The sequence below is a fragment of the Phodopus roborovskii genome, unplaced genomic scaffold (genome assembly GCF_943737965.1).
Source record: "Phodopus roborovskii unplaced genomic scaffold, PHOROB, whole genome shotgun sequence".
Taxonomy (NCBI): domain Eukaryota; kingdom Metazoa; phylum Chordata; class Mammalia; order Rodentia; family Cricetidae; genus Phodopus; species Phodopus roborovskii.
This window is the reverse complement of record NW_026126563.1, coordinates 9,069,603-9,328,512: the sequence shown is the minus strand read 5'-3', so window position 1 is coordinate 9,328,512 and position 258,910 is coordinate 9,069,603. Positions and strand designations below refer to the sequence as shown.

The following is a 258,910-nucleotide window of genomic DNA, read 5'->3' as shown; positions in this document are numbered from 1 at the left end:
GGATGTCATGAGGTGGAACCAGGAGGTGGCCAAGGGGAGCGGGGAAGAGCTCTTGTTTCTCTCTTGGCAGGATGATTGACATTCGTCAGCCTGGGGTGAAGGGCTCAGAGACGCGCTTCTTGTCAGTTGAGCCCGTGAAACCTAGTCCGTATAGAAAGACTATCTGTTTTGTGTTTTGTTTTGTTTTGTTTTAGATTTATTTAATGTATATGAATGTCTTGCCTGAGTGTGTATGTGTTCACCATGTGCTTGTCTGGTGCCTGTGGAGGTCAGAAAAAAGCGTCAGCTCATCGTAAGTGAGTCATCATGTGGGTGCTGGGAGTTGAACTTGGGTCCTCTGCGAGAATAAGTGCCCTTAACGGCTGAGCCATCCCTAAGTCTAACTCCTTAAAAGAAGGAAAATGGAAATAAAGGCAAAAGATGGTTTCTGATTTGTCAACAAGTCTCCCCCACCTTCTGCAACCCAGGACCACCTGCCCAGGGCTAGCTCCACCCACAGTGGACTGGGCCCTCCCCCATCAATCACTAATTAATAACATAATTACAGACCTGCATGCAGCTGGATCTCACGGAAGCATTTCCTCAACTGAGGCTCCCTCCTCTCAGATGACTCTACCTCGTGTCAAGTTGACATAAAACTAGCCAGCACACTGTCTGTCCCTGATGTGTCTGTCTCCACTACCCCAGACCCCTCCTTAATCCAGCCAGTGCCTTTTCCCATTACTTGAGGAACAGGACTTCAGTCTTCCTTGCCTTCCTCACTGCTTACAGCCAAATCTTCCTGCCTGGGACTCCTCAACTCCATGTCCCCATGTCTTAACAAAATATGAAGAGACTAGTTCTTATTAGAGTGGTAGATGACTAACATACCGCCCCTCCCAGGTGACAGAACACCCTGCCCAGCTGACATAAACGTGTCTCCGGGGTCAGTCAAAGCAGGACAGAGACTGAAGGGATCTTAGATACAAGGACAGATCCGCTGGTAAGCCAGGTTTTACGGAACCTTAAAATCACACTCTGTTAGTTTAGCCCAGAAGGGCCAGTCTAACACACATCCGTGTGTTTATGCCCCAATGCCAACCATCTCCATCTTCCAGACCTTGGAGATCCCGGGACATTCTGGAATTTGCAATCATCATCATCATCATCATCATCATCATCATAATAATAATAATAATAATAATAATAACTAGATCTGTCTTAATTTATATTGGTGTTGTGATCACTCAGAGAAAGAAAGATTGCTGCCATAGGTAACAAAGCCTCTACCACAACCAGCAAGGCTAAAATCAAAGCGTAGCCGGAATCTCAATGTGCCTCTGGGGCAATGGCCAGCCCGTGGCAGAGCACTTGCATGGCATAAACACATTAACAGCAAGAAGAATGGAAACGTGCAATGTTCCGGGCCTTGTCAAATTTCACTTGAAATCCTTCTACTCTCCTCCAGAAACTGTAGGACACGGCTCCTCAACTCCATACCAAATGAAGGTTGGAGGGTCAACCCACACGGCAAGGTTGTGCCATGGGCCTTCAGGAAGCTTCTACCCCCGCATGTTCCCCATCCTCTCGTGCAGTCCTGATTCTTCAGCCTGCTCCTTGGCAGAGGCGTGTTCACAGCCAGAGATGTCTGGGCGGGCGATGGTGAACTGGAAGAGAGCAAGGACAGGGAGGCGGTTTGTCTTCCTGAAGGGCCTGGAAGAGATGGCCCCTGGCTACTGGGGGTGGGGAGACTCAGTCATCGCCAAGGCCAGCCTCCCTGCCAGTGCCTGCCAGGCTAGTGGCACAAATACCAGGCCCCTGGTTTCGCCCCAGCCCATTGCAAGCCACTACCTCCAGTCTGCTTCTACAGAATGCCACGCTCTGTGTCTTCCCTTTTTGTCTCCTGTCCCCACTCTGCTTTTCCCGCCTCCCTGTGAGCCCTGCTGGCCTCGTCTACTGTAGACTCTCTGGCCGTCTGTGTGGAGGCGGGGGTCTCCCAGGCAGCCAGAGTGGGAAGTAACAAGAGTCCTTCATGGGATCCATAGGAAGCCCCGGTCTCTTCGTGATGGGGGCAGCAAAGACAAGTGGGTGACAGAGAGGACACAGGTGCCTGTGGTTTCCAAGAGTCCTCCTGCGGAAAAGGTGACAATACAGTCTCACAAGCTAAGCTGGTGTTCTTCCTGGTCCCCTGAACGTAGGCCTGGCGCTGGCTCGCTGCATCGTCTTCAGATCTGACAGGATCCTGGTATCCTACACAGGCCCCCCTGGGCTTGTTTCCGGGCAGGCCGTTATCTGTGCCATCCTCCCCACCCTGGGCCTCAGTGCTGGAACAATGGAAGGATTCATTAGTTAGCCCGGCCTCTGGTGTCCAACTGGAAGCACCCATCCGTCGATGAGATTCCCTTTGTGCTGGCTTCCCACAACCCACTGTGAAGGCAGCTACCATTCAGTCTCAGGAATGACAAAACACTCCCCAAACAGGTGATGGAGGATGGAGTCAATTCTGGATCAGTTCAGGACCTGGCAACATTTCTACAGTGTGCATGGTGGAAATGGCGGAGTTGGGGAGCAACATTTCAGGGAACAACTAGGGATTCAGAATTCCTTTACAGTGGATAACAATCTAGTCCTCCACCTCACACTTAAAAGAAATGTCACAGAGATACATCACCCATCTACCTACTTCCTATCTACCTACCTACTGATTAATCTATTGATCTATCTATCTACCAACCTAATTGACCTATCTATCTATCATCTATCTATCTATGGTCCATCTCCAAAGCTGAGAAAAGAACCTAGAATCTCACACACGTTAGCAAGAATCAACTCTAATGCCTAGTTTATACACCCATCCAAACTAATCTAATTTCTACTCCAAGGCCCCTACCTGCCAGAAGAGGCCTCATTCTCTCCTATCCCTGAAAGGTACCCCCAGAATCCAATTTTTCCAAAAACATAAGCAATAGATTTCATCTATGCATCTCCTTCGCTTTCCCAAACTCAGCAATACACTGGCCTCACGTCATGAGTGGGCACGCCTTTCCCAAGGCTGAAATCCCCAAGAGCCTCCCGGGGCTCCGCTGCAGTGGATGGCTGTCCAAGGATGGGCACAGCAGCCCCTTTCTCCCAACTGAGGCTCTGAGGATTGCTTCTCTCAGAACACCCTTCCCCACTCAACAACACACATGGAAACAAGTGTAGATTTTTCTTAAGACGGGAAGAGTTGCTAACCTTGGTTCCTTCCTCCCACGTCCCTGACATCAGCAGTCACCAGCCTGGCAGTCTGCTGCGAATGGGAGGGGTGGAGAAGACGACTAGGTGGAAGGGATGGAAAGGCCAAATGCCAACCTGTCACTCATCCACTGAAGCAGCACTTCACAGACACCTGCTCCAGAGCAGAGTGCCCTGCTAAGTGCCGAGGACACGCGTCCAGAGCAACTCCCAAGCCTGGCCTCTGCTTTGGGACAGTCACATCACATGAGAATTGGCTAAAGGGTTGTAGGCAGGCAGGCTCTGCAGAGAGGACCAGTCGGGTCATCTGCACCTTCCCAGCAGCCCTTGTATCAAGCAAATCATTCTCCTAAAGAGGCTGGCCAGATGGGCTGTGAGATGGAGCTGCATTGGTATACATACTGTTCTCCCAGAGGACCTGAATTCTGTTCCCAGCACCCATATTACCATATCACAGCTCACAGCTATCTGTAATTCCAGCTCCAGGGGCTCAACTCCCTTTCCTGGTCTTCTTGGAAATCCATACACAGAGACATATAAATAAAAATAAATCCTCCTTCTTTCCTTTTCTTTTACCTTTTTTTTTTTTTTTTTTTTTTTTTTTTTTGAGACAGGGTATCACTATGTAGCTCCAGCTGTCCTGGAACTCTCTCTATAGACCAGGCTACCCTCCGTACCATCCAACTCACAGAGATCTGCCTGCCCCAGCCTCCTGAGTGCTGAGATTAAAGGCAAGTACCACCACACCTGGCAATTAGAACTAAATCTTGAGAGAGAGATGAGGGCAGAGACACTCATGCAAGGAGGCACAGCACCCTACCCCACAGGGAAATTAGGAGGAATTGTAATGAAGGCTCATGGCACAAGCCATTGTGGTCCTTTCCTGAATCAAGAACTGCTACACACTTGGGTAGAAACCCAACTATGTACTTCCTTTTACCTGGCAGTGCTGGGAACCAAACCCAAGTCCTCACACTTGTGAGGCCCACACTCTACCAGCCAGCTACATTCCCAGCCTGAGACCACACTGGCCGGTACTTCCACATCCACTCCATAAGATCGAGCACAAGCAAGCAAGCAAGCGCACACACACATACACACACAGACAGACAGAGAGAGAGAGAGAGAGAGAGAGAGAGAGAGGAGAGAGAGAGGGCAGACTGTTGGGAAATCACCAAGGCCCACAGGCTCCTTTCACAGATAATGAGGCCCAGGCCTAGAGATTAAGAGACCAACAAAGAGCAGCAGTTGAATTAGCGGCAGTAAGGTCTGCTGCCTGGAGCTGTCCTGGTGTTTGTATTTTTTGCTCTGCAGCAACTATCCTGAAAAGCCAGCGCAAGCCTGCAGGGGTTCCAAGTGTCGCCCCAAGGTGTGCTTCTGTTTGTGCTTGTCCTGTCTGGGCTCAGCTTAAGCACTGAGCCCTAGAAGGTGATGAGCTAAATATAAGCACGAATAGCTGAAGAGCTGGGAGACAAGAAATGCTTTTTAAAGTTATGCCTGAAGAGAGGCGCTTGAAACAATAGAGAGAATGAACTCGGCATTAGCCAGAGGCCCCTGCCAGCCTTGTGTCCGGGCCCCTGGCCCCATTCTCCAGAGATCTTTAAAGGTCATCTTGGGCTCCTTCCTCTCCTTCATCCCTGTATCAAATTAGTTTCCAAGTTCTCTTGTTTCTCTTTCTTTTCCATCGCAGTGGCTGCGCCTTTGCCTAGGTCCTTATCACTTGGGGCCGGTCTGGACTCTGGCTGGCTGGGTGCGCACAAAGCCTGGCAGGCAGCTCCAAGGCCAGCTTACTGCCTCAGGCCTGGCCGTGCCGACTCTGGGTGTGTCTCCTCCCGCTTTGCGGCTCAGGTCCTCCCCCTTATCAGCATGTACCCCAGCTCCTCCTGCACCCGGTACCAGCTCCCAGCTCCGGGCTTGGGTACCCAGCTGCCGTGTGCTCAGGCTTCCTCTACCGCCTCTCCCTCCCCCCCCCCAGCCCCTTCCTCAAGCTTCAATTAACTAGCGGCCCATAGATCGCAGCAAATTTACTGTCCCTGAAATAGAAGTGGCCCATGGCGAGGCTTAATGAGATCATCCCCCAAGGAATTTAATAAGGGACAATCCCTTTAGCCAGGCAGATGAGAGTTTAGCTGTGTGCACAAGGAAGTGTTGGGGGAGGGGAGGCAGAGGGTCCATGGTGCCCTCACTACTCCTGGGATGAGTGGGCAGTCAGGTTGGGGGTGACAGGGAGGGTGGAACTGGACAGAGAGCCAGGAAGGTGGGATGGAGGGGGACATGGCAGATCGGCTGGGTGTGGGAATGTAGCACAGCCGTGTGGCTTCTGAAGCTTGCCAAGAGCCAACTGGAAACCCTACTCCAGCCCTCACTCTGCTGCTCCAGAGGCCCGGGCCAGTTCTAGAGGACAAGCCCAAGAGCTTCCAACGCCTTGAGAGGAGGCTCCCAAGCTGTAACCTTCTCCTTCTCCTCAATATGGCGGGGCCAGTATCTAGCAGGGTGGATCTTGCCTTCAAGCAGGAAAAACGAGAATGTTTCTTCTTCCTGCTCTTCAAAACGTACTCTCTCTGCAGCCAGGAGCCGTCCAGCTGCAGTCAGTGGCCAGCCTAGCAGATGGGTCAAGAGGGACCTCAGCTGTCTGTATTCCCTCCGCTTGTGCATTAGCCACTTCAAAACCACAGCTCCTGGGCCAGAACAGTCCCCTCTGTCCTCGTAGGGGAGGGCTAGACTATGCATGCGCGCGCACACACACACACACACACACACACACACACACACACGAACAGTGGTTCTCAACCTTCCTAATGCTGCAACGCTTTAATACGGTTCCTCATGTTGTGGTGGCCCCTGACCATAACATTATTTTTGTGGTTACTTCATGACTATAACTTTACTACTGTTATGAATAATAATGTGAATATCTGGATATATGATATTCGACACGAGAATCGGCCCCCTGGGAAGTACACAGTTACTCTGAAAGCTGAAGCCTGAAAGACTCCCAGCCATGACCTAGACCAGCCATCCCTTTAATTCACAGCTGAGCAAACAGGACCTGGGAAGGTGAAGAGACATCCCTGGGTCCTAGCTCCTAGGCTGTAACAGGAGCCCCATCTATCTAGCAGATTGAGCCAGAAGTCCCTTAGCCAAGTTTCTGGAGTGGGGGAGACGCCGATGGCAGTTGGCATGGCTTTAGCTCTCAGTGGCTGAGATCAAGGTGTAGGGTTGGGACAGCAGCCTAGGTCTCATGAGGACTTAATGGAGGAAGGACCTCCCGAGAGTCCTTGAGCTGTGGGCAGAGCTCTTGCTCCTTTGTGGAAGGCCAGATGCGATCACAGGAAAAGGCTGCCCACATCCTCGGCCATCTCCCACAGGTCTGACAAAGCAGCAACTTCTCATTCATTGAAGCCAGGCCCCACACATGCTAGGCAGGCACTTTGCACTGTACTGCACATACATTCCCATGACAACTCCGTATGAGTGAATATGTGTTAGCGGGGGTTAAAAATCTCTTCGCTTTGCCATATTCTGTTGGTTAGCAGCAAGTGACAGGTCTATATAGGTAGGGTTGTTTGTACAGCCAGAACAAACATGAGACAGACTGACTGACTGACTGACTGACTGACAGATCTAAAGCCGGGATGGTGGCAGATTGTCTTCATTGTCATCTTGATTGGAACAGTGTGGTTCGCCTTGGCTGTGTCTCTGAGGGCGGTTTCAGAGAGGCCTGGCTGTGGGAGGCGTAAGCTGATTGGCTGTGTCTCTGAGGGCGGTTTCAGAGAGGCAGGGCTGGGAGGAGGCGTGACCTGCGCGCAGGCAGGCTGTGCCAGCCCAGGAATGGCGATCCCAGACTGAATAAAAATGACAGAAGGGAGAAGCTCGCGGAGCACTCACACGTGCTCTTCTGCTTCTTGAACTGGTCCAGATGTGAGCAGCAACTTCACAGTCCAGCTGCCACAGTTACCGCAGCCAACAGCTGTCCTCCATCCCAGGCCTTCCCTACGCGGTGAAGTGAACCCTCAGACCCTGTGCCAGCATAAATTACGCCTTTCTTCCAATGCTCTTGTCGATGCTTCTCCTCAGGATTTGGTTACAGCAGCAAGAAAAGTAACTAATACGCATGCTTCTAATCACAGTGTTTTGGACCAGGAGAACAAGGCCAACCTGGACTACATGGGGAATCCTGTCTTACAAACAAAAACAAAAGAAGAAAAAAAATAGCTAAGTAAGGAGTTTATTAGGAGGATAGGCTCATGTTCTCTTGACTATGTGGACTGAAGTGCTCCAAGACAGACCCAAGGGTGCCCACGCTACGGTCCATGTCCAGACTTCAGAATCAATTCTTAGCTTGAAGGTAAAAGCCTGAGAACCCATGGCTTAAAGGCCAGAGATCCTAGAGTTCCGATGGCCCATGGCAGGAGGTGACAGGCATCTCAGTTGAGAGAGAAAGAGAGAGAGAGGATATGAATATGGCCTTTCCACGTCTTCTCTAGAAAGACCTCACAGTGACTCTCAGTTCGTAGGTGCCCACTTAATCCAGTCCAGTTGATTTCCAAACTGAACTTCACAAGGTCCCACCCACACTCAAAACAAAGGGGTCACTAGCAGCACGGGCCCAGAACCTGAGGGCCACCTCAGGCTCTATCTATCACACCTGTCGTCCCATGGATGTTGAATGGCTGAGGTAAGTCCGAGAGCCCGATTTCATAAGAGGAACAGGGTTTCCGGGGCCTCTTCTCGATCCGCTACCACTTTTCCTACATTCATGTCTTTCTTTTTCCTAACTAGTTTAATTACGTTTACTCACAGGAACATGGACAACTTTTCTACACCACTCAAGGAAACACTCTCCCTCTCCCAGCAACCCCTACCTAGCTACGAACCCACCGAGAAGGGGGGCTTCTCATGAGCTCCACGCCCATCGCAGTGTCGGCTGACCAGTCTTTTGCAGGTGATGGGAAGATCAGAGCTGCCGAGAGCGGGAGTGTGGCTGCCATCCTATGCCTGGAACACAGTGTCCTTCCACACTCCACCCCCTCCATCCCTCCTGCCGTCTCGTCTGTGACTTTCCTGAGCCGTGGAGGGGTTTCCTTTTACTTTCTATTTTGAAACAGGGTGTCATTAAACTATCCAGGCTGGCCTTAAACTGTACAGTCCAGCTAGACCTTGAAGTCTAGATCCTCCTGCCTCAGCCAGGCTTTGACAGAAACATTTTAGAAACAAAAAACAACCAAACAAATAAACAGAACCAGACACTGGAAGCGGCTCTCTTAGCCCAGGCTGGGTTGGAGGCTGGGCTTCTGGAAGCACACATGAGCTAGCCGACACGAAAGGCAAGCTCTGTAGGCTGTATAAACAAACTGAAATCTGGCCACATGGTAGCATTCATCCCCTCCAGTGGAGGGAAAGGGCATTCTGGCTGAGGCCACCCCAGGGTGCCCTGCCAGCCAGCCTTCTCTCGGTAGCTAGAAAAAGTCTGTCTCTCTCTAGCCATAGCCCTTGCTTAACGAGCTGTTGCTCAACAAATGCTCCCAACAGACTCTTCAGTGCAAACTTGACAGGTGACATGCCTGTGGATGCTCTAGGTACCGCCCTCATAGGCTCCTGCTAACATCCTGGGGGGGGGGGTGCTGCTGGTTTGGGATACTCTGTGACCTAGATTGGTGGGCATCCGGTTCCATTGTGTTATCTTCCATCAGCAGCCGGAGCAAAATCCCAGGCCTCGAGGAGAACAGTAGATTGGTTGCTGGACTTGGACTCTTGCCAGATTGTGTTTCTTCTCCACACATCTGACCAGAGCCTTTTCTGGGCGATAGTCTTTGTTGCTGTTATTGTTGTTTGGAAGCATTCTAAAGTTATGACCGCCCTCTGGTGTCTGAAATTATGTATGCAGCGCCGGTGCCTTTGACACATGATCCCAGACAGGGAATTTGAGTACCAGGAGCCTGAGAGCTGCTGAGGTAGGTTCCTCAGTAATTTAGGATCATGAGTGCAAAGTGGATGGTAACAATTTTCTGTGTTTACTGGCGTAAAAGTCAGACTTCAGCAGATAATTGGTTAGGTCATTTCAGGTGTTTTGTTTGTTTGTTTGTTTTTGAGGTTAGGGAATGTTTTATTTGACCCAATGTTTAATCATCGTGCTTTGCAAGTGCTGGCAAGACAAACAGTAACTACTCCAAAATGTTGACTGACTGACTGACTGAATAAATGAATGAATGAATGAATGATCTGGCTCCTTACAGGGAGTAACATAGCTACTCATTTTTACCTCATTTTGCTGTCTCTCCACAGATTTTTAAAAGTTATTTGAAAAAAATCCTTGTCAAAATTAGAATAGATTAGTTTCTTTACCATGATGGAACCATGCTTACAGCAAAACTTACTTGGTAGACTATTTTCTGCTTAACTCAGGAGTGTGAGGCTCTCCCTTTGGGCAGACTGTATTTCCCAGTACTGCTCCATGCTCTTACTATATAATCCCAACAATCCATTCGCTGGGTAAGAAGACAGCGTCCACTTGAGAGGCAGGTGGCTTGGAGATCTGGGGGTTGGGGACTCTGTTGTCAAGAGCCCTGAGGCAGCATTTGCAGGGGAGTTGGTTCCTAGCATCATGCTGGGCAGCTCACAACCATCTTTAACTGTAGCTCCCGGGATCTGAAGCCTCTAGCCTCTTTCTGCGTGCACACGCACATCCTCACACATGAAGCACTCACATGGACACACAACTAAAAGTAAATCTAAGCCAAGCATATTGGTGCACACCTTTAATTCCAGAACTTGGGGGAGCAGAGGCAATCAGATCTCTGTGCATTTGAAGCCAGCCTGGTCTACAGAGTAAGTTCTTGTACAGCCAGAGTTACATAGTGAGATTCTGTCCCCTCCCCCCAAAAAAAAATCTTAAAAAAGATGAAACAGTGGGATCATAATAACATCTACAAAATGTTTATTTTTAAAATATGCCTTTTTTTCTTGGTGGTGAGGGGTTCTATTTTAAGAAAGGGTGTTTGACTCTAACCTGTGCTGACCTGGAACTCACCATACAGATCAAGCTGGTCTTGAACTCAAGGTGATCTCTTGCTGGGGCCTTCTGAGTGCTAAGTGTTCTAAAAGATTTTAAATGCCAATTCCAAGTATTTATGAGGATGTGGGGCTGAACAATATAAAAATTACTGCAATCATTTTGGTAAATATTTTGATAGAAATGTCTAGTTTAAGATACCAACAATGTTATTATAAATGCATATATTTATATGTATACATATATACATATTGAATGACATAAATGGTAATATATGGTCATTGTTCATATTTATGGGCTTTGTTTGCACAGACTCTACCAGTCATAGAAAATATTTGGTTAAAAGTTACATGTACTGACATGTACAGCCTTTCTCCTTTCTCTTCTCTAAACAATACAGTGTAACAACTATTTGCATTGTACTGGATATTTTTATAAGTAATATAGAGGTGACTTAAAAGGCCAGGCATGGTGGCTCACAGCTTTCATCGCAGTACTTGGGAGACAGAGGCAAGTGGATCTCTGTGAGTTCCGGGCCAGCCAGGGCTACACAGTGAGACCCTGTGTCAAAAATAGATAAATCATAAATAAATAACTGTCTTAGGTGGGGTATTATTGCTGTGATGAGACACCATGACCACAGCAACTTTTATAAAGGAAAACACTTCATTGTGGCTAGCTTACAGTACAGGTTTCATGGCAGAAAGCATGGGAACAGCAGGCAGACATGATGCTAGACAGAAAGCACAGACTAAATCCAGATCCCCTGGCAACAGAAAGAGACAGTGAGCCAGGTCTGGCTTGAGCTTCTGAAACCTCAAATCCCATCCTCCAGTGACACAGTTCCTTTAACAAGGCCACCCCCTCCCGCCAATGGGCCTGTGAGGACCATTTTCATTCAAAGCACCAGAACAAATAAATAAATGAATGAATGAATGTGACTTACAGTATGTGAATGTATAGCGTTCATGAGAAATACAGACTCATTACCTTTGGAGAAGGGATAAATGTAGTAAGGTTACCAGCTCTTGCTGATCAGTCACTAGCTTTCAATATAAGTGTGTGTTGTTTGTTTGGTTTTCATTGAATGAGGCTCTCCTGTGGTCCAGGCTGGTCTTGAATTTAATATGTATGTAGTTGAAGATGACTTTGAATCCCTGACCCCCTTGTCTCCACCTCCCTAGTGTTAGGATTACAGGCATGTGTCACCAAGCTCAGGTGAAATTTTATATACTCAAAAGGAAATTCACATGTATAGATGTTTCACACACACACACACACACACACACACACACACACACACACACAATGGGTGTTTGCCTGCATATATGCCTGTAATGCTCAAGGAGGCCAGAAGAAAGAGACAGATCCTCTGGGACTGGAGTTACAGGTGGTTGTAAGTTGCCATGTGAGTGCTGGGAACTGAACTTGGGTCTTCTGTGTTTATAATAAAAATGTAATGCAAATAAGCAAAGTCTGTGGATATACAAGGCATTTACACCATAGGTATGTTTTACTTAGCTTACAAAACTAAGATTTAGACTGGGCAGTCTGATGGTCTTTGAATTTATAAACTGCCTCTCTGAGATTGAGGGGAAATTCTTAGTCATCTTTATAATCCCCCTACATATCACAGACAGTGAAGAGGGCCTTTCAGCTGTGCAGTCTGACACCCGGGAGTTGCCCTGCAGGCTTTAAGGTCACACTGCAGGCAGGCAGCATAAGGAGGAACTCTGGCGCATGTGCTGAACATGCTGAAAACCCGGATCCTGAAGAGGGAGACGGAGCAGTCCACCTCCTACCCTGCGGAGGCGGCTGTCAGCCCACAACTGCTGCTACAGGGTTGAGAGAAAGCTGAACATGTGGAAGGCGGGTGCCGTGAGAGAGAGAACCTAAAAATACACAGCTGTACACAGTGAGAGGAAGCATGCAAGCATGCCGAGGCGCGCAGCACGCTCCCAAATAAAGGTGGCAGATTGGCCTCTCCCATCCAACCCGAAACCTCAGCAGTCCGGGCACAGGGCCACAGCCAGCCTAGGGCAAGGCATCTCTCACGTGCTTCTGTGATAACCCACAAAAAAAGTGTCCCTGGCAACCAAGGACATCCAACGCCATCATTCCACTCTTAAAATAGTAGCAGCCGCATCGTCACAGCAATGTCTTGCTGTTCCTGCGGCGCCTCTCATCCACCTGCCAGTTTCCAGAGGCAAAGGGGGCAGAAATATCAACAACTCAAGCTCGTCCCTGGCTACATACTGAGTTTGAGGCCAGACGGGTCTACATAAGAGCCTGTCTCAAACAAGCAGAAAGCAAAGACAAACAGGACTATACACAAAATATGTTCCTGAGTTGGGCTATTGTATGTACTGTATTAAGATAATTCACATCTGAGTGTGAATCATACTGCAATAGTATTTCATCAATATTAAATTTCCTAAATTTGATCATTTCACTGTGCTTGACTACAAATGTCTATGTTCTTAGGGGATGAATATGGGGTATCAGGAAGAAAGCAGTCAGACATGTAGACTAGGGTCAGACATGGACAAAAACCAGAGGCTGCCCTCACACCAGCTGCCCTGTGCATACAACTGAGCTCACAGCAGAGGAAGGTACTTCGTGACCTTTCTTTTCTGTGTCCTTTTGTTTGTTTTAACTTTTTTATTTAATTTAGAAACAATCTTATTTTTATATATCAATTTCAGTTCCCGCTCCCTTCCACTCTCCCATGCCCCCCACCAACCCCCATCCCATCCCATCCCATCCCATCCCATCCCTCTTCTGCTCCATAGAAAGGCTGAGGCCTTCCATGGGGGATCATCAAAGTCTGTCACATCATTTGGAGCAGGGCATAGGCCCTCCCCCATGTGTCTAGGCTGAGAGAGTATCCCTCTATGGGGAGTGAGCTCCCAATGTCCATTCGTACACTAGGTACAAAGGCTGTTCCATTACCAGGGGCCCCATAGCCTGCCCGGGTCTCCTGACTGTCACCCATGTACAGGGGGCCTGGTTCCATCCTATGCTGGTTTCCAAACTGTCAGTCTGGGGTCCATGAGCTTCCCCCGTGTTCAGGTCAGCAGTTTCTATGGGTTTCTCCAGCCTGGTCTTAACCCCTTTGCTCATCACTCCTCCCTCTCTACAACTGGATTCTAGGAGTTTGGCTCAGTGTTTAACCATAGGTGTTTGCCTCTGCTCCCATCAGCTACTGGATGAAGGCTCTAGGATGGCAAATAAGGCAGTCATCAATCTCATTATCGGGGAAGGGCGTTTAAGGTAGCCTCTGCACTATTGCTTAGATTGTGAGTTGGGGTCATCCTTGTGGATCTCTGGACATTTCCCTAGTGCCAGATTTCTCTCTAACCCTATACTGGCTCCCTCTATTATGGTATCTCTTTTCTTGCTCTCCTCTATCCTCCTTCCTACTCAATCTTCCTGGTCCCTCATGTCTTCCTTCCTCCTCTTTTCTCCTTCTCCTAACTCCCTCTCCCCTACCCCACCCTGTGCTCCCAATTTTCTCAGGAGATCTTGTCTCTTTCCCCTTCTCAGGAGGATCGTGTATGTCTCTCTTTGTTTCCTAGCTTCCCTGGCGGTGGGATTACATTGAATCTATAGATTGCTTTTGGCAAGATTGCCATTTTTACTGTGTTCATCCTACTTATCCAAGAGCTTGGGAGATCTTTCCATTTTCTGGTATCCTCTTTAATTTCTTTCTTTAAAGACTCAAAGTTCTTGTTATACAGGTCTTTCACTTGTTTGGTTAGAGTTACCCCCAAGATATTTTATGTTGTTTGTAACTATTGTAAAGGGTCATGTATCTCTGATTTCTTTCTCATCCCCTTTACCATCTGTATATATAAGGCTACTGATTTTTTTTTTTTTTTTTAGTTAATCTTGTATCCTGCCACTTTGCTGAAGGTGTTTATCAGCTGTAGGAGTTCCCTGGTAGAGTTTTTTGCGTCACTTATGTAAACTATCATGTCATCTGGAAATAGTGAATGGTTTGACTTCTTCCTTTCCAATTTGTATCCCCTTGATCTCCTTTTGTTGTCTTATTGCTCTAGCTAGAACTTCAAGTACAATATTGAAGAGATGTGGAGAGAGTGGACATCCTTATCATGTTCCTGATTTTAGAGGGATCGCGTTGAGTTTCTCTCCATTTAGTTTGATGTTTGCTGTATATTCCTTTTATTATGTTTAGGTATGTTCCTGTTATCCCTGATCTCTCTAAGACCTTTCTCATGAAGGGGTGTTGAATTTTGTCAAAGGACTTTTCAGCATCTAGTGAAATGATCATGTGGTTTTTCTTTTTCAGTTTGTTTATATGGTAGATTACATTGAAGGATTTTTGTATGCTGAACCATCCCTGCATCCCTGGGATGGAGCCTATCTGATCATGGTAGATGATTTTTCTGATGTGTTCTAGGATTCGGTTTGCCAATATTTTATTGAATACTTTTGATCAATGTTCATGAGGGATATTGGTCTGTAGTTCTCTTTCTTAGTTGTGTCTTTGTGTGGCTTGGGTACCAAGGTAATTGTAGCCTCTTAAAAAAGGGTTTGGCAATGACCCTTCTTCTATTGTGTGGAACACTTTGAGGAGTATTGGCATTAGCTCTTCCTTGAATTTCTGGTAGAATTCTGCATTGAAATCATCTGGCCCTGGGCTTTTTTTTTTTTTTGGTTGGGAGACTTTTGATGACTGCTTCTATTTCATTAGGGGTATATGTCTACTTAAATTGCTTATCTGTTCTTGATACCTATTCAGAAAATTGTCCACTTCCATTAAATTTTCAAATTTGTGGAGTACAGGTTTTCAAAGTATGACCTGAAGATTCTCTGGATTTCCTCAGTGTTCATTGTTATGTCCCCCTTTTCATTTCTGATTTTATTAATTTACAGGTTTCCTCTCTGCCATTTGGTCACTTTGGATAAAGTTTTGCCTATCTTGTTGATTTTCTTGAAGAACCAACTCTTTATTACATTGATTGTTTGTATTGTTTTCCTAGTTTCTACTTTATTGATTTCAGCCCTCCATTTGATTAATTCCTGGTGGGAAGGAGTTTGCTTCTTTTTATTCTAGAGCTTTCAGGGGTGCTGTTAACTCTCTAGTGTGACTATTCTCCAGTTTCTTCATGTGGGCACTTAGTGCTATGAACTTTCTTCTTAGCACTGCTTTCAAAGTGCCCCATAAGTTTGAGTATGTTGTATCTTCATTCTCATTGAATTCTAGGAAGTCTTTAATTTATTTCTTTCTTGACCCAGGGATGGTGCAACTGCAGATTGTTCAGTTTCCATGGGTTTGTAGGGTTTCTGCAGTTTGTGTTGTTGACTTCTAACTTTAAAGCATGGTGGTCTGATAAGATACAGGGGGTTATTCCAGTATTTCTGTACCTATTAAGGTTTGCTATATTGCCGAGTATGTGATCGATTTTAGAGAAGGTTCCATGTGGCACTGAGAAGAAGGTATATTCTTTTGTGTTTGGATGGAAAGTTCTATAGATGTCTGTTATACCCAACTGGGTCATAACTTCCGTTAGTTCTTTTGTTTCTTTGTTAAGTTTCTGCCTGGTGGTCCTGTCTAGTGGTGAGAGTGAGGTGTCGAAGTCTCCCACTATGAGTGAGATTTTATGTGTGATTTGAGTTTTAGTAATGTTTCTTTTACGAATGTGGATGCCTTTGTATTTCTGTTTCCTTTTTTAAAAAACATAATTGTGTGTGTGAGTGCACACAACAGAATGTGCATATGAAAGTCAGGGGACAGCTTGCAGGAGTTGGTTCCCTCCTTCCACCAAGTGCCTTCCCTTAGCCACTGAGCCATCTCGTTTGCCCTGGTGGCTTCTGTTAGCCACTGAGCCATCTCTCTCATCTGCCCTGGTGGTTTGAATGAGAATGGATACCTTAGGATGTCTGGTCCCTAGCTAGGAACTGTTTTGAGGACTGGGAGGTGTGGCCTTGTTGGAGGATGGGGGTGGGCTTTTACGTTTCAGAAGGCTCATTCCATTCCAGTTGGCTCTGCCTCTTTCTTGTGGATCAAGACATGAGCCCCATTACTCCTGCTGTCAAGCTTTTGCTCCACTATCGTGGATGCTAAACCTCTGGAGCTGTAACTCCAATTAAACATTTTCTTTTATAAGCTGCCATAAAAAATAAGAAAATATAGAAGTTGGTGCTAGGAATAGTTTTTTGTTGTTGTTTTGTTTTTGTGATAGGCTTAACCCTACTGCTTTTTGTTTTTGTTTTAGAACGTAAGACTTTGAGATGTTATACTACGAAAGGAGTTGAATGCTATAATCAGAGATTAAGGGGCCACTCTAGAAGGAGCATGGAAGACAGTAGGTGCTAAGAGATGTAGGTGTCAGGGTAACAATATTGGCAAGGAAGATAGGGATCATTCTTGTGATGTTTTAGCAAAATACATAGCTGCTTTCTGACCTAAGAATTTGCCTGAGGCAAAAATTGAAAAGTAATGGAGTAATTTCTTTGGTGAAGGAGATTTTAGGACAGTCTAATGCTGGCTCTGTTGCATGGTTATTAGTAATCACATTTATGTAGGTCTACAATGAAAAAAGCAAGTAGGGCAAAAAAGAAATACAAAATGTAAAGTTCGAGGAGAAAAAGAGCACCTGGAAATTTCATGTTAGAGCCAAGGTGAGGCCTGACCTGCATTGTTACAAAGGGAGAGGTGCCCTCAGAGCAAGACTCCACACAGACACTCCAACAATGTGAAATTAAAAAAAAAAAAAAAAAAAAGAGCAAAAACTAAGAAAAGCTTGTGCAGATGTGACTCAAGGGAGCCAGGCTCCAATCCCAGTGAGAGGCGAAATGTGGTGGCATTGTCCACGTGGTTCTGGTTTTAGAGTCATGAGAGATACATGAGAAAGGGGTTGTGCAATGTTCACGTTAAGGCAAGTCATTGAGGCCAGGTTGTAGCAGAGTCCCAGCATGGCGGTCCTGAGACTGCCAGTGAGTCAAGTTGTGAAAATAAAGCCCGTACTGCATTCAGAGTCCCCAAAGTGTTAGACCAGCCAGTCACATGGTCTCTGCCAGGGAGAGCTGCATACAGAGTGGAACCAGCTGGAAAGATGTGTCTTACAGGGAGCAAGTGTGCAGCCATCTAAGCCCATTGTCATCACAGGGTTTGGAGTTGGCACTGAGTTTGGGCTTTCTTCATCAAGGTCTTTTTTCTTCATGCTCCAATTACTCTGTGCCATGGCATGTTGGAAGTATGTAGTTTACCTTTTGATTTTATAGGGGGTTGCAATTAGATAGTTTTAAGATTCAGAAAAGGTTTGGACTATTAAACTGTTAAGACCGTGAAAGACTATGAAGGCTTTTGAAGTTGGACTAAATGCATTTTGCACTGTGATATGTAACTAGCCTATGGAGGCCAGGAAGCAGAGCATGGTGATTGAGTGAAAATGGCTCCCATAGGCTCAAGTGTTGTTGGTTTTGCTTTTGTTATTTTTACTCTCTCTTTATGGCTCTTTGGGAGGCGACACCCAGCTCCCAAATAAACCATACACGGAGACTTATTCTTACTTACAAATGCCCAGTCTTAGCTTGGCTTGTTTCTAGCCAACTTTTCTTAACTTAAATTAGCCTGTTTACCTTTTGTCTCTGGGCTTTTACCTTTCTCTATTTCTGTACATCTACTTACTCCATGTCTGGCTGTGTGGCTGGTCCTCCGGCGTCCTCCACCTTCTCTTATTCCTTCTCAATCTCAACCCAGATTTCCTCCTATTTTATTCTCTCTGCCTGTCAGCCCCGCCTATCCTTTCTCCTGCCTTGCTATTGGCCATTCAGCTCTTTATTAGACCAATCAGGTGTTTTAGACAGGCAAAGTAATACAGCTTCACAGAGTTAAACAAATGCAACATAAAAGAATGTGATACATCTTTGCTTCATTAAATAAATATTCCACAGCATAAACAAATGTAACACAGCTTAAAATAATATTCCAGAACACGTTTGAATACTTCCCAAGTTTGGAATGACTTAGAATGTGTAGCCCTGGCTACATACTGAGCTTGAAAACCAATGATCAACTATCAGTTAACCTAGGTACTTTTGATACTAGGTACTCTGAATTCTCCCTGTGGCCTTTTCTTTTCATGTATTATTTCTCTGTGTATATCTTGCTTGGAATTTTGTTCAGATTTGGAGACGGTTTTGAGGTCTCCTTGGTAGAAAAAACTACAGTGTAGATTTCTTTTTTCCTTTACAGTCATGGAGATTCTGCTTGAATTGAAGAGTGGATGGCAGGGCAGGTCCTTGATAGCATTACACATCTTCTCCCAGGTACTCCATCATGCACCAGTCATGTGGCACTACAAATGTGCAAAACATCCTTCATCAGCTCAGCTCTGGCTTGGGCCAGTATGCTTGAATTTGCAGTCTGCCCATGGCTCAACTGGTGCTAGGAAACTCTAGTTTCTAGCTAGTTCATACATCTAATGAAGCTTCCAGTCCAGCACAGAGAAGTCAGGGCAGGAACTAAGCAGGAACTTGGAGGCAGGAGCTGAAGCACAGAGAAATGCTTACTAGCTTGTTCAATTTGCATTTTTATACAACCCAGCACCGTGTGACCATGGGTGGCATGGCCCACAATGAGTCCTCTCATATCAATCATTAATGACCAAATGCCCGAAAAAGTTGTAGACAGGCCAATCTGATAAAGAAATGATTCCAGCTTGCATCAAGTTGACAAAAAGCAGCACAGACATGCACACCATGTTGTGCTGGAGACTGAACAGGGCTCATGCATGCCAGGCCAGCATACACAGAGTCACACTCCAGTCCAGGATCTTTATCTTTAAATTTGTGTATTGGTCTTTGATCCTTTGGATTACCATACTACAGGGCAGGAAATATGCATTTAGCCCCACACGCTATATTATTCCTCTTTCTGCCACTGGCTTAAAGGTCTAATTTTTTCATAAATGAAACATATTGACATCAAGAGACAGACCAGTATGAGCTGCCCAGGAATGGAAGCAAAGCCCCAGAGAAGGAAGCAAGCAGAAGAACAGAAACCACAGAGCTAGTCAGTGAGAACTATCATGATGGCCGTAAGGGACTGCCAGAGGGTTGGTTTCTTTTTTCTTATCTGCATGTATGTCTGTGTGTCATGTGTGCCCAATGCCTTCAGACGCAAGAAATCGTCAGATCCAGATCCAATGATTTTGAGCCACCATATGGGTGCTGAGAATCAAACCCAGGTCCTCTGCAAGAACAACAACTTCTCTAAACTTCGGAGCCATCTCTCCATCCCCTCCCCGATTTTTGAGATTCTTAACTGCCAGGTACACAGTAAATAACAGGTAACACAAACCACTTTTTCATATGAAAACTGTACTTAGGCCAAAAAATTTAAATGCATGGCCAAAAACTGTTATTTTATCAAGCAGGATATTATTATCTCCTCTAAGAACAGAGCGGTCATTGACTCCTTGCGAGAGGGATGTCTACTGGGCTCTAGTCACAGCTCCATCATGTCTACTTTCCTTGTGAGTTCAGCTTCAATAGCATCCTAGAGAAAGGAAACGAGCCATAAATGAAGACATGACCGAGATGTCACCAACTTCTACTGACATCTAAATAAGAGAAGTAGAAAAGGAAAACATTAAGACAAGTCTTATTTATTTTTTGTGGTACTAGGGACCAAGTTGAGGAACTTACATAGCTGGTCAAGCCCTCTACTACTGAGCTTCATTGTGTATACGTGTTGTGTGCATGTGCGTGCACTTAAGTGTCTGAGGAACTTAGGTATACTAGTCAGGCTACCTTGCCAGCCCTTGTGCGTGCGTGTGTTAGTGTGTATAGTTTTGTTTGTGTGTAGTTTTTAGAAAATCTTGCTATGGAGCTTTAGCTAGTGTCAAACTTGAAGTAACCCTTGTGCCTTAGCCTTCTGAGTACTGAAGTTTTTAAAAACACTATTAAGAATGTCAGTCAAATGTGCCGTTAGTATTCACTTGCTTTATATCACCCCCCCCCCCCCAGTTCTGGGCCTCCTCAATGACTAATAAACACGGAAGGGAAGACGCCTTTGGAAAGGGGTGGCGGCACATGGTAGGCCTTAGGTCTGCACACACAACCTTGCTTTTTTCTTGTTGTTTTCTCCCTTCATCTTTATCGCTTCTCACCTGGCTCCAGTCTGCCTCATACGCTGACCACAGAACTCTCTTCCCAAAGCACTGGCCTAGTCAAAACAAGGAGCTCAGCAATTGTCACCGGACTTGTTTGACAAATAAAGCTTGCCTAGAGATCAGAGGGCAGAGCTAGCCACTAGTAGGCCACAAAAGCTGAGCGGTGCTGGCTCACACCCTTAGTCTCAGCACCGGGAGGTGGAGACAGGAAGTAAGAAGTGAAGCAGAGACAGGATCTGAGCTTTTCAGACTAAGGAACCAGAGAGGAAGGGAGCAACTGGCAGCTGCTCCCCGGTCTCTGATCTTCCAGGGGTCTCCTAATATCTGACTCCTGGTTTTTATTGTCAAGATTAATTAGATTAACACTTCGGGTCTCTGGCAGCTTCTAAGATCAACCCTGTATGTGAGGCATTTTACAGTTTCTAGCACAAACCCTGTCTTGGGCTGTGTACTCCCGAGCAGCTGGACCTCACTGCTCGACAAGCTTAGATCTTATTATCTCAAGTCAGTAACTGCTAATTAAAAAGGGGAAATGAAGGAAGAAAAATGGGAACTACTTACTAATTCTCTCTTTGCCTCTTCAATTTTCACTTGAGCAAGAGATGGATTCTTAAAAAGAAAAACAAAACAAGGAAGTGTCATGGTTAAATGACAGTTTCACAGAGGCTCTGTCTGAACGCTGTTGGAAATGTTCTGGGAAACCCTGAACCTTCAGGAGGAAGAGGTCACTGTGGGTGAGGCTTTGAGGGTATAACCTTGTTTGAACTTGGGGTTCTATTGTGATGAAACACCAGGACCAAAAAGCATCTTGGGGAGGGAAGAGCTTCTGTGGCTTATACTTTCATATTGCTGTCCATCACTGAAGGAAGTCAGGACAGGAGCTCAAACAGGGCAGGATCCCAGAGTCCGGAGCTGATGCTGGCTTGTTTCCCATGACTTGCTCAGCCTGCCTTCTTTTTTCTTTCTTCTTTTCTTTCTTTGGTTTTTTGAGACAGGGTTTCTCCAAGTAACAGTCCTGGGTGTCCTGAAACTTGGCCTTGAATTCACAGAGATTTCCTCCTGCCCCTCTCTCCCGAGTGCTTCGAGTAAAGGTATGTCACCTCTACCCAGCTCAGCCTGCTTTTTTTTTTTTTGGTTTTTCGAGACAGGGTTTCTCTGTATTGTTTTGGAGCCTGTCCTGGAAATCACTCTATAGACCAGGCTGGTCTCAAACTCACAGAGATCCGCCTGCCTCTGCCCCCCGGGTGCTGGGACTAAAGGCGTGCGCCACCAATGCTCTGCTTCAGCCTGAATTCTTTGTTTTTTTTTTTTCTCTTTACCTTAATTTTCCATTTTTAATGTATAGAAAATTATTTCCAGACAGAAGTTTATAACATCTCACAGAAAACAATATAGTCCCATGCTTCTGTCCCAGATTTTAAGTGAAATTTAGGTCCTGTATATATATCCATTTATTTTACACCCTGACAGCCATCTCCCTCCCCTGCTCTCTCCTCACATCCCCTCTGTCCCTCCCCCATCCATTCTTCTTCTATTTCTGTTCAGGAAGGGGCAGGCCTCAACTGAGGTTTCCTCCTTCCAGATAACTCTAGCTTGAGAAGCTGACATAAAACTATCCAGTACAAGCCTGGTCCCTGGTCTCTGGACTGCTGTACTGACCTGTCCCACCTGCCTTTCCCCCCACTACGGCTGACGCTATGAAAATGTGAGCAGACTGATCTTTGCTCTGAGGTAAGACAGTGGTACACAGTCGCATTGGCCATAGCGATACAAACTAATACAGGAAGCAGTTCACACGGAGCAATGCTATTTCACAATACAAAGCCTTCAAAGGGCAAGGGAAACCAGAGAGAGCACCCAGCCCACACACCACACTGAAATTTACCAGCAACAATTTGGGGAGGGGTGTTAAAACAGGATCTTGGTGGGAAAGATGGTTCACTAAGCAATGGCAGTTTCTACCAACCCTGGTGACTTGAGTGGATGGAACCCTTCGTTTAGGAGAGCCAAGTCTGGCCTCAAGGTGCACTGCGGCACCTGCACCCTAAATAAACAAACAAATAAATGTAACGAGGCAGAGCCCAAACTGGCCTTCAATTCAAGATCCTCAACCTCCCAAGTGCTGTGATTACGGATGTGGACCAGCACGCCAAGCCTACCACTGTCTTTATTTTTCTGTTATTCTGATACAAAACTTCACTCTGTAGCCTAAGCTGTTAGAACTCACAGTGATCCTTTTGCCTCAGCCTCCCAAGTGTTCAGATTACAACTCTCAGTTCTGCCGTTGATTTTAACGAAAAATCAAACTTACTATGCTCTGACCACTCAGTGTCTTTAGAGGAAGGTTAGAGAACTCGTAAAAACAGTTTACCGGCATTAAATCTAGATAGGACTCCAATTTCTTCTTCAGGGGTATAGTCTGCTGTTTCAGTTCTGTGAGTTTCTGGAAATGAACAGAGAGTTATACAGCAACAGAAATATCCACAAAACAAATAAACAGTACTCATTTCTAAAATAAAATGCAATAAAGCATTACTATTTAGTATTTATTCTTTCATGGCTTCCTGAAGGTTGTCAAGCAATCTACACTGTCCAATCCACAGTAACATTAAATAAGGAATCAAAGAACTTAATAGATCACCTCATTTCTAATAGAAACAATACTTTTCCAAAATGTTTAAAAATAAATTATATTCCTACTTATAAGGATACGCTGGCCTGACCCTGTCACCTGGCAGGATGCACTCAGGCAGAGCCCTGGTCAGCCCAGGGTTCCATGAGTACTAGTCTGCAGGCAGGTGTGAAGGACCCCTTTAAATGTCAGACCCTGCCCAATTACGCTCTCTTTTGCTTTCTCTTTTGCTCTCTCCGGCTTTCGGTTGGTCACCAGCTACCCCCCTCTTCTCCTCTCCCCCCCTCTCCTCTTCTGTTCCCGGTGCCTCTATGCCTCTTCCCTTCCCCCTCACTCCCCTTCCTAAATAAACTCCTCATTCAAGCTCCATCTGCCTGGCGTGTTATTCCCTCGCTGCCTCAGTCACCTTCACCTGCTATGCAACCTGCTATGCTCTCCCACGTGGTCCCTTACCTTGGGACCCCACGACTCAGGACTACCTCCCCCCTTTTCCAGCTTTTATTCTTCTAAGTGTAATGAAAGAAGAATACTACTACTTACTTAGTATAAGACTACACAGGCTAGCACTATGATTCAGGGGTAAAGACACTAACAGCCAAGCCTGGTGAACTAAGGTTTTTCAATTTTTGTTTTAATTGTCTTTTAATTTTGCACCTTTTTTTTTAAACGTGTCCTTTAAAGTCAGAATAAGGCACTGAATCCCCTAGAACTGGAGTCACTGATGGTTTTGAGCCACCCGGTGGGTGCTGGGAGACACCCTGGGTCCTCAGCAAGAGCACAAGTGTCTTAACCACTGAGCCACCCCTCCAGCCCATTTTGTTCTTCACATTTCTTTTATGTGTATGAGTGTTATGCCTGCATGCATGACTGCATACATATGTGTGCCTGGTGCAGACAGAAGAGGGTGTTAGGTCCCTGCAATTGGAGCAACAGACAGCCATGAGCCACCACGTGGGTGCTGGAACTGAATCTGAGCCCTCTGCAGAGCAGCCAGTGCTTTTAAGCGCTGAGCATCTCTCCAGCCCCTGAAGAACGAAGATGGATCCCCAGGACAAAGCTCCTCCAGGCTGCTTGCACTATGTGGAGGCTGGAGGTTGATGCTGGCTGTCTTCCTCGGTCACTACATCCGTTTTTTGAGACAGTGTCCTTCACTAAATGTGGAGCTCGCTGACAGGCTGGGCTACCGGCTCAAGAGTGCCCAAGCTCATTATGTTACCTGTGAACCCTTACCTACGCTCACAAGCGGTGAAGTATCAGGGTTTCAAGGCCTGACTTGAATCTGAAACTGCTGTTCAGTAGTTATGTAAACCTAGGCAAGTTACAGATCTTCTCTAGTTCCCTCATCTACAAAAAGGGACTGCCCGTCATTATCCTCTCGTGCAGCCATACCCAGACTTTACATGGGTGCTGAGGATCCAAACTCGGGCAAGCACTTTCCCAGTGACTGAGCCCTCTCCCTCACCCTAGGACCTGAATTTTCTACTATGTACCTGAGAATACAGTAGAGGGCCCTCACCAGATGTGGCCCTTGGATCTTACACTGTTTAGCCTTCAGAATCACGAACAAAATAAACTTATGTCTTGACTGTTCATAAGTGATCCAGTCTGTGGCAAAGGACAGACTAAGACAGGACGCTTACCTCTGAAAGTGCCACTAGCGACCGATGGGACAGAGACGCGTCCATGCCTCTAGCAGAAAGCTGCTCCTACAATATGAGGAAAGAGTTTAGTTGAAAAATCAGTTTGAAAGTAACCATCGGGCTGGAGAGATGGCTTAGAGGTTAAGAGCACTGGCTGCTCTTCCAGAGGTCCCGAGTTTAATTCCCAGCAACCATATGGTGGCTCAGAGCCATCTGTAATGAGACCTGGTGCCCTCTTCTGGTGAGCAGGCAAACATGCAGGCAGAGCACTGTTTACATAATAAACAAATCTTAAAAAATAAAAAAAAGTAACCATCAGGAAAATGTTTTCAACATGCAATAGAGAATGCCTGAGATCACAAATTAGAAAGCACACATGCCACGCGTCTAAGCTAGTTTATGATACTTGTGAACCCTTTCTACACTCAGATGTGGGGAGGGGACAGGTGCTGAGTGTAAGGGTTCGAATGCCGCTCTCGGCAGTTCCATAAGCGTGGGCAGGTTACAGCCCTTCCCTGTAGTTCCATCATGGCAGAAAGGGCTGACCCTGCTTGCTGCTGCGAAGACAAGCCAGCTACAAACAGCTCTTATACATACCTCTGCAGCTTGGATCCCAAACCGGAACTCAGCAGCCTTTGCTTTCAGGAAGTCCATGTTCTGGAGGCGACTGTCAACTTTGGCCCTTTCCTCAGACTGATGCAGCTCTGCCTTCTTGAGATCTCTTCCAAAAGTAAAATTAAAGCTTTTTTTTTTTTTTTTCCTTCTCAGTAAAGGATGTTTAGAAAACAAGAAAACCAACTCCCTCTTGAGGGATTTAGCTCCGGCTTAGCCAGTATAGATACCTACTTGCTACCCATTCCACCACAAGTTTTACATCCCAGACCACAGTGCATGCTTAGGACATTTGCCCCTCCATGGTGCCAATGTGGGGTTTTTCTCAAGGAACGTAAAAACATTAACATTAATCTGTAACAATTATTCATGGACAAACTAATCAACAAAATGGTTCAATACCTAAACCAACTTGAAATACAGGATCCCAAAGACCTCTCCCTCTACTGTATGTGACACGACACAGTGCCTAACACATACACTTTATTTGCTGAATTCATCTGTATGTCACCGAATTACTCTGCCTTTACATAAATGTTAACCACTGGCTCTAAGCTCTGGGGCAATCAGAATCTAAAGGCTCACGGCATCAAAGAGGGATGGTAGAGCGACAGGAGCAGAGCATGCCAAAATATGTGACTTTAAATTATGTGGTAGGCTGAGAGTTTAGACATTTGAAAATTATAAAACTACACATATTAAATAAAGCAAAAATAAATACACTGTATAAAGTAAAATACAAAAATATGCACCTAAGCCCCTCCTGAGTCGCTCAGGCAGCCTTGGACTTACGGACTGCCTCAGCCTTCCCATAGCTGGGATTACAGTCCTGTGCTGTCATGCCCAACTTGACAATGTCCTACTAAAGCTTTTATAATTCAAAATGTCAACATTTCAACTCACTCTCGTAGACATTTTTCTAACACTAATGTTGCAGTCAGATTTTTTTCAAGTTTTTCCAATTCGAGCTTGATTTCTTCATTCTTGGATTTGGTACGAAAAAGGTCAGAAGTCAAATCATTCACTGCAGGAATAAAGCTGAAAGAGGAACTTGGTCACACAGGATAAACGCTGTCTAAGCGGGTCTTCCTCTAGAGTTTATGTAACCACTGCTCCATTCAGTAATACAACCGGCACACGCTGTTCCCATTGCCTAAAATGCCCTCAGCAGGTAAAAGTGCCGCTTTCCCACACAACATAGGCGGGCTGAGTGTGCTGCTGCACACCTTTCGTTCCCAGGACAGAGCGGAAAAGGCAGGCAGATCTCTGAGAGTTCAAGGACACCCTCGTCTACAGAGTGAGCAGTGAATTCCAGGCTAACCAAGGATACATAAAAAGACTCTGTTTTAACAAAATAAAAACAAAACAACAACAAAACACCTCTTGGGTAAGATTTACCCATCCTGAATTCACTACCTTTTGTCTATGCTTGCCAGGGATAGCATCTTTAGTCTCAGAATGCCGCTGCTACATGATGGAAGAATGTTCTCCACTGTCCTCCTCTCTCATTTGACTAAGAGACTGTTTTTGCAGGTCACGTCTTTCTCCCTATTCACCTCTGCTTTCCTAGTGTTACATCTATACAACTGTACTTGGTATCAGAAGAACTGATTTGATCCACACTGCGGCTGCCACCTGGTCTACATGTTGTTACACTTACAAGCCTACTCTTCAAGCATGATATAAATCCCACACCTTTACACTGGCAGTTATGTACAGCACACTTATATGTACTTTTCTGACCATGTTAAGTTGTAGGAGTAGTCCCAGCTAACAAATGACCACCAATAGTAGTCAAATGACCTTGGGGCTTAGAATCCCAGCTCTTCAGCTTCCTCTGAGGATTGGTGGAAGAATTATATCATTATATAGGTGAAATGTATATCTCAAACAATGAGGGTCCTTAGCAAGGTGGTGATGGCGCACACCTTTAGTCCCAGCACTCAGGAGGCAGAGGCAGGCGGATCTCGTGAGTTCAAGGCTAGCTCGGCCTACAGGGTGAGTTCCAGGACAGCCAGGGCTACATAGTAAAACCCTGTCTAAAAAAAAAAAAAAAAAAAAAAAAAAAAAACGAAGGGTCCTTAACTTATTATTCAATGTTGTATAACCAAAATTTGTCATGCTCAACCGGATCATTTAACCCACTACTTTACTGTTCCTCTATCTGTTTGGAGGTAGGAGGGGTCTCACATAGCACATGCTGGCCTCAGACTCCCTTAGCAGCTGAGGATGACCTTCTGATCTTCCTGCCTCCACCTCCTGGGCGCTGGACTTATTAAAAGTGTGTGCACACAAATCCAGCCTCCAGCTGCTCTAAGTTGCTTTTCAGTGCTGTGATAAACACCAAGGCCAAAAGCACCATAGGGAAGGGCTTATTTTAGCTTACACTTACAGTACAGCACTTAGAGAAGTCTCAGGGCACGAGCAAGCAAAAGCAATGGAGGGCACTGCTTACTGTCCCATCGCTCTGGCTTCTGCTCATCGAGCCTTCTTACACAGCAGTGCCACTCACCCATGCACTGTTGAGCTAACTAGAACTCAGCACACACACGTACACAGACACAAACCAACAGCAACAAACCCACCCAGACCAACCAACCCACCCACCAAACAAACAGAACAACCACCTCAGAACTTTTGCATCCATTGCTAATTTTCTATGCAGAATTACTGTGAGAACTAAAAAAACAAAAAACAAAACAAAACAAAAAATCTTAGGTCAGGACCTTATTGTAGCATATGCTCTTATGGGGACACAGACCAAAGTCAATACAAGAATTACCTTGCTAGTGAAGTGTCCTTTGTTTCCAGGGCAATTGCACTGTCAACCAGTGCATTCAGAAACCTGGAACCAGTGTTAGACAGATTGGCAGGGGAAAAATTCACACTCTCCATGAGAAAGTCTTGAAGATGTTTGGCTGAAATGATAGAAGAGTGTAATGGTTGTCGCAGACCTTTAGCCCTTTTCGTTTTTAAACTTTTATTAATAATGTTTTCTGTTGTTAAGATTTATTTGAGCCAGGCACGGTGGTGAAAGCCTTTAATTCCAACACTCAAGAGGCAAGGGCACCCAGAATCAACCAAAATCACAACAGGGCACCTCTGATTTCCAGGCTAACCTGATCAATATGGAGAGTGCTAAGAGAGTCCAGGCTACACCAAAACAACAACAACAAAACCCTACCTCAAAAAAATATTATTTTATTTGTAATGATGTGTCTGTGTATTGTGCCCACGGAGGCCAGACACATTGGATTGTGAAGCGCCCAATGGGGTGTTGGGAACCAACTTGTTCATCCCCAGGCCCACATGGTGGAACACAGAACTGACCCCACGAGCTTCCACATGCTCCCTCTGACTTTCACATGCTCGTGTACCTACTCCTCAAAAGCAGTAAATAGAATTAAAATACAAAACAAAACAGTGTCTCACTGTATAAACCTGTAATTCACTACATAGACCTTGATGGCCTTGAACTCAGAGATCTGCCTACTCCTATCTCCTGAATGCTAGGACTAAAGATGCACACCACTATATCCACAAGTGTAATGTAGCTGAATGCTAGTGGCCCATGCTGTTGATCCCAGCACTCGGAGGCAGAGGCTGATGGATCTCTCTGAGTTGGAAGCCTACAAAGAACAAGTTCCATGACAGCCAAGACTTGTTACACAGAGAAACCCTATCTCAAATAAATAAATACATACATCTAAAAGTATACTTTAAAAACCCCCAAAATCCAATTTCAAAAGATCATATTATGAGAATCCAATTAAAAGGAGTAAACATGGGAGTCTTTTTTGTGGTGATGGGATTGCTCTGTTCCGCATTGTGGAAGTATTCCACACCATTCACATTTTGTGCTAATTTTAAAAGACTATTAGAAAAAGTATGTATGCATTAGAATCAATATAATTGCACTATATTCACAATATCATATAGGGTCTGGAGAGATACTCAGTTTTTTGTCGTTTGTTTTGAGAAAGGGTCTCTCTGTGTAGCTCTGGTTGTCCTGGAACTCTCTACCTAGGCTAGGATTGCTCAACTAGAGCAGCTGCCCTTGCAGAGGACCTGGGCCAGTTCCCAGGACACACATGGTGGCTCACAATCACACTTAACTCCAGTTCCCGGGGACCCAACACCCTCTTCAGAACTCTACAAACACCAGACACACACATACACCCATGCAGACAAAACATTCACACACATAAAATAAATCTGAAACAAATTCCTTCAAACATGTATACAATGCCCCCGACTTGGTTAAACGCATGGCAAACAGACCTCACTTCCTCTGTTTGGTGTCACCCTCAAGGTGTTTTTTTTTATTATTTTGTGTTAGCAGAATGAGCATGGTTTATTAAGAAAAAGTAAGAAAGAACTCTGGAGTGGGAGGAATATCCCAGACTTTTCTCATCCCTTAGGCTTTGCACCCTGCTCTTACTCTTCCTTTTTTGCATACTCCATGTGTGACCAACAAAAGAGGAAAAAACAAACGTGTTTGAGAGTCTTGCTATGTGATCCAAGCTGACACTGCAGTCATGACAACCCTCCTGCTTCTGCCTTCTGAATGCTGGGATTACAGCAGGAAATTTGAAAGCTGTCCCCTGACACGCAGCCCACGGTGATCTGTCAGTCCAAGTCTCATATTTCATGGCATCTTTCTCGTTAGGCTACTAAGCTTTTTTGTTTGTTTGTTCGTTTGTTTTGTTTCTGACAGGATCTCTCTATGCAGCCCAGGTTGACCTTGAACTCACAGATAGCCTCCTGCCTCTGACTCTATATAAAGTGCTGGGATTAAAGGCATTCTTCCACCAACTCTCACCCCAGAAAATTTAATCCTCTTTCAGCATTCACTGTTTTAACTAGCAGAGCACCAATAAAGCATTCTATGGTGAAATTTCTAATTTGGAAGTTATTATAGTAGGGCAGGGGTTAATTGTCTAAAATAATAATGACGATGATAATCAATACAAGTCGTCTACCTTAATCTCAGGTACCGAAGTGTTGCAAGAATTAGTTACCTTACTGCCTCTTTCAAACCTGTAGACTTAACTCACCTTCTGATTCATATTCATTTGCTTTCTGTTTTAAGTCCTCTATAACCAGGCTGATGTCCCTGTCCCGGACCCTGTTGCGTTCTGAGAGGTGATATAAAATTTCTGTCGTCCGCGGGTTCGCCTCATATTGTGGAATGGGACGGTCTCCAAATACTTTTTTCAACCACGCAGCAACCTAACCATTAAAAAGGTCAGCCTTGTTATAATGGCACAACAGAATCTGACAAAGAAGTCCTCCGCGGCAAGCTAAACGTTTGCTGTGACTATTCTGGGGTCCAGACTTCACAGTCTGACTTGTCAACAAGTGCGGAGGCACGAGGAAAAGTCGAAATTAGCAAAGAACATCGTGCGTACGCTGCAAACCAAACGCATCACGGGGGAAACCACCACCCCCACCACCCACAATTGCCTCGCGGGGAACGAGCGAATCTGAAAGCACGACAGATGGATGATGATCCGTGCACGGTCTGAAAAGCCAGCGGCCCCGACACACCCGCACCCTGCGCAGTGCCAGGCGGCTGCCGGGGCCAACCGCGGCTCAGTGTTTACATCCTAGACGGAAGCGGCACAGCTCGGGCTGCAGGACCGGTGGGTTTGCCCTCGGCATCCCAGGTCAGCCTGAAGCGAGCGGCTCGATCGCCGGGGAAGCCAGGGCACGGCCTCCCCGGGGGCCTCCGGGCCCACAAGGGGTCGCGATGGCACCGTGGGGTGGGACAGAAGCAGCAGTGGCGGCGAGCGCGGAGCCCGGCCGGGGAGCACGGCCCCAGGAGGGTTAGGCGGGTTCCCGACCCGGCTCCGGACGTCACCTGCAACTCTCTCTCCTCCGGCGCCGCCATGGCCGCCGCTCCCGCCACCTCACTCTCAAAACCTCGCGGGGAACGCCCCGGGCCCCACCCCCTCGCCGTTGGGTCCGCCCCTCGGGCCTGGGGAATTCTGGGAATTGTGGTTTTTACCGATTTACCCTGAGACTAGGCTTCAGCAGAAAATACCTGTAACTTCCAGGTTTTAGTCAGAAGACAGTGCTGCTTCTGCACTGATTGCATAAATATAATTACTTATTTTGGGACACAGTGGCGCATGCCTGTGACCCAGCACTAAGAAGGCCGAGGCAGAACGATTGTCAATAGATCCAGGCCAGTCTCCATTACATAGTGATAGTGTAAGTTCCATGTCAGCCTGAGCTATGGCATAAGACTGTCTCAAACAAACAAACAAACAAACAAACAAACAAACATACATACATACCCAAAAGACTCTCAAGGGTTGAGGTCCATGACGGGGAGATGGTAGAGTGCTTGCCTGAAATGCAGGAAGGCCTGGGTCGGGTCCCCAGCAGATCTTGTGCTGTACGTGGTACTATACACTTGCAATTCCAGCACTTGGGAGGGGAAGAAGGTTGATCAGAAATTTGAAGCCGTCTTCAACTACATAGCAAGTTCAAGGCCAGTCCCCCGGTTATATGAAACCTGTCTGAGGGTTTTTTGTTTTCCTGAGAACAGACACCTGGACCATTGCAACTATCATAAAGAAAACATTTAATTGGGGCTAACTTACAGTTTCAGAGGTTCAGTTCATTATCATCATGATGGGGAGCATGGTGGTATACAGGCGATGTGACTCTGGAGCCAAGGGTGCTACATCTTGAAGGCAAGAGGAAGTCAACAGGCAATCACACTGAGGGAAGCTTGAGCTAAAGAGACCTCAAAGCCCACTTTGTGACACACTTCTCTCAACAAGGCCACACCTCCTAACAGTGCCATCCCCTTTGGGGACCATTTTCTTTCAAATCACCACAAAACCCTACCTCAAAACACCAAAACAAAATTAACTTTTTATTGTACTCTGGCATAGGATCCACAACATTTTTGTTTGTTTGTTTTTCTGAGACAGGGTTTCTCTGTGTTGCTTTGGAGCCTCTCCTGGAACTTGCTCTGTAGACCAGGCTGACCTCAAACTCACAGAGACCTGCCTGCCTCTGCTTTCCGAGTGCTGGGACTAAAGGTGAGCGCCACCAGCGCCCCTCTAGGATCTGCAGCAATCTTAACATTAGTTTCTGCTATCAAGAACCTAAATGTCCTTAAGATTTATTTATTTAAGGTTTTATTACATTTCAAGATGTGTTTGGTTGGGGGAGGTGGTCGTGGGGGTCAAAGTACAACTTTCAGGAATAAATAGATTCTTGTGGAATAATCTTTCTGTACACTGTGAAGATGTGTGCATTTGTTGTTAATAAAAAGCTGATTGACCTATGGATAGGCAGAATTGGAGGAGCAGAGAAAATGCTGGAGATGAAGGGTGAAGTTGGAAGACTCTCTAGCCAGATTCAGAAGCCGCAGCATGAAAAGTGCAAAAATAAGGTGAATGGGCCTCCCGACAGCACGCGGATTAATAGAAATGGTTTCATTTAAGTTGTAAGAGCCGGCTGGAGACAAGCCTAAGCTATGGGCTGAGCATTTATACTTAATAAGAAGCCCCCATGGGGGCTGGAGAGCTGGCTCAGTGGTTAAGAGCACTAGTTGCTCTTCCAGAGGTCCTGAGTTCAATTCTCATCAACCGCATGGTAGCTCACAACCATCTGTAATGAGATTTAGTGCCCTCTTCTGAACTGCAAGCATACATGCAGACAGAACACTGAATGAATACATAATAAATAAAACTTTAAAAAAAGTCTCTGTGTGGTTATTTGGGGGTGACTGCTGGAACACAGAGAAACTCTGCCTATAGATTCTCTTCCTCCAACATGTGGGGTCCTGGGATCAAACTTGGGATCAAGGCCTGAAAGCAAGCACCTTTATTTACTGGGCTATTCCACAGCCCCTTTTATTTATTTCTATTTGATTTGGGGCTTTCTCATGTAGCTCAAGCTGGCCTCCAAGTTGCCACGTATCAGAGAGTGACTTTGAACTCCTGATATCTCTCCTATGTACATTCCTTCTGTACTTCACTCTGCAGTCAAGGGTGACCTTCTACTTCTGGTCCTTCATTTCCAGCTCCCAAGTGTGGGGATCACAAGTGTTTGCACCACAAGTGGCTGCTGTGTAGGACTTTTTCCAAGACTGCTGGTGCTGGAGTAAGGTAGTCTGGATTGGATGGCTGCTTTTTGATTGGCATTCTGTTTGTTCAAAGCAGCCCGTATACAACCTGAAATAGACCAACAGTTAGGGACTTAGGGAGTTAGCTGGCGGTTAGGGAGTCAGTTGATCTGTTTTCCACCATCATTGTTTATTTAGAGGAAAATGTACAGTCAGAAGGGATGCTCATAATAAGAACTTTTAAAATGTCTCATTAGCCAGATGTGGTGGCTCATACCTGTAATCCCAGTGTTCAGAAGGCTGGAGCTGGACAGTTGCCATGAGTTTCAGGCTACAGGGTAAGACCTCATCTCAAATAAATAAATACCACTAATAGTGATTTTAATTCTTATTGCGTTTATTTGGGGTGAGAGAGAGAGAGAGAGAGAGAGAGAGAGAGAGAGAGAGAGAGAGAGAGAGAGAGAGAGAATAAATGATATCCAGTTTATTCCTTAAGAATCCCCAGGGTAACAAAAGTTAGTTGGTAAAAGAAAACTTGAGACTTGTCTGAATCTAGAATCATGCTTTCTGATTTTGGACCATTCTCAGTAGAAGTTTTGAAGCTATCCAACTTAGATAGGGTTCTTCTCACTCCCCTCCCCCAACTGGCATTGAACCCAAAGCCTTTTACACCCCAAGCAAGTACTCTAACATCTGTTCTTAGTCCCTTTACTGGTTGATTGATTGACAAGGTCTTCCTGTACCCTGGGTGGCCCTGAATTTGTTAATCTTCATCCTTTAACTTCCCCAACGGGGATTATAGGACTGAGTCATTAGGTCCAGCTTTCCTGAGATGCTCTCAGATTGGACCTTAAAGAATTGCAATTCTTTCATTTGTGCTATCAAGTCCCCTATAAGACGTGGGTAGGTATTTGGACTGGAGAAATGGAGCAAAGGTTAAGATCAGTAGCCTCTCTTCTAGTTGACCCAGGTTTGATCCCCAGCACCCGTATATGGTTGTAACTGTAGTTCCAAGACATCTAACTGCCTCTTTTGGCCTCTGAGGTCACCAGGCACCCATGGTGTACAGACGTGCGTGCAAATACAACATTCATACATACTATAAACTTATACTTTCTAATTAAAAATATTTGGATTTTTATTATAAACCCAAATCAGGGGTCAGCATGACGGCCCAGAGGATGAAAGTGCTTGCACTGCCAGCGTGACCTGAGTTTGAGTCTGAGGGTCCACAGCGGGTGGAAGGAGAGGGTTTCACAAGCACGCCCTGGCACACGAACACACACAGCACACACTAAACAATAAGCACTTAAAGTAACTTAAGATTATTCCCAAGTCTGGGGCGAAGCCGGGACCCGAGGACCAATCCTGGGCGGGAGCGCTGTGACTGCACTGCGGTGCAAGCCCGCGGGCCGCGGCAACCCCGCTCCGCGTCCTCGTCCTCGCGGTCCGCCCCAGCTGGGTGACACCCGCCTCCCCCCTCACGCGGTCGCCCGAGGCAAGCACAATTCACCAAGACCCAAAACAGAAAAAAAGCATGACGAATGCCAGGGAGGAGGCCGGAAACCATTGATCCGTTCGTCTTTAGTTCCAAATGCTACACTATTTTTAAAAAGGAAAGAAAGGAAGAAAAAAAAAAAAAAAAAAAAAAAAGGATTTGCGTCCGGAGGTGAAGGAGGGGGAGGGGCGGTACTTCCGGGTCAGGTGGGCCGGCTGCCTTGACCTTCCTGCGCGCTCGGCCATTTTGTGCCAGTCGTCCGGAGGCTGCGGCTGCACAGGATCTCCCGGGGAAGCTGCGAGCATGCTGTCCGTGCGCGTCGCCGCGGCCGTGGCCCGTGCCCTCCCTCGACGGGCGGGACTGGTGAGCGCCGGGGCCGGGGCCGGGGCCGGGGCGCGGCCGGAGTGTGGCGAGCGAGCGGGGCCGCGCTGCGCTGCGGTGCGCTGCGGGGCTGGGCTGGGGCGGCGGCGCCATCTTGCACCCTGGCTGCTCGACTGCTGCGCTGCGAGCGAGGGCGGCGGCGATTGCAGGCCCGCGGGGCGCGGCGGGGCGCGGGGCTTTCGGGCGGGTGCGGGTGCGGGTGCCGGCCGCGCCGGGCGGAGGTCAGGGTCTGTGCGCTGCGCGTCTGGCCTGCCCCGCGGCGCGTTCCTGGGGTCGGGCCCCGCTGAAGGTCAGAGGAGCCGTCAGCAGCTCGGTGCGGGGGAGCGGGGAGAGCCTGACATTGTCTGAAGGTCACCAGGCCCGATCCCGTCCCCGTCACCCGCGCCCGAGGTCAGTTCAAGGGAAGGGAATAAGTGTGTGTGTGTGTGTGTGTGTGTGTGTGTGCGCGCGCGTGTGGTTGGGCACTTTGTGCGGAATACGGAAAGGATCGTGAAAACATCGCTAGGTGCAGAAGCAGTTTACGTGGTTTTCAATGTCAGCGACGATGGAATTTTTATAAATGGCCTAGAATTTGGCAGAAAACCTAGGGGTTTTCTTCTTGGACACGTTGAAAGATTTTTTTTTCCTTTGGTTGCCCACCTCATGTTTTTATTCTGAAGAGTAAAACAGAACAAAAGGTCGGGAAATGATGAGTCAGCGCCCCTCATTAATGTTCTTCCATGATGTTGAGAATAACTCTTAAAAAATTTAGCCCTACATAAATACATTTACCGTTTCATTGTTAAAGGTACTGTGAATCCAAAGGGCGAAATAAATATACCGGCTTTCCTGCTTCCCCAACAAAACATTAGTAGCATCTTAGTTTCCTGATAGCAGAAAAGAAGCGTTTTAAGAAAAGATTTGTATGGGTTCCTATTAAAAGACAGACGATTCGGAGTTCACCTTGGCCAGTCACAGTATTGCAGATAGAAGGAAACAAGCAGGGATCCAGGTTCCGCATTGCTGCTGGATTTCTTCAAGACAGTGAACAGGTTATCTTATTTTCTAATCCACCCAACCAGTCTTTATTTGCCTTTTTAAAAGGAAAAGCAGGAAATACAGTGAAGTTTCCATCCATCGGATAGGGCAGATGTCTACAACTCAGTTGAAACCCAACAGCAAAATAGTAAAACCTACATGTCTTTAAGGAAAAGGCTTTCTTAACATTTGTTTTTTGAAAATACACTTCCTATATAGTCTTGTGTACCCCCAGTTTGTACAATAGATGCTGGAATCATAATGTGCTTTCCCATGTAATTAAGTCCTTGACTTTTAAGCCTGTACTTAAGCGTGTCCCTTTTGTGGAGGCTTTGCTGCTTGTTTTGTTGCTTTTGAGGCAGGGCCTTGCTGTCCGGTTCTGGCTGGCCTTGCTATATAAACCAGTATGGTTTCAAACTTCAGGTAATCCTGCCTTTGCCTGCAGAGTGCTGGGATTACAGGCATGCACCATCATCACAGCCAGCTTGTGAAAGCGTGCGTGTGTGTGTGTGTGTGTGTGTGTGTGTGTGTGTGTGTTTGCGTGTTTGAGCACACGCGCGCATTCATGTGCAAGTATATGAGTGCAGCCTATGATGGTGAAGTCTTTTTCTAGGATCAAGTTGCTAAAAGAATATTTTGTACTAGGTCTCCAAAAATGCTTTGGGGTCATCCTTCATTGGTACAAGAAAGCTCCATGCCTCCAGCACTCTACTTCAGAAGACTGGTAAGTCAGGATTTAAAAATCTACATTGTGGAGGGACCCCTCCCCCCCATTAAAGTTTTTCTCTTCTAAAGCTTGCTACAGAAGCTTAATTTTAAACTATGCCATATAACATGCCTTGTCTTGGTAGATTCTCTTTGTCTAATGAAACTATATTTGTTATGCTGTATGGTTTCTAATAATTTCTCTTGTAATATACATGTGTAATAGGCACCGTCTCTGAACTATGAAAGAGTGTTTTTAAAAAAACCTCATGTATGAAGCGTAAGAAAATGCGCAAATTCTTTTAAACTGATGACTTCTTCAGATGCAACCACTTCCGTTTTATACCTGCGGATACATCAGGGAGTGGGGAACCAAGTATGCATGAAGGACACTGGTTGGGGAGTTTCTTTGGAGGTGTGCTGGAGGGCTTTTCCTCTTTTTCTCACGAAGGTGCCTGCCGGGATGGGACCCAGAGCTTTGTAGGTCAACATCCCTGGCCATATTTTAAAATAAAGGTAAAATATATGCCTGTGTATGTAGTAAGATGAGCACTGGGGCTTAGGTGCTTTTTTTCCCCTGGTTTTTTGAAATGGGGTTTCCCTGTGTAGTTTTTTGGAGCCTGGAACTCTGCTCAGTAGATCAGGGTGGCCTCGAACTCACAGAGATCCACCTGCTCCTGCTGGGATTAAAGGCATGAGCCACCACTTCCCAGCTGGGCTTACCAGCTTTAAAGGGACAGTTTGTAACTTTATTTTTGCATTTGTTCTTGAACAAGCACATGTATGTGAGCCCTGGTGAAAACGTGGAGAGCAAAGGGCAGGTTTCAGGATCTGGCTCTCCTGTGTTGGGATCTCTGTGGCTGGAACTCCACGCCAGGCTTGCTGATGTCTTTACTCAGTGAGCCCTCTCAATAGCCGCTGTTAATATTTGCATTTCATTGGTGGGGTGGGGGGCACTGCATGCCATGAGGTGTTGGTTGAGATTGGAGAACAGTTGAAAGTGTTCAATGCTACCTCGTGGGTCTTGGGGTCAAGGTTGTTTTGCTGGGTTTGTCAGCCGGCACTTTTCCTAAGGAGCTAGGTATTCTGCTGCTCATATATATATACACATATATATATATTATTTCATTTAAAGTGTTAGTAGAATTTAGCCAAAAATTCAGATTTTTAGCATATGTGCAGATTCTTAGGAAATTAAATGAGAAAAGAAGGTAAAACATTAGGAAGGGTAGCATTTAATTTCATCAGCTATTTGTCTAGATTATTGTCTGCCTTATAAAGAATGCTTTCCACTCATAGTTTCTAATAATTTTGACAATGATGGATATCCAACTTTATAAAAAAAAGATTTATTTTACTTACATGTGTGAGTGTTTTGCCTGGGTGTATGCATGTGTGTGCATGTCTAGTGCCCACAAGGGCTTCAGATCCCCTGGAACTGGGTTAGATACAGTTGTGAGTTGCCATGTGGGTGATGAACTGAACCCAAATCCTCTGGAAGAGCAACAGATACTTTTAGCCACTGACCCATCATCTTTCCCACCCAAAGTTTTTTTTTTTTTTCTCCCTTTCCTTTCAAAATGTATTTATTGAGGCAGGATTTCTCTGTAGCTTTGGAGTCTGTCCTGGAACTCTCTGTAGACCAGGCTGGCCTCAAGACTCAAGTTTTAAAATATAATTTGTATTATGTTTTAGAATGATTTTGATTATTATCATGAAACCGATTATTGGGGAATGGGCTTTGAAAGCTATTTGGAGCAGATTATTTAAATTGAGCTGTTCTGTCTCAGGCACTGCTGAGATGTCCTCCATTCTTGAGGAGCGGATTCTTGGAGCTGATACTTCTGTTGACCTCGAAGAGACTGGGCGTGTCTTGAGCATTGGTGATGGTATTGCCCGAGTACATGGGCTGAGGAATGTTCAAGCAGAGGAAATGGTAGAATTTTCTTCAGGCTTAAAGGTAAATTACAAAGTGGGGGTTTATTATAGTAGGATCTGTGGCTTTGGTTTCCCATTTAATAATTAAGAGAGTATCAAAATTTAAAAACATTGAAGTCTCTATTTGCCTCATTTGCCCCCATTAGAATATGTAAAGAGAAAAACTAGGAAAGTTTTGGTTAAGCCAAGTCCCATAGTCTCTGTCCCCTCATAAGTGCTGACAAGTAAGTTATGGCAGTTGGCACCAAAATTAAAATTTTAGTAAATATTCACACAAATTTCAGTGACTTCATGTCAGTTCCTTTGTGGCTGTTAAGATTGTTTTATGCAAACGCATTTGGTTACTTGAACTAAATTCTTTTCTTAGTAAGAGTAGATCGATTACTAAAAGCTAGTCGGTGTGTAGCTGTCCAAGCTCTGCTGCAGACCCTTTGTACTTAGTTATTGGAAGTTGGGGCCAGCACACGTTAGTGTGCAGTGTGGAGGTCAGGACAACCTTCAGGGAGTTCTCCCGCTTCTCTGTGATCATCTCAGGTCAAGCACCCACCCTGTTCCAAGAAGTCTTCACCAGAGGACTTCTGCGAGCTGCTCACTGTTGTAGTTATTAACTAATATGTCGGGCGAGCCCTCTGGCTTCAGTATTCATCGCTCCTTTTGTGTAGGGTATGTCCCTGAACTTGGAACCTGACAATGTCGGAGTTGTCGTGTTTGGAAATGATAAACTGATTAAAGAAGGCGATATTGTGAAGAGAACGGGTGCCATTGTGGACGTTCCAGTTGGCGAGGAACTGTTGGGCCGTGTAGTTGATGCCCTTGGTAATGCCATTGATGGGAAGGTGAGTTAATGCTGATTGGATGCTGGTGTGACAAACATCAAGACTAATTTGGAGGGTTCCTTTTTATTTAATTTTTATGCTTAATATTTTCTGCAGGGTCCAATTGGTTCCAAGACCCGTAGACGAGTGGGCCTGAAAGCCCCTGGAATTATTCCCCGAATCTCTGTGCGGGAACCAATGCAGACAGGCATTAAGGCTGTGGATAGCCTGGTGCCGATTGGTCGTGGGCAGCGTGAACTGATTATCGGTGACAGACAGACTGGGTAAGGATTCAAAATCCTGTTAGAAGTTCTAAGTGCTGTTGATTCTAAGTACATAATTTGTGTGTTTACTTTGAGTGGTAAATGCCTTGGCTGTAATGGGGCAGTGGCAGGTGATAATGCCAGTTAGCACTGGGATCACAGTTTTGCCCGGAAGTCCTGTGTTTTATGACACTCATGCCATTCTCTTCAAAGGAAAACATCGATTGCTATCGACACAATCATCAACCAGAAGCGTTTCAATGAGGGGACTGATGAGAAGAAGAAGCTGTACTGTATCTATGTTGCTATTGGTCAGAAACGGTCCACTGTCGCCCAGTTGGTGAAGAGACTGACAGATGCGGGTATGGAAGGACATTAGTCTCATGGCGGTTCTAGTGCTGCTCGTCTTGGAACAGTGTGTAACCAAGGCTGGTTCTACTCCAGTGAACTGAAGTTACACACACACCTAACTGGGGTGCTTGGCATATCACTTCAGGTTGCTGTTTTGGTTGGTGGTTTTTTTGTTTGTTCTGTTTGTAATATTTTAATTTTGGGAGATGGTAGGAGGTTTATTTAGGCAAAGTCTTTATGTAACTCTGGCTGTCCTAGAATCCCTATGTAGACCAGGCTGGCCTCAAACTCTGGAGAGATCCACCTGTCTCTCCCTCCCAAGTGCTGGGATTAAAGGTGCATGCCTGGCTTAATTTGCTTTTTTTTTTTTTTTTTTTAAATTTATGTGCATCATCAGTGAGAAGGTGTCAGATCTGGAACTGGAGTTACAGACAGTTGTGGGCTGCCATGTGGGTGCTGAGAATTGAACCCAGGTCCTCTGGAAGAGCAGCCGGTGCTCTTAACTGCTGAGCCATCTCTCCAGCCCCTAGATGTGTTTTTTCTTTGATGGGGTCTCATGCAGCTCTGGCTGACCTTACACAATCATCTTGCTTCTACTTCCCAGGACTAGAGGCTTGTGCGTAGGGTTGTTTCACAGGGTGTGAGGAGGTGTGTACTGTGTCTCATCTGCCCCTGTTAGCATCGGGCTAGTTATAAGCAAGAGTAACGTGGAACTCTGCTCTCCTGTCTCCACTCCTAGGATTACAAGCATGCTCTGTTACGCCTAATTTATTTGGGGCTAGTGATTGATCATATCTAGGACTTGAAGCTGCTGAGCATGGGCTCTTTCACTTTTATGTGGGTTCCAGGACTCACATGAACTCGTTTTCAGGCTTGCATAGCAAGCATCAATGTCCCTAGGACTCCCCCTTCTCAATCCATTCATTTAACAGAATGAGGGTAGTGAACAATTGTGTTTCCTAGCCTCTAATGTAAAATCACAGTATTGTAAAATGTAAACCTTTTTTCCTCAGATGCCATGAAGTACACCATCGTGGTGTCAGCCACGGCCTCTGATGCTGCCCCACTTCAGTATTTGGCTCCGTACTCTGGCTGCTCCATGGGAGAGTATTTTAGAGATAATGGCAAACACGCTTTGATCATCTACGACGATTTATCCAAGCAGGTCAAAGGATGTCTTTTTATAATTCATATGTTTGCATGAGTGGATGTTAGCAGGGCAGCTTGCTTAGCAGTTGACTTTTACTGCCTCCTTTCTGTACTGCAGGCTGTGGCTTACCGACAGATGTCGCTGTTGCTACGCCGACCCCCTGGGCGTGAGGCCTATCCTGGTGATGTGTTCTACCTGCACTCTCGGCTGCTGGAGAGAGCAGCCAAGATGAATGATTCTTTTGGTGGTGGCTCTTTGACTGCCCTGCCAGTCATAGAAACCCAGGCTGGTGATGTGTCCGCTTACATTCCAACGAATGTCATTTCTATCACTGACGGACAGGTATCAGATTAATGGCTAAAATGTTTGATTAGTAAGTTTGGTTGAGGCTAGTAAGCATGAACTGAATTTGTAAATTGTCTTTGCTTTTTTGATGCATTCCATTGGGAGGGGTGGTTGTCAATAACAGGGTTTCTCAGTGTACTCTTGGCTGTCCTGGAACTCACTCTGTAGACCAGAGATCCCCCTGCCTCTACCTCCTGAGTGCTGAGATTAAGTGTGCCACCACCTCCTGGCTCCTTTTTCTTTCTTATGAGGTACTGTAAACATAAATCTAAAGAGACTAGGGACTGGAGAGATGCTTCAGTGGTTGGAAAGCATTTGCTGCCCTTGCAGAGGCTTGACTCCCAGCACCCATCTGTAACTCCTTGGGTGCTTGACTAGATAGCTGAGCATGAATTTGACCTCCAATCCTGCTGCTTCAGCCTCCTAAGTGTTAGGGTTAAAATCATAAGCTGAAGTCTGTTTGAGAAATTCTGTTAGTGCCCTTGTTTTAGTTACTTTGTTGAGACTGGGCCATCGTATAGTATAGAGTGGCCTGGACCTGCATGTAGCCCAGACTGCCTTTGAATTCACAGTGACCAGTCTGCCTCTGCCCATAGATGCTGGGATTACAGATATGTGCAACATGCATATATTTTTTGTTTTCAACATGAGTATCTCAGCCTCCCCCAATATCAACAATATCAATAGTGTGCGTGTGTAGAATACCCTGAAAAGACTCTTAGCAATCATAGACAAGTTTTGGTTTTCTTCTTTTGACATAGTGACTTAAATTAGTGGAAAAAGAAAAAAAAAATTTTTTTAAAGAGGTCGTTAATGTCTGGATTTTTGAATTGCAGATCTTCTTGGAAACAGAATTGTTCTATAAAGGCATCCGCCCTGCCATTAATGTGGGCTTGTCTGTGTCCCGTGTCGGATCTGCTGCCCAGACTAGGGCCATGAAGCAGGTAATTCACATTTCGCTCACTTTGACAGGGAGGCGATTACCGGATCATATGTTAAAGTGTGTGAACTACTTGTGTACTGCTGTGTGTGACCTTGAGTCATGTTGACATCTACTGTGCTCAGGTGGCTGGTACCATGAAGCTGGAGCTGGCTCAGTATCGGGAGGTCGCTGCTTTCGCCCAGTTTGGCTCTGATCTGGATGCTGCCACCCAGCAGCTCCTGAGTCGTGGTGTGCGTCTGACTGAGCTGTTAAAGCAGGGACAATACTGTGAGTTCTTGTCGTTAATTTAGGGTGGTGGGGCGGGTCCATGGGGCTGGCGCCCGCAGGGCCTTCCATCAAAGAAAGGCCACCTGTGTCATTTCCCTAATGTAGTCCTGCCCAAAAACTTAACCAGCAAATTATACCACAAATAGTGCATAAACACTACAAGGTCATAAGCAATGCTTCTAGGCTATACCCAGAGGTTAGACTTCTGGGGTTTGCAGAGGAGGATGGGAGAGAGGGGTTAGTGGAGTTACTTACTGTACAGGGTGATAGAGAGGGTGGGCCATAGGACCACGTTTAGTCCTAAAAGGAAAAAACTTTGACTTTGGTAAAATGGCATTAGAGTAATCCATTTGATAATGTGCTTGCTTGCAGCTCCCATGGCTATTGAAGAACAGGTGGCGGTTATCTACGCAGGTGTGAGGGGCTACCTTGATAAACTGGAGCCCAGTAAAATCACAAAGTTTGAGAATGCTTTCTTGTCTCATGTCATCAGCCAGCACCAGTCCCTCTTGGGCAATATCAGGTATGAACGGAGTCAGTGGCCTTCATAGTGACTAGCGCAGTTTTTATCCAGTCTTCCTTTCCCGGGAGTTGGGGTGGGATCGAGTCTTCTGTATACTAGCCATACTGGCCTTTTACTCAGTGTGTGCCCGGGCTCTCTAGAGTTGGCAGCCGTGCCAGTGCTGAGATCACAGGCGTGCACATAGCTGTTAACATCTGCTCTCTGGGTCAGCCTTGGCATTGAGTCTTTGCCCAGGCCATTTGCACCGGGTCATTGATTCGTTTGCTTTTGTTTCCAAACAGGGCCGATGGGAAGATCTCAGAACAGTCAGACGCAAAGCTGAAAGAGATTGTAACAAACTTCTTGGCTGGGTTTGAACCATAAAGCCCGGGGAATCCATGTCAGACACTGCTTCGGTTTTGTCATTTATTCTGGTAAAATCGGCTCCATTTGTAAAAGGACTGCTCTCGTACTCCTGGTGTACAGAAATCACATAAATAAAAGTTCCATATCGTGTGCTAGTTTGTGTGGGGTCGGGTACACTGTGGCCTATGTGTGGAGGTCAGAGGACAGTGCTATCCTTCCACTATGGGTTCTGGGATTGTAACTCAAGTCATTGGGTGTGATGGCAAGCACCTTCCTTCACTTGCTGAGCCATCTTGCCTGTCTTCATGTTGAGTTCATATTTTGTAAGACAAGGGCTTACAAAAGTATTCCCATCTGCTATGGCCGGTCCTAGAACTCTCTTGAGTAGTACAGGCTGCTCTTAGGACAGTCAGTCTGCTTGCCACCTGGCATATTGCTCTCTTGACCCATTCTACTCACTATTGGTACAGTCCTTGTGGCTGGATAATTGAAGGCAGATGGCTGTGAAATTCTAAAGTCGTTTGTGATTTATTAAAGAGAAAACCGTGCTGGAGGTCTCTCAGTTGATAAGTACCTAGCATCCAAGAAGCTCTGGGTTGGAATCCCAGAATCACAAAAACTGCTTGGGAAGATGCAGGCCTACAATCCCAGCATTTAATTGGGGCAGTAGGTTCAGACGTTCAAACATTGCTGGTTACATAGTGCATTTAGGACCAGCCTGAGATAAATGAACCCTGTCTCAAAAGTTTTGTCTGTTATAACCATTCTTTCAGTTGCTACGTGGTATTGGAGATTAAACTTGGACTCATATCTTTGCAAGGATTTTACCATAGGCCTTCAGTTTTTCTTTTTGAGACTGGGTTACATAACACAGGTTTGCTAAAACTTGGCATATAACTGAGGCTGATTTTAAACTCTTGGTCCTCCGGCCTCCTGCATGTTAACTTCCAGACATGTGCCACCATGCCTGATTAGTTCAATCTCCCCCCTCCCCCTTGAGTCAGGCTCTCCCTGTAGACTAGTTCAGTTAGTAGCCGTTTGTGTACTGAAGTTATTGGCCTTCTTATGGAGGGCTTGGAACACAACTAATGATCTTCAGTAATGAGCTGATGAAGAATCCGGGCAGGGAAATGGTTTGTTGAAGTACTCCTTAAGAAAAGAGAAAAGCCTTAGAGCTTGGGAGTGGACTAGGGAAGGAAATAGACTTGAAGGACATTAAACGTTAAGTGTTTTGTACAGAACTAGAATACAATGACTGTAGTAGTTGCTGTTCTATTAGGACCAAATGTTCAATTATATGAGCGTGTGGGAACATTTCTCATTCAAACCAAATTCCACCCCTGCACCCCAGTAGTCTCATGGCTGTCTCATGTTGCAAAATGCATTTGGTCCAACTCCAAAAGTCTAAAGTCTATAGTTTTTAACATCTTGGGTCTCAAAGGCAGTCAGTTAACCTGTAATTTTTACATGCTTTCAATATACAATATACAACATGCTTTCAGTATACTCTTATTCCAAAAGGAGGAGTGATGTCATAGTGAGTAAAGGTAGGACCAGAGGGAGACCAAAGCCCAGCAGGGCAGGCTCCAAATCCTATATAGCTCTAGAGGTCATTTGGCTTCAGAAGTTCTAGTTTCTGAGGGCTTAGGTAGCTCAGCTCTGTTCAGCTCTGCCCTGGCTTTACTGTCTAATTTCTTCTTTGGGCTGGTTCACTCCCTATATGCAGTTCTTAGAAGATGTCTCTGGGTTATAGCCAACATCTGTGTAAGTATTGCATTCTGGGTTCAGCTTCACTCAAGGTCTCCTTGAAGAGCCCCTTCCTTGCCTCATTGTCTGGCCTCAACAGCTTTGAAACCATGGAGCATTTGTTGTCTCCCAAACCTCAGTACCCCGTGGCAGACACTGCCTCGCTTAGTCGCCAGCTTGGGAAGGACACCTTGGGTCACATTCCTAGCAGCTTGTGTGGTTCTCTCCTTTTGCAAACTGGAATTTAACGGCACAAATCTAAACAGCAGCCTCTAACCGTGGCTTGGCTGGGACATTAAGCTCCCTGGTGCCCTTTTCTCTCTTTTTTAGGGGGTGTGTCTCACTTGTGTTTTATTGTAGACAACCTATCAGTGACAGCCATGTCACAGTTATCAAATTAGTACGCTACTTTTTCATTTAGCTTCACACACGTTCTTAGGGAAGAATGCAGCTAGGTTCTTTTGGGGTGGGGGTGGGGTATTGGGCCAAGGTTCTTCTATATAGCAGTCCTGACAGGCCTGGAACTCATTCTAGACCAGGCTGGCCTCAACTCACACACATGCACACTGATAATTAAGTTCATGGCCAGTAAAGGCTGGCGATGGGAGTTTGACCCTTAGAACCATAAAGAGATGAGACAAGAGAACTGATTACACGGTTGTTTCCTGACTGCCACACATCCTGTGGCACCCACCACAGGCACCCCATACATGCATACACCTGTGAATAAAAACATCTTTTGAAAAGTTGGTTAAGATAGGGTAGAGCATTGCGGAGTCTTCTGAACATGGCACTCTTGAATTCAAGCAGCTGTTGTTCGTACAAGGCTGGGCCCATCCATGTCTCATAGTGGAGAGAATTTGGATTCACAAGGCTCCACTCCTCTGCTGTGATTCAGAAGCCACTAATTGGATGGGGCAGGAGGAGGTATTTTTTATGGTGGTGCCCCTGTAATGACCTCTCTCCTGTGCTTGTATGAATTTGTTGCTGTGATGAACACAATGACAGAAAGCAGCCTGGGAGGGAAGAGCTTACTGGCTTAATCATCGCAGTCCATTGAGGGAAGTTGGCCAGGAACCCAAGAATGGAATCAGGGCAATCAGCGAGGGAAGATCTTATTAGCTAACAGTCACAGTCCTTTGAGGGAAGTCAGGCAGGGACACAAGAAGAAGCAGGAGCCTTGGCAGACACTCGATTACTGGCTCACCAAGCCACATTTTGTGTGCAGAGGAAGATGTATTGTCCACATGAGAAGAACCATGCCGAGGACCTCTGTGCCTCAGCCACATGGGAGTGGCAAAGGGTAGAGTTTATACCTCCAGGGTCTGAGTGCAAGTGATTGACCGATGCAGCTACTTCCTTCTTTCCGATGCTTATATGCTGAGGCTGCTCTCCTATAGAGAGCTCCTACCCCGAGACTAGCCAGCGCCTTCCCCTGTGCCCTACATAATAAATACATTGAGATTGCTATGGTAGGTGCAGCTCCACCTGACCCCAGCTTTCCTATATGTGGTTCTGTCATTTTCTCAATGGCCCTAGTCTTCCTGAGCTGTGTGGAGTTCCATTACACAGCTGGGAACCACCTGCCAGGCATAGAACCCCGTACAGTGGGCTTGGGCCTTCCTACATCAATCATTGATCAAGAAAATGTCCACAGATGTGCCCACAGGCTGATCTGAAAGAAGAAATGTCCTCAAGTGAGGTTCTGCCTACACAGATAGCTAGTTTATGTTTCTCTCTCTCTCTCCCACCCACCCACACACACATTAACAGAAGGGGGTCTAATTGGGAGGGAGATCAACAGCCTGGCTGTCCTGGAACACATTATGTAGACCAGTCTGGCCTCGAACCCACAGGGATTCTGCCTTTGCCTCCCAAATGCAGAATTACAGGTGTGTGCCAGTATACCCATACCCCCCCTCCCCCCCCGCCAATATAGAATTTAAAAAAGAAAAGTCAAGGGGCCTAGAGAGGTAGTTTATGTAAGAGCACAAACTGCTCTTGTGGAGGACTAGAGTTCAGCTCCAGCAGGGTCCATAGAGGCCAGAAGAGGGCGCCAGATCCCATGGAGATGGAGTTAGCCATAGTTGTCAACTGTCTGATGTGAGTGTTGGGAAGCAAACTGACCCTCTGGAAGAGAAGCAAGTACTCTTAACTGCAGAGCCATCCTCCAGCCTTCTACTTATTTATTTTTGAGAAAGGGTCTTGCTTTGTAGCCAAGACTTGCCTGGAACTTAGTACGAAGCCTAGGCTGGCCTCAAACTGATAGGAGTCTTCCTCCTTCAACTTTCCTAGTGCAGAGGTTACAGGCAGCAAAAGTCACACCCCGCTTAACCCTTCTCTTTCTCTCCCCCTCCCTGTCCCATACATACTCATGTGTGTTTACATTGTGCATGTGCAGATGTGTGTGTGGGGGGGTGTACAGTCCAGAGCTCAATGTTGGGTGTGTTTTTCAGTTGCTCTCCACCTTAGTTTTGCAGTGGTCTTTCACTGAACCTTGAGATCTTTGATTCAGCCAGACACTGGCCAGCAAGCCCCAGGGATTCCCCCATTCCCACCTTCCCAGGGACTGAAAACCAAGGCATTTGTTTTCAGACAAAGCTCTAGGAATTTGTTGCTTGGATCTCATTCCTGAGCTGTGTTTACTCTCCATTCCATTCTTCAGACATCTCAGTTCTGAGTCCAGTGACCATGCCCAGCTTCTCAGATGCGGCAGACCAATGCTTGAGGACCAGGGCCTCTGTTGTGGAATACTGTTTAACTAGGCAAAGATGTGTTAACATTTGTTTCTGCTGCATTTGTTTAATTACCTAAAGATGTGTTGTTTCACCTAAGGCACCTGATTGGTCTAATAAAAAGCTGAATGGCCAATAGCTAGGCAGGAGAGGGATAGGCGGAGCTGGCAGGCAGAAAGAATAAATAGGGGGAGAAAGCTAGGCTTGAGAAGAATGAGGGGTGGGAAGAAGGGAGAGAGAGAGAGAGAGAGAGAGAGAGAGAGAGAGAGAGAGAGAGAGAGAGAGAGAGAGGAGCCTGACCAGGGCCAGAAGCCAGGCACCTGCTAGCCAGCCAGTCACTGAGGAAGCAGGGAAGTAGGACAAAAGGAAGGAAGAAAGGAAGGAAGGAAGAAAAAAGTCTAAGGCAAAACATAGATAAAGAAGAAAAGGTTATGTTAAAAGAACTAGCAAGAATCGAGCCAAGTAAGGCTGAGCATTGTAACTAATAGCAAGGCTCTGTGTCATGACTTGGGAGCTGGTTGGTGGCCCCGAAGGAAAAGGCCTTTGCTTGGCCATTCTGAGTTCCTGGGGAAGGAACTGAAATTAAAAATGAGTCCCGATGTTGAATTCCCTTCTCATTGTCTAATGAACACGTTTGCAGGAGAAAAGTCCCACCCTCATCTTGAGGTACTTGGCAATCTTCTTGTGAGGAAGACTGTGAGAAACAGAAGGTAGGAGAACATGAGGTTATAAGCGATGATCTTTAAGGCTAATTTACTTGATAAGGATGACAAGTCGTGGAAATTCAAGAAGTGAGAGACTAGTGAGGAGTATTGACAAGGGCTGTGCTCAGCATGGAGGGTGCAGGGTGACCCAGGAAACCCGCAAAGTTCACCCCAGTGAGTGTGGGAAGGAAATGAAGTGGAATAAAAGTTCAGGGGGAGGGGCTGTATGGGGGGAGAGGCTGTATGAAAGACAGGGTATCATCAGATTGGGAAGGGCACTGGGCACTGGGATTTAGTAACAGAGAAACTTGATGGCTGTGGGAGCGGACAGATGTGAAGGAGCCAGTGTTTTGCAACTAAAAGCTTGAGAGTAACCTTGTTAGATACTCCATAGCACCTCCTGTTTTTCCATTCTTGGTCTGTGTGCTATTGGGGGGGGGGGTGGCATTCCATTCCAGGAGTGCAACAGCTGACACTAATTAGGCCCAGAGAGGTAACAGTGTGACCCCTGTAGGGATGCTGATACACAGTTTATTTGGAATGTTTAGGAAAAGAGACACTCTGTCCCTCCTGTGAGACCAGCACATAGCTGCCAGGAGCTGCCATGCAGAGCTTGAGATGAAAGCAACATGGCCTAGGCAGGCCCAGAGGTGGTGAAACTCAGCGTCTCTGGCAAGCTTGAGCCCTGAATCTAGCAGTACACGAAGCCAATCCTGGCCCAAGGTGCCTCTACAATTCCCTCCCTCCCTCCTTCACCTCCCACTGTCCTTGATCTCGTCTTCCCTCCCCCTTCTTTCTTCCTCCTCATCCTTACCCTTTCTATCATGGTCCCTGACTTCAACCTCTCAAGTGCTGGACTATAAACCTGCAACACCATGCCCAGCCTAGCCAGAGACTTTTCAGTCAGTAGAACTGTTATTCCCAGTTTTGCTTACCTGGATTTGATTTGTCTTGTGTCTCCCAGTAGAAATGTCACAAACCAGCACTGAGGGCTGAGGATAATTCCTCCCCACAAATCCCCAAGTACCTAGTTCTGTCTGTTGAGCAGGTCCCAGGAAACTGCTTAGAGGTGTTAATACGCGTAGCGACGACCAGAGGTGGCCAGGAGACACAGACCCAATGGATCTGATGCCTGGGAGCCCCCATTTGGACTCAAAGTGGCAGGTGGATCAGGGTATGGGCTGAAGTTTGTGCTGGGTAGAAACTCCTGACACATGACGGTGATATGCCTCAAAACAGGGCTAGAGATTAGATTATAAAAACATGGCTTCCCTGTGAATTTCTCTCTCCTCTGTCCCTCTGGGATCCTGGTTCCAGGGAAAGCAGGTTTCAGTGCTAGGAGAAGTGTGGACCTACAGAACATGAACCTCTGTAAAATAGCTGCCCACTATCTAGCCAATAGCACAGAAGGAATTGGAAAAGGAGACTTTTCCAGGGCAGTTGAGCCTGGATTAGACAGCTGCCTGAAGTCCAACCACATAGTCCTACTCAGAGAAAGTGTGCAAAAAATAAGTGTTTATTTATTTTTTGAAGATTTATTTATTATTTATACTAGCATTCTGCTTGTATGTACCCCTGCAAGCCAGAAGAGGGCAGCAGATCCCATTACAAATGGTTGTGAACCACCATGTGGTTACTGGGAATTGAACTCAGGACCTCTGGAAGAGCAGCCAGTGCTCTTAACCTCAGAGCCTTCTCTTCAGCCCATGTTGTTTTTAGTTACTGAGCTTTTATTTTTATTTTTAATTTGTGTGTGTGTGTGTGTGTGTGTGTGTGTGTGTGTGTGTGTGTGTGTGTGTGGTCAAGTATTGCTATGTAGTGTAACTGGCATTTTCTTTGGGCTGCCGACCAATAAAGCTCCCAAATAAAGACATTTATTAATTATGAATGCTTGGCCTCAGCTTAGGCTTGACCCACTAGCTCTTTTAACTTAACCTGTTTCTATTCATCTATGCTTTACCCCAGGGCTTTTACCTTTCTTTCTTTCTGTATGTCCTACTTTCCTGCTTCCTCCATGCCTGTCTGGCCAGCCCCTGCCATCTCCCTGTGGTCTCTTTTTCTTTCTCCCTCAAGCCCAAATTCCACCTCCTACTTAACTCTCCCTGCTGAAAAGTTCCAATTACATCTCCTCTGTGGGTACTGGCTGTTTAGTTTATTAGACCAATCAGGTGCCTTAGGCAGGCAAGGTAAAACAGCAACACATCTTTACATAGTTAGACATGAACAAAGGCAACACATCTTTACATAGTTAAACATGAACAAATGCAACACATCTTTACATAGTTAGACATGAACAAATGCAACACATCTTTACATAGTTAAACAAATATTCTTCAACATGAACAAATGCAACACATCTTTGCATAGTTAAACCAATATTCCAAAACAGTGGATTTAAGTCTATCCTTAAATTCACTATGTAGCCCAGGCTGGCCTTGAACTTTCAGCAATCCTCCTGCCTCAGCTGGATTACAGACATGTGCTGTCAGACCTTGTTGCTTTTTAAAACTCAAAGTCACCTATTGTGTATTAATAGACAAACCGAGAGAGGTGGGAAGGGGGTTTGGCTTTGAAGTCATCTAATGCTTGGAACTAAGACAGATTAGACTGCTCAAAGGCTTTTTGGTTTTTTGGTTTTTTTCCTCAAATTATGTTTCTAGTTCATAGATAATCCTACAAGGGGAAGGACTGTGGGCCAGAAAAAGGTTCCAGAGGACACAGAGAGAAGAGGTTTCATAGACATGAACAGTGGGATGCAAAGGGTTCCAATGAGGTAAAACTCAATTCAGCAGGGTCAATAAGTGTGCTGGGTAGTACTAGGCCATGAAATGGGGGCTGGGTGTGCGGAGCAGATGGCAGAATGGTTAGAAAATTAGGCTTTTCCCCCTTCCTTCCTTCCTTCCCTCCTCTCTCTCTCTCTCTCTCTCTCTCTCTCTCTCTCTCTCTCTCTCTCTCTCCCTTTCCTTTTGTTTTTTAGACCAAGGGCAAAGGGCTTCCACAATATCCAAGAGAGTGAGAAACAGATATATAAAACCTGGTCAGTTACTTTGAAAGTCATGATTAAAGGTTGGATGATTATAACCACAAGGTGAAGTAATCTTCAAATTTTCAAGGCTGATGCATGATACTACCCACTGTTGGAGGAAGGGCTGAGGCAGAGGCTCCTGGTACACAATCGGTAGTACAGACTTCAAAGACTTTTCTGGAAAACAACTGGACTCAATACATTAAGAACCTTAACCGAATTTATTTCTTTGACCTGCCATTTTCTTTATTAATAATTCTTGAAAAGCCTTGTCTAAATGATGTTCATCACGGTACTATTTCCAAAATAGAGGGATGCAGGGTATTCACAAAACTGGAAATCATACCATAGTTTAAATGTTACTAAAGAGCTTTGAAAAGAAAATTTGGTTTGCAGCAAACTCACGGGGTAGAAGTCCAATGCTGAAACCGGCACGGTGGAGAGCAGGCCTGTCTCCCTCTGTGTTGCTTGCTCCCCAGTCTCAGAGAGGGCCACTCAGAATGGAGCGTTAGTCTTTGATCTCCCTGCTGAAGCAGAAACTTCTTTTGCATTTTCTTACTCCTCCACTTTGAAGACTTCTGAGCCAGGTGTGGTGGAGCACTCAGGAGGCAGAGGAAGGCTGATCTCTGTGAGTTCGAGGCCAGCCTGGTCTATGTAGTGAGTTCCAGAACAGCCAGTGCTATGCAGAGAAACCCTGTCTCAGAAAGAAAAAAAGTATATCTGATGACTCATTTCATGCTTGCACATGGTTGTATAGATATACCGCAATACATATTGAATCAATTCTCCACAGATAGATACTTGTTTATTTCTTCTTGCTCAAATAGCTACTCTACTGTAAGCAACTGTACGCATCTTTCACTTTGTGCGAGAATATATTTAGAGTACAGCGTAGTTTGACATTGGACTGTAGAGAGTGAAAGCACAGCCATGCTCTACTTGAGGGATTTAATCAAATGTCTCTTTAAAGAGATTTTTTTGTTGTTGTTGTTGTTTCTGGTTTTTTTTTTAGACAGGGTTTCTCTGTATTGCTTTGGAGCCTGTCCTGGAACTTGCTCTGTAGACCAGGCTGGCTTCGAACTCACAGAGATCCTTCTGCCTCTGCCTCTGCCTCCCGAGTGCTAGGACTAAAGACATGCACTACCAACTGCCAGCAAGATTGTCAATTATTACATGCAAGAGGTCTATTTGCTCACACAGCAACCAGCATTGTGTGGCATCAAACATTTTGTTAGGAAAAAAATGTACTTCATAACTTTAGTAGAAGCCTTTATGAAATAGTGGTAAGTTATAAAGAAAAACTCAAAATTTTGCATAGAATATGGACTTAGCCATGGACTTAGTGATTGAAAAAGATTATGCCAAAATACTCACAGTAGTTATAATATCGGCCTAGGCACTATTTCATTATTACATCATTTCTGTAATAGTATTTAATTTGTTAGCAAAATTATACTGCTTCTCATAGACTCATAGTTATAGCACACACTTAACTTGTGTTTTAAACACAATACTTCTCCTGGGTGATGTGTTTAAAGACACTTGAGGAGGGACTGGAGAGGCTTAGTGGTTAGGATCGAGTATTGATTATCCTTCTGGAGGACCTAAGTTCAGTCCCCAGCACCCATGGGGTGTGGCTCACAACTGCTTGCAACTCCAGCTCTGGGGGTTCCCACACCCTCTCCTGGTGTAAGAACAGAAGTATGCTCCACATGAGTGTCCGTGAGCGTCCTCCGCACACACACATAAACAAATAAAAACAAGTATTTTTTAAGACCCACAAAACACCCCCATGGGCTAGCCAGCCAGTGGGTAAAGTGCTTTTTTGCCAACCATGAAGACTTAAGTTAGATCCTCAGAGGTCCTCTGTCAACCACACATGCCATGGGTGCCAATGGCCATGCCAGAGGAGCAGCAGATGGTAATTGAAGTTCAGGTGTCAGCCCACCAGAAGGGAATCTTGGACAGGCAAGGCCCGGAGACCACAGACCCCAGAACGGCTTCTGCTTCTGCTGTGCCTTTGCGTGTTTGCTGCCGCCATCTTTCTCTGGTGTCTGTCATGACGTGAATGCGTGTGGGGAGATCCCCACTGCCTGTAATGTGGTGTGTTTTATCTCATGGAAACATGCTGTTCTTCTGGGAAATTTTTACCTGTGGTTTATTATGAAGATGATTTCTTCCTACACTGTATTGTCTAATCTATTATAATGTTAGTTTACACCTAATTTAATGATTAAAAAATAAAACAAGGAAGCGTCATACAGCTGGAACGCATGAGTTTCTATTGAGGAACTGTATACACTGTGGCTTAGGTTAATGATTAAGAAAATAATTGAGCCAGGCAGTGGTGGTGCACGCCTTTAATCCCAGCACTGGGGGATAGAGGCAGGCCGATCTCTGTGAGTTCCAGGACAGCCAGGGCTGTTACACAGAGAAACCCTTTCTCAAAAAACCAAACCAAATCAAAACAACAACAACAAAATTGAGTTCCAGAAGCCCAGCTAGCTTAAATTTTTTTAACTTTAACATTGAGAGATGTGTTCAAAGGCTTCAGAGCGCAACATTAGCTGAAGCGGAGCCTCGCAATAACTTCAGGTTAGATCAGATGTCTCGATATTAGCTTTGAGGTGAAAAACACAGAAGACAAACTAAAGTTTTAGAAAGGCACATAGTTGAGTGAGGAAGTTTTTAAGGTCAGGGAACAAAACACAAAGCAGATCAATTGTTATTGGCTGACATACCTTCCTTGCTAGTGTTGGCTGATGCTCAAAGGTGATGATCAATTCCTTACACCCATTTATGCCCCCAAGCTCCTGATCAAACAAACAAACAAACTACTGATGAGTGGGTATGCACCCCAATGATTTAAAATAGAGCTGACTGATTCTTTTTCGTATATAGAAGTTTAGGTTTGTGATTCCTTTAAGATTCCTTATAAGATTACCTTTTAAGATAAGTAATAAAGTAAATGGCCCTTTCTTTGTAACTGCAAAAGGAAGCCTGCCAGTAAAAGACCAGACTGAGAAGAATATCTTGCTTGCCTACATGGTTAATCTATAACAAGTTGCTTGGGTATGAATGCATATGGGCTCTTGGGATAATTTGTTTCTCACTTGTGATATGTAAAATGTTTAATTATGTAAGAGATATGGAAAACATGCTGTTTTTTTAAACTTGTATTCATTGTAATCATTCATTTGAAAAACAATGTAACCTCATTGTAACTTTTATATTGCTGTAAAGGTTTTTCTGGGGTGTATAAGATGTAAGGGAAAAAATAAAGAGAGAGTTAAAATGGGTTAGAAGGAAAACACCAAGAATAAAGAGGAGTTAGAAGGAAAATATCAGGATTAGGAAACTAAGGAAGAATACAGATAGAGTCAGAAGGAAACATCTAGAGAGACAGAAGGGAAATTTCCAGATAGAGATACGAGAAGACAAGGCACAGAACCAAGACCGCAGAAGAATAAAGAAGGAAACCACTGAAGAAAGTTTTTCCTTTGACCCCCTCAGATTAAACAGTCATGGTACGAAGTGACTCTCCATTCCTTTTGAGCCTTGCACTGTTGGAGGTTGGTCCCCAACATGGGCATACAAGGTCTCTACCTTTACCAAACACACATTTAATAGATAAACAAACAAGCTAATAATAACAACAATAACAAAAAACACAGTTGGAGAGTATTTTCTGGCAGGGAACAACCACTTTCAATTCTCAGTTGTACCACCAGAGGGTGGAAGAGAGTTAAAATCCAGAGATCTTAGAGGCCTGCTTCAGGAAAACCAAGTGTACTATTTTGGCATTGGGAGCCTGACTTAAGATTTAAGACAGGGAGGGAGGGAGAGGGAACTGGGATAGACATGTAAATAAAAAAAAATAAAATAAAATTAAGACTAATGTAAAAATAATATACACAGCCCGGCATCAGTGGAGCACACCTTTAATCCCAGCATTTGGGAGGCAGAGGCAGGTGTATCCCTTTGGGTTTAAGGCCAGCCTGGTCTACATGGTGAGTTCTAGGACAGCCAGAGAGAGCTACATAGTGAGACTCTGTCTTGAAAAAAAAAAGTAAAACCAGGAAAAAAAATATAATGAGAATTTCATGTAAGATATTTATCACAAGCTTCCCGATGGCTATGATGGCACATGCCTGTAATTCCAGCAACTTTGGAGGCAGAGGTGGAAAGTTGCTAATTCAAGACCTGTCTGGGCACAGAGTGAGTTTAAGGCCACCATAGGTAACCTAATAAGATGGTGTCTCAAAAACAAGCAAAAAAGCAACAAAAACATAACACTAAAAGACAGGGGCCCTGGATTGAACACCCAGAGGGGGGAGAGAGAGAGAGGCAGAGGGGAGAGAGGGGGAGGGAGGGAGGAACCCAAAATTAAGAATAATAAAAAAAGAACTTGCAGGAAAGTCCCAGCACTCCAGCCTTCTGTACCGTGTCTTGTGTGGCCCACCCACTCCTGAGGTCCTGCTTATCTTCACACACCCCCCCCCTGCACACCTGGTCACTGCGGCTCCTTACAGGTGTAGCCAGGCTTCCCTGCCTTGGCTCTACCTCAGCTTATTACTTTATGTGTGAGTCTTTGGCCTGCATGTGTGTCTACGTACCGCCTGCATGCCTGTGTGTTAGATTCCCTGAATCTGGAGTTGGGGACTGCTGTTAGTTGCCATATGGATACTGGGAAATGGAGCAAGTCCCTTGGAAAAGCAGAGAGTGGCCCTTACTTAGTCTCTGTTGTGGATGCTCGTGAAGAGCCAGGTAAATGGACACATGTCCATGGAGAGTCACAGGGCAGGGCTCTCCACCCCCTCCCAACCTCCCCCTGTCATTGCAGATGACTTTACTGGTAGGACTTGGGGGTAGAGTTACTGGGTAGAACCTTTGTGAGCTTCTTCTAATCGGTCCACAATTGCCTTGTACGGTGCCTGGATCTAACTAGAATTTACTGCAGTGGCAAATGCTTGTTTTGGCCTGACAGATAAACGGGCATGCTCTCTCCAGTTTTCTTAGCTGAACCTGCGTTCTCTCCCCTTGGAGCACTTACTTCTTACCCAGGAAGACACAGCGCCAAGTCTTTTGCCCGTTAGGAAGGTGAGACGTCTAACTTTGGTTTCTTCATCCCCTAAACAAGTGTGAATTTGGACAACTCTTTTAGCCTCTCTGGGTTTCAGGCTGGGCACTGGGCACACAGAACAGATGTCTACTACCAGGCAAGGAAGGATCTGACTTGCTCTGGGTCCTATTTGGTTGGTTTCTTTATGAGGCAAGGTCTCCTCACTCTGTAGCCCAGGCTGGGCTTGAAACTCACTCTCCAGTCTCAGTTTCCTCAGTACTGGGGTTACAGGTGTGAACCTTCTTTTCCTTCTCTTGGTTTTATGTTGTAGTCTAGAGGGCGAGGGAAGCCGGCTAGCCAGGCTCTTACTGTCGGGTGAGCCTGGTGGTGGAGAAGGATCCTTAACTGAGTACAGGTTAAGATCTGTCAAGTTGACGGGAAACATCAGCAATGCCTTTTTCTTGGCATTTTAGACTAAAACCTGCAGTCACCCCCAGGTCGGTGAGTGCACGCCACTCGTTTGTAGCTTCAGTGCGGTAAGCCAAGGCTGGCGCTGTCCTAGGCTTTCCACCGATCAGGAGGGATTCCGGAGGGGAGGAGGCGTCCTGCAGTCGTTCAGGCGTCCTGCAGTCGTTCAGGCATCCTGCAGTCGTTCAGGCGTCCTGCAGTACGGGGCTCCGACTGGCCGCCCCCCACGGAGCTGCAGGAGCAGCCGCGCCCTAGGGCTGCCCTCTGCAGGTGCGCGGCGCGGGCGGGGCGCGGGGCGGGCGCAATCGGGCGTGGCTTAGGACCCGGGGCGGCTTCCCCGAGCGACAGTGGAACTCCGGAGTTGCGCTGGACCTTGGCCCTGACGGTCAGAGCTCCCGGCGCGATCCCGCCAGCTGTCCTCCCAACGCCTCCGGCCGCTGCCCTCCGCCGCCACCCGCTGCCCTCCGCGCCGGCATGACGGGCTCGCTGTTCAAGGCAAACTTCTGGGTAAGTGAGCGCGGCGCCGGGCGAGCGGAGCCCCGGGTGTGCGCCTCTGCCCGCCCTGCCTTCCACTGCCCCGGCCGCGCTGGCTGCGCCCGGAACACCTGGGACCTGACGTCAGCCCTCGTTCTCACGCTAGAAAACCGAAGCCCCGAAGGAGGAGCGTCGTCGGGAGACCTGGGAGAACCGGGATGGAGGGTGTGAGCAATCACTCCGGGCTTTGCTCTTCCCTGACAGTCCCTCTGATTTCCCTCCCAGCCCCCAAAGCACCCGGGGACGGCCATCGCACGGGTGTGAGAGCCAAGAGCGGGCGGTTCCAGGTCTCCTCCCCGCACTTAGACATCCTTTCCTCGTTCTGTTACCCTACAGCTACCTACCCTCCAAGGGTCCATTTCCCCCTTAACTCCGAGGAAGCCCCCCTCCCCCGCCCCGTTCTTAAGGCAGGGCATGAAAAATGACCCACAGCTACTTCCTCCGGTAGCTTCAGAGTTGCCTACCACACCATTCTTCCACCGTGACTCCAGGGACAGTTAGAACCTACCATGTCCCATTTGCTTGAGGTGTTGAGGTCCTTCCGGGGGCACTGGCAGGAAGGCAAAGGGCTGGGGTAGCATCCCAGCAAGGAGCAGGAACCTTCTATTTGGTCCTCTTATGAAGCCTGTGAAAAGAAGGACAAAGCGGTATACAGTTATTTTTTGCTGACAGTTGAGTACAGGGGCTTAAGCGGATGGTATGTTTGCACGGTCCCGGGGTGCCTGCAGCGCATCTGGTCCTGGAGCAGGCTTAGTCAAAAGTGTCAAGCAAAGGACTGCTGTTGTCCTTCGACTCTGGATATCTCAGCTTGAGTTCAGTTAAGGACCCGCCGGGGACACTTCTCCACCAGCCCCAGCACCCAGCACTAAGAACTCAAGTCTCTTTCCTTTCCTTCCAACTCACCTAGTGGTGGCTCATACCTGAGATGCCAGCTCTGAAGGAGGCTATGCCATCATCCTAAGAAGCTGCTGGCAGCCCTCGTCCCATGTACACTCTGGCAGGAATGGTCAGGAGGAGGGGCAGAGTGGAGTCTGAGTTGGGACCTAGAGTGAAGGTCTAGGAGTGATGGTGGTGGTGGGGTGTGTGTGTGTGTGTGTGTGTGTGTGTGTGTGTGTGTGTGTGTGTGTGTGTGTGTGTGTGTGTGTGTGTGTGTGTGTGTGTGTGTGTGTGTGTGCGCGTGTGTTGTGACAAGTTTCTGGTCTCCTTCCTTCCTTCCTTCCTTCCTTCTTCCTTCCTTCCATTGTTTTTTTGAGTTTTGGAGCCTGTCCTGAAACATGATCTGTAGACCAGGCTGGCCTCAAACTCACAGAGATCTGCCTGCCTCTGCCTCCCTAGAGCTGGGATTAAGGGCCTGTGCCTCTGGTCTACTTTCAAAAGCTCCCTGTGGTCCCAGTAACACTTTGCAAAGCTGTTGCCCATCTCTAGTTCCCGCAGTTGTTTGATTCACGTAAGGAAAAGGACTGGATTGCTTACTGTGCATATTATTAGGTTCTCCAAATGCTTTACACACATCATTCCCTTAACCCTCCCACTTTCCGTTGGAGGGAACTGACTCACCATGGCATTTTACTGATGAGGAAACCAAGCTACAGGGAGGTTAAGCAACATTCTCAAGGCCCCAGAGGTGATGAATAGTGGCTCAGGTCTCTGCATGCACTGACTGTCCCCCCAAGTGTCTCCAGGAGAGTGGCATGGAGTGAGTATGCCCCAGAATACACGTCTGCCTGCAGTCGGTGTGGGACATGTTGGGCCATCACATGACTGTTCACGAGAGTCTTCCTTTCTCCTTTAGCTGGGTCAGGAGTTCTTGGTGGGTAGGCAAGGTTTACCATGAGCAGAGGCCCCAGCATCAGCATCAGCAGAGGCCCCAGCATCAGCATCAGCAGAGGCCCCAGCATCAGCATCAGCAGAGGACCCAGCTTCAGCTACTGTTCTTGCATCGTTTATACCTAAGTTGAGGCGGATAGGATTGACCGGGGCGTTGGGATCTGGAAGGAAGGGCACAGAAGGGGCTGTCCAGGAAGAAAGGCCACTTGCCAAGTAGTTGTGCTTTTAGGGCACAGGGACAAAGTCTTGACTGAGCCGAGGCTGTAACAGTAACCTTCTGTCATGGATGAGAAAGCTGTGACTGCATTAGGCAGAAAACTTTGAAAACAAGCAGGCACTGACTACCCAGGGTCAATACATTTGTATGAAATGTTTACTCTGTATAAATGTAGTAGATGTGCTACTTGCTGGGGTTAAGTCTGTTGCAAGCTTCACAGGAACATGGACAACTCCTGAGGAAGGCCAGTAGAGAAGGGTTTCTCTGTGTAACAGCTCTGGCTGTCCTGGAACTCACTCTGTAGACCAGGCTGGCTTTGAACTCACAGAGAAGCCTATGCCAGGGTGGATATCATGGGTGGGAAAGGAACTAGGTATAATTAAAGTCTCAGGCTGGGTCAGTTAACTGGGGTCAGCAGAAGGAAGGAGAGAGCCTAGAGCTAGCTCTGTGGAAGGGGAACTGGGGAATGGGGGGGGGGTGCCCTGAAGGAGGAAGTCAGCAGGAGGAACTGGTTTGTGGAGGCAGAAGCAGGAGGGAGAAATGACTGAATGATGTCACACCTGTAGAGGCGTGGGTACAAAGCTCCTGCTGGCCCAGGCCTAGCCTCGAAAGTTCAGGCTCACCTGGGAGCCCCAGGCTGGCCCTGAAGGTACAGACTCAGCCTGCAGCTCCAGGCCAGGTCGATGAGTGTTGAGGACTTCCTGCCAGAGGAGAGTTTTCTGGGAGGGAGGACAGGGTACCGCCTAGCAGGGTTTGGAAGTATTCTAACGTTTTGGACATTGCAAACATGTCAGTGAGTACTCCGTTGTGTGCTAGCCTACATCTACTATCTGGTGTCTGGTGGAGATGCCGCTGTTCTTTTGGAGAGGGTGTCCTGAGAGACCTCAAGGAACAGCACAAAACACAAAGCATCATGTAGTATCAGCAGGGCCTGTGAGGTGAACTTGCCTTCTCTGGCTTGGTGACTTTGTGCCGGTTGCCTAACCTCTGAAGCTTCTGGTCCCCCCCACCCTGTGTATTATAGTGGAAATAATATCGGTCCCTTCTAGGAGACTCTTTCTTGGGAGATTAAATTACAGAGCTGAGCACAGTGACTGGTACCTTGTAATTGTTAGCGGTTGTTACTCTCCGCACGGGTGACAAAGGAAGTTAGGGACAGTTACTCAGGAGAAAGGATGAAGAGGTAAGACTATGAGGAAGCACTTTGTGGGGGGTGGGGGTGGGGGCTGTCAAGATGGCTCAGTGGGTAAAGCATGGACCCACAGGATGGAAAGACAGAGCCAACTTCCACAAGTTGACCTCTGGCCTCCACACATGTGCTCTGGTTTGCTCGTCTTGTCTCCAGGAATAATACAAAATAAAAAAGTAAACTTAAACAGAAGAAGGACTGGCAGAGCATGGTATCTCACACCTCTAATCCAAGTACTGGGGAGGCAGAGGCAGGTATACATTTAAGGCCAACCTGGTCCTCAGAGCTAGTTATAGGACAGCCAGCGCTACACAGAGAAACTCGGTCTTGAAACAAACAAAAACGTGAAGAAGAGAAAGAAGGAGGAGGAAGAGGAGGAGGAGGCCTGATTTAGGAAGGAGAAGGAGGAGGCCTGATTTAGGAAGGAGGAGGGGAACAGAGAACAGGTAGGGACCAAAGGAGGGCAACCAGGAAAGAGGCCATCACAGGCTCCAGAGAGGAACATGTTGGAGAGGTTCATGATCAAATTAAGTCCAGCTCCTGAAAGTTTAGCTAACACACTCATCTTATTTAAATGTCCTATGAAGATGTTTCTTTACCGGGGGGGGGGGGGGGGGCTTTTGAACTTGTGAGCTGGTTCCATGGGTTGAGGCACTTGCCATCAAGGCTGATGATCCCTGCGCCACACATGGTGAGAGGAATGAATAAACTCTTACAAGTCGTCCTCCTTGGACTGGAGAGACGGATCAGCAGTTAAGAACGCTGGCTGGTCTTCGGAAAGCCTGGGTTCAGGTCCCAGCACCCACATGGCAGCTCACAAGTTGTCCTCTGGTTTCCATCCCCCCCCCCATGCCTCCCAATAAACAAATGAATGTAAAATGCAAAATACATAAGGGAACCTTTTGATGGTTCTGTTTTGCAATGAAGTAATCAATATTCAAGAAATATATGTTCAGGGTTATTTTATGTGCGTGATCATTCTCCCTGCACGTATGTAAGCACAAGGTGCGTGCAATTCCCCCGGAGGACAGAAGAGGAATGTAGGATCCAGGAACTGGAGTTACAGATGTTTGTTAGCTGCAGTGTATGTGCTGGGAACTGAACCCCAGGTCCTCCGGAAGAGCAGCCAGTGCTCTTAACCACCTCTCTAGCTCAGTGGTTCTCGACCTCCCTAATGCTATGACTTCTTACAGTCCATGTTGTGGTGACCCCCGACCACAAAATTATTTTGTTGCTACTTCATAACTGTAATTTTGCTCCTGTTATGCATTGTAATGTAAATGTCTGATAAGCAGGGTATCTGACATGTGACCCTTGTGGGGTCGAGACCCACGGGTTGAGAACCTCTGCTCTAGCCCCTGCTTACACTTTCTTGATGGAGCCACTCCGAGCATTATCTATTGATTACTGCTATAACGGAGGCCTTAGCACTGTCTTACTTGCCTATAAAGTTATGCCTAAGAATTTTTAACTTTATTTAGAAAAAAGTTCAAAGTTCCAGAAATTTCAAGGTTGTAAATGATTAACATATAATATTTCCTCTGTTATTTTCTTTGTTGTCCATACCATTTCTTATATAATGTATTTCTGGCACTCGGGAGGCAGAGGCAGATGGATCTCTGTGGGCTGGAGGCCCGTGCTCTTAGGCCGTAAGACGGCTGTTTACTCAGAGCGATCTATACACTGTGATCACTTCTTTGTTCTTGGTTTTCCTGGACATTATCATTTTTTTTCCTTATGGACCTTGTTTCCTTATTTGTGTGGAGCCCCGCCTCACCCTTTCCCTTTCAAAATGCTCCAGTGTATGGGTTGCTTCAAAAATCGCCCTTCCCAGCCAGGTGTGGTGACCACAGTACTTGAGAAGTTGAGGCTGAGGCTCTTGAGCTCCAGGCTAGGTTGGGTACGTGGGGAGACAGTATTCAGAAACCAACACTAGAACCCTTTGTTCTCACATCCTCCTGTGGAGACCCTCCCCAGGAGCCCTTGGTCCCTTTCTCTCCTTGACTGGTTATCTTCCAAGTCTTCTGCATTGAAGTTGCTGCTTTCCACACCCCAAGTCCCAAGAGCTCTTAAAACACAAATCAAGTCATGCCGTTCCTTGTATAAATTCTTCCAGTGGCCTCTCTCACTGCAGCCTCTCACTGCCTCTCTGAACATGTCACCTTCCACAGTGTCGTTGGGCCACTTGTCGGATAATGACAACTGTGTCACCTGTCCTCATGGCAGCCTACGTGTTCCCCTCAGTAAAGTACATCCACACAATCACGATTATTGTGCGAGCACTGTTTAGTGTTTCATTTAAAATGCCGTAACTTCCTCTCCCAATAAGTAGTACTGAGCTACATCCCTGCCTCTAACAGTGATTTACAACCTGATACCACTCTCTTCTTGTTTGACAAGTGTGCAATTGCCAGAGCTTTCTATAATAAATGACGTTAAGATGCACTAGGCATTTGGTGTTTAATTCTGAAATCAGGTAACAGCCAGGCCGTCCAGCCCTGTTGCTGTGTCCTTCACTAAGATTTCTGTCTCTCGTTCTCCGCTGTGGTGATTTTAAACCTTTTCTGCTTGAACCTCCAACTCCTGCCTCATTCTCATCGTGCCAGTCTACCATCCTCTTGACACTGCAATCCGATATTGTCACTTACAAATGTGTTGGGCTGATTTCAGAGCTACCCTCGGGGACACATGCAGCCCTGAGCCACAGGTCGGACATGTTTGCTTGAGTCTACTCTATTAAGAAACTGAACCCAGCCAGTATCTTCTTACTCACCCTCTGAATAAATAGGGTTAGGCTCAGCTGAGAACCAGGGAACGCCCTACAGCAGTGGCCCAGATAAGGATCATGTTGTTTCTCTCATCCACTAGTTCCTAACTGGCTGTGTGGGGCTAAGCATGGGCCCATATTCCTCTGTGGTCATGCCTACAGCGCCTAGTCGAGCATCTTAGGAATGAGCCCAGCTTGGTGTTGCTGAGTAGTGAATACAAGTCCAAACACCACAGCAGCCACTTCCTCTCCCTTACTGGTGCCCGGGCTCTTGTATTGATTTGAACACCACAGAAGTCCTTATTTAGCCACGGTGGTTTTCAGTTAGTTATGATGAGTTGTAGCTGAAATATACTGAATGGAAGATTCCAGAAGCAGGTAATTCACATTTTAAGTGGCACACCATTCTGAGCAAAGCTGAAGTCGCCGGCTTTCTCGCTCTGTTCAGCCTTGCATAGGAATCATCCCGTATGTATCCTCTGGAGGCACTACTCTAGTTAAAAAGCTTTGGAGCACAAGACTGAACTGTTGGTAATGCCAACATAAAAAGGGAAAGCCCTGCTCCCTTTAATGGAAAGTAAAAGCAAAATAAAATATTTTTTAGGGAGACCACATGCACATAAAATGTATATATTTAAATTAACTTTAATCGTGTGTGCCTGTGTGTGGCATATGCCCATGAGTGTGGGTACCGTCAGAGGTCAGAGGCATCTAAACCCCCTGGAGCTGGATTTATAGCAGTTGTGAGCTGTTGCGGACCAAACTCAGGCCCTGCAGAAGAGCAGTGAGCACTCTGCCCACTGAGCCGTTGCCTTGCTTAAGTCCCTTCCTGTAGCTTTTTTGTTGTTGTTTTGGTTTTGAGACAGGGTTTCTCTGTGTAATCACTCCTGCTGTCCTGGAACTCACTCTGTAGACCAGGCTAGTCTCAAACTCACAGAGATCCACCTGCCTCTGTCTCCTGAGTGCTGGGATTAAAGGTGTGGGCCACCACCACCAAACTCTCGTATAGCTTTTATTACAATATATATTACTATGATTATTTTTATTTTTTATCTTCTTTTCCTTCATTTCTTTTTTCTTTTCTTTTTTTTTTTTGAGATAGTATCTAGCTATAAAGGTCCTCAAACTCACCATATACCCCAGGCTGGACCCCAGGATGGCCAAGGGTATATGAGCACCCCCTTTTCTCAAACACTTACAGACACTGCCCCAAAGGGCCCCATGGGCAGTAGGCCGGTCTGCTCTCTGAGGGCCAGGAAAGGAGTCCTCTAAATGAAGTTTCAGATGGGGAAGCTGGAAGTCTGAAAGGACTTGGGCCTTGGAGAGTGTGGGTGTGCAAACTGGATAGTCAGGAGGGACTTATCCAGAAGGGGCAGCACTGCGGAAGGCAAGACCAGTTGCTAAGTTCCGGGCATGGGGGTGAGGGATTGTCCAAACCGCCCTGCAAGCCAGTCTGGACGTGAGATTTCTGTTGTACTGTGAAGGTGACGAGGCATGGGCCCATGGAGTGTAATATCCGTGATTAAAGTAATGAGGGAAAAAAATGAGGTGATAAATGAAAGTGAACCACGTTTAAAATTTAAGGAACTGTTAGAATAAATGAAATGTACTTCCTAATCTCTTTCCGTCTTGTGGGTCTGGGGGTCAAACTCAGGCCCTGGGGCTTGGCTGCGGGCGCCTTTACCTGCTGAGCTGGCATCTCATTGGCCTTGTTCTAGAACTTTCGGTCCTCTTGCCTCAGCCTCCCAAGCGGTACCATTGTTTGTGTGAACCGCCACACCTAGCTCATGGTGAGATTTTTGGAGAAATATATTTATAGTAAGAAATAGCATGTTATAAGGCCAGTCTTTTATGTTTTCTGAGGTTTGTTTTTTCCCTCCCTCAATTTCTTTTCTTTCCTTCCGTTTCCGTGGTATTCACTGCAGAAAAATATAGTATTCTGTTAAGTTAAAAGAAAACACTTCTAAGTGCACCTCCACGAAATAGTAGTCACCTTGAGCGTGTGTGGAGGGTGAGTGGAGGATGTTGGGTGTTTCCTTGGAGCAGAAGCTCATTTGGCTCCTTTTCCTTATCCTGATTTAAAAGTGATCTCCCTAATTCACAAAAGAGAATGGAAGTGAATTGTAAGAACAGGGGAAAATGTTTGACCTCACTTGTAAAATTCAAATTATAACCAAAGTAGTGTGTCAGTTTATGCCTGCAATCCCTGCACTCTAGAGGCTGAGGTAGGAGAATTGCTGTGAGTTCAGAGACAACCTGGGCTACAGAGTGAGTCCAGACCCTGCCTCAGCAAATATGGCACTCACTGCAAAGCCCGATGACCAAGTTTGATCTCCAGGACCGGTGGGGTGGAAGGAGAGAACCGGCTCCAGGAAGTTGTACCCTGAGCTCTGCACACAAGTCTGTGGCACAGTGTACCTACCACCTTCCATGAATTAAATGTAATTAAGAAAACAACAGCAACAAAGTAAGTCAACGTATAACCAGATCCTTTTCAAAAGACCCCCACCAGGAAATGGTGGTGACGCACGCCTTTAATCCCGGCACTCGGGAGGCAGAGGTGGGCGGATCTCCAGGCCAGCCTGGTCTACCGAACGAGGTGCAGGACAGCCAGTGTTACACAGAAAGACCCTGCCTTGAAAAATAAAGCCAAACAAAAGACCCCCAACAAAAAGGTCCCCCCAACCAAGAACTGCTAAGTAAGAATTGTAATTCTACTACGGAAGGACTTTTGCTTCTCAAATTCATCAAATTAGGAAAAGCCCCCTGCCATCGATTCCTGTGGGAGAAGGTGATGGTCATTGCATTTGCGGGGGGGGGGGGGGGGGGGGGGGGGGCGCCGGGGTGTGTGGACGGGGGGGGATTTGGCTGTTTGCCATAGCGTGTACATTTCAGCACATTTCTCTCAGTGGGTTTGGGGGCTCATGCCTGTAATCCCGGCTGAGGCAGGAGGGCTTGGGTTGACAGCCAACCTGGTCTACACAGCAAGGCCTTGTCATAAAAGAATAAAGGGAATACAAAAGTGTGACAAGATGTCCAGCTGATGGCAGAAGATGAAGAATTGCACTCATCCTGGCCAACCATCATAAAAAGAACACAAGTGTCATAAAAAGCCATTTGCCTGGTGCTCTGTACCCAGGGGAGGCTTGCTCCCCAAGGATTTCTTATTCAAAATCGCCGTGATGAATGGGATCCAAACTGTTTCCTCTTCCCCCCACTCCTATCCCCGCACACCCTGTATTTATTTCCTCTTTCCGTTTCCCCCTACGCTGTACACTGTATGTTTTACACGACAGACTCCAAATTTCAAAATTCCTAAACAAAATAATTTGCGACATCCCTGCTTTTTTGCCTAGAGCATTCATTCCCTCATCCAAGCTCCTGAGGTGCCACACCCCTCTGTGTTTCCTGAGACTGGGTTTCCTGTAGCTCAGGCTGGCCTCCAGCTCCCTATGTAGCCAGGGATAACTTGAATTCCAGATCTTTCTGCCCCAGGGCAGCACGCACATGCCACTGTGTGGGCTGGATCTCTGAACCTCCGCTACGTCACTGACTGCATGAGGGTTAAGAGTGCTGAGCGCAGCACAGGCTTTGGCTCTGTATGGCTGTTCCATTGCTGGTCTATCTTGGACTTGTAGCACAACTTCTCTGAGTCTCTGTGTTTGTGTTATAGCATTGGAATGATTCCAGTCAAGAGGGGGTCAAAGTTCTACCTTTAATGAGTGTCTGTTGAGAGGACCTGTTTTGTGCAGCAGACTTTGGGAGCGCGTGTGGGACACCTAGTAGCAGAGTAGACACAGTTATGTACCTAAGGGTTTTGGTGAGCGTAGTGAGGGAGATACAGAGAGTATATGAATTTCCGACCACTGCCTTGACAACTTAGCAGAGACTGGCTTAGAACACACAAATTTACCTCACAGCCTCCCTCCCACCGCCTCCCTCTCCTCCCTTCTTCCCCTCCCTCTTCTTCCCTTCTGTGCTTGGGGTCAAGGGCCTCAAACTTAGGGACTCCTAAATGCTAGGCTGTACTCCTGATATGTCCCCCCCCCCCCGCGCCCAGAGTCCACACATCTCCCTGTCGGAAATGGGCATGTTTCGAGGCTATCTCTCTGGGAGAAGACTGGAGGGGAGGAGCCAGGGTTTAGTGGGAACCTTTGCCTTGCTCTATACCAGCGGTTCTCAGGGGGCGAATGTTAGATATGTACATCATGGTTCATAACAACAGCAAAGTTACAGTCATGAAGTAGCAATGAAAATAATTGTATGGTTGGGGTCAGCACAGCATGAGGAACTGTATTAAGGGGTCCTAGCATTAGGAGGGCTGAGAACCACAGCCCTGGACTCTAGAGTCCACTTTCAGAATTGGCTCATGAGCTACTTTCATTTTCATTCTAAACGTTAACTAACCGATTCACTTGTGTGCGTGTGTGTATGATGTATGTATGAGTGTGTATAGGTACATGTGTTGGTGTGTACTGGTGTGGAGGCCGCAGGTTGAGGGTCAGGTGTCTTCCTCAGTCACACTCCACATATGTATATATATATATGTACGTATGTATGTGTGTATGTATATGTATATATATATCATCATTATGTTTGTATATATATATCATTGTGTGTATGTATATATGTATATCATTGTGTGTGTGTATATGTGTATATCTCATTGTGTGTATGTGTGTGAGTGTGTGTATTTATTTAAAACAGTGTCTTTGTTTCTCACTGAGCATGATGGAGTTCACTCACTGGCTTGGCTGACCAGCCAGCAAGTCCCAGGACCATTCTATTTCGGATCCCAATGTTAGGATTACAGGCAAACCCAGCTTCTCCAGGCTATGGTGACCTCAGACCCTCCCCAGCCCATGATTTCCGTTTCCAAAAGCAGTCCTATTTGGGCATGGAGGATCTTGCCTTGAAACGCAGGCACATGGAAGGTTGAGGCAGTAGGACTGCTTTGAGTTTGAGGCCTGGTTACAGTATGAGACCCTGACTGAAAAACTAAAAACAAACAGGAAAACAACCCCCAACCACTGGCCTGTGCTTAAGGATCCCTGTAATTACTTAGGGTCCACCAGGATAATTTAGAATAATCTCTCATCTCAAAGTTCTCAATTTAATTATGATTGCAGATTCCACTTCGCCTGTTTAATTATTAAGTGACTCTGGAGATTAACACTTCCTTTTCAGGGTGGGTGTGTCTTTTTGCCTGCCACACTGAGTGGCTGGTTGGAGGCTTACTGGTATGTATGGGTGACAGTGTGATTGCAGGGGATGTCCCTGAGGGTGACAGGTGGCTGAGAGGTGAAGTAGAGCATCCCTGTGAAGGGCTGGGGATGGGGAGGGAGGACGGTAGGGTTGGGAGTGGCTGGTCCTTTCACAGGAAGTAGGTCAAGGTGTTGACCACCCGTTTCAGAAAATGTAATTTGCTGAAACGATCAAGTCATTAAATCCTTGTTTTTAGTCGTCACCTAGGAAACTAAAGCATGCCATTCAGCCATTTTCAACACTGATTAATACTTGTTTTAGTCTCCTGCAGCCCAGGCTGGCATAAAGCTTTCTATGTAACCTTAGTTCCCCAGTGTTGAGACTTGAGGGATGGGCCACCACGTGCACCCCACATTTCCAGCAGATTTGAACGGTTAATAGGACTTGGTGAGTGTGGTCGTTCATGCTTGTAATTCCAGCAGAAGCCATGGCTCCCTGTGAGTTTGCAGCCAGCCTGGTCTACAAAGAAAGCCCTAGGCCAGACAGACTACATAATGGACTGTCTTAAAACAAAACAAAATAAAACAAAACTCCCCCTGGTTTAGGAGTTTTATTAAAATAATAATAATAATAATAAACAAAGATTTCCCGTGTGTCCTCCCTACCATTCTTAGCCCCTTACTTTTGTGGGGTGCGCGTGTTTCAAGGGACACAGTAACTTAGATACCATTGTTGTCTAAGGTCCGTAGTATGTCACGGGCTTCCCTCTCTGTGTTTTGTGGGTTTAGACAATGAATAATCACATCTCCACCACTTTAGCACCCACAATCGTTTCACAACCTGTGGGTCCCTGTACTGGTGGTACTCAGCCTTTGGAGTTTTGCCTTTCCTAGAACTTGGCATAGCTGGAATCATGCGGCCTGCGGCCTATTCAGACACTTGGCTTCTTCTATCTGTAGGGTGTGTGTAAAATTCTTCCACATCAATTTCATGTCACAGGCGGGAAGTGGGGGGTCCCTCCTCATCTCTGCAGCTTGATAATGTATTTCTCTTGATCTCTGAGTGATGTCTCATTGTACAGATGTACCATGTTCTGTCTGTCTCTTCACCTATGGAACATTTGGTAGTTATTAATACAGCTGTTATGAACAACTGTGCATATTTATGTGGGCATAGCTTTCGATGTAGGGTCAACAAGTCAGCTGGCAGAGGTCGTGTTTTTGTAATTGACATTTAGATGCTTGGGTTGCCTGTTCTCAGAGGTGAGCTGGAGGAGATGAGGCGGTGGACTTTGACAAATGTAATGAAAGAATACTTCCTGCAACTCTCTTTAAAATCCCAAGTTTAATACAGGCCTGAGTCTGAAATTTGACTATATAAAAACACCCTATTTCTGTGGTTATGGGCCTGAAGTATGGGAAGGCCCAAGTACACCGAGTTTTGGATGGACTCAGCAAAATGGCAACTGTGAAACTAAAAATAAACCGAAGCTGGGAACGTAGCCCGGTGGTAGATGCCCTAGCTTACTTAGCATGGGTAAACCCTGGACTCCATCACCAGCAGCGAAACTACCACCCAATACTAAAACTAAATTAAATCTTAACCCAAAATACTCCAGGACAATAGAGAGTGTAAATTTTAAAGAGATTTATTTTTATCATTTTAAATCATATGGAATGCCCATGTGAGTGTAGGTGCCCCCGGAGACCAGAGTCATCAGAGTTACAGGGGTGGGAGCCACTGGGTGTGGGTGCTGGTACCTGAACTGTGGTCCTCTGAGCCACTGAATCATCTCTGCAGCTCAGAGACTGCAGACTTCATAAAGGGTTAGTAGGTATAAGTGGGAACAAGGGCCATATGGGGAAAGACTAATTGGTTTTAGAGGACAATTTGGGGCTACAGGAGACCCTGTTTCAAAAAGAAAGCAACCAAAAAACAAAACAAAACAGAAAACAACCAAAATAAAACAAAAACACAAAACAAAAAACGGACACAGAAAACATGTATGAAGAAACTATGCAGAGTTCGAGGCTAGCCTGGGCTAACAAGAACATATCTAAAAAAAAAAAAAGTGAAATTTAAAAAAATTAAGACTTGGGTCAAATTGTTTGTTTTGTTTTGAAGTAGTAATTCTCCTGTCTTGGCCTCCCAAGCACTGGGGTTTAATAGGCATGTGCTGTCACAACCAGTTCATCTTTGGTGAAGTTGTAACCTAGGTCTCAGTTCACCATAGAGTTAGGAAAGCATTCTGTGGCTTCTGTCTAAGATGTTTTAGGTTTGTAGCACCTTGAGACCACAGTACTATAGGGAACCACACAGACCCTTTGATTCTACAATGTTTAGGAAATGAGACACTTTAATTAGTTGTACTTTGTGATTAACTGATTGATTGATAAGTAACCCTGATTAATCTCTGGTTCAGAAGATTATAAATCCACTTATGCCTGGGAATGTCCACGTCCAGACCATAAGGGAATTGCCCTGTTGAGTCCCCGGGTGGAAGCCCCTAAGATAGAATGGGGATTAAAACCCACTACACAGGGGCCTGGTTTTATCTAAGGACAAAGCTTGCTTTCATAAATGTGAAATGTTTTCTATTAACTTGCATTTTCTTAGAGAGTTAGCCAAGGTTTTCCAGTTAGCAGGTGCGTGGTGGATGCTGTTTCTTCGAAGTCTGGTTGCTTGTCCTTAGAGTTAAGAGGCTGAGGATGATTAGATGTTCAAGGTCATCTTCCCCTACATAGTGAGCCTGAGCTTCCTGAGACTTAGCCTCCAAAAACCAGAAAAGGGGGCTGGAGAAATAGCTTGCTGGGTAAAAGTGTTTACTACACTATCCAAGGCTGGAGCTGGGATCTCAGTTCTCATCCAGCATCTCCCAATGACCTGTATACTCCAGCTACAAGGGACCCAATATCTGCTTTTGGCTTTGAAGGGCACCTCATACAGACACTCATAAATGCAATTAAATAAATATTTTTTAAAAAAGGTTTAATTCCAGCACTTGGGAGTCAGAAGCAGGTGGATCTCTGTGAGTTCAAGTCTATGCACCATGGTTTCATAGAGTTGAGGCTACCCAGGGAAAGACCAAAAGATTTATAATCCTTGTTTTCTTCAAGTAGCACGATGCATTGAAGGTCTTCAGAACTGTGATGTAGGCTGTGGAGGGGCCGTGGCATGGAGGGCTTCAGAACCGTTGGTGTTTTTGTGGACTGGTTTCTAACCTTGCATTTAGGGCAAGAAGTGACGCATATCAGTTGGGACAACAACTCTGACATTGCTCTGGCTTTGATCGACTCTAGATTCCTGGCTCTTGGTGCTTGTTAATTTTTTTTAACCTAGTTTCCAGTTAGCATACATAGTAGTGTGTTTCATTGTGATGTCGTTATCATGTAAAATCATGTAAATAATCACTCACATGTCTTGTCACATGCCTGCTCTGTATTTGCTTTTGGATGTAGTCTGTTCACTGTTTGATCTGACTTGCTCTCTCGGTTTGGTGTCAGACAGCCGAGGGTTGTGCTCTGTCTCTCTGTCTCTGTCTCGCTCTCTCGGTCCTACATACAGGTACTTTAGTTTGGAGAGGAGCTGCTCCTCTGTGTTCACCTGCCTCCTCACACTTAGGGAACAGGAGTAGGAACTGAATTTGGCAGATCGTCCAGGGAATTCTATGGACCAGGAAGAGGATGTTGGCACACCACAGATTTTCCCTGTGATGTCATGCTCTTGTTGGGTAATTGCCAGATCTTCAGACTGTATATACTTACGTATTTAAAAATTAATCAGGGGACTGGAGGGATGGCTCATTGGTTGAGAGCACAGAGGACCTGAGTTCAGTTCCCAGCACCCACATGGCAGCTCACACCTGTCTGTAAGTCCAGTTCTGGGGTTTCTGACACCCCCACACAGACATACATGCAGGCAAAACACCAATGAACATGAAGTAAATTATATAATAAAAATTAGTCATTTGAGGTGGGGGTTTCCCTCCCTGTATAGCCCAGGCTGGTCTCAGACTTGTGGCAATTCTCCAGCTTCAGCCTCTGGAGCACTGGGATTACAGTCAGAAACCACCATGGCTGGTGCAGCCTACTCCTATCAACTGAAGAGCTTCGGCGGGTTTAATGTTCCTGAGGAATCAAGGCATTCTCACTCAGTTCTTAGCTTCTCTCTCCCAGTGGATTTGTAACTGCTTTCCTGAAGTTTGGCTGTTAGATAGGTTAACGCTGACCATCTTCTGACTTTCTGAATATACAGTCTGCTAAATCCTGTGACTCTGTTGCAAGACAGGGAGCCAGGCGCTCACTGTACGTAAGCCATCTGGTGCGTGGTGAAGCGTGGAGTTGTAAGGAGGACAGATTTTTGTCCCGCCACCACGGCAGCCCCAGTTAATACATAGAGACTCTGTATTTGATATAATGCTGTTGGCCAGGTACTAGTTTCTTATCGGCTAGCTCTGTCTTAAGTATTAACCCATTTCTATGTATTTCCACGTGGTCTTACCAGGGAGAGGCGGCTGGCGGTTCCGCTCTCTCCAGACTCTCCATCTTGACTCCTCCCTATTACTTCCTCTCTCATCCTTGTCTCCTAGTCCCGCCTATCTTGCTTTCCTATTGGCCAACAGTGCTTTATTCATTAACCAATATGAGAAACATATTTACAGAATGACATCTCCCATCATGGAGTGCTTTCTACTATCCTGTCCAGTTTTGGTCTTGGAATTACAGTCCAAAAGCCGGGCAGCTGCTGGTGTGTGTTTCCAGACTGCCTTTCCATGACATAGAACGCATGCCAGCAGAGGCGGGCTTACATATGTGCCCCTTTATTTTCCTTGTGGTGGTACACAGTGAATACTTTTGGGACAATGCATATTCTCTCAGAGGTTTTCAGTTCCCACTTGTGGTTAGTCTTCCTCGAAAACTTCACTGCTGAGCACTGGGCTTGACGGAGTGCTTGTCACTGTGATGCCGCAGTGTGACGCCACAGTGCACACCTGTGTTTGTCTTTTCACGGGTTGTTGTTACTCTTGTATAGTGTCAGATGCAGTGGTCAAAGGCCACAGGGAGTTAAAATTCTGATGGATATTGCTAGGTTGGTCCCCCCTTAAAGACTGTGCCAGTAGCAAACGACAGTGACTATCTTCCTTCCTCCCTCCCTCCCTTCCTTCCTTCCTCCCTTCCTCCCTTCCTCCCTCCCTCCCTCCCTCCCTCCCTCCCTCCCTCCCTTCCTCTCTCCCTCCCTCCCTTTCTTCCTTCCTTCCTTCCTTCCTCCCTCCCTCCCTCCCTCCCTCCCTCCCTCCCTTCCTTCCTTCTTTTTCATTTTTTTTCGAGTCACGGTTTCTCTGTATTGCTTTGGGTCCTGTCCCGGAACTTGCTCTGTAGACCAGTCTGGCTTCAAACTCACAGATATCGGCCTGCCTCTGCCTCCTGAGCGATGGGATTTAAAGGTGTGCGCCACCAAGGCCTGGCAACAGTGACTATCTTCCTATACTTTCTCACTGATGTGAGAGATGTTCAACTCTTCTCGTCCATTAGCATCCCTTTGCTTACTAATGCTTGTCCTACTTTAAGAATGCTTACTGGTGGTGAGTGCGGGGAACACGTCTTGGGAGGTTGGGTGGGAGGGTCCTGAGTGGGAGACCAGCCTGGGTACAGTGCAAAACCCTGTCACAAACAAGCAAACACACACATTTGCTCGCTGTGGATTTGGCTTTGTTACGGGTGCAGCCTGTTTCTGTCTGTTAGTATTGGAAGAAAACTGCCTTCCTCCGTTGTGAGTGATTTTAGGTTCTTGTCACCCACATCTTTTCCTCTCTAGAGACAAGTTTGTCACTTGTCTTTTTTATTTGCATAAGAAATATTTTTGTTATGATTCATTATAATCTTAAGAATAATTTTACATTTCCAAAAAGCCTTGCAAAAACAGCACGGAGGGTCCCCAGCTACTCTTTACCTGCACTCTTCATTTTTTCTCTCTCTCCACTCTTGCTCTTTTTTTTTTTTTTGAGACAGGGTCTCATGTAGCTGATGTTGGCCTCAAACTTGCTGTCTAGCTTCAGGGTGTGCCTTGAACTTATGATCCTCCTGCATTCACCTTTGCTGGGTTTCAGGAGCATACCTCCATGTTTAATTTCATGGTGTGCTGGAAATTTAATTCAGCTGGGAAGTGAACTTGGGTCTTTGTGCATTGCTAGGCAAGCATTCTATCAACCGTGCTAAGCCCCAGCCCAAGTCCTCCCCTGCTATGCACATACTCTGTCATTGAGTTTTCGTCTTAATTCACCCTACCCTCCTTTTGGAGAACTGGTCTTGTGCTGCTAGGCTGGCCCCAAGCTCCCAGGTCTAAACTAACCCCCTGCCTCAGCCTTCCAAGTAGCTGGGACTGAATGTGCACATCCCCATGGCATGATTTCCCCCTCCCTCAAACTACCAAAAATACAAGATCAGGCACAGTTTGCTTTTGTCTATAACCATCTCCATGGCGCTTTCTAAATAGAAAGTTATTTTCTCATGTAGTCACAGTCCTATGATTGATAAAAAAGTCTGGAAGAGCAGGTGCTGTGTTTCATACTTATGATTTCAGCACTCAAGGGTTGAGACTAGAAGATTGGGAGTTTGAGGCCAGTCTGGCCTCTACATTGAGAGACTCTACAGAAAAACAAAAACAATAAATGAAAGGAAATAATATAAAAATAGTATTATTAGCTAACCGTTCACATAACTAATGTCCTTTATAACAAAGGAAGTATTTAGCATTGCCTTTAGTCTAATCTGGATCAGTTCCCAAGCCTGTGTCATTTGTGGCTGACACTCTTGAAGAATACAGGACAGTTGCTTTGCAGAACGGCCAGCAGTTTGAGTGTGACTGTTTCCTTACGATTAGGTCCAGACAGTGCATTTCTGGCAGGGATACTGCAGAGATAATGGTGACTTATTCTCAGCAGCAGGAGGCCTGCCATATGAGGTGTCGGTGTGGTGACTTTGGTCCTTTGGCTATGGTTCCTTTGTTAGTTAGCACCCTGTTGGTGCTGTAGCAAAATACCACAAGTGAATTGAAATAGCATACTTCCATTGTCTGGAGGTTAGAAAATCCAAAACTGGGTTCCCTGGGCTAGAATCAAGACTTGTTCCTCCCGGATGTGTTAGGGAAGTCTCTCTGTCTTTCTCTGTATGAGATTGACTGTTTATCCAGTGAATTATGTTACTATTACTACTCATCTTGATGCTCAACTTGTCTCATACTTGAGGGGTCCCTTTTAACTGGATCCATCAGTCTCTGGACACTTCCATGCCTTTTGGCCCCTTCTCTTATAGGCTAAACCTTCAACCTAATCCAGAGAGCAGCCATTTCTTCAAGTCCTGGTTCCTCTGAGTAGAGGATAGTGCTTAGAAATTAAGATGTATGTTCCATTAAGCTGTCATCGTTTCTAGGCTCTTTAAGCAGACAGAGCCAGGAAATAATGTGTAAGTTGTTTGCAAGTCCGTCCCAACACCCCAGGGATGATTCTAGCTTCCTTTGCTTGCTGTAGCCTTCATTCCCTCCCAGTGACATGCTGCTGAGTGTTTAATGACCAGCACACCCAAATAGAACATATCTGATTTGGGTGAGCATATGGCCTGCTGGGGTAGACTGCTTGTCATACAAGCCTGAGTACTTGAGCTTCCTGTCAAGCTAACCTCATCAGAAATACCAAGCTTTTAGTTCAGAGAGAGACCCTGTCTGAAGGCAATAAAGCAAGGTAATAAAGGCAATAGAGGAAGAAAGCCAGCACCTTCCCCTGTCTTCTGCATGTGTACAGTGTGAGCGTTATGTCTGCATACTCATGTGAGTGTCCCCACTCAGAATAACATCATGGAAATACACGTTACAAAAGATACTCCTTCCAGTCTGGGAGATGGCTCGGGGGCTAAAAGTACTTGCTGGGCAAGCATGATGACTAGAGTTCAGATCCTCAGAGACACATGACCGTCAGCTGGATGGGCGGGCTCACCTCTACTTTCAGAGATAGAGGGGAGATAGGTCAGATCAGTGAGCTCTGGGATCAGTTGAGAGATCCTGCCTCAATGAATAAGACAGAGAGTGATTGAAGAAGGCTCCTGAGGCCAAGTTTGAGCCTCCTGTGCGCGCACGCGCGTACACACACACACACACACACTGTAGGTACACACACACACTGTAGGCACACACACACTCAACACACATGCAAACATGTACCCATACCATCACACATACATACTACAAACATATATACACAAAGAAGAAGAAGAAAAAAAGATTTCTTTTGCCAAGAATTTCCTTGAAAAATTCCTAAACACCAGAGTCATCAGAACCATTCAAATCAGAACAAAAGGCTGGAATTGCAAAAGCTAAGCACAGAGGTTTGTGCCTGTCACTCCAGCATTTGGAAGACAAGAGGGTGGTGACTTCCATTGTGAGACCAGTCTTGGCTACACAGTGAGGCCCCTTAGCAGCTCTCCCCTCAAGACCAACCAAAGAGAAATGGAAAACGAAAAAGTCAGGGTTGATACAAGAGAGAGCACCAGGGCTCCCGTGCGTTGTGTGAGACACGGCAGAAAATGGTGCAGTCAGTCATTTTGAGAAAGGTTCATCAGAGTCTCGGCAGGATGAATACACTCACAGCTGATAACCCAGAGTTCAACTCCAAGAGTTTACACAAGGGGGATGAACGCGTACACACAGAAAAAGACTCACACAAGCGTATTTGTGGGGACCTTATTTACAGAGTTCCAAGTTGAAAACAACTCAAACATAAAGCAACTGATTAATGGATAAAGGTTTTGTGTTGTGGCCATACAGTGGAACACAACTCAACAATAAAAAGGAAAAAAAAAAAGATAATGATTCTATTATAAAAAGAAATAAGAACAATGATGGTATAAGAGCCAGAGAGAGATTGCTAGAGCTGAGTGGGAGGGGTCAGGAAAGAACATTCTAGAACAAGGGGACTGTGCGAACCCATGTAGCCCACATCCCTATAGGTATTCTCTATAGGGACGTGAGCCCGTAAGTTGTATGATTGTGATTTTTCAAAAAATTACATTTGTACTTTCCATTTTATATACATTACACTTCAAGAAGTTGAAAGATGGAACAAGTCAGGTGTGGTGGGGCACACCTTCAGTCCCAGCATTCAGGGAGGCAGTGGCAGGTGGATCTCTGAGCGTTTGAGGCCAGCCTGCTCTACAAAGTGAGTTCCAGGACAGCCAGGGAAACCCTGTCTCAAAAAAAGTCCTTCCCCAGAACAAAAAGACAAAACAAAATTAGGATTAAGAGGGATAATGGGAACAAGCTGTTAGACCTCCGTGATGAGTCCCACTTAAAGAGGGAGAGAGGACGGAGGGGAAGTTGGAGAGCTAAGGAGCCAGGTCTACGCTGTAAGTGATTGTGATCATACATTATTTATGATTTATTAAAGCTTGCCTAAGGATTCAGAAAGCAAAGCTAGGCCCGAGCTATAGAGATCAGGCAGAGTTGATACACCCTGGCTTACTGGAGAGTGAACCAGAGCTCACGCTTTAATCCCGGGGATTTGAGAGGTATAAAAGGCATTGAGTCTGAGAGTTGGTCTCTAGCCACGCTTAGGAGAGCATAGCAGTCTGAGGGGATCTGAGGAGCAGTGAAGTCAGAAGCAGTCTGAGGATCGCCCCTTTGGTCTGAGCTGAGGTAGAGGAAGAGCTTGTGGCTGGCTGCTTTGCTTTTCTGATGTTCAGCTTGGAGCTGGAACCCCAATATCTGTCTCTGGGTCTTATAGTTATCATGTTACAAGTGATCCTCTCAGAGAAGGCCCATGAGCCCTTTAACTCTCAGAAAGACCCGGAAGGTAAGGCTTAGTAACGTACAAGAGAAGCGCGCAGCATTCTCATTTTGGCGGATGGATTAATTAATGCTTTTACTGTGAGGCCACTTAAAGACGTAAGACAAAAATCTTCCCGTAACCAGCAGTGAGCACGTGTGTGCACAGGCCACAGGGCATTCAGCGTGTTCTCCACCCCTGTCACCATCCTCCGCTCCCACCCCAGCTCCGGCTTCCTGTCTGGCTTTCACTCGGTCTCTGAGGCGTATGCGTTGTGCCCCGGTTCCTGCCCCGCCTGTGCACTGTGCTTCGAGGGCTTCTGAGGACTTCCATCTGTGCCCTTCCCGCCTCTTCTACCTGTGGTAGATAGGGAGCATAGGGGCATAGAGAACAAGCTAGAGGCAAATGGAGCCACCCTCAGGGCTGCAGGCACGGCATCGAGCATCCTCACGTGCGGTTCTGTGCTGCATCTCAAGTCTGTATCTGTCATGCCTACCACACAGCATCTCCAGGCACAAGCTCCGAGAGCCTTTTAGTCCACAACCACCCAGGCAGCTGTTAACCACGTAGATTCCTCAGGCCCAGTCCGGGCCTGCTAATCTGCTTACTCCTTCAGAAGGCTGGAAGGCATTGGAATCTGCTACCATGGAAAAAACCAATGGGTCATAATGGGTCCTGCCTGGAGGAGATAGCAAGAAAGCACTAGAAAACATGCATGGTAGGATGGGGAGATGGGAGGGAGAATGGGCAGCAAGAGCGAGAGACTGGAGGAGACTCTCCATGGTTTGCATTTCATTTTAAAACCTCCAGTTTTGAGTAAAACATGCAAATTGGCATTGGCGTCTTTTGGAAGCCTCAAGCCCCCCGGAACAGCGAGGCCAGGTGCTTGGCACCTCATACAAAGGCCGTGTCTGTTTGAGGCTTGGGCGAGGAGGGCACAGATGCCCAGTGCTTTGCATCGAAGACCACAGCATGCTCCATAAACAGAGTGTGATGGAGCCATTTCGGTGCTTCGTGGGGGGGGGAGAAAATGTGATACAGGAAGCAGCATTTTTTACTGCTGCCTCCAACCACAAAGGCTGTAACTGTCCACCAACTGTGTCATCAAAATCCTCCAGCTAAATATTAACTACTAAGAGACAGTCACAGACTCAGGATAAAGACGATAGGGCTCACTTCCTTCCCTGAGCCTCCAGTGTTGACCTGCCTTTTCTATTTGTTGGCCACTTCAACGGATCTAACTCTGCAAATGTGGATGCTATTGTTGATTAATATTAACAATTAGCCTACCAACTACAACTGGACTATCTTGTCCAAGCCTTGCAATAATCTTACAATATAAATGTCATCATTAACTTCATTATATTTTTAAGTAAATTTATTGTGTGTGTGTGTGTGTGTGTGTGTTTGTGAGTGTCACAGTCCTCATATGGAGGATCAGAGGGCAACTTATGGGAATCATCTCTCTCCTCCTTCCATGGAGGACCAGGAATTGAACTGAGGTTGTTGTTAAATTAGCCTGAGGATTCAGAAAAGCAGAGTTGGGCCTCTAGCTCTGACCACTGCCATCTGACCCTGCTGCCTCTCCTCAGCTGGCTGGAGAACCCTGAGACTGAATGTCTTCCTATCCTCAGTGTGGCTGGAGAATGAATGCCCGACACTGAGACCTTGCTCCTGTCTTATATACCTCCCAATGCTGGGAATAAAGGCGTGTGATCACAGGTGCTGAGATCATTTTTGTGTGAGCTGTTTCTCTCTAGGATTGGATCACTCCTGTGTAGACCTGGGTGGCCTTGGACGCACAGAGATCCATCTGCCTCTTAATCCTGAGTCCTTTCTGACTTCTGGGATTAAAGGTGTGCATCACCACTGCCTGCTCTCTATAGCTTGAGGTTGACTTCACTTTCTAATCTTCAGGCAGTCTTTAATAAATCATAAACAATATATCACCATGCCTTGGGGAAAGTGCCTTTACTGTTGAGCCATCTTTCTCATCTTTATTGTACAGCGCAAAAAGCTGAGGGTCAAAAATCTGTATTGTGGAACAGACTGAAGTCTGCCGGAGCCTTTGGGCCACACAGCTCTCTTTTGATTTATTTTCCTGTGTATATGTGTGTGGTATGTGAGCATATATGTACAGTGTGTGTGTGGGGGGTATGCATGCACATGTATGTGTGTGAAGGACAGAGATGTCCTTCTTGATTGATTGTTGCTTCATTTACTGAGTCAGGGTCTTGCTGACCCTGGAGAAGGCTGATTTGCATAGTCTAGCTAGCTAGCTTGCCTTGGGGATTCCCTATCTCTGTCTCCCAAGATCAGATTATAGGCCAGCCACCATGCCTGTTTTTCATATGGGTGTTAGGACCGGAACACTGGTCCTTATGCTTGTGTTGTTTCCTCTTGCTCCTACAGCCCTCAGACAGCTCTTTGCAGGAGAGAGCCACACTTGGCATCCACACATGTCTAAATGTCCCTCCTCTTAAGTCATCAGGTCAACGGAAAAGGCGGCATCAATGGGTTGTAGATAAAGGAAAGCAGAAGTTGAGAAAGTAACTACGCTGTGCAACAAACACACTAAGCAAGAAAAGCAGATGAAGCCAGATGTGGTAACACATATCTTAGCTTTCCAGAGGTTGAGGCAGGAAGGGGAACTGGAATTGGAAGCCAATCTAGACTACATGGTGAGACACTGTTTCAAAAGAGAGGGGGTGGGGGGATATGAAGATGCACCCGTGTTGAGAGTAACTGCTGGCTTAGCATTGTATGCACTGTCTGAATTTCCTGCAGTATACATACGCTACTTTTATAATCAGAGGCCTTCCTCCCTGCCTCCATCCCTGAATGGGAAATTAGAAGCTCTTGTTTATCAGTCATCTGTTCCCAAGCCATACTAAAATAGCAAATGATACATGGCAGTACTAGAAAACAGAGAAAGACCTGCTGGTGAGCTGTGGATTGTGGGAAACTCTGCAGTGCAAAAGACAGATGGGACTAGGTGGACAGAGGTCGGAAGAAAGTTTTCCAACCCAAGAGAAACAGAGAATAAAGTACATAGATTCTCTACACCAAGTCCTAGATCCTTAGCAACAAGCTTTGAGGCAGCTGTGGAGAGGTCAGTTAAAGGAGCCTGGGAATGCAGCCAGGGCCCTCCCCACATGGGTGAACATGGAGCAGCTGCTTCTGATAGTTCTGCCAAAATGTCAGCTGATGATGCCCTGAAGCAGGTGCCTGACATGAACGTGATGGCCTCCAGCAACAGGGCGTGATTCTAGCAGTCTTTAAGAAAAAAGGTCAACGCAGCTCTGGAGTCCTGTGTGTCTTCTCTCTGCAGGCTAACACCTTTCCTTCCATGTCTCACTCTTTGAAGAAACCAAAGCATCAGAAGTTGTTATTAAAACACCAGGAGCACACACATGCACAGACAGACATACACACACATACACACACACACAGAGACAGACACACACAGATATACACATACACACACAGACACACACATACATAAACACATACATACACGGACACACACACACACACACACACACAGATGGAAGGTTCAAAGCCAGCTGGCAGTGGTGGCGCACACCTTTAATCCCAGCACTTAGGAGGCAGAGGCAGGAGGATCTCTGTGAGTTTGAGGCCGGCCTGGTCTACAAAGTGAGTTCCAGGACAGACAGGACTGTTACACAGAGAAACCCTGTCTCAAAAAAATCAAAACAACAACAACAGCCCACAACCCCCCAAACAAACAAACAAACAAGCGAAAACAACTAGAAACAAATCAACTGAAGAAACTCTTCACAGTGACTATGAACAGACACAGGCAGACTTACTTTATTTATTTATTGTGTTCCTTACAGGGCAAGTCCAGGGCCTTATGCATGCTCAGTACACCACCACTGAGTACATCCCTGGCCATTAGCTTTAAGAATTTTTTCCCCTAAAGATTTGCTAAGTCTGTCTATGGCTACACCACCCTGAATATGCCCAGTCTCCTCTGATCTTGGGAGATTTACTAAATTCCCCAAAACACTATAGTTCCTTTTCTTTTAGAAATGTATGCATATGCCTGAATTTTCATGCATGTGAGGGGGAGTGTGCACATGTATGCACACATGGAGACCAAAGGACAACCTCTGGTTATTAGGAATGCCACACACTCCTTTTGAGACTGGGTTTCACTGGCTGGGAGCTCACTGTTTAGGCAAGGCTTGCTGGCCCATGAGCCTTGGGGATCCATCTGTCTCTGCCTTCCCAGTGCTGGCATATCAAGGGTACCACCACACCTGGTACTTTTTATGTGGCTTCTGGGGATGGAACTCAGTTCTTCATGCTTCCCAGGCAAGCCCTTCATGGGCGGAGACATTCTGACGCCCACTATGGTTCCTTTTTTGCTGACCTCAAGTTCTTTTTTTTTTTTAATTTTACATATTGATCCAAGTTTCCTCTCCCTCCTTCCCTCCCTCCCTCACTTCCACTTTTACATGCCCCCCCCCTCGCCTCACCCCCACTCCACATGTAGGGTGGTGCCTTCCAGGAGGGGGTCATCTAAATCTGTCAAGTCGTTTGGAGTAGGGAATAGGCCCTCCCTCCTGTCTCTAGGTTAAGGGAGTATCCCTTCATGGGGAATGTGCTCCCAAAGTCCTTTTGTGCACCAGGGATACATCCTGGTTCCTCTGTCTGAGGTCCCTTAGACTGTCCAGGCCTTCTAACTGAGACCCATGTTCAGGGGCTCTGAGTCGGTCCAATGCTGGATTCCCAGCTATCAGTCTGGGGGCCCATGAGCTCCTCCTTGTTCAGGTCAGCTGTCTCTGTGGGTTTCTGCAGCCTGGTCTTACCCTCCTCTCTGCATCTGGATTCTAGTTCAGCTTAGTGTTTAGCTGTGGGTGTTTGCTTCTGTTTCCATCAGCTACTAGATGAGCGCTCTATGATGGTGGATAAGTTAGTCATCGATTTCATTATCAGGGAAGGGCATTTATGGTAGCCTTTCCACTGTTGCTCAAATTGTTAGTTGGGGTCAGTCTTGTAGGTCTCTGGATATTTCTCTAGGTTCAGTTTTCTAATCAAACCTATAATGGCTCCCTCTTTTATTCTCTCTCTCTCTCTCTGTCTGTCTGTCTGTCTGTCTGTCTGTCTCTCTCTCTCTCTCCTCTCATCTGTTCCTCCCCTGACTCAATCTTCCTGGTCCCACATGCTTTCCTCTCCTCCCCTTCTCTTTCTCCTAGCTCCCTCTCCACTCACTGCCCCCCCCCCCTCCTAATACGCCCAGGAGATCTTGTCCCTTTCCCCTTCTGTAAGGGACCTTGTATGAATCTCTTAGATTCCTCCTTGTATCCTAGTTCCTCTGGCGATGTGAATTGATGACCTCAAGTTCTTAAAGATAATTTCCTGTGTTTTCTTCTAAAACATTATATAAAATGCACACTCATTTCAAATTGCCTTCTTTGCTCAGTAGAACATGAGTGTAGCCGTTCCCCATCAAGTTGTTCCAGGAACATCTGTTCAGAAGAATTGAGCAGCTTTGGTTCCCTTCGCTGAAAGTCAATTGGTTATAGACAAATGAGTCTATTTCTGTGCCGTTTTCTGTTCCATCGCCTACTTGTTTATCTCTGGGTCTCTACTGTGCAGTTCTGTTTATCGTAACTTCTCGGAAAGGTCTCAAGACAGGTGGTCTGAGCCTTCCGGCTTTGAGGCCAGGGAGCTCTGGCTGGCCTTGAACTTGCTATGTAGTCAAGGCTGTTCTTGAACTGATCCCCCTGCCTCCACTCCATAGGTACTGGGTTATACTTGTGTGTTACCATGCCTGACGCTGGTTATGTTTTTCAAACAAAACGATTCAGCCAAGGTTGTGTTTTGTGTCTAGTCCAGGTCCTCTGTAACTTTTCATGAATTTTAGGTCCAAATTGCAGTTATTTATAGAAGAGGATTTGGGGATTATGATGGAATTATGTTGAATCTGGAGAGCAATTGGGAGAAAAATCAGCTTTTTAAGTGTCAATTCCTTCAAATAAGCTGTATGGCTGCTACTTTTACTAGACCTTTGTACATTTCTTCCAGCAATGCTTTGTTAGGTTTTTTTTTGTTTTTTTGTTTTTGTTTTGTTGTTGTTTTTGAGGTTTCCAGTAAGAAATTTCACAACTTCAGTGTTCAATCCAGAATAGTTTGTATTTTTATGTCACTGTAATATTTAAAATATTTTCCCTTTTCCTCTCTTTTCCTTTCTCCTCCTTCCTTTCTTCCTTTCCCTCCCTCCCTTCCTTTCTTTTTTTGAGACAGAGTCTCACTCTGTAGCCCTGGCTGGCTTAGAACTCACTCTATAGAGCAGGCTGGCACTGAACTCACAGATTCACCTCCTTTTGCTTCCTGAGTGCTGGGATTAAAGGTGTGCGTCATCACTGCCTGGCAGTGATATTTCCTATTTTTAATGATGCCCATGTAGCTATCCGAGTCTGTGCATGTGTATGTGCACATGAATTCAGATGTCTTCAGAGATCCCCTTGGACCTGGAGTTACAGATATGACCTGTAAGGTGCCCGGTGTGGGTGAAGGGAACAGAACTTGTGTTCTGTGAGGCACATCGTGATCCCCAGGAGCTGGCCACCTTGTTTCCTGAGACAATCTCTCTCGCGGAGATGGTCTCTTACTGGAGCTTGCTTTATATTCTACAAGCCCCAGGGACCTATCTGCTTGTCCCTGCCTCCTCAGTGCTGGGATCGTGAGCACGTGCTGCCGCTGCTGCGACACCAGACTTGCATGTGGGTGCCTGGACTGAGCTCAGCTCTTCACACTTTTGTGTGAAGCAGGCATTCTGCCCCCCCCCCCCCGGGTTCTCTCCCTTGGTGCTGTGTCTCACGCATGTGCTTTTCTGTTTTGCTCCCCTTTCACTGTTATCCCTGGTGTTCATTTAGTACCCGTGCTCTGCCTAGCATAGGTCACTCTCCCGCAGCTCCGGCCCGGGTGCCGGGTGCCGGGTGCCGGGTGCCGGGTGCCGGGTGCCGGGTGCCGGGTGCCGGGTGCCGGGTGCCGGGTGCCGGGTGACGGGTGCCGGGTGACGGGTGCCGGGTGCTTGGCTTTTTCTGGGAGTCTCTTTTCTCAGTTGCTTCTCATTTGCTTTCCTTTCTTCACTGACTGGGCAGCTGTTCTGTTTTGTTTTAAGCCTGGCTGCTGGGAGGTCTGTGTTTCCAGGGGACTCTCTTCTGGGTTCCTTGCTCCACCAGACCTAAACTAGCTGTACCCTTAGTTAAGGAAAGTGAAACCACCTCCCAGATGTCACGGTGCAGAGAAGTCTAGCATGCTTGATGGGTAGGAATGGAGGCTTGTGTCTACCCTGACTTAGACAATGAGCCCTTTTATTGGGGGCTTTGTTTCATAGTTCTCTTCTTTCGTATTTGGATGGGGTTGTGGGGGACACCTCACCCTGCCCATCTCTGCTGTAGGCCTGTGAGCTACATAACATTAAGGGAGATTTTTCTGTGAGGGGTGCAGGGGTGGCAGTAGTGTTGAACAGAATTCTAGGCATGCTCAATAGAGTTGGGACAGAAATCTGTGTGAGGAGTACATCCAGAAGAGAGGACTGTGCTACTCAGAAAGGAGTCCCGCAAAGTCTGAGAGTTGAGACTGGCTTGGATTTTCACAAATGATATGTAAATACTGTATTGAAGAGGGAGTAATGAAGTTGCTAATTAAAAATGGAATATTCTTTCCCCCAAACTAGGGCCAGGAACTCTGTGCAGCAATGCTGGCCCAGACTCCCATTCATGATTCCGCCAGGCCAATGGCCGCTTTCTTCCACTCTGTGGCTTACCTTCTCACCCATGCCCTGTGGTTCAGAACTGTTTGTCTTTCGTGGCCTTTCCTCAGTCCTCCAAGAGGACAAACTGGCTGTGGGAGATGTCAGGGTCTTTGGTGGCAGGTTTAAGGGCAAACTGAATGTTGTCCAACCCCTGATTAAAATGGGCCTGTTGCTCAAGGCAGTCAGTCCCTCTCTCTCTGTCTCTCTGTCTCTGTCTCTCTCTTCCTTGGTCCCACATATGGGTACTTTAGTCTAGTTTGGAGAGGAGCTGCTCCTCTGTGCTCACCTGCTTCCTCACACTTAGGGAACAGGAGTAGGAACTGAATTTGGTAGATCATCCAGGGAATTCCATGGACCAGGAAGAGGATGTTGGCACACCACAGATTTTCCCTGTGATGTCATGCTCTTGTTGGGTAATTGCCAGACCTGCAGATTGTATATACTAATGTGTTTAACAGTTAATCAGGAAGTAGACTCAGACACTGGGCAGTATCTTGAGCATAGGAAACCTCAAAGCCCACCCCCACAGTGGCACACTTCTCTAAGGAGGCCATACCTATTCTAACAAAGTCACACTTCCCAATGGAGCCACTTACTGTGGCCAATTGCATTCAAAGGACCACACACTGTGTAACAGTCCTGGCCGTGCTGGAACTCACTCTGTAGCCCAGGCTGGCCTCGAACTCACAGAGATCCACCTTTGTGTGCCGTAACTACTGCCCGGTAGTCCGAGGCAGTGTGAAGGTGCACGCAGCAAGGGGCTGGAGTAGGAACCTCGAGCGTCTCTCTTGTCCTGACTTAGGTGTGAGTGAAGGCCCAGAGAGGGGCTTGAGTCTTCTTCCTCACCACTCATCCTTAAGTCTCGATTCAGGTCTTGTCCCTCTTGGGTTTCATCCTTTCAGTTCTTCTGCCCAGCTGTTCACTTTTGCTTCTTGCCTGTACTCTCTTGGGTCACGTGTCTTGGTGAAAGTGACTCAGTGGAGTCCCGTTGCGGGTTTCCTGCCCCTTCTGCGCCCCCCTCCCCCTTCCCCGTTCCCTCTTCAAGCTTATTCCTGGTTTGACGCCACCGTTTGTTCATTCCTTCAGAGCACGGACATTCTCAGCACGGTTGGCTACGACTGTATCATCCAGCATTTGAACAACGGCCGCAAGAACTGCAAGGAATTTGAAGAGTTTTTAAAGGAAAGGTAAGATGCCCAGGCCCTCAACATGCCCCACCCCCACCTCCGACCGGGAATCATTTCTCTTGTCTTTCTTTTTCAGGAAGTGTTTCTTGTTAGGACCGGGCATGTGAGTGCTACTGTGTGTGTGTGTGTGTGTGTGTGTGTGTGTGTGTGTGTGTCTGTGAGTCGGAGGACAGCTTTGTGCTGCTGGCCCTCTCCCCTTCCCTATTTATATGGGTTCTGGGGATTGAACTCTGATTGTCGGTCTTGTACATCACCGTTGAGCCATCTCATGCACTCTACATTAGTTGTTTTTGATTGTGTTTACCCGTTCTGAAGACCCTCTACTACAGGGCATGAAATGATCCCAAGAAGTGACTGGTATAATTCTAGAACTAATTTTAATATGCCTTCTCAGTGAGAAATCACTCTGCACATTTACAGATTAATAAAGAGGGAAAAAAAGGTTTTATTCATTTATTTATTTAAGCATAGCTATGCGCCCACAGAGGAGCTTGCCGTAAATAGATGGTTTTAGTGACTTACACACACCTTAGGCTTGTGCACACACACTATCATCCTTAAGTTTAGGTTCAGGTCCAGGTCACACTTTGAACGGTTTAAAAGGAGTCATGAGACTGCAAGTCTGGCCGCTTGGGTAGATGGGAGATTTACACAGCAAAGATATTGCCAGACTTATTTAAGTATGTCAGTGTTGAACTTCTCCAACAGCTTTTGCCTAGGGTCATCTTGTCTATTGGAAGAATTACGGGTTTTTGGATAACAGCACAGGGGACCTTAGGACAGGGTTAGGACCTAATGAGGGCTGTCCTCATTGCTGCCCCTAGCCATGCGCTTTGATATGGAGATGAGCCTGGTGGCCGTTTGTAATTCAGAGTTTCCTCCTTTTGTTATGAGAAGGGAGCCTAATTGAGGGAATCTACCTCTGTAAACAATCATTAACATCCTAACGTCCTAAATTTCACTGATCTCAAACAGATTTTGGGTAGCACACTTCTTGGCTTTGGTGTATTGTGGAGGCAATACCTCTTAGCTAAATTCTACTTTGGATGAGTTAATGTCTCCTAAGCAAATCTGTTAGTAAACGTTTATACTTCTGACATCCACATCGCTCCTACAGCAATGCCTGTTCTAAAATCCCTAGGAACCAGTTTGAAAATAAGGTGATAAGTGTAAGAGCACATAGAATGCAGCAAGCACACGGACACGTTAAGAAGCGTGGCATGTATCAGTGGTACTGAAGCGGCAGATTAAGAATCACAAAATAAACCAGGCAGTGGTGGCGCACGCCTTTAATCCCAGCACTCGGGAGGCAGAGGCAGGAGGATGTCTGTGAGTTCAAGACCAGCCTGGTCTACAGAGGGAGGTCCAGGACAGCCAAGGCTACACAGTGAAACCCTGCCTTCAACATGTGCCCCCACCAAAGGAAGAATTGACAAACTGTCCAGGTGGTGGTAGCGTATGTCTTTCATCCTAGCATTCAGGAGGTAGACGCAGGCAGATCTCTGAGAGTTCAAGGCCAGCCTGATCTGCATAGTGATTTTTTTTTTTTTATGGACAGCCAAGAGCTGTCTAGTTGAGACCCGTCTTGAAAGAAAAAAAAATTAGGAATTGGCAAATACAATAAACAAACAAGTGAAACAATGAAATTCTGGGGTAGCTTCATGGAAGAGGGTTCCTTGCAGGGCTCTGGCGGGAAAGGTGGCTCTGACAGCCTTGGGAGACAGGCAGTCTTGGAGGTGACAGTAGGCAGCCCTAGGTGGAAAGAGGCAGGCAGGACCTCATTCAGACACCAGAAGATGAGGCACTATGGGAGATGTGGGGGCAGGACCTTGCCGTCTTGGAGGTTCTAGGGAGAATGTGGTTGTGTCACTGGGAGTCCAGGATGTGTTTCAGCCCCACAGTCCCCTGTCCCCTTCCTCACTACAGGCTTGTGTCTTCACATCTCCATCTCGCGAGGGCTCCTGCGATGTTAGATTAGGCACCAACCTGCTCAAGGGTGCTCCCGTCTCAGCTAATACCTCTGTAGTGAGTGATCCTATTCCAGAGAAGAGTACAGTCTGAGACCATGGGCACTAGACTTCGCCTTGGCTATTTTTTAGAGGGAGATAGGTCATGATATGCATGGAACAGGCAGGAAGCTGAGGCCTACAAAGGAGAGGACCCCAGGAGAAGAATCTGATCACTTCCTCTTCTGATCCTGCTTCCTTAGTCATTGTCAGGGACATGCGTCGAATCAATGGCAGGTATCTTTCCAGATCTCTGTTTCCTCATCAGTGAAAGGAAGCCATTGTACTCTTGTTCTGTAAAATCTCTTGAGCAAGGAGCACGCTGGGCGGCTCTTCTGTTTCAGTGGTGTTCCTAGCTCCAGGAGGATGCCTGGCACAAAACAGATGCTCTAGAAATGACAACTTAGGGACTGGATGGGTGGATCAGAGGCTAAGAGCATTGTAGCTCTTGCAGAGGGCCAAGGTTCCATTCCCAGCATCCACACGGCAGCCCACAAACATCCACAACTCCAGCTCCAGAGGCCCTCATGACCTTTTTAGGCCTATGTGTGCACACACACAGTACACACACATAAATGCAGGCAAAGAACTCGTACATATACATTAAGAAATGAATCTTTAAAAAAAGACAAATTGGTGGCGCAATTTTTCGAGGCAGGTGGATCTCTGTGCGTTCCAGGCCAGCCTGGTCTACAGAACGAGTTCCAGGACAGGTTCCAAAACAATACAGAGAAACCCTGTCTCGAAAACAACAACAAGAAGACAAACTGATGAATGGGACCGATGAGGTGGTTGGTGGGTAGTGATCTAGGTAAGGGGGTTTCTACAAACTCCCTCTGGTTCCTTCCGTGGCTGTGGTCTCAGAGCCCAGCGCTTCCCCTATGCTTTGGGCTCTGTATGTCAAGAGTGGCTCCCCTGGTTTCAGAGTGTGACTCTCAAGTTTCAGTTCAGTAAAGCTCCCCCTTTTCTTCAGAGAGCAGACCACTGGGCACGCTGGGGGGGGGGGGTGGGACGCTGCCCACTGTGGCCTTACTGCTAGGGCGCCTCCTTCTGGAAGCCATGGGGTTCTCCAGAGCCCTTCAGGAGCAGGAGCGAGCATGCAGGAGGACTCTGCTAGGTTCTGCACGCGCAACACTTGGGAAAGCTGGATGACCACGTTTGAAGTGCTGATGTTTAGTCATTGCTAGTTTTAATAGTAAAGAAGGAGAAAAGGCCCTGGAGGGATTGATTCGGTCTGAGGAGCTGTTCAACTTCCAGTGAGAGGGAAGAGCAGGTAAGAGCCGCGGCTCAACACAGAGAGGCTCAGAAGATCTGCCCTTGAACGTCCAGTAACGAGCATTGTAAGGTGCACATGCCGAAACCCGGCCAGGATGCTTCTAGACGGCAGGAAGAAGCTTTGGTCAGAGCGATGCAGTCTTCGGTGAGATGGAAGTCTGCTGGGGACTGTAGATAGACCCAGGTTCCGGGAAGCAAACTGGACCAGGGAAGGGCCAGCACTGACAGCTGGACTCCTCAAGGGTTGTGCATAGATAGGTGTGACCAGCATCTATGACCCAGCCTCACAAAGGGATGTCTAGGGGTGTAACAGTGCTCTGTGAGCCACAGAAAGGGACAGTTAGACGAGCCAGCAGGCTGAACGGCATCAGACTGCGTCCTGCACATCGCCCCCTTCCCCTCCTCTGGCCTTCCTTGTTTAACACCAGAGTTTAACACCAGCGGGCCAGCTGTGGGCTCCTTTGCTTTTGTCCCCAACCTCTGTCTTTTCCTTTTTTCCTTCCCCTTTTCAAAGAGCACAGGCGTTTCCTGGTTTGTAGGTCTGGATAGTTGTGGATTATCCGAGTGTATAAATTTACTGAGTTTTTTTTTTTTTTTCATTTTACTTTTGGCCAAAACTGACTCATCTCTCCTGCTATTTCCTCTTTTATTCACATTTCCCCCTCCTTCTCCCCCACATCAATCCAATACTAACCATTAGTCTTACTCTGTTTTTTGGTGTGTGTGCCCACTTTACACAGTAGTTAACACATCACTCTACACAGTACTATGATCAGTGTTCCTTTATTTCCTAAAATTGACATTTAAGAAGTGTTTATTTTTTAATTTGACTATTACTGGGTTTTCATAGTAGACATACCCTTTGATAGTGATCCTTTTGAAGACAGTATTCTAATGTCAGGGCACTGAGCCTGGTGTCCTAGACAGCAGGGATAATGACGATTCAGCTCTGCTGAAACCTTGTCCTTGTTGAATGTTAAACACTCTTCCCCTGAAAGAACCAGGGACCCAAACACAGATGCGCAGGTCCCAGTGCAAAAGCACAAGAAACATGGAGTACCCAGGCTTCTCTAGAGTTGGTAACACCATAGTAAAGGCCTCCAGGGAGAGTGGATTAGACAAAATCAGACAACAAATTCAAAAGGATGATTGTAAGTATGCTCAAATGGATCAAAGAGCCCAAAAACTCTGGAATGAATTCCAAGAGAACACAAATAACTGAATAGAATAGCATGATCTGTATAGGATACGAAAACAGAAGTCAGCAGAGACAGAGATACTGGAGAAATCCAAGTGGAATATTGAAACTGAAAGGTCAATAAGTCAAATAAAGAGCGCTATGGGAAGGCTCACCAGTGGACAGAATATCAGTGTTTCAGGACAAGGTAGAGAAATTTCGTCATTCAGTAAAAAGTATAAATCCACAAGAAGAGATAAAGAGAACATTTGAAATCTAAGGGACACTCTGAAAAGACTAAATTTATAAATTATGGGCATAGAAGAAAGAGAAGCTCATACTAAAAGCATAGAAAACTTTGCCAATAAAGTCATAGCAGGAAATTCCTCAAATCTAGGGTACCCTGCTTTGGTACACATGGCAGTTAAAACATCAAAGAGTAGAAAAAAAAATCTCCTCACATCAAATTGTAGTTGAAACAGTAAATAGACAGAACAAAGAACGTATATCGAAATCTGCATGAGAGAAACAGTAGCTTGCATATAAAACCAGGCTCACACAAGAGATTTCTCACCATAAACTTTAATGGGGACATTAATGTACCTAACTGAAGGAAACTGAAACACTTTCTGTGACTAAAAAGAGATTAAGAAATTTATGACCACTAGCCAAGCTCTGCAGAAGGTACTTGAAGGAATCCTTCAGACCGAGAAGGAAGAGAAACACGTCTCTGAGGCTGCAAGAAAGGATAAGCTACCCTGAAACAGGGAAGGATCAAACAGGAATGGGGGGGGGGAACAGCAATCACCACAGAACCAACAAAGTACCAGGCGTTAATACAAGTGTTTTGATAATAGTCTTGAATGTTAATGGTCTCGTCTCTATTAAAAAACACAGACTAACATATAGTATAAAAAAAAAAAAAAAAAAAAAACAGGTCCCACGTATTTGTTACATCTAAGAAACACACCTCAGCATCAAAGGCAGATGCTACCTCACGGTAAAAGGAGGAAAAAAAAAATTCCAAGCAAATGGACCTAGTAAACAAGCAAATGTTGTTGTTTTGATATCTGACAAAATTCACTCCGACCTAGTCAGGAGAGGTAAGGAATGTTACTTTATGCGGTTAAAATGGAACAGCCCATCAAGGGGACACTGTAATTCCAAACATGGATGCACCAACTATGAGTGTGCTCCATTTTTATAAAAACAATTGACTATTAGATGTGAAGCTACAAGTCAACCCCAACACAACAGCACTGGGGTCCTTCAGTATTATGCTTCCACAATAGATAGGCCGTCCCAAGGGAAAAATATGTATCTACATTAAACAATGTCATAGGCCAAGGGGAACCTTCACGGAACATTTCATTCAGGCATGCAGAATTTTCCTCAGAAGTCTTTCCCTCAAAGAGAACTTAGGGTAGGACACATGGGGAGTCTTAGCAAATGTGCACCTCATTCTTCGTATTTTGACCACAGTGGAATAAAACTGTAAACCAACAGCAAGAGAAATTATGCAATATACACAAACTCGTGGAGATTAAATAACACACTATTACATGATAGATCACTGAAGAAGTCAAAGAGGAAATGAAAAAATCCTGCATTGAATGAAAAGGAACACATCATATCAAAACTTTTAGGATACAATGAAAGCAATTCTGAGAGAAAGGTTCATAGCTACTGTGCCCATATTAAAAATTACATTTTTTAAAGCAGATAATCAGCAGATGTGAGCTCCAAGCTTAGTTAGAGATCCTGTCTCAAGGGTGGGTTAGGGTTAGGGTTGGGGTTCTGGTCTTTTCATATGTGCAGATGTGAGTCATGCTCACGTATGCACACACACACTACAGACATGTATATTAACAAACAAAAAAATTTAAAAAATATCCATGTCAATCACCATCAAGTGATACAACTATCTTGTGTATGTTTGTGTTATGTTTGCCTATACATGTTCATGTGTGTGCGTGCACATATGTGTAGCTGCATATCCATGTGTGTATGTGTGTTGTGCAGATTAGAGATTGCTGTCTATGTCTTCTGAGTTGTTTTTCACCCTTTTTTCACTTTGTTTATTTGTGGTGTGTGTGTGTATTTTAAGACTTATTTTTATTTATGTGTATGTGTCCAGGTGCCATGTGTGTATGGGTGCCAAGGAGGCCAGAAGCGAATGTCTGATCCTCTGGGTTCCAGGTGGTTGTGACCTGCCGGCTATGTGTGCTACGAACTAACCCTAGGTCCTCTGGGAGAGCAACAAGTGCTCTTTAACCATGAGCCTTCTCTCCAGCCCCCTCCTTTGTTGTTTGAAACAAGGTCTAATAACCCTTGACTGGCCTCAAACTCCCTGTGTGGCTAAGGCTGACGCTGACTACCGGTCTTCTTGTCTTTACCTTCTTCTGGGGTTAGAAATGCCTGGCTTTGAGTTTTATTTTATTTATTTATTTTTAGTTCTTTTTTAAAAAATCACTGAGTCTTATGTCTTAGACAGTGACATTGCATCTGAACTTCTGCAATAGATGACACCTTTCATGCAGGAGCAGTGTCTTAGCTGAGAACTGTGTGCAGGACCTATGACCTCTTCTGTTCCCTCCAGGGCATCAATTGAAGAGAAGTATGGCAAAGACCTGCTGAGTCTCTCCAGGAAGAAGCCATGTGGACAGTCTGAGATCAAGTAGGTACCAGTGTTCTTCCGACTCCTAGGCTGCCTGCCATGGCCCAGTGCCCCGATGTTTTGCAAGTACAATCGAGTGGCAGTTACAGTATGAAAGACGGAAAGAATATTTTTTCCTCCTTGTTGACAATTGGGAAAAGTCTGTGTCTTTTCAAAGATCTTTTTTAAAGGTTTGACTTACTTTATTTTTTTAAATCATCTCTCTCTGTCTTTTTTTTAAAATTAAGCTAACCATTTTTCTCTGCCCTCCTTACCCCCTCCTCTCTCCCCTCCACCCTCTGCCCCATGCCCTCTGCCCCATGCTCCCAATTTACTCAGGAAATCTTGTCTTTTCCCCTTCCTAGGTGGATCCATCCATGTGTGTCTCTCCGTGTGCACATGTAAACATGCATGGACAGTCGCACACAAACACACACACACACACAGGAACATACACAGTCACACACACACAGGAACATACACAGGCACATACACACACACACACAGGAACATACACAGTCACATACACACACACAGGAACATACACAGTCACATATACACACAGGAACATACACAGTCTCTCTCTCACACACACACAGGCACAAACACATACATACCCACATACACGAAAGTTATTGTGAACACAATTCAACAACACAGATACACATAGATTTTTTTTTTTAGTGCTGTATGAACAGATCTAAAAACCCATAAACATACGCAGTATGTTTATGGAAGAGTGAATTAAAAGCTTAAGTGAGGAGAGTTTTAGAAATGTCCTAGAAATTCTGAAAAAGAATCAGACTTGAATAAAACCTTCAGGAACTGTGGCCAAGGTTAGGGAGATGTGGGTTAAAATATACTATGACCTTTCAAGGCTAGGGGAGATGACTCCATGGTTGAACCATGAGTTTCACAAGCATGAAGACCATTGTTCAGTTCTTCAGAACCTATGTAAACACTGGATGGGCATGGAAACCTGCTTGTAATTCCAGACTTAGAAGGTGGAGGCAGCATCCCCAGAGTTAACTGGATAGCAAGACTAGCCGTGTCGGTGAGCTCTGGGTTTGACTGAGAGACCCTGCCTCAGAGAATTAAGTAGAAGAAGAGTTATAATTCCCAACACCAACTTCAACCTTGGGCCTTTACACACACATGCCAGTGTGCCATACCGCCCAGCACAATGCACTATTCTTAAAAAAGAACTGGAGATAGATTCTAAGTATTCCACCCCAAAACAGTGGTAAGGATATAAGGCAATGGGTATGTTAATTACTTTATTAAGTCATTCCACAATGCATGTAGATTTCGAAATATCATGTTGCACCTGGTAAAGATGTACAATTTTATTTTTCAATTAAAAGATAAAATTTTAAAAAGGAATAAGCTTGATCAATAGTTTCTGATCAGTAAGTATATGCTGGATGTAGTGGGGCACGCCTTTAATCTCAGCACCCAGGAAGCAGAGGCAGATGGATCTCTGTGAGTTCCAGGTCAGTCTGATTTACAGAGTGAGTTCCAGGACAGCCAGGGCTACAGAGTTACACTCAATGTCAGGGAAAAATTATGATGGTTTTCTAAGAAAGGAGTCAGTTAAAAGCCAGGGTTTGAGCTGGGGCACGGCAATGATGATGCCTGGAATCCTAGCACTTGGGAAGAGGAAGCAGGAGGGTTAGAAGTTTAGGGCTGGCTTCAGCTGTATCACAAGCCTGGCTATGTGAGATGCAGTCTCAACATGTATGTGTGTGTGTGTGTGTGTGTGTGTGTGTGCGCACACACACACACACACACACACACACCCCACAGACGCTCACCCAAAGTGCAAACTAGGAATAGAGCTCTCTCTTTAGTTGTCCTGTTTTCATATTCAAATGACAACGTGTTCTTACGAGAAAGGGACCAGATTCCTATATTATCACCGGGAAGATGAAACGCAGAGTTTTTACATTTTGCTCGACTCAGGGCAGACAGACAGGTGTAGAACTGCTTACGCCTGGGATTGAGTAGGTTCATCTTAAGAGGTTTCTGTCTTTTACTGTTTTCTGAAGCTCAAGGACGAAAGTGATTCTGGAGCCCCCATGTTAACAGGCAGGCAAGGAGAAGCATATGAAAACATTGTAATAAAACCATATGGATGATTTCCAGAACTGAAATTGCGTATGTGCTTGTTTTTCAGTACCTTGAAGAGAGCCCTTGACGTCTTCAAGCAGCGTAAGTGAACTATTTAACATTTAATTTTATTTGTATGAGTGTTTTGCCTGCGTGTTTGTCTGTACCATGTGTGTGCCTGGTACCCACAGAGGCCAGAAGAGGGCATCGGATCCCCTGGATCTGGAGCTACTGTGGCTCTCAATACCATGTGGGTGGTGGGAATTGATCATGGGTCCTCCGGAAGAGTAGCCAGTACTCTTATGCTCAACCATCACTCAAACCCCTAGTGCAAAACTGCGTTTTCTGTCCTTGGTAAGTAAGCTCTGTGTCTTTCTTCTGAAGTGAGTTCTAATTTGAACAGTGGTTTAGCACCAGGTAAAAAGATTTAGCACAACCGTGAGGTGAGAACTAGCTCTGTGGAGGAGAAATGAGCGAAGCCCCTTCACATCTCCCTGTCACTTGGATAGCTGTGGTTACCACAGATTCATGGCCCGTCTGAGTTTCTGACTCAGGGAAATTGGAGTAGGGCCTGGGATTCTGTGTGCTCTTAAGTTCCAGATGGGAACACCACCAGGCAAGGACACTCCATTCTGCTTTGTTTTTCGAGCTATCGGTACGTGAGTGCTTATCTGCCGCCCGCCTGATTCAGACTCACCCAACCTCTTATGTGCTCTTCTTGGGAGAATTTTCTCTCCCCAGAGACACTTCTTGCAGGACTTCAGTTGCTGGGACAGCGTTGTAACTGCCTCGCCATTTCTCCCAGATTTCCAGACATTTGGATCATTTTTATGCAGAAGAAGGCTTCATTTTCTTAGCGTGTGTATTCATGCGTGCAAGGGTCTATGGGTGTAGAGGTCAGAGCACAACTTTGGGGGCTCTTAACCTGTCGCCTTGTTGACGCAGGATCTCTCTTGTTTTTACTACACAGCGTACGCCAGGCTCGCTGACAGGCAAGCTTCTGGGGATTTCTCTAATCAGTGCCTCCCATCTCTCGGGGAGTAGTAGATCTCAGATGTGTGGCACACATCCGGCTTGTTTCATGGTTCCGGGAATCTAACTTAAGTCGTCAGACTTGCTCAGCCAGTGGTTTTACCCCGTGGCCCCAGCTCTACAAGACATTTTACATTATGACAGTCTTCAAAGAACAGACTCTTTCCTCCTGTTGTAATGTGGCGTGTGGCCCCAGCCACTACCACTCCCGGAGACCCTGCCCTCTCAGTGGGTGGCAGCAATCTTTCCCTGGTTCAGAGTGTGCCAGGCTCCGGGGACTCTCTTGTCCATTTCGGCCAACATCGGTGTTGTCCTTGTTTGGTTGTGAATCTGACTTGGAATTATACCAGCAGATTTTTTACTAGTTACAGTAGTGTGGTGACATCCGGGAGGTCTGGGGTGACACGTGTTACATTGCTCTTCAGGGACTCCTGCCCAGCTCAGTGCGCCCCAGGGCTTTCTGTCCTTCCTCCTCGGGGGTTTCCAGGTGAAGGGTGTCAAAGGGCACGGTGTGTGTGACTGATGCTTGCAGTGTTTCTGTAGCTAGTGGAGTGTTCTCCATCAGAACCCCTGCTATAAGGTCCTCTGCTGTCATGCTGCAGTGTGACTCTGTCATCACACAGGAGACTTCTGACCCCATCACATGAGACGATTTCCCCCCATAGCAACTAAGCAGTCTCTCCTGCGGTGTAAACTAGCCTGTGTCTTCTGGCCCTGTTCAGTTGTCACACTGTCACCCTGAGGGGACCAGAGCCTGTAGTCTGAAGGCTCAGTTCCCACTCTGGATACCTGTCCCAAGGCTCCTACCTGTTTGAGCCGTGTCCACCACAGGTGGAGACCAGGTTCCCACAACCTCTGTTTGGTTCAGTTCATCTACCCCAGTGGCTCCCAGAGCCCAGGGGAAGGACTCCACATGCTAGTTTATAATAAAGGATATTGCAAAGGCAGTGGGGGAGGAGGCAGGACGTGAGGCGCTTTCATGGCCTCTTGGAGCACACCTTGCAGGAATGGGCTCAGCAGGCTTCAGCGCCATTGTGTTGCTATGAGCAACACCCTCCCCCCCCACCCATAATCGCCACAAGCTTGACTAGTAGGAAGCTCCCAAAGCCATGTCTTGTTTGGATTTTTATGGAGACTTCATTGGACAGGCACGATTGTTAACTGACTGAGTGGGAGAGTCGGTCGGGCTCTTCAATGCCTCCCTGGCCTCTGGAGCATCATGTCTACCTACAGGGCGTGGCCCCTCCAGAGGGAATTGGGTCCTTTGGCCTACTGCCAGACAAGATAAAGATTTTTTTTTTATGGCCCACTAAAGGCATAGGTTGATTAGTTTTCACAATATTCCTTGGGCAGGGGTCACAAAAGCAGTGAGATGAAATAAAAAATACATATGTACTATACACCATAGGTCAAAGGCAGGTGAATAGATACTTCTCCCAGCTTCTCCATAGACAACAGTGTCTCCTTTTTCCTTTAATTCAGCAATGGATCTGCTTCTCAATTAGATGCAGCGTCTTTCCATGAGCCGTTTTCATACATACACCGTGGAGCCAAGTGTCCAAGAGCAAAGGCTTCAGCATAGCTTGACTTGCCTAAGGAATTTACTTGATTACTCATTTGTTTTCCACTCCCTCAGGAGCCAGAGACAGGAGAGTCATGAGTTCTAGGGTAGCCTGGGGTACACAGCAAGAGACGGTACTAAAGAAACAGACAAGTAATGAAGCAAAACAAAAAGCCCTCACCAGTTTTATTTTTCTTATTAAGAATATTAAATATTAAATTGAATATGATAGTTCTTGGTGATTATTTTTCCAGCTTTAAATGTACTTTATTTTTAGATGCGTTTAGATACATGTTTATAATAGATATGTACATGACCATGCTTATTCATGTACATAGACAGTGATTTGTCACGGGAGTTGTTCAGAGTCTCTCTGGGTTGGGGCCGGAGCACACATTTTAATTATTTGTTTTATTGGTTTTTCAGAGCACACGCTTTAATTTTAAAAAGGCATGTTAGCACTTTGTCATATATCTTAATTTTAAAAAAAATTCTATGTGCATAGGTGTTTTGCCAGCATGTATGTCTGTGTACCATGTGTGTGCCTGGTGCAACAAAGACCAGATGAGGGTGGGTGCTGGATCCCTTGGAGCTTGAGTATCAGTGGTGTGAGCCACCGCGAGGATGCTGGGAACTGAACTCAGGTCCTCTGCAAGAGCAGTATGTGCTCCTAACCACTGGACCAACCCATCAGCTCCCCAGCCTTTGTTTTAATCCTCTATGCAAGTTTAGGTATGAGTATTTTTTATATAAGACTACACCATCACATTTCTTTAGAATTTTATGTTTATTTAATAGCTTTAGTCCATAGACTTCTGCCTCATTCCTTTTTGTAAACAAAACAAAACAAAACCCAAAACAACAACAAAAACAAACAAACAAAACAATTGACCTTTCAAAATGCCAGGTCTTCTCAACACCAGATTTTCCTTCACCAACAGTGGCATTCTTTCAGTGGTCACTAGTAACCTAGAGTTTCTTTGCTTTTATGGTTTTTATAAAACTGAAAGGTTAAAATAAACCGATGGCATGTACTGTGTTTAAAGCTCTGCTTTCTTCTGTATTTTTAAGTCCAAATATAGTTAACAAGTATGTATTAGCCATTTTATTAACTCTTTTGAATTTCACATTGAGTAATTTTTCAATATGGCATATGTGTGCATATATACACATTTTCCTTCTTTGTGAAAGTGCTTTTTTGAAGTTTGAAATTTTGATCTAGTTTTATTTTCAGAAACTGGTAATTTAGAACAGTAAAATAATTATTTATATGGGACATTTAAGGAATCTAATCATTTATTTTGAGCAAAAAGGTATATAGAGCCACTTGTGCCCAACGAAACGATGAAAATACATTTTAGATGTGTAGGGTATTCATAAAACAGCACTAGATGAGTGTAGCTTCTTGGAGGGCTTACTTAATGTGTACCAGGTAATCGATAGTGTTCAGATTTAGCTTGTCCACACTTAATATAATAAAATAAATTAAATTACATCCAGAACCCTTTAGAAGCCACACTTTGGGCTGGAGAGATAGCTCAGTGTTTAAGAGCACTGACTGTGCTTCCAGAGGACCCAGGTTCAATTCCCAGCACCCACATGGCAGCTCACACCTGTTTGCAACTCCAGTTCCGGGATTCCTGACAAAACGTCAATACACATTAAAACTTTGTGTTGTGCAGCTGTACCTGAGCAGGGATCTGCCTGAAGTGTGTTTGATACCCAGTGTCATTCCATTGACAGAAACGGATTCCCCTTCCCAACAGCTGTCTGCAGGGAGTAGCTTCCCTTCCTCTGAACTGGGATCTGTCTGGCTTGAGCTTATGCAGGTCTTATGCTTATTGTCACATCTGTGTGCGTCAGCCCTATTGTGTCATCTACCACCTCTGGCTCTTAAGTCTGTCCATCCTTGATTCCACATAGATCTCTGACTCTTGAGGAGACGGATGGGAGATGGACATCTCCTTTCCGGCTGAGCATTGGTGAAAGTGCTTTTTGTTACCGAAGTTGCTGTGTTCTGTCTAACCTTCAAGGTTATTACTATTTTTTATGTGCATTGTCATATTTTGTGCATGTATGTCTATACGAGGGTGTCGGATCCCCTGGGACTGGAGTTACAGACAGTTGTGAGCAGCCATGTGGGTGCTGGGAATTGAACTTGGGTCATTTGGAAGAGTAGCCAGTGCTTTTTAACTGCTGAGCCATCTCTCCAGGCCCCCAGCAAGGTTATTTTAACAATAAAAGTTAAAATTGTTTTCTTAATGAGCTGGAGGGATGGCTTAGAGGGTACTATGCAAGCATCAAGACTTGAGTTTATATCCCAGAAATACACATAAAACCAGACATGGTAGTACCTGTCTGTAATCCCAGGCAAAAGCATAATTCTTAGAAACTCATGGACTAGCTAGTTTGGTTCACACAGTGGCAAAACCAAAAGAAAACCTCGTCTCAAACAAGGTCGAAGGCGAGAACTACCACTCAAATGTGTCCTCTGACTTCTACACATGCATCATGTGTTCTGACTCACACAAGGGAATGTACACACACACACACATGCATGCACGCGCGCGCGTGCACACACACGCATGCATGCGCCACACATGCATGCAAGCACACATGCACATGCATGCATGTGCACACACGCACACAAGATTTTTTTAAAAATTAAAGTTTTTATTTGGTTAGTTTTTCTAGCTTTAATGGCATGTTTCTTTTCCTTTTCTTTCTCTCTCTCTCTCTCTTTGTTTCTTTCTTTTTTTTCTTTTTTCTTTTTTTGAAACAGTCTCTCTATGTAGCCCTGTCTGTTCTGAATCTCACAATGCGGATAAACCCAGCCTCACTTTGGCCTCTGCCTCCCAAGTGTTGGGATTAAAGGTGTGCACCAATCCCAAGAGTTGGGATTAAAGGTGTACACCAATCACACCCCTCCTAATTTGGGCAAAATGTGACTCTATTTTTTTCTTTCCTTCCTTTCTGTTATAAAGACAAATAACCTCCAGAGGCCAAAATGTTGCAGGAACTTTTGATAAATGTTTAAACTCATGAGGGGCCAGAGATAAAAAGCACCCAGAGATTATGAAAAGGGATAGAGAATCAAATTTGGTGATTGCTTTTGATTTTTTAGGTGCATTTGTGTTTTGCTTGCATTCATGTCTGTGTGAGGGGTGCTGGATCCCCTGGAATGGGAGTTACAGACAGCTATGTGGGATTTGAACCAGGGTCCTCTCCAAGAGCAGCTAATGATTTTTAACCTGTAAGCCATCTCTCCAGCCTCAAGAAGCAAATTTGAAATTGTGGTGCACTTAGCAGCACTCTAGTTCTATTTTTCTTGCTATGATAAAATGTTCTGACAACAGAAATTAGGGAGAATTATTCAGTTTATAATTCCAGTCACAGCCTATCACGGAAAGGAAGTCATTACATTCACAGGCAAGGACAGAGAGTAATGACTATTACATGTATGTTTACTGGTTTGCTTGCCTGTGCTCAGCGGATCTCTCCACTTTTATAAAGTTCAAGATTCCCTGACTGAGGAATGGTACCACCCACAGTAGGTTGATCTTCCCACATCAATTAACTTAAGACAACCACCTGCAGACACGGCCACAGGTCAACCCTTATTGCAAACCTCTTTCCAGGTGATTCTAGGTTGTGCCAAGTTGACAATCAAAGGCAACATTCACCTCAGGATGTAAGGTTGTTGACTGGTAATCTAGGCTGCCCCCTGCCCTGCCCCCGCTCCAGTCATGGGCATACAACTGGGTTAATAATAGTGGCTAGAGGCTAAGATAAAGACTTAACTTTGAGCTGGGTGGTGGTAGTGAATACCTTTAATCCCAGCACTTGTGAGGCAGAGACTGGAGGATCTCTGAGTTTATAGACAGTCTGGTCTACAGAGCCCAAGACAGACAGGGCTACACTGAGAAACCCTATCTCAAAAACAAAAAACAAAAAAATTCCAAAAAACAAAAAACAAAACCAAAAAATCCTTAACTTTGGTCTTGGTTGGGCACAAGAAAGACCTCAATGAGTGTTGGTGACCAAGAGAGCTATTCTTAATTTTGTTTCTTATTCCAAATTTGTATGTATAGTTTTGAATCATTGTATTTGAATTTAGACACATGTGGGTCTTGACTTTGTTTTACTTACAAACTCTTTTTACAGAGGTAGACAATGTGGCCCAGTGTCACATCCAGCTTGCACAGACTCTCAGAGAAGAGGCCAGGAAGATGGAAGAATTCAGGGAAAAGCAAAAGCTGCAGCGGAAAAAGGTTAGTTTTGTGTGTGTGTGTGTGTGTGTGTGTGTGTGTGTGTGTTACAATGCCACCTTTCTTCTGTGGAAAAATCTCAGCCATGCCTATTACTAAATTGCTCAACTTTCTGGGCAGAGAGGTGCACACTTTTAATCCCAGCGCTGGGGAGGCAGAGGCAGAGGCAGGCAGATGCTGTGAGTTCAAGGCCAGCCTGGCTATAGAGAGAGTTTCTGGACAGCCAGAGCTACATTGTGTGACCCTGTCTCAAACAACAACACCCAAAACAACAACAAACTCTCCCCACAACTTGGTTCCCACCCCCAATATAATCATAACCTCTTCCTGGCCTGAGAAATTACATATTGGAGTCTCCACATAGACTCAGTATCGGAGCGTATGCCTGTACCCCAGCCAGTCTTTCTTTTAAGAAAACTTGGCAGGAGTGCTGGAGAAAAATCTCAGTTAATAAAATGCTTCCACTAGCAGCACAAGGCTGCGTTTAGACCCCAGGAGCTGGGATTTGGTGGTTCTAGATCTGCTGCCCTTGTGAGGGGTGTGTGACTGGAGATCTCTTTACTCCATCAGTGGCATCTGGCACATCCTAGCCAGTGAGCCTCCAGATCACGCTCCTGCTAAGCAAGCCAGTGGGGGAGGGATAAAAACCTGGAGGAGACCCCCAATTCCCTTTTCATAATGTAATGGAATAATCCATCTTCATTTTATGTGTATGCATGTTTGTGTGTGCGCCACATGTGTGCCTGGCGCCTACGGAGCCGGAGCCGGAAGGGGGTAACAGCTCCCTTGGATCTGGAGTTACAGACTGCTGTGAGCCATCACGAGGGTGCAGGGGCTTCTGGGAGAGCAGCCAGTGCTGTTAACTGCTCAGCTTCTCCCCAGCGCCCACGGGCTCTTTTCATTGACGGGGTTTATTCCGCCTATAGGAAACTCGATGGGAGTAAATGAGAGTCATTAGGATAAAAGTAGACATGCGTGGGGACTTAGAAGAATCAAGCAATAAGTCCAGTTTTTAGTATAGTGCTCTTTAGGCCAGAGCGGCCACAGTTCTGTCTATTTTTTATTTTGCTCCTGAAAACCCTGCATGTGACCCTTTAGTCAAGAAGAGCCCTTCAAGAATGTCTTTCAAGGCTGCAAGGCTGGCACCAAAGATTTCTATTCAGGTCTCTGTGGACATCTGGGGACCTGCCACTCTTCCTGGAGGTCTCTTTGGAATCTCCCCTGTATCCTAGCCTTTGATTTACCTGATGTCTACAGCCTGTGCCTCAATGGCCAGTGTGAAGGCTGACTGTGTCCTAACCTCTCAGGTTGGAGTCTGGGTTGGCACTAATGTGTCAGTTTGCCCACAGCATCTTAAGAACGCCCCTGTCTCACACCCGCCATCATCTCACCAGCCGCTTTTTCTCCCTTTGTTTGTTTGAGACGACACTGCCTCGTGGAGCCCAGGCTGGCCTCCAGCTCACAGTGGAGCCCAGTCTTCTGCTTCCACCTGCTGATGTGCAGGGTGTGGACACGTGCTGCTGCGCCCGCCTTAAGAGCTGCTCTATGCACATCCCTGCCTATCTATTTCTCAGCTGGTGCTCACACAATGTCTCACAGTGTGAGGGAAGTACAGATGCAGGTGGTTAAGGAACGCTGTGCCAAACACTTTCTCATGCTCTCTCAACCCTCTGTCCCAAAGCGTTTTTTCCAAGCAGAGCGATTGTGTGTGCTGTTCTCATTGGATGTCGGGTTCTTTTGCCTGACATTGCCAATCTGCCACGTCTTTGGAGGGGGGGGGAGTGTTCCTATTTAACCCTGTAACTCTCTATAGCTCTAGCTAGGTTGGTCTCTAACTTATGGAGATCCTCCTGTCTCTGCCTCCCAAGGGCTGGGATTAAAGGTGTACACCACTGAGCCTGACACCAGGTTCTTTAAAAGTTATCTTTTACTTATCTATTTTTAAAATAATTTATTTTTTTCAATGTGCATTGCCTGCGTGTATGCCTGTGTGGGTGTGTCAGAACCCCTGGAACTGGAGATATAGACAGTGGTGGGCTGCCAGGTGGGTGCTGGGAATTGAACCCTGGTCCTCTGGAAGAGCAGCCGGTGCTCTTAACTGCTCCTTAGTTACTTTTAATTGAAATAAAATTGCATCTCCCCCTTCTCTCTCCAGCCTCTCTTAACCACCTGCCTCTGGTCGCTCCCATGTCCCCCCTCCACAAAGGGTTATTTTTAAATGGTTTAGTGTGTGTGTGTCCTTGTGTGTGTGTGTGTGTGTGTGTGTGTGTGTGTGTGTGTGTGTGTGTGTCCATGGAAGTACCGGATCCCCTGGAACTGGAGTCACAGGAGTTTGGGAGCCACCTGGCATGGGTGTTAGGAACCAGATTTGGGTCCTCTCAACTGCGGAGTCATCTCTCCAGCCCCCAAATGACAGTTTTTGTCTCTCCTCTCCTCTCCTCTCCCTTCCCCACCCCTTCTTGAGATATGGTCTCTCTATATAGCCCTGGCTGTTCTGGAACTTACTACATAGACCAGGCTGGCCTGGAATTTACAGAGAGCCACCTGCTTCTGCCTCCTGAGTGTGGGGATCGAAGGCGGGTGCCAGCGCTCCTAGTGGAAATGACAGCAAAGGAACTTGGAGGTTGGAAGGAGGACCCAGCAGCTGAGTGTGTATTGTCCTTGCAGGGGATGTGTTAGATGGCTGAGTTCCACCACCTGGAAGTCAGATCCAGGGGTGTGCCATCCTTCCAGCCTCCATGGGCACACACAGACAGACACAGACATACAGTTTTTAAAAAATGTAAGCCGAGTGTGGTGGCACACTCTTTAACTCTGGAGGCAGAGGCAGGCAAATTCAAGACCAGGTTTGGTTGGCACAGTGCGTTCCAGGGAGTTACTTAGTGTAGCCTCGTCTCAAAAAGAAGGGAAGGAAAGAATAACTAAACCGTGGAGGAGAGAGCGTGTCTCATGTGGAATAGCTAAAAAAAAAAAAAAAAAAAAAATAAAAGAAGCATACTACCTTTGTCAACTGGGCTATGCATGTGACTGTGTGATGGTTTCCTCACACCCTCAGGTGTCTTTAGCAGCCCTGGCCCTTGTGGGGAGAACTGTTAGCTCTGCATGGCTTCTGGAACTTCCCTGCTAACGTTGCACACAACCAGTGGGTAGGGTCAGAGGCACTGAAGAGCATCACATGCTCACTTCAAGTTCCCTTCTCAGCAGCAGTCACTTTCAAAACACTGAAAAGTTTATTCTGAAAATTGTTGTGTGTTGCACAATGGACTCTGGGGCTCTGGGGTGGCTTTGGGTACCTTTTTTTTTTTTTTTTTTTTTTTTTTTAAAGAACACATGGGGGGTGTGTCAGTGCTAACTTCCCCTTTTAAGATTGTCACACTGCATGCATGCTCTGATCTTCCACTTCTAGGAAATCGAGCTGTTTCCATTCATCAAGAGAGCCAGTCAGTTGCTTGCTTTTCTCCTCTTTCTCTTCCCCTCATGCTCCTGGTTGAATCTAGGTTCTTGGTTGTGCTGTGCAAGTACAGTACTCAGCTCTGTCTCCACATGTAACTTATTTTTAAAAGCCTAGTAAATTTTCAAATAGGCTGTTTTCGACCTTTAAATTTAGTTTTAATTTTAGATTAGCACTTGGGAGGCGGAGGCAGGCAGATCTCTGTGAGTTCAAGGCCAGCCTGATCTACAGGGTAAGATCCAGGACAGCCAAGGTTGTATAGTGAAACCCTGTCCCCCAAAACAAACAAGTTTTTATCTTGCATGTGTGAGTGTTTTGTCTGCATACCGTGTGTGTGTATGTGGTGCCTGTGGAAGTTAGAAGGAAGTGTCAGAGATGCCCCTGAATAAGGGACGCAGCTGGTAAGAGTCACCATGTAGGTGCTGGGAATTGAACCCAGGTCCTCTGCAGGAGCAACAAGAGCTCTTAATTGGTGAATCATCATTATATTTAAATTTCATTTTTATTTTCTCTGTGTGTGCCTGTGTGTGTGTGTGTGTGTATGTGTGTGTGTGTGTGTGAGTGCATGAGCATGTCCATGCATATGTGTACATGCCATGGTATATATGTGAACATCAGAGGACAACTTGCAAGAGTTGGTTCTCTTCTCCCACTGTGTGGCTCTTGGGGATTGTATTATCAGGCGTGGCAGCAAATGTCCTTATCTACTGAGACTTCTAAACAAGGCCACACCTCCTCATCCTTCCCAAACAGTTCCACCAACTACAGACCAAGCATTCAAAGACATGGGCCCCTGGGGGCCATCGTCATCCAAACCATCACACTGACTTTGCTTCCTTGGGCTCACAAAGTTCATTGCCGTCAAGAAAATGCCGACATAGTACTTACACAGAACTGCTTCATGTAGAATTGATAGGTAAATGGGAGCCATGAAAATAGCAGCAGGTCAGCTGTGTCTGTGGGTTTCCCCAGCCTGGTCTTGACCCCTTTGCTCATCACTCCTCCCTCTCTGCACCTGGATTCCAGGAGTTCGGCTCAGTGTTTAGCTGTAGTTGTCTGCTTCTGTCTGAACAAGGGGAAGCTCATGGACCCCCAGACTGATAGCTGGGAAACCAGTATTGAACCAACCCAGATCCACTGAAAATGGGTCTCAGTTAAGGCCTGGGCAGTCTAAGGGACCTCTGACAGTGGAACCAGGATGTATCCATGGTGCACAAAAGGACTTTGGGAGCTCATCCCCCATGGAGGGATACTCCCTTAACTTAGAGACAGGAGGAAGGGCCTAGTCCCTACTCCAAATAACTTGAGGATTTTGATGAACCCTCCTGGAAGGCATCACCCTCCCTGTGGAGTTGGGGGGGGGATGGGATGGGAAGGAGGCTGAGGGGCATGGGAGGGAGGGAGAGAGGGAGGGAAAGAGGGAGAAAGAACTGGGATCAATATGTAAAATAAGAAAAAATAATAAAAAGAAAATAGCGTCTGAGAGGTAGATATTTATTATGAGCATCATTGTTTTGATGGACAAAAGTACCACCATCACAATCGCAATGGAGAAACCGTGCTTAGATGAACTACGCAGAGTTTGCCTTGCTGGCTAAGATGAGGCACAGGATCGTAGAGCAGTTTCTGTTAGCCATGCTACAGACACCTCCTTCTTCCCCTGGTGACTTGTTGTAAAGCATGTCATTGATGGGCCATAGACATGGAGATTGAGCTCCTAATTGCCTGTGCTGACGTAGCTTTCAGAAGGAAGCCACTTTTTACAATACAAATGGCATTTTAACAAAAATTTAAAACTCCTTCTTGAAAAGTCCTTGCTTCTAGGTTCCCTGAAGAAAGCACTCCGTGGTCATCAGCCAGTCTTTGGTGGTGTTCTGAGTGTTCAGGACCTGGCGTGGGAGTGCCCTGGCTAATTAAGATGCAGTGTCATTAACGGCCTGTGAATTCTTGAGCAAGCAGTTTAGTCTCTGTTCTGCACTGTCCCCATTTGTGACGAGTAGACAGCAGGTAGCACCCTTGGCTTCTGGGTGACACCAAGACTAACCGGATAACCCACGTTGAAGGCATAAGCCCTCCACACAAGCCGCTGTTAGCAGGGACTTGCAGTTTTTACTGACAGTGTTTGCATTCTCTTCACAGACAGAAACTATAATGGATGCTGCCCACAAACAGAGGAGCTCACAGTTCAAGAAAGCCATGGATGTGAGTCACGCCTGTAGCTGCTGCGTTTGTAACAGTGACATTTACAGGGGGCACCGTGCTGCATGTGAACGTGCTCCTACTCATATGATGTTTCAGCGATGCCATTCATTGGTGTGCGGTTAGGAGAAATTAGGAGAAACACTTGGCTTTCCTTCCTGCTGAGGCCTTGGGAGAGTGTGGGCGTGGCGTCGCTTTGTTTCTGGTGAGCTGGCTATAGAACTCTGTCCTCTGGGCATGGCATGGCTATTACCTTCCAAGTCAGAATATCTGTGGCTACCAGCATCCCTAGCGAGCCTGGACCCAGTAAGTCTCTCCTGCGGGAAAGGGAGGTTCACAGGGCATCAAATGGTCACAAGCAGGACAAGGGGCCTCACAAGGCCGTACCTTCAGCAAGGACACAGGCAGACTTTTCTTCTGCTGTGCTCGATCCCGAAGGGTGTGTGACTATCATTGTGTGAGGTGAGTGCTAGAACAAAGCTGCCTGGGAAGCAGGAGACCACGAAGACGGGGCTGGGGACGGAACACCTGAGAGGACCCAGTGCCTTCGAGCAGGTCCTACCTCCTAAGCTTCTACCAGCTTCCAGTAGCCCATCAGATTATGAACCCATCGATGGATTGACCCAATGATGGGGGCGGAGCGCTCTTGGTTTAATCGCTTCCTATAGCTGTTCTGTTTAAACACTGGTGTGTTTGGGACCAGGCATGAGGATCTGCTTCAAAGCAAACATTATTGTTAATTGTTTTGCCTCCACTAACAAAATAATTAAGAAAATTTGAGTGAAAGTTTGTATTTGATCTCCGCTCCCTCACTGTGGTAGTTTCTAGTCTCTAGGAGAAAACACTCTGGCAAAGGTGACCTGAGGAAAAGAAGGTTTATTTTGCGGCAGTTTATATGTCCGTCGTGGTGGGGAGGTCAAAGCCGAGGGGCCGGAAACAGCTGGTCACAGAGCATGTGCAGTCAGGGGGAAGGACAGCAGATGCTTGTGCTCAGAGAACCCTCCCCCTTGTACAAACCCAGACCCACCCAGGGAATGGTGGCGCCATAGTGGGTGGCTTTTTCTGCCTCACTTATCCCGATGAAGGTAATACTCCCTAAGTGGCATGCCCAGAGGCCTGTGTCCGAAGCATGCCTAGAACTTATAAAATTGACAATTGAGATTGGCCATCACACTGATCACGCTACTTCCTTTTTATGGCGAGCAGGGTGGATAGCTCACTACTTACTCCTTTGGTTTAGAGAACTTTTTAGCTTCAGAGTACGTATGCCAGTGAAGATTGTATTGAAAACACTTCTTAGCCTTGTTTGCAAGAGCATGGGTGAGAGAGTTTTCACAGGGGTGTGGGTACCCTTTCAGTGGCTGCACGGAAGAACATGTATGTCTCCCCCTGGCAACCACTCATGGGTCCTCAAAAGGCGGGTCTTGTGACCTGCTCCCCACAGCAGGCAGCTGTGTCCCACACCTTGACACGCCCCTGTAGAAGTAAGTCAGAGGACCAGTTTTGGTAGTTGGCTCTCTCCTTCCATTGTGTGGGTCTCAGAGATCCAACTCAGGGTATCAGGCTTAGTGGTAAGACCCCTAAATCTCTCCATGATTCCCTTTTCTCTACTTTGTTTACGGTGGTGAAATACACGTGCATGAGACTTCCATCTGAGAGAAACCTGTCTGAGTTTGGCTTTTTTTTTTTTTTTTTTTTTTTTTTTTTTTGCTTAGTGTAATCCCAGTCCCACCCATTTCTCTGCAAATGCCGCAGTTTGCAGTTTTATCCTTCCTGATGGAGTGACAATCCTCTGTGATGCATTTCTACATTTTCTTTGCCCGCTCATTTGCTGATTGGCTGATGAGTGACTGTGAGATCGGATTTTGACAGTTCTTTTTTTTTTGAGTATCTGACGTGCATTGTTCTTCTTCCTTTTGGTTCTCATTGTCCCTGGTGGGAAATCCGTTATCCAAGTTGTTTTTTTAATTTGAGATAAAAATATCATTATGGACACTGTTTTAAGATACTTTCTTTGTTTTTAGCTTTTGGTGATTCTGTCACATGCCTTGGGTGCCTTGAGGATGCTCCTGTTTGGAGTTCAGTTAGTTGTAATCTGTAGATTATATCTTTTGCCAAAATCGGGATTGCCTCAGCTACTTCCTGAGGTGTGACTTTAGCCTGTGTGTTCTTTTAGGAGTCCAGGTTCACGAGGTATCGGCTTGCTTCTTTTTGTATAAAAGATCCCCGAGGCTCTGTTAGATTTTCGCAGTCGTTTTTATTCAGTGGTGGTTAATTTTGATTGCTGATGTGACTGGATTAAAAATACCAAGGGCATTCATGAAGCTCACCTGGGAGCTTTTCTGTGCGGGTCTTCCCCGGGAGGCTTAATTAGAGAAGGCAGGGGGACGCCTGGAATGTGCTGACACCATCCTATGGCCTGGGCCCCAGTCTGAATGAAAAGGGGGAAAAGGAAAAGGCCAGCATTTCCCTTTCTCTACTTCCTGGCCCAATTCACTGAGCTGTGAGGAGTCCGGGTTCTGTTGCCATGGTCTTCACCATACCGTCCTGCCATGATGCATGGTGAACTAAAGCAAATCCTTCCTCCCGCCAGCTGCCTTGTGATCACAGTGGTGATAGACTACCAGACACATTCCTGGTCACATGACATGACTCTTACCCTTTACTGTTCATTTAGTCCTCTGTCTCTTCCACTCTTCATGAGCCTTTTGTGTTTTCAAACCACTTTGCAATTCCGAGACTTCCTTTTATCTTCTATTTCTTTGCGTAGCTTTTCTGTATCTTTGCCATGCTGTTTTGCTGTGGTTTGTTTTGGACTGTAGTTGTTTGGTGAATTATTTTGCAGTCTTGATTGAGTAATCCTAAAATCTGTCTGGCATTTGCCGATTGTCTTTGTCCATTCGCCTTGTTTTTTTTTTTTTTTTGTTCTTGGTTTGGGTGATACTCAATAGATTTGGATTATTTAAACCATGTTTTAGCTGGTTTCCTGAGATAGCACACCAGCAGGAGGCCAGGCAATTGCCTCATTCCTGCTATCTGGGGTTAAGAGTTCAGGTTCCTCCTGTGTCCTCAGCAGATGTTCTATTCTTCACTGCATTTCCTCTGCCACCACAGGAGGGAACGGACTTGACTCCTATAGGTCCAGTACCTTGTGTGGGCCCAGGAGGGGTAGACGTTTAGGGTCCCCACATGGTATCCACTGCTCCTTTCTTGAAGAAGAGACACTGTGGTCCCTGTCGTGATGATCTGGGGCAGCTGGGTGTTTCAGTAATAGGAGTCTAGACTCTCTCGTTGGCTTTTACTATCATGTGTGAGTCCTAGTTTGTTTATTGTTGTTATTGTTATTGTTTGTGTGTGTGTGTGTGTGTGTGTGTGTGAGTGTGTGTGTCTTCTGGCACTCATGTGGAGGTCATGGGAATCTTTGTGGAGTCAGTTTTCTCTTTCCACTCTTACATGGGTCCAGGGTGGTCAAACTCAACTCAACAGGCTTGCACAGTGAGTGCCTTTACTCACTGAGCCATCTTGCTGGTCTGAGCCCTGGTTATTTATGATGTGTTTAGTGTCAGGGGACTGGTTATTATTGTTGTTTAAGTTTATGCTTTGTTAGGTTAGCCTTTTTTCTAGTCTTTTGGCTACGGAGAGCAGGTTAAAAAAAATTATTTTGAGCGTGTTACTGTATTTCTGGGCCTCCTGCTTCTTGGAACTGAATCTGTGATGTACGAAGCAAGGAAACTCACTTTTGGGTTGCTCTTTGGCCGAGGTAACTAGCCAGTTTGTGTTTATGAACTTTCACTTTCAGGATCTTATGTTGGTTTTACACACGATGCTTTGGAGTTTTAGATGCCACAGCAGTGTGGTGGTACACATAGATAATCCCAACACTCAGATGTCTGAGGCAGGAGGATCTTGAGTTTGAGGCCAGCCTGGGTTACATAGCAAATTGAAAGCCAGCCTGAACTACAAGTGAGACCCCGTCTCAGAGATCTAGCCACTGGCACAGTGCTTCTCTAGAGTGTCTAGAGTGCAACACCCCAGATTCCATTCTCAGGGACCACAGGGGTGCGTGGAGGGGTAGTGACCATGCGTGGGAGAGAGAGATCTCCAGGGTGTTGCGTAAAAGCATGATTTCCATGCATTTTTATATAATTATGGAAACCAGGAACGTACTATTTCTATACATAAAATTTTACATGCTATGTAATTGTATAGTATATAGCTCATATAACATAACAGACAGCACATAGAGAAAACTTGTAAAAAGATAAACACAGGTGAATTACGGAAACTTGCTAATGAGAAATACAGGGAAGTGTGTATAATAATAAACACAAACCACCCCTCCAAAGGAACCACTGTTCTTTGGAGATCATCTCCAATTGAATTTTACTGGTTCTGTGGGTTCAATTTCACACATCAGCATGTAAAAGCTATAAAAGTACAGTGTGTACCTTATTTTGTCGTCATGTACCTTTGGAGATAAGAATCATTGCTTTATAGGGAAACAAAGGCAGAGCAAAACAGAATAAATACACAGATAATAGTGAGGCTGTATTTGAACCTCTGCACTCTGGTTCCAGACCTTGGTCTCTGTTTCACAGGGAGCTGAAGAGAAGTAAACCAAGAAAAAAGTACTTTTGGTTGTGAGCTAAACTTTTGGTGGTTGAGCCATCTCTCTAGCCATGAAAGGACATCTTCATTCTTAGTCAAGTACAACTATCATATTGACCTATTTGCTAATTGTTTGATTCATAGCTTTGTTTTGAGTTGTTTAAACAAGCTAAGGCTTTGTTTCTAGACCTGGAACAAACTAATTTTTTTTTTTGGATTCAACCATGGCTAGGGTTTGTGAAGTGATTCCATAATCCTGGTAGTAACAGTGGCATAAGATAGGCTATTGGCTACTTTAAACTGACGCCAGCAAATAATCAAATTGAGGGCTGAAATTAATAAAGTAGAAACAAAGAAAACAATACAAAGAATCAATGGAACAAAGAGTTGGTTCTTCCAGAAAATCAACAAGATAGACAGACCTTTATCCAAACGAACCAAAAGGCAGAGAGGAAATATCCAAGTTAACAAAACCAGAAATGAAAAGGGAGACATAACAACAGACCCTGAGGAAATCCAGAGAATCTTCAGGTCATGCTTTGAAAACCTGTACTCCACAAAATTGGAAAATTTAAAGGGAATGGACAATTTTCTGGATAGGTATTGCTTACTAAAATAAAATCAAGAACAGATAAGCAATTTAAATAGACTTATAACCCCTAATGAAGTAGAAGCAGTTACCAAAAGTCTTCCCCCCAAAAAAGCCCAGGGCCAGATGGTTTCAGTGCAGATTTCTTTAAACTATGTAGAAGTGAAGTCTTTAAAAAGAAACACGACTATACTGAAGTGGAAGGGATGTAGCCTTGCTGTGCATGGCGGTGGCTGGGGACTCTAGAATATCGATGCCTGTCGAGAACGAGAGGGAGTTGGGTCCAGTGATGACCTGATTGTAATAGACTCTAAGGATTATAAATGTTACACAGATGGTGGATCACACATCTTAGATGTTATATACATGGGGGGGGGGATGATGCGGTCATATGGCGGTGTATAATTGTATGAAAATTTCAGGAACAAGGAAAAATCAGTTATATACATTTCCAGTTGCATTTCTTAGTCTTTGGCTCTCCTGTGCTTTGTGCCAGCAGTTGGCAGCTGTTACTTCCTTGGGCTGGGGGCCCCTCTGTGAACAGTTTGGAAAAGGGCCGGGACCAGGGCGGACTTCTCGGGGAGCAGTGAAAAGAGAGTCTAGCATCTTGATTCCAGCGCTCTGGAGCTTGTGCTGGGCCTGGACCACTTTTCACACTGTATATACCCTGCTCACCCATACTCATCCTCTGTCTGTACACAAAGGCCAAGAAGAATTACGAGCAGAAGTGTCGGGACAAGGACGAGGCGGAGCAGGCTGTCCACCGCAGTGCCAACGTGGCCAACCCAAGGCAACAAGAAAAGGTACCTAGCACAGCCTACACCTGGAAGAGTCAGTGGAGTACCCGCGCTACATTAAAGCCAACCAGGGTTGGACACGGTGCACATGCCTGTCACACTAGCACTCAGGAGGTTGAGGCAGGAGGGTCACGAGCTTAATGCCAGACTGGGCTACGGAGTGAAACCCATCTCAATAAATAAGAGATTTGTATCCCAGGTCTCTGGCAACAACATCTGTGGCTTCTAATCTTCAGAGTGAAAACAAAAGCCCTTGTAACATTTTTGAGGTTGGGGGCAGTGCCAGAGAAGGACACATTGCAGAGCAGTAGGTGGAATGAGAGGCTTGGTGGTTTATTTATTTATTTATTGAGGCAGGGTTTCTCTGTTAGCTTTGGAGCCTGTCCTGGAACTGGCTCTGTAGACCAGGCTGGCCTCAAACTCACATAGATCTGCCTGCCTCTGCTCGCAAGTGCTGGGATTAACAGTGTGTGCCATCCCACCACCCCCTGATTGTTCTTTTTAAATGTCTTCGAAACTCAGCTCCTGTATTCTTTGTTGACGGAATGCGTCTTGTGGGTGAGGGTTCTACGTTTAACAATATGGGCTGAAATAATAATATTAGTTAATTAAGTAATACGTTTAGTAATATGGCCGGAGCAACGGCTCAGCAGTTGAGAGCACTGACTGCTCTTCCAGGGGACCCGACTTCGATTCCCAGAACCTACAAGGCAGCTCATAACCATCTCTAACTCCCATCCCAGGATGTACAATGGCCTCTTCTGGCCTCTGCAGGTGCAAGGCACAAAGTAGTATGCAGGAATACATGCAAGCAAAACACACATAAAATATAAAACAAAATAAAGTAATAATGTATAATCTGAACACAGTATTATCCACGGCTTGGGGGCAGGGAGATGTGTCTCTAGGAAGTCATAGGATGCTGAGAAGATGAAAGAGTGAAGATGAACAATGGACCAGATCTTACCTCTCTGTCCCTATTACTTTTACACCTGTTTGCCCATGGAAGCCTGGATCAGCTTTCCTAATCTCTTTTTTTGGTTTTGGTCCTCATAGCTTTTTGTGAAACTGGCAACTTCAAAGAGCGCAGTAGAGGATTCAGGTGAGGGGTGTGGTGCTCTGATACATGGGGGTGGGTGGGTACGTGGGGGGCTGTTTACATTAAGATTATGTAGGATTAACGAGCATCAGAGAGCAACAGCTACAATCCAGCAAGCCTGTGTAGTTTCTAAATCGAGCCCTGCCCATTGCAGACAAAGCATACATGCTGCACATCAACATGCTGGAGAAGGTCCGGGAAGATTGGCAGAGCGAGCACGTTAAGGCCTGTGAGGTAGGTACCTGGCTGGGACTGGATGCAGCGAGGGACGGAGGTTCCTCCCAGAACCTGAGAATCTTTCATTCAGCACCGTAAACCAAGAAAAGCGGCACTAGAGAGAAAGACGCCATCAGACAGGGTTCAAGCAGAGGGGTTTGTATCAGGGAAAGGGGAATGGGAGGGGGGGAGGGGAGACCGGCCTCCAGGGAAGAGAACAGCAGGAGAGAGGGGAGAGGGATGGGGAGGGACAGGAAGGGAGGGAGAGAAAAGAACAGACAGAGAGAGGGAGAGAGAGAACGAGAAGGATGGGAGGCGGGCAGGGTCTTTTAAAAGGGAACACAGCGAATGTGCACAGGTGATGCTCTTAGTGGCTGCGGCTGAGGGTGTGTCCCGTCAGGACCCCAAAGGCAGGTCAGTACAGATGCCTGAGTACTAACAAGCATTTCGGCATTGAGCACGAGGCCGAGTTAGAAATTGAGAATTTAAGTGAAGAAAGGAAGGGATTGGGACGATTTCCTCTAATCCTCATCCTTTTACCGCCACCACCCCATCCTGACCTCACTGTCCAGCACACTCCAAAGCTAATGTTTGCTTAGGGCAGGCATGACCCAGCTTCGTCAGTTAGCGGTGGGCAGAACACTGTAATTACCCCGAGAGTCAGGCCTGTACTTGCAAGGTTCTAATGGGGAATACACAGCACTCCATAATTTTCTAGAGGAAATTTAAAAGACACAAGCTAGAAAGTTCCTCAACTCTCTGACGTCAGTTTTTAACAGCGTCTCGGGGCCAGCAGAACCTGCATTATCTGAGGACTGGGTAGAAATGTGGGCTCTCAGCCCAGTCCAGGCCTTCTGGAGTCAGGAACTCTCGGGGTAACAGCCTGCAGTCTCTGTGAGTTCAAGATTACAAGTGCGGATTCACAGCGGTGGGAAGGAGCTGCCCCCTGCCCTGTTCAGCTGGCCTCTCTACACCCCTCCGCATCGTCTTCTCCCCTCTTGGCCAGGGATATACTATCTCTCTTTTTGTCCCTGACTCTGTCTACCCCGATGTGCAAACGCACATGGGTGCTTGTACGCACACAGATGAGTGATTGCGTAAGTGTGCAAGTGTATTTGTGTGCACACACGTGCGTGCCTGTGTGTGTGTGAGTGTGTGTGTGTGTGCGTGCTAGGAATCAAGCCTAGGACCTCATGCTTGTACGTGCTCTACGACTGATCTGTGTTCTTAGCCCAGCCATGTTTTATGAGGTGGTTTGCATGTCCCGTGTCCCAGCCTAAAGGTTCTCCACACCTTCTTTCTCCTTTCCCATGGATACCAGGGATGCACTTGGTGTGAGGTCCAGTGGGCCTTTGTGGCTTCGTTACCTCTGTGGGGTGATGGTGATCAAACCCAGAGTCTTACACATGTTAGGCAAGCACCAGTCCTCTGAGCTGTGCTCCCAAGCCAACACTGGTGATTTTTTTTTTTAAAAAAAAAAAAAACCTTATTTGATTGATCTCGTTTGATTCATCTCTGCAATTTGATTACTCTGAGACTTTATGCCCATACTAAACACTTTCTTCTGCTTTACTTTCTTTTTAAACTCCACCCCTCAATGTAGGTTAATGTTGTTTAGGTCACAGCCTGGCTAAACGGATGCCCCTTCCTTATGTATGCCTGTACACGTAATTGTTTTTCTGTAGGTGTTTGAGGCCCAAGAATGTGAGCGAATCAACTTCTTCCGGAATGCACTGTGGTTACATGTGAATCAGCTGTCACAGCAGTGTGTCACAAACGATGAAGTAAGTCCGAGGCGTGCACAGAGGGCTGTGCTCTGCGGGTTAGGAACTTCAGAGCGGAAAGGACCATCAGTGTTTATCAGCCCACCCTGCCCTTACTTCCTGCTCCCCTTTGAGGTACAGAGAGAGATACTTGAGAGGTGTTGTCCTCTCCCTGATCCCTGGTCCGTTTTACCACGGTGACTCTCTAAGAAACCGAGAGTTAGGGATGGAGAGCAGATAATGAGACCCAGACACAGTTTCACACGTGGAAGACAGATGTCACAGGAGAATGTGAGTCCCAGAGACGGCTCCAGTGTAGAGCGCCATCACCCCCTGCACCACGTATGAGCAGACGGGCCCATGGCAAGCTGATGGTCACCCAGTGAGGATTTGCTTCTGTAGCTTTGTGGTGCTTGTTCAGAATGAACTGGTGAGCTTCAATAGTAACTGGGTCTCCAGATGAGGTTGTCACAGCCTTTGTTAAGAAATAGCTCCACCCTCAGGTGGGACATGACTTTAGAAGAATGATCAGATATCCAGGAAACCTGTAGAGAATCAAATGGAAGAACTTACCCACAAGTTAAGGAGTTGTGTTTGCATGTGTGTGTGGCACTGACGCTTGGTCATGGGACCTGGCACATAGTTTCTTTATTCCATCAATACTTAAAAACAACAACAACAACAAAACAAAAACACAACCAGGGTTTTGGTCCGCCCAGAAAGAAGTATTTCCTTGTATCTTCCTTTTTTTTTTTTTTTCACGTAAAAAAGGCAATAGCCTCCCTTAAAATAGGTGACAGTGGTGTGACTGGGACAATATATGAGGCCACTGGCGGTGGGTCCAAGATGTCACTCTAATGCACAAACTGACTTAGTGGAGCCCATTCTGTATGGAGAGATGCCTTGCCCAGCCTAGACACGGGGGTGTGGGGGTGGAGAGGAGCCTTGGTCCTGCCTCAGTGAGATGATGGGACAGACTTAGACTTCCTAGGGGAGGCCTCACCCTCTCTGTAGAGCAGATGGGAGGAGGGGGGAGTGGGAGGAGAGGAGGGAGGGGGAACTGGAATTGGAATGGAAAAGATAATTTTAAAAAGGAAATAGAAAGGCAATAGCCAAGATGGACTAGAGAGGTGCCCTCATGTGAGTCTTGGACTTAAGAATGTCTTCTGCTGTCAAAACAAAGTTGCAAAAGAGTGGGCTGCTCATAAAAGTTCCTTTCATATCAATTGTCATCAATAAGCTTATGCATAACTAATGCTTTATCTTGGTTTTATCAGATGTACGAACAAGTCCGTAAGAGTCTGGAAATGTGCAGCATTGAGAAGGACATCCAGTATTTTGTGAACCAGCGTAAAACTGGACAGACCCCACCAGGTGCGGCCGGTGGCATGGTGGGAGGGACAGTTAAGCAGTGGTATCAGTCTTTCTTGTCCTGGGTCACAGAGGATGGAAGATGCACTGTATTAGTCAGTTTCCGATGCTGTAACAAATACCTGGTGTACATGGGCCAGTAAAACAAGGGTTTGTTTTAGCTACAGTTTCAAGGCTTTAGTCCAGTCAGTTGATGCAGGCTGTAGTGAGGCAGTACACTATGGCAGACAGTGGCTCAGTGGACCGTTCATCATATAGCCAGGATGTGAAAGAGGAGACCACGGCATGTCCCCAATGGATTCCTATTAGGGTACAATGGGCTGACCTGGTGTGTTCCTATTGAGGTACAATGAGCTAGCCTGGTCTGTTCCTATTAGGGTACAATGGGCTGACCTGGTGTGTTCCTATTGAGGTACAATGGGCTAGCCTGGTGTGTTCCTATTAGGGTACAATGGGCTGACCTGGTGTGTTCCTATTAGGGTACAATGGGCTAGCCTGGTGTGTTCCTATTGAGGTACAATGGGCTGACCTGGTGTGTTCCTATTAGGGTACAATGGGCTGACCTGGTGTGTTCCTATTGAGGTACAATGGGCTGACCTGGTGTGTTCCTATTAGGGTATAATGGGCTAGCCTGGTGTGTTCCTATTGAGGTACAATGGGCTGACCTGGTGTGTTCCTATTAGGGTATAATGGGCTAGCCTGGTGTGTTCCTATTGAGGTACAATGGGCTGACCTGGTGTGTTCCTATTAGGGTACAATGGGCTAGCCTGGTGTGTTCCTATTAGGGTACAATGGGCTAGCCTGGTGTGTTCCTATTGAGGTACAATGGGCTGACCTGGTGTGTTCCTATTAGGGTACAATGGGCTAGCCTGGTGTGTTCCTATTAGGGTATAATGGGCTAGCCTGGTCTGTTCCTATTAGGGTAAAATGGGCTGACCTGGTGTGTTCCTATTGGATATACTCAAAGAGCCTATTGCCTTCCATTAGTGCTAAGGTGGGGACAGTCTCTGACATGTAGGCTCTCGGAACATTCTAGGTCTCCCTACCATTTTTTTTTTTTGACAGGGTCTCATGTATTCTAGGCTAACCTTAAATTTTCTGTGCAGCTGTGGATGACATTGAACCCCAGATCTTTTTGCCTCTCTTCGGGGACAGACATGAGCACTCAGACCTGTCTTACACTGCACTGTGTGACAAAGCCAGGGCTTTGTACATGCTAGGCAACTGCTCTACCAACTGTGGGACAACCCCAACCTTTACTCATTTCTGATGCCTTCTGTCTTAATAATTGTAGCCCCCATCATGTATGAGAATTTCTACTCTCCTCAGCGGAGTGCAGCTCCACCGGGAAAGACTTCAGGGCCTAACATAGCAAGGTAATAACTAACTGCTTTTCATGTGAAGAAAAATATTTTAATAAATGTTTATGTTATTAATGATCTAAGGTATTACCCTTTATTTTGAATTGACCAAATTTGCATAATTTACCTAGCAGGGAAACTTAACTTTTTTTTTAAATACCATTTTTAGAACAAATATTATATAGCTTTTAATTTACCTAGTAAGTAAACTGAGTTTTTTTAGAAATAGCATTTTTAGAACAAATGTTATATAGCTTTTATTAGTTGTAATTTCTGGGGTGCTAAAGCATTACTTATTTATGAATTCCATGTCTTCATATGACTGATAGAACACAGGAATAAACAAACTATGCCCCCCTTTGAGTCAAATCTGATCTACTAATTTCCATAGGGCCTATGAGTTAAGAAGGATTTCTCTCTGTGTCTCTGTCTCTCTCTATATTTGATACAGGACCTCGCTCTGTAGCCCAGACTGGTCTTAAACTCACAGAGCTCTTCCTGTCCTAGCTTTTGAGTGCTAGGATTAGTTACATGACGCTGGGCTTACATTTTTTAAAATTTATTTTTATCTGTGTGTGTCTGTGCCATTGCTTGCTGCCTTTATGTGAATGCCCACAGAGGTCACAAGAGGGCATCAGATTCCCTGGAGCTGGAGTTACAGGTGGTTGTTTCCAGGAGCTGACCTTGGTTCTCCTGGAAGAGCAGCAAGCACTCTGGACCACTGATTCATCTTCCCAGCCCTGGCTTATATTTTTAAATGACTGGTGTTCATATAGAAAGCCACTGGAGCATAGTCAGTGGGTCTCTCTTTTTATCTGGCTGTCGTCCTACTAGACCTGATCAGGGGTGCACCAGAGACACTGTGACCAGCAAAGCTAAGTCACTTCCATTGGGCCCGTTGACAGAGAATGTGCTCCTCCTCATATAAAGGGTCTTGACTGGAAAGAAACTTTTATTTTACACCAAGCCAGTGGGCAAGGGGGTGAGGTCTCATCTGCTGAGTTTTCCATCCAACTGGTGGAGGGTGTTTGGGAGAGGTCAATGTCAATGCATGCTGTCGATAGCAAGGACCTTTCAAAAAACAGTTAATATGGCTGAGCTGACAATTCTCCCAGAGACGGGAGAGCTGTTTGTGTTTCTCATTCTACGCACAAGGACTCTGATTCGCCAGGAGATCAGTAAATTTTGTTCCAATAGCTGAGATTAAAACCCCTCCAGCAGGCCCTGGGCAGAGCTCCGCACTCCTGAGTGCTGTGCAGTCTGCTCATCGGCTCCACACATGCCTGCCCTTTGGGTTTCTGTAAGTCGGGGCTGAAAATCGTTTGCTTCATCTGAGCCTTCCTGACGCTCTAGGGTAGAAGTCAGCGGATTACAGTGTGGTTTGTTTGCAGCGTGAAGTAGAAAGATCTAAAAATAATCAGAGCTCGCCTGAAAGACTTTGATTTTTATCTCTTACAGGAGAGGACCTCTCCCAGTTCCTAAACGTTTACCAAGTATGTATGCCACCAGGAAAAGCCTCTTGGAATTTGAATATCTAGAACGTGAAAATTAGAACCAAGCATGCCCGATACTTGGACATTATGACACAGCTTCCATCATCTACAGAGTCCATGCTTGAAAGCAGTACAGTCTAGTTACCAAAAAAAATGTGTTTTAAATAAGTTTTTGAGTTTGTGTTGGGCCTTGTTCATAGCTATCCTGAGCTTTGTGTGGCCCATGGATGTCGGGTTAGACATTCGTGACAAGATCGAGTTCCTAAGAGATTGTGCCTATATTTGAATCTTACTATAAGACTTTTCTTTTTGAGGTAGGGTCTCACTCTGCAGTCTTTAATTATAACATCATATACTTTCCAGACATGCTGATCTCCTTTCTCCTCTGCAGTGCCGCAGACAGAACCACACGTAGCCCTTTCTTCCTTTCTTCCTTCCTTCTTTCCTTCTTTCCTTCCTTCCTTCCTTCCTTCCTTCCTTTCTTTCTTTCTTCCTTCCTTCCTTCTTTCCTTTCTTTCTTCATTCCTTCCTTCTTTCTTCTTCTTCCTTCCTTCCTTCCTTCCTTCCTTCCTTCCTTCCTTCCTTCCTTCCTTTCTTTCTTTCTTTCTGGTCAGTTGTATTCTCTGGCTAATTACAACACCTTTGAAGAGATGCATTTTGCCTTTTTCCCTCTCCTATCATCTCAAACCATTAGCGTAGTACTAGATGCATAGCTGTGTTTATCATTTTGGGCAAGAACCATTCAAGTAGCTGTATTCACGGGGGACTGAGGCGTCTCAGTAAAAATTTAATGACTGCAAACAATTTCTGGGCCAGCAAGATGGCTCAGGGGGCTTGCCATCAAGGCTGAATTCAACGCCTGGGACCCTTATTTAACTTATTTTACTTCTCCTTGCCTTATAATTGCTACTTAATAATGAGTGACTTCATTTTTGCCCATTCTTGGTGATGACTTTACTATGACATGCACATGAATGAAAAAGAGCAAATAACCATTTCTAGAATGTTCTCTGGTTTGTAGTCAATTATGGACTTTGGTGCCCATATTTTGCATTTTGATGCATTTAGTCTAAAAAAGGCAGATGTCCGAATCTTGAATCTTGAGGTGGACGGCTCAGGTGTGAAAAGGGCTAACACAGTGGTTCTCAACCTTCCTAATGTTGTGACCCGTTAATAAGCTCCTCACATCATGGTGACCCCCCCAACCATAGAATTGTTTTCATTGTTGCTCCTGTTATGAATCATAATAGAAATGTCTGGCACGTAGGCTATCTGACTGATATGAGGCCCCTTTGAAAGGATTGTTTGATCCCCCCCCCCACAAAGCGGTTTTGACCCACAGGTTGAGAAACACTGGGCTAAGGTCTTATATTAAAAATAACAAAAACCAAACCAAAACAAAAGATTAGCTTGATTCTGTCGTGTGTCCCTTTCTCTGCAGGTGATCCTGACTACTCTTTGGTGGAGGACTACACTTTGCTGTATCAGTAGCACAATGGGGGTAAGAGCCCTTACTCTGCCTCTAACCCTTCACAATTGCATTTCTGACGCCTTCGAATCTTCTTTAGACCATCACCACGAAGCCAGGTCTGCCTCTGGACAGCATCCTGGTGGCTATGCTGGGCTCTCTGTCCCTTCAGGCTTGCCTCTAGAGTCTACAACTTTGAGCTGCCTGGAAACCTGTTGGAGTGAGGGAATTTTCCCTTCATTTTCATTATCCTGTGACTCTGAGTTTGCTTAGCCTTTTTGTAGCCTTTACACACCTACGTTTCAGCACCCGCAGAAACAGAACGCACATGGCTCTCCGTCTTTAACGGATTCCTTATTCCTGAAAGGGGAGAGGTCAGTGAAAACCGTGCAAGTGGTATCACACTCACCAAACACAGGAGGATCATGGGAGTCAGCCTGTTCCCGGTCACAGGTAGTCATTCCCTGAACTAGCTCATCACAAGGATTCTTGGGTGAGAATTCAGCACTGCTAACCAACCACAGCACTGCTAACCAACAGAGGTGACCACACAGTGACTGGTTGGTCCTCTGGGCACTCAGAGAGCTGGCATGTTTTCACAAAAGCAATGCTAAATGAAACTCCCTGTACAGCGTACTGCTTGCCCGGGCAGGCTGAGCCTGCGGCGATGTACCCGTGTGGGATTTCAGCAGCAAAGAAGGAGGGCTCCATTTCCCAGGAGCTTTTCCATTTCTGGGCTGTCTCAGTTTCTCCTTTGTCTGAGATGAGACAGTTGAGCTGTTTGCCTTTTTTCTGATCGCACGTGCTTCTGGGAGCCACAGGAGAGTGTGTGGATGGATGGGGGGGGGCATGGCAGACCTGGCCAGGTGACACTTCTGCTGTTCCTGGTATTGATGACATTTACTGTCAGTTATGAAGCAGAACAGGTTTTAGCTGTGCGCTCTGGAGATTTGCTGGGCTTGTGTCCTAACCTACCAGAAAGCACCAGGAGATTAGAGATACAATGTCCATTCAGGTCCCAGACTGTCTACTTTCTGACTAAGCTCTAATTAGCTACACAGGACAGGAGCCAGGCTGTCTTAATTAAATAGAAATAATTAACTGGTATCGATTTATATTAAATAGGAGACCTTAGATTGCTTCATAACTATGTTTAAGGTGTGAGTAAGTTTACTATAGAAGATGAAACCTGAAGACATTAAATTTTCCATTCTCTAGCTAGGTGTACATATAATATAATATAAATTGTAGTCTTTACATCCTGTCAAAATACTGCCTCTTTCTCAGAGCCCTTATTAGAGACAAAGCATGGACATGGTGAGTGAATCACGCATCAGGCAGATCTGCTTTCGGGATTGTGGTGCAAACGATGGCTGTGGGACAAAGTATTGGCAGCCCCAAGAGCGTATTAAATATGCACATTGTACATATAGTAACATGAACTAATATTTTACCTCTTCATTTCCTGCTGTTATCTAGATAAAGCACATGTGCCATGGGCTTAAGACTAGCATTTGATATAGAACTCTGGTTCCCCAGAGTTCAGGAGTCTTGTGTGAATGCACGATGCCAATGCCCATGCATTTAATGAGTAGATCTCTCAAGCTGTATAATTTTAATGTCTGTACCAGCTCAATGGATAGGGGCTCAGCATGTACACATATAACTGTCCGGATTGCAGAGAATTTTTAAAACTTGCTCTCCCCCCCCCCCCCCACTCCTTCTCTCCTCGTGTGCAGGAGCCGGAAGGGTCCAGGAGAGGGCGCTGGGTCCCCTGAAGTTGGAGTTACAGGTGGCTGATAGGCACTGAGAACTGAATTTAGGTCTTCTGGAAGAGCAGCAATCGCTCTTGCCCACTGGCTCATCTCTCTAGCCCCAAATTCAGAGAATTTTAAGGACAGGAACTCGGTTTAATTTATTTAGTTAAGCAATGTATTACACTATATATCTGACTGTAGCGTAGAGGTTGACATTTCATAGGAGACCTTAGGCATTAGTAATTTGTTCAATAGTTTTTGAATTTTAGCTGCTACTCCTGTTTTCAATTCTAACATGCTTAATAAAGACAGATAATAATTTTTTAATTAAAAATATCAGTGCCGTGTTATTTCCACGAAGAGCTTCCGTGGTGACCGGGCATCTCTCCTCACCATCTGTTTCTTGGACTAAACACACTCACAAGTTGCATGAATAGGCCATTCAAATGAAACGTCTTTGCTATTTTCTTTCAGAAAAGAAAACTTCTCTCAGTTACTGCTTCTATGACGTGAGAAGAGGCCCCGAGAGCCGCACAATCTAACCAAATCGTGTCAATCATGAAGACTTCGATGGGAACCCTTGCTGAAAAATTTTTGACATTTTTAAATTTATAGTAGACATTTGACTCAACCTAGCCAAGTAGAGGTCTGCATAGTTCTTTTTCTTCTTCATTTTTTTTCTTTTCAGAAAGTTTACATAGTGCCCTGGGAGGAAGAATTATTATTCCCCGGCTAGTTACTAAGGTTATGGGTGGTATTTCCTGCCTGGGAAAGCAAGGCCACTCTGGATTCAGAGTGTTGGCTTGGGCAGGCAGGCAGGGCTGCAGAAGATGGTGTCAGCTGCCGAAGCTGCTCCTTGGGCTGTGGGAAGTAGGGCCATGGAAACAGTGACGCCCTCTCTCAGTGGTGCAATATTTAAGGCCACCTTTGTTTTTGCCTGGAAGACTTAGACACGTCTGAGTGGACTTGCTCATTTTACAGATGGAGAGCAAGACCCAACAGGGTGAGGTCAGTTTCCTTACATTTCTGACAGCCAAAGAGAGGAGACAGAACCAGACCTAGCATATGTGTGTGTTCTACAGTACTAGTCTTCCAGCCCTTTGTGAGCCCGCCATGCTCGTGCTCAAGTTATAGAAGGGCTGGCGAGTTGGGTCAGGGAGTAAAGGTGCTTGTGCAAGCCCGAGGACCTGGGCTCCATCACTGGAACTCACACAAAGGTGGGAGGAGACAACCCAGTCCACAGCTGGCCTCTGGCCTGCACACATGTGCTGTGAGGCACACACAGACCTGTGATTGACATGCGTGCATTCTAGCCTGCACACATGCTGTAGCACACACAGAGCTGTGGTTGACATGCATGCACACATGCTGAGCACAGAGCTGTGGTCGACATGCATGCACTCTAGCCTGCGCACGTGCTGTAGCACACACAGAGCTTTGATTGACATGTGTGTACACACATCCCTTGCCATGCCCTGGAACATTTAAAGAGGCATTCGTTATTTGGTTCTCCCTTTGTGAACTCACTCACCACTTATCACACCCGAGAAAGTGGCACACTTCAGTTATGACAAAGTACGTTAGCGCTGTTTCTTACGGGGCATGTTGTAAATGTCCGTGTCACTGCAAAGAACAGACACGTTCCTCTCCTTCGTTCAGTAGCTTTTCTGGGACTTTGAACAAATTGATTAAAATAGGGTTGAAAGCTGGGCTTGGTGGTGCCTTCCTGTGATCACTGCATGCTGGAAGCTGAGGCAGGAGGATTGTGAGTGTAAGACTGGCCTGGGTACGTAGTGAGAACCCATCTCCACCCCTCCCCCACCAAAGGATCGATTATTTCCCCTCTTTCAGTATAAGATGCTCCCAGCCTCAGCAACTTCTTGTCATGACAGGAAATTTGCACCAGCTGGACATCCTTTTGAGAAACTCAGGTTTGCAAAGGCCCACCGACTTCCCCAAATGGGAAAGCCTCAGGAAATTGTCATTGCACATAGCAATTCTGTTTTTAAGTATATTATTTATTGTTGCCAAGTCCTCAATGATTTGTGTTTTCTACCAATCAGCATAATTGATGTAAACATGTTTCATGAGTGTAAAATAATATTTTTATTTTATTGCCCCCCCCCCCGCTTGACATGAAGTAAAATAAAAGTTCCTGATGATTTGGGATTTAATTTGGATTCTTGTGCTAAACATACGTCTCTTCTGATCTTTACATGCTTTCTTGACTCTTTGTGTGTGTGAGTGTGTATGTGTGAGTGAGTGAGTGTGTGTGTGTGTGTGTGTGTGTGTGTGTGAGTTTAGGCTCCTGCCGCTGCATGTGTGGAGGTCAGAGGATCACCTGGGACGATGCTCATTGCCTTCTACCTTGTTTGACACGGGTCTTCTGTCCCTTGCTGCTGTATATGGCCTGCTAGTTGGTTTTGGGCTTGTGGGGATTTTCTTGTCGTCACTTCTCACAGTGTAGAAGTCCTGGGTTACAGTTGTGCCTCCCCACATCTGGCTTTTATGTGGGCTTTAGGGGTCAGGACCCAGGTCCTCACACTTGCCCACTTTACCCACTGAACCATCTCCGAAGTCCCTAACCCCTCCCCTTTCTCTCATAGGTCTAAAGCACATCCACAGCCTCTAAGCGAAGACACAGTGTGCCTCTCACATTAACATCTCATGACAATGGCAATTATCGAAGTGTCTAAAAGAGTACTTAGGGAATGATAATGAAAAAATAATTTTAGAAACATCAAGGTATGTTAAGTGGAATTTCATATGATTTACCAGGCATTCTATAAACTGGCCAGGCACTATAGGTCAAAGGCCAACCCATTCTTGGAGTCTGACCTGGCAGGGAGAAGTGGTTACCTGCTCCAGGGTGGATGAGATTTGATGGTTTTAATTCACTGTCGGTCTTTTGGAGGGGTGGGAACAGACTTAGAGTTTGGCCTCGGCACAGACAATCAGCAGTAGTCATAGATCACATGGGTCAGTAGAGGGTCCTTGTATATTCTCAGTTCCCTAAGCATGACCTTCCTGTTCATGGGCTACCAAGGAGGTGACCAAGGAGAGTCCTAGCCATGCACTCCTGCATCTCGCTTGAAGTAGCAATGGCAATTCCCTTATAGTCACCAGTAAGAGACATAGACGGTTGCACATCTTGTTGCTTACCTGCATAAGCCCACCCACTCACTCCTTCTGAAGCTCTCTGCCTTCAGTCTTCAAACTGTCTTCCCCGTCCAGTCCGTCAGTTCACCTTGGGTTGCCCCGCCCCCTCACAGCGTGTTGGTGACCAGCTGTGCTGATTGACATAGCGCTACTGGGAGTACTTCTTACCATCCTTATTTTAGTCATTCTTGAGTTCTGCATTGTGGCATCAGGCCACATCCTCAGGAACCATGAACACAGAGAGGAGGTTCTTGAACCCTGCCCGGGCTTTTCCCTCCTCTGTCAGCTGGGTGGAAGGAATCTTCTATGAGACCACAAGTGTGAGCTAGAGAGACACAGGTTCAAGAGAAGAAGGTAATGGACGTATCTGCCTCAGGCTGAAGTCACGTACCCTGTAAAATACATACGTAAGCTGGGCACTTTTTAGTTTACATGCTAATTGACTCAAGACACTGACATGCTTCTGGCTTAAATTTGTCTGTTTCCACATCAATTTCACAACATGTGTTTAGTAATCAGGAATGATAAAATAAGGCCTCCTACAGGATGCTGTGCGGGAAGTGATTGACAACAAGAACCCTTTGTAGAAATTGTTATTACTGGGAATAACCACCAGAGTGCGACAGAGATCCCAGCATAGGTGCTCGTGGGTCCACCCCCAGGCCTCCAGCAGAAGCGCAGCAGCTTTTTGAACCCTTTCATACATGCTGTCCCAGACACTGGCTGATTTCTACATCATGCTCATATTAAATTTTGCAATGCTGTTTCATGAGAATTATTGGGTGTGCTGGCACAAGCTTGTAACCCTAGTTCCTGGGAGGGAGAGGCTGTGGGATTTCTGTGAGTTCAAGGCCAACATGATCAGCATACATAAGGAAACCCTGTCTCAAAACAAAACAAGCCAACCAAATAGAATACACACATATGTATATATGTTTACACATATATACATATATATATATATATACACACACACAGAGGAAAATAGGAGGACTATTTGGGAAGTGGGAAGGGATCATTAGATTTAGTTCTACATATGTAATGTATGTATTTGTATGCACACACACACAGGAAGGTAGGAGGACTATTGGGAAGTGGGAAGGGATCATTAGATTTAGTTCTACATATGTAATGTATGTATTTGTATGCACACACACACAGGAAGGTAGGAGGACTATTGGGAAGTGGGAGGGGATCATTAGATTTAGTTCTACATATGTAATGTATGTATTTGTATGCACACACACACAGGAATGTAGGAGGACTGTTTGGAGAGTGGGAGGGGACCATCAGAGTTAGTTCTGCTTTGCAGGACAAGTGGTAGGTGCCACTTAGAGAACTTTAAGACCAAAAGGAACCGTGGAAGTTAGTGGTGGTGTCCAGACCGCTAAGAATAGAGGCTAGGCTGGGAACAGTGGCATCTGTGTGGAGATGCAGGATGCTGAGGCAAGAGCATGACTTGAGCTCAGGGAAATGATGAAAAGTTTTACTTAAGTATGTCTACCTTAATCAAAGTGTCACACGGCATCCCATAAACAGATAATTGTATACACTGATAAAATAAGAAAAACAATATATAGATGGATTTGAATAGGTCACATGGAAATATTATGCCACTTTATATATCTGCATCTTGGTATTTGTGAAGGTGGAGTGTCAGAGGTGTGACTCGGGGTATGGGTCTTGGAATCAATTCTCCAAGGATTAGTATATACAAATGCCAGAACTACCAAATCTGTCTACATTCTAGGGAGCTTGTTAACTTTTGTTGATGATGATTTGTGCTCACAAAACTGGGGATGTAGCTTTACTGTACTGGGGTCCTGAGCTCAGTCCTCAGCACCGTGAAACAAAACAACTGTCACCTCCAAATCCCCAACCCCAACCCACCAAGCCACCTTACATGATCAGAGACAAGACATCATGCAGGGGCTAATTAGCTCAGTTGTAGAGCATTTGCTTGGCATATGCAAGGCTCTGAGTTCAAATTTCTAATACCACATAAGACACTAAATATTTACCTATAGAAAAGAGGATACAGGGAAAAGTGGCCGCACCTTTAATCCCAACAGAGGCTGAGTCAGGTGGATCTCTGAGTTCAAGGCCAACTTAGTTTACAAGGCAGCCAGGGCTACACAGAGAAACCCTGTCTCACAAAACAACAGCAACAGCAGCAACAACAAAACTGAGAGAGAGAGAGGGAGGGAGGGAGAGAGAGAGAGAGAGAGAGAGAGAGAGAGAGAGAGAGAGAGAGAGAGAGAGAGAGACCCTCTTCTGCTTTTGACAGGTTTCTCTTTTTAGTCCTGGCTGTCCTGAAACTTGCTCTGTAGACCAGGCTGGCGTTAAACTCAGAGATCTACCTGCCTCTGCTGGCCTATGCCACTATGCCCAGGCCTTCCCGTTTTTCATGCCATAATCCTGGGATTTTCATTTTAGGATACCTTCAGAGTGGGTGGTTAGTCTTTTCCCACATCCTGTAGATTCTATGTGTCCCCTGACAAAACAACTCACCTATTCATCAAGTATAATATACTGTGTGCTGGCTATTGTTTGGAGATACTTAGGATACAGCAGAGAAGGAATTAACCTTTTTCTGAGGAGCTGACCTTCCAGGAGGGTTGGTAGATCCTACCAATAAACAACAAAAGTGAAATATATACTACTTTAAGAGGCACTACATGCTCATGAAAAAGAAATCAGGACTGTGAAAAGGAGATGAAGTCAACTTCCTTCTTTTAAAGATCTGGAATCCTCAAGTGAAACGAAGTGTGCAAATGTACACTAAATTCTTTTCCGGTCTTGCGTCCTTCAACCTTTTAGTCTGTCTTTGGAGCAGCTATAACTTTTCTAGCCAGCAAGTTTGTACAGTAACACTAGTATAGGGATGCCTGCTGTTATCCAAGTGCCTTCTGCAATTAACTCATGATGGAAGTATCAGCACTCCTTTCTACAAAACAGCAGACTGGAGTGCGCTTTAGAAGGACATCAGTTTTCTTTCCGGAAATGTAATGCAGATTTAGGCTGGGATTAGTTATTTAGGGATCGAAGTCAGTTTGCCAAGGCCTCTTGTGGCACTTCATGATCCAGCCTGAGCACCTCTGTAGAGCTGCAGAGCCGAGAGAGGGCTGCTCTGAATGCCACCCTGCGGCCAATGGCGCAGGCACAGACCGGGGCTCAGAGGGCGGGACCGGAGGCGGGGCGAGGGCAGGGCTGGGGCGGGGCCTGAGCGAGGATGGGCGGGGCCTTCCCCGCGCAAGTAGCCCCCCCCCCCCGGCTGGTTTGTTCCCAGTCGCAGCCCGTACCCGCACGGGCTGCCGCGGCCGCCTCCCTTCCCGGAGTGGTGGAGGGCCCGTCACGTGACACCCAGAGGCCGGAACTGGGCGTCTTGCGTGAATTGCAGGAGTTTGACAGAAACAGACGGCGACGTCGAGGAGGCAGAGTGTATGGCCGAGGCCGTGAAGCCCCGCCGGGCCAAGGCCAAGGCCAGCCGGACCAAAGGCAAGGTGAGGATGCTGTGGCTCGCGCGGAGCCCCTGCTCCCCGCGCGGTCGGCCGGCTCCCAGTCCCGACCTGCTGGTCTTCTCGGCCTCCCACACCAAAGCCCTTAACCCCCAGCCCCGTCTTTGGCTTCCCAGCGTGTCCTTTGTCACATGGGAACCTTCCCAGCCTCTGGGTCGTCCTTCGCTTGGGAGGTATGGTTTGTGGATAGCAGGGATGTGTCCTTGGTTTTCAAAATCCAGGGCGACAGTGTTCTCTCCCGCGAACCCGGTTGTTTACATGTTCGCATGCATGCCCCGAAGTCAGCACCGGGCAGAGCTCACGCAGTAGCGATCGATGGGTTTGACTTCTCTGTGTTTCCTGGTTTTAAGTTGACTTGTTTTTAGGTACATTTTGAATCGTTCACTTTGCTCCTGTATGCTTGTTGACAGTGAACAAGTTAGATTTTACCCCAACGTCGTGGTCAGACCTGTTTGAAATATATCTATATATTTGAACAGGGGTTTTAACTTGCCCTTGCCTTTGGGTTTCTGGCATTAAAGATATGCCACCACACCTGGACACTCGATCTAGATAACTAGGTAACAAGAAATGAGCCTTGAAGGTGGTGTAGGAAATTAACTTCCCCAGAACTGGTGATGTTACTAAGCCCAAAGTATAAATTGTGTGTGTGTGAACAAATTTTAACTGATTTCTGGGAACTTTATTTAATAGAGTGTAAATGAAATGTGTGGCTCCCTTTCTGTAAGGTATTATGGAATTAGGCACGTCAGGGTCAGAAGTTTCCTTTTCTTTTTTCTGTCTTTTTTTTTTTTTTTGTGACAAGAATGTGTAGTACACACATCCCAAGCTGACCTCACTGTGTAGCCCAGGCTGGACTTGAACCTGTTCAGCCTAGAAACATTACACCTTTTTTTTTTTTTTTTTAAATTTGGGTACTATGACCACTTAAAAAACAGAGACACCTCTGTGTCATGAGTGCAGACTTGGGTGGACATTGTACTGGCCCAGATATCAGTCTTGGGTATTGTTCTTTAGGGGGAGCTGGTCCCCTTGCTTTTTGAGACAGAACTTCTGGCTGAGACCTGGGGATTGCTGTTCAGTTCAGGCTTGTTGGGGGTCATGCCCTAGGCTCAGCTGGTGAGTTCTGGGGATGGAACTCAGTCCTCATATTTCCATGGCAAACACTTTACTGAGTGTGCCGCCTTCCCACCCCCAGTCTGAAACATTTATAAGAAAAATAATTTTGCAACATATTGGTTTGATAAAGAGCTACCACAAACAAACAAACAAACAAACAAACAAACAAACAGTTAACCAGCTGTACATAAACCCCTGGCCTGGAATATAGTAGTTTATAACATGAGTTATCTATACAGAACAGAATCTTAAATCCTAATAATCTGTGTTTTTCCCCTCAAATAAGTGATGAAACTAAAGCCTAGACAGGTTAAATGATTGTCCTAAATCATGCTGTTAGCATGATTTAATTTAGGGGAAGCCAGAAATTGTGGCTTTCTTTCCAGTAGCTTAATCTTTATTTTACATATACATCGGTCTGTTCAAAGATTACATTATAGATGCCTAAAAACAGTCAGTAAAGAGGATGTTCTCTTTATTTTGTTTCACATAATTTCTAAATTAAAAATGAAAATCTTAAGTTTTTAAGTCTTATGAAAAAAAAAATAAATTGTCTATTTTATCCACATGTTTCAGGCAATTCCCCTAAATACACATTCAGTACTCTGTTTTCTCAACTGTTAAAGCTTATGTGAAAGCTCATTTCCAAGACATTTGCTTCAGTTAGAAATCTCATGCCTACTTTGTTCCTGTCCTCCAAATCTAATTGGTCACTAAGAGTTGAATTTCCTGCATGATCTGGTTCTGCCCATTACTCTGTATCATAACAGTCACAAAACTCAAAACAAAGCAAAAAACAAAAACAAAAAAAAATAAATAAAAATAAATAAATAAATAAAAATTCAATGCCTCCCCCTAAAAGCTTCAAAACTTTGCCATTTCAAAGAGGCTGATTTAAAGACTCTAGCATCAGCTTCCACTTAGCTCCTTCACACCCATCTTGATCTGTGTATTTTCCTGCTTTAGAGCTTCTTCCAGGCTCTTCCTCTGCCTAGCTACTGCTTGCTGTCAGTGTCTCAGTTTAAGCGGTGCTTGCTTAGAGTTTCCCCTTATCAACTATGTGTTACTCCCTCTGTCAGTAACACCATGCACCAATTTCATGTCCTTCTTATTTGTAGCAACTTTGCCAGCTGCTGTCCTCACTCTCAGACAGTGAACTCACTGAGCGAGAGATTGCTCTTGTTCCCAGTGCCTTTCACAACTCCTGTAGTCACCTGATAAAGCTGGCCGAATTTAAAAAATAAATAATAGTGAGAACCAGAATTTCCAAGAGCAAGCTTTGTTACTGAAGAATTTAGTAAGTTTTCTTCAGAACTAGTATAACAAAACGATTAGAAAATGTCCATGACACCAGCAAGACCCTCATGCTTGCCAGTCTTAAGAAAACCAGTTTGCTTTAGGGTAAGTAGATGCACTTGCTAATGCTGGCTGTTACCTTGGTCATGGTTATAAAGTCCCACATCATTGAAACTTGACAGTGCTGTATTTTAACATCTAGGATCCACGAACAGACTGCAAGGCTCAGTTCAGGAAGTGGAGTGCCATGTGCTGTTGTGTTTAGATTGCTGTGGCTTCTGGATTTGTCTCAGTACCTGGCCTACATTCCTAAGTGCTAAATGTCTTGTAGATGATGACCTCAGGGTGACAGGCTGTGGTTAGTTATCTGGTGTTTGCTATTGGATACTTTAGATGTAGCCCTAATGATGATTTTATTCTATTAGTATGATTTTTTGTTGTTTAACACTCCCCACCTCTGAGGATCTGGACTTCATTTATCTTAGTATACTTAGGGTAAGAAGAACAGAGTCTTAGGTTTGGTTTTTTTCTGCAGACTTATCGGACTTTATAGTACGGTAGAGTGCTGATACATGTCTGCAATCCCGGTACTCAGCAGACTGGAAGAGGAGGATTGTGAGCTCCAGGCCAGCTGGGCTACGTAGTGAGTTCTAGGTTAGCTTGGTGTTATGGAACAAGACCCTGTCCCAAAAAATTGCGCTAAGTTCTAAATTCCAACAAGCAATGAGAGCATGTAGTAACAAATAGGTTGTCTTCCTGCTCAACCCTTCCAGCCCATCCCTGTGGTCCTTCTTCCCCTTGCTCTATTGGGTAGCAATTCATCCCTTTGTTTCTGCTAGGCATGAATTGTTATTGGAATAAAGATGGGCAACGATATATACTGTTATTTAGCCTCTTTCTGTCTCCTGAGACCCAGTCATTATGGAATACATAATGCCCACTTATTGTTTCCCCAGAAATGACTCTAGGCATTTGGGATAGGAGAGAAAGTCTTCTGGCCTCGGTGGTGCTTACAGTCTGGAGCAGAAACTTCCCATGTGTGTTTCAGAACAAGCATAAGTGCACGGTTATTTCCACATTGCTTGAAAAAGTATGTGCATGTTAAATGTGCACATGCACAAACAGAAATGGACATCCCAGAGTTCCATCTCCGGGAGATAACTGTCGGTGACAGCTCATTGTGTGTCCTAACTTAGCCTTGCTCTCTTCTGTCTTACCACACACAGCACTTTGGGGCATTTTACTGTGGCAAGCCCAAGGTTCAGGAGTCAGTAAAAGTATTTCTAAGATCAGAAACGATGTAAAAGTTTTAAGAAAGAATATAAATTGTGAACAGAAACATAGACAAATTCTCAGAAAGAGACAATTGTTCCCCTCAGAGGCCACATGATGCATTAATAGCAGTTAAGAGAATCTGCCTGGGGCTGGAGAGATGGCTCAGTGGCAGAAACCATTCTGTCGCCCTTGGGGAAAGAGCATAAATGTTTGCAAATGGAGCTCCTTATGGCAAGGCCCTTCGGAGAACCCTGCCCTCCTAGCAACGACCCGTTGAGGCGGTGCTGCAGATCTGTGCCATCCCTAGGGAGTTCATGAGCTTCAGACCTTTCCCACTTTTGCTATGCTCACTCCTGTGGTAATCCTTAGTTTTGCTTTGTTAGTTGTGATTGTGGCTGAGTTTACTGGTAACAAAAGCTGACAATTTTAATAAAGTTTCTACAAGGAAATTAAGCCTCTTTGCAGTCTGTCACAGAAACTGATTCCTTTGGTTGCCCCTTGCTCCCTTTACGTTCATCGAGTAAGCAGGAGGAACTCACTGAGTGAGGTTAATGATTCTTACTTACTTAAGTGTTCCACAAAAGAGATAACTATATTCCAAGAACTTAAGAATTTGGTTTCTTAAAAGATGACATTAAAAACTTACAGGGACATGTAAGAAAAAGATAAGGACATGAAAGGTCTGACATCTGTCTGGTGCCAGGGTATGAATGGTTAGACATTTTCCAATGCCAAAATATAAAAGGAATCTAAAACTCCCAGTTCCCTTGGAAGTAAAAGTACCGGTAGAAACTGCTAGGAAGAATGAACCCTTTATTAATCATTACCATTCTGAGAATTTATGAAGAATAGGATTACAACTGCTGCTCCCATAAAAGTGATATTCAGACTGTTTAGAAATTGATTTATATCTAAAAAATAATATTCCAAGTATGGCATCATTCTCTCTCAGCCTACTACAAAAAATATAAAAGTGTCATATTGTTAGAACTAATCATAGGGCTTGAATGTCTTTCATTTTTGTAACCGCACGTTTGCTGAGGCTCTGGGCACGATATGAGTAAGATGTGCCTGGCTAGATATAATCATTTGGCTTGTAATATAATATTAAGTCAATTAATGACAACAAGGGATTGGGGAAGAGGAAAAGAGACTAAAATGGGTAGATGTTAATAATTCTTGGGAAATGATTAAAGAGAAATGAATTGAAACTGCTCATGCTTGAACATACCAGAACTTGTATAAACAGAGATGGCCTGAGCTATTCAGGGCCATCTATTTGAAAGGCAGCCAGTGGTCAGACTTCATTTTTCGCTGACTTCACACTTCCATCCTGCAGCTCAGTACCGACTGGAGCTGGACTCCTGCATCTCAGCAGCTAATAGCGCTGGCTGTTCTTGCAGAGGACCTGGGTTTGATTCTCAGCACTCATATGATAACTCACAACAGTCTGTAACTCCAGTTCCAGGGGACCACACACCCTCTGCAGCACCAGGCACATACTTACATGGTATACAGGCAAAACACCCATACATATAAAAATAAACAAATCCTATTAAAACTAAAATAATGAAAGAACTTACCTGTCCTTGTCCCATGGGTATTTGTATGATGCTATGTTTGAGTAGGTAATAGGTGAGCTGCCTGCTGTCTTGTTAGGCAGTACGTTGTAATCCTGCTTGCCCTTCCTGAGGGTAAGTCAGAGACCCCTGGGTCAGCCTCAGGTAGTCAGGGTTTGACTGTTAGAGAAGGGGGTGGGGTTCCTGCTTTCATTTTTAGTGTGTTGTCTCCAGTTAAGGGTGTTCTTCTGTATTCATTGTTGACTTACATTTCCCTAACACTTCCAGATTTTTTTGAAAGACTTTATTTTAGTTTTTATCTTTTGGTGGTTCTGAGAATCGAACCCAAGTCTTCTTGAATGTGAGTGCTTTCCCACTGAGCTATATTCCCAGCCCTGGATGATTTTAAAATCATTTCTTTATGTGTATGCAACTTGTGTGGAGGTAAAAATAAGTAAATACAGGTTCCTTTTGATCTGCTTGGCTATCTTTCTATATACGACTTGGCTTTTGGACTGCACAGCTGGCCCAGAGGTGAAAAGCCTTTTTGCTGCTGTTGAAGAGGAGCTGGGTCTTGTTCACAGCACCTGTGTTGTGGGGCTCACAATCCCTTGCAACTCTAGTTCCAGGAATCTGCTACCCCTTCTGGCCTTCACTGCATGCATGTTATGCACAGACAGACAGATACACACACATATACATAAATTAAAAAGAAACAAGAAAATTTCTTAAATTTATCAAAGACATGAATTTTTATGCTGGTGGCTTGACAACACATTGCATTGTTAAATTTTATTCACTATCCGTGATGATACTTTTATTCACAATATGTACCTTTTTTTCTACCTGTCTAAAGTAGGCAAAGTAATTGGAAGCTGACTGTCTTTAGTCACAGTGGAGTTGCAGTAGATTCCCACCTTGGCATGAAAGTTCACTTCTGATTTATTAGGGAGCTTACACAGTCGTGTGGAGAAGAGGAGGCGGCACCTTTGGGAGAGTATATTCCTGTAACTGCATTTCGTTCTTAAGTTTCTGAGCATGTTCAGTTAGGATCACAGTTCAAGGAGAGAGTGGGGCAGAAAGGGACACCCCATCTCTATTGGGGGTATTGTAAAGGTAGTGGGGTGGTTGATTCCCAGGGTGCCCGTGAGCCCACATCACTCATGCTCAAAGGCACAGGGGCTTGCTGGTCGTTTTTGGTTTACATTATCACAATTGCTGACTGCTGTGGTGGCTGGGATTGGCACTTCAGTCTTCAGGAGCTTCCTTGGGGTCTGTTCATGGTTGCCACATGTTACTGAGGAAACAGGTTCCCATATTAATAAAGGGATTTGGAGCTGGCCTCCAAAGGAAGCTCAGGGACAGTTTTATTAGAGCTATGAGAAGCTAAAGGACAGGTTAGGTGACAGTCCTGGCAGCTGCCAGGGAGATGGAGAAAAGGTGATGCCTTTTAAGTGTGGCCTGAAATGGAATCAGAGAGCTTCTTAAGAAGGGAGGGTCACTCCTAAGAATGGAAGTGGGTTATCGAGCTGAGGAAGGAGCCTCCATATCAACATTTAAATATTTGTGTATAGCTTAAACATTCTTCATACCTTGCTTTTAGGAAAAGAAGAAGTATGAAGCCCTGCAGACTTCTGTTGAAGTTTCCCTTCCAGAGACGTCTGCAGAGCAGGAGGTCCCATCTGCAGCTTTTGAACTCAAAGGAGATGATCTGAAAGTGCCAGCCGATCCCCAGCCTCACAAGGATGCCAGTGGATGGAACGAAAGTGAAATGTTTGATATACCACTCACCTCCTTGACTGTAGGTGATGAAGGGTCCCTGATAGATGACGCAGAGGCCCTGAAAGGAAGAGGACAGATCAGAGCCCCTGATGGAGATGGCAAAATCAACTCGAAGGACGACCCTGGTGACAATGTTAGAACTGAAGCTGAACCTTCCAAAAACTTTACAGAGGTAGAGGAGAGCCCACTAACACATGGACCTTCAGAAAGTACTCCGCAGGCAGGCTTTCCCAGTGCTCAGCAGGGGGTGGGAAGTTTACAAGGCAGAGGGGCTGAGACTAGGAAAGAGCTTGAAGAAGCCCCCAGTTGTTCGAAGGTGCTCCAGAATGCTAGCTTGCACAGCTCTTACGAAGCCAAAGAAGTTCCTCAGCCGCCTAGAGTGAAGAAACTGTATCCCGAGTTGCCAGCTGACACTGTGGAAGTACCGGCTTTGGTGGTGCTGAAGCCTTTGCTCTGTAGCGAGCGCCTCTACCCAGAGCTCCCGTCTCAACCAGAGCTAGTACCATTTACTAAAGAGCAGCTGAAACTCTTGGAGCCTGGCTCATGGCTGGAAAATGTTGAGTCGTATGTAGAAGAATTTGACAGTGTTGCTCATCAGGATAGGCATGAGTTTTATGAGTTGCTTTTGAACTACTCACGATGCAGGAAGCAATTGCTATTGGCTGAAGCAGAGCTGCTTACTCTGATGTCTGATTGCCAAAACGCCAAAAGCCGACTGTGGAGCTTTACGGACGAACAGATAGCTGTACAGGTATTTTGACTGTGTGTGTCAAGCTTCAGGGCTTGGGGAATTGGTAGTTGAGCTAGCTGCCTTTCCTGTGGTACTGTCCAAGATTCAGTCTGTGTGTTAAACCTACACCGGCCCTGGTTCTGTCAATCCACAGATCACCACAGGGGCAGGCATTCATGTGTAGGCGAGGGACTGAGTAGAATGTGGACAGTGGAGAAGCACCTGCCAAGTTCAGAGGGGACAGCGGCTCTTGACATCTAGCTGACTGCTGTAGGATTATTGTGATATGTTAGATTGCTTCATCTTAGGAGTTTTCAAGAGAGGCAGGAATCTGGATTTTTGCATGAAGGATTCTAACTGGCAGTGCTGGCCACTAACTAAATACAAATATATGCAGACATACATTCTACACAGCCTGAGCCAGCAAACCGTGTCTCAAGGTATAGTTCAGCCACAGACTATGTGTTTTCTGTTTTGATATCATGCCACAGAGATGAGGTGATTGAGAGTCGATCAGGAAATAGGAAAGTTTCTTAGATGTGACGCCCCTCCCCCACCTCCCCAGAGGCCAGAGCTACCACTTACTAAGGGCCTGGGCGGGATGGCTAATTAGAGAAGGCCGTTTTTTGACAAGTCTGGCCTGGAAGGGGAGCTGGGAGAGACACTGGCCCCTACCTTTCATTTGCGCAGAGCCCTGTACATGTTTTTGTAGGCTCTGTGGAAAGACACACATTTGGGAGACTGGAAAAGAAAGGGAGGCTGGAGGAAAAGCTCACTGGAGAAGAAATAAGAGCATGCACCGCTCATAACGTGGTGACTCCAGTTCCAGGGGACCAGTGGCCCACTTCTGACCAGATACGCATTTGGTGCACATACGCACATGCAGATGAAACAGTCATATACATAACATCTAAGACGGGAAAAGAAAATGAAGGGATAACTCAAGAGTATGGTGGGAGGAATTGACAACGGAGAAGGGCTCCTTTTGCACAGAGCCGTAGAGAATGAGGTGGATCTAGAGGTATTTGGGCTACTGTGAAGCTGAAGGATAGCACATTGGCCTTGATATTCTTAGCACAGAAAGTAAGATGATTGTGACAGTTTTCCGGACAAATATTACTGTTTCCCTGATGTAGGGTTACTCTTTACAGAACTTGTCCTGAATTCATGATTGGCAGTGTTCTTTCACATGTGGCCATTATTTGCTAGTATTGTTTTGTATGTGTAGTATTGGCCCCCCGCTGTGATTATAAGCTTTTTGGAAATGGTGCCTAAGCGTGTGTCTTACACCTGCTGTCTGGCTGCATCAAATGCGGCTGGTTTCATGTCTCATCCTGTATCTGCCGGTAGGGTATCTGTGCAGATCAAGTGAAAGTTTATGGCCATCACCACTACCAGAGAGTAGAGATGAATGAGAATGTCCTGGGAGAACTGAAGAAGCTATTTGATGCCAAATCTGAGCACCTGCACCAGACCCTGGCCCTTCATTCTTACACGTCTGTGCTCTCGAGGTTGCAAGTGGAGTCATATATCTACACGTTGCTCAATAGCTCAGCTGTTCTGAGATCTTTAGCAGTTTGTCAGCAAGACCAAGGTACGTAAAGAGTGAGCGTCCCTCATACTTAAATGTGGAAAAGAATTGAGGGTATAACCTGTGTGAGCTCACTGGATACTAATTGGTTTCACATGGTATCTCTGTGTGTGTGTGTGTGTGTGTGTGTGTGTGTGTGTGTGTGTGTGTGTGTGTGTGTGTGTTTTCCTTGCCTCCTCAACCACAATGTTTACTGATGTTTCCTGATTAGTTCAGGGTCTCTCTTCCCAATGGCTAGCATTTCTCTCCTTTAGGAAGGCGAATATCTGCCTCTCTCTGCCTTTGCTAAGTTCCGATGGCAAAACTAATTATCAGTTACCTTTTCTTTTTTAAACATTTATCATTATTATTTTTATTATTAGATTGATTTTACTTTTATGTGGAGTAAGACACCATGATTCCACCTTACTGTCCCACATGTCCATCCCTGCAAACCAGTACTGTGTGGACAGTGGTGCTGAGTTCCGCCAGCCTGAAATGTAGCGTGACCTGTTTGTCGCAGCACACTTGTCTACCTGTTTACCAGGAAGGAGGCCTTTCAGGGGCATTCTCAGGTTAGGCTCTCACCTTTTAAATACGGGTGCATTTTTACAACTTGGAGTGTCCGATGTTTAGGGCCTTGCTCTGTGTGTCCTGCCATCCCAGGACAGAACACTAGGCTTCTTTTTCTCAGCACTGCTTTGCCTGTGGCTAAACTGGCCCTTTCCTGGCTAGCCCACACATTGTCCATGTCTTTCCGCCCCCCCTGTTGCTGTCTTCCATGTAGACCTGCACGAGAAGAGTGAGCAGTAGCCATGCTGTAACTCCAGTGCTGCCTGACTTGAGATTTTCTCCACCAAACAAATTAGTCTGTACTTTTGATTAGGATAGGCAAGATTCTTTGCCCAAATATCATAGGAATGGCCTCTGTTCTGGTTCCCAATAGAGTCCTTGTTCAGCTCTGTGGTGGTTTGAAAGAAAATGGCCCCCAAAAGGAGCGGCACTGTTAGGAGGCGTGGCTTTGTTGGAGTAGGTGTGGTCTTGTTGGAGGAAGTGTGTCACTAAGAGAGTGTGTAGCACAAATAATAAAAACCCAGAGACAGATATTTGGGTTAAAGGTGAAGATCAGAAAAGCAAAGTAGCCAGCCACTAACTCTTTACTCCATTTCTGACCAAAATGGCTGGTCCTATCTCCACAAATCCTCAGAGTGCAATGCTCTTAGCTCCTCTCTCCTCCCACCTTATACTGCCCTCTAGGCCCAGCCATATCACGCCTGTCTCTACCTCTCTAGTGCTGGGATTAAAGGCGTGCCATCCCAAGTGTAGCCCAGGGTGGCCTTGAACTCACAGAGATCCATCTGCCTCTGTCTCCTGAGTCCTGAGATTAAAAGTGTATACCACCACTGTCTGGCCTCTGTGGCTGGCTATCTTTATGCTCTGATCTTCAGGCAAGTTTTATTAGTTAGATCATAAACAAAACATCACCACAGGGGTGGGCTTTGAGTCTCCTATGCTCAAGCTACTCCTAGTGTCTCAGTTCACTTCCTGTTGCCTTCTGATCAAGATGTAGCCAGCAAGCACCATGTCTGCTTGCATGCTGCTATGCTCCCCACCATGATGATAATGGACTGTAAGTGAGCCACCCCCAATTAAATGTTTTCCTTTGTAGGAAACCTGTGGTCATGATGTCTCTTCAGAGCAATAGAAACTCTAACACAAGCTCTAAAACACCTAATGAGCGAGGCCCTCATTGTCTGTGTCTTTTGCTGGGCCATGGTGGCACACACTTTTAATCCCAGCACTCAGGAGGCAGAGGCAGGCGGATCTCTCTGAGTTTGAGACCAGCCTGGTCTACAAGAGCTAGTTCCAGGACAGCCTCCAAAACCACAGAGAAACCCTGTCTTGAAAAACCAAAACTACAACAACACAAAACACACATACACCAAAAAAGCAAAACCAAAAAAACCTCACTATGGTCTCAAGAGAATGGCCCATCAGGCTCTGTTTATATCAGCTCAAGACTTGTTGAGCCCACAGCTCCAAACTCTTCTGTTTACCCAGCGAATTAGTTCCAGAGGTGTAAGGACCACATGCCATGCTTGCTACAGCATCCCACCCCTTGGCGCCGTCTCTTTGTATTACTGCTTTTCTGACAAGAGACAACTTAAGGCAGACATGGTCCGTCAGGGAGTGGAGGGCTCAGCAGCAGGAGCACCCTCAGCTAGGAAGCAGACAGCACCTTTGGGTTTTATCTGAACTAAATGTTTTACACATTTTGGTTTCCCCGGTACCCTCAGGAGGGCTCATCTGACCCTCTCTTCTTTGTAGTCTCTAAACTGACAGAAAGCATCCCCTCTGATGTGTGTCAACTGAAGGAGTGCATCAGTGTCTTGTTCATGTTCACCAGGAGAGTGAGTGAAGATGCCCAGTTCCACGAGGACATCCTTCTCTGGCTGCAGAAACTGGTAGGGAACAGATGCAGGTGTAGAAGTCTTTTGTTGCTTGGGTAATTTAAGAATAATCTTTTATTTTGCATTTCCTATTTCTTCTTCTGTAGCTTCTCCAGAAGCTTCATTTAATGAGTTAATGACTTTTTTCTGATGATGACACATGGTTACAAGGTGTTTGTCTCTAATGAACTTTGGCTTTCAGGTCAGAGTTGAACTCACCAAGTGTCTGCTCATGTTTGATGATGAGCTTAGTCAAACTTAACATGAGAAGAAAGGTGTCAGCATTTGGAAAATTTAGGTGTATTGCAGAGGGGACCTGTGTTTGGGTACTCTAGAAAGACTGTGTGCACCCCAGCTCCCTTTGAACATGAGTTTATTAAACCAGTGAACCCATGGATCCTTTGTTGTTCAGGTGTCAGTGTTACAAAGAGTTGGCTGTCCTGGAGATCACTTCTTCCTCCTCAACCACATTCTTCGGTGCCCGGCTGGCGTCAGTAAGTGGGCTGTTCCTTTCATACAGGTATGATGATCTTCTGTTCTGGGGGTGGGCTGGGGATTTTATTAGTTATTTTCCCCCAGAGACCTAATAGAGCGCTATTTAAATAAAAGTGTAAAAGACTTACATATCTCCATTACTTGTGTGCTGTGTGTCTGCATGTACTTAATGTGCACCTCATGTGTGCAGGTGTCTGCAGAGGCTAGAAGGTATCGATCTCCTGGAACTGGAGTTAAAGGTGGTTGTGAGCTTGCTGATCTGGGTGCCGGGAACCAAACCCTCCCCTCGATATCTCGGGGAGCAGTGAGTGCTCTTAACTATTGAGCCCTCTCTCTGGCTCCCCAAATAAAACCTGTAAACCAGAAGTATAGGTGAAGAAATTAGGACAGAATTGCAAAAGTTCGTATGTAACCCAGCTGAGTAGGCTCACAAGTGTTTAATTTGATAAGAGTTTGGAGTAGGACAGCTTACCAGGACTGTTTTTCTCTTCTGTAGTAATTGGCACACCTCTCTACATTAATCTGCTAGCATAGCACAGAGGTCTTAGCCTGTTGGCAACCTGCATACACTAACCAGTTGACCGTATGGTGTATAGTTTCTTCTTTGCCGAGCACCTTTTGGCCATTTTTATTATTCATAGCAACCACTCAGATATCAGGTACCAAAATGTGTGCCAAATTCAACTCAACTCCTGTGGAGCCTGGGTTTTTCTTGTTTGTTTCTTGGTTTAAAGCATCAGTGCTGGGTCCCGTCCCAGCTGCTGCAGATGTCTGACATCAGCCACTCATCGTCTGCCCTTAGATAGTGTGCAGGTAACTACTGCAGCTGCGCCCTGTGCTTTGGAGCAGGAGTCAGGCTCAGCTTTGTCCTCCGACTAGCATCTTGCTTATTAGATACATGTAAACCAGCTTGAGCTGGTTTTCTACAGTATGCTTTTTTCATTTTCTGATTTCAGATCAAAGTGTTGAATAACCCTTCAGGGGTCTTTCATTTTATGCAGTCCCTTGCCCTGCTGATGTCTCCTGTCAAGTAAGTGTGGAAGAGCTTTGTGAAGTAGAAACTGAAATACTCTACCAAAGGGTGGGTTTTCTTAACTGCCCACATCCAAAGAGAACTGCTAAGGGAAGTGTTGGCATTCTAGAATTTAACACTGCAGATTTCCTTTGGATTTGATATCCCTGCCCCAAAGTGATTGGTCTCGCTGCTTATTAACCCGTCTTTGTGGACCCCCTTCTAGTGGGTTTGTCTCTCATTGTGTGTGTCTTTGTAAAAGGTGCCACAGACTAAGGGATAGTATAAGGGGATCTGGTGTAAGTGTTAACTGTGGAGCACTACAGGAGGAGTGTAGCCAGTGAGGAGTTGAGGAGTCAGACAGGTCCGCAGCGGATGAGTCGGCTTTGAAGAGTGGGCTGGATTTCATTAGGTGAGTGCCGGGGAGAATAGAATAGGGTGTGCAGAGGACTGGGGTGTAGGTAGCTGAAAGCGATGATAATCAAGGTGAGTAACTGCGGTGGGGGCTGGAGGGTAGAGGCCTTGAAATGAAAGCTGAAGAAGCTGCACTTGATATGGCTTGGCCTGTGAACAGGTGAAAGGTTTTTGAACTGGGAGCAAAAATTGTCCTTAAGGGAGATTAGGCCAGGTGTGGTGGGACACACCTGTTACCACAGCACTCCAGGGGTGGAGACTATTTGAAGAGTCTTCAGTTCAAGGTAAACTTGGATAACACCAAGACCATACTTCAAAAAAAGTGCGTTGGGGATGGGGGGGGGGATGGTGGTGGTGGGGGGTGTTTGGCTAAATGGTGGATTGGAGGGAGAAGAGTCTGTACTTTTCATTGTTTTACTGTTGGCTAGAGACATTTATGCTTCTCCTGGCTCAGGACCCCAACCAAGCACACAGCAAAAGAGCAGGCATGTTTTGAGCCAGGGAGAACACAGAGCCTGTTTGTTGGTGACCCTGAACACTGTTATTACCAGCCAACCTGCCGCTGGGCCTGTATTGACTAGGGTCATGATAGCGGATAGATTGTGGGAGCCTAGACGCCTTTTTCCTGGGAAATGTCTTAGTAGCTGATTAAAGAATGCAGAGAAGCAATGTGTTGCTCCTAACTCTAGACCTGTGTGAGCCGACTAGAGACTGGGGGTGGAGTATTCATAATGCTAGCAGACGCAGGAAGGAGGACTGTTTTATATAGAAAAAGAACTAAGGTTCCTGACAATATGCAAGTGGCTCCTGATTGGCGTTTTCCCTGTTGAAAGGGACACGTCTGAATGAACTCCAGAGCTGGAGTTTGTAGGTTTATGGCTAAAGAGAGGAGTGGGTGGGTGTGTTTTCAGTGAGGACTCAAGCTAGGTGGTGGTTCAAGAGGAAACTGATACGGTTGCCTTGCTCATCAAATGGAATGACTGCTTGGAAGACCCTGCTGCTTGTTCTGGCCTCCATCCTTACTGCTCACGTGCAGAGGCTGCTGCTGAGCAGGGAGACACTGTTTGACCAGGGTGGGTTTGCCTTCATGTGTACTTTTTGGCCTCAAACCAGCCTCTCTATTAACTGCGTAATAACTTTTAAGTTTTGATAAGACACATTTTTAAAAAGATTTATTTTTAGTCATGGGTACTTGTGTGTGTCTGTGTGAGGATGTGTATATGTGAGTGTAGGTGCCCATGGAGCCCGAAAGAGGGTTCTGGATCCCTGGAGCTGGGGTTATAGGTCGTTGAGAGCTGCCTGACATGAGTGCTGGGAACTGAATCTGGGTCATGCGCAAGAGCAGCAAGTGCTCAACCACCGAGCCGTTTCTCCAGCCTTGACTTACATTTTTTTTTTTTTTTTTTTTTGTGAAACAGGGTCTCACTATGTAGACCAGACCTAGAACTTGTTATCACCTATCCTAGGCTGGCATGCAGCTAGTTATCTAGCCTAGACTGACCTTGAACTCAGTTCTGCCTGCCTCTGCTTTCTGAGTACTGGGATTTAAAGCTAAGCACTGTTATTTCTGGCCTGAGTTCTTACTTTGTGTTTGATACTGTAAACTGTTTGGCAGCTGGGCTGATTCCTGACTCTTCTTTAGGACAGATGACCCAAATCTGTGTCATGTCAGGCTTTCTCTGTTCACATGGGCAGAACCGTGTCTGTTGTCTTTTAGAAATCGAGCGGAGTATATGTGCCACATGAAGCCCAGTGAGTGGAAGCCATCGTCTTCAGGGCCTGCATCTGGGAACTGGATACTCGTAGACGAAGGAGGAGAAGAGGTAGCTGTCTTCAGGGTTCTCTTCAGTCAATTGTGAGCTCTTACGGACAGAGCGTTGCTCTAAGCACTGTCTCATAAATGTCAATTCTCCCAGGAACCCTATGAGGAGATTCCGCAGGGACCTTTGTTTACAGATAGGAACAGCTGATGTGACTCCTCAGGTCATGGGGTTGTTAGACACAGAACCTCTAGAGCAAGTTCCCCACGCCAGGGGCCCCTCCTGACATCCTTTTGTAGATGTGCTCAGGCGGCAGAGTGATACTTGGTTCAATTATGTTAAGGTTTTATTTTGCTTGGTGACAGGTTCCTGGGACCAGGGTCTCACAGACAGCCTGTGCTGAATAATCTTGATGAAAATTTAATGACCAAAATCTAGCTTCTCAAGACAAATTTTAAAAAGTTTTAAGAAAATTCTTATGGATTTTTCTTTCCCCGGCAAGTAGTTAGTGGTGTATTTGTGAGGGAGTTTTTCTTCTGCTCATTAGCAGTTCCCTGGCCTCTTTCTGGCTGAGCTCCAGATCTGGCCAGCACAGAGGCTCAGTGGGTGCAGGCAGGGGTTTCTGTACATTACAGATACAGCATGTACTCTGCCCTAAACCCTGGTTTGATGTTCTGAGATGCTCGCTGACCTGACTCACTAGAACCCTCTGTGTGAGGAGTAGAAACTGACCGCTGTCTCAGAGTGACCCGCACTGCTGTGAGGTCCCGTGGGCCCATTGGGGACGAGTGTTCCCATTTGCAGCTGTTTGGTTCTGTTACCTCTTGCGGCTTGCAGCAGGTGGGCAGGCGGTGGGAGGTGATGTGGGTGTGCTAACACTTGCTGGGAAACTCTAATGAGGCATTTTCTTGTTCTTCTTTGCTTTCCCTAGAGTGGTCTTTCTTCAAAATTGTCTGCCTCCCTCCCTCTCTTCCTCCTTCTCTTTCTCTCCTTTCCTCTCCCTTCATTCCTCCCTCCCTCTCTTTCTCCCTCCCTTTCCCTCTCCCTCTCTCCCTCCCTCCCTCCCTCCCTCTCTCTCCCTCTCTCCCTCCCCTCCTTCCTTCCCTCCCTCTCTCCCTCCCCTCCCTCTCTCCCCCTCTATCTCTCTCCCCCTCTCTTTGATGGTTTCCCTGAAGTTAACCCCAGGACAGATTCTACATTGATGCTTCCTTCTTGGTTGGCAATCTAAAACGTTTAGTGATTTCAGGATCTTAGGGAGTTGGGCATCATGGTGCATGCCTGGATTTCCAGCACTTAGTGGGAAAAGGAAGGAGGATTCTGGGATGTAGGACAGCCTAGGCTACATAGCAAGACCCCCCCAATACAAAAGACCACCATCAACAAAAAAAATAAAAGCTTCCTCCCTAACAAAACAATGAAAAACTCAACAAAACTAGCAGCAAGTGAGGAGAAACAAGAGCAAGCCAAGGAACTTAGTGCTCGAGTCTATTAGGAGCTAACCTGGGTTGTAAAGCCAGCTTCAGGGAAGGCCTGTGGTTCGCCCACACCTTTGTGTCTCAACTCTAGCCCCACATAAGGCTCACGGGCAATTTATAAAGCTTGTCGGGCCCACACATAGTCGTAAGTTTTCTGAGCCTACCGGGTGATCAATGTTCAGCCAGAGTCAAGAACTATAGTGTTAGCCATTATATTATTCTATTCTGCATTACTTGATATACTTTAAGCAAGTTAGCTTTATAAAAACAGAGGTTTAATGAGGTCACAGTTTTGGAGGCTGAAGGCCCCAGTAGCATGGCATAGGCTCTGGTGGGGCTCCATAATAGACGGCAGAGTGCAGAGAGTCTCATCTTAGAACAGGCTCCATAATAGACGGCAGAGTGCAGAGAGTCTCATCTCAGAACAGGCTCCATAATAGATGGCAGAGTGCAGAGAGTCTCATCTCAGAACAGGCTCCATAATAGATGGCAGAGTGCAGAGAGTCTCATCTCAGAACAGGCTCCATAATAGATGGCAGAGTGCAGAGAGTCTCATCTCAGAACAGGAAGTGTGGGAGCTGGATAGGGCCAGACTTGGTCCTTTTATAGCCCTCTCCTTATGAGAACTCCCCTTGTTTTATTTTAAGGGAAGTACCAACAATAATTAAGGGCTTTGAAGTAGGCTTGACTCTTTAAGGTCACACACTAAGTTCCAGTACTACTAGACTTGGGACTAAGCTACTGATACATGAATCATGGGGCAAAAATATAACTAAACTGTAGTGGAAACAGTGGATAAAGAAGAATGTGTTCAGGATATTGTGAATGAATTGCTGAGTTGCTTGATCAATCCCTTGCTGTAATACATTCAAACCCTCCCCTTTTGATGTAATGCATATGGGGGACACATGCTAGCTTGATTTCTAGGTGACATTAGGGCTCTGTATCAGAGACCCCAGAGGTGTCCCCTGAGTAACCTTTGATCAGTTTTGTCTTGCTCACAGAACCTGAGGCATCTGTAGTAAATGCTAGCTGCTTCCTCAAAAGTCTGATGAAAGTGATAGCAGACTTTGAGTTTGAGTAGAAGAGGACTGTAGCTGTGAATAACTTGGCCTATAGTAGAATATGGTTGTTTAATTAATTAATTGTTAATTTGTTGTCTGAGCAGTGGGCCTCATAGTAAGGTCCTCACTCTAGAAGAGGGCTTTTTTGTTTGTGTTTTCTTTTGGGTTTTTGAAACAGGGTTTCTCTGTATATCTCTGGCTGTCCTGGAACTTTCTCTGAAGACCAGACCAGGCCTTGAACTCAGAGATCTGCCTGCCTCTGCCTCCCAAGTGCTGGGATTAAACGTGTGCGTCACCAATGCCCTGATTTCCTAGCAGAGTTTTTTTTTCTTATCTTCTTCATGATAGAAATTTAGTGAGTGCTGTTTCAGGCTCTGAACAGTGGATATGACCCAGATACATATGAATTATACTTGCATTCTCAAGGCCTTCAAGGGTGTCTGTGGCTCTAAGGCTGTTTGGTTCACGGCCCTTGAGGAGGTGTCTGTAAGGACCGCATTGTGACTTGGATGGTTGAGTTCCTCAAGCCCAGACTGGTTAGCTGATGTGATGTGATGTGGCGTCTTCCCTTTAGGATGAAGACCCTGAGACCAGTTGGATCCTACTTAATGAAGATGACCTGGTCATCCTTTTGTCCCAGTTTCCCTTTCATGAACTCTTTCAGCATCTCCTTGGGTTTAAAGCAAAAGGTAGATAACTTTTCTGGTCATAACTGAAAGGTGGTACTGGACAACCCACATAGGAAGCATCAAGTCTTGCGTTTGGGTGGGCTGCTGATGGGGGCTCTTCCTGTGCAAACCTCCCTTGTCATGTTTACTTTCGTGTTTTTCTTCATGCTTAAATGAGGAAGGCTGACTAGTGTACATGTTACCTAGGTTAAATACATTAATATTAATGTGCATTCCTTCAAATTCCCTGTTTAACTTTGACATTGAGCCAGAGGGATGGGATTAATTCCTCCCTGTCCTGGTTTTCTCACTGAATCATACGCCTGTGTTCTGTAGTGTTTTGTCATAGTAATTTATATTTTTTTCCTATCTGTTTCACTTCTAGGTGATTATTTACCTGAAACAACAAGACCCCAAGAGATGATGAAAATTTTTGCCTTTGCCAACTCATTAGTGGAACTCCTGGCCATGGGGTTAGAAACCTTTAACAGAGCCCGCTATCGGCAGTTTGTGAAGCGCATTGGATACTTGATCAGGTAGTACTGCTGTTGGCACATCATGTTGATATCTCCTTGCTTAGACACAGCACTGCGAGGGATGTTTGTACTTCGGTCGTCTCATAAAAGTGAGATAGTTCTCCCGTCAGGTAGATGGGGATTTTATAAATGTTTCCAGAGAGATCATTTGATTATCATAGATTTAATTGATTTTTTTTATATAATTATTGTTTGAGTTCTGATTTTTAAAGCTGCTTCTGGAGAGAAGGGTCAAGGGAGATGCAGGCTGTCTTAGGGTTTCTATTGCTATGAAGAGACACCATGATTATGGCAACTCTTACAAAGGAAAACCTTTAATTGGGTGGCTTACAGTTTAGAGAGTCTGTCTGTTATCATTATGGTGAGACACGGTGGCATGCAGGCAGACACAGTGCTGGAGAAGGAGCTGAGAGTTCTGTGTAAGGAGGGAGATTTTTCCGCCCGCCGCCGGTCTTGTCCCACCGCCGTGCCAGCCCCAGTTAACACACCGAGACTCTGTATTTGATATAATGCTGTTGGCCAGGTACTAATTTCTTATTGGCCAGCTCTGTCTTAATTATTAACCCATTTCTATTAATCTCCACGCGGTCTTATCTTACCGGAGAGAGAGGCCGCCGGCATTCTACTCTTTCCGTCTTCCATCTTGACTCCTCCTTACTCCTTCCTCCACTCCTCCTTGTCTCCTAGTCCCGCCTATCTTGCTTTCCTATTGGCCAACAGTGCTTTATTCATTAACCAGTTGAGAAACATATTTACAGAATGACATCTCCCATCAGTTCTGCATCTTACAGGCAACAGGAAGTGAACTGAGACACTGAGTGTGACTTGAGCATACATGAGACCTCAAAGCCCACCCCCACCGTGACACACTTCTGCAACAAGGCCACACCTACTCCAACAAGGCCGCACCTCCTAATAGTGCCACTCCCTTTGGGAACCATTTTCTTTTACACCGCCACACAGGCCTTCATTTCTTTCCCTTTTACTTGCTCCCTCCTCCCATCCACAGCCTGCTTTTCCTTGGAATTGCCACTGCAGTCACTGTTCCCCTAGCATCCTTCTTCCATTTCCTACTGTAGTTTAAAATGTTTAGGAGAGTTTCAGAGGCTGAAGTGAGTCACACTCTATTTCAACTGGGAGAACTTCATGTATTTGAGTGAAGTGTGTGCGTTTATGGTTTTATTAGCAAGTGTTTGAAAATGTTTTGAGTTTATGTACTGTGCTTCTCTAAATCCACTTCATACCCTTTCCTACATCTTCATTTTGTGTGTGTGTGTGTGTGTGTGTGTGTGAATTATTCCCTGTAGCACATACATAGGCTATTTTTTTTCCAACCTCTTCCCTCAAAAAGAAGTTCATAAAAATGCAAAATCTCTTTCTTCCAAACGGAATGGGTTTACATTATTTTATTTTAGATTTCAGTCAGCTTTATGAAGATTATAGGATGCCCTCAAAGGCTGGGGTCTCTTACAAGGTTGAGATCCTAGCGTGTGTATCCATCCTGTGCCCTGCAGCCCACAGGCAGCGGGGGATAGCTGTGAATGCAGCCTGACATGAAATGCCAGTACCAGCCATGTGATGGATTAGTCATTTTTCCTAGTGTTCTTATGCCTGTTGCTGAGTACTTACCATGAGGGCTGGTTTTCATGTCCGCACTAAGACGGCCTTCAGAGCGGAGCAGTTAACATTAGCCCTTCATATGTGATGCCAGGTGACACTGAGTGAGTGACTGAGAAGTGTTGTGTTGCTTCCTCATGCTCAGGATGACCCTTGGCTATGTCAGTGACCACTGGGCACAGTATGTGAGCCACAACACAGGCATGGCATTAACACTGCAGCCCTACTCCATGGAGAAACTGCAGATTGAATTTGATGAGCTGTTTCTCAGAGCTGTCCTACATGTCCTGAAAGCCAAAAGGTAAGAGGTAAGGGCTTCCTGCCCGAGAATGTAGAAGTGTGTCTTACTTAGTGAGTTTCTATTGCTGTGAAGAGACACCCTGACCATGGCAACTCTTATAATGGAAAACATTTAATTGGGGCTGACTTACAGTTTCAGAGGTTCAGTTCATTGTCATCATGGTGGGAAGCGTGGTGGCGTGCAGGCAGACGTGATGCTGCAGAAGGGTTTGAGAGTCCTACATCTTGATATGTGGGGCAGCAAAAGGAGACTGTGTGCCACACTGGGCATTTGAGCATATGAGACCTCAAAGCCCACTTCACAGTGACACACCTCCTCCATCAGGGCCACACCCCTCAACAGTGCCACAGTGACACACCTCCTCCATCAGGGCCACACCCCTCAACAGTGCCACAGTGACACACCTCCTCCATCAGGGCCACACCCCTCAACAGTGCCATTTTGTTGGTCAAGCATTTAAACACTTGAGTCTGGAGGTGCCATTCAAATCACCATGCAGTATAAGCTAAATAAGCCCTTCCCTTCCCAACTTGCTTTGGTCATCGAGTTTCATCATAGCAATAGTAACTCTAAGAAAGCCTCTCTCTCATTGGGGTCTTAAAAAGGGTTTAAAACCCAGCACTTTTTCTTAATATTCTCCATGTCTCCTGTAAATTTGTGATGATGATATTGCCTTTGTTTTTGTAAGGGTGGGACGAGTTGTTGGGGGTATGTAGACTGAGCACTCCTAGCACAGAAAGATCAAGAATATGAAACTTCTGATGCTAATACTATGTTATAAGTGGTAAATTTCACATTTTACCTCATGTGTTATGCCAAAGTAAACACATGTAAAGTAAAAATATTGTATAAAATTATCATTAGAGCTGTGTGTACAAAGTACACATAAATGCCCACATCCTATCATTGTATCTTGCACATATTTGCCCCTTCTACCTCTCTGGTTGTCTTCCCTCTGACTGGTCTGCTTGCTCTCTCCAAATAGCCCTTCTGTCGATTAACATTGTTCTTTATCCATTCATCTATTAATGGACATCTAGGTCCATACCTTGGCTGTTGTGAATTATGTAGCAGCCTGCTTTCATGTTTAGACTTCAGTCTCGTCCATGGTACATGCTGTTATATATGTGCAAATATTCCAAAATAAAAAAATTTCCAAAAATTTCGTAGTTTTGGTACAAAGCATTTTTGATAAAGGGTACCCCACCCTGTGTGTGTGTGTGTGTGTGTGTGTGTGTGTGTGCGAGCGTGTGTGTTGGGAAGTTAGGGAAGTGGGACAGATGAAGTCTTATTTCCATTTTCCCTGTTGCTTTGTACAATGTGCAGACTTGGCATTTGGCTGTTCATGTCTGAGATGCCCTTTGGCACGCTGTCGGTCCCGATGCTCTGGAAGCTCTTCTACCTCATGCATCAGGCCGAGAGTGGGAACCTGCAGCACCTGTGTGCCTCCCTGCAGCCGGCCGACTGCAAGAGGCAGCTCCAAGGTACTTGACTGGGGGCCCCTCTCCCCTGCGTGCTTCACTCTCTCTGCGTTGCGCCTTTAGAAGCACGGTGGCGTGATTTTGACATTCAGGAGACTGTTTCATTGTTCCATAGTGTTAGGTAGAAGTTGACACATCTCAAACCCGATTCAGTTAGGTCCGATTTCTGTGCAGCAAGCCCAGTGGCCTGACTTTGATGAATCATTTCTTTGCATGTGTGAGTTCAACTGATACAGCTTTCTTTTTGAACCAGAGTCCATTTTGGAAAAGGGAAGACCCTTTTTATCTTTAAATATTTAATTTTTATGTTGTTTTTCCTTCTGGCAGTATAACTACATATATGAACCTCTTTCTCCACTTGAAATTTTTTTGATATGATTTTGCAGACCCAGAACATTTTGCAAATTTGGAGAAGTGTCTTTCTTCCATGAACAGCTCAGAAGAGATTTGTCTTCTGACAACTTTTGCTCAGATGGCTCGGGCCAGAAGAACCAATGTAGATGAAGACTTCATAAAAATGATTGTTCTGGAGATATATGAGGTTAGAATGTGGCGTGTTGTGCACTTTCTTCCTACTGTCCATTCACCCTTGGGTGTTGCTTTTAAAAGCTGTGACTCACTGAGACATTGCCCATGCTTACGGGCTGGATGGAGCATCAGACTAACACCTTGTGCTGCAGGGGTTTGAAAAGCTGTATTTTAGTATTCTATTTCCCACCACTCTCTCGACATTTGATGCAAACCTTTGGTTTGCACAGCCGGACATTGCAGCTTTTATTACTATAGCCACACACCAAATATCACTCCTCCACCCCTGTCAGAGACGTGGGATGTGACGTCCAAGTCACTTGAAATACAGGACTTGGAAGAGAAGTTTTGGTTTAGCTCTGCTATTAGTTGTAGATCTTTAACAGAAAAGATAACTTGTCAACTTTCATTACACAATGACAGGCTGCTCTTTCTCTAATAGAGGAGAAATGCAAGGATTGCAAGGATCTCCCTGAGATCCCAAATGCTGGGGTCATGAGCAGTTAGGACAAAACTGCATAAAAATGGCTGGATTCTCGGGTGGGGGCCCATTCCTCTCTCCTCAGAGTGAATGACAGCTGCACCATCCAGCCCAGTTGTGTTGACCATTTGTGAGCAGGCACAGTGAACCTCTGAAGATGGGGTGTTTGTCTTAGAGGAATGTCCCCTACACAGAGTGTCCCAAACATACACACACAATGTCCCGCACACACAGAATGCCCCCCACACACAGAGTGTCCCCCACACACAGAATGTCCCCTACACAGAATGTCCCTCCCACAGAATGTCCCTCACACACAGAATGTCCCCCCCCCCACAATGTCCCACACACACACAGTGTCCCGCACACACACAGAATGTCCCCCCCCACAATGTCCCACACACACACAGTGTCCCCCACACACAGAATGTCCCCCACACACAGAATGTCCCCTACACAGAGTGTCCCCCACACACAGAGTGTCCCCCATACACAGTGTCCCCCACACACAGAATGTCCCTCCCACAGAATGTCCCACACACACAGAGTGTCCCCACACACAGAATGTCCTGCACACACAGAATGTCCCACACACACAGAATGTCCCCCCCCCCAATGTTCCACACACACAGAGTGTCCCCCACACAGGGTGTCCACCCCCCACAGAGTGTCCCCACACACAGAATGTCCCCCCACACACAGAATGTCCCCTCCACACACAGAGTGTCCCCTACACAGAATGTCCTGCACATACACACAGAATGTCCCTCACACATGTTGTGAATGAGAAACTTCTTTTTGAGATGAGACCTTACTATGTTGCCCAAAGACCTCCATCTCCTGGGCTCAAATGATTCTTCTGGTTCAGGCTTCCAAGCGTGTGGCTTCAGGCCCTTTCCCACCATACATTGCTGGGATACACTATGCTTAGAAGTCATACTCAAACTCATGGTTATAAATAGTTGCTGTTTTTCCTGTTCTCCACCCCCTCTAGTCTCAAGGTGGATAGTTTGCTATCTCAAGTTCTGACATATTTTGAACACAGTGTCAGCTGAGGCTCAATGTGAGATTGTTTTGTGGGAAAGAAAATCTATGAAAATATGTTTTGATTGATAATTAGCATGAAAAGTACCATTTCTCCCCCCCCCCCCATTTAGGTATCTTATGTCACCCTGTCCACCCGAGAGACTTTTTCAAAGGTTGGTAGAGAGCTTTTGGGGGCCATCACGGCTGTTCACCCTGAGATTATTTCTGTCCTTTTGGATAGAGTGCAAGAAACCATCGACCAGGTTGGAATGGTAAGGATGCTGACTGGTAAGGATGCTGTCTATTTGTTACTTTGAAAGAACCCTGAAGTAGCCGGGAGTGGTGGAGCATGCTTGGGATCCCAACACTCAGGGAGGCAGATGTAGGCGAGAGCAGCCTGGACTACAAAGTGAGTTGTAGGACAGCCAGGCTGTCATCAGAGATACCTGAATTGGAAACCAGAGCAAACAAGTAAACATGGGTGGATGAATTAAGGACTCTGAATTGATGAAGCAGTGACAGAACCGGAACACTGTAGGAAATGACTGTCCTGCAAAGGACGGCTCCCAAGTGTCAGAGTGGCACAGTGCTGCCCTCTACCTTTTGTTGTAGTTAGCCCCTCTTGCAACCTTACACAGTCTTAAAGAAGGCTGCCGTAAAATTCATCAACGCTTACCGGCTGAAGGTGTGCGTGCCAGTGATTTCTAGAGTGGCCACAGAGAGGTGCAGCCATGAGCACAGCCGTCTGTTGAGCACTCGACGTCACACAGAGAAACCACCTTCACCAGCTTCCCCAAACCCTTAGCTTCATTCCTTCTTCCCATCTTCCTTGGCCCTAAGCAGCCACCAATGTGCTTTCTGTCTCCACAAGGCTGCCTGTTTCAGACATTTAATGTAAGTGTTACCATAGTGGGCAGCCTCTTGTGTCTGGCTTAATTGCTAATGAATATATTTTTGAGAGGCTTGTGTAAGTTCTCACTAAATTTCTGTTTACTTTTATTATTTAGTGCGTGGATGTGTACGGCGCACTGTACCTTGAACGTGTCTTGCATGTGTGTGGAGATCAAAGGGCAGCTTGCTTTCTCTTTCCACCGTGTAGATTCTAGGGGTCAAACTCAGGTTGTTTTGGGTTGGTGGCAAGCACCTTTGCCTGCTAAGCCATCTCACTAGCCCTGTTTTCAGTACAGATTCCAAAGCATAGATCCCAGATGTGTATTTGATGACAGTCTTCAAATAGGTACCTGTGTGTGTGTGTGTGTATTTTGTTGTTTTGTTTTTGCCAATCTGTAGTTTCAAAGACTGACTCATTTTTAGACTGTGTATTTTAATTTTGTTTATGAACTCCATATATCATACCTACAAGTTCTTATATTAAAATTAGTGAGGTTTTTTTTAAATTTTGTAGTAAAAGCATCAATATATTTTAAATATTTATAAAAGTCTCAAAAAGTTTTGAGACTGAGTCTTGTTAGCCCAGGCTGGCTTTGAAGCTGTTCTTGAGTCTTACATTTAATTATTGTTTTCTTTTTTGAAAAGGTTTCTTTATACTTGTTTAAAGAATTGCCGTTGTACTTGTGGCAGCCTTCTGCCTCTGAGGTAGCTGTGATTCGGGATTGGTTACTGAACTATAGCCTGACAGGAGTGAAGAACAAGTTGGCCTGTGTGATCCTAGAAGGCCTGAATTGGGGATTTGCTGAACAGGTAAGCCATTCCTGAGAAGCAGGAGATTTTACATGCGTTAGTTTCAGGGGAGTGTTTTCCTAGAGCATTGGCACCTCTTTGTCTTTTGCTAGGCCTGTAGCTCCTTTCAGCTGTGTTAAGTTTCAGCTCTCTTTGCCTTCTCTCTCTTCCTCTGAGGATTGAACCTAGGACTTTGAACTTGTGTGGAAGGCACTCTGCCACTGAGCTACGTCTCCTAGGTACCCTTTCTTCAGTTCTGTTTTGTGTCATGAACATCCCCTAATGAAATATTAACAGAGTATTAAAAAAAGTATTCTGTTGGGCTGGGAGTTGGGAAAGTGCTTGCTGCACCATAGTGAGACCCCAGGTTTCATCTCTAGCCAGTATGCAGAGTCTGGGTGCAGTAGCTGGGACATAACTTCAGCACTGGACAAGAGAACACAGACAGATCCATGGAGCTTGCTGGCCATTGGCTTTCTATGTGCACCCACGATCAAAGAACAAGCAAAGAAAGTCTTCCCTTTAGACCGTAGACCATTGGAGTGTGCTGTGATGTCTCTGGCTGGATACCTCAGTTCCTCCAGTTGTATCTGCTGCCTGGGGTCTTTCTTCATCCTGCAGTTTGCCCTACGTATTGTTGCTGGAGTTGTTTTCTATGGTCTCCCTGAATTAGAAGTTTGACTTCCCTCTGATCACAGCTCTGGCTTCCTGACAATGTGACTCTGAACAAACTTCCTGAACTCTGGGCATCAGTTGCTCATCTGTACACATTGATATTAATAGGCCTTCCCCATAGAGTTATTACAGAGAGCTAGAGGCAGTTCCTCCACATATTAACTCCTTAGGTTAGGATTATTAGTAGTTATTATTAAGGGCTTGCTATAAGATGCCAAGTCTCCTGAGAGACATGCTAGTGATTTCCTGCCTCTACCTGGGTGTTACTAATTAGCTCATGGATCATAATGTGAACATTTGGGAGGGACAAGGGGAGAAATTAGCTCTACAACTATCTGGCCCCTTTTGTTTGGAGCAAGTCATTTATTGCTTGCTGTCGTCTTGTGTGGTGTGCACTCATGGCATAGTGCACAGAAGGGGATGATGAAGCCAGAGGGCCTCTCTGGTGTCTCTGGGGTTCATCTGGGCCTTCTCTCACTGAAGGACTGGTGGATGAAAGGCACAGGGGTGTTTCTCTGACTTCACATTCTCCAGCTTGCAAATGGAGCACCGTAGCCTCCCATTTCCCAGATGTCTTCAGATCCCCCCCCCCTGTGTCTCCTCCCTCCTTTGTTAGAGTCATGGGTCAGCCCCTGTGAAAGGAAAGGACTAGGGAATGGAGCTTTTGAAAACTGCAAAAGGACTGTTTGGGATACTATAGGTAACTTCAGCTCTGTAAGACAGTATTTACCCTTGCTTCTGAGTGTGGTATTTTCACCAATGATGAGACAACAAACAGGAACGTAGACTTGATGTATTACATACTTTCCCATGTGATTGATAACAAGCATTTGTTTGATAGGTGGCAATGTTCTTAACCTATAATCTAGGGTGGGGTGGGAGTCTTGGGGGTGACTGAGTTTCAGACAGTATATTTGTTCTTTAGAGTTGAAGGTCTTCCTCTGTTGTCAATATATAATTTCACTTTGAAGTGAAGCATTTATCTTCTGAATCAAATGTCCTGTTTTATTGTTCTGCCTTTGTTGGCAGAATAGTGTAGTTGTAATTTTGTTTGTTTTTAAAAGGGTATCCTCCATTTGGATCAAGCACTGCATACTGAAGTAGCCTTACTGGTTCTCGAGGCTTATCAGAAGCACCTCTCCCAGAAGCCCTATGCTGGGCTGCTTTCTGAAAGTATGAAACAGGTACTCATCTTCGTGGTCTCGAGCTCAGAGAGATCTGCCTGGCTTTGCCTCCCCAATTCTGGGACAAAAGACCTGTCCCACCACATATGGCAAGAATAATCTTTTTGTGGCCATTAGTCATTGAGAATTTGGGTTGAGCTTTAGGGATGTGCTGGAGCTTGCATGTACAACTCAGTAGAATTGGGTGACATTTTTTTCAACCTTTGCAGGTTGGTAGTTAAATTATCGGTGGCTTGATATTTTTATACTACTAAACTGCCAAAGGCTGTCAGTGAGGCCCCTGACTGACTTGTGGGATGTGTTTACTAGCACTGTGGTCTTGAGTGTCAGCCTTCATAGTGTACTGCTTGAGCTGCGATTAGGGTCACAAAGCAGTCCGTGGAGAGGGGAGTTGCGAGTGGGACATGCTTTGGTTCAGTGCAGCAGATGTCAGTTGAAGGAGAGGAGGCAGTGCCTACCCTTCTGGGGCACTGTGGGCCACACACAGAAGTGGGAAATGAAGTTACTGTTTAATTTCTACATGACTAACATTGTTTAAAATGAACGCCTGTTTTAGGTTTCCTATCTGGCCAGTATTGTTCGGTATGGAGAGACCCCTGAGACCTCATTTAACCAATGGGTCTGGAATTTGATCTTGAGGTTAAAATTACACAAGAATGATTTTGGAGCACAGCAGAATTGTCCAGTTGTTCCCTTCTCCAGCACAGTACCTGACATGACAGAGTCACCCATGTTCCACCCTCTCTTGAAGGCTGTGAAATCAGGCATGCCCATTGGCTGCTATCTTGCCCTGGCTGTGACAGTTGTTGGCCACAGGTATGTTGAACATCCGGGATACCTTAATGGTAGGAGTTCTAGAATCTCATATTTTCACATCCCAGTCATGATGCCCTCATTAAACCCATAGGAAGTTACTTAGGGTCAAATAATGAGCCTGTTGTAAAGGGAGAAATAGTGCCCAAATTCATTCCTGTTCATTTGCCAAAACAAATAGATAGTTTTAACACATCTAAAGCTTCCTTGTAGACGGTGGGGACTTTTCTTGTTCCCTGGTGGTCTACAGAACTTGTACACAGTAGATAGTCAATAAATGGGGGTAGGATGGATGGATGCAGGAAGGTGTACCTATCAGATGGGGAGGAAGGGAGATAAGGAAAATGAAGAAATACTTTAACTGAAGCCGAAGGTTCCTATGGAGCAGAGGTGATGGATGTGTAGTAGGATAAAGTGGAGAGCGGGGGAGAAGGACGGTTGATCTAGAGAAGGAGGGGTGGCTCTTTAGGGTCAGGGTTGCACTCATTACATTGTTCCCGGAGCTCCAGTGCTACAATAGTTTCCTAAAGCTCAGGTCCCTCACCTCTCATGTGGAAGTCATTGTGTTGACTGGTAGTATAAAGCGTGTGTTAGTCACATACTCAGTGCATACTCAGAACAGTGTCTGGCTTGTTGATTCTTTGACTATAGTTTCCTAAACTTGTTTCGTGATTTCCCTGGATGCTGTATCCATTCTGGGACTGTGGTTCTTATTCATTGCTGGGTTCTTTCTGGACATACTGATAACGGATGGCAGTGATACAGAGAATAAGTGTTTCCCTTTGGAATTTGTTCCATAGCCACAGTATGTGAATAGAAGAGAAGTAACTTAGAATAGTCTTACGGGCTGGGCTCGGGTACAGTAGGCAAGACTTAGATGTACACAAATACAACATTATGGGGAATACAAGGAACAATAGTCAGAAAGTCACCCAGGGTTGTGATCATGCTAAAACACTGCTTTTAAAGTATATTCCTTAAGATTTATATAATTAATGAATCATATGACTGTGTATGTGTATGCCATAATGTGTGTGGATAGCTGTAGGCTAGAGTCTGTGGATGCCCTGAAGGTGGATACAGCCTGGAGTGGCTGTGGGGAATTGTCCTTCTGGAAGAAACGTACATGATATATGCTTTTAACCACTCCAGCCTTTTATTCTGTTCAATACGTTTCCTTTTTAGAGGTTATATTTATATAAGCTCCAAAGTACGTATGTACATACATATACATAATTTTGTATTTTTGTTATTATTGTAAGTACCTCATACATGGTGGCGTTTGCACTATTCACTTTAATTTTTTGGAGTTTTTCCCTCCTAGAGTTAAGGCAGCACAGGGAGGTACAGAATAAGGAAGGCAGGGAGAACCCACTAGGTTCTGCTGCTCCTGTATTCTGAGCATCTGTGAGACAAAGCCATAGATGAGATTTTAAGACCTCTTTGTATTTCTGAGTTATGATTGTGGTAATTCTGTTGTAGGTTTGTCATAAAAACTTTAGAGGACTGAGGTCATCCGGGTCTTGTAAGCTTGTATTCCATTGGAGGGACACAGCTTTATGAATGAGCTACTCACTCCCCTTTATTTGTCTGCAGCATCGAGAAGTTCTGTTCAGAAGGTATCCCGCTGTTGGGAATTCTGGTCCAGTCAAGGCATTTGAGAGCAGTGGTCCATGTCCTAGATAAGATTCTACCCATGTTCTACCCTTGCCAGTATTACCTACTGAAGAATGAGCAGTGAGTATATTCTGCTGACAGAAACACCCCAGCAAGTAGGAATGATGCTTCTGGTTTCTAGGGTAAATTAAAAGGGAATGTTTTTTTGTTTCATTGGGTGTGTTCATTACAGTGTCATAGAGAGAGATATTCCTTGTAACCCACATTAAATATGAAGACTTTATTCTTCTGAAATCCTTGAAGATTTATCAGAATCCCTAAATAGCACTGTGGTCTAAAAATGGAGCCAGTTTACCATTTTCCTATTTCCTAATAAGCAATTATCTTCAGGTAAGGAGAAGAGCTCTGGGTACATTATTCAGTGGTAGAGCACTTGTCTAGCATGATTACAGCTCTCTGTCCATCCCTCAGCACCACCTACCCACTGCCTAAAGTTGCTGTAGTGGTCCACGCCTAGAATCTCAGCATTTTGGGTCTGGAGTTCAAGGGCAGTGTCAGCCAAATAACAAGTTAGAGGCTGGCTGGGCTCCACGAGACCCTGTCTCAAAACAGCCAGAGAAAAACAAAGCTAACAAAGAAGCCCCACTCAGAGCTGCTCTCAACTCTGCCTGGTTGGAAGGTAAAGGGTGTGGTCCTTTGTGTCCCACAGGTTTATGTCCAACCTTCTCCTCTTCCTACACTTGGACAGTGGTGTTCCTCAGGGGGTCACGCAGCAGGTCACCCACAAGGTGGCGCAGCATCTGACAGGAACCAGCCATGGGGACAACGTGAAGCTTCTGAACAGCATGATCCAGGTCAGGGCTCACAAATCCCTTAGCGCATCCTCTTCCCACAGGACTGTGGTGTTAGCTCCTGTCTCCAGGTTTCCTGTCTCCAGGAATGGGAAGGCTGTTAGAGCTGGGCTGTGGTGGAAGTAGATAGCATTTACATGTTTAACTAACAGTGGGAGGGGGAGGTTGCTAACCTTCCACATCACTTCTTCACAGGCGCACATATGTGTGAGCACACAGCCTAATGAGGTGGGTCCTGTGGCTGTGCTGGAGTTCTGGGTCCAGGCTCTCATAAGCCAGCATCTGTGGTACCGAGAACAGCCCATTCTCTTCCTCATGGACCACGTGTGCAAAACAGCTTTTCACATGATGCAGGAAGACTGTGTGCAGAAGCTGCTCTACCAACAGCACAAGGTAACTAAGAAAACACGCCGCAGCCGTTGGATAGATCCTAGCTGCAAAAGAGTCTGCCAATTATACAATTCCTGGTAATAATCTGTGGCAGCTCATTTTTAAAAAAAATTATAAATTACACCTTAATGTTGTCCCATCTCAGTAGCCATAGTCTGTCTACTGGGACAGATTCCAGGGAATGCACAGAGAGTACACCAGGCAGGGCAGTCGGTGATGCTCATTATGTCGTGTCATGCGCCGCGCCCAGGGAATACTGCAGCTGACGTCATTACAGTTCCCGTGGTGCACTCTGGGAAGGCTGCAGCCGACAGTCTCTGCTGCAGCTGACAGTCCCATTCTTGAAACCTGTCATGGCATTCAGGAGAATATTTCCATAACACGTATATCATGTGCTTTGCTCATGACTGGGTCATTGCTCAACTCTCCCAACCCTTTAAAGAGCTAACTGTAATGCCCTCCAGACAGTTCCACAAAATAAAAAGCTGGTGTCACTCTGATAGTAAAAGCAGTTAAGGAGACAACAAAGGAAGAAAATCACAGGTGAATTCCCTGGTAAACATAGAAACCAAATTCTGAATGAAACACTTGGAACTGTGTTCTGGTGTCTCTTCCAATGTGTAGGGAACTGCTAATACGCTTGGAAGAGTCAGGGATAGGGTTTCCAAGACTCTGTTGCTCTTCTTCCCCCATGCAGAACGCTTTGGGTTACCACTGTGACCGGAGTCTGATCTCTTCCTTGGTGAGCTGGATTGTGGCAGGCAACATCACGCCTTCCTTCGTGGAGGGCTTGTCCATGTCCACGCAGGTATGGAGCCTACTGAGGACCATTTGTTAACATCCTTACTGAGGATGGGGCTGGGCTGAGTGGAGAGAGATCGAGCGTGGGTGTTAGGGGGTAGGTGGCCCACGTTTCAGGGTGGTTCTGCCATTGCTGGCTCTGTGCCTTGGGCTGCTTGCTTGTATCTCCGTCTTAACTGAAGCTGTATGCAGATCACTCAGGACAGACTTAGCCAGCGCTCTCTGTGTGTGGCCTTAGCAGCAGCAGCATTTCATCATTACTGCGATCTAAGGTCACACCTGTGTCACCCCTTCAGCCAGTGGTGACCTCCTTCAGTCTGTTAGCCTGGTCTTCCTGGGACTGAGTTGACACCAGTTCCTCTCTGCTCCATGGGCTGATGGCCACCTCTCCACTTCTGCTTTTCTGCCTCACTGAGACTCGGAGGGGCTGGCCATCTTTCCTACCCATCTCTAGAACATCCTCTTTTATGGCACTCCACCCCCAAATGCAGTCCTCATCATTTTACCCCCAGAAGAATTTAGCATTTTCCAGTTACTTGTTTTGTCTAATTGTGTACATGAGAAAAGAACATAGACACATGTTAAGTACATAGGAAGTTTAGAAGCTCCACATGTGCTGCTTGACATCTGCACATGTGTGTTCTGCAGTGCTACATACAGATCAAATCGAGGCACTTGCACATGCTAGGCAAATGCTGTACACCGAGCCATACCTGCAGTCTGAAGACGACTTACGCTCGTGAGCGGGGTCTGTCTGTCAGCTTGGATTAGTCACCTCTTTCCTCTCCCCTTTGCTTGGTGCTGTAGGTTTGGTTTGCGTGGACTGTGCTGAACATGGAATCCATCTTTGAAGAGGATTCTCAGCTCCGAAGAGTTGTCGAAGGGGAGTTGGTTATGAATGCTTTCACCCCTGATCAAGCTCTAAAGGTACAGTATGCGTCTGCGTTTGAGTTGCCAGAGCCGTTCACTGCAGCCTGTTAACTCCTCCGTTCGTCAGTTAAAATCCTGTGGGACCCAGTGCTGTGCGGCTTCCCCCAGTGCCCACCCGTCATGGAGGAGTGTCTTCCTAGTCCGGATGTAGGGGATTGCGGTTGCAGTGAAGTGCTTGCCCTTGTGTCCCAAGTGCATCCCAGATCCCTCGTTGGACCTTGTTAACAATCAGATTTCCGGTGCTCACTTCAGACATTTTGAGTCTCTGAGCCTGGGTTGGAAAGAGGAACTTCTATGAAAAGCTCCAGTATGTGAAATAGGCTGGGCTAATAAGACTTTAGACTAGAAGTCTGCTAAGGACCATAGTGGAGGCTTTGCTTTCAGGTTTCAGGGCCTGTCAAGGGATCTTCAGTTGCTAAAAGCCCTATAGAAATCTAGATTTTTCAGCAGGGCAGTGGTGGTGCACTTTAACCCCAGCACTTGGGAGGCAGTGGCAGGTGGGTTTCTTGAGTTTGAGGCCAGACTGGTCTACAGAGTGAGTTTCCGGACAGCTGGGGCTACACAGAAAAACCCTATCTTGAAACAAAACAAAACAAAAAACAACTCCCAAAATCTACATTTTTCAAGATTGATAAAATTTGACAAATTCATTTTTGGTTTCTCTAACATTTGACTGCTCTATGAAGTTAAATTATATTTAAGTTTTTGTTAGCATATACTAGTGATCATAATGGACCTCTCGTCTGTATTTTGTATTTTGATAGTATTTCTTCCATTACTCCCATTCTCTTCTCCTGCTGACCCTTCTGCTTCCTGGCTGATTTATTTCCGTTTACCGTCCCTTTTCCTCCCTGCGATCCAATGAGTCTTTATCAGGATTACTTACAGGAGCATGGTGCCTTGCCAGTGGCTGTTCAACTGAAGACCCCCCCCCCCCACACACACACTAGGTTTCTCTCTCCCCTCCATCCACAGGGAGGGTGGGCCTTCTGAGCCTCTCCTCCCTCCATGACAGGGTATTGTTGGACCCAGTGTTACGCAGATTGTGTGCGGTTATAGCTAATGTGGGTTCAACAATGTCATGACTGGAAGATAGCGTAATATTTTATATGCAAAAGAATTTCAGAAATGGATATGAGGCTAGTTTTAGAATTTGTTTTTTCCGTTTGTTTGAGACAGGGGCTCAGGTATTTCCAGACTTTTCTCTAATTTATGATGTAGTTGAAGATGACCTTTGCAGTTCTGATGACCTTTGCAGTTCTGATCCTCCTCCTCGTATGTGTCGGTTTACTACAGTGCTGAGATTGAGCGCAGAGCCTCCAGCATGCTGAACAAATGCTCTCAGCTGAGCTCTGTCATGTGCTTTAGGTGACTCTTGAGGTGGATTTTGATTCTGGGGTCTTTGACACATTTTCACAGTAGAAAACTGGGCCCCATGTCTCCCTGCCAAAGAGGTTAAACTGTCAGCTAGTGGGCTTGGAGAATGTTTTTTTATTTTATTTTATTTTATTTTATTTTATATAACAAAGTCCAATTAAATGAAAACAAACATTTATACACAATATTTGGGAATTTGGGCGTCGTTCTTTCCAAACTACTTCCTGCTGGTAAGGGGCGCTGTCATGGGGGATTCAAAGAAGATTCAGAAATCCTGGCTGTAGTCTGTAGGGCTGGAGAATGTTTTAATGACCTTTTCTTACTGAAGTGAAAGCAGAATGTTTAACTTTAGAGCATAGTGGGTTTGTTTGTTTTGTTTTGCTTGTTTGGGGATTGCTAACGCTTAGTTCTCTTGTAGAAAGCCCAGGCTCAGCTGAAACTGCCCATCGTCCCATCCCTACAGAGGATGATGATCTATCGCTGGGCCCACCAGGCTCTGGCCACACCTTCTGACCATCCTCTTCTGCCACTCATCTGGCAGAAGTTCTTCCTCCTGTATCTTCATCGCCCAGGACCACAATACGGGTATGGTACCCAGTAGTGTAGTAAGTTCCTGTCTACTTCTGAGTCGGTATGCTGTGGAGTATGAGTTAGGGCCATAGCTAGAATTCTGTCTGTGTCAGTACTTATTAGACTTGATCTTAATGGAGTTTGGGGTATCTTGTGGCAACTTCTCTTTACCCTCATCTATTCCTAACATGTCCAAGACAGCACCTGCTGGCAAGGCTCAGCAGAGAATCCCTCGAGGTGCATAGGTATAAAAGACGCTCCCAACTGAGGCTACATATGTGACCTCCCTGAGGCCTGCAAGGGGACCTTATGAAAAGTAGTCATGTGTGATATTGCATGGTTTTACTGAATAACAAGGTAATCTGGCCTGCCCAGACTGTCCACTGGTACCAAGCACTGCGGCTCCTGGTTAGTTCCTAGCTCCATCCCCTTCCTTCATGCCTTTGAAACATAAAAAGGTAGACATTTGGTTCTCTTTATTTTCTGTTAGATTTTGAGTTCTTCATAGACACCAACACCCTGGCTTTGTAGTATTTCACTCTTTCCACGGCCACTTTCCTGTGGTAGTTCTCCACGGCCACTTTCCTGTGGTAGTTTTCCACGGCCACTTTCTGTGGTAGTTCTCCACGGCCACTTTCTGTGGTAGTTCTCCACAGCCACTTTCTGTGGTAGTTCTCCCTTATCGCTAGGTAGACACATTCCAAGATGCCCTGTGGATATCTAAAGTCTCAACTGGTACCAAACTCTATGTACTCTGCATAAAAACATGATAAAGTTCAGTGTATAAATTAGGCTTAGTGAAGATAAACAGCATAACTAGCAATTTGATAAACAATTTAACAATATATTAATTTAATATATGTGCTGCCAAAGAAAGTTCATTGTAGCAGTATTCTATCATAAAAGTTGGTTGAAACATACATTACTAGGTCTGGCAAGATGGCTCAGTGGATGACAGTGCCTGCCATGCAAGCCTGATAACCCGAGTTTGATTCCAGAAACTCATAGTGGAAATAGAAAGGCCAACTCCTAAAAGCTGTCCTCTGACTTGTACACTAATGACATGGTGTGTGTGCACCTCCTGTACTTAGACACACACACATGTGCGCGCCCCACACACACATACACAAAGACACACACACACACATACACACACACACACACACACACACACACTAAATGGAATAAAAAGTAAAACTAAGCGCATATTGCTCATTTCTGGAATTTTTTGTTTGTACCACGGTTGACCATGGATAAGTAGAACCATGGGAATGGACTAAGCTGAGAGGAACCCTGTATACACCCTCTGTATCCTCAGAATAGATTTTTGAGGTATGGCAAGCTAACTTGCTGACTGACTGCTCTTATGCCTCTAAGAACATTTTATGCTCAAAGGTTATAGGCTCTCCTTATTTTTTTTAAGGTTACCCGTAGATGGTTGTATTGGAAGAAGGTTTTTCCAAAGTCCCTCGCATATCAGTCTGTTGAAAGACATGAAGAGACGCCTGACTGAGGTGGCTGACTTCCACTATACTGCAAGCAAGGCTCTCCGTGTTCCAGCAGAGGGCAGTGAAGGGACAGCAGAGAGGCAGGCTGGTACCCCTGGTTATCTGACTTCTCCAGAGCTGCACAGGGAGCTAGTGAGGTAAGGCGTCTGAATGCTGGTACTTGTGTTTAGCTTTGATACAGAGCTCCGATGTTACTCTGAAATTGTTAGATTGTATTTGGGAGGTGGCTTTGACACTGACTCATACCTGGAGATGTTTCTCATGAGAAGTCAGTCAGCTGTGTGGATATAGCTTTGTTGAGTGTTGGAGTGTGAATGATAACTCAGAGGGCTGGTAACCTTCTCTTTGTTGGTTTGCTTTACTTGGTCAATGAAAATCTAAACTCAAGTCCTCAGTACTTTACAGACTGGGCCAACTCCCTGGCTCAGCCCTTCTCTCTCTTAGGTGAAAATAGAAGTAAGCCAAAACTAATTGATCATGGCAGGCATGTAGCTACCAGAACCTTTTAAATAGCTGTTAAAGGGAAGAGATGACCATGGCAGGACTCTTTATCTCTGAGATCCTTGACAGGGTCCAGGGGCCTAATAATTTAGGCATAGATTGGCCTATCTCCAAGTGTTTGGAATTTCAGAGTGAGCCACAGTTGGTTAATGTGGCTTCTGCCTGTACATTTAACTTAGTCCAAATGGTTGTCTAGGAGCAAGACCTCATAAACATGGCTACAAGGCATTGTCTTTGATTGCAGAACACTTAGTGAGTGGGGAAAGTCATGTCTCAGGCTTGCTTTGACCTGGGGCCCTCAGGGTTTGCCCTCAGTCCTTATCTTGAGTGGTTAAAAGACCCTCACCCGAGTCCTTTTTTTTTTTTTTTTGTATGTGATATATATGTATGTATGTATGTATATATATATATATATATATGCATATATATATATATTTCCCTTATTTTACATGTCGATCCCAGTTCCCTCTCCCTCCCTCCCTTCCATAACCCCCGACCCCTTCCCATTCCCCCATTCTCTCCCCCCACCCCACCCCGACTCCACAGGGAGGGTGATGCCTTCCAGGAGGGATCATCAAAATCTGTCAAGTCGTTTGGAGTAGGGACTAGGCCCTCCCTCCTGTCTCTAGGTTAAGGGAGTATCCCTTCATGGGGAATGTGCTCCCAAAGTCCTTTTGTGCACCAGGGATACATCCTGGTTCCACTGTCTGAGGTCCCTTAGACTGCCCAGGCCTTCTAACTGAGACCCATGTTTAGGGGGGTCTGAGTCGGTCCAATGCTGGTTTTCCAGCTCTCAGTCTGGGGTCCATGAGCTCCCCCTGTTCAGGTCAGCTGTTTCTGTGGGTTTCTGTAGCCTGATCTTGACCCCATTTTCTTATCCCGAGACCCCCCCCCCTTTTTTTTTTTAACCAATTTTATTAAAAGGTTTTCTCTTGGAACATTTCAGGAGTCTGATACTCCCTCTCTTCAGTGCCTCTGTGGGTGTTCAGACAGCACCCATCTTCCCGAGTCGGGAGCGGGAAGAGAAATCTAGCTTATGGCAGCCTTGTCTGTAGCTCTCTTCCTTGGCGCTGTCCTGCTTGCAAAGGAGGTAGTTTTCCACTTGGTTGGCCAGAGCTACCCCGGGCTGACTTTGGTCTTCTGTGTCTGCCAACCACTTTTCCATGCTGTTTTTCAAACAATGCCTTGGATACCAGTGGCCTTAGCTGATAGATGGCTCTGTTCTTTGGAAAAGCAAAACATAAACAAACTGTTAAAATATATTTAAAAATAAAGACATGCTTTGTAAGAATGACTTTTAAAAAATATCCCTTTTTAATGAGAGCAAGGTCCTCACATCCACAGTTTTATTTATGGTTTCCTTGAGGCAGGAGTGGCCATTGCTGTTAGGTTGGCAAGTGCCTACATTTGGATAGAAACTAGCTTTGGTATTTTCCAAGTATTAAGGCTGGTAGTGCCTGACTCGCCCAGGATAGCAAAGCTCCGAGTTCAGATCCCAGGCTGTGGTATAAGTACTCCTCCAGGCATGCCTGCATTTACTCCTTCATCCACAGCACACTTTCAGAGTTTCTTGCACAACTTTCGCATACGCCGGATCCTGTTTTAATGGCGTCTCAGTCTCCCAATGTGAGTTTCTTAGGAAAATCAGTGGCTGCTAGACACATTTCTTCATGGAAGCCTTTCTGTACTCTTGCATGTGATGCCAGAGTTCTTAGTAATACAAGAAACTTCACTGTTACATTTTTATGTAATTGTGTTTTTATCTTTTAGGCTCTTCGATGTATATATATTATGGCTAGAAGATGAAAATTTTCAGAAAGGAGATACCTATATTCCTTCTTTACCGAAGCATTATGATACCCACAGGCTAGCAAAAGTGATGCAGAATCAGCAGGTAAAACCACGACAACAACAACTTCTTTATTTTTGCATTTCTAAATATAAATTGAACTGACAATAATCACCCAGCAGTAAAACTGTTCCTGATACAGAATGGTGGTCACACACAGTCATTTTGGTAGGCGTTGTCACTGTATATATGAACCTTTTAACAGCTCTGTAATGGCCTCACCTGAAGGCCTGGAGCTGACCTGAGGAACACAGCCTTTGTCTTATTTGAGTTGTGACCAACCATCTCTACATCAGAAGCACAGAAATGAATTCTAGGCTCATCTATGGCATGGGTCATAGGTCAGCTCAGGAGGTGATGGAGAGGCTTCCTTGTCAGTGTCTAGTTCTGATTGTCCTGGAGCTGCTTGGGTCTACTTCCTGTGTGTCCTGATAGGCTTTCCTTCTGGCCCTAACTCCCACTCCCAGTTTTCTCTGGTCTCTGAAGCGTGCCTGGGAGGAGGCAGGAAAGTAGGAAGGAACCTTTCTCAGGGTCTTTTATCTAGGGTGCAATTCTGGCGGCTGCTGACCAGGTCCTACACTGGCTATCCAGTTTTGTAGCTCCTAAGACTTGGGAAACTTTCATTTGGTTCCTCAAACGTGTCTGTTTCCACACCGTACATAGAATTTCATCTTCAGTAGGTGTGTTTGTCTTTCTTTCCTCCCTTTATCCTTCTCTTTCTTACACCAGTATTTATCGAGTGGCAGGCCATTAATGGCAGAGGTGCTAAAAGAATCTTAGTCCCTGCCTGTCAAGGGAGGGTTGGAGAGGGCACATGTGTGTCAAGGCTCGGAGTAAACTGCAGTGTTCTCGGGGAAGCCATTGAGACCCAGCCTGAAGGGGGAGTTTGTGAGCCGGGCTCTGAAGGACGGGGGAGCTTGGCGAGGTTTGGAGGGGAGACATGAGAAGGTGTTAAGTGATGAAAGACTGATCCATGCTAAGCCACCACATGTCCACAGTGGTTGGCGAGGGAGAAGCAGCTGAGCAGGACAGGCAGAACCACAGATGCCAGCAAGGAGGAAGCCATTAAGGGCCACACGCACCTTTCCAAAGAGAAGTAGGATAGTGGTTAAGTAAATGGAGTAAAAAGTTATTTATTATTTACTGTGTGTGTGTGTGTGCGCGTGTGTGTGTGTGTGTGTGCGCGCGCATGTGTGTGCTTATGCCTCAGTGAGTTTAAGGGTGCCATGTGTGTGCAGGTGCCCTCAGGGGTCACAGGATATCAGACCCCTTGGAACTGGAGTCTGGGCGGTTGAGAGCTACCTGATGGAGGTGCTGGAAACCATGACATCAGTTAGTGCACTAACCCACTGAGCAGTCTCACTTGAGCCCTGGAGCAGGGGATTTGAGCTGATGGCCTATATAAGGACGCATAGTCCTCCCAGCCCCTACCTGGGCTACCTGGAGGAGCTATTTACCAAGAAAAGAATGTAAGAAGAGGGAAAACCTGTAACCTTCAAGCGAGAGCTCTGTTAGGGAGGCAGCCTGGAGCGAGGCAAGAGATGAAGAATTCAGGAATGGGCCTGGAAGAGAAAGTGGGCTTAATGGTAGTAGAAGGTTTAGATTCGGAAACGGATTAAAGGTGCCGCAACCCTGAGCACGAATGTGTTAGCCATGAAAGTAGCCTGGCAGTAAGAGGCTGGAGGGGCAGGGACGGTGAGTCGAGTGCTGCCCCTCACTCATGTCTTCCTTGTGTTCTGCGTTCTAAATCTTTACCCAAGCCTTTGCAAATAGTAGAAACACGATGCTTTAAAAATGGTAGCCTTGTGGGCTAGAGAAATAACTCAGTGGTTAGCAGCCCAAACGGCTCTTGCAGAGAACCTGAATTCATGTCCTAGCCCCATGTCAAGTGGCTCATTTAATCTTGTTTAGTCTAATCCAGATTAATTTGTCATTCATTAAGTCATTCACCATCCTGCTGTGTAGCTCGGGTGAACTGTCACTCACTATATGGACCAGAGGCCTTGAATTTGCAGCAATCCTCCTAGATTCCTGAGAACTGAGATCACAGGCATGAGCTGCCTTGCCCAGCTTCAGTGTCTTCATTTCTTCTTAAACATTTTAAATTTAAATTCAGTTTAATTGTGTGTCAGCGTGTGTGTGTCTGTGTTTCCGTGGGAGGGTATGTGCACATGCATGCAGCTGCCCACTGAGGCCAGAAGTTCTGGTTCCCCCAGAGCTGGATTTGCAGGCGGCCGTGAGCTGTCTAACATGAGTGCTGGGAACTGAGCTCAGGTCCTCTGCATGAACAGCATGCATTCTTAACTGCTGCAAGCTAGTACCTGTTTTACTTCTAAAATGCTCTGTTTTCCTTGTATGTTTTATGTGTGTGTGTTTACGAGTAACATGCATGTAATGGGGCTGTGCAGCAGTTTTTTCCTAATCATGGAATGTAAGCGAACGTTTTGTGACTGCTGCTAGCTTGTTGGTGGTCATTTGCAGTGCAGCTCATGCTAATGTTGGAAGCCTAGTGGATTACCTCACTGGAACTGAGAGCTCACTGAGGTGAATTCATAGTTGTATGTGTGAACGTGAGTCATCTACCAGAGTTCAAGTGCTTTGGTTGCACTCCAGGACCTGTGGATGGAGTATCTGAATATGGAACGCATACACCATGAGTTCCAGGAGACTGTCGGTCAGTGGACACAGGCCAAGCTTGAGTCGCATTCGCTGTCCTGTAGCTCTTCAGCACAGTTGGATTTCACGGATCCCTTGCTGGGTGAGTCCTGTGGCATCAGCCCCTTGGAAAGACAGAAAGTTTGAGTCAGAGCCTTTAAGGGTTAATGTCCCCACACTTTATCTCTCCAATGAGCATGTTTGTCAAGGGTTCCGGGCTTGGAAAAAAAATCAGTAAAAATAGATTACAATTACGTTCCAAGTTGCTGGGGAAGAAGTTCCATGTTTACTTGTCTACCACTGAGGGACAGAACCCGCACCCTGAATGGCACACAGAGTGGTGATTGGTTATCCCTCATGAAGGAGATTTGGAGGCAGTTGGCTCAGAGCAGTAGGACAGCCCCATGACCCAAGAGCCTTCCAAGCATGGCTCTTCCCTTACCTTGTAGCCTCCTCTCTGTTCTTAAGTGGCATCCACCCCCCAGTCAAGCCGGCCACTTGCAGTAAGCTAGAAGGAGAAGGATTGTTTCATGAAGCTGCCCGTAGACTCTGTGGCTACTCCTCATTGGCCCAGACTCAGCTACACATCTGTCTGCAGCTGGAAATCAGGTCTCATGGTTCAGTTCTTTTACATTGCTCTAAAAATGTACTTTAACTATAAAACTGTTTTTAAAGTGTAAAAACTTTAAATGTTGTTACTTTGGATTTACAATTTTAACATTCAGAAATTGATTTTTTTTTTCCTTTTATAACTCTCACCCTGTATCTGAAACCTTTACTATGGAATGGAAATGCAGTTGATTCTTTTGTTTGTTTGTTGAGACCCGGTCTTACTATGGAGCTCTGGAGGGCCTGCAGCTTGCTATGTAGATCAGGTAGAACTCAGAGAGACCTCTGCCTTCCCCCACTTCCCCAGTACCAGGGCTACAGGCCTCACCTCACCATCCATGTTTCTAGAAAGACAGAGCATTAAGTGGTCAGGTAGTGCTCCAGATGTCCTTGTTGTATGGATGTGCATCTTTTGGGTATATGCCTAAAAGTGGAATTGCTGGGTCTTGTGGTAGACTGATTCCCATTTTCCTGAGGAACCACCATACTGATTTCCAAAGTGGCTGTATAAGTTTGCACTCCCACCAGCAGTGGTAGAGTGTACCCCTATCGTGGAAAAATAAGGATCGGGGAAAACACATAGGCTGAATAGATGTTTATTCTGGAAGAAATAACTTGCAATAGAGACAGATGATTGCCAGCAGGTTCCAGTCCCAAGGATGCCTCCGGATGCCCTCTTTCTCCATCCAGGAAGCAAGAGAGAGCTCTGGGGTCCCCTACCCCAGAGTTAATTCTCCTAGGTCACATCCCCACCTGTCCCCACCCCAATGGGCGTGGTCAGTGCAACAGATGCAGACAGAGTGAATATCTCACTACATACCCCTTTCTCCATATCCTCTCCAGCATAAACTGTCTACCTTATATGCCATCCTAGAGCCTTCATCTAGTAGCTGATGGAAGCAGAAGCAGACACCCACAGCTAAACACTGAGCCAAACTCCTGGAATCCAGTTACAAAGAGGCAGTAGTGATGAGCAAAGGGGTCAAGACCAGGCTGGAGAAACCCACAGAGACAGCTGACCTGAACACGGGGGAGCTCATGGACCCCAGTCTGATAGCTAGGAAACCAGCATAGGACTGACTCAGATCCCATGAATGTGGGTGTTAGTAAGAGGACTGGGCAGTCTATGGGGCCTCTAGTAATGGATCAGTATTTATCCCTAGTATATGAATGGATTTTGGGAGCCCATCCCACATAGAGGGGTACTCCCTCAGCTTAGACCCATGGGGGAGGACCTTGGCCCTGCTCCAAATGATATGACAGACTTTGAAGACTCCCCATGGAAGGCCTCACCCTCCCTGGGGAGCAGAAAGGGGATGGGATAGGGGTTGGTGGGGGGAACAGGGGAGAAGGGGAGGGTGAGCAAACTAGGATTGACATGTAAAACACAAGTGTTTCAAATTTAAATAAAGAATTTTTCAAAAAATAAAATGTACAGCAGTGAAATATTTAAAAAAATTCTTTTGGCTGGGTGTGGAGGTTTTAGCTTTTAGCCCCAGCATTTGGGAGGCAGAGATAGATCTCTGTGAGTTTGAGGCTAGCCTGGTCTACATAGTGAGTTGCAGGCCAGCCAGGACTACATAGTGAGATCCTGTTTCTAAATCAAGAGATAATACTAATACTACTAATATATATGAGTATATGGTATTCTTAATTTTTCTTTCATGATGTTATAGTGGGTTTGAAAGAGCCCTTAGTTTTTCTCTTTACATCATAACCTATACTGTCACAAATCCTATCAAATCAAATAACTCTCCACCTTTACCAAGTCTGTGCAAGGAATGGTAGTTTTAGCTGAAAACTACAAGCTGTGAGCTCAGTGCTGCACGTGACCTTTTTGGAATGCTAATCCCATCTGTTTGGGGTGCACACAATACAGATGTCTTTATGAAAATCACGGCTATTAACTTTATTTTTACTTTTCAACAAGAATAGAAAACTCACTATTACATCTGGAACAAAATTGGAAATTTACAGCGGTCCCTGAAGTTTTTGTTGACGACTTACTGACTTGACGTTCCCTTGACCTTTCCCTTCCTCTTCTGCCGCAGTGAAAGGAATTGGGAGGTGGCATTGGCCTCCGTGTTCTTGGGTCCCCCACTTACTTTTGGTGGTTTGTGTGTATTGTGGTGTAGAGGGAGGGGAATGGGAATCTGTACGAGCTTTCCATTAGGAATAGGAACATTTGAGTTTGATGGTCTGTCTGAGACTGTGTGTGATCACTGCAGAGCTGTACAGTCCCATCACCTTCATTTTCCTCTCACAGCACTGGGCTGCTGCTTACTTGGACTTTGTAAGTCGTTTTATAAGTAAGTCATGCTCACCATCTGACTGTGTAAGTGTAGGCTGTACAGGACTTTATGAGCGTTTTCATTCCGTACACTTCCAGCTTTCCTGTTCAAAAACTGATGGGTTTTCAGATTTTTCTTCTGCTCTGTTCTGTAATGCCCATCCCCTTCCCATATGTTTGTGAAGTTTTTCAGGGTAGTGGTATTAAACTGTGCACCTCTGAATGGGTCCCATCCATTATGCAGATGCTAACTTTAAGTTCAACTAGCATGTCATGCAAGACTGCCTAGAGTAGTTAGTACTTTAAGATCATGAGCCTTTGCTCTTTAACCACAAGACTATAAATTCTCTATGTGTCGGGGGGGGGGGCAAGAGCGCATATTCATATAGGTGCATGTGTGTGTGTGTTATTGCTTATACATGCGTGTAGAAGCTGAGATCCATCCTGAGTGTAAATCCCTATGCACTTTGGTTTTTGAGACAAGTCTCCTGCTGGTCTGGAGCTCACTGAAAAGGCTCGTTTGGCTGGACAGCGAGTCCCAGGGATTGCCATCCCTGGGGTTACAGATGTGAGCCACTGGGCCTTTCTTTTGTATGACTCGGATCGTAATGTTCACATAACCAGCAGCTGATAGACTGTCCCGTCTCTCCAGCCGTGCTCCCCATCTCCTAGCTCCTCAAAACCTGAGAGGAGCACACATTAAACCATGCGCTTAGTCTCACGTTGCCTAAGGACCTAGTCTGAAAATGATACCAGAGTAACAGAGCAGGGCTTTGTGTGTCTCCTGTGCATCACCACCCCGTGGCACCCGCTACTGAGTACTTACATATGGCTTTCGTTTCAGCGAGAGAAAGGGTTCTGAGTAACTTGCGGAAGCACGAGGCTCCCCAGCCTCCTCTTGTCCTGCACCCGGTGAGGCCTTCCGTGCCTGTCATCTCCTCAGCCGTGCTGTTGAATCAGAAGGGTACCACCCAGCTGATGTGCACAGACCTGAGCCTGTTGCAGCAGCATGCCAGGTAAGACCAGGAGGCCTTGAGGACTGCACGTCCTGTCCTGATTGATGCTTTGTCAGCTGTGGTGATGAAGGCTTTGGGTTGGCGTCCCCGCCCCATTCTCAGCACAGCACTAGTCCACGGGTTCAGGTGGCTTGCACAACTGAGTGTGACAGGTCTCCTTTCTTTCATTCCATGTCTGTGTTTCAGTGCACATGAGCACATGCACACACAAAGGCCAGAGGAGTTGAATCCCCTGCACCTGGAGTGACAGGCAGCTGTGAGCCGCCTGAGATGGGTGTTGGGAGCCAAACTTGGGTGCTGCAGAAGTACAATGCATGCTCGTGCTGAGCGGCCTCTCTAGTCCCCGTGGCGGCTTTACATCCCATATTGTGTGGGACTGTCACACTGTCAATCCCAATCGCACCTCTTTCCTGTGGGCTTGCCTCTGAGGTCAGTAGTTCTGGCTGAGACATCTTACGATTTCTCTCAGAAAACTGTCCGATTCTGGAAAGATGGCATTAGAAGTTTACGTTCTTGTATCATTGCTTTGCTCTGTGCCGGCTGTTTTTAGAAGATTGACACAGGTACTTGGTCAAGGGGTAGGGAAGTCATTTGTTTGGAGTTTACGGCTACATTCAGAATAACAAACTGTTTAAGGTACTCTTGAGGAGTATATATGGGCCAGACGGTTTTATTGACAACAAACAAGCTTAATTTTACAAATCCCCTGTGAATCATTTCATTTATTGACAGTTTTTCTTTGGATACATTTGATTCAGGCATTTGATGCTTGTATGTTACATGCAAACATGAGTATTTGTCTGCTAACATGTTATTGACATGCTGTGTACCCCCACCTCCGCCACCCATGGAACCAGAAGTTGCAGAAGGTTGTGAGCTGGGTGTTCCCTTGGAAGACCAGCCAGCCCTCTTGAGTGCTGAGCCACCCCTCCAGCCCCGACCCCTTGATCACTTTTGATAGAACCTTCCTTGACTTTGTTTTCCCACATGGGGTTGGCTTTTCAGAACTGCATCCCTCCGGGAGTCTCAGCAGGTTGCCCTGGATGGTGAGCTGTTGGAGACTATGCCCAAACAGTACATTAACAGAGAAGAGCAGACCACCCTGCATTTGGAGTGCAAAGGCTGCGGTGGTAAGAAGTGCCAAGGAGCGGCAGCTGTGACAGTCCAGGTGCGACTGTTAATTTCTTCATCATTTAGAGTTTTAATTGAGTCCCTCATATCGGCATTTTGCTGAGAAATATCTAAAAAAGACCATGTGTCCTTTGTCCCAAAACATTTTTAGAGTTTTTGGGAGAATGAAAAGACAAAGAGCAAAATAAGTTGTCCTCAATTTCTCACAGCCAACAAAAAGACTTATTATGCAAATGGGGCTCCAGGACACATTCTGTGACAGGTGTGTCCTGCAAGAAGATGCTCAGTGAGGAATTTCAAAAAGAGGAGGATTATTTGGAAGGCTCCCAGATGCTTAAATTGTTCCTCCTAGGATTTTGATAGTAGTGTTTTGGGTACAGTTAGAAGAAATAATGGAATGGATTTCTGTGCTGCTATCTAGGCCCAGAGCTTGATCAGTCAGTTTCAGGTGTTCTGGGGAATAGTGGTCACAGTTCATCCCCATGGGGAGGTTGTAAGTGGTCACAGGGCTGAGGCTGGTGGTTTGGGCAGCAGGTATTTACTGAGTATGTTGCAATCTGTCTAAAAAATTCAGCTACTTGTCAACTGTTGCACTGTTGCACTGATTATAGTCAGAAGTTGGTTCTGAGATATTGTTAGTTCAGAATGGAAACTGAGCCTAAGCTAACCTGTGTAGCACTTAATTCATACAATCCATACCAGGCTGTTGGAACATTTTATATAACTTACTTTATTATCTTCATTTTCCATATAGTGGGGTGTACCTCTCCCCTCTGAAGATAAACTCGGCAGTATTACCTGAGCTGGGGAAAGGACATTTGGAGATAGGCATGCCTGCTGCCTGACTACATTTGCATAGTAATACTTCTTGTTAGCTTTGAGAAATTGAGCCATTTATTTGCTCATCCTTGATCGTCTTTTAGAAATCTTACCCTTTCCCTTTCAAATCCTCATTTAACTGTGCTAATTAAATGCTTCTATGGAGCACTGCTTTCTTTAAAATATCTTTTCTAAAATAACTTGTTAGACTTCTGTATTTTCCAATCCCTTGAAGTTTATTTTAGACTTTTTTTTTGTTCCTGCTGTATGCATCTAATGTTAAAGGATTGACTTGTAAGTTAACTTCAGCTTATGTTCTCACCTTGTGTTGAGCATGCCAGACTCTAAAAAATTTTCCAAAAGTTAGTTTTCTCTCAGTAAATTTCCCCTCAGTTACCAATGCTGTAAAACCAGGTAGTTAGACAGGGTAGGAAGAAGTTGAGATGCAGCTGTTTATAATAAAAGGGAGACTTTTTTATTACTAAGCTGGGTTTTTTGTTTTTGTTTGTGTTTTGGTTTTGTTTGTTTGTTTATTTGAGACAGTGTCTCACTGTGTAGCTGTGGCTGTCCTAGAACTAGGTCTGTAGATCAGACTAACCTCAGACTCACAGACATTCATCTGCCTCTGCTTCTGAGTCCTGGGGTGAAAGGACAGGTCTCTTGACCTGGCCTATGACTCCCAGGGGCTAGCAGTGGATAATAGCACCAGGAAGAGGGTTTAGCCCTGAGCCAAAAGTGGCTTGTCTCTTTCTTTCCAGAAAAGGAGATCATAGTGCTTTATATCTGAACCTCTGTAACTTGGTGTTTTGTTCATTTTGAGATGAAAAGGAATCCCTTCTAAAGGCACCTTCAAAGTAACTTTCCACTGAGGGGAAGTATAGAAATGATAGATTCTGCACATAGATTCACCGAAGTACTTGTGTCTTCTTTTCTCTTATATTTTGGTTGTGAGTGTAGCCTTGAATGGCTGAGCCATCTCTGCCATCTCTCCAGCCCTTCTTTTCTCAAAAGAATGGCGTTTGCTAATGCTTTAATCAAAGAGGGCAAGCGAACTTGTCTAACTTCTTTGCAGTGCACAGAAAGGGGGTGTGTCTTAAGAGAAGTGAGGCGTGTCTTTTCTGCGGTCCCCAGTCCAGCCGCAGCCTTTCATTGTTGAGTGGTATTCCCTGAGGAAATGGAGTGACTTATGAATGGGCTTCTTTTTGTTGTAGTTGGTATTGTAGGGCATGTTTGCTAGACCCAGGATTGATTTATTCTCAAGTGAACAATTTTTCCATTCCTGGAAATAAAAGGTGGAAAGACCCACCAAGGGTCTCCCATTTTGTCAGCCCTGTGACAGGACATGCTTTGTCCCACCTCCTCTTTGTGTCGTTGAAGTGACTCCCTCCACATGCTGCTTTGATCTGCTTTCCCTAGCTCTTTGGTGCAGGGGCCGGAGTCTTCCTGCCCTTCCTTCTCGTAGCTATTCTCAGGAAGAGGAGGGCTCTTTCAGCAGTGGTGGGGAAGTGTGAAGGCCCTTGCCACACTGGTGAGTCCGACACAGCAGAGTCATTGTGATAGTAAAAAGCACGCGCATGCTCAGAGATGCACTGCGTGACACAGACAGGACATTGCCCCTCAAGACTTTAGATGTAGCATTTCTGAGGGTCTCATTGAAATGGGTTGGCAGTCATATTCACATTACTTACATAGGGTCTATAATTGTGCCGTGGCAGCTGAAGATTCCTGGGTACTGTATATCAAGAGAAGGTTTAGGTGAGTGAGGAAACAGAGAAAATGAAGGGTTTGAAGCTCTGCTCCTTGGGCTGTGCTTACAGGACAAGTCCAACTTTCACAGTGGCTTGCCTAGAGTCCCTCCTCGTCACTGTCCCTGCTCCCTGTTCTGACTGCACTGTATTCTGTCACTGCTCCTGGTAGTTGTCTAAAAGCTTTTCCTTTCTGGTCACCTCTCCCTCCTCAACTCCGACAGCTGTCACGTGTGTGTGTCTCAATTTATGTTCTTCATCCCCCCATCTTTAGTTCAAATTTAATAGAAAAATTAGGTGCCCACCGTAGCGCAGCACTCAACTGGCCAAGTGCCGAATCTTTGTTCCTGCTTTGGGAGTCAGGCTGGATGGTGCCTGCTAAGGGCATGGCCTTTGTTTGTCAGTGACCTGGTTGGGCTGAGCCAGTGTCAGATTCTCTTGCACACAGTTGCCAACAGAAGTCCCACTCACAGTGATCACTAGTGATAGAGGCTTTGGAAGGAGACAAGCTTTGAAAGCTCTGTAATCTTGAGCAATTCTGTGCATGGGTCTCAGTCTTCCCTTGTTTCTAGGGTCTTCTCATTCTTGCCATGTGACAGATTGTGAAAATCTTCAGAGCACTACTCCCTTCGCAGTTGGGGTGCTTATGATTTTATTTTCCACCACTGAAGTGATGCTCTGTTTGGAGCACACAAATGTGGAATCTAGAATAAAAGAATACGTCAGGGTTGGGAAGATAGCTCAGTAGATAAAGCATCTGCTGTGCACTCATGAGGACCAGGGTTCAGATCCCCAGCACCTATGTTAATGCAAGGACATATGGGGGCCTGCCCTATTCTCAGTGCTGGGAATCAGCCCCAGGGCAAGCTGGGCAGCAAGATTAGCCAGTTGGCAAATTGGGATTCAAGTGAGAGACCTTGTCTCTCTCTCTTGTGGAGTGTGACACAGGATGACACCTGACACACTGCATCTGTGTGACTCATGCACCGTGTGGACATTCTTACATACATGCATACCATATATACACACACGCCAAAGAAAACAACAATCGTTAAAAAAGAGCACAGTGTATTCTTGTTTGTGGTTAGATAGGTTGTGTCTCTGCAATGGCCATCTGGTCTAACAGTTGGGGCCTTGAAGTTGGGCCAGGTTGCCCAAGTCAGAGCTTTTCCTGAAGATGTTTTTGCTATCATCACTTGTGACACAGAATTCTTCTAGTAAGAAGCCACTGACACTGACCAGAGGTCGATCTCATACCTATCTTTGTGGTGCATCCTGTGTCTAGGATATCCTATGCATCTATCCACATCCTAAAAAGAATACCAACAGTGCACCGATGAAGCCACTGTCAGTTAGAGAAAGGCTGTGTTAGCAACTACTTCAGGCTTGGAAGACATAATGTGTAAAGGGTAGACTCTGGTGTATTTTCCAAAAGCTCCATTGGCTCTTATTTTTCACAGGGACCAATCAGTTGTCCAGCTGTTTTTGTTTGCCATGCAATTGATCGGCTTCACTCCCTGCCCACACAGGCACCATATTGTTTTGGGGAAGTTTCGAAAATATATTAAAGAGATATCATGGTCTCTCCAAAGTAGCCTCCTTTCCCAGTGCCCCTTGCCCACCACCCACCAAGAGATTAAAAGGAAAAGATGCCAGGGCTGAGAGGTGGAAACCTCCTGACCCCAGCATTCTGGGGATCTCCAGCCTGGGAGTGGAGGGCTGCTAACAGTCTACAGGCTCAGTGTCGCCATCCATGAGGGGACTGCTGGGAAGCCAGAGGCACAGTAGGATCGGGCAGTGTGTATCAGATGGTCGAGTCTTGCCACAGAGATAGAAAATACAAAAGAAATGAACAGTGCAGAGGGGCAAAGAGATATTCCCAAACAAGGTGGGTAGAGGAGTGAAGGCAGTCTCAGGGAAGGAGACTGGGGCCCTGCAGTTAGGGTCTCTGTGTGGTGTGGGTACCCGAGGATGCAAGGCAGCAGAGCCTTGTAACAGAGTGAGGAAGGTGAGGGCGATCAGTCAAGGCCACAGGTAGAAATCTGAGGGCAGAGGGCAAGAGAGGAGAGTGTGAGTCAGCAAGACCAGTCCTCAGGAAACAACTCAGAAAGGAAGAATGCCCAATCCCCCAAGTTCTTGGAACCAGTGTGAACATTAGGGAGACAAGCAGAGTGCCACTTGGAGCTGGTATGCCTGCTCTTGGAGAAGGCTGGAGGGGGCTGGGTAGCCTGCTATACTGTGCTTCATCCTTATTGAGATCTATAACACTTGTCTAGAACCCTAGAACCCAAGATCAGTGTGGTGGTATGCTTAGTGTCGAACCTGTTATATAGTCAAGGATGACCTTGAACATACAAACAAGAAGATAAATTCTATTTAAATTTGATTCTTTACACACACACACACACACACCACACACACACACACACACACACACACACACACACACACACACACACCCCAAACCCTGAGTTCTTTAATCATTTCCTCTACTCTAAGGATGGGGATTGAATTTAGAGCCTTGTGTGTATTAGGCAAGTATCTTACCACTGTGAGCTACATTTCCCTCCTCACCCTTACTATTTTTTTTAAGAGCCAGGGTCTCTGTGTAACCCAGGCTGACCCTGAACTCATGATCCTTCTGCTTCTTTCTTAAGTGCTGGGATAATCCTTGAGTAGTTTTTCAACATTTTCCCATTCATTTTATATTAATCAAGTTTTGAATTAAATTGGTGTTATTGACTGTAATAATACTCTCTTCAACATATGCCAGTGTGCTTATACTAAAACAACTGTTCTAGAAGTCTTAGGGGAAAGTAGACTGCTGAGGGTTAGGTGTAGTAGACCCTACCTAGCACTTGGGAGGCTGAGGCAGAGGGTCTGCCATGAGTTTAAGGCCAGCATGGGCTACACTTAACGTATCTGCTGACCCGTTGAATTTTCCTTAGTTTGAAGGCATGTACAAGAATGAAGCAGTAAGCCAGCAGATTCACATGTTGCAAAAGGAAGTGAAACAGCTCCAAGCAGAAGCCGCTCAGCCCCCAGCACTTAACATTGTGGAAGCTGCGGTGCACGCAGAAAACCTGATCACGTAAGTCCAGGGACTGCTCATTTCCAGTCGCTTTGCTGTTGATAGTAATCATCCATAAGACTTCCCCACGCCCCGGTCACTGAGTATGCAGATCAGCAGACTGGAGCCTTTGGGTCAGTCTGAGAGTCTGAGTGGCTGTGTTTTTATAAATGGTTTTATTGGAACCTAGCCATCTCTGTTAGTCGTAGTGACTATGACTTACAAGCCACAAACACAAAGTATTTCCCATGTGGCTGGCGACCCTTGAAATGTAAGAAGACACCAGGCATGGACTCAGTGGTGGTGGGGGTTTGCTGTTTCAGCTTACACTCAGTCACCCTTACGCTGTCGACTCAGATGATAAAATGAAGTTCACCACAGATTGTCTACAGGGGCCACAACTTGTCCACGGTACTCAGTAACGTGCATGTTACTGAGTTGTGGTTTTCTCTGAGAGCTCCTGGCGTATACTGACCTTTCCTAAAGCCATGCCGACAAAGCTTGGGAGAGGAAGTTAACTTAGGATATAGCGCCACATCCTGACAAGCCACTGTTGATCCGTTCAGCAAGCTGGGATAGAGTGGGGGGGGGCATTGAATCCTCCTGTGGGTGGGGCTTGGAAGGGTGGGATCAGGTTAGCCTCAGGCTGGTGTACTGGGCCCTGGGAAGGTAGAGGCGAGCGCTGGAAGAGACTCTTGGGGAAGCTGGGATGTGTTTCATGAGTGTTAGAGTGTGCCTACCTGCATGTGTACACTTGTGCTCGTGTGAGCCTGGCGCCCTCTCACCCTCACGCATAGTTTGGATTTTAAAATGTAAAGAGATGACATCCTTGTTTTTAAAAATGTGAGGAATACAAAAGTCAAGAAACTCTGAATTTCATACACTAGGTGAAAAACTTCAATAGGTGCCAGGATGTTAATTGGTCCTTATAGTGTAGTAACAGCTGACTTTCATTCTCCAGAGGGACGTATAAAATCATTACAGTGCACCAAAAGGGACTTTGTAATTGATAGAAACACATTTGCCACATGTAGTATTTTAAGTGTTATTTGCGTAGGGCTCCATAGACTCTTACAGATGTTGCCTGAGGATGGAGGGAAGCAGAGACTCTTGAGAATATGGATTACTCATGGTACACAAGTCCCGTGCCCATGTTTTCCCACAGGGCCTTAGTGAATGCGTATCAGTTGCAGCCGACGCCTGGGGCGCAGAAAATTGGCATCAGCCTTTTCTTCACTGTTGTGGACTATGTCAGCGATGAGACCCAGCGCCACCCTCCTACGAGACAGTTCTTCACTTCCTGCATCGAGGTCTTGGGACAGGTAGGTAGGAGCATTCCCAGCTGTCAGCCGCTCATGCACACACTGAGTCCCACACAGCCGGGAGCCTGGAGAACTGCGGGCTTCCTATGGCACTGCAGAATTTTGGTATAGAGTGTTGCTTCTTCTGCAAGAGAGGCTACATTATCCACACCTGAAGGGCTAGGGAGACATCAGATTTTGGCATAGGTTGTTGGTATCACTAACGATAGCATTGCTGAAATTCCTTTATCATTTGCAAAATCATCTAGTTGATATCATTCCTGTCTTGAAAATGATAAAGCAGAGTGGATTCTAGTGGCATTGCCCGTGATCTCAGTTACTCAGGATCCCAAGTTCAAGGGCTACCCTCAGCTGCAGAATGAGTCCAAGGCCAACCTGGGCAACTTAGCAGGTTCTTGTCTCAAAAAGTTAAACAAACAAAAAACAAAAAAAAAAGTAGAGGTCATATCACTAAAGACCTTAAGTTCAATCCCCAGTATTGCTATAAAGAAGAAGAAGCAACTGGCTTTTGAAGGGTGAAGCAACTTCCCCTTAAGAATGCACCTATGAGTATTGGGGCTTCCGACCGTGGCTGTCTCCCAGGTGCTGGTTCTGCCACCATTTACTTATATTTTGTTGTAACACTGCAAAAGCAAAGTATCCATGCAGACTTACGGATGTGTTATAAAGGAAATCCTCTTGTTTGAAAATGTCAACCCTGGCCACAGGGTTAAATTTGCATTCAAATTTAAACAATTGTGTGGCTGCCCATAAATGAGGATGCCAACTGGATACAATGGCTTGTTGTTGTCCTTCTGGGGTTTTAATTCAGGGCCTTCTTTATGCTAGGTAGGCCCTCCGCCACTACACGTGTCACCAGCTGATAATCTAGTTTCTTCTCACCATAAAGTTAATAAGTGCTTATTATGAGCCATACAGTACAGAAAATAGAAAATAAGGAAATGGTCTCAAGATTCTGAACACCTGGGTAGTATGGCTATGCTCTGTCATTTTTATCTCCACACATGGGCCCGTCCACACACACTTCAGACAGGCCTGCCTGTCCTGAGTTATCTTCTGTGCACCTAAGCATATCTTTTAATTTTCCCTTGCTAGTAAGTACAGGCCTGTCTGTTCCATGATAAAGACATGCTGTAAGGTACGGTGTCACATGTTTTTGGATGGTTACTTTGGTAGGTCTCTCCCTTTTTTTTCTACAATAAGGCTGAGATAATCCTACAGTATTTTCTTTAGTATTGTTCTCTGAAAATGTACTGCAGTATCAAAGGAATTTGAGTAACTGTATTTATATTTTATAGCATTTAAGTGCATTTGCTCACTGCTCTGCTGGAAGGTTCACACATGGTTACACTATCATAACTAACATTAGGAATTATCATTCTTACTATAGTTTTGTCCTTTTGTTTATGGTACTGGGGATTGAGCCCTAAAATTTGGCTAATCTGATAAGGGAAGTAGAATGTCATCACTTTCAGAATTTGTATGTGTGTGTGTGTGTGTGTGTGAGAGAGAGAGAGAGAGAGAGAATGTGTGTGTGCATATGTGAGAGTGTGTATATGTAAGAGTGTGTGTGTGTGTGTAGGAGTGTGTGTATTGTGAGAGTGTGTGTATATGTATGTGTGTGAAGTGTGTGTGGGAAAGTGTATATGTGTGTGTGAGTGTGTGTGTGTGTGTGAGAGAGAGTGTGTGTATTTGTGTGTTTGTGTGTGTGTTGCTGGTTATTTTCCTTTGTACATGTTTTGGGTTTTGTTTGATTGAAAGAGTTCTTTGGGTGGTTATTAACCTAGTATTTGGAGAACAATATAAGTATATTTTTCTAATTCTCTTTTTACACTTTATGGTTGTTTTTTTTTTGTATCTCACTGAAATTGAAATTTTAATATAGTCATACCCATGTGCTGTGCCTGTTATTTTTGTAGTGATCATCCTTAGAAAAGTCTTTCTGATCCTGAAACTGCTTAGAGAACCTCATTAATTAACTTGCTATTATTATCACTATTATTATTATGTGAGACAGGGTTTCACTTTGTACCCCTGGCTGTCCTGGAACTCACTATGTTGACCAGACTGCTGTCAAACTCACAGAGATCCGCCAGCCTCCGCATCCTTAATGTGGGACTAAAAGTGACTGGTTTTAGATATCTTGTAATTTTATATTTTCATTTGCAAAACTGTAATTTTACCTTATTTAGTACCCTTGAAGATGGACTGTGTACGAGAAGCGGAAGGGGAGGCTGAGTGACGGTCCCTTTGACTTTTCCAGGTGTTTATCAGCGGCACTAAGTCAGAGTGCAGAAAGGTTCTGCAGACCATCCTGAAGAACAGGCGTCTCTGCTCTCTGCTCTCCCCTTTCTTCACTCCCAATGCTGCTCCGGCAGAGTTCATCCAGCTCTATGAGAAAGTCGTGAAGTTCCTAAGTGAGGACAACAGTGACATGATTTTCATGCTGCTCACCAAGGTAGTAATGATTCCACCTGGCAAAAATCAGAAATGACCATTGCTTCCAAGGCAAGAGGCCCTTTACACATTGCATGCACACGGCCTCCCCTCTGTGGGCAGGGCACAGCTGTGCTGTTCAGACGGTCCTACTCCACAGTGGAGCTCTCAAAGCACAGCATCCCAGGCTTTGCTCTTGTTTTGTTTTGGGGACAGGGTTTCTCTGTAGCGTTGGAGCCTGTTCTGGAACTCACTCTGTAGACCAGGCTGGCCTCGAACTCACAGGGATCTGCCTGCCTCTGCCTTCGAATGCTGGGTTTAAAGGTGTGCACCACCACTGCCTGGCCCAAGCTTTCTTAAAAAATTTTAGTACAGTCATGAAATATTCCCAAGGGGAGTTTAATAATCCTTTTAAATGTATCTTGAGCTTGCTTCTACATTGTTGATCTGTGAGTTGTTATAAGTTGGACTCATGTTTTGAATAAGCCTGGTCTGAGTAAGGTTCCCTTGTCTTCATCTGCACAGAAGTCTGTGACAGGAGGGCAATGACGTCACCCATGGAGAATGTCAGCGCCTTCAGTTACGCTTCCCTGAGTGGGACAAAGGGACCGAGCCCAGCCTGTGGCAGAGCTCAATGTAGTTTATGATATGGAATTTTGGAAAATTCTAAAAGTCTGAATTTCACAAACTTGCCACTAAAAAATGACTGTTATCAAATGAAGGTCAGCTCTGAAACTCTGATGAGGCCTCAGAGAGGAAACTTATCATAAAAACACAGATAAGTATGGAATTTTCAGAAATAGAATGGAATTGTAAAGTAGTAATAGTGAATGGTTAGTCAGCGAGTAGTTTTTTTGTTTGTTTGGTTTTATATTTTTGTGATGCCAGGGCTGTGAATATTCAAGGTGAATATTGTGCTTCTGATCACATCCTTAGCCAATCTCAAGTAAGATTTTATATTTCAAAAGAAGGTTGTTGAGCTGAGGACACGATAGAGATGATGCCCGTTTGTCACATTCACTCATGTGCTTGTGTATACATTTCAGTGTCTATGTCTGTGGACAGGTAACTGCAAGCTGGTCTTTGGGCTATAAATTTGTATACAACTCTCTGCTTCATCTAATTTTCTGGTGTAAATAAACTGCTTCTTGTTTCTGTTTCTTTTTTAGTTCGATATTAAGCAATGGTTAAACACCACTAAACCTCCTCTGTCTGATCGCACCAGGCTTCTGGAGTCCATTCACCTGGCACTTACTGCCTGGGGCCTTGAACCAGATGAAGATATTTTGATGCCGTTTAACCTTTTCTGTAAGCACTGGACTCACCTTCTACTCTACCAGTTCCCTGACCAGTACAGTGACGTTCTCAGGCTGCTGGTGCAGAGTAAGTGTCTCATTGGGTTATGATTGATAAGATGTCCGTGAGTATTTGATAGCACACTTACCACTCTGAGGATGCCATCCAGAAACGGCCAGATGAGACTAGAGAAATGGGTCAGCACACCCAAGCTAATGAATGACCAGAGTTCGGTTCCTAGATGCCATGGTGAGAGGAGGGAACGGACTCCCCAAGACTGTCCTCTGATCTCCACATTGATTGCTGTGTCGTGTGTGCATCTGCACTCACTCACCACACACACGCATCACACATTCATCGCACACATATGCACACACACTTATCACACGCACACACACACACACACACACACACACACACACACACACGCGCTCTCACACTGATGGAATTTCTCAATCACAGTGTCTTCTGTGGAGCTCACTCCCAGTCCAGTCAAGTCACTTTTCTCTTCCTTACTTTGGTCTCCTAATACCATGCATCCCTACAAATTTGGTTGGATTGTTATCATCTTCATCATCACTGATTGTAGAGTGCACATGTTCTTGGATCCAGGTTGAAAGATGGTTTGGGAACACACAGACCTGCTGTCTCTGTCCCTTCTGTAGGCTCTGCAGAGCAGCTGCTGAGTCCTGAGTGCTGGAAAGCCACTTTGAGAGCCCTGGGCTGCTGTACCCCAAGCAGCCAGCAGGGGGCAGCTGCTGCGGACAGTGCTGTGCTTCATAGTGCCTCAGATGCTCTCTTGTCAGATAAGCAGGTGTGTAACTTCTGGTCTCTGACAGCTTTGTGTATTCTTTTCTAGTCCCTCGCTGTGCATTGTCAGACAAATGGAGCACATTTAAAATCTCTCTCTCTCTCTCTCTCTCTCTCTCTCTCTCTCTCTCTCTCTCTCTCTCTCTGAGTGTGTGTGTGTGTCTGTCTGTAAGAGCTCCATGTCTTTCTTTAACTTTGCTTCCCCTGTCCCCTTTGCCTGGACGGCTTTTCTCTTATGCTCCCGAATGCAGGCCCATCCCTGTAGGATAGGATGGAAGCCGACACCCCTCTGTATAAACCTTCCCTCCCACCTGAGCACATCTGATTTACTTATTCCTCAGACCACTCTGTGGTCCACAGAGCTCTCACTTTTATCTGTGAGTGGTGTTTTTACTGAAGCTCGGTGCTACAGTTGTAGCATTCAGGAGCCACAAGCTAAAGTACTTTGAGTTTGAGACCAGCTTGACCTTGTGAGACCTTATCACAAAAACACAACCTCAGAATTAAGGCAAAAAGGAAAATGTGTTTGAAATAAACATTCCATTGCTTCAGAGTTTTAAACTTACTATTTTTTCCTTGTCTTTTTGTAGTTCTTTCAAAAATCTGTGTTTCCATCACAAACTTTGATGCACTGTGCTATAAAGGAAGGCTTGAGGTGTGGCTCGGTGGTGGAGTGCGCTCCTAGTATTCATGAGGTCCTAGGTTTCCTCTCCAGCAGCAGAAAGGATGAAGGGGCTGGGGAAGATGCTGCCCCAAGTAGATGTCAGTGATCACTGCTTGGTTGGTCATCTCTTCTAGGTAATGGAGACCATCCATTGGCTTTCTGACTTCTTTTATAAACTTCGGCTGTCCAAGCTGGACTTTAAAAGCTTTGGATTATTCTCAAAATGGAGCCCTTATATGGCTGATGTGAAGACATTTTTGGAATACCTTGTAAAAAGGCTGATTGACTTAGAAATCTCCTCCTTGACCCAAGACTCAACTGCCAGTAGCAAAGAAGGTATGTGTGGTGGGAGCTAAGGGCTTTCCACGAGAAGAAACTCAAGTAGACACATTGAGACCCATCTCAAATGTCAAGGAGACAGAATAGAAAACTGTGGTTCAGGTGTGAGCCCGAATACTCATCATATCTGTATGATTTCACAGTGAATGCAAGATGCTTGCTGTGGCTTGTTCATGTCACTCCTTGGTGGCCATATGGGACAAAGAGGTGTATTCCTCTGTCCAACTCCTCCTTCCTATCATTTACCAAGGTTAGGTCAGTGTTCAGAATATGAAGCATATGTCTTAGAAAAATGTACATTATAAATTAACTATCACATTGTGTTATAATCAAAATTCATTGTAGCAAATGAAAAGGGAATCCTACATAGTTGCATTAACCATACATTTGTGTCAGCAAAGGCTTATACAGTGAGGAGCAGAACATTTTGGATGCACCTAGTATGAAATGTAGCCAGTGGCAGAGTGAGGCCCTTCCTTGTTTCTAACAGTTGTGCTGTTTCAGTGCTAAGGTCCCTGCACTCACAGATCGTCCAGCTTTTTAAACCCTGGATCCTGGTTTTAGAAGACAGTGAAAGGTAAGTAGTCTTTCATATACTCAGATTTCCTTGGAATTTATTTGCTTAATGATATTTAGTACAGGTCATAATGATTTCACAGATTTAAATTTTAAAACAGTGACATTTAAATTGATAAAATTCAGAAACCAAGCCGTTTTTTGCTCATATAATTATTCATCTGGGTGGTTGGTGATGTTATTTTGATACTAATTTTGGAAAACAATGAACCACTCATTTCCAATTTTCTACAGTAAGGATGTTGAATTTGTTTTTAAACTTATGAAAAATGTTTTCTTTTGCATAAAGTGCATCTACAAATATGGATCTCAGCATTTTCTAATAACTTAGCTATTTTCAGAATTAAGTTATTGGGCTGGGAATGCTGCCTTAATTGTGTAACTCAGAAGTTAGTGAACACACTGTCTCATGAGCATTTAGACTGTGAATCGTTCTGTGGGTGGCTCTCTGTGAAAGTGTGCAGGTAAACTAGATGAACCCAGTGCTGGCCTAAGGGGTGAAGTCAGCGTTGGTGGGTGATGTCACCTGCTGTCACTTGCTTTCGGGGCTCCCAGCTCTGAAGTGCTGAGTGTGCCTCAGGCTACGGTGGCTGAGTTCTGTGACTCGCCAGTCCTAGACGTGACCTGTCGCGTGCTCTTTGCTTTCCTTTCTAAGTATGTGTTTCTTTCCTGTGAAGTGGCCAGCAGCGACATTACCCCTGGCTAGAGAGTGACGCCGTGGTGGCCTCCAGCATTGTGCAGCTGTTCACTGACTGTGTCGGCTCACTGCACAGAAGTTTTAAAGGTAGGGAGGCGTCGTGTGGTGCTCAGCTGAGCCTTCCCTTCAGCCTCTCCATCTCCCTTTCCTTGCTCTTCCCTCTCCGCTTTGACTGGAAGACAAAGAAGCTGGCAGGGACGGCCGTGTGGCGGTTACTTATGGAATGTCTTGTGAGGCTGCTCTGAGTGGCGTAGTTACAGCCATTTAGTGATGCCTGCTCCAGGCGTCTGAGGCAGATTCTTGCTGTATTCCAACTCAAGATATAGGAGATCCTCTTTCCTTGCCTTCTTCCATGTTATTCTTTGTGTATGTGTGCCCACATGCTCATACCTTCTTGTAGATATGTGGAGATGTGTGTTGAGTCATCTGCCTCTGTCATTCTCTGCCTGGCTTTTTATTTTGTGCTTTGGTTTGACTGGCTGGCTAGCAAGCTGCGCCGACCTTCCTGCATCTCCCAGCCTGTGGTTACAGGCACACACTGCCCACACCTACATCTCAGCTCAGGCCCTCTGCTTGCACTTTATTCACTGAGCCAGCCTCTCAGCCCTCCCATCTTTATAATAAAAGGAATTTAGGGGCTAGAGACATAGCTCAACAGTTAACACTGGTGGGTTCAATTCCCAGCACTCCCAGGATGCCCTTTCTGACCTTTGTGGCTACTACACGCATGTGGTTCATAGACACACATGCTGGCAAAACATCCATCCACATAAAATGAAAATAAAAAGCCAGTGTGAAGTGATACTTTATCACGATTTTAATTTTTCTCCACATTGTGTGTGTGTGCCTGTGTGTGTTGTGAGTGTGTGATTTGTGTGGAGGTTGGAGGACAGCTTGTGGAAATTTGTTCTCTCCTTCCTCCATGTGGATTCTATGAATCCAACTCTAGTTGTCAGGCTCGGCAGCAAGCTTCTTTAGCTATTTAACTGCCCGTCTTCCTGCCCTCTCTGGTATATTTTGCATTTCTGTGGTATTTAATAATGCTGAGAATTTTTTATGTACTTGTTGATAATTTTTATTTAAGTTTTTGAGAAATGTTGGAGTAGTGTCTTTTGAGGAATTCTTTTAAAATGCTAAATGAAGAAAGCTAACAGAGTGAGATTGGATATGTGAGCAGGCAGCAGGCTGTAGATGTATTTGGGTTAAAAGCCATTTATAAGTTTTGAGGAAAAAAGCTAATCCCCTTGCTGGGCATTGGTGCCACACGCCTTTTAATCCCAGCACTTGGGAGGCAGAGGCAGGCAGATCTCTGTGAGTTCGAGGCCAGCCTCGTCTACAGAGTGAGTTCCAGGGCAGCTTCCAAAGCCACAGAGAAACCCTGTCTCAAAAAAAACCAAAATGGGGGGGGGGTAAAAAAAACAAAAAACAGAAAACAAAAAACAAATCCCCTTGAGAAGACTTTTAAGTTTAAGTTTGTGTTTTATGTTAGCATGTGTTTTTCTTTCCTATCCTTTTTTAAAGAAACCAAATGACTTGAGCTGTATTTTCTTTTGGAATTTTAGACAAGCTGTTGCCAGGTGACGAAGGAGCCCTGCGGTTGCACCTGCTGCATTACTGTGAGGCGTGCGCAGCACCCAAGATGCCAGAGTGCATCCTCTACACTCTTCATAGCGCATACCAGAGTCTCGAGTGGGAGGACCTGCACCCTGACCAGAGGCTCATGGAGGCCTTCTTCAAGGTTCGGCCTTTGCTGTTTCCTCCCCAGTGTGCACTCTCTGGCACTCGCTGGTACCAGTGTGGGAAGCAGCAGCCTGTGGAAGTCATGCCCTGATGGATGATCTGACACATCTATTTGGCCAGTTTTACAGACCCAGAGAGAGACTGCCTCTAATATGTTGGCCGTCCTCTAGTTTTAGGAATAAAGTTGTGTGGTTTCCTAGCATACTGAGTCTTGCTCAGTCCTACCTAGTGTTTATTTTTATAGGTATTATAATATTGTATAATATCATTAGAACTACTTGTTAATGTTGTGTGAAAGCAAAATGTGAATTAGTACTCAACTCCAAGTTGATTTCAGTAGTTATGCAACTGAAGAGTTGGATTGTTAGAGATAACATCTTTGTAACAACCAGTGACACATTATGATCATAAAAAGACCTGGAGTAATCTTAAGGAAGGGCCAAGGAATGTGCGTGTGAACCTTTGCAACAGAAGCTCTAGTTACAGGATCCCCAGGGCAACTTCAGCAGCAGCCAGGGTTGATGTATCTCTGTTGTCAGAACCTCAGTGATTTGGCTTGGCTTTTTATGATTGATTCAGTTCATTAGTCATCAGTTCGATTGTGTTTTCTCCTAACTTAATGTCATTTAAGTGCTTCAATTGATACAGATCTATAATTATTTATGATGCTTACTAAGACACAAGTATAATATTTACAATGATTAGTAAAATGTCCTGGGGCCTTCTGGTGTTTTTTTTTTTTTTTTTTTTTTTTTTGTTGCTGTTGAAGCCCTACCCAGTATTGGTCTTGGCAACCCTTCTTCTAGTTGAGCTCCAAGGAAGCTGATCCTGTTTACTAGTTGAGGCCCATGTCCTGAGTAGATACTTAATCACCATTATGGACATTTGAGAGAATGTTGGCTCAGTGACCTGTAAGGCAGGCTTTTCAGTGAGAGGGATGCCATCTAAGACTAATTAAGCTGTGAAGTAGTCTGTCAAGGAATGCTAGAGAGTCTGTCTCTAGGAGTTCTAAGGATTAGATAGCCTTGACCTGCCCAGAAGATGAGAATCTTTAAGGTGAAGACAGATGGACAGGCTAGAGGAGAGACTATGAAAGGGTGAAGAATCGTCCTCCAAGAGGGAGCAGATGCAAGTTACCGCAAGATTCCAGTCTCACCATTATTTTATAAGTAGTATAGAGCTTTTGATAGTAATCTTTAAAACAGTAATTTTTAGTATCTAAATTTATTATGATAAATAAGTTAGAAACATTGAACTAGGTTATAAAATAAAAATTTTGGATTTATTATGTACTTTATAGTGCACCCCCAGACAAACCGCTGAATAGAATTTTAAGCATTAGATTTAAAGAGCCATGTGGAGAGATTTGTAATACAGCATTACATTGGACTTTCATATTAATACATATCCAGTGTGGTAGTTCTCCAAGTGTGGTCTCGGGAACATCATTCTGAACTGATAGAGGGAACGTGCACATCCTTGCTCCCAGCACACCCCAGGAAGCCGGCTGTTGTTCTGGTACACACGGAAGTTTGAAAACTACTGACCAGGGGAGATTTCCTCCTGTTCCAGCTCACCTGAGGTCCCAACATCCCTGCAGCTCCAGGGACTCAGTGACTGGAAGCTTCCATCTGCTTGTGGTCGGGGAAGATCACTGTTCTCTTTAGGATCATTAGAGTAGATACTGAAGTGCCAGTAGGCAAGCTCAAGAATTACACATATATACCGGACCTGTAAGGCGAGATCTCAATGTTTACAGTCTAGTGAAAAGTGATCTCTTAAAAACATGTATAATATATGTGATATAATGCACTGTTTTTTGTTCACTCCAGGTAGAGCGTGGAAGCCCCAAGAGCTGTTTCTTGTTTCTAGGGTCTGTACTCTGCAGAGTCAACTGGGTTAGTGTGCTGTCTGATGTCTGGAATCCCAGTCCCCTTCCCGAAACCCAGAGTATGGTTGTCTGTCTCCTTTTCATGATGATTTTACTGGCTAAGGAAGCTCAGCTAGTCGACCAAACAGTAAGTTTGGGGAGTCTGTAATCAGCTTTGGCTTCTTGGTACATTGTTCTCTCGTGACGATGTTTTTGGGTATTTCCCTCACATGCATCAGTAGCTGTAATAGCTGTAGGTGCTGAGCATATCAGCTGTGCCTCCAGCCACATGCTTCCTTTCCTGGACAGCCCTCAGTCTCGTTCTAGATAATCCGGAGAACCCTGCTGACTTAGAATAACTTATTTTGTTAACTCTTAGTTCAGTGTACTTTTTGAAGCCCATGTTGCTGTGTCCACCCAAGTTCTTCTGCTTCTTGTAGATCTTAATGTACTTTTGCCATGACTTCACTTGATGCTAACTTGAATGTGTATCTCTTTGGTTCCTTAGCTTTTCTGTTCTTAGCATAAGCTGTTTCCCCAGAGATAACCAGAGACATTGATGTCTGGGGAAATACATGTAAAGCGACCTGTCTTCCTTTTTAGGATTCACCTTTACTCAGTCTTCTTGGACAGACAAGCTCACTCTCGTGGCATCTTGTGGACCTTGCGTCATACCAGAGCGTGCTGGGTTACTTCAGCAGCCATTACCCACCGTCCGTCATCCTGGCCAAAGACTGTTCTGCCGAACGCATTGTGAAGCTCTTGAAAGTGTCTGCGGGACTTTCTGTTCCTGCTGATGGCCAGAAGCATCGTGTAAGATGGGAGAGTGTTTAAAAGTTGGTGTGTTCTTCAGGACCAGAAGTCAAACATTGCTAGTAAGGCTAGCCGTAAATCCCCTGACTTGCGCCCCCAGAAAACCGGGGTGTGTGCCACTGAGTGCCCATGGCCTCCTGTCCCTTGGTTTGACTTTGCTCATTTACTTGCAATGGCTCAGATTGATTGGAGACCAGAGGGGCTGAAGATAGCCGTGGGCTAGCTTTAAAATCAGAGTGTCTTAGTCCACAGACTGGCGGGGAGGGTGATGAGTGTTAGTTGCAAGTTTGAGTTAAGATAAATGTGAACATTTTGGGGGAAGTTTTTGACAAGTAAATCACTGTTTGGTTAATGGCATTGTGAATGCAGTTTTGCGGCATTTGGGCATTCTAGTCTCTACGCATAGCTGCAGACATGTGTCCTGGGCCATCTAGATGGGTATTCTGTGGCTTCCCAGCCTGTCCTCCACTGTGCCATGTGGTCAGTGCTGTACTGTGCTCCCAGGAGTATTCAGCTAACATTCCCTGCTCAGTTCATTTGACTGACGGGTCTGTCTCTCTTTCTCATCAGGACATAGTTCCAAAGTGCCAAGCTTTCACTCGTCAGATGGTTCAGTTTCTCAGTGCCCTGGAACAAGGTGGGAAAGTCACCTTCTCAGTCCTGGAGCAGGAAATAGCTAAGCTCTTAGATGACGTCATTGCTTTTAACCCACCTGGTAAGTGACCCGTGGAAGCCACATACTCATGCAGGCAGTGAATCCCTTCTGTGTGTCAGGCTTTGTGAGCTGAGAAAGATGGTCAAGACCATGACTGCTGCTCCAGACGGCAGGGCTCTGGACAGCAGGACGTGAAGTGACTGGACTGGGGGTCAGGCTGGAAAAGGCGTAAGTAACAGGAGATCTGGGGGAAGCAGCATTTATAGGAGGTCTGCTCTTAAGTAGAAGTTCAGTGTCGCCTGCTGGCTTGTCAAGACATTTATATGGAGAGTTTTGTCGCTAACCAATAATTGGGCAGACATTCTGCCAATTACTTCTCCTACTGAAAACAACCAAGAATGCTCAATAAAGTTCAAAACCGAGAATTATAATTATTGGTAGAATAATAAAAAGATAAGGAACTTTGAGGTTAGAAATGGAGTGAAGATAGATGGAGTACTTGGGCTGGTTTTTACCTGAACCTTCATAGATCTAGAGGGGGCTGAAAGGTCCAGGGCCTCCCCGAAATGGGGGCCTAAAGGAGAGCCACAGGGTCTGTGGCTGTGTTGGTGGATACTTCTCTCCCCTGGCAGCATGCTGAGTGATTTCCAGCACCGAACACTAGTCAGTAGGGGCGAAGTTCCTAGTTAGGCTCCAGCGTGACTTCTCTGTGTTCGGATCAGGTGGTGGAGAATAGCCAGTTGCCTGGGCAGTACATGTCATGTTTGTGGGTTTCTATTGAAGCTCCTTTGGCCAATAACTGAAGATGTAACTCATTCCTGGCACTGAAGGATTTACTTGGCAGCATGCCTAGTTGGAGCATTGTGTTTCCTACTACTTGGTGACTCCATTTAGATTCCTTTCATATATGTATATATCTAAAGAAGCGTCTACATTAGTAAATTTCTATATGGTTTTCATGAGACCTTTAGTTTAGTTGGTCCATATTCCTTTGTTTTCTCTGTGCTCACATCCCTCTCCATATTTAATCTTCCTAACCTAGCTCTCCCTTTATACCTCTGTAACATTATATTCTATCTCCTGTCCCTAGGAGATCCCATCCTCCCTCCTGGCCTCTTACTGTGTACCTAACCTCTGTGCTTATTCAGATTATAGAAGACTTACTGGAAGTTTAAAGGCTAACATCCACATATTAGCTAAAGTAGGCAGCATTTGTCTTTTGGAGTCTGGGTTACCTTACTCTGGATGATTATTTCTAGCTCAATCCTACAAATTTCATTATTTCATTGGCTGTGTTCCATTGTGTAATTGTGTCACATTTTCATTATCCATTCATCAGTTTGTAAAAACCCAGGCTATCTCTAACTTCTGGCTATTGTTCACAGAGTGGCAGTGAACATGAGCAAGTATCTCTTTAGTAAGATATAGATAGAGCCTTTTGTGTGTATGCCCCAAACTGGCGTAGCTGGATCTTGAGGTACATAGTTCCCGGCTTCCTGAGGAGCCTCCGCCCTGATTCCCATCGTGGCTGTACCCCTTTGCACTTGCACCAGCAATGAGTAAGTGTTGCCTTCTCCACATCCCAGCCAGCACGAGCTGTCACTTGTTTTACTGCCCTCGGCCATTCCAATTGGGGTAAGATGAAGTCACAGTTTAATCTGTGTCCCCTGACGGCTAAGGATGCTGAACATTTCAGTGTTTCTCAGTCAGTTGTGTTTCACCTTTTGAGAATTCTGTTTATTCTGTACCCCATTTTTTAATTTGGTTTTTTTTTTTTTATGTTTAGTTTTTTTAGTTCTTACTAACCCTCTATCAAATGTGTAGAATATCTCTGGCTTCAGAGCTCCCATTGACAAATCAGATGTTTCTTCCTTTATATACGATTGGGTCTGTTTTCCCTTGCAGATTTAAATATGCTTTGTTTATTCTGTACATTTAGTGTTTTGATTATGATGCATCGTGGGAATTTGTTTTCTGGTTCTACTTGGTTTTGTGTCATGTACCTTGATAGTTAATCTCTTTAGATTGGGGAAATTTGATTCTGTAATTTTGATTAACAGTATTTTCTATGCTTTTGACCTGAGCTTCTTTTCCTTCCTCTATACCTATTATTTATAGGTTTGGTATTTTATAGTGTCTCAAATTTTCCTGAATTTTTTTGTGCCTGGACTTTTTTTATATTTAACATTTTTTTTTTTTTTTTTTGACTGAGCTATCCATTTCTTCAACCTTGTCTTCAAGACCTGAAATTCCCTCTTCCGTGTCTTTTAACTTGTGGGTGAGGCTTACCTTCAAGCTTTGTTTGACACCCTGAGTTTTCAGTTCTAGTTTTATTATAATTTGGTTTTCTTTAGTCATTTCTTCATTAAATTCTGCTTTCATGTCTTGAATTGTTTTCATTATTTCACTCAACTATTTGTGTTTTCAGTTTTCATTAAGGCATCTACTCTTATCCTCGTTAAGTTCTTGAACATATATAACAGCTATTCTGAAGTTCTTATCTTATGCTCCAGCTTCAGCTAACTTGCATTTCTCAGGACCTGTTGCGATGGGGTTTGGCTTCTGGAGGATGACTATTGTCTTTTATACTCATGTTTGTGTTTTGGGGATCCAGGCACCCGAAGTCAAGATGCTTGGCATCTTTATTGGGGTGGCTGTCTGCCCTGCTCTTTGTTGGGTGGGTGTCCCACTGTTTGGTTACTGTTGCCCACTCTGGATTCTGTGGGCTCCCTGGTAGAGAGTGTTGTTGTGCTAGAAGAGAAGGCTGAGGGGAAGCAGGAAAGAGCTGGGGGGGGGAGGTAGAGTCCCTAGGACATGGAGGTGAGGTGGGAGGTGGAGAGGTGAGAGGAGGGGGCCCCTCCTGACAGCCTCAGCAGGACATGTCTGGAGGCCAGCATCAAAGGGTACGAAGATAGTAAAGAGAGCTCCCCTGAGTCCAGTCCAGTAGTGAGGGTGGCTCTGCAGGGTGCCAGGTGTCACAAAGGAATGGAGATGGGCTGGGAGGAAAGGCTGAGAGGGGCTGTGGGAATTAAGGTGTTACTCTACGCTTTATTCAGGGACTTGCACAAGCTCCTCATTCCCTGTCCATAAAATCCAGTTGTCGTTAGACCCTTTCTGCTGGTCTTTACACGTGAGTGTAAAGGCCCTGGAGAGCAGCTGAGATACCAGCAGATAAGAGCTCTTGTTCTTATGACCACTTCCCTGCCCCTGTTCCAGTGGTGTGAGTGTGTGTCTGTCTTTGCCTTTAGACATGGACAGCCAGTCCCGCCACATGGCCCTCAGCAGCCTCTTCATGGAAGTCCTCATGATGATGAACAATGCAACTATTCCAACGGCAGAATTCCTTGGTGGCAGTATTCGGACCTGGATTGACCAAAAGGTACACGGCTTGGTGGTGCTGCCCCTTTTAACAGCAGCCTGCCAAAGCCTGGCATCGGTCCGCCACATGGCAGAAACCACAGAAGCCTGCATTACTGCCTACTTCAAGGAAGGTAAGAGGACACTGACTTCTGTTCTCATCACGGTGGTCTTTTCCAGGAAGGGGAGGCCTGTCATCAGGGAGTGCTCCACTCGACCCAAAGTGGCATTAGACTGTTGTTACTCCTTCTGCCAGGAATCCCCCCCCCACACACACATTATGCATAGGATAGAAATAGATTATTTTTTCCATGAAGAGCTAGTCAATGTCAGAACACATGGCCCATGTCTTTTGGTTCAATTGTATGTTTCAAGAGAAAAAATTTCAAGAGTAAAATTCTAATTTGTTTTTTACATTGCTTTAGAGTGTTAGACCATGTTATGATAGTAAAGTCAGTTTTCAAAACAAATGCTGTAAACCACAACTTGTATGGTAACGATGACAGTTTCTTCTTTCTTACCACTTTTGGTGGAAGGAGTTTTCTTAGAGATCTTTTTATTTCTTCTTGCCATGCTCTTTATTAATATTTATTTTTATTTTCTGTGTATGAGTGTTTGGCTTGCATGTCTTTATGTATCACACATCTGTGCCACATGGGCCAAAAGATGGCATTGGATCACTTGGAGCTGAACTTACAGATAGTTGTGACCTGTCATGTGTGCCGGGAATTGAACCCAGGTTCTCTGGAGGAGCAGTTAGTGCTCTTAACTGCTGAGCCGTCTCTCCAGGCCTCTTGTCCTACTTTAAAAACTATTCTATAAGGATAACCTTTCCTGTTCCTCATCCTTCTATTGTTTTTATTCGCTCCCACCAAACTCTGGAGACAGTAATTAAGAATCAATCAGAATAGCCCTTCTCAACTCTGATAGTCAGATATGAACTCTGATAGTCAGATATGAACTCTGATAGTCAGATATGAACTCTGATAGTCAGATATGAACTCTGATAGTCAGATATGAACTCTGGTAGTCAGATATGAACTCTGGTAGTCAGATATGAACTCTGGTAGTCAGATATGAACTCTGGTAGTCAGATATGAACTCTGATAGTCAGATATGAACTCTGATAGTCAGATATGAACTATTCCTGTAGACAGCAGGAAAGGAGGAATGCCAACATGAGGCCCCAGGCTGTGCCCATAACCTGCCATCTGCCCCTGTGCAGGTGATTGGTACATCTCCCTGGACCTACCTTCACTCCCCACAAAGGGTGGAGAACCTCCAGGGTAACACAGGATTCAGATTTGTTTGTTACTAACATCAACATGGCTCCCATAAGTAAAAATGCTTATGAGAGATTGGATTTATTTAAAGTTAAAACTCTGATACCCTGTAGATGCTAATCAGTGATCATATATAATGAGAAAGGTGGTTTAGAGAGACACAGTCCTGAGTTCCAAATTTGTGTGAATCCTTTCTGATCAGGTAGTGTCTGGGGAGGCTTTCTAGTCGAAGCATCAGGGCAGCTCTCACTTTCCTGGCCTCTAGGCCTGCTCTGACAGGTGGCGTCTTACACGAAGCTAACGTGAAAACACTCATTAGGATTCTATCTCCCTTTTTTTTCATAGTATCTTTATTATTTGGGGACTTTCACATCATGAAACCCAATAATACTTACTTCCCAGTCATCCCAGGGTCTGCTCCCACCCATGTGACACCCTCTCCAAAATACTAGTAATACGTCATCATCATAATAATAATAATTGATGATGATGATGATTTAAGCAACCCACAAGTCCAGTCTGTGTTGCCATACCCTCACTGGAACATGTTCAAACTCCAGCAGTCAGCCCCTTAAAGAAAACCGAGCCCTTCCCCTCCCGTACCCCACCAGAAGCCCTCAGTCGCGTAGAGCTACACTCCAGCATCCTATCATAATTCCCTCAGTCGTGCAGAGCCGCACTCCAGCATCCTATCATAATTCCCTCAGTCGTGCAGAGCCGCACTCCAGCATCCTATCATAATTCCCTCAGTCGTGCAGAGCCGCACTCCAGCATCCTATCATAATTCCCTCAGTCGTGCAGAGCCGCACTCCAGCATCCTATCATAATTCCCTCAGTCGTGCAGAGCCGCACTCCAGCATCCTATCATAATTCCCTCAGTCGTGCAGAGCCGCACTCCAGCATCCTATCATAATTCCCTCAGTCGTGCAGAGCCGCACTCCAGCATCCTATCATAATTCCCTCAGTCGTGCAGAGCCGCACTCCAGCATCCTATCATAATTCCCTCAGTCGTGCAGAGCCGCACTCCAGCATCCTATCATAATTTCTAAGAGTTTCTCTTTCTGTCAAGGCTGTTACTTTTTGGGGGTGAGGTGAGGTGGGGGTATGGGTTGTCATGGAAACCTTCTATGTCCTTCTTTCACAACTGTGGGTCTGCAGTCATTGATGTCACTTCAAAAGTAGCTTCCTTGACCTTTACAGTCAGCGGGAGCACGGCTCATGGATGTTCACATGATTTCTGGTGAGATACTCACGTGGTCTCTGTTATCAACACGTGTTTCAGACCTCAGCATGGTGTCTGGTAGCTGCACAGACTGTGGACGTCAGCACAGCTCATTCTTGTGGACATGAGTATATGTTGATATTTCCTCTTGGTATTCTTTTCTTAGGCTCCCTCAATCAAAATCTAGGGTGGGGCCCCGTTCTGGTGTCCCTTCAAGTCCCCGAGCTCACCATCCAAGAGTTCCTGCAGGAGTGCTTAGCCCTCGGCAGTTGCTTGACTCTCTATGTCTACCTGCTCCAGTGTTTGAACAGTGAGCAGACACTGCGGAACGAGATGAAGGTGCTTCTCATCCTAAACAAGTGGCTGGAACAGGTGTACCCAAGGTATGCTTGCCCCCTGGCTGCTTCCCGTGGGATTCCCAGTTTAAGTAAGTGTTTACTCATGAGCCCAGAACCCAGAGATGCCTAAGAGTCAAACAAGCCTTCGGGGGCAGTGGCGCATGCTGGGGACACTCTTAGCTGCTGAGCTGACTTTCTATCTCCTCACACAAGTATTTGAGGTGCCAGCCTTCGGCTTTCTTGTACGTAGACGATGAAGTGACAGGACAGGTGGTCCAGTGTCTGGCACACAGACGTTCAGGGAATTGCAGGGTTACAGCTCCATGGCTTTATTAACATTTGCTAACACGTTGGCCTTGGTTTTAGTTCCTTTAATTTCTTAAATTGTGTGTGTGTGTGTGTGTGTGTGTGTGTGTGTAAAATTGTATACGTATGTACGTGTGGGTTCCTGGGGGTCAAACTCAGGGTGTAGACAAGCACCTCCACGCACTGAGCCACCATGCTGGCCCTGATGTGTGATGTCAGAGGGCGGCATTTCTGGCTCCTGTGAACTCAGATGTGGGTCTGTTAAACGTGAATGGGGTGAATGGGGAGGCACTTAGACTCCCTTTGCTCGGACTCCTTCCCCAGCTCCGCGCAGGAAGAAGCAAAGCTCTTTTTGTGGTGGCATCAAACCCTGCAGCTGTCCCTGGTCCAGATGGAGCAGAACGACTCTGTCCTGACCGAGTCAGTCATTCGGATCCTGCTCATGCTGCAGAGCCGGCAGAGCCTCATGGCCGAGGAGAGGCTCACTTCCGGGATCCTCGGGGCTATTGGGTTGGGCCGGAAGTCGCCCTTGTCCAACAGGTGAGGAAGCAACTACACTGCTCTTCTCAGAGGCCCTGGCAGAGGTCTGACGCTGGGCAGTGATGGGAGCTGTCAGTCTGCAAATGCGCTTCTCTTATTGGCTAGTGAATAAAGCACTGTGGGCCAATAGGGAAGCAAGAGAGGAGGGACTAGGAGACAAGGAGGAGAGAGGAAGTAGAGAGGAGGAGTCAGCATGGAGAGACGGGAGAGAGCAGAACCACCGGCCCCACTCTCTAGTAAGATGAGACCATGTGGAAATATTTAGATTAACAGAAATGGGTTAATAATTAAGGCAGAGCTAGCCAATAAGAAACTAGTACCTGGCCAACAGCAGTGTATCTAATACAGAGTCTCTGTGTGTTATTTGGGGCTGGCGTGGAGGTGGGACAAGACCAGAGGGGGCAGAAAACCGTACTCCTTACAGGGTAGTGTCTAGAAAGGTGAAGGCTGTTCACATCTTCATATGCTAACACACGTGTTTGTTTTCCCTTATTTTAATTCAACTTTGTTTCAAAGGTCAAATCATACCTTTAGTTAACGCTGATTTCATTTTGGCTTGAGCCAGCGACAGTGGATTGAAATATCTCAGTCCTTTGTTTCATTGTGGTCCCAGTCTGTGAGTTTGGGGGATCAGAACCTGTGAGGGACCCAGTGTAGCACAGTGCTGCCTAAGAAGTGATGACAGACAAATCTGGGTTTGTGGCTTAAAGTCCCAAGGCAGGAAAGAGTGTGCCCGGCCCCCATTGTGAGTCAGGAGTGTGCCCACGGCCCCCATTGTGAGTCAGGAGTGTGCCCACGGCCCCCATTGTGAGTCAGGAGTGTGCCCACGGCCCCCATTGTGAGTCAGGAGTGTGCCCAGCCCCCATTGTGAGTCAGGAGTGTGCCCACGGCCCCCCATTGTGAGTCAGGAGTGTGCCCGGCCTCCATTGTGAGTCAGGAGTGTGCCCACGGCCCCCATTGTGAGTCAGGAGTGTGCCCCCGGCCCCCATTGTGAGTCAGGAGTGTGCCCACGGCCCCCATTGTGAGTCAGGAGTGTGCCCCGGCCCCCATTGTGAGTCAGGAGTGTGCCCCGGCCCCCATTGTGAGTCAGGAGTGTGCCCACGGCCCCCATTGTGAGTCAGGAGTGTGCCCACGGCCCCCATTGTGAGTCAGGAGTGTGCCCAGCCCCCATTGTGAGTCAGGAGTGTGCCCGGCCCCCATTGTGAGTCAGGAGTGTGCCCACGGCCCCCATTGTGAGTCAGGAGTGTGCCCGGCCCCCATTGTGAGTCAGGAGTGTGCCCACGGCCCCCATTGTGAGTCAGGAGTGTGCCCATGGCCCCCATTGTGAGTCAGGAGTGTGCCCACGGCCCCCATTGTGAGTCAAGGCGGTTCCTTCCTTGTGGTTTCCTCCCTCCCTTCCCCTCCCCATCACCCCCCTCCCTTCCCATCACCCCCTCCCTCCCTTCCTCCCCATCACCCCCTCCCTCCCCATCACCCCCTCCCTCCCCATCACCCCCTCCCTCCCTTCCTCCCCATCACCCCCTCCCTCCCTCCCCATCACCCCCTCCCTCCCCATCACCCCCTCCCTCCCCATCACCCCCTCCCTCCCTCATGCTCAGCCCCCCTTCCTTACCAGTCTACATCATGCTTTTTTTTTTTTTCAAATCCTTGTGATTATTGAAAGGAGGCCCCATGCTGTGCCGACATGAACTGTGTGGGAAATGTGGGCATCTCTCATTCCAGACCAGATAACACCACGTTTGTTTATGGTACAATGTGACAGACACAATTTTAGTTTTACTTAAATTTGTTTGCATATCTTTTCCTTGAATCAAGTGCTTTTCTTTAATTTTGGTAAAATATATATAACTTAATTTTCTGTAGTAACCACCTTCTATGTATAACTCGGTGACACTCACAATGTTGCAGCCATCACTAGCTCTGGAATATTCTCATCACCCCACAAGGAACCCACATAGTCACCCATCACTTCCATCCCCTCTCCCCACCCCCATTGGAACTGTGAATTGACTTCATATTTAAATCCTTCCTAGGACATTTCTAAAAACGGAATTGTGTATTTTATGGTCTTCAGTATCTAGAAATGCTTTCCAGAATTCTTCTGTGATGTTGCGTGGGCCAGTAGCTCTTGTGTGTTTTTACTTATGTATGTTTTTGTGGTGCTGAGGATTGGACTCAGGCGTGCTCGACAAGTGTCCTCTGACTGAGCCGCCTCCCTTCTTCCTCTGTGCTGAGGGGCACAGGCGTGAATGTGGGTCTGCCACCTCCGGTGTATCCATTTAGAAGCTGATGGACATTTGGGTTGCTTCAGTCTTAGTTGGTATAACTATTGCTGCTGTGAACATTCGTGCATGATTTTTTGCTTGTATCTGTGTTCGTTTCTCTTGGGTACATACCCAGGACTGCTGGGTGACTCGGCAACTCTGCTTTCCTTGTTAAGGCAGTGCAGACTGCCTTCTGTAGCATGCCCATGTTTACAGTGTCTGTCTGTCCCTGCTGTTCTGTGTCTTTACCAACACTCTGCTTGAATCTGAATGGGCACACACTGCCTGGGTAGCCAGGGGAGGGAAAGTTGAGTAGGGTTTCCCTAAAGACGTCAACTGCAGAAAGGACCTGGAAATGGAGTTACAATGTCTTCTTTTAAAATAGGATGTAGGGTTCATATTTTAAAATGTTCACTTTAATGGTCACTGACTTCTGACCTGTTGTTAACCCCCAAGGTTCCGTGTGGTTGCCCGAGTCATGGCTGCCTTCCTGTTGGTTCAGGTGCCTGCAGAAGACCAGGTTCGTCTGAAGCCTAGCTCTGAATTACACCTGACTCCCAAAGCTCAGCAGGTCAGTAGCAGCAGCCTTGGGTTGGAGTTTTCCTGGTGCACCTGTCAGAAGGCTGTGGCAGTTCTAACTTGGACTCTAGGCCTGAGGCTCCACAGTACCCCAGCTGATCTAGTTCCGCTGGAGCCTGGAGGGAAGGCAGCAGTCTGGAAGGCAGGCTTTGGGAACAACCGCAGGAGGCTGGAGGAGGCTGCGTGGGCTTGTGCTGCTGTCTCCCAGCCTCTCCTTGCAAGAGACTGCAGCAGCCAAGCTAGAGTTACTGCCCTTTGTCACCCACCACAGCCATTCCCCTGCCTACCTGTCCCTGTGGTCTCCTTGTCTAGACTTGAAATGCTATTTCCTGACATGTCCTTGCATACTTGCTATCAGGGTTTTCAGATTTCAGATGACTAATCTTGGATCAGTTCTTACAGGAGATCATTTAAGGGCTAAATTACTATAAAAAATAGAAATAGGGGGAAATGCCCTATATAAATTTTTTTATTCCTAAGTTCTGCTTATGGCTTGCTTAGTAATTTATTTCTAAGCTTCTAGCTTATTTACCACACTAAAGAAAATCTCCCCCTTTGAATTTTGAACCAAGCAAATCCATGTTTTAATAATATATTTTTTAATACCAAGGGTGCTCAAAACTGGTGGGGAGAGGAGGTAGCACACTCCACGTGTGGTAGGTGTTCCAGGGCTGGGGGGACATGTCTTCAGAATCCCAGCAGTGACTGAGCTTGGGCACTTGGAAAACACGGCTGTCCTCCTCCAGATCATTGTGTGAATTTTTGTTTTCGCCATGTACTCTCTCTCTCTCCTCTCCTCCAGTGAAGAAAAAAAAAATGAAGTTACAGAGCTAGAAAAACATTCTTTTCTGTTGAAGAGGGTGTGGGGAGGCGTGTTTACCTCGCTCTGCTCTGCCTGTCGTATGGAGGGGCTTGACCTGTGTGCTTTTTCAGCTGAGGTGGCCCCTTATCACGTACTCCCAGCAGCACCCAGCGGCTGCCGTGTGTAGTTTCCCTCTCTCCATTTCCTGTGATGGCCCCTAACCCAACAGCCAGCTGCACTTTGACCCTGGTGAGATGCGCTCTGAGAAGAGAGGGGATTGGCGTCTGGTAGGAGACAGCACACTGGTGGGACGGAGAACAGGGACAGGTGCAGGGAAATGGCTGTGGCTGTGACGAAGGGCAGGAGCTCTAGCCCACGCAGCCTCCTCCAGCCTCCTGCGGTTGTTCCCAAAGCCTGCCTTCCGGACTGCTGCCTTCCCTCCAGGCTCCAGGGGAGCTGGGTCACGATGGCAGTCAGGAGGTGTGCGATCATGGAATAACTCCTCGTCACTCGTGTCTTTCAGGTGCTGACTGCTCTTGAATCCATGACCCTCAGTAAGCAGTATGTGGAGTACCAGGATCAGATACTGCAAGCTGTCCAGTTCATAAAGCACCCTGGCCATTGCCTTCAGAGTGGGAAAAGCCTGCTGGCTCTTCTCGTCAACCGTCTCTATCCAGAAGTGCATTATTTGGACAACATCCGATAGCGGCTGCAGCCGGGACAGCCCTGCTGCTCTTGTGTTTACACTAACCTTGCTGTCGCACGTGTACCTTCCTGCGGTTTCACCGCAGAACTCACTTCTGCCAGCAACTTGGCTGAGGTGCAGTTGGGGGCCGTTAGATAGTTCTGGCTGTGTGGTTCTCTCTTATTGCCCAGGGACTTGTTAGTTCTTGTGTTCTTCCACAAATGAAACGACGTTCCTCTGAGTACAGAGCCACTCACATTGGGAAAGTGAATGTGCCAGTTAACTCCCTGGAAAGGACGGTAGAGGTTTTGATATGTCCATACTTCTGTCTTCCTGCTTTGTTTAAATGTCAAGACTCCTGTGCCAGACCTGACCACTTTGGGAGGCATGAAGAGCCTCCCTTTGGGAGTTCATTTGTATTTTTCACATTATTCCAGTGTACAAAAAAAAAAAAAAAATCAATTTGGGACATTTCTGTATTTCTCAACTGTGAGGAAATACACCAGCTTAGGTATTACGTTGCTTCTCGTAGAGTGGAGATGGTACCCTGAATCGAGTCAGGAGTGGTGGTGCACCCCTGTAATCTCAGCACCCTGGGGGCTGAAGCAGGAGGATCGCAAGGGTGAGGTGGTGCGGGGTGCAGAGCGAGCGTCTCGAAGCAAAGCAAAACAAAAAAGCAGATTAACTAAAATGAGTCTCACTGGAGACATGTCACTTAACCCTGACCTCAGGGGACAGCAGAGATGGTGGCACATCCGTTTCAGCTGCATGTTCCCTGGACGTGTGCCTTTCGGAACCCATGCAGTGCTCTGACAGCTGCCGTGCACAGGTGTGTAACGGGCGTGCAACCACTGGGCAGAGCACTGTGTCCCCCGGGGCTCCTCATTCGAGGCTCCTCATGGCTCGGTCTCTGCAGGCCCCACTCTCAGGAGATGCTAGGGGTCTTTGTTCTTCTTCCCCCGGTTAAGTTTAGGTGGCACTCAGGGCCATGCCGGACACATGCCCAGGGAGGAGGGGCCAGCCGGGTCAGGGCAGTTTCAGAAACGTGGCTTTTTGTGAGAGGTCCCTCTGCCACTGCTGACAGTCTGCAGTGGCAAAGCTCGTGCGGCACATCACTTTGTCCTCGTGACACTTCCTGCAGGGTTAGAAATTTGTCCTGTCCAATCTATAATTCTCAAAAATGGCCCCAAACTGATTTTGTTTTTTTTTTTCAGCTTAAAATGTATCTTTGTTCTTATGGGTTATGGCTCAGAATATCTGTAAAAATCCCTGGGTGGCCACCGAGCGCCTCCAGTGAGGAAGGAGTAGACGTTGGTGGGCTGCTTTCCCTTCATTGGACGCTTGCAGGAACTCCCACCGGAAGAACAACCCTGCCTCGTTGACATGCCTTGGAACACTGATAGAACACATCCTAGTCAGTGGCACAAAGTGTCATTGTACAGGGATCTGTCTCAGCCTTCTTCGTTTTTTGCTTCTCTGTTTCCCAAATCAGTCATCTTCACTCCGAGTACAAGAAAACTTGAGAAGCTGTGGACAGTTGAAAAAGCAGCGGTGATTCTGCGAGCAGGAAATACTGTGTTTGTGTGGTTTCTCTGAGAAGAACAAAGTTGCCAGTATCCGAGAATGTGAAAAGTTAGAGTGTACATTTTAGAGAATCAATTAATTTTGGAAGTTTATAATATTTGTAAATTTTGTCTGTAAAATGTATAAACAATAAAATCAACTTTTGATTATAACTGATGGATCTGAATGGAAGGCTAATGTACATTTTTATGCCTGATATTAAATGTTTGCCTTTGTAACTGGTCAGTAAAAGTGCCGCGTTTTCATCGTTGCTTAACATCTGAGAGCTGTTTGCCTCAGACTCTATGAGAAGCATTAGGTTCAGTGCTTTAAAAATATGAAATAATGCAGAACAAAGAAAGCTGCTTGCAGACAGACTGGCCTGCTGCCTGAAGGATGGACCAGGCTTTGTTAGAACAATGGTTAGCTTTCAGAGTGCAAAGCCATGGTATCAGAGACAGAGATGAGCACTTGACATCCCTCTCAGCATTGCAGAAGGCAGACCTTCACGGGCTCAGAGCCTGCTGCACCACGGCATCCCGTGCTTCCCAGGAACAGAAGCAGGGTTTGGTCTCAGTGCCTCTGCCTCTCCAGTCATCGCTCCTTGCCTCACTGAGATGCACATGTGGGGCAGAGGTGTTGCTTTGGTCCTCCGTGTCCTTGCTCTACAACCTCACTAGAGAAGGTGAAGGCAGAGGGCCATAGCAGAGACCCTGCGGCTGTCAGCGCACTGTGGGCTGGGGCACATGCGTTTGTGTCTGCATACATTTCTGAAGCTCTTACACACTTGGCCTCACCTCTACACATCACCAGTGTCTTGCTGGTTAAGCGTCCACCTCTCCGTATTGTGCCCAAGTCTTTTGGTCCTTTGGTGTCAGAAGACGTGACATGGAGACGCTCCCCCTAAACTAGCCAGCATTCATGCCCCACTAAGGCCAGCCAGTGCAGACCCTGGTGTGCCCAAGCTTTGACTGAATCAAGGTGCTGATACTGGGTTACTGGCTTTCCTTTATTCAAAAATTCCTTCTGAAGTGGGAAGCCAAACAATGTCTAGAATCATGGGTAGGATGAAGGCATATTAAGTACCTCCATCTCCTTAGTGGGGACCCTCAACTTCTCTCCCTGGCCAGTGTCTTGGAGCTCACTGCTGGCCCAGCCTTGGCTGTGCCAGGGCTCTCTGGTTGTGCTTATCTTGAGTCAGAACAGTTCTGGGTGACCTTGTGGATCTGCCTGGGACAACCAGGCAGGGCCTGTTCTCTTAGTATACCTTGAGACATTTCCGCTTGTCACATCTCTGACCTCTTCCGCCCTTACCCCTTAGTCCACTCGAGGTTACATGCACAGAATTCTTTGAACATGATATCCAATAAAACTGCTTTGGGGGCAAAGCGCCCAGACACCTGGAACGCATTTCAGTCGGCTTGACAGGTGCAGAGAGAGAACACACCCTTGCTGTCCCTGTCCTTGGTGCTTCTGCTGCTCCAGAGTTGTCACACTCCTACAGCCCAGTGCAAATCCCTCTAACACACCGGGGCAGTATCAGCTCCCATTGTGTTTTGTGGTTGGCGAGTTAACCTAGCACTGAGTTGAACTGCAGACTCCGTTAGTAACAGTCACTGCCTGAGGCCAGTTTCATGGAGGAGCTACTCGGTGGGCCAATGACCAGGCTCTTTGAGCGTCATCTGTACTATGTCCTGAACGTCATCCCTGTCCTTTCGTTTGAGCTAACTTCACAGCTTACTTTGAGGCATAGCTGGTCATGACAGGTGAGGCGCTCGACTTAGAGCTGGGCCCTGAACAGATTCCTCTGCTCCACCAAGATGCTCCTGTTTTGCAGAGCATTCAAAGGTCATGTGACCAGAGGCAGGTCACATGCTTATTTTCAGTGTCCTTTATTCTGCTCAGGCCCTGAGTTCCTCTTGAGAATAACGTGAAAAAAAATTGTGCTACTCCTGCTTTAGTAATGAAAGTGGTAAGGAAAGTTGGCTCCAGCTTATTTCCAGTGTATCATGTAATACCACTGAGCACTGAGAATATTTCTTTCAGAGTTTTAAGGCGCTCTATATTGGAGATCAGTACTGACGATCCTCTTGGCCTGTCTCCTGCCACCTTTAAAACCACCGTTTTATTTTGGTCACTAACTGTGCAATATTTACTTCTTACTCATTGTTGAATATTTTCCATGCTTGTATGAATGCTTCCATGCATTATGTATTTTTTATATAATGGTGAGAAACTAGAAGACGTGAGAATTACTTAAGTGAAATTCTGCAAATAAAGGACATTGTGATTTATTCGTGCTGAGCTTGTCCCATTGTTTTTAGCAAGTAGGTTGACAGGCCTTTAATACATAAATTACATTAAGAGAACTTTTAAGTCAGGTGATTTGCGAGGCTGAGAATGCTTTTTTTTTTTTTTTTTTAATTTCATCACAATGATAAGACCTCTAGTTTCAAAGACAAATTTTCTAACTTTGTGTGTGTGTGTGTGTGTGTGTGTGTGTGTGTATTTGTGTGTTTGTTTTGGGGGTTTGGTGGTTATGTATGAGAGGCCATCAAATAGGAGAGCCCTTGATAGCTGAAACAGTTGTACGGTGGCCTTGACCCCTGAAGAAGGAGGGCCTTGACCTTGACCCCTGCAGGAGGAGGGCCTTGCCATCGGACAAAGGCTCACAAGGTATGTGAGCAACAGAAATGTTTAGGGTGCTGAGAGGCAAGGGTGTCTGGCAGAGCCCGACCTGGGTTTGCTCAGGGTCTGCCTTGGAAATCTGCCTTTGGTATTGATGTGCCAAAGTTCCTGCTTAGCACTGTGGTTTGTGGACACTGAAGACAGACCTGGAACACACCAAGCTGTGGATTGATGTTGTGGAATATTAGTTAAAGATGGGTTGCGTTGCATTTGTTTATGTTGCATTTGTTTAACTCTGTGAAGCTGTGTGACTTTGCTCGCCTAAAACACCTGATTGGTCTAATAAAGAGCTGAATAGGCCAATAGCAAGGCAGGAAAAGTGAGGCTTCCAGGCAGAGAGAATAAAGAGGAGAGTCCAGGGAAGGGGGTGAGGAGCGAAAAAGGAGAGGACACCAGCTGCCAGTCCACAGCCAGACACGGAGCAAGATGGAAAGAAAGAGATACAGAATAAAGAAAGCTAAAGAGCCCAGAGACAAACGTAGTCATGGAGAAACGGGATAATTTAAGTCAGAAAACCTGGCTAGAAACAAGCCAAGCTAAGGGAGGTCATTCATGAGCAAAGTAAGCCTCCATGTACTTACATGGGGACTGGATGGCGGGCACCCAAAGAGTGAAAAACAAAACAGACAACTACAGATGGAGGGTGTGGATTCCATGTGATTCTCCACGGACAGTCTTCTGGGTATGGGGTGTGTCTCCTCATCTTTGTGTGGGATCAGACTCATCTTTTCCACTGGGTTTAGGGTTTGAAGGAACAGAATGTTTTAGCCTTGCAGCCTGTACCACATTGGTGCAGTCTTGGGAGCTCCCTGACCCTGGCCTGCCAGAGGGGAGTTGAGTCCCAGGTGTGATGACTTTTGATTATTGCTTGTGTCTCTGGTCCTTGTTTGCCAATCACAACCTGAGCCTTCCCAGAGACTAGCTATTGGAGGAAAGGCATCTTGTTCCATCTAGACAAACAGTTCAGCCAGATCTGCAGTAAGCAAACACCAACCTGTGAGTGATGTTGGTGGAGGTGGTAAGCGCATGGGTGCTTTTTCCAGCTGTGTGTGTGTGTGTGTGTGTGTGTGTGTGTGTGTGTGTGTGTGTTGAAAAAGATTAAAACAACAATACCTTGGGGTAAAGTCTCCTGAAGATACTGCTTAAAATTCTAGTCCCTTCCTCCTTCCCTTTCTTATGGGTCAGTAGGGCCAGGTAAGGCCAACAATGGTATTTATTTAAACAGCTCTGCAAGTATTCCTGGCACAGGTAATTACCCTTGAATCTCAAGGAAAATAATGAATGAAAGCAGGAAGCCCTGCTCAGCAATACCAGGAAATTAGCACCTACTCAATCCCAGAGTCAATCCCTTGAGTGATGACCTCACCCCAGCTAGGTGTGAAACAGGCCCCCAGACCTTAGCACAATTGACTCCATGATTGAAAGTACCATTCAGACCATATAACACAGCACATCACCACCCACTAAAACAAAAACAAAGACCTACTCCATCAGAGTCCATAGTTGTGAGAAAGTCTGTGAATGTGCTAAACTTGCCTTTTAGCTTCTGTAGTTTTGCTTTTGGCTAACTGTTCTTTTTTAACTGAAGTATGCCAACCTAGGATGTGACTTTCATGTTTATGAGCTCACCCTGAGGAAGCCTTCATGTTACACTGGGATCCTGAAAACCCAGTGTAGTCACTGGCTGGCTGGCTAATAAAGACTTTCAATTGGTTTAAGCCCATGTCCACTCAGTCTTCTCTGGGCAACACAACAGGGCAGCACCCTCCGTCCAGTAGTGTTCTGTCCACTTTGTTCACATCCGGCCTCTCCCTTCATGCTCCAGGAACAAACAGATGCATCCATACCATGCCATCTTTGCTTGCATTTTTCCTGTGCTTCAAATGCCCCCTCTTCCTACCTTCCAATCTCTACGCTCCCTATTGTCTATCTCGTGAGCACAGCCAGTGTGGACCATCTTCACGTAGGCTCTTCCAGAAGGCCTTCCCAAGACAGGGCCAGTTATCCCTTTCGTGTGCGTGGCTTTGGACTTACTGTGCGGCTTACAAGCTTGAGTTTCCGGAAGGGGCTGCTGTGGTGTTGACCAATGCCTTTCCCAGTGTTCTCGAGACTTTCCCTAGCGTTCCTTATCCACCATTTAGGGCTACTGCTTGTTCTCTTGGCTGAGCAGGCTCAGTGATCAGCAGGATGTCTTGTGGAGGATTCTTTTTATCTCCAGTGTAGCGATTCACGACATCAGAGATGGATTTCCCGTGATCTGGGTTCCCAATTACCAACAGTGAACCTCCCCGCCAATCTGCAGTGGGAATGGGCTGTTCTTGGCTGTCCACTTGACTATGTATGTGATGAATTAAAACCCAAGCAGCTGGGTACACCTGTGAGGGTGTTTCTTACTTAAATCTTTTGAAGTGGGGAGACCCACCTTTAATCCTGATCCTTCGAGGTGGGGAGACCCACCTTTAATCTGGGCACACCTTCTGCTGGCAGCCTAGATAAAGACAGAAACCGGAAGTTTGTCCTTACTGCCTGCTTGCTCTTGCTGGCAAATCTGTTCCCTTCACTGGCTTTAGAGCCTACTTCTCTGGGATTCTGGCAAGTACTGAAGACCAGCTGAGACTGAACAACTCCTGGATTCTTAGACTTTCCTTTGGTAGACAGCCACTCTTGGGCTAACTGGACTACAGCCTGTCAATCATTCTAATAAATCCCTCCCCTTTTCTCCCCCATATGTGTGTGTGTGTGTGTGTGTATACATACATACATATATTGCAGTACAGCCTAGCTTCCCCAACTGTCATTGATGTCTTCTTTAGCCTCATGATCCCCAATACCAATTCCTAACCCAACAAAATATGTAAGCAGTAATTCATATGATTTTCTTGGGTATTAAAACAGTCCCTAGTCCACACCATAACCATGTCCCCATCTCTTCCATTGGTGATGCAAGGCTCTCTCTGGAGATGCCCTAATGCTCCCCTGTGCAGGGAGGTCCAGATGTCAACTCCTGCAATCTCTTAGCAGCTCTTGCTGGATCCTGTATAACTCACAGACAACTATGAGCTGTCACCATCCCTTTGCCTTGTCTGAGGCTCTGGTATGGAGGGAAACTTGGAAGCCCACTACCCTCAACCTATAGAGATGGTCTCCAGAAAAACATGGTCTGTCTCATGGCTTACTTGGTCCCAAGTACACCTCTTCTTCGCCAGGATCCACAGATGCACACTGAACTATAGATAGGGAAGGTACTGCTCTCAAGGCTGACCTGGCTGGGCTCGGGCAAGTGGGGAGAAATTGCCAGTGCTCTTGGACTTTGCACATCCTAGGAGGGTGTGCGCTGCAGAGAGAGGTCAGCCATGGCTGCCTTATTCCCAAGAACCCAGTGCCCTCCAGGCCTCCAGCTCCACTTGTGGCTTTCAGATGCTTTGAAGCAATGGGTCTTCTGTTTCCTTCTCCTGGGGGCCCCAGCTCAAAGCAGTGAGGATTAGCTGACGTGATCACAGTCGGGCAGAGGGCTGGGGCAGTCACTGTGGAGATCACAGGGGGGTCCAGGCCTCTTCTTGCTATCAAGTTTCCAGGGCTTGCTGTTCCTCTGGGAAGTTTGCATAGCTCCAGCCCCAGACTTATGCTCCGGAGTGTTTTGCTCTCTAAAGGCTGAGCAGGGCCACACTTATCTCAATTCTACATGTCCAAAGGCCCACTTCAGATCTACTGGTTCCTTGGTTTCTGACAAACTGGCCAGTCATGGAGCAGCTGAGTTCCAGGGATGTGAAGAAAATGTCCTGTTGTACACCGCAAATTGGTGCCAGAACAGGCTGGAGCCGGGACCTCCAGACCTTATGGCTAGTTTCCCGTCTGCTTTACTATATATACATATACATACACATACATACATACATATCTCCAGGTTGTTGGCTCCACTGGCATAATACCACAGGGCTATGAACCTCTGTGAGTAGAGTCCTGGGTCCCCTTGGAAGTTGCATGGCCCACAGCTGCTGAGAAACCTGGGAATTAGGAGCTGTACAGGTCCAGCCTGGTACTGTCTTTCATTTCTCATGGTGCACGATTGGATGGTGATGGCCAAGGAGTTCCTCAGAGTAAACACGTGGAAGTTGGTGGCCTGGGGGCCTCATTTGGTTCAAATTTTCGTAATTGGACTCTTGAGCCTGAGATCTGCAGACAGGAGAAAACTGACTTACCACCCAATTTTTGGTGAGGTCCTTGACTTCCTGAGCTGTTTCTCAGTAATAGGTCAAGGAAGACACCGTATGGGAGGCATTGGAGTCAGATCCAGCAAGGCTGATTAATGTAGGATAGGCAACAGCATCTCCAACCATGCTCACCATCTCTTACAAAGTAACTTTGTCAGGGACTTCAAAACCAGCTTCATGTCTCCAATGTCCCCAGGTCTGACTGCTTTCCAAACACCCACACCTCCAACCTCTCCCCTCGCCTGTTCTAAGCACACCACAGCCCTTTCCCTCACTCCCCTCTTCCCCCCTCATCTCTGTGACCAGGACTTGGCTCCAACCTTGAGTGTCCTCTTTCCCTACTTTACCCTCAGAGTTGATGTCAGGACAGAAGGAACAGCAGCCTTCCTCTGGGTCTCCCTCCAGGGCCCCTCTGAATGTGACTTCTCACATAGGACCTCAAAGCATTCCGACTTCTACCTCACTCAGAATCACCCCCAACCTTGCCTGCCCACCCCACATTTCCATGCCTTCCTCCCTCCCACATCCTGCCTGACCTTTGTATTTGCAATTTTCCCCCTGAGCCATATATCCACCTTGGCCACCCTGGCTCCAACATCAGGCATGGTCTCTTCAGGGATGTGTCTTCAGAGAAAATATCCTGACTTAAAGGAGTCCCAGCCAACTGGCCACACACCAGGGCTCTGCTTTATCACCTGGTTCAAGTCCTGTTACAACTCAACAATCTCAGATGGTCTTGCTATGTGGTCATGAAAAGCTGTAAACCTTGGGGTACAAGTTTGGATGCTTTTTCTGTCTCTTTAGCATCCAGATCATTGCCTGCCATACTGCAGGTATTCAGTAAGTATTAGGTAGTGATGTGACTTTGCTCTCGTGTATCAATAAAGGAAACACACATATGACAGGTTATCAAGACTTGAGCAGGCAGCTGGGGAGACTTGGGTCCCTCAGCCAGCACCAGGCAGAGCCATCTAGCACTAAGTTCTTTCTCCTTCAACATGGGCCTTTACTAGGGTAGACACCAAAGAGGAAAGAATGGACCCTGGGTTAATGCCTTTCTAGATCCCCCAACTAAGCCAGGTTTTTGGTGATTTTGTCTGGGAAGCAGCAGTAACCCAGGAGAAGCAGTCTTCCTCCAATGGCGTCCTTACAAGGCCAGCGTTTCCAGAATGCTGGAAGAAACAAGAGGAAAACAGCTTGGTGCTTTTATTTATGGTCATGGACACCACGCTCCTTGTGTGTTGAGTCAGGGGAACAAGCCAGCCTGGCCTACTCTGTCCCAAGAATGGTGTGCTGGATGGAGGCGCAAGGTGTTTGGTTATGACACAGGTCCTAGTCCAGCCCTACTACCCTAACTTTGCTCTAAGCCTGTTCTTTCTCCTCATGCTACCAGTTCTGAGAAACTGGCATCCCTGGGCCAATGAGACTAGACAGGGGTGGGGCGGGAAGGGCAGTAATCGCACTTACCGTGGAGGGGTGTCCTGCGTGACCAGGTGATCTGTGTGAGGGACCCAGAGAAAGCAGCTGTGACTTTACACTGTAGCCTCCAACCCACCCACCCCACTGTGAGAAGGGGTCCCCAGGAAATGTGCAGCAGGCAGCCGAGGGATAGCTGGCTGACATGGCCGTGAGCCCTTATCTGATAGGTGAATAGGCGTTAACTTGTGGGTTAAGGGAGGTCCAACAGAGCAGAACTTCCTTTCTGAGGGAGGGCCCTACCATGCAACTGTGTTCTGTTAAGTTTGAGAAGCCAGCAGGGTCACAGCAGGGTTAGCAGCTGGGGCACTGAGACCAGTTCTGCTCTTCATCCCTGGAGAGCGTGAGGCTAATGTCTGGGAGCACTGAAAGGCTCCGAGAAGCAACCTCCGGGATGCTCATCAAGCAGATGTTCCATCAAGGTCAGGACAGCAGCATGGGGAGACTTTCTAAAAGAGGTAGAGTTCCCCAGCCAGGAGTGCCATTCATGTCTTCCGAGCTCATGCATCCTTACAGACTTAGTTCTCACCTCACTTATTAAAGCCTCAGCATATCATCATGTCCTCTGCCTTCTACACTTTCCGGGATCTATGGGAGCCCTTCTGGGGCGGGGGACAGGGACGGGGCCCCACTGGTACTGCAAAGCTCTGCAGACTCAGTCTTCCACGTGCTGGCAGGCAATCACATCCAGGCATCTTTGAGTCCTCAGCATCATGGTCCATAACCCCAGGGCCTCAAGATGCTAGTTACAATGTAAGGGGAAGCCTGAGGCCTGATGTTTATGGAGCACGATTTGTGGTCTGGTGTTAGGTGTTCTACAGCTGACAGGACTGGGTCACTATCTGTGTGACTGTGCCAAAAGCAAGGTACTTTGCAGTGCCGTGGCTCATTGCAAAGAGCCTTAGGCAGATCCCACCTCTGGAGCTCCAAGCAGAGAAGGAACTGAGCTGGTGCAGTTGGAGAAAGGATGCTCTGATGTGTTATGCCAAGGGGACGGCCAGAAAGGAGAGCGAGCCCCTGTCCTCCCCCGGACACCCACCCAAAGCTGGGTTGCACCCACCTAGTCGACGGCGGGTGGCGCGCGCACCCATAACGCCAAGCAGCAGCAGCGCCTTGAGGCCCAGCGCCCCGAGCAGGAGTGCCAGCGTCGAGGTTCCAGAGGCGCCATGGAAGCGGAACAGGTAGACGCTGGCCTCCGCGTGGCCCAGGCTATTGGCTGCCGTGCACGTGTAGCGGCCATCACGGGTCAGCGCGGGCAGCTCGGCGGTCACCTGGTAGCCGTGAGCCTGGCCCGGCATGGCAGCTGTGCCGTTGCCCAGGGCCGGGCCCGACCAGGAGAGGGTAGGCGGGGGCTCCCCCTCGGCCGTGCAGAGCGCGCGGAAGACGTGCGCGGGGCCTGGCAGCACCGAGATGTTGATGATCCGGGGCGCAGCTGCGGGGGAAGAAGGCAGGCGCGGGTCACCCGGCAGAGGACAGCGCCCCGAAAGCGTGAGAGAGGCGACGGCTTGGCAAGGCAAGGAGTGGCGACCCCCAAGCTGGAAGGGTAGGGTAAGGGAGCGCCCAAAGAGGAGCAGAACACCTGGGCGCCAGGCTGCCCGGGTCCTATTGCAGCCGTGGTCTTAGCAAGCTATTGCCTTCTTTGCCTCAGTTTCTCCGTGCGTAAACGGGTGATCACAATTGCCTTTGTTTTACGGGGTCCCTGAGATTTGGCAAACTAAGACTTGTGTGTTGCTTAGACTGCTGGACTTTGCAGATGGTGCTCACCCAATGGTCAGGACGCAGGGAGGGCGCCAGCTGCAATAGTTCTCTAGGCATAAGGGATGTGCAGGGGGTGGGGGCAGGGTGAGAAATTCTTCAGAGGGTGGCCACGCCCCCTACTGCACCCCTGCCGTCTTTAGGATTACTGGTTGCTTGATTTTTCTCCCCTTCCTTGCCAGCTACGGGTGTTTATGAGCATCCGGACACCACCTACAAGCCCCTGCCCAGCCTTTCCTAGGATCTGAATTCTGCATTTCTACCAAGTTCTCGGGGGGCCTCCCTGGCACCTAGCACAACAGGGTTGTGGGGAAGTTGGGTCCTACGCCCCTTGACCGCCAGCCCGCCTTACCCGTCACGCGCAGCCGGACCCCGTGGCGGCTCTCATAGCGGTCGTGGGCGTCGCCGGCAAACTCCACGCGGCAGAAGTAGCGGCCACTGTCCGCCAGGGCGAGGCGCTCGACGCGCACGGACAGGTCGTTGCGGCGCGGGTTGCCCAGCAGGCGGAAGCGGCCCTGCAGGCTCAGCGCCGTCTGGCACAGCTCGCTGCCGCGTGCCACGGTGCACCGGAACACCTGCGGGCCCGCGTACGGCTCGCCCGCGCGCCAGATGGCCGTCAGCGGCCCGTCGTAGTGGCGGTGCGGGTGCGTGAAGGTGCAGGGCAGCATCGCCGCCTCGCCCGCCTCCGCGCTCACCTCCGCTGGCACCTGCATGGACCAGCGCTGCTCCGGCGCACCTGCTGGCCAGGGACACATGAGACATAGCCTGGGGAGACTCGGTCCCTGACCTGTGGTGGCATCTCCTCTCCCTGTTACCCGCCCCCGTCCCCGAGGGCAGCAAACACCAGGACTCAGGCAGCGCTCAGTTCCCTTCAGCTGGAACTCCATTTCCTGACTTTAGAGACATCTCTCTAGACCATGACTAAGAGAAAGGGGACGGGATGGAGGTTTCTCCAGACCACCTCATTCATGGCGTGTGACCTAGTTGTGGATACAGCTCTTTAGCATGTCTCCCCACCTGAAACCTGAGTAGTTGTGGAAACGCTGTGATATCCCAAGATTACAAGACCCTTAAGATGGTGAAAATCACTTACTGTGCACCTCTGTGTCGAGCAAATCCCCCAGAGCATCTCTCGTAGTTCTCACAAGCGAGCCTACAGATAAGCATAGATACCCTGTTACATGTTAATAAACCGAGGCACAAAGTTAAATAATTGAGGCCACATCCAGGTTGAGGCAAAGCCAGCCTTCAAGTAAGACATTTCTGGGTCCACAGCCGGTGTATTAGTGCCTTGAAGGCAAAAAGCTGTGGGTTCAGTTGAGCCACTAAGTTTCCTTTGTAGAGGAGAAACTGGGGCCCTGGCAGGGAGGGGACAGTGCTTTGAGACACACACGTGTTGAGATGGCAGGAACAATTTCTTTAGAACCAGAGTCAGTCCAAGGGAACTATGTCCTGGGCTGGCTTCTTACAGGGGCAGTGTCCAGGAAACACTAGACCAGAGTGGTGGGCTCTGCATTCCCTCCTTGCTCTGTGGAAAGGGTCATTAGACTCACTAATCTACCCAGTGAATAGTCTTCCGGATGTGGAGTTAAGGGTTGGAAGCTGAGCCCTGCCTCCAGTTCACCCAGGGCTGGCAAACCGCAGGGCCCTGTGTTGCTATGGCTTTGAAGGTGCAGGTGCTCAGCCTCAGAGGCTAATCCCAGGGTGGTACCTCTCTAAGAGGCTCAGGTGCCTGTCTAGCCAGTGTCCTGGGGCACAGTGCACAAAAGGGACCTTTACAGGGAATAGTTAGAATTGTGTTATACACAGTTCCTTTATAAGCACCATGCCATCTGCGCTGAAAGCAAAAAGACGGGGCAGAGATTGTTAGAGATGTGTAAATGAAGGCAAGTAGAAAGAGAAAAGGCCAGCTCCCCCAAACCCCCATGCCAACCCAGCGCTCTTTGTGGCCAGTTAGCGTCATTGACTTGGGTAGAAATACCCTCAGGACACCACTGGTAGGTGGCCCATCTCCCATGGAGCCCACATGCCTGTGGATGGGCAGGGAACTCCTGCACAGAGGCACTCCAGACCTGCCATTGCGGAGGGAGCATGTACATGCCCATGCTGGCGCTGGCAGGAGCTTACCATGGCTAGTCTCATTACAGGGGAGAGGCTGGATCCTTCCCCTGTGCCTTCCCCCTTTCCTTTCCCTTCAAACCCTGCCCCAGGTGGCCCTAGTGTGTGGCTTCTGCAGAGTGGGGAGTTCTTATGCCCCTTGGGCTGGGCTGCTGCACCTCCAGCCAGGTCCTGCTGTGGGCACACAGCCGGAAGACCACAGCTCCTTTTCATAACACCTGCTTTGTTGTTGTTGGGTTTTTTTTTTCCCAGTAATCTCTTTGTTCTGGACAAGTTGAATTACATGTTTGAATACAAGTGGAGGGCTTGACATTTACCCTTAGTAAGAACTTGTTTGTTCAGTTGTTGGGAACCAAAGGGCTGCTTTTCAAGTGTGATGAAACTGAGGATGGTGTCCATCCCGTCAGTACTTCTAACTGAAGAAAGTTTCGTCAGCCGGTCTGTCTGTCATCTATCTGTCCTTCTGACAATGTAGTGTGAGCTGGCCTGGAATTCGCTGCATATTCCAATCTGACTCAAACTTAGTCCTTTGCTGTAGCTCCTCGAGTGCTGGACTACAGGCGAACACCATTATGCCCTTCTGATTTTTTTTTTGTTGTTGTTGGGATGGGGTCCTACTATGTGGTTCAAACAGACCTTGGGTTTGCAATCCTCCTGCCTCCTCTTCCTAGAAGCTGGGATTATGGGTGTGCACCCTCAGCCTCTGCCTCAGTTTCCCTGTGCTTCCTACCCTCCGTGACCTTAGCCTGCTTGCTCTTTGCATCTTTTGGGCCCCCGGGGTCAGACACTGATTGCCTGTGCCTTGTCTGCTATTGTGCATTCATCAATCCAGCAAACGAGTATTGGATACTTCTGCACTCCATGCCAGATGCTGGGCTATGAGCTGTGCAGACAAAGATGAGCAGGGTACCCTATCAGCCTGCTGGAGCTGGATGAAGGAAGATCAGTGAACATGTAATTAGGCTGCACTCTGCCAGATGCTCTACCAAAGGACACAAACAACATTGTCTTTGTCTGAAGATGGTTCCCAGCCCACTTTCACTCACCGGCTCCCTCCTATTCAAGCTCTGTTCTCTGTGGAATCACCCCTGTCAGAATTCTCTTCTTGGAGTCCCAAACCTGTCTCTGGCATCTCTCCCCTGTACCCTGGGGTAAAAGGGGTCAAGCTGTGGGGAGGATGGGGGCTGCCGTAGAGAGTATGCGCGGATTGTGTATAGCAGGCAGGAGCTGTGGAGTCCATCAGAGAAGAGGTACATGTGTGCAGAGCCCAGAGAATGTAGGGAATTCCACTAAGACCTGGGGCGACAGTCTGTGCACAAGGGACAGGAGAACCAAAGGACCAGCCATACGGTGTGCCCCCAGAAGACGCGTGTGCGTGTGCGTGTGCCTGTGCCCCCAGAAGACGCGTGTGCGTGTGCCCCCAGAAGACGCATGTGCGTGTGCGTGTGCCTGTGCCCCCAGAAGACGCGTGTGCGTGTGCCCCCAGAAGACGCGCGTGCGTGTGCGTGTGCCCCCAGAAGACGCGCGTGCGTGTGCGTGTGCGTGTGCCCCCAGAAGACGCGCGTGCGTGTGCCTGTGCCCCCAGAAGACGCGTGTGCGTGTGCGTGTGCCCCCAGAAGACGCGTGTGCGTGTGCGTGTGCCTGTGCCCCCAGAAGACGAGTGTGCGTGTGCCTGTGCCCCCAGCACCCAGGAAGAGGGGTGATGGGAGTGCACAGGGAGTTCAAGATACATGGAACCCTGTCTCAAAACACTGAGAAAGAAAGCGTGAGGCAAGGGCATCACGGGGCCGAGAAGACACGATGGAGGTCAGACTGCCTAGGAAAGGGGTGGGTCATTCCTCATCCCATTTAAAACACACAGCAACCCCATGAGATGCCATCACTGGCCCGTCTGTGAGAAGGGCATCTGGGACTTGTGGATCACAAAGTGACTTGGCAAGGCCAGTTGGTGACCAACTCCTGACAGCCTTGGCTCACCTCTGGTGGTTTTACCTCCTGTATTTATATTCTTACCTTAGCCTCCAGGCTCAGTTGCTTAAGAACAGTTGTAAAATATATTTTCTTTATTTGATTAAACAAAAATAAAATAAGCCAATACAAACAATTTTAAAGTCCAAAGAACCAGGTTTTTTCTTTCTTATTTTCTTTTTGGCTGCCTTAGTATTTTAATGTAATGTTTTTTTGGGGGGGGTGAGGATTTTTCAAATCAGGGTTTCTCTGTGTAGCTTTGTAGACCAGGCTGGCCTCGAACTCACAGAGATCCTCCTGCCTCTACCTCCCAAGCACTGAAATTAAAGGTGTGCAACACCACCCCCAGCCCTACCTCCCCTTTTGGATTTTAATGCAGTATTTTAAGATGCACTGAAATGCAGCATTTCCTTGCTACTTCCCCAGCTTTCTGCAGGGACTGCACAATACATTCAGAAGCTTCTTAGCTCACACAGAAGGTTTGCAAGGCTCTTCATCTGCTCATTGCCTGTCCTGCCTTCGGCTGTCAATAGTAACATTTAAGGTTTTAAAGGTAAAAGCCTGGGGGTGGGGCTTGCAAGAAAACCAAAAACAAATATTTGCCTTGAAGTTTGGGGGAAAGTTCCCTAGCTAATACCACAGCAACACTCAAAGTGGACATGGGCAGGCAGAATTCCAGGTCAGCGTAGTGAGGGCTCTGCTACCAGGGGAGGCAAGGTGGGGATGTGCTATTTCCATCAGCTTTGCCATGAGAAAATGGTAATAGAGGCTGAACTTCCTTACTCTGAGTTCAGGCAACACTCCTCTGTGCATTCCGCCCGGATCTGTATTCTGCCATGAAGTATGATAAAATATGACCTGAACGGCAGGCTCGGGTAGGGTTTGCTCTAACAGAGAGAGCCCTCCACCACAGGCTTCCTTTTGGCTCCCATTGGCAAATATGTACTTCTTGCTCACTTTCTGAGCACACTCAAAGGAGCGATGCTTGGACTGTCTCTTAGGCAGACTCTTTGGATGGACCCGCCCGCCCAGAGGGTTCAAGGTGAAGGTGAGCAACCTGAGCAGGTGTTGTCCAGAGAACAAAGACATTTGGTTTGGCAGAGATCCTGGCTCCTCGCAGCATCCGGTGACATTTACCATTGCCTCTGGCAGCTCCTGACTGCCTGCTAAGAAGTGGCAGGGATGATCCTAGACTCAGAATGTGACACTTTCTGCATGCTCTCTCTGCCTGCCTTAGTGCTTGGCAACTTCCAGGCGGCAATGGGAAGCCCACCCTCTTCTTGTTGCCCCAAGTATCTGTCTGCCCCCAGGGTGGGCCACCCTGGATGATGGGAGCATGCCATCTTTGGCATAGCTGAACCTAGGTGACCATTCTGGCTCTGGTAAGGAAAATATAAATTGAAGAGCTACGAGGTGGCTTCTGCTTGTAAGGCCATTTAAGGTAGCTGGCATTCACCAAACCTGGAGGGAGTCCATGGAAACAGCGAAACCACAGAGCAGAAGTGATACAGTAAAAACATTGTTTACAGGAGGAAAGCTATAGAGCTATGACTCACCAGGACCTTGTATCAGGCTGGGTGACAGGTGCTCCGCTAAAAGATAGCCTAGGGCTGAAGTGACCAACCTATAGTGCCCTTCGGGGGAGGAATAAAACCCTGAGGGTTCTGACTCATCATGCTCCTGCATCAGGCTGTGTACCAGGTACACATGAGTGGGAGGTCACTGTCCTCAATGTTACCTCGTTTCAATGGTGCATCCCTTGGATGGAGAGGCAGGGGCTCCAGCCCTGGCTCTGAAATTGACTGTGGGAACGTAGGTGAGGGTCTATGCTTGTTGGCTTGCTCGCTCCTCCATGAAATACTATTTCAGGGTGTTCACTCATGCGAATGAGTCTAAAATTCTGGCTGGCTGGGCATGACAGGTCTCACTGCTGGGATACCATCCGTCCTGGAGACACAGTCAGTTCCTGGTGATGACTGCCCACCTGGCATTATCTTTCCACAGCTTCTAAAATGTATGTTCCTAGTCCATAGGAGGCTGAAGCAGGGAGATCAAGATTCAAGAGTCAAGGCCAGCCTAGGCTAAATAGTACGTCCTAGGCCAATCTGGATTACAAGATAAGACTCTCAAACAACATAAACAGCAATTAAGAAAAGAACTCACCAAAATCTTAAAGCTACATTTGGGTAAAATTGACAGCCCATAAAATATTTTAGAGCTATGTCTAGTTAAAACATTTTAGGTACTTAAAAGTAAGCCACACCAACTAACCAGCAAACAGCTCCTAGACAAGATGTTTTCATCGCAGCTTACAGGTCCCCTGAAGCTTCTCGAGTGCCCCTCAAAGTGACCATGCCCTCATAATTGTGATGTGGTTGGGGTAATTTAATGTACTACTCCAGAAGTAGGAAGGGAGAGGAACCCAGCTGCAGACGGTGAGCAGGGAGAGTCGAAACTGGATCAGACTCGGAAACCTTTGCTTTGGCTGCAGCTGGCCAAAGATTCCCACCAGTCCCTCGGTGATAAAGGAGGTGGGAGTCTGTGCGGACCACCTGTGAGGTACTGGCATAGTCACACTTACTGCTTATCAGTGTGTGTGTGTGTGTGGCGGGGGTAGGGACCGGCCCCCTTCAAGCATCTTCTGATGTTTCCATAATGGTTGCGTTAAAGGTCTCCAGGGATGACCCAGACCTGGAAGTAAACCTCCTGGTGGGGAAAGGGCCAAAGAATGACACGTAAAAAGAATCAGACTGGCGATGGTGGCCTTTACAGAATAGCTCTCCATGGTTTGAGGGCGGGGTGTGGAATGCTGTCAGGTGGGCAGTCATATGGACTGAGTGAACATCCAGGAAGGATGGCATCGTGTCAGATGTGAGAACTGCAGTCTACCAAAGACTTCTGTCTCTGTCCTCTCTCCCCAGTGCTAACATTTCTGGTAGGCCTGGAGCCAGCCTGAAGACCCCAGTTATCTGTAAGGGGCTGTTTTCCTCAAAACATGGGCGTGCTAGCAGGGGTTCTCAAGAGTGGCCCCAGTGGTCTCTCAGGCATGGCAGTACCCAGAGGGTCAGGTTTAGGGACCAAAAGCTATGTTCAGCCTAGCCATCAGACTTCACTAACGGGGTACATTGCTGTTCACGGACCGTGTCCTGCCCGGCTCTCCTGCCCTTCCACTCAAGTTAGCCATTGTCTCTTTGACCGTGTGGGAGGCAGAGCAGCTTGTCAGCGGAGGAAAATGTGGACAGCAGGAAAGCTACCCTTTAACAACAGAATGGGTGAGTCTGAGGGGTGTGAGGGAAGGCTGGGTTAGTCTCTATTTCTCTTCAGAGATGCCCCTAGTGCTGTTTCTCCAGCCGTGTGGTTGTGATGTGTCCCAGTCATCTGAGCTAATGGGGAGGTAGAGCCTCAGGTTGGTCCTGGCCTGCAATCAGTGCCCACCACAGGGTGTTGTTCACGTACCAGGTCCCTGTCCTGCTCTTCAGGGTGGTTCTGGTTCTGCTCTGCTTCTGTCCTTCTCCTAAGTAGGGCTTCCTCAGGTGAGCAAGGTTTCCCACAATGCTTGCTGGCAACAGCAAAGACCTTCTTACTCAATCTTCCCATTTCCTCCTGGCTGCAGTGATCTGGCCTGCTCATAGCTTATGAATGCCAGGGCTGGTTCCTGAAGTTTGCACCTGATATCAATTTCTGTGTCCTTAGCAAATCACAGATCTGCCTGTCCAGGTCAGGGCACGATTAACCCCTTAGATCCCACCCTCACAGAAAGATTTAAGATTTATGAGTTGGATCCCCTGACGGGGGGAAACAGCCATTACCGATGCCCACCTCTACCCCTGTGGGATGGCAGGGTATGAGCTGGAGCCCCACACACCAGGGTGCATCCATCAGCTCCTCCCGGTCCCCGCACCAGCGAAGCTGACTTGATGACTCAGAATGCTATGATGTTGGCATGTGGCACCTGGTGGTCACACATGTGATGGCATAGACACTATTTAGAAGTAGTTATGGCAGGCTGTCCCAGGCTGGGGTTGGGGAAAGGACTGCTTGGGAGAGAAGGGCTTCTGGGCATTGTCTTTGCCATTTGTCCTTGCTACTCTCAAATACCCTGGACACTGGCATCTCCTGAGAAGGTGGCTGGCAAAGGTGAGTTTTGCTGCCTGATATTTCTGATTCTGAAGGTCGTGGATGAAGCCAAAGAATTTGCGTGTTAGCTTATGTGCTCGCCTGGTTCTGAAGCAGGTAGGCCAGGCATCCTTGAGAAGTTTCCACTCACCCCACAACGTCCCTGTTAGCACGTTAGTGCAGCCTCTGTCATTGGCCTGATCCCCCACATAGAACCATCCTTATCCTGTGCCACCACACCACAAGATTGTGGTGCCCTTGTCTCTCCTTGTCCCTGGGGCAAGTTGGGTGACAGCAACCCTCAAAATGTGTCCAGAGCTGGCACTTTCTTCCTTATTTTAGGGATGTTTCCCCCTCACAGCAAATGGTAGGGACATGCCCTTTGTATAGCGGTCAACACTGAGGCACATGAAATCAGGGCACTGCCCAGGACACTTGGAAGCCCAAGACAAGGCCAAGATTTGGTCCTCAGCCCTCTGGACCACAGCGCTCTAATACATAGCTTTTCTCCTGCATAGATCTGTGGGCAAACTCAGCTGCTGAATTTTGAGGAGAGAAGACCATAGCTAAGGCCTTCTCTGTTCTGGGTCAGATTAAGTAGGGAAACTCACCCATCTGGAGGACACATGCCAAGCAGGCCAGGAGTTGGATGGACCTTTCCATGCTCTGACGTCTGGAGACCCAGCAGCCTCTCTACCCTGCCAGGCCACCACAGAGAGCCTTCTTAGGGGGTGTGACAAAGGCAGGTAGATATGCTATGTGCCAAGTCTGCAGGCCATTGAAGTCTAAGCAAGCTGGAGGAACTGGCGAGAAGCGGCCAAGCAGCCAGCAGTGTGATTAGGCAGAACCCGTGCACTTTAGTCATGTGGAGAACAAAGGGGAAGCCCTGGCGTGAGTCTCCCAGAAAGGAACCAGGGAAGCAGAGGGAAGAAACAGGGCAGCCCGTGCCCCCCCTTCCTCTTCTCAATCTCCCATCTTAAAATTTTAGCATATCACGTGGTTTTGTCTCCCCGGCCCCCTTCCTTTTTCTTTTTTGAAAACTATTAATTCCTGCAGAGGCTTTGTTGAAGTGTAGAGGGGCCTGTGAAAGTAGTAACTCAGTGACGTGAGGCTGTGGGAGGTTGTGAGGGATTGCCAGAATAGAATTAGACTAGCATGGACTGGCAGACAGTTCTGTTTGTGACCAGAACCTTCTCCAGAGGGTCTGCACCTTGAACAGCATTTCTGACAGTTAATTTGAATGAAGTCTTGTTAAACATAGACTCAGATGGTCTAGTCATTCATATCTCCAGCAGGTCCCAGGCCATGCCAAAGCTCCTGGTTCTCAATAGGGTACATGCCAATGGTCGGCATTATTAGGTGGAGGTCAGAGCCCTTGGGAGGAGAAGGAAGGACCTCCAGATTTGATGGGCTCGTGTGTGTGTGTGTGTGTGTGTGTGTGTGTGTGTGTGTGTGTGTGTGTGTGTACTAATGGTGCCTGGAGGACCGAAGGCACCACAGGCACTGGAGTGATGGCCAGATTCCGTTACGGTGATGAACTAGACTCGTATCCTCTCATCCCACACAGAGGCCCCAACTGCCAGGTGAGAACCTCATTTGAGTTCTTCCTAATGCTGGACGGCCGTGGGGCTTGCAACCTTGAGGGGTAGGAGACAAAACGAGATGTAGTTTGTGAAATTGCTGTGAGACAAAGGCTCTCACTCCTTAGGGCCAGCCCACCCGTGTGGCAGGATGGCAATAGAATCCTTCAAAGAGACTGTCACAGTGGTATGGTGGTTTAGCTTCCCCAGGTGTGAATGGGAGCTTCCCCTCCCTAAGTGAATTCCTTCCCCGAGGGCCAGGACCAAACACGCCCACGGTCCTCACTGGATGTCATTTGCCTCTCCCATCCTCAGTGCAATCTTATTCCAAACTGAGCACTGGGGAGAGCTGGGCTTCGGGAAATCTGGGACCTGGGACATGAAGGTGATGGTGGCGGGAACACGTGGAGGGTGGGTGGCAGATCACTTCAGCATGGCAGAGTGCAGCATGCCCTTTGCCCCGGGAATTTACAGTTACATATAAAACCAACCCCTTCCCTTCCCCCGTCTTCTTACTCGTTTCCCACCCTTCCTTCTCTTACCTTTCTTGTCATCTCTCTGTCTCTTTATCTAACTCCTGACTTTCACCCACCATCCTTCTACTTGCCCCAATGTTACTGCAGTGACGTCCAGGCTGACCACCGCTTGGAGGCCAATGAGTGCGGCAGCAATTGCTGGGAAGGAATCAGATTTAATCAAGGGTTTCTCTGAAGGAGGTCTACAGCTCACGTCCTTGCCACAGCTCCACCTGTGGGATTTAGGAATGCAAAGGGGATTCCGTGGGGGAGAAAAAGGCAGGGCAGGACCCCACGTGGGGTCTTCATTGCTCCTGGCATGTCTCTTGTGTCTTCTTCTCAACACATCATAGCGTTCTGCATCTCCTGAAACCAGCTCCTGTAATTTTTTTTTTTTTTTTTTGAGAGACACGCCATGTTTCTGCAAGTTAAAACGTGGATGCCCGGAACTAAAGATGGAGGAGAGGTATTACAAGCGTCACCGGAAGCAATGGGTTCTGTAAAGTGATAGAAGTTTATGTGTCAGTTAACACCTTAACCATTTTGGTGGCCTTATCTCTGGGATTTAGAATGCTGGGCAAAAGGGAAAGAGTGATGTAAAAGGCTTAGGAAAGGGCAAGAACCTTAGGGGGAGGCCAAAGCTGGTAAACTCTGCCCGGGACAACTCCCCAAAGGAGTGGCTTTGCCACGCCAGGGCTTCTCTTATCACAACAGGACAGGTTTATAACAAGAGTTCTTGAGGAATAATAAATAGAGTAGAAGCTTACGTGGCTATGTAAGCAGGCAAACCCGAATCCGACGTTTGCAAAGCTTCGTCTGGGTTTCCAGTGCCCAGGCATCCATGGGTGTGGAAAGCATAGGCACACACAGAGCACATGTATGTAGTGTACACACACGGTTACTGCTTAGTTGAATGGTGTTTATGTATGTATTCCTGGACAATAAGCTGATTCTGTCTTCTTACAGTCTCTCTGTGTTACGGGGCTAGGATCCTCGAGGCTTGCTTCTTGAAGGGCAGTATTCATGAGACAAGAATTAGCAGGCGGAATTGAGTTTAGAGCGTCATAACCCACCCTTACAGCTCGATCCCGGGGAGTCTGGAGGTGCACAGGACCTCTCTAGGGAGGGAAAAGACTTGTACCTCAAGGTGTCTGTCTGGCGAGCAGGCCTTTGTCACCCAGAGTACGTCTCCTTTGTTCTTCTTTGGGACACTTCTGTGGCCCTTCACTCCTTGCTGTTAATGCCTACAGCTCTTTTCATTTACTTGTTTTTGGACAGGATGTAGCATTTATTGGTGCGCATGACGAAGGAGGGGCTGTGCTGTGAAAGCACCCATAAGGCCAGCGCTCACAACTTGCCCAGCATATCACAACTGGAGATTTATTTGACCCCAAAGCACTGGAGATGAGTGGCCCCTCCACTGCTATGTCTTCAGACTTTCTCATCCATGTTGGCAATGCCCCGTTTCTTTGAGATGTTTGTTGTGTTGCCAAGGGAACTTGAACTTGATCCTGCCTTGGGCCTGTGACATGGTAAATGGCCATGATGGCTTGGCTAGTGTTAACCCTGGCAACTGGGCTCTGGGGTTCCCCAAAGGTACCCCATGTACTTCTCTTTAGCCTAGAGTGGGGACAAGTTTGAGACACAGATGTTTGGTGGGAAATGAAGTCCTCAGGGTCCCTTTGGGCAACATAAGCGGCCAGCTGTGTGCACTGCCAGGGAGACCACCCACGTGGCCATTGAGTACTCTAGTTCTGTGTGGGCAGTCATATACTTCTCTGCGAGGTGAACCACACATTGGTTCATAAGCCGAACGTTGTCAGGTACACAGAACGGAAGACCAAAGACAGGCCTGTACAAAGGTCACCAGATGCTCTGGCTTCCGTAAATGGAAACGGTCATTTAGCAGTTAACATCTTAGACATTGAGGCGGGGCTTCCCTCTAGAATTTAGAATGTCTAGAAAAAGGATTAGGAAGGGGCGGGAGGGCAAAGGAGGGGAAGACAAGCAGCTCCGCCAGGGACAACTCCCCACGGCAGTGGCCCGAGCACCTGAGCTTTGCAGGTGCTGGTGGTGCAATGCAGTGGCGGGGACAAACCCTGAATTGTCAGGACGCCTGGACAATAGTCGTGAACCAAGACTGTTCTGGAAAATGAGCCCATTCTTGCCCTTTTCTAGAAGTTTCATGTCCTTCCTGCAGAAGGTTTTCTTAGAGGTTTTCTGTGTCTACACGCACATTCTTAGGGTAGGCATCTGGACAGTAGAAGGAGTAAGGTGAAACATGCCCACGGTGACTATTTTATTTAGGAGGACTCTGTGTGTGATTTTATGACTTCGAGGCCATGTGAAAGATATAAGCATTCAATAGAATCTGTACTTCAGATTTCTAATTTTAATCTTCCTTTAGGCCTGTACTTTGTGGTGTGGTCACCTTTCAAGACATTGCCCAAAGGGAGGCAGTGAGACCATTGTCTCATCGTAGGTCAGTATCACAAGGAGTGTGGCACCCTGGGTGTGGGGCATCTCATACATTGTAGCTCGGTAGATCGGAGCATTGAATGAGCTTTCGACTTACCATGGGTTGTCAGGATGGAACCCACCATAATGGAGGAGCCTGTTACTTCCCAGTTACCCACAGCATTCCCTTCCTCTTCTATCCATGTTCCTTTGCCTCAGTTTCTTCTGTAATCACTTTGGGGGAGGGAGAAGATTGAGACGGATGTGGTAGGGTCTTGGAGGGGAGCGGCACATGAATACTGGCATCTCATGGGTCAGGGAATAGGTAGGAGAGACGGTGTGCCTTGGAGGCCGTGGTGATTTACACGACCTGTAAACCTGCATGACAAACCCCGCTGAAGGGGAGGCCGTTCACCTGTGTGAATGCCCTGGCGAAGGTAAGGAAGAGTTGGACCATGAGAGCAAGATTGGTTCTGGGGACACTAAGGCTGCTCTCAGCCAGGCACTCTGGATCAGACTGAACCTGGAGAAGGTGACGCTTCAGTCAACCTGGGCCAGAGAAACTGAAGTCAGTCCAGGAGCAGCATGGAGCATACAGCAGACAAAGTATACAGCAGAGGAGCTGGTTGAGTCTCAAGGTAGTGGGCTTCAGGCTGGTGTGATTTAACCCCTCAGCACTGCCTGGCTCTAACTAGACAAGGCAGGTCTTCCATGCAGGCACTGAGACCAGACCTGGGTGGCTAGAAAGTCAGGTTTCTGCCTGGGCAAAGGCTTCAGCAAGCAGGACTTTCTCTGATATAAACATGAGGACTTGTGTGCAAGCCAGGGGGCCTAGTGCTCAGCACACTTAGGCTGGAAGTAAGGACACAAAGCTGAGGGTTTCCAAGTCAGGGCAAACGAGGCCTCAGCCTCGGGCCGGCCTCTGAGGGTGCTCCACCCATGTCTTGTCAGCATTTCCCCTCTGGTGGAAATGCTATTTTTTGCTTCCCATGTCATTTTTCCCTTCACCTTATTGGTCACAGAAGAAGAAGTACGGTGAATTCCAGAACACAGCACCGCACAAGATAATGGAGGAGCCGGCTTTGCAGAGGTCCCTTGGATACTGTGGGGATGTCTTCCTCTATGTAAAAAGTCAGTCTTTCACTTTGAGTTCCACGTGTGTGGAATGCACACATACAGATCTTTTGACTCCGTGTGTGTGTGTGTGTGTGTGTGTGTGTCTTACTTGAGCACAGTCCTTGCCAGTTAAGCTTGCCCTGGGGATCTCCTGGCTCCTCCTCCCACACACTGGGATTACCTGTATGATGTGGATGTTGAAGATCCAAGCTCCAGTCCTCATATTTGCACAGTAAATGATATATCCAGTAAATTGTCTCCCAAGTTTGAGATTAAAATTTCAGTGAAGAAACAACATGAGTTCAAGAGTTTAGACAGACAGGCTGGGGATGTAGTTCAGACAGCAGAGTGCTACAGTGTGCACCGAGCCCTGGCTTTGGTATAAAGTATCGTATAAAACTGGGTGTGGCCAGGAAAACATAGCCTACTGAATTAACTAAGTGGGGCTCACATGGGCTCACAGAGACTGAGCTGACGCGCGTGGGATCTGCATTTATTTTATGTGTGTGTGATTTGCCTGCACACATGTCTGTGCACCACATGGTGCTTGGTGCCCACAAAGGCCAGGAGAGGGCACCAGACCCCCTGGAACTAGAGTTACAGACAGTTGTGAACCACCATGTGGATGCTGGGAATTGAACCTGGATCCTCTGCACAAGAAGCGTGTGCTCTTAACCACTGAGCCACATCTTCAGCCCCTTGAGTTTTTATTTTTTTAATTAAGATTCTTAGATGTAGTCTTGAAGTAGATAACTGGTCTATGGCACAAGATTCATGGGACTGGCTCAAATATAGATCAATATAATTTTATTTGGGGCAAAATCAATTACGCATGATGCAGATGACCACCGAGAGTCCCTGCTCCGAGGATCCACACCGGCTGACCTCCATGACCCAGTCAGGAGCAAGGGAGCAAGCCTGACCCAGACCCCAGACCACATGCCTCTCGGTCACCTATGCAGCTGTGACCACGCCCACTTCGTCAGTGCCACAGGTGCAGCTGGGTGGGTATCTCACTACAATTCCCCTTTTAGTCTAAAGAAAAAGATTTAGGCTCGATAGAAAACTATATACAAAGACAGCAAATGTCAAGTGTGCTCTAGGAGAAGGAAAAGTAAGAACAAACACACGTCAGCCCTATCGCCAGTGAAGCAACAAGAGCAAATGGGAAGAGCTCCTGTCCAGTCCTAGGGTGAAGGAATAACAGAGATCACTATAGAGCTGTCCTAAGCTGGAAGGGTTAAGTCTTGCATCTAAAATTTCTCTCTAGGAAGAGAGAACAATAATTTTGACAGTCTAATCTTCGATCTCATCAAAGACCTGAGAAGGAAGATTACAATACTAGGGTAGGCAGGAAGTGCAGGTGAGCAGCTTCCAAACAGTGCAGTGAAGACAGAAGCAGCAGCAGGCTTCCTGGACAGTCACCAAAAGTCTCACGGCAGCAGGGGCAGCCAGCTTTGGCCAAGGCCTAGAGTATCTGGCTGACCGACACAGAAGCAGGGAGGTAGAAAGGCTGTCTTACCCTGACTTGGCAAAGTTTAGCAGTCTTCTAAGTTCATCTCCTGTGAACACAGTAGGACAGCATGTCCAAAGTCAGTGGTTGATGTGGGGGTGGTTCTTTGCCCAAGAGGCCATTAGCTGAGGAGAGAATGGACTCCAGGAGGAGTGACGTCAGTGCCCAACATTTTCTCAGGAATAACTTGGTGCTGCCAGCAGCAAATGTGTCTCATGTCAATGGGGTACTAATATCAAAACATTTAAATGCCATATTCTGCAGGTCTATGAAGTGTTTGAAGATCAAAATCTTATACCTAATCTCATAGGTATAAGAAATATGGGTGAAAATACCTCTAATTCTCGGGGACCTAGTTTTACAATGGCTGAAGCTTTGCAAACTAATTTAGTAAGAACAGAGACTTCAAGAAATGTAACTATATGCATATGCACACCTTTCTCACTAACAGAGATAGAGCTGAGATATCTTGGACTAGGGGTAGAACTGTAAGGTGCAAAATTACAAAACATCCTAAGCTGTAGCAATATACAAAATGTATACACGCCCAGAGAGCTTTACATTTGTGTATAAAATATCGTAATCAGAAAGAAGACCTTAAACAGTCAACAAACAGGAATCTAACAATGTAAGTTATCAAGGATCTAGCAATTTAAGTTACCTATAACTAACAGTTGCTAAAGTTAGTACACTAGAAATTATGTACATCACTTTGTCTGCACTGACCATGCCCATTGGGGGTGGGGACAGGGGTGGATGTGACCTTGGGGAACTAGGTCTGGGGAAGGGGCCCCTGGCTATCGCATGCTGGACAGGGACAGAGAGCATCAGGAGGCATCCTTGGGACCAGGAACCTGCTGGTGTCCATCTGTCTCTGTTGTAAGTTATTTCTCCCTGAATAAACATCTATTCAGCCTATCTGCTTTTCCCCATGCTTATTAAACCACGATAATCTATCTATATATCCCATTCCAACCATACCCTAAACTTATCTAAAAAAGATACCCGAGTCTGAAGATCACTTTCCATACCCAACCCTAAGCAACTAAAAACCAACCCTATGCAGGTGTATATTATCTCTTAATACCAACATAGTCTCATGTATTATAGGCTCGCTCCCAGTTCACTACATGGCTGATGATAACCTTGAACTTCTGATGCCCTTCCTCTACCTCCAAAGCATTAAGATTACAGGCACACACCAACCACGCCTCATTGTGTGCAATGCTGAGGATTGAACCCAGGGCTTTTTGCGTGCCAAGCAGGCACTCTACCAATTGAACTAAATCCTGAGTTCCTTTTGGTTTTGAGAAATAACACAATTGCTTAAAAATACTATCATATAGGCTTCAGAAGACTCTGATCTGATTAAATGGTTTAAGCATTGTGGCAAGATACAAAATCAGTTTATAAAAAGCAGTAGCTTTTCTGTACACCAATAATCATTTCGCTGAGAAGGAAGTCACTAAAAACACGCCATTTACAATAGCATAAAAATAGCCTTAGTTAAAGCAATATGACAAGAGAAATAACTAAAAGACAGACAATTAGAAATGGAAGAAGTTGAATGCCCCTGTTTGCAGATGACATGATCTTGTACTTAAAAGACCTTAAAGATATGATCAACCTCCCCTGGAGCTATTGGTCACAGGGGAGGGTCCAAGGGACTCCCAAAGCAGTGTAGGTAATTGCCGTTTTCCTTGGCTGCCTCTCAGGACTTGGAAGTAAAACTTTATTGCTGAGGATATGCACACTTTGGACAGAATTTGGAGGAATGGAGCTGGAATGGACCTGGAACCCTCTTCCCTGAGGACTGTCCCTCACAGCATCAGAAGGATCTTGCCAGCTGCTTGGGAAGAAAAGCAATCCATAGTCCCCACTCAGCTTAAAGCCCACAAAACGTAACAATGACCAACCCCGCAGGGTATGGTGCAACCTCGGCACGTTACTTTGGGGTTAACCAACAGCTGTGGACTGAAGGCCTCACTCAGTAGGCAGGAATTCATACCTAGGGTTGGAAATGCAATCAACCAGATCCTAGAGAGATCATAGATCTTAGAGAAGAACAAGCCACTACGTTCCTAAAGCAATACAGTTTTTGACTGTATTCTAAATACTATTCTTTTTTTTCCCCACAGATAAGTGTAGCTTTCACCCCCTCATCAAAGGGGCTTCTTTTCACAGCAGACAGAGACTTCTACAGCGATCTACAACTGGTCAAAAATGCAGAGAAAGGGTGCCCATCCCCCAACCGCCACATCTACAATGCAACTTCTACATCTATGGCTCAGGGAGCATGCTGCAGGAGAGAGAGCACAGAGAGATTGTGAGAGCTGGAGGATCAGAATTCGTGCTGCTAGATAGTGTCTACTGGAAATGGTAGAGGAAATGCACCCACAACATCTCAGCAATGTGGTTGCCCAAGCAAGACCAGCACAGTGAGAACAAACACCAGTCAACATGCCCATATGGTGGGCATCTTCAGAAGGCTCCATTCCTAGGTAAAGAGCTACAGGTAATTGGCAGCTTCTGAGGAAGGGAGACTCCACCTTCTCCATAGATGAGCCAGCACTCTGATAGGTTGTTCAATCTCTAGTGGTCAGACCTGAATATGCACATAAGAGCAATACTAAATGTACTCAGGAGATACATGCTTGTACTTGTGTGTGTGCGTTTGTAAGACAGTAATAATTGTAGAAGATGAGGTCATAAATCTGAACCTTTACTCATGGCTAGTGGAAATGTAAGCTGGAAATAAATATGGAGACTTCTCATAAAACTGAAACTAGAACTATCATATGTCCCAGATCTTTTAAACATTTCTGAGTCAACAAACTACAGAAATACTTTCACATTCATGATTCTTGCTTCAATATTCTCATAGCCAGGAAATGGGACCAGCCTAGACATTGATCAAAAGATGAATGGATAAAGAAAACATGGGGCCTGTGTATGTGTGTGTGTGTGTGTGTGTGTGTGTGTGTGTATACACACACACAGTGGAATTTCATGCAGCTGTAGAAAAAAATGAGGTCATGACATATGCAGAAAAATTGCTAAGTAAAAAAACCAGACTGAAAAACACAAATAGCACATCATTTTGTGCACAGATGGAATCATAATTTAAAATTGTATGTGTATTTATGAGTGTGCTTATTTGTGTGTGTGTGTGTGTGTGTGTATGTGAGATGAAACTAGAAATTAGCTCATGAGAAGGAAGAGGCCACAGGGAAGGTGAGAAGTAAAAAGGGAAACAGAAGCATATAACGGAAGAGCGGAGGCTATGGAGTGTGGAGTGACAAGATGGCTCAGAGGATAACGGCGCTGCTGTTAGCTGGACTGAGTTCACACAGTGAACTAATTCCACACAGTCGTCTTCTCACCTCCACAGAAGCACCGAGGCATGCATGCCCTGTGCCCACATCATGCAGGCACACACAGTAATAACACATAAAGTCAAACAACAACGACAGAACAGGAAGTTAACCCAAGGAAGAAAGCGAGCCATGGAATCATGCAGAGCCGTGGGGAAAGGGAATGGACGGGAACAAAATTTTACGACACATATGCATGAAGATGACAGGATAAAACCCAACACTTCATGTGTTAACCTGAAAAATATTAGTAAAAGTCTTTAGTTTCTAACCTAGACTGGTGGACCATTCTTATAGTTCAAGCTCCAAGGAAGCTGAGGCTGGAGGATTACAATGTTGAGGATAGTCCGGACTGTGTAGTGATTTTAAGGCCAGTTTGGGGTAGATAGCAAGACCTTGTCTTAAAAAAAAAAAGGAAAGAAAAGAAAATCTGTGCTGTGCTGACACACACCTTTAACCCCAGTACTTGGGAGGCAGAGTCAGGAGGATCTCTGAGTTTGAGGCCAGCCTGGTCTACAGAGTGAGTTCTAGGACAACCAGGACTACAAACAAATGAACAAAAGACTGATTTCTCTTGTTTTGCACATTAATAAGAAATAAGCTATTTCATAGAAAAGAAAGAAATGATATGTGTGGTGGCCCACCTGTAAGTTTGAGGCCAGCCTGGGCTACACAATGGATTTTCCTCTCAACCTACCAAAACCGAAATTACAGGTTAATATTTCATGGCAACTTAAGAATGAAAAAATTCTTCAACAAAATGGTTCAGGTCCTGATTTTTTTTTAATTATCCGATTCCTCCTCCTCCTCTCTTCCCCCTCTCTCCCTCTCTCCTGTGTGTGTATTTAGGTCAGAAGACACCTTCCTGGGTGTTGGTTTTCTCCCTACACCTTGTTTCTGAATCAGGATCTCCTTTGCTATTTCTGCCGCCAGGTTTCAACTCTCCTGTGTCCATCTCCCATCTCTCTGGGATTACAGATGCAAGCCAGCTAGGCCTGCCTGTGGGCTTGGAGGGCCAATGCAGGCTGCCAGGTTTGCATGGCAATCACTTTTACCCACCCAGGTTCTGATAACCTCTGAGATGTAGTGATGCTACTTAGTGAAATGCTCTTCTTGCTTCATCAAATATTCTGTGACAGGCCATGGCACTGAACAATGCCTCAAATGGCGAGTTTACAGATGCAATGCATGGCTGTGGTGTCTTTACAGAAGGGAGGCTTCTGTCATTGCTTTCTCTAGGTCAGAGAATATAATGGCTATGTATACAAACACAGGACTCATGACTCATGATGAGCAAAGCCAGCCCCCACAAAGTGACTCACTGTGACTTAAGACACTGGAGGAAGTGGCCAAATGATCAGGCTACCTGCTAATGTTCGGCTGTGAGTTGGCTAGATTTATAACAAATGGACTCTGATTTGGGAAAGGCATGAACTTGATTTACCAGGTCATTGGGAGTCATCTTCCGTTCACTCTTATTTACCATCAGGAGGGCACAGATCCTAGGATGCGATTAGGAATGAGTAAATGAACACAATCTGGGTTAAGTCATGCGGTCACGCAAGTGAGGCTGGCGATGGGCAGTGAAAAGAGGTGCCAGGACCATGTGGGGATAGGTTAGCAGGACTGAGTGTGATTGGGCCTTACTATGTTTACATCTCTTGTCTTTGGTTAATGGGGTGGGGGTTGGCTGCTTGTGAGTGGCTGAAGGGACCCGAGTTTCAAAGCCCTGTGCCAGCATTTAAGAACTTTGAGGCAGTTGATAGGACTCCAATAAAATAACAACCCCTTCTGTGTAAACGCTGGCCACGGCTTATGCTCCTGAAGGACCATTCTTGTCCCATCAATCCTTAAGGACGAACCACCTTCCCGGCTCTCATCACAGGGGGTGTCATGCGGACCAGGAGTCAGGAATAGGGATGCCAGAGACAGGAGGGAATGGACTGTGGAGAGGGAGACCCCTCACTGCTCTCCATTCATCCCCTACCATTGAGCTAAGGGATGTGTGGACAGGCCCTAGAAAGAATTCCTGTAGAGTGTGTTCCCGGTGAGGACACTGCCTCCAACTGTCAGGGAAGTGCTTGGAGGCCAGGGGAGCTACATGTTCCCTGGGAACTGAAGCTGCTACCTGAAGTCCTGGAAGCTGGGCTCCCTTCCCTGGACTTGGCTCAGCTCTACTCATTAACGTTAGAGGGGACCATGCTGTCCTGCACCCACTTCTGTCGTTGATAAGGGACTTGAGGTGGTTAAAACAGTCCAAGGATTGGAGCAAGGAGCTTAGGGGATGAGAAAAGAGCCAGGCGAAGTAGCACAAGCCTATAATCCCAACACACAGGAAGCTTGAGAGAGAAGGATTGTGGATTCAAGACTAGCCCTGAGACTTTCTCTCAAACCAAACCAAACCAACCAAAGAACTTCCCTACTCCACTCCAAGGGGGGCAAAGGAGGAGGAGAAACCAAATGCAGTGTAAGAGAGGGTGTGATCCAAACATCACAAACATAGGATCCCTAAACTAGTGTGGTAGCATACCTCTGTAACCCCAGCATCTAAGAGGTAGAAGCAAGAAGGTCAAGAGTTCAAGGCCAGGTCCATGAGCTTTGGGAGAAGGAGGTGTGATTTAGACATCCTGTTTAGGGCTGAGCTTTCCACGAGCTCTTACGTGGTTTTCTGTATTAATCACCATCCACTGCAAAGATGAAACTTCTCCGATGAGACTTGAAAGAAGCCTTAATCTGTGGACATAATAATAAGTTATCAGGAGTCGGTATAATACTGTGCTCAATTAGCAGAATAATAACAGTAGGTTCTCCCCCAGAGCCTGTGACTTATTTAGTTATAGATTCATTTGGGCCCATTATGGTGCAGGTATTGGTTTATATCTTATGGAGCAGTAATTAAATCCAACCAGAAAGTGATTGGTTACTCCAATGATACCAATGCCACTATTGTGCGGGTGGGCATGCCTTGCCAGGCCAGTGAGTAAGACTAACGATTAGTTTTCTCCACTAGTAGCATGCATGCATTTTCTGGTATGGTGGAAGCTAGCCAGGAGGGATGAGGCTTCCAGGTGCATTCCAGCTTAACGTCTCCATGTTCTGTGACTAAAGCGTGCAGTGTCTTCAGCAATGGGGTCCTACTGTCAAAGTTCTGAAGACTATAGACAAGGGTATCTGCAGTATCCTGTAACACCTGAGTGTTTGATGCCTCACCTGACCAAAACTCAGAAACAGATGACTCATTCCTGGCAGTGGGCTTTCTATTTATTAGCCTGTGGTATACAGAAGGGGCATTGTTGGTCTATGATAAGGTAACTTCATTTTAAGACAGTTTTATCTCTTTACATAGAATAATATGCAGGTTTTCATATGAAGGTTTTGTAAGACCATTGGTATTCTATTTCCTTCCCTGAATTGCCTTCCTGCCCTCCCATTCCCTCACCCCCATTTAGTTCTTCCTGGACAATTGTTCTCCTTTAATGCTTTATACAACCATGTCTGTCTCTTGTCCCTCGAAAGCCTAGTCTCCATTAATAACAACTTAGAAAGCCCTTAATGATTTCTTGACCTCGATAGCTGTTCCAAATGACACACACACACACACACACACACACACACACACACACAAATGAAGATTCAAAGCTAACATCCACAAATGAGAGAAACAAGCAGCATTTGTCTTTCTGAGTCTGGGTTACTTGGCCCAAACTTATTATTTCCAACTCCATTTATTTGCCTATAAGTTTCATAATTTCATTTTTTTCTTAATGGCTGAATAACTAATTTACTTCCTTTTTGATAAACAGCATGACCCAAAGCAACTTGGGGAGAGGAAAGGATTTATTTGGCTTATACTTAAATGTCCTTGGCATCATTTAGGAAAGCCAAGGCAGGAACCGGGAGGCAGGAAGGGGGGCAGGAACAGGGGGGAGGGACAGGAGTTGAAGTAGAAGCTGCGGAGGAACTTTCTTTCCTGCTTCTGTTCATCTCCCTCATATACCCAGAGCCACTTACCCAGGTGTGGTACTGCCCCCAGCAAGCTAGAACCGCCTCCATCGATTTGCAATCAAGAAAAAGCCCCACGAACATGCCCACAGGCCATTCTGATACAGGCGACATCTCGGCTGAAGTTCCCTCATGCCTGGTGTCACCTGGGAATACCCACCAGAGAACACACAATGGCGTTTCACTTGACCATAAATAAGGAGGAAATCAGGTTATTTTCAGGAAACGGAGATCATATTAAGCAAAATGAGTTATAGGCAGAAAGACAAATGCCATGTCTTCTCATATTTGGACTCTGAATTTTATAGGGAGACAAAAATCATGTATACATATGACATGAAACTGGAGGTATTACTGGAGGAAGGGAGGGAGCATAGAGGGCAAATACGTCCAGAGTACGTAACATATTTGGATGAAAATGTGTTCATTATAGTGAGTGTGCATTAGGACCTTAGATTTAACACTATAGCTATTGGGTTTTCCCCAGGACATGCTGTCCTTCTCACTTGGAAGTTACTAGGTGGTTCCCAACCTTCCCAATGCTGCGACCCTTCAGTACAGTTCCTTGTGGTGTGGTGACTCCAACCATAACATTACTTTTGCTGCTACTTTACAACTGTGATTTTGCTACTGTTACAAACCATAATGTTATTATCTGTGTTTTCTGGTGGTGTTTGGGGGATCGTGACCCGCAGGTTGAGGGTAACTGCTTTCTGTGAACCTGAAATGTCCATGCTCTGCATGCCACCCTCAGAGCAAACAACCAGGAATGAGCTGACCAGGGTAGGTTTCCTTACCCATAGAACGGGCTGTCTGTCCCCATCACCATTCCTTCTGCCCATTTTGACCCCGACCCTCCTTCTAAGTCAGTTCGTCTCCCACATCATTACTTCCTTCCATCATTATTTCCACCAACACCAGGTAGAAATTCAGGTCATTTGCAGTCTGGAAAGTCCCTTTTATTGCTTTGATCACAAGGAAAATCATACACCCCCTTGACTCCCCCCATTGGTATTAGTCTTGAATCTGTTTCCAAGGAGCATCCATAAATCCATCACCGCTTTTGACCTCAGTGCTCTGCGTGTGTTATGCTGCTCCGGGGGGGACAGAGACAGTGGCTCAGAAGGGTTCACTCAAGGGCACACAGACGGTGGGGGCAGAGGCAAGTGCAAGCCATACCGTGTGGCTCCCCAGTCTTATGTTCTTGCCACGCACAGCGTAACTTCAAAGATGAGAGAGCTTACAGCCAAATGCTGAGATCTTGCTTTCAGGAGGTTCAAACGCCTCTCAAGAATAGGAGGTCGAGGGGCGTGGTGGGCTGGCCCTGATGGAGGTTTTGGCCTCACCATCTGGATGTCCTGCCACTGAGCTCGAGGGCAGCAGGCAGCTAGTTACTCAAGGCTTTGTCTCTCTCTCTGCAGGGCAAGTCTGATGCAGCCAGAAATTCTGCAGCTGTGCCAGTTCTGTCCTAGCCTGAAGGAGCCCAGGGACACGGTTTCCTTACATGGAGACAGTGCGCCAAGCAGAAAATTTCCATAGTCCATACCTATCACTTTGTCCCTGGTATGCCATCCGGGCAACAGAACCTGGAACACGATTTCCCTAAGCTGAGATAGTGTGGACTACTGTCCTAAGAAAACAAGATTCTGGTTCCTTTTGGTACTGATCTGGAACCTAGGGCCTCATGCACTCCAGACAAGCAGCCTACCACGGAGCTATATCCCAAGCCTGTCAAATGTGATACCCTGGAAGAGCAGGCTTAGCGCGAACACAGACTGAGTAGTTGCACGGTGCTCATCTGTACGCATTTTCTTCCTTCTTCTTTCTGTCTGCGCTTAATTACCTTACCTTCTTCATTTCATTACTCTCCTGCCCTCCTTTTTATGGTTACTGTCCTCTGGCCGCATTTTCTCATGTATGTAACGCCACAGCTTGTATATGTGTTTATATAGTATGTGAATATGTATACATCTACGCAAACATTTATAGATTCAGTATTTGGGGATTATCAACTTATTAAGATAGATTGAGTTATAAACACTTGGCCAGGGTTTGGTTCTGTACCCCAGCAAGCTTTCTGGAGATCCCTTTAAGGCTGATGCTTTATGTTATTTTAGTCTGTTTACTGCTGCTATAGTAAAATACCCGAGAGTAGGTAACTTTTAAGGACTAGAGACTCATGGTAAAAGCGGAAGGGTGGGGGCGGGTACATGTGGTAGAGGAGAAACACACAGGGCTGCTTTGCCTTGAAGTAGTCACATCTGCTGAATGACATAGTCTGTCTCTTAAGGGCCTTACTTCCTACAGCACCACAGTGGCAATCTGCTTGCAGCATAAATCTTGGTGTAGATCATATATCATTATATATCTACCTCATTCTTTTGAATAATGTAACGGCTACACCAAATTTTATTCAGGTATTTATCTATTAATAGCAAATGTATCTGTTTGCCATTCTATGGACAAATGCAGCAGCAAATGTTCTAGGACCCACGTCTTATGTGCTGGCAATCTTTGTTTACATAATAATTTCATTCATTCCTTGAAAATTTCATACATGCATAGTTTAGTTTGACCCATCTTTCCATTATCCCCCTCCAACTTTTTCTTGGACCCACCGATTCATCGTCCTCTCAACTTCATGGTCTGTGGTTGTCAGTAGCTCTCTGAATCCACTTCGTTCTGACCATTCTTCAGTTAATGGCTCTCTGCCCATAGACATAAATATTAAGAAGGTAACTTGACAACATGATCATTTAGTGAAACAGTAGACTTCCCTCCTAGGGCCTATGTCCTCCCTAGTCAAGGGCCTTTGACTCATTTTAGGTATCAGACATGAGACTTCTCCTGTGGAGCAAGTTTCATATCCAATCAGAAAATGGTTGGCAACCCCATAACAGGCATGCCACTATTGGGCCAGTGGGCACAATGTGCCTGGCAGATCAGTACCATAGCATTCAGGGTCTAGCACTGGGTAAGAGCACTGGTGTCTTTTCTTACCCAGAAACCTACAGAACACTTTCCAACACTATGAAAACTACTGTTCACTTTAATTTTGATTTCTTAATGTTCTGCAACTAAAGTGTGTACCATTTTCAGAAACAGGTTCTTAACCATTTAGTTATGGGGGAGGCAAACAAATAATGGGAACAGCCTGTGCTTTTTTGGGGGGAGCCTTTGAGGTCTTCCTAACCAGTAACTCAGAGAGAGGTATTCCATGGCCAGCACTGACATTACTGTCAAATAACCCATGTCTTCTTCAAGAAGTACTGTTCACCCATGCAGGGTCCCTCTGCTCAAGCTCCTGTTTTATATTTTTAAGTGGGCTTAAAAATTAGTAAATTTCCACAGAGTGTCCTCATACAGCCTTAGCTTTGGTTATTCACCCTACCCCCTGGCTATCTATCCTCTATCCCCTGCCCTCAGCTCCACTTAAACCTTTAACCTGGAGGGTCCCCTACCCGGCTCTTCTTGTCACCTGTGTCCTACTCTTCCATCTAGTTGTATTGTTCCCCTCCCCTTGGGTTGAAAGACTGTAGGTTTCCACGTAGCTTTTTAATACATCCTTCATGTTGGTTAAGTTTTCCTCTGCCCCCGTGGAGATCTTACTTCTGTGGGAAGTATTGTCACAAATGGGATCGTTTCATGCCAGATGTCTTTCTAAAGTCGTTGGTACTATGCATTTCCACTGTATATAGGTTATAGATACAATTTCCTATACAATTACATATATACATACACACACCGCTAATAACAGCTTAAAAACAAAACAAAACAAACAAACAAAAAAACCCCCCAAAAAAAACTAATACTGATGCTTTTCAAACTATTTCATAAGATAGAAAAGTAAGGGATGCTACCAAACTTGTTTTTTGCTGAATTTACAGTGTCCCATGACAAAGCCAGACAAAGATAACACACAAGAAGAAAATTGTAGACCAATTTCCATGGTGAACATAGGCGCGAAAATCTCGTCCTGCATTAAAGCTCTGTCTCTCTTGGGGGAGAAGCCCGTGTGCGGGAGTACCTGGGAGGCAGGGGTTCACATCCCAAGGCCCAGCTCCTCCCTTTTTCTCGTTAGCTCAGGGTAGGTCTGGGACCTGGTGGAGGATCCCACCTGAACTCTGAGCCTGGGAGGGACAAAGTGGGACTCCTTATCGCTGACTGATGGTGGAGCGGAGCAGAATGTGGTGTCCCAAACTGTCCCCTGGGCCTGCACAGTCACTCAGTTTCCCTTGCATAGTCTGTTTACCCAGCTTTTCTGTCCTTTGTCATCTGCCAGTGGTTTAGTTTTTTTTTTTTTTGACTCAGGCATGGTTGATTTTCGTTATTGATGAGAACTTATGACTTGTTGAGAGTGTTAATCCTGCACTCCCCTCTTCTACACCCTGTTGCTCAGAGGCCTCGGAGGCTGCCTGCCCTCTGCCCCCTGGGGCATTGACTGGCTAGCACACAGACACTGGTCCTTTCCTCTCACAGGAAAGAGGGGGGCTGTGCAGGGTCTGACTGGAAGCCAGCATCCTGGGGTGCATTCACAGCTGATTCCTTGTAACAAAGGCCTGGTGTGACTTGCTGAAGAGCAGTAGACAGTCGTTGTCCTTAATTCAAATTGGCTTCCCTACAGAAGGAAGAGCATGGTGTAGAAGAGTCAGGGGCCCAGGCTCTGCAGTGGGGATCACTGGAGATTTCCCAGAGGGCCTTTCAAAATACTGTCTGCCTCTCTTAAGACATGCCTCCTGATGTGTGTGCTATTTCCTATAGTTTGTCAAGTATTACTTAGATTAAATTTAAGGATGCTTGAATATGTATTAGAAAATGGCAAAGCAAGCTGGTCGTGGTAACGTGTGCCCGTAATCCCTCACCCTGGGGGCAGGGACAGATGCGACTTGTCACGTGCACTCTGGCGTGTTACACTTGAATTCTTCTGGAGAGCTGCCCAGTGTGGTCCGTGCACGTTGGTGAGGCTGTGTGGCTGTGAGGAGCTCTGCTGCCCTGAGCTAGCCCCTTCCTATTACAGCCTCCTCCCCACCATAGGCCTTCCCTTGCTTGAGTTTCGACTATGTCTGAAAATACTTTACTGGCCCACCTGGGGGCTTGTTTCATAAGTCATGTTCATTATTGGCCTTGGGATATGTTTTACACTAGCCTTAGAATTTAAGTCCTCGCTTTCAAAGTGCCCCCTTCTGATTTTAGATTGTCGTTAATTTGGAAACCTATCAATGTAGCTATAAAAGCAATACATGGTTAGTGTAAAAGACAGAAATGCAGAAATGCCCAAAAGAGGGGGGGGGGAAGTAAAATAATGTAATTCCTCCACCCAAACAGAAATATTTGAACAATCTTATTATTTTTTTATTTTTGAGATTATAACATAATTACATTTCTTCCTGCCCCCTCCCATCTCTCCTTCCAATTCATGACCTTTTTTCATTAATTGTTTTTGTATGAAATGTTTTCTTTCTTTCCCCCTATGCTTGCCTACTTAGAGTATTTTACAATCTATTTACAGCAGGGCGGCAGAGACCACTGCCCTGGGAGGGTAACTCCCCAGGCTCTAATGAACTATTTTGTTGGGAATCAGGCACTCAGGAAGCCACATCGCTCTCTCTCTGTTGTCCCCATTTTGTAACTACCTCGTTCACGACTGTGATTTTAGCAGGACTTGACCAGGGATGCCCTTGTCCATCTCCATCTCTCTTTACTGTATCTGGATATTTTAATTATTGTAGGGGTCTGGCTACATTGCTCAGGCTATCTCTATACTCCTGGGCTCAAGCAACTCCCCCCCCCCAGCTTTTTAAGTACCTGAGCCAGCAGACAGTCATCCCCACACCATGAGGGGATGAATCTCTAGGCCTCCTGTCCAGCTTTGCCTATTTGTATTCGTGTGTCCAGCCAAATTCACTTCTATTTTCCCACTTGTCCTTATTAAAATCTATTAGTGACAAAATCTATTAATAGTCTCCACACGTGTTGAAGTCCTTTGGCCACACTTCCTATTTTAGGGATGTCATACCTTCAGTCTCTTGAATGGGACAGTTCAGGGTTTAAATACAGTTTCTTGTACTTCTGTGACCCTGAACATCTGGGACGCTGTCCTCGTCTGAGGAGAAGGTGAGCAGAGAGGGCAGATGGTCGTCGGTCTCAGGGGCCTCAGGGGAGAACCCAGGCACACGTTGTCATAAGCACCACACAAACTAGACCTTCATCCACACTCCAGAGCCCAGAATGAGTTTGTCTCTTTTCTTCTTTAATCTGAGATCAGGGACTGTAGTCACCTGGGGCTTCACTAGACTGAGATGTCAGGTTCAGTGCTTTGAAAATATTAAAGAGATAAAGGATCAGGGCAGCAGAGACTGGAAGAGGAGGTAGGTAGGGCTGGGGCAGGGCTGCGTTTGGGGCAGGTTGGGGATCGTAAGACAGGGTGGAGTCTAGCTGCTCCACTGTGGCCAGTGTCCTGGCTTCGGGTCCTCTGATGATTGTTTGATTCTGTACTGTTTCTTGGATACACTGTTTTTATTGAACCACACACCTCGAGGCTTATCCAAGTTCACGTCTGCTGTTCCACCGACTACTCTTTATGTACAATAAAATGCAAAGCACTGAGGTCCGGGAAGCAAGTGACTCTCATCACACCCACCATTGAGATGTGCACAAAAAAAGTGTGGGGTGGATGTGAGCCTGCTCAAACCTGTAATCCACTGAAGAAGAGGGTGGGGCCCGGGGAGGCTGGGGTCTGTCCTGAGGACCATAAACAACAGGGAGCCAGGAACTCCACACACGCTCCCTTCTAGTCACATGTGTGGGGGATAGGAGTCTGGCCTGAGCTGCGTAAGCGTTCCCAAGATGTATACATGGGTATGGTTTCCAAGCACCCACCTCTTGCCTTCTCCTTGGGGGTTAGGACTGCCCCTTGTGTAATTCTGAAGAAGCACATCGCTGGCAGTAGGTATGAATGAGGACTGAGCAGAGCGGGTAGGAGAATGTCGGAGTCTGAGAACTGAGTAAGTTCTCTGACACCTTGTGGAACTTGGGGCGAGGCGAAGGTCTAGCAGAGGGGACCAGAACAGGAAATACTGACACTATTGCAGTGACTTCTTCCCTTGCTGTGAGAAGAGGCCTTTCTTGTCTCTCCCTGCTCAGGAGAGCGAGCCAGGGACTTTTCAGCTGTATTGAGCTGTCTCCACACTGGGTTGTGAGGGCCTTTAGGACTTGCTGCTTTGAGAGCTTCTATGCCTTTCTTTACTTCTGACAGAGAGAGCCAGGGCCACTATCCAGGGATGGCCAGGAGTCACTCATTCACCAGGCAAATCATTACTGCTGATGAAGGCTGGTGGTGCAGAGGATAGTGACCCAGGCTCTGACCTCAGTTCTCAGGGTCCTTTCTACCTGCACACGCCCGCTCACACCATCCCCTCTGTCTGCCCTTCTCATTGGCTCCAGTGGAACTCGGGTACCACTGTCATTACTGACCACACGATTCTGTGTTGTGGGCACTGCCGTGTGCGTTGGAAGGCTTCTGAGAGCATCCCGGTTTCTGACTACTTAGCGGCTATGCCCCACTTCGCCTGCTACGGCCTGGGAACGGAGCCACCGATGTCTTCAAAATGTATTTCTCTTCCGGCCACATCTTCCATATACTTTCCCTCAGTTACGTCTGCTCATGCTGGTGGCTGTCTTTAGCCTCTTCTGCCCACTGTAGCTGCCGCCGTGTAGTTTAACACACGCGTATCACTTCCTTCTCTTATCTGTTTGTGAAGCAACATCAATGAGAGTGGCCCTGAGGATGTGGGTTCCCTTTGAGCACATTAACTTACTGGGTCTCCTGGGACAAGCTGCTTCAACCCTGCCAAGGAGACCCCGGTTTCTTCAAGTGTCGGATCATATGCAGGGCTACACCAACCACACATCGCCAACGATATAGAGGGTGCATTTGGGAAGGTTCCTAGGTAACATGTTCCTGTCCTTAGAATGAAGTTGATGTTTTATGTGTTATATACTTCGTTTCTGTGTGGGGTTTACTTGGAATAATATTGTAAATAAAATCTGTCCGCGTTCTTAAAGACTGCTCTAACATTTGACACGGGGATTTCATTAGTATTGAATTGTGTCTCCCCTCTAGGTTGAGAGTTGCCTATAACGTTTGTTAATTTGGGGCTTTTGGTTGCTATCCCTCCTTCCCCTCCCCTCTCCTCCCCGTCTCTTTTTTCTCTTTCTCTCCCCTCTCCTCTTTCTCTTCCTTCTTCTCTCCACCCAGAGTCTGACTGACATCAATCTTGTACTTCTGCATCTGCTCCCAGAATGCTGGAACTGTAGGTGTACACCACCATGTCTACCTTCATGCGCTCTTATTAGGAAATCTGCGACTTTCCCAGAACTGTCTTACCAATTCTCAAATTGTATCTCATTGTCCAATACTTAATCACGGCCACTGCAAGATGCAGGGACATTGGGCCAGTGAATGATAGCCCATTTCAGCTTCACAGTAGAAAACTTGAAAGAGAAAGGAGGCAGAAGATGGGTACTGTTCTGGTCTGACCTCGTACCCTGTACATTCCACCATCCCTATTCAGCAGATACCGTGGCATCTGCAGCTGTGAAAGGCAGGTAGCCAGGAAATCAGCTCCATCTCCTTCCACAGTGTAGCCTGCCTTCTGAACTTTCCCATGGCCCCAGCATGGCTTGGGGTAGATCCTGGGAGAGGGACAGTGGTTCACTGCTTCTAGGGGTGGGAGTGAATCTATTGATGGTCAGGTTCCCTTTTCCTCTTGGCAGACTCTGCGGTTGGAATGGGAGGCTCCTCAACAAGGAAGCAATTAAACAAGTCAGACAATGCTGCCTGGCTTCTGAAATGCCATGGGTTTAACTGGGATTAGAAGTTCTGATAGAAGTGATGTGGCATTACAAGCTGGCTCACCGGCAGCAGAACTTGGCATTTATGATTACATTTGCCCAAGGGCATTTGTTGATCTGAAGAGGAGGCTTAGAAATGAGTTATTTTTGAAAATTACAAGTGGCTGGTAATCAATGGTTCAAAACTGTTGTTCATGTTCTTTTTTTAGGGTAGGGGGGGTCTCTGAAAAACATCTTGGCACTTAGAGTCAAGATCCTACAGGGCTGCACCGTAGATCTAACATAAACCCAAAGCAAATTGCTGTCAAAGCTAGCCTCTGTCCCTCAGCTTTCACTCAGTTATGGGGTATGACAGAAAGTCTGAAGCCATGAACTTGGATTGAGGCACTGCAGACTGCCAGTCCCCTAGATTCCTGCAGAGCAAATGAAGATCCCGTCTGGGAGAAGATGTTATCTGAGGCCTCAACTAGTTTCTGCAGGTACATTTTCAAGTCTGATGCCCGAATCCTAATAAAAGTAGACAATCGAGGAGAAGGAGTACTCAGGCTCTTCCTCTTCCTCCTCTTTTTCAAATTTCTCGTTTAATTAATTATTACATTTTCACACTGCGTCTATTGCACGTGGATTGTATTTCTTTCCCAAATCCCCTCCCCTCTCACTCCTTAGTCCCTCGCTCATCTCCTCCAGATGACCTCACTTCCACTTCCAAGTAGTGATTTTATGTATCTGTAGAAAATCTAGGGGCCACGAGAGAAGGAACAAGTATCATTCGTGTCCTTCTGAGAGTGCATTAGCTCACTTAGTGATCATTACCAGTTACTTCCATTTTCTAGTGAACGACACCACTTTACTCTTTGTGGTTGAAAAAGAAATCTATTGTGGTGGCTAGAGAGATGGTTCGGTGAGTAAAAGGGCTTGGTCACACAAGCATGAGGATCTGAGTCCATAGCCTCAGAACCCACAGAAAGAGCCAAGAGTAGCCATTTTCAACCGTAACCTATACTATGGCAAGCTCCAGGGTTAATGAAAGACCTGACCCAAGGGAATAAAGTTGAAAGAATCAGAGGATGCCCAACACCCTCCTCTTGCCTGCACACTCATACAAATGGATGCTTGCATTTACACACATTACACACACGTGCACATACACGTGCTCACACACCCATATGGTTTTAAATATTAAAAAAAGGAGAAGAATTCCATTATACATATGCCCACGTTTTCCTTATTCCTTCCTTTGTTTTCGCACACTGAGTGGTGGTACAGCTGGTTTGTATAGTTGATCTAATTTTAGTTTCCTCAGAAATCACCATCCTGATTTCTATAGTGGTTGGACCAGTTTGTACTCCCATTAGCAATAGATGAGCTGCCTGACCCGGGGGGCACAGAACTGAACTCAGGTCCAGTGCAAAAGCATATTGAGGTTATTCTTGACATAGGATTGTCATGCCGAAACTTTAAAGCAACTCTGCTTGTTACATGGCTAGAGGACATGAGAGGCCGAAGCTCAGTAATGACTCTATGTTATAGAAAATAGTTGTACAGATGTGATAGGCTCCTAAGCATCTCTAATTGAATAAAAAGATAATAACAAATATTAAGATCCCAGTAAATGTACTGAGCAGTAAACAATAGAACAAGAAGACAGACAGACAGAAAGACAGCCAGCCAGCCAGAGCACAGAAAGAGGGCAAAGGGTAAGGCTGAAGTCAAAAGCACCAGTAATGTGTATTATGTGCAAATAGAGTCCCAAAGGGAAGGGACAGAAGGAGGGGGTGGGGTGGGTGGGTGGGTCATCTGAGGAAGGAAAATGGTTAAGAATTTTCCCAAACTGATACAAGTCCTACTACTCTCAAGGAGGATACATTTAGGACAGTCATATCTAGGCAGGTGACAGTCAAATTTCAGAAGACCAAAAGCAAAGAGGAAAGCCTTAAAAGCAGACTGCGGAGCAAACGAAGAAAACAGAAAGGAGGCAGACTCCTAAACACCAGAAGTGGAAATGAAAAGATGCTAAATGTTTTCATTTATTGGAAGAAATCAATGGCTAAAGTAGAACTGTGCTTTGGCGGAAAGATCTCTCAGAAACTTCGGGAAATGCAGCCGTTTATGTGAAAACAGGGAGAAGTGGCTGCTGAAAACCCTGCACTAAAGAAAACCCTGAAAGGCATTTGGGGGGGGGGGTAAAGAGAAAGTGATCCCAGATGGAAGCTTGGAGAAAAAACATGAAGAGGGTTGGAAATGGAAACTGTAAAGGTAAATATACATGACTGCGGTGGCGAAAACGGAAACAATAATGTCTAGCAGTATTTGTTTATTTGTTTACCTAAGCCTTTTAAATGCTAGGATGACAATTGTGAGCCACCATGCTTTGCTTTCCAGTCAGGTGTAAAATGTAGAATCAAGCCAGACCTGGTGGCTCGTGCCTGCAGTTCCAGCATTTCGAGGCAGAAAGGTCACAGGTTTGAGGTCAGCTTGGGCTACACAGTGAAACATTGTCTCAGAAAAGAAAAGAAAAAAACAAACTGGTAACTGGTAGCTTATAAATGGTGAGAGGGTCAATGACGTTAAAGTGCTCTAAGGTCCTCACATTTGCTTGGAAAAAGAAAAAGTTAATCAACATCAGTGTTTGGTAAATCACAGCCAGCCAGGCGTGGTGGTACATGCCTAGGAGACAGAGGCAGGCGTGTGAGAACCCTGGGGGGCATACCGAGACACTGTCTCTAACGATATCCCATTATCGTTAATGTTTGATATACCACGTATATGCTGAGATATGAAGATAGGTGACTAAAGACTGCAGACATGTGAAATCCCCCGCGGTCACTTTCAGAGATATATGGAGTACCCCTCCCATACCTCAGTCACGGCTATATGGAGTACCCCTCCCATACCTCAGTCACGGCTATATGGAGTACCCCTCCCATACCTCAGTCACGGCTATATGGAGTACCCCTCCCATACCTCAGTCACGGCTATATGGAGTACCCCTCCCATACCTCAGTCACGGCTATATGGAGTACCCCTCCCATACCTCAGTCACGGCTATGATGTCTTCTCTCTGTTCACTGTAAACCTACTCTCTTCTCCTGGGAGATACTGTTCTCGTGTTCATTTAAATTTACTTCTGACCAGTCATGAATTCTGCCTCTGCCACACTCATGTTTTCTTTTCCTGACACCTGTGTCTGCTTTGTTCATCAATATACTATGACCTCAATGGATTCACCCACTCAGAACTGGAACACTTGTTTTCTCTTGGAATTGTGCCACAAATACTTTTTGTATCTTCTATATGCTTATCCTGCTGCCTTCCGTGGAGAGACACAAAATAACCTTTACAGAAATAAGTAACTACAGAATGCAAGTTAGTATCAGTGAGTTCTGTCTCAGCTGTGAAGAGGATTGCAATGATATCTATTCTAGGTAGCTCCTAGGATTGCTCAGAGCCTCATATGGGCTAATGGAAATGAGTGAACTTGGATTATGTAATGCACTAAAAGATTACTGATTACTGCAAGTAACAGGCAGTGATGGATCAAGTAGCCACTGGGGACTTATAATATGAAGAGCATAAAACCAACGATTTAGATGAAACCAAATTAAATATAAAGTTGCATTCACTTATAAGAATGGTCAGTGACATGGGCACCGGGTTAATGAGATTTTAGGGTGAACATTCTAATAAATGTCTGGTCTTTTCTATGGTGCCTCTCAATTGTTTAGTTCAGTAGTTTGTAAACTTGAACACTAATCAGAGTCGCCTGGAAGGCTGGCCAAAAGACAGATTCTCATTTAGCTATAATGCCTCTGGATCAATGCCTGTGATCCAATGCCTATAGATCAGTGGCCACCAATGGCCAGCAAAACAATAGCCTGTGGGGTGCAGCTGTGGCACATGTCTTGGTGGTAAACAATGGCTCTCTAATTTGATGTAAGATTTACTCAAAAAGAAGGATACCATGCTTGCTACTGGAAACCTAGCTATGTACTCAGTGCTAGTAAAATCATGGCTTTTGGAGGAAAATCTGCAAACACTAACTTACTAAATCAGCATAATCCCTAACAACCACCAACAAGTGTTTGTTCTTGTCCCTACAGATAAGTGCAGTCCTCACCCCTCATCAAGGAGACTTCTCTTTGCAACAGATGGAGACCATGGCAGAAAACCACAACCAATCAAAATGCAGAGTTGTGGAGCCCAGTTCCTATGGATAGATACATCTATAAAACACTCCTACACCTAAGGCTCAGGAACATTGCAGAAGACAGGCCAAAATGTTTGTAACCCAATAGAATACATCTGTAAGAGTAAAGCCTTATTTTTTAATTATTATTTTAAGTTTGAGTGTGTTGTCTGCATGTATGTCTGTGTGCTACTTGTATGCCTGTTGTCCATAAAGGCCAGAAGAGAGTGTTAATCCACTGGCGCTGGAGTTACAGATGGTTGTGAGCCACCATGTGGTGCTGGGAATCTAATTCAGGTCTTCTGGAAGAACAGTGACTACTCTTAACCTCTAAGTGGCTGCATTCTGTAAGAGCTGGTTTTATGTGGACTGTGGCCACCTGGCCAGGAAGAGCCACCAAAAGGGTCCTAAGAATGGACCAGGCTTGTCTGCAACAGTGGCAAATGCTTTTAGCCACAGAGGCACCTCTCCAGCTCCACATACATTAGTATTTTTATTTATTTACTTATTATGATAGACTTTTGTCCCTGGAATGTAATGAAATATGTAATATCATGTCAAAGGAAACGTTTCAAATTATTATTGAACTCAGGAGGAGGGATGTATTGATGAAGACCTTCCGAAGGTGTGGTTGTAATGAGTTCATCAGACCCAAGATAAGTGATAAATGAGTGTTTTATTGGGAAACAACTTACACAGAACAATAAAGAACTACAGCCTTTCTTCGCCCTTCCGATCTGATTTTTGACCTCAGAGAAAGAGAGAGAGAGGATGGGGGAGAGAGAGAGGATGAGGGAGAGATAGAGATAGAGAGAGGATGAGGGAGAGAGATAGAGAGAGAATGAGGGAAAGAGAGAGAGAGAATGAGGGGGAGAGAGAGAGACCATGCATCATGCTTTCCTCTTTCACTTCTGTCCACACCTGAAGCCATGCCCAAAGGGGTGTGGCCACTGTAACAGGTGCACAGGCAATTCGCCACTACAACCTTCTGCTGGGGAGAGGGATATGAGTGGCTGTCT

The 258,910-nt window shown here is 46.2% G+C and overlaps 5 protein-coding genes across 5 annotated transcripts; 3 read left to right on the top strand and 2 right to left on the bottom strand.

Annotated features, from left to right (window-relative positions):
- Nucleotides 1–19,556: 19,556 nt before the first annotated feature.
- Nucleotides 19,557–31,205, bottom strand: Haus1 (HAUS augmin like complex subunit 1). Its single transcript, XM_051202081.1, has 9 exons — nucleotides 31,118–31,205; nucleotides 30,312–30,486; nucleotides 28,037–28,172; nucleotides 26,158–26,292; nucleotides 25,240–25,363; nucleotides 24,643–24,708; nucleotides 22,742–22,813; nucleotides 20,932–20,979; nucleotides 19,557–19,754 (listed from the first exon to the last, which is right to left on the bottom strand). The coding sequence occupies exons 1-9, from the start codon at nucleotides 31,145–31,147 to the stop codon at nucleotides 19,704–19,706; spliced, it is 837 nt and encodes a 278-aa protein (XP_051058038.1). The 5' UTR covers nucleotides 31,148–31,205; the 3' UTR covers nucleotides 19,557–19,703.
- Nucleotides 31,206–35,036: 3,831 nt separating this feature from the next.
- On the top strand, nucleotides 35,037–44,039 carry Atp5f1a (ATP synthase F1 subunit alpha). Its single transcript, XM_051202259.1, has 12 exons — nucleotides 35,037–35,204; nucleotides 36,885–36,963; nucleotides 38,735–38,904; nucleotides 39,545–39,718; nucleotides 39,815–39,981; nucleotides 40,174–40,322; nucleotides 41,325–41,476; nucleotides 41,579–41,803; nucleotides 42,643–42,750; nucleotides 42,872–43,016; nucleotides 43,389–43,539; nucleotides 43,821–44,039. The coding sequence occupies exons 1-12, from the start codon at nucleotides 35,145–35,147 to the stop codon at nucleotides 43,900–43,902; spliced, it is 1,662 nt and encodes a 553-aa protein (XP_051058216.1). The 5' UTR covers nucleotides 35,037–35,144; the 3' UTR covers nucleotides 43,903–44,039.
- Nucleotides 44,040–57,881: 13,842 nt separating this feature from the next.
- On the top strand, nucleotides 57,882–128,583 carry Pstpip2 (proline-serine-threonine phosphatase interacting protein 2). Its single transcript, XM_051202064.1, has 15 exons — nucleotides 57,882–58,131; nucleotides 88,053–88,153; nucleotides 95,211–95,288; nucleotides 97,444–97,478; nucleotides 104,134–104,240; nucleotides 109,828–109,890; nucleotides 115,789–115,887; nucleotides 116,938–116,983; nucleotides 117,135–117,214; nucleotides 118,882–118,980; nucleotides 120,237–120,333; nucleotides 121,625–121,706; nucleotides 123,150–123,184; nucleotides 124,626–124,685; nucleotides 126,884–128,583. Exons 1-14 carry the CDS (start codon nucleotides 58,099–58,101, stop codon nucleotides 124,673–124,675), a joined length of 1,005 nt encoding a protein of 334 aa, XP_051058021.1. The 5' UTR covers nucleotides 57,882–58,098; the 3' UTR covers nucleotides 124,676–124,685; nucleotides 126,884–128,583.
- Nucleotides 128,584–132,936: 4,353 nt separating this feature from the next.
- Nucleotides 132,937–212,136, top strand: Epg5 (ectopic P-granules 5 autophagy tethering factor). Its single transcript, XM_051202212.1, has 44 exons — nucleotides 132,937–133,071; nucleotides 139,939–140,868; nucleotides 142,198–142,441; nucleotides 144,746–144,882; nucleotides 145,280–145,387; nucleotides 146,319–146,392; nucleotides 148,506–148,611; nucleotides 151,662–151,776; nucleotides 152,141–152,291; nucleotides 154,054–154,209; nucleotides 155,536–155,693; nucleotides 156,077–156,231; nucleotides 157,857–157,997; nucleotides 159,262–159,426; nucleotides 161,145–161,264; nucleotides 161,821–162,080; nucleotides 163,674–163,814; nucleotides 164,404–164,548; nucleotides 164,741–164,938; nucleotides 165,633–165,743; nucleotides 166,544–166,663; nucleotides 168,462–168,628; nucleotides 170,037–170,258; nucleotides 172,393–172,516; nucleotides 175,085–175,229; nucleotides 178,870–179,041; nucleotides 180,047–180,209; nucleotides 185,685–185,827; nucleotides 186,972–187,128; nucleotides 189,392–189,586; nucleotides 190,734–190,947; nucleotides 191,526–191,674; nucleotides 192,469–192,670; nucleotides 193,178–193,250; nucleotides 193,927–194,033; nucleotides 195,509–195,684; nucleotides 197,519–197,704; nucleotides 198,160–198,369; nucleotides 198,940–199,084; nucleotides 202,273–202,515; nucleotides 205,053–205,269; nucleotides 205,855–206,070; nucleotides 208,791–208,905; nucleotides 210,239–212,136. The coding sequence occupies exons 1-44, from the start codon at nucleotides 133,012–133,014 to the stop codon at nucleotides 210,419–210,421; spliced, it is 7,719 nt and encodes a 2,572-aa protein (XP_051058169.1). The 5' UTR covers nucleotides 132,937–133,011; the 3' UTR covers nucleotides 210,422–212,136.
- Nucleotides 212,137–218,697: 6,561 nt separating this feature from the next.
- Nucleotides 218,698–230,958, bottom strand: Siglec15 (sialic acid binding Ig like lectin 15). Its single transcript, XM_051202107.1, has 6 exons — nucleotides 230,907–230,958; nucleotides 223,187–223,246; nucleotides 222,446–222,829; nucleotides 221,399–221,770; nucleotides 220,330–220,360; nucleotides 218,698–218,824 (listed from the first exon to the last, which is right to left on the bottom strand). Exons 1-6 carry the CDS (start codon nucleotides 230,956–230,958, stop codon nucleotides 218,698–218,700), a joined length of 1,026 nt encoding a protein of 341 aa, XP_051058064.1.
- Between the last annotated feature and the right edge of the window lie 27,952 nt (nucleotides 230,959–258,910).

Coding starts and splice junctions, on each gene's coding strand:
- Haus1 (XM_051202081.1), bottom strand. CDS start 31,147: ATGGCGGCGCCGGAGGAGAGAGAGTTGCAG. Junction 25,364..26,157: donor TTAGAAAAATGTCTACGAGA/GTGAGTTGAAAT, acceptor TACTTTTGGAAG/AGATCTCAAGAAGGCAGAGC. Junction 22,814..24,642: donor CGCTAGTGGCACTTTCAGAG/GTAAGCGTCCTG, acceptor GTTCATTTCCAG/AAACTCACAGAACTGAAACA.
- Atp5f1a (XM_051202259.1), top strand. CDS start 35,145: ATGCTGTCCGTGCGCGTCGCCGCGGCCGTGGCCCGTGCCCTCCCTCGA. Junction 40,323..41,324: donor GAAGAGACTGACAGATGCGG/GTATGGAAGGAC, acceptor TTTTTTCCTCAG/ATGCCATGAAGTACACCATC. Junction 42,751..42,871: donor AGACTAGGGCCATGAAGCAG/GTAATTCACATT, acceptor TACTGTGCTCAG/GTGGCTGGTACCATGAAGCT.
- Pstpip2 (XM_051202064.1), top strand. CDS start 58,099: ATGACGGGCTCGCTGTTCAAGGCAAACTTCTGG. Junction 58,132..88,052: donor TGTTCAAGGCAAACTTCTGG/GTAAGTGAGCGC, acceptor TCATTCCTTCAG/AGCACGGACATTCTCAGCAC. Junction 95,289..97,443: donor TGTGGACAGTCTGAGATCAA/GTAGGTACCAGT, acceptor CTTGTTTTTCAG/TACCTTGAAGAGAGCCCTTG.
- Epg5 (XM_051202212.1), top strand. CDS start 133,012: ATGGCCGAGGCCGTGAAGCCCCGCCGGGCCAAGGCCAAGGCCAGCCGG. Junction 140,869..142,197: donor ACGAACAGATAGCTGTACAG/GTATTTTGACTG, acceptor ATCTGCCGGTAG/GGTATCTGTGCAGATCAAGT. Junction 168,629..170,036: donor CGCCCAGGACCACAATACGG/GTATGGTACCCA, acceptor ATTTTTTTTAAG/GTTACCCGTAGATGGTTGTA.
- Siglec15 (XM_051202107.1), bottom strand. CDS start 230,958: ATGGAAAGGTCCATCCAACTCCTGGCCTGCTTGGCATGTGTCCTCCAG. Junction 223,247..230,906: donor GGCATGTGTCCTCCAGATGG/GTGAGTTTCCCT, acceptor GCTTATCTGTAG/GCTCGCTTGTGAGAACTACG. Junction 221,771..222,445: donor GGTCCGGCTGCGCGTGACGG/GTAAGGCGGGCT, acceptor CTTCCCCCGCAG/CTGCGCCCCGGATCATCAAC.